Source organism: Scyliorhinus torazame, chromosome 24 (genome assembly GCF_047496885.1).
Source record: "Scyliorhinus torazame isolate Kashiwa2021f chromosome 24, sScyTor2.1, whole genome shotgun sequence".
Taxonomy (NCBI): Eukaryota; Metazoa; Chordata; class Chondrichthyes; order Carcharhiniformes; family Scyliorhinidae; genus Scyliorhinus; species Scyliorhinus torazame.
The window spans coordinates 12,841,732-13,068,801 of NC_092730.1; the positions used below are offsets into that span (position 1 = coordinate 12,841,732).

A 227,070-nucleotide genomic window follows, 5' to 3' on the forward strand; every position below is an offset into this window, starting at 1 on the left:
GCAAAGAGCTGTCCGCTGACTGGCACATTCCAAGTTCCGGGACTACACGCTGAGGGACGCAAAGTATTTGGGAGAGCCGCCGCAAAGACTCACTGGACCTCCCAAGATGACACACTGAGAATCCCTGAAGTTCTTTGCACCAGATAATGGGCGAGATGAAATATATACTGTGAATATAACCTGTAATTCTAAGTTGGGCATCTTAGGGTGTCATTGTTTGTTTTCTCTCTTCCCGAAACAGGTTGTGCACAAGGCAGGCTTTCATCCGTTTGCATCGCAAGGTTTTTCCTGGAGCAGGTCGCTAACCTGTCGCCAGAGGCTTTGCGCTTGAGGGGCGCCACTCTGCATCAAACATGGCTGACATGGCGTCTCTCCCGCTCTGACATCCTGCCTTCCCGTATGTGGGAAGAAGTTTGAAGCTTGATACTCAACCTGTGGACCGGGTTATGAACGCATCTTCCTTGCACATCAAGTCCTGGGGTGGGGCTCAAACCCAAGGATTCTGACTCCGAGACAGGGACACTACCCACTCTGCAAAACCTCCATTCAAAGTGTCATATATTATTGAACGCCATTAATGTAATATCAATTTGAACTGTAAGTTTATAAAGTATATTTTTGGGGGAAAGTCTGCAAAACCCTAATGCAATGGATAGATGAGGTATTCTGCTTCCTCCCCCCCCCCCCCCCCCCCCAGAGGATCTGAGCATTTAGAGGAGTTCAGTGATAACTGAAGGAATTACCACAGGCTTTTCCGGGAAACCTCAAGGGGAGACCAGTGCCAATGTCCTTTCCACCCACTTCCAGTCCCATGTGCCACCCCACCTATTTTCAGTGAAGGAGATGCCCAATTTTACACACGCACCCCGCTGACTAACAGGCTGCCCATTACCGTTTGCTCGCTGCGGACAATGCGCCCAAAGCATTTGCGGGAGGTCCGGCCATGGAAACAGGTCAGCAGGTGCCATGGCTGGCTCGCTCTGCCACACGAGCAGGCAGACGGGCAATGCAACACCATGGTGCCCTAAACAACAATCCGCCCCCTCGAGAGCACTTATCCAAACCAGCCTCGGAGTCACTCATGGGGGCTGACAATTGTGGATAATTGTAGCGGTTTTTTCCAATTAAGGGGCAATTTAGCGTGGCCAATCCACCTAGCCTGCACATCTTTGGGTTGTGGGGGTGAGGCCTACGTAGATGGGGGGAGAATGTGCAAACTCCACACGGACAGTGACCCAGGGCCGGGATCGAACCCGGGTCCTCGGCGCCATGAAATCTCACTGAAGTGTACAGAATACTGGAAGGCCTAGACAAGAGTGGACATGGAGAGGGTATTTCCACTGGTAGGAGAAACTAGAACCCCAGGGCGCAGCCTCGGACTGAAGGAGCCGGTCCTTTCAAACAGAGAGGAGGAGGAATGTCTCCAGCCAGAGGGTGGTGAATCCGTGAAACCCGTTGCCGCCGCAGAAGGCTGCAGAGGCCGAGTCACCGAGTGTCTTTAAGGCAGAGAGGGATAGCTTCTTGATCAATAAGGGGATCAGGGGGTTACGGGGAGAAGTTGGGGGAATAGGGGGACGGGGAGCCCATCAGCCGTGATCAAACAGCAGCTCAAACCCGATGGTCCAAATGGCCGAATTCCACTTCCAGGTCTCATGGGTCTATTTGAAAAATGAAATGAAATGAAATGAATGAAAAATGAAAATTGCTTATTGTCACAAGTAGGCTTCAAATGAAGTTACTGTGAAAAGCCCCTAGTCGCCACATTCCGGCACCTGTTCGGGGAGGCTGGTACGGGAATTGAACCGTGCTGTTGGCCTGCCTTGGTCTGCTTTCATAGCCAGCGAATTAGCCCTGTGCTAAACAGCCCCTATTTGCACCCAGGAAAAAAGGGGGTGGGGGGGAGGGGCTGTTGTCAGACATAGAACATAGAACGATACAGCGCAGTACAGGCCCTTCGGCCCACGATGTTGCACCGAAACAAAAGCCATCTAACCTACATTATGCCATTATCATCCATATGCTTATCCAATAAACTTTTAAATGCCCTCAATGTTGGTGAGTTCACTACTGTTGCAGGTAGGGCATTCCACGGCCTCACCACTCTTTGCGTAAAGAACCTACCTCTGACCTCTGTCCTATATCTATTACCCCTCAGTTTAAAGCTATGTCCCCTCGTGCCAGCCATTTCCATCCGCGGGAGAAGGCTCTCACTGTCCACCCTATCCAACCCCCTGATCATTTTGTATGCCTCTATTAAGTCTCCTCTTAACCTTCTTCTCTCCAACGAAAACAACCTCAAGTCCATCAGCCTTTCCTCATAAGATTTTCCCTCCATACCAGGCAACATCCTGGTAAATCTCCTCTGCACCCGCTCCAAAGCCTCCACGTCCTTCCTATAATGCGGTGACCAGAACTGTACGCAATACTCCAAATGCGGCCATACCAGAGTTTTGTACAGCTGCAACATGACCTCCCGACTCCGGAACTCAATCCCTCTACCAATAAAGGCCAACACGCCATAGGCCTTCTTCACAACCCTATCAACCTGGGTGGCAACTTTCAGGGCTCTATGTACATGGACACCTAGATCCCTCTGCTCATCCACACTTCCAAGAACTTTACCATTAGCCAAATATTCCGCATTCCTGTTATTCCTTCCAAAGTGAATCACCTCACACTTCTCTACATTAAACTCCATTTGCCACCTCTCAGCCCAGCTCTGCAGCTTATCTATGTCCCTCTGTAACCTGTTACATCCTTCCACACTATCGACAACACCACCGACTTTAGTGTTGTCTGCAAATTTACTCACCCACCCTTCTGCGCCTTCCTCTAGGTCATTGATAAAAATGACAAACAGCAACGGCCCCAGAACAGATCCTTGTGGTACGCCACTTGTAACTGAACTCCATTCTGAACATTTCCCATCAACCACCACCCTGTCTTCTTTCAGCTAGCCAATTTCTGATCCACATCTCTAAATCACCCTCAATCCCCAGCCTCCGTATTTTCTGCAATAGCCTACCGTGGGGAACCTTATCAAACGCTTTACTGAAATCCATATACACATCAACTGCTCTACCCTCGTCTACCTGTTCAGTCACCTTCTCAAAGAACTCGATAAGGTTTGTGAGGCATGATCTACCCTTCACAAAGCCATGCTGACTATCCCTGATCATATTATTCCTATCTAGATGATTATAAATCTTGTCTCTTATAATCCCCTCCAAGACTTTACCCACTACAGACGTGAGGCTCACCAGTCTATAGTTGCCAGGGTTGTCTCTGCTCCCCTTTTTGAACAAAGGGACTACATTTGCTATCCTCCAGTCCTCTGGCACTATTCCTGTAGCCAATGATGACATAAAAATCAAAGCCAAAGGTCCAGCAATCTCTTCCCTGGCCTCCCAGAGAATCCTAGGATAAATCCCATCAGGCCCCGGAGACTTATCTATTTTCAGCCTGTCCAGAATTGCCAACACCTCTTCCCTACGTACCTCAATGCCATCTATTCTAATAGCCTGGGTCTCAGCATTCTCCTCCACAACATTATCTTTTTCCTGAGTGAATACTGACGAAAAATATTCATTTAGTATCTCGCCTATCTCTTCAGACTCCACACACAACTTCCCATCCCTGTCCTTGACTGGCCCTACTCTTACCCTAGACAGTGTGGCGCGACTTAAAACCTGCGGAAGAAAGAGAAAGGTTTAACATGTAATATCTTTGCACTTAACAAAAAAAAATGTAAAAAGGGGTCGGCGGCGCAATTGCCACACGGCGCCGAGGACGGTGACCCGGGTTTGATCCCGGCCTCGGGTCGCCTTCCGAGCGGAGTTTGCGCGTCCTCCCCGGTGTCGGCGTAGGGGGCGGGGGGGGCGCACGTCCCGTTGCAAGGAAGGGGGGGGGGGGAGGAGGAGGAAGAGGCGGATCGGCCGCGCTGAATCACCCGTCCATTGGGCAGGGTGGGGGAATGAATTGGGTCATCTAAATTTAAACGGCAGTGAGCAGAGAGAGCCGAGGACTGAAGGTCGGAGTTGGAAAAGATGGGGCACAAGAAGACACGAGGTGGGCATGATGGAGGGGGGTTCGAGTCCCGCACCATCCCTAACACCTCCCCCCCCACAAAAAATTAGCGTTTGTCCACAGAACCGTTCAATATTTGAGATACAATGTAAATTAAGTGATTAAGTGAATTTGGTGAAGAGGGGAGTGGTTTTGGGGGGAGGGGGGTGTTTTTATTGGGGGGGGGGCGGTCGGGTCGCCGACGCCTCCCCCTCCCGGCGGTTTAAACACTCTTTCCCGGCACATGGCCCCAGATTGCTGAGCACTTTACCTCAGATTTTTGCCGGTCCTCCTCAATTATATCGTCCCCGCCTCAGATCCGGAAGGTTTTCGGTTTCCCGCCGCCGCCGGTTTTCCGATTTTAACCGCCCGTCGGCTCGCCCGCCTGCGCGCAGCCGCAGATGGACTCGGGCGGGAAACGCGCGTCGCCTGGACCATCTCACTCCGAGCAGGGGGCGGGACCATGGGGCTGCACGACTGCTGCCTCCCCCTACCTTCCTGTCACCTGGGAGGGTGCAGGGGTGGGGTGGGGGACGGGTGATGTGAGGCCATTGCTGCACCTTGGTCAACTCATGTGGAGGGAAGGTGACTTTTATGCATCTCGGACTCCACGGACTCCCCTAAAGTTTTGGTCAATTGGAATCTGCCACCCGCCTCCAATGGTCCCAAATTTGCACCCCAGGCGGGGCGGGATGTTGAGTGCAGGCGGTCGCCACCCCCGTTCCCCGACCGACTGGCATGCACGTCGTCTGTCCCGTCGCATTCTGCTGAATTCACAGAGCATTCAGCCCATCGGGTCCGCACCGGCCCTTGGAAAGGGCGCCCCACTTGAGCCCGCTCCTCCCGGAACCCCGCCTAAATGTTTTAAATATATATTTAGAGTGCACAATTAAGGGGCAATTTAGCGTGGCCAATCCACCTACCCTGCACATCTTTGTGTTGTGGGGGCGAGACCCACGCAGACACGGGGAGAACGTGCAAACTCCACACGGACAGTGACCCAGGGCCGGGATTCGAACCCGGGTCCTCAGCGCCGTAGGCAGCAGTGCTAACGCGCCACCGTGCTGCCCGCCTAAACCTTTGGACACTGATTTGGGGCCAGCAAGGGGGGGGGGGGGGCGCAGTGGTTAGCACTGCTGCCTCACGGAGCCGAGAACCCGGGTTCGATCCCGGCCCCGGGTCACTGTCCGTGTGGAGTTTGCACATTCTCCCCGTGTCTGCATGGGTTCCGCCCTCACAACCCAAAGATGTGCCGGGTAGATGGATTTACCACGCTAAATTGCTTCTTAATTGGAAAAAATTAATTGGGTACTCTAAATTTATATTTTTAAAAAAGGGGTAATTTATCACGGCCGATCCAACTAACCTCCAAGCCTTTGGATTGTGTGTGGAAACAGGAGCACCCGGAGGAAACCCACACAGACACGCGGAGAACGTACAAATTGCACACGGACAATGACCCAGGGCTGGGATTGAACCCGGGTCCTCGGCGCCATGAGGCAGCAGTGCTAACCACTGTGCGCCACCGTGCCGCCCTTAAAAGCATTTTATTCACCTTAGAGGTGCCAAGACACAAACAGGTTGACAGTTGTGGCGTTGCACTGGAATTAAAAGAAAAATCTTGTATTTGTGCATTTTTTTTCTTCTTCGTTCTTTCACGGGATGTGGACATCGCTGGCAAGGCCTGCATTTGGAGCCCATCCCTTACTGGTAGCACAGTGGTTAGCACCGTTGCTTCACAGCGCCAGGGACCCAGGTTTGATTCCCGGCTTGGACCACTTGTCCAAGCGGAGTCTGCACCCTCTCCCCGTGTCTGCGTGGGTTTCCTCCGCGTGCTCCGGTTTCCTCCCACAAGTCCCGAAAGACATGCTTGTTAGGTAATTTGGACATTCTGAATTCTCCCTCCGTGTACCCGAGCAGGTGCCGGAATGTGGCGACTAGGGGTTTTTCACAGTAACTTCATTGCAGAGTTAATGTAAGTCTACGTGTGACACCAATAAAGATTAGGAATTCACGGAGTCAGAGAATCCTTACAGTGCAGAAGGAGACCATTCGGCCCATCAAATCTGCTCCGACCCCCTAGAAAGAGCACCCTACCCAGTTCCTATCCCCGTAACCCCACCCAAGCTTAGCACACTTGGGAGCCATTTGTCATTGCCAACCCACACATCTTTGGACTGTGGGAGGAAACCGGAGCACCCGGAGGAAACCCACACAGACACGGGGGGAGAATGTCTAAACTCCACCACAGACAGTCACCCGAGGTCGGAATCCAAACCCGGGTCCCTAGCGCTGCGATGCAGCAGTGCTAACCACTGTGCCGCCCATTGCCCTTGAACTGAGTTGGGCCATTTCAGAGGGTAGTTAAGAGTCAACCACATTGCTGTGGATCTGCTGTCACATGTAGGTCAGACCATGCAAGGACAGCAGATTTCCTTCCCTAAAGGACATTAGTGAACCAGAAGGGTTCTTATGACAATTGGTGATAGTTGTCAGGGTCACCATCACCGTGACCAACTTTACATTCCAGATTATACCACAGTCACCTGTCCAATGAAGGCAAGCATGCCGTTTTACCTTCTTGACTACCTTCGCCACCTGCGATGCCACCTTCAGTGACCTGTGGACCTGTACACCCAGATCCCTCTGCCTGTCAATATTCTTAAGGGTTCTGCCATTTACTGTATATTTCCCACCTGTATTAGACCTTCCAAAATGCATTACCTCACATTTGGCCAGACTAAACTCCATCTGCCATCTCTCTGCCCAAGTCTCTAACCGATTTATATCCTGCTGTATCCTCTGATAGTCCTCTTCGCTATCCGCAATTCCACCAACCTTTGTGTCATCCGCAAACTTACTAATCAGACCAGTTACATTTTCCTCCAAATCGTTTATGTATACTACAAACAGTAAAGGTCCCAGCACTGATCCCTGCGGAACACCACTGTCACAGCCCTCCATTCAGAAACACATCTTTCCACTGCTATCCTCTGTCTTTTATGACCAAGCCACTTCTGTATCCATCTTGCCAGCTCACGTCTGATCCCGTGTGACTTCACCTTCTGTACCAGTCTGCCGTGATGGACTTTGTCAAAGGCTTTACTGAAGTCCATGTAGACAACATCCACTACCATTCCTTCATCAATCATCTTCGTCACTTCCTCAAAAAACTCGATCAAGTTAGTGAGACACGACCTCCCCTTCACAAAACTATGTTGCCACTCGCTAATATGTCTACTTATTTTCAACTAGGGGTAAACCCTGTCTCGAAGAATCCTCTCCAATAATTTCCCTACCACTGACGTAAGGCTCACCATCCTGTATTTTCCTGGATTATCCTTGCTACCCATCTTAAACAAAGATCAATATTATCTATTCTCAGGTCCTCTTGGACCTCACCTGTAGCTAGTGAGGACACAAAGATTCCTGTAAAGGCCCCAGCAATTTTCTCCCTTGCCTCTATCAGTATTCTGGGGTAGATCCCATCTGGCCCTGGGGACTTATCTATCTAATGTTTTTCAAGACGCCCAACACCTCCTCCTTTTTGATCTCAATGTGACCCAGACTATGCACACATCCTTTCCCAGACTCATCATCCATCAAATCCTTCTATTTGATGAATACTGATGCAAAAGTACTCATTTAGTACCTCGCCCATTTCTTCTGGCTCCACGCATAGCTTCCCTCCCCTGCTCTCGAGTGAGCCAAACCTTTCCCTGGCTACCCTCTTGCTCTTTATATACATATAAAAAGCCTTGGGATTTTCCTTAATCCTGTTTGCCAATGACTTCTCGTGATCCCTTTTAACCCTCCTGATACCTTGTTTAAGTTCCTTCCTACTTTCCTTATATTCCTCATGGGCTTCATCTGTTCCCAGTCTTCTAGCCCTTACAAATGCTTTCTTTTTCTTTTTGACTAGTCTCACAATATCCCTCGTTATCCAAGGTTCCTGAAACTTGCCATAGTTATCCTTCTTCCTCACAGGAACATGCCGGTCCTGAATTCCTATCAACTAACATTTGAAATGGCCCCCGGGTGGCCATATTTGGGGTGTCGGACCAGCCAGGGTTGGAAACAGGTGCACAGGCAGAAGTTGTAGCCTTCGCCTCGTTGATCGCCCGAAGGCGGATGCTGTTAGGGTGGAGATCAACCTCTCCACCCTGTGCCCTGGCGTGGCGGGGGGATCTGTTGGAATTCTTGACTCTTGAGAAGGTTACGTTTGAACTGAAGGGAAGGATGGAGGGGTTCTACGATTCATAGGCATTATTCATCATGCACTTTCAAGGACTGGATAACATCGAACATTAGTTGGGGGGGGGGGGAGAGGCAGTGTGTGTTGATGGTGACTATCGGTGATTCCTGATTCCTTTTGTAATTTGTTTATGTGAACATGCGGGCTAATGTTTGGTGGGAGGATGGGATCGTTGTTATTGATATGGGGATTGACATATTTGTTACTGATTATTGTTTGTTGTTGGTGGGTGTAAATTTGGGAGAAAATGTGAAAAAGGAGACTAAAAAATATTTTTAAAAAACTAACATTTGAAAGCCTCCCACATGCCAGATTTTGATTTAACCTCAAACACCTCCCCCCCCCCCCCCCCCCCCCCACCACCAATCTAGAGTCTTGAGTATGTGCCTAATATTATTATAATTAGCCTTGCCCAAATTTAGTACCTTCATCCGAGGACTACACTTATCTTTATCCATCAGTACCTTAAAGCTTACTGAATTGTGGTCACTGTTCCCAAATTGCTCCCCTACTGAATCGTCGACCACCTGGCCTGGCTCATTCCCAAATGCCACGTCCAGGAGGTCTCCTTCCCTAGTTGGACTATCTACATACTGTTTCAAGAAACCCCCCTGGATGTTCCTTACAAATTCTTCCCCATCCAAGCCCCTAGCACTAAGTGAGTCCCTGTCAATATAGGGGAAGTCCCAGTTCATATTGGGGAAGTTAAAATCACCCACCACAACAGCCCTGTTCCTTTTACACCTTTCCAAAATCTGCCTACATATCTGCTCCTCTATCTCCTGCTGGCTGTTGGGAGGCCTGTAGTAAACCCCCAACATTGTGACTGCACCTTTCCTATTCCTGAGCTCTACCCATATTACCTCGCTGTATGAGCCCTCTGAGGTGTCCTCCCGCAGTACAGCTGTGATAGTCTCCTTAACCAGTAGTGCAACTCCCCCGCCCCTTTTACATCCATAGAACATCGAACATAGAACATAGAACAATACAGCGCAGTACAGGCCCTTCGGCCCACGATGTTGCACCGAAACAATAGCTATCTAACCTACACTATACCATTATCATCCATATATTTATCCAATAAACTTTTAAATGCCCTCAATGTTGGCGAGTTCACGACTGTAGCAGGTAGGGCATTCCACGGCCTCACTACTCTTTGCGTAAAGAACCTACCTCTGACCTCTGTCCTATATCTATTACCCCTCAGTTTAAAGCTATGTCCCCTCGTGCCAGCCATTTCCATCCGCGGGAGAAGGCTCTCACTGTCCACCCTATCCAACCCCCTGATCATTTTGTATGCCTCTATTAAGTCTCCTCTTAACCTTCTTCTCTCCAACGAAAACAACCTCAAGTCCATCAGCCTTTCCTCATAAGATTTTCCCTCCATACCAGGCAACATCCTGGTAAATCTCCTCTGCACCCGCTCCAAAGCCTCCACGTCCTTCCTATAATGCGGTGACCAGAACTGTACGCAATACTCCAAATGCGGCCGTACCAGAGTTCTGTACAGCTGCAACATGACCTCCTGACTCCGGAACTCAATCCCTCTACCAATAAAGGCCAACACTCCATAGGCCTTCTTCACAACCCTATCAACCTGGGTGGCAACTTTCAGGGCTCTATGTACATGGACACCTAGATCCCTCTGCTCATCCACACTTTCAAGAACTTTACCATTAGCCAAATATTCCACATTCCTGTTATTCCTTCCAAAGTGAATCACCTCACACTTCTCTACATTAAACTCCATTTGCCACCTCTCAGCCCAGCTCTGCAGCTTATCTATATCCCTCTGTAACCTGCTACATCCTTCCACACTATCGACAACACCACCGACTTTAGTATCGTCTGCAAATTTACTCACCCACCCTTCTGCGCCTTCCTCTAGGTCATTGATAAAAATGACAAACAGCAACGGCCCCAGAACAGATCCTTGTGGTACTCCACTTGTGACTGAACTCCATTCTGAACATTTCCCATCAACCACCACCCTCTGTCTTCTTTCAGCTAGCCAATTTCTGATCCACATCTCTAAATCACCCTCAATCCCCAGCCTCCGTATTTTCTGCAATAGCCTACCGTGGGGAACCTTATCAAACGCTTTGCTGAAATCCATATACACCACATCAACTGCTCTACCCTCGTCTACCTGTTCAGTCACCTTCTCAAAAAACCCGATAAGGTTTGTGAGGCATGACCTACCCTTCACAAAGCCATGCTGACTATCCCTGATCATATTATTCCTATCTAGATGATTATAAATCTTGTCTCTTATAATCCCCTCCAAGACTTTACCCACTACAGACGTGAGGCTCACCGGTCTATAGTTGCCGGGGTTGTCTCTGCTCCCCTTTTTGAACAAAGGGACCACATTTGCTATCCTCCAGTCCTCTGGCACTATTCCTGTAGCCAATGATGACATAAAAATCAAAGCCAATGGTCCAGCAATCTCTTCCCTGGCCTCCCAGAGAATCCTAGGATAAATCCCATCAGGTCCCGGGGACTTATCTATTTTCAGCCTGTCCAGAATTGCCAACACCTCTTCCCTACGTACCTCAATGCCATCTAATCTATTTACCTGGAGCTCAGCATTCTCCTCCACAACATTATCTTTTTCCTGAGTGAATACTGACGAAAAATATTCATTTAGTATCTCGCCTATCTCTTCAGACTCTACACACAACTTCCCATCCCTGTCCTTGACTGGTCCTACTCTTTCCCTAGTCATTCGCTTATTCCTGACATACCTATAGAAAGCTTTTGGGTTTTCCTTGATCCTTCCTGCCAAATACTTCTCATGTCCCCTCCTTGCTCGTCTTAGCTCTCTCTTTAGATCCTTCCTCGCTACCTTGTAACTATCCATCGCCCCAACTGAAACTTCACACCTCATCTTCACATAGGCCTCCTTCTTCCTCTTAACAAGAGATTCCACTTCTTTGGTAAACCACGGTTCCCTCGCTTGGCACCTTCCTCCCTGCCTGGCCGGTACATACTTATCAAGAACACGCAGTAGCTGATCCTTGAACAAGCTCCACTTATCCAGTGTGTCCAACACTTGCAGCCTACTTCTCCACCTTATCCCCCCCAAGTCACGTCTAATGGCATCATAATTTCCCTTCCCCAGCTATAACTCTTGCCCTGCGGTGTATACTTATCCCTTTCCATCCTTAACGTAAACGTCACCGAATTGTGGTCACTGTCCCCAAAGTGCTCACCTACCTCCAAATCCAACACCTGGCCTGGTTCATTACCCAAAACCAAATCCAATGTGGCCTCGCCTCTTGTTGGCCTGTCAACAAACTGTCAGGAAACCCTCCTGCACACACTGTACAAAAAACGACCCATCTAATGTACTCGAACTATATCTTTTCCAGTCAATATTTGGAAAGTTAAAGTTTCCCATAATAACTACCCTGTTACTTTCGCTCTTATCCAGGATCATCCTCGCCATCCTTTACTCTACATCCCTAGAACTATTTGGAGGCCTATAGAAGACTCCCAACAGTGTGACCTCTCCTTTCATGTTTCTAACCTCAGCCCATACTACCTCGGAAGATGAGTCCCCATCTAGCATCCTCTCCGCCACCGTAACACTGCTCTTGACTAGCAGCGCCACACCTCCCCCTCTTTTGCCTCCTTCTCTGAGCTTACTAAAACATCTAAACCCCGGAACCTGCAACATCCATTCCTGTCCCTGCTCTATCCATGTCTCCGAAATGGCCACAACATCGAAGTCCCAGGTACCAACCCATGCTGCCAGTTCCCCTACCTTATTTTGTATACTCCTGGCATTGAAGTAGACACACTTCAAACCACCTACCTGAACACTGGCCCCCTCCTGCGACGTCAAATCTGAGCTCCTGACCTCTATACTCTCATTCTCCCTTACCCTAAAACTACAATCCAGGTTCCCATGCCCCTGCTGCATTAGTTTAAACCCCCCCAAAGAGCACTAACAAATCTCCCCCCCAGGATATTTGTGCCCCTCAGGTTCAGATGTAGACCATCCTGTCTGTAGAGGTCCCACCTTCCCCAGAAAGAGCCCCAGTTATCCAGAAATCTGAATCCCTCCCGCCTGCACCATCCCTGTAGCCACGTGTTTAATTGCTCTCTCTCCCTATTCCTCATCTCACTATCACGTGGCACGGGCAACAACCCAGAGATAACAACTCTGTTTGTTCTAGTTCTGAGCTTCCATCCTAGCTCCCTGAAAGCCTGCCTGACATCCTTATCCCCTTTCCTACCTATGTCGTTAGTGCCAATGTGGACCACGACTTGGGGCTGCTCCCCCTCCCCCTTAAGGACCCGGAAAACACGATCCGAGATATCACGTACCCTTGCACCTGGGAGGCAACATACCAAACGTGAGTCTCTCACGCTCCCACAAAATCTCCTATCTGTGCCCCTGACTATCGAGTCCCCAATTACTAATGCTCTGCTCCTCTCCCCACTTCCCTTCTGAGCAACAGGGACAGACTCCGTGCCAGAGGCCCGTACCCCATGGCTTACCCCTGGTAAGTCCCCCCCCCCACAAGTATCCAAAGCGGTATACTTGTTTCTCAGGGGAACGACCGCAGGGGATCCCTGCACTGACTGTTTTTTCCCAGTCCCTCTTACAGTTACCCATCTATCTCCAATCTTTGGTGTAACTAATTCCCTGAAGCTGCTATCTATGACCCCCTCTGCCTCCCGAATGATCCGCAGTTCTTCCAACTCCAGCTCCTCCAAGACCGAGTTAGGGAACTGGAGCTGGAGATGGCAGCACTTCCTGCAGGTAAAATCACCAGGGACACTAACGGCATCCCTCACCTCAAACATCCTGCAGGAGGAACATTGCACTCCCTTCCCTGCCATCCCTCTAACTTTCTACCAAGATCTGGCTAACAACTAAATTAAATTTTTTATTTAAAAAAAATATATATATTAATAACAATAATAAAATATGGTACTTACCTCACACCAATGGGTTTTATTATTAGGTTAGAGGAGGAGGGCGGGTGGGAGACACTACACGTGTAGTGTCTCGGGTTTCTTCTCCACCAGAATTTATTGGTGAGGGTCTTCCCAGAAGTCCGCGGGTCGACTTCCTGTTCCCACCTTAAACACTAAAATTAAAAAAAAAAATTTAAAGGAGAGACTTACCTCCCAGAAATCACTTCCGCACTGCCCCCGCTGAAATGGACTAGCCTGCTCCGCTCCTGCTGAAATCGACTGGGCCTCACCCAGGCAGCGACCTTTTAAACGGTCCCCTCTGCCTCGCAGCTCCCGCGCTTTTTCAAATTCCCGCGCTGTTTCTAAGGTCCCGGCTCTCTCTCACTCCCGAACTAAACAGCTGACCTGCAAGGTAAGTAAGTTGTTAATCAGTCTTCTATCCCGCCTGAGACACCTGTATCCTGGAACATTTAGCTGCAAATCCTGTCTATCCCTCAACCAAGTCTCTGTTATGGCAACAATATCGTAGTTCCAAGTACTAATCCAAGCTCTAAGTTCATCTGCTTTACCTGTTCTTCTTATCGCATTGAAACAAATGCACTTCGAAGTACCAGTCCCGCTGTGTTCAGCCACATCTCCCTGCCTACCCTTCCTCTGAGTCTTACTGGCCCTATTCTCTAGTTCGCCCTCAGTTATTTCATCTTCTGATCTATTGCTCCGGTCCCCACCCCACCCTGCCTCACTAGTTTAAACCCTCCCGTGTGACACTCGCAAACCTCGCGGCCGGGAAATAACTTGACCTACCAAAGCTCAACATTCAGATTTTCTTCTCCTGCCGCTGGCCGTTTTGACTCAATGCCTTGCTCTCTTGCCCGCTTGCCCGTCCTTGGCCTGCTGCAATGCTCCAGTGAAGCCCAACGCAAGCTGGAGCGGCAGCACCTCGTCCTCCGACCAGGCAGGTTACAGCCCCAGAACTCAACAATGAGTTCAACAGCTTTAGCCTGTGACCTTTCTCCTCTGTCTTAAACATTTTTTTTTAACTATCCCACAAATGTATTGTCTCAATGCCGAAACCTTCCTTTCCCCTCACAAGGCCGGGCCATCTGACCCTTGTTCTTTAAGTTGCCACTCTCTCCCAGCTACAGTATAATATCCGACACGTTTTCCCTCTCTTTTAGCTCTGCTGAACCGTCACACGGACCCAAAATGTTAGCTCTGCTTTCTCTCCCTACAGATTTGCGGAAAAACTACTTCTCCCAAATCTGTGGAATTCGCGACCCCAGAGTGCGGTGCATGCTGGGACAGGGAGGAAATTTAAGGAGGCGTTAGGCAGATTTTTAATTGGTGATGGGTTGAAGGGTTATGGCGAACGGGCAGGACGGTGGAGTTGAGGCCAGGACGGGACCAGCCATGGTCACATTGAGGGTGGTAGGCTCGGGAGGCGAAATGAAATGAAAATCGCCTATTGTCACAAGTAGGCTTCAAATGAAGTTACTGTGAAAAGCCCCTAGTCGCCACATTCCGGCGCCTGTTCGGGGAGGCTGGTACGGGAATTGAACCGTGCTGCTGGCCTGCCTTGGTCTGCTTTCAAAGCCAGCGATTTAGCCCTGCGCTAAACTTGCCGTCTCCCGCTCCTCGGTCATCTTCTCGGGAGGAGATGCTCCGGCTGATTTCGCAATCCAGCTCTTGGCCTGTAACATTGTAGGTGGCAGACGAGGAACATATCAGCCACGGTAGAATGGCGGAGCAGACTCGATGGGCCGAATGGCCTAATTCTGCTCCCAGAACTTCTGCTGCCAGACCTGCTGCGTTTTCCCAGCATTCTCTGTTTGTGTTTCAGTTTCCAGCTTCCGCAGTGTTTTGCTCATTATCAGGATCCCTCCCCAATTCAAAGAACAAAGAACAAAGAAATGTACAGCACAGGAACAGGCCCTTCAGCCCTCCAAGCCCGTGCCGACCATACTGCCCGACTAAACTACAATCTTCTACACTTCCTGGGTCCGTATCCTTCTATTCCCATCCTATTCATATATTTGTCAAGATGCCCCTTAAATGTCCCTATCGTCCCTGCCTCCACTACCTCCTCCGGTAGTGAGTTCCAGGCACCCACTACCCTCTGCGTAAAAAACTTGCCTCGTACATCTACTCTAAACTTTGCCCCTCTCACCTTAAACCTATGCCCCCTAGTAATTGACCCCTCTACCCTGGGGAAAAGCCTCTGACTATCCACTCTGTCTATGCCCCTCATAATTTTGTATACCTCTATCAGGTCGCCCCTCAACCTCCTTCGTTCCAGTGAGAAATTCAAAGATTTCCCATTTGGAGCAAAGAGGCTATTTCTGATATTTTCACGGGGAAACACTTTACTTCAGTGGAAGATCTCCCGCGACATTATGCTGCCTTCAGTAAAACGGTAGCATTGTATGGGCAGCACGGTAGCCTTGTGGATAGCACAATTGCTTCACAGCTCCAGGGTCCCAGGTTTGATTCCGGCTCGGGTCACTGTCCGTGCGGAGTCTGCACATCCTCCCCATGTGTGCGTGGGTTTCCTCCGGGTGCTCCGGTTTCCTCCCGCAGTCCAAAGATGTGCAGGTTAGTTGGATTGGCCATGCTAAATTGCCCTCAGTGTTCAAAATTGCCCTTAGTGTTGGGTGGGGTTACTGGGTTATGGGGATAGGGTGGGGGTGTTGACCTTGGGTAGGGTGCTCTTTCCAAGAGCCGGTGCAGTGTCGATGGGCCGAATGGCCTCCTTCTGCACTGTAAATTCTATGTTAAAACAGCGGGTTTAAAACAGATATTTATTTGTAAGCGTCTGCCCATTATTATCTCACAAAGTAGTTTTAGAGCAATTCGGAACTCGCAACAGGGAGAAGTGGAGCAGTGTGTGTAAACTCTATGACCCAAGCACTAAGCAAGCTTTTGCCTCAGAACTGAATAAAATATCGCTGCCGAGGAATGCGGCTTGGCAGTGTCAAGTGAAGGAAACTTTGCTATCTTGTCTAAGAGAGCCATGTGGACACATTCCCATTGAGTGCTGACTTAATTGATCTTGTCACGTAGCGGACGGGCAGGAGAAGGAGCTCTCCTAAATCAACCATGGGAAACCTCCACTCCTGTTCCCATTTCAGCAAGTCCCAGATTCAAATCGCTGAAGACTCGTTGTGTGTTCGAGTGGGCGCTCGGGAAGATGCTGTGAAGAGGAGCTTGTTTGACATTAGACATGAGAACATTACAGCGCAGTACAGGCCCTTCGGCCCTCGATGTTGCACCGACCTGTGAAACCACTCTAAAGCCCATCTACACGATTCCCTTATCGTCCATATGTCTATCCAATGACCATTTAAACGCCCTTCGTGTTGGCGAGTCCACTAATTTTGCAGGCAGGGCATTCCACGCCTCCACTACTCTCTGAGTAAAGAACCTACCTCTGACATCTGTCCTATATCTTTCTCCCCTCAATTTAAAGCTATGCCCCCTCATGCTAGACATCACCATCCGAGGAAAAAGGCTCTCACTGTCCACTCTATCCAATCCTCTGATCATCTTGTATGCCTCTATTAGGTCACCTCTTAACCTTCTTCTCTCTAACGAAAACAGCCTCAAGTCCCTCAGCCTTTCCTCATAAGATCTTCCCTCCATACCAGGCAACATCCTGGTAAATCTCCTCTGCCCCCTTTCCAATGCTTCCACATCCTTCCTATAATGCGGCGACCAGAATTGCACGCAATACTCCAAATGCGGCCGCACCAGAGTTTTGTACAGCTGCAACATGATCTCATGGCTCTGAAACTCAATCCCCCTACCAATAAAAGCTAACACACCGTATGCCTTCTTAACAACCCTATCAACCTGGGTGGCAACTTTCAGGGGTCTATGTACATGGACACCGAGATCTCTCTACTCATCCACACTGCCAAGAATCTTACCATTAGCCCAGTACTCTGTCTTCCTGTTATTCCTTCCAAAATGAATCACCTCACACTTTTCTGCATTAAACTCCATTTGCCACCTCTCAGCCCAGCCCTGCAGCTTACCTATGTCCCTTTGTAACCTGCAACATCCTTCCGCACTGTCCACAACTCCACCGACTTTAGTGTCATCCGCACATTTACTCACCCATCCTTCTACGCCCTCCTCCAGGTCATTTATAAAAATAACAAACAGCAGTGGCCTCAAAACAGATCCTTTTTTGAGGCAGTGATGTCAACGAAGCTCACATAGGGTGGCACAGGTATAGGCACTGTTGTCTCACAGCGCCAGGGACATGGGGTTGATTCCATCCTCGGGTGACTGCCTGTGTGGAGTTTGCACGTTCTCCCCTTGCCTGTGTGAGTTTTGTCCCGGTGCTCCGTTTCCTCCCGCAGTCCAAAGATGCACAGGTTAGGTGTATCGGCCATGCTAAATTGCCCCGTAGTGTCCAAATGCACACGTTAGATTGGGGGGGGGGCTATTGGGCCTAGGGTCTCCTTCTGCACTGTAGGCGATGATATTCTATGTATATTTTGGACAGGTGATTTAAACAGGAGGGGAGAGTTTGGAAAAAAGAGGTAATGCAAGGTGAAACACCTGGAAAACATGCACAAGTAAGACACAAGGCAGCACAGATGGATAATATCAGAATGTAGACAGGCCTCTCTCTGGGATGAACAGCGACAGCAGCGGAGATCAGAAATCAGTGGAGAAACATTGTTCGCAGTGAGACTAACCCTCGGAATGAGGATGGATGAAAGTCTAGGCTCGCACAACAAGCTGCATTCATAATAATTTTATCATAATCGTTATTGTCACAAGTAGGCTTACATTAACGCCGCAATGAAGATACCGTGAAAATCCCCTCGTCGCCACATTCCGGCGCCTGTTCGGGTACACGGAGGGAGAATTCACCTAATTCTTTCGGGAATTGTGGGAGGAAACCGGAGTGCCCGGAGGAAACCCACGCAGACACGGGGGGGAGAACGTGCAGACTCCGCACAGACAGTGACCCCAAGCCAGGAATCGAACCTGGGACCCTGGCGCTGTGAAGCAACAGTGCTAACCACTGTGCGACCTTGCCACCCATCGCACTTTCACATTGCACTTTCGATGTGATGAATGTCGCAATGAAAGGAATCATAGTATGAGACAGGACAGAAAGAGGCCATTCACCCTATCATGCCTGTGCCAGCGCTGGTAAAACTCGAATAAATCCCATTCCCCTCTCCTCTTTGGCCTTCGTCCCATATCTTTGTCAAGCATTTATCTAATTTCCCTCTGAATGTTACAAACTAGCGGCTGACAGAGATAGGAGGGCCGCACGGTGGTGCAGTGGTCAGCACTGCTGCCTCACGGCGCCGAGGTCCCAGGTTCGATCCCGGCCTCGGTCACTGTCCGTGTGGAGTTTGCACATTCTCCCGATGTTTGAGTGGGTTTCGCCCCCACAACCCCAAAGATGTGCAGGGTCGGTGGATTGGCCACGTTAAATTGCCCCTTAATTGGAAAACATGAATTGGGTACTCTAAATTTTTTCTTTTTTTTTAAATGAAAGAGATAGGAGAGATAATTGAAAATTAGGTTGAAAGGGTAGGTGTTGAGGGGGCTGCCAAAGGCTGGGGCCAAAGGCAGAAGCATTCCTGAGGAGGAGGTCCAGAGAACAATTAAAGGCCCGGGCCACTGGTTGTTAAGCGGAAGGAGTGGGGACGTGCATGGCGCTGAACACAAAGAGGACAAGAGGAGACAAAAGAATGGAGAAGGGGAGTATAAAGTAATGCAATAGATAATCATTTGTAGATGCGCCCAGGATTTCAATCAATGTTTTAGGAATGGGGGTGTTATGGGCCAGGGTTTAGAGAACCCCAAAGTGTATCATGCAGTTCACCTGACCCACAACTTTTCATAGATTGTGGGATGGGGAGCATACGGCCCACTCTGCAGGTGTGGGACAGCAGAAATGGAAAAGTATTTTTTTTAAAAACAAAACAATGTTTATTCTATGAACTCAAGTTAACCTTTTTAAAAACAAACAGTGAACATCTCAGCAACCATCAATTCAAATACAACCCCCAAAGAATACAACACTAAGTAATGCTTAATAACATCCCAAACAACATCCAGAAGACAAAAGAAACACCTTTTAACAGAAGCACATCAGGTTTACATTCACTACTGAGAACATTTATAATTCTGAATTCATCAAATGATCAAAAGATAGTCTTTTATGGCAGAGAGATCAACAGTACACCTCAACAGATCATTAAGTATATGAAAGAAAAGGAAATAAAACAAAATACATAATCAGGCAACACAAGGTATACAATATATAGCGTCATGGGCCAGGGTTTAGAGAACCCCAAAATGTATCATGGAGTTCACCTGACCCACAACTTTTACTAGATTGTGGTATGGGGAGCACACGGCCCACTCTACAGGTGTGGGACAGCAGAAATGGGAAAGTATTTTTTAAAGCAAAACAATGTTTATTCTATGAACTCAAGTTAACCTTTTTAAAACAAACAGTGAACATCTTATCAACCAGTAAATCAAATACAATCCCCAAAGAATACAACACTAAGTAATCTGTATGCTGTCCTTTTAACACCTAGAAGACTTAACAAACCTTTAAAGAGAAGCACATCAGGGTTTACAGTCAACACTGAAAACGTTTAGAATTCTGAATTCACCAAATGATCAAGAGATAGTCCTTCATGGCAGAGAGCTCAGCAGTACAGCTGCTTTGGCTGACTTCAGCTGCAACACACTGAAAAACGAAACCAAAAAGACAGACACACCCAAGCTTTCCTCAAAAGTAAAACTAAAAAGCAGAACCAGAGCTCAGCTCCACCCACACTCTGACATCACTGCAGTGACATGAGCAGCCCAACATTTCTTAAAGCGACATTCTCATGACGGGGGCCAGTGTAGATTAGCAAGGAGGGGGACATGATGATGAGCAAGCCAGTTCTAGTGTAGGCGGGGTGCGGGTGGCAGAGTCATGGATCACTGAATGGAAGGAGGAAGTTTGAAGTCTGCAAGGAGCGTGTTGGAGAAAAACCAAGTCAAGAGGTGAAGGCGGGTTTCAGTGGTGGGGTGGGAAAGGAGGCGGCAGAGACAGACCAAGGTTGTAAAGGTGAAAGTACGGAGTCTGATTGATGGATGCAGCATTAGGTCTGAGCTCAGCTTCGAGTATGTCGGGATGAGAATGAGGACAGCCTAGTGTGACTGAAAGAGGGCAGAATGTTCAGCCGGCAAAAACAAGTTGTCATTTAGCCTTCTGAATGATCAGGTGGGAACAATTAGTTAAAAAAAAAGAGTACCCAATTCATTTTTTTCCAATGAAGGGGCAATTTAGCGCGCCCAATCCACCTACCCTGCATATCTTTGGGTTGTGGGGGCGAAACCCACGCAGACACAGGGAGAATGTGAATGTATAGGAGCATGAGGGATGATTTAAACAAGGGCCGGGCTTCTCCCTTCTGGGGACGAAGTCCCCATGCCAGCGGGAGAACCGGTGCCAACCACTCCGGCGTCAACAGCCCCCAAAAGTGCGGAATTCTCCAAACGTCGGGGGCTTGGTGAACTCCGGAGGGGTTGGCGCTGCTCCAGCCGGCACCGAAGGGACGGAACGAGTTTGCACATGCGCCGAAGGGCCGGTGTGATCTCGCGCATGCGCGGAACCGCCGCCGTGGTTCCACGCATACGCAGCGTATTTTGCCGCCTGCGCGGTGGGGGGCGGGTTCTCTCCTCCACGCCAGCCATGGCGGAGCCCTACAGGGGCCATCGTGGAAGGAAGAGGTGCCCCCACGGAACAGGCCCGCCCGCAGATCAGTGGGCCCCGATCACGGGCCAGGCCACCGTGGGAGACCCCCCCCCCCCGACGTCGGATCCCCCCACGCCTCCCCGAGATCCACCCCCGCCGAGTTACCTGCCACGTCCCGTCGGTACGTGAGCTGAGTTATTTACGCCGGTGGGACTGGCCAAAAATAGACGGGCCGCTCGGCCCATCGGGACCCGGAGAATTGCCGGGGGGGGGGGGGCCCGCTGCCAACAGCCCCCGACCGACGTGGCGTGAATCCCGCCCCCATCTTAATAACGCGCCAGAGAATACGGCAGCAGGCGTCGGGGTGTTATTCGTGCCGCCCCCCCGGGAATTCTCCGACCCGGCGGGGGGGTCGGAGAATCCCGCCCATAGTGTTTAAAATGTTAAAATAATTAAATGGAGAGGTTAGGTTGATATGCCATGCTAATTGCTCCTTAGTGTCCAAAGATGTGCAAGTTAGGTGGATTGGCCAGGCTAAATTGCCCCTTATTGTCCAACGGTGCGATGGTTAGGTGGGGTTACGGGGATAGGGCAGGGGTGTAGGCCTGGGTAGGTTGCTCTTTCAGAGGGTCGGTGCAGACTCGATGGGCCGAATGGCCTCCTTCTGCAGCGTAGGGATTCTAAGATTCTATTCCATTGAAGCATTTGCTCCGGCGGGAAAATCAAGAACAAGGGGGGACATAAAATTAGAGCGAGGCCACTTTGGAGCAAAATTGATAAGTACTTTCGCACACGAAAAGGGCGGTGCCAATTTGAAACTCCCTTCCTCCAAAAAGAGCTTTGGATGCAAATGCATAAAACGAGAATGTGACGCCCCTCAACCGGAGGAGTACAAAATTCACAACTGCAAATAAAACCCCTCAAATTTATACAAAGTTGAAAAAGTGAGAAAGAATCATGGGGAATGCTGCAAATCCAGAGGGAGTGACAGAGGCAATGGCCGATCCTGGCATGCTTTCTCCCCCCCCCCCCCCCACCACCTCCATTCCTGTTCCCAATTTGCATTCCCTTCCCAGGAGGGAACATTCAGATAAGAATTCCACCCAAATGACCCATTTCCTGTTTACCAAAAAGAAATGTTTAGAACTGATGGCTTCCAAAGCAAAACAGACCGATGGTGAAATTCTAAAAGATGCTTTCAAGGTAACAGATGTTCTTAGCGTCGCTGTCTGAACATTAGTACTTAAAAGCTACTGCTGTCATTTGTTTCTTATCATTTATTTCAAAAAAGAATTTGGAGCACCCGATTATTTTTGTCCGATTAAGGGGCAATTTAGCGCGGCCAATCCACCTACCCTGCACATCTTTGAGTTGTGGGGGTGAGACCCACGCAGACACGGGGAGAAAGTGCAAACTCCACACGGACAGTGACCCAGAGCCGGGATCGAACCTGGGACCTCGGCGCCGTGAGGCAGCAGGGCTAACCCACTGGGCCACCCGTGCTGCCCTGTTTATTATCATTTATAATGTCAAGGAGAATTCAGCCAATCTGTTCACTGAAACCAATTGCGTTGCGTTGGAGCTAACTTGCGTCAGCGAAGGAGCTAACTTGTTTCGTTGCACTGGTATGAAATGAAAATCGCTTATTGTCACAAGTAGGCTTCAAATTAAGTTCCTGTGAAAAGCCCCTAGTCGCAACATCAGGGAGGTTGGTACGGGAATTGAACCGTGCTGCTGGCCTGCCTTGGTCTGCTTTCAAAGCCCGTGATTTAGCCCTGTGCTAAACCAGCCCCTGGTATTTGCCATTAAGAATGGCAACTTAACATAAGAACATAAGAACTAGGAGCAGGAGTAGGCCACCTGGCCCCTCGAGCCTGCTCCACCATTCAATGAGATCATGGCTGATATTTTGTGGACTCAGCTCCACTTTCTGGCCCGAACACCATAACCCTTAATCCCTTTATTCTTCAAAAAACGATGTATCTTTATCTTAAAAACATCTAATGAAGGAGCCTCTGCTGCTTCACTGGGCAAGGAATTCCCTAGATTCACAACCCTTTGGGTGAAGAAGTTCCTCCTAAACCCAGTCCTAAATCTACTTTCCCTTATTTTGAGGCTATGCCCCCTAGTTCTGCTTTCACCCGCTAGTGGAAACAACCTCCCCGTCTATGCTATCTATTCCCTTCATAATTTTATATGTTTCTATAAGATCCCCCCTCATCCTTCTAAATTCCAACGAGTACAGTCAACCTCTCCTCATAATCCAACCCCTTCAGCTCTGGGATTAACCTAGTGAATCTCCTCTGCACACCCTCCGGCGCCAGTACGTCCTTTCTCAGGTAAGGAGACCAAAACTGAACACAATACTCCAGGTGTGGCCTCTCTAACACCTTATACAATTGCAGCATAACCTCCCTAGTCTTAAACTCCATCCCTCTAGCAATGAAGGACACAATTCCATTCGCCTTCTTAATCACCTGCTGCACCTGTAAACCAACTTTTCCACGTTTGCAAAATTCAGCCATTCGTTTCACAGAATTATTTTTGATTCGTTTACAGGATGTGGGCGTCGCTGGTTCGGCCTTCCTTCATTGTCTTTGAGACGTTGATGGTGAACTGCCTTCCTGAACTGCTGGATCCCGTGATGTATTTGGGGTGGGGGAGGTGGGGGGGGGGGGGGGGGGGGGACTTCCAGGCTTTTGACCCAGTGACATTGAAAGAACGGTGATATTTCTCCGTCAGGATGGTGTGTGGCTTGGAGGGGAACTTCAAGGCGGTGGTGTCCACTGACTTGTCCTTCTAGATGGTAGCAGTCCTGGGCTTTGGAGGCACAGCCCAAGGAGCCTTGGTGAGTTCCATTTTGTAGATGGTACAATGTTATGGGCCAGGGTTTAGAGAACCCCAAAGTGTATTATGGAGTTCCCCTGACCCACAACTTTTAATAGATTGTGGTATGGGGAGCACACGACCCACTCTACAGGTGTGGGACAGCAGAAATGGGAAAGTATTTTTTAAAGCAAAACAATGTTTATTCTATGAACTCAAGTTAACCTTTTTAAAACATCCAGTGAACATCTTAGCAACCATTAATTCAAATACAACCCCCAAAGACTACAACACTAAGTAATCCTTAATAACTTCCCAAACAACATCCAGAAGACAAAAGAAACACCTTTTAACAGAAGCACATCAAGTTTACATTCACTACTGAGAACATTTATAATTCTGACCAAATGATCAAGAGATAGTCTTTTCATGGCAGAGAGATCAACAGTACACCTGCTCTGTCTGGCTTCAGCTCCAACACTGAAAACGAAACTAAAACACACCCTGCAGCAAACAGCCTAAAACGAAAGTAAAAAGCTGACAGACAGGCCAGCTCCACCCATACTCTGACATCACTGCAATAATATGAGCAGCCCATACATTTCTTAAAGCGACATTCACATGACAATAACCTCTTCCACTATTTGTTGGTAGAAATTAATTATTCCGGAAGAAATGAATGTTTATGGAAGGGGTGCAAATCACTCACCCTGGATTGGCAGCATTCCCCATGGTTGATTTTTACTTGTTCAACTTTGTATAAATTTGAGGATTTTTTTGCTCTTGTGAATGTTGTACTCCTCTGTCTAAGGGATGGCACATTCTCATTTTATGCATTTGCATCCAAAGCTTTTTTGGGGAGGGGAGTTTCAAATTGCCAACACCCTTTTCCTGTGTGTAAGTACTTCCCAATTTGCTGCTTTGGCTAGATGGTCAAACCCTTTTGCGTGTTGTTGGGAGCCGCGCTCATCCAGGCGAGTGGAGAGTATTCCCTCACACTCCTGACTTGTGCCTTGTAGATGGTGGACAGGCTTTGGGGGGAGTCAGGGGGTGAGTTACTCTCTGCAGGATTCCCAGCCTCTGACCTGCCCTGGTAGCCACAGTATTAATGTGGCTGGGTCCAGTTCAGTTTCTGATCAATGGTAACCCCCAGGATGTTGATAGTGGGGGATTCAGCAATGATAATGCCATTGAACGTCAAAAGGCTATTCCAATGGATTCCAGTGCAACAAATTCCGATGGAATAAACTCGTTCACATCTATTCTCACTGATTAGAAGCTCAGTCAACAAAACTATTTCTTATTTACTCCCATTTTTCTATTCTCAATTGATATTTCCATTTATAATAATAATAATAATCTTTATTATTGTCACAGGTAGGCCTACATTAACACTGCAATGAAGTTACTGTGAAAATTCCCTCATCGCCACACTCCGGCGCCTGTTCAGGTACACGGAGGGAGAATTCAGAATGTCCGATTCACCTAACAGCGCGTCTTTCGGGACTTGTGGGAGGAAACCGGAGCACCCGGAGGAACAAAGAACAAAGAAAAGTACAGTGCAGGAACAGGCCCTTCGGCCCTCCAAGCCCGTGCCGACCATGCTGCCCGACTAAACTACAATCTTCTACACTTCCTGGGTCCGTATCCCTCTATTCCCATCCTATTCATGTATTTGTCAAGATGCCCCTTAAATGTCACTATCGTCCCTGCTTCCACCACCTCCTCCGGCAGCGAGTTCCAGGCACCCACTACCCTCTGCGTAAAACACTTGCCTCGTACATCTCCTCTAAACCTTGCCCCTCGCACCTTAAACCTATGCCCCCTAGTAATTGACCCCTCTACCCTGGGGAAAAGCCTCTGACTATCCACTCTGTCTATACCCCTCATAATTTTGTAAACCGTTGTTCCAGTGAGAACAAACTGAGTTTATCCAATCATAAACCGAGTTTATGGGAAACCCACGCAGACACGGGGAGAGCGTACAGACTCCGCACAGACAGCGACCCAAGCCGGGAATCGAACCCGGGTCCCTGGCGCGCTGAAGCAGCAGTGCTAACCACTGTGCCACCGTGCCGCCCCTTTACTCCATTATCTAGAGAAATAATGGACAAAATCATTAATTTCTTTGGTACAGAATCATAATGGATGAGAGGAAAAGTGAATCAAATGATATAATAGGTTGGAAAAGAAAAACATAAATAATTTTTTTAATATCCTAATTATATTCTGAGCCAGAGTGAATAGATATTGACTGAGGAAGGTCGAATTTAGTGGCTTAATTTTTGTTTCAAGAATGGTGCTGAAGTTAACAGCATTAAGGGATTAAATCAGCAGCCACTTCTACAGCATTCAGATACGCAGTCTGTCATGTGAGAGTACCTTTAAGAAATGGGTGTTTAAGAAAGGTACCTTTAAGAAATGTTTGGCTGCTCATGTTACTGCAGTGATGTCAGAGTGTGGGTGGAGCTGAGCTCTGGTTCTGCTTTTTAGTTTCACTTTGAGAAAAGCTTGGGTGGGTCTGTGAGCTGAACTGCAGTTGATCTCTGCCATCCAAAGACTATCTATGGATCATTTGGGTGAACTCAGAATTGTAAAAAAAGGTCTCAGTATTGAATATAAATCTAATGTGCTCCTGTTTGAAGGTTTGTTAAGTCTTTTGGATGGTAAAAGGACAGCATACAGATTATTTAGTGTTGTATTCTTTGGGGGTTGTATTTGATTTACTGGTTGCTAAGATGTTCACTGTTTGTTTTAGAAAGGTTAACTTGAGTTCATAGAATAAACATTGTTTTGTTTTAAAAACCACTGGTCCATTTTCTGCTGTCCCACACCTGTAGAGCGGGCCGTGTGCTCCCCATACCACAATCTATTAAAGGTTGTGGGTCAGGGGAACTCCATGATACACTTTGGGGTTCTCTGAACCCTGGCCCATAACAAGTCAAACGTGGAAATCCAAACATTGAAGTCCAAGTTACCCTGCTCTCCCGCAAGCTGCAGCATGCCAGTGCTTAGGCATTGGATTGGCATTGAAATAATTGTAAGGGTGTGAAACTGGGGTACTTAAGCACCAGTTATCCGTTAAACATGCCAGAAACATTCAGCAGTAAGTAATTTTTCAATGACGTAATAAGTCATAATTGCTGCCAAGCAATCTCTCTGGCACGGAAAATGTAATTTTACAAGTGTGAAGTCTCATTCCTTCAGAACAGAATTAGTGTTGGAGATGTAAAAAAAAAAAATTTAAGAGTACCCAATTTTTTTTTTCCCAATTGAGGGGCAGAATGTGCAAACTCCACGCGGACAGTGACCGGGGGTCGGGATTCGAACCCGGGTCCTCAGTGCTGTAGTCCCGGTGCTAATCACTGCGCCACGTGCTGCCCTTAGTGTTGGACAGTTGCCGGCTTATGAACACTATGTGCGTCCCTTCACTGGTGACTGCATTATCTGTGCCACTCGCTCTTCAGCACTCAGCCAATTGGAACAAAGAACAATATGAAGAATGATCCCTGGAATGAAGAGCTTGTCGTATGAGGAACGGTTGAGGACTCTGGGTCTGTACTCGTTTGAGTTTAGAAGGATGAGGGAGGATCTTATTGAAACTTACAGGATACTGCGAGGCCTGGATAGAGTGGACGTGGAGAGGATGTTTCCACTTGTAGGAAAAACTAGAACCAGAGGACACCATCTCAGACTAAAGGGACGGCCCTTTAAAACAGAGATGAGGAGGAATTTCTTCAGCCAGAGGGTGGTGAATCTGTGGAACTCTTTGCCGCAGAAGGCTGTGGAGGCCAAATCACTGAGTGTCTTTGAGACAGAGACAGATATGATCTTGATTAATGAGGGGATCAGGGGTTAAGGGGAGAAGGCAGGAGAATGGGGATGAGAAAATATCAGCCATGATTGAATGGCGGAGCAGACTCGATGGGCCGAGTGGCCTAATTCAGCTCCTATGTCGTATGGTCTAATACAGCACAGGATGGTCTAATACAGCCCTTCGGCCCTCCAAGCCTGTACTGGTCAAGATACCACCCTTGGCCAAAACCCTCAGCAATTCCTTGTGCTGTACCCCTCTATACCCATCCTAACCATGTATTTGTCAAGATAAATCTTGTTTTAATTTTTTCTGGCCAATTGGTATTAAAAAAATCATTTAAAACATTTTTTGGGGGGCAGTGAATTGCTAATTTTGCATTATAATTTTAATATATTTTCAAGAATTGATATTCAGAAACAATGCCTTAGAGTAGAATAGATTCACTACAGTGCAGAAGGAGGCCATCCGGACCATCGAGTCTGCAGCGACCCACTGAAAGAGCAGGCCTCCACCCTATCCCCGTAACCCCACTTAACTTTGGCCAATCCACCTAACCTACACGTCTTTTGGACTGTGGGGGGAAACCGGAGAACCCGGAGGAAACCCACGCAGACACGGGAGAGAACGTGCAGACTCCGCACGGACACGGGGCCGGGATTCGAACCCGTGTCCTCAGCGCCGTAGGCAGCAGTGCTAACCACTGCGCTACCATGCCGCCCCCTGGGGAGGGGAACGGGCAAGCGGGTGGTGTTCCCGTGCGTCTGCTGCCCCTTGTCCTTCTTGATGGCGAAAGGCACGGGTTCCGTAAGGTGCCGTCGAAGGGGCCTTGGCGAGTTGCCGCAGCGCATCTTGTAGACGGTGCACGCGGGTCGGTGTCGGAGGGTATGGGTGTTTACGGTGGTGGATGGGATGCCAGTCAGGGACGTGACTTGCTGGGCCACCTTGGACGGGCAGAATGCTTTCAAAATTGATTCACATTCTCAAACTAGCACCGCAGCATTTTGAGCGTGCACTGCCTGGATTATTAGACCAGGTTTCTGGATTACTAATCTGCTAGCACGCCTACTGCCTGACCCTGCCTCCTTCCCAGTAGGTATGAGGAACAGCAGCATTAATGTTTCAGTCCCTGTGACAAGGGGTGCTGATTGGCACTGACACGGGAATGATTACATCGCAGGTGTCCAAACTAACTCATAAGGAACTTAGCGAAAGTTAAAAGTAATAACTCTTTTGCGATGTGTGTATACATTGCACGCTGTCCCCGTTTCTAGCCAGTCCCCTAAACGCCAGGAGCGAGACTGCGAGCCTCAATGCAAAAGTTTCCCTGGCGTCTCAGTTGTTTAGTTATAGGATCTGTCCCATGACTGATACCGTCTGTGGGAGAGATAAGAGTCTCGCAGAAACCACACGCTGTGCGTTGAACTGTAGCATTCTTGACCACGTTAGTGCAGCAAGCAGGCGTCAGCGCCCCCCAAGTAAGAGACGGGGAAGAGGCTAGATCTATTTCCACCACCCCCCCACAGACATCGTCTCCTGCTGCCTTTCAGTGTTTGTCCTCGTCCCCGACACTCTAATCTGCTGCCTCAGTGGAGGGAGAAGAATCAAATCTGAAACCTTGCGAGGACGTAGTTGCTCAGCACCTTCTCAAGGAGCTCCGAAATTCGTTGCTCCTGATGTTCTTCCCGCCACCCCCAACAAGTAGGTATGGAAGCAGACGTGGGCGGCACGGTAGCACAGTGGTTAGCACAGTTGCTTCACAGCTCCAGGGTCCCAGGTTCGATCCCCGGCTTGGGTCGCTGTCGGTGTGGAGTCTGCACGTTCTCCCCGTGGGTTTCCTCCGGGTGCTCCGGTTTCCTCCCACAAGTCCAAAGATGTGCCGGTTAGGTGGATTGGCCACGATAAATTGCCCCTTAGTGTCCAAAAATATTAGGTGGGGTTACTGGGTTACGGGGATAGGGTGGAGGTGTGAGCTTAGGTAGGGTGCTCTTTCCAAGGGCCGGTGCAGACCCGATGGGCCGAATGGCCTCCTTCTGCACTGTATATTCTATGATTAATTCACAGGTCTCAATTCACCTTAGACTCCAGTGGTATGGGTCTTGCCATTTTAGCGCCATGATTCAGGATGACTCATTGAGATAGACGGCAGCGCTCTGCGACACAGGTGACAACAGTGCAGCTGGGGGGAGCAGAAAAAAGAAGTGCGCCCGAGTGGTTTCCGACTTTGCCGCAATGGGCCGAGGGCCACGTTTGTCAAAAACGGAATCTTCGCAAGCACCCCCCAAAAAATACGGAGCGCTGAACAGTTTCGCTCACCGTCAAACCCCGCTCAGACGGCGGAATGGGCCCACACCAACACACACACATCTTCACAGAGCTGCAATTAATTCTCCACACGCTAAGTTAACAAATCTACCGTGGGTAAGGGAGGATGCGACAGTGACCTGCTTTAAATACCACCCTTAACACAGCGCACCCCGAGTCATTTTACAGGAGGGAGTGTGACTCCGAAACATAGATTCTGGGGGCAGGTGACTGTAGCACCACCGATCACACACGAGGCGAGACGTAGAGAACGTCAATCGAGGCTTTATTGAGCAGACTTGTTCAGACTTGTTCCCCAGCAGCTCAGTCACAGAATGCAGCTGCGGGGAGTAAACCGGGTTCTTATACCCCGCCTATCTGGGTGGAGCCCAGTAGGCGGCAGATCCAATCGGGACCCAGCATCTGTCCTCCAATAGCTCCTCGGCATTCATGATGTACCGTATTACCCCGAATACATACCACCACATTCTCCCCTTGTTAAAAAGGAACCCTGCTGGGTGGTGGGTGGTATGGTGGTAGGGGTTTACAGGGTCGGTGCCTTAACCATTGAACGATATACAACCATGCCGCTTTTACTGGGCCACCGAATTATCCACATTTTACCCGATTAGCAGCGTTAACTATTTACAACAATGCCGCTTTACTGGGCCACTGAATTATATACACCTTAAGTCGACTCGATGAGTCGAGATGGTGCTCTGGTCGCCCTCTCCGATCGTCTCAGCCCGGGTGGTGGTGGTGGTGGTGGTGCTGGCTCGGGTCCGGTCGACTCTGGGAGCATTGCGCTGTCCCTCTCTGTTTCCTTACTCCTGGGCGGGCCTGGGAGGAGAACCGATCCCCCCGGGAAGGGGGTGGCTGTGGGGTGCACCGGCGGGAGTGAGGGGATGGTGATTGGTGTTGGGGGGGGGGGGTGGGGAGCTCCGGCGGGCACCAGGTCCCGCAGAGAGACCGTGTCCTGTCGGCCGTCTGGGTACGCCACGTAGGTGGACTGCGGGTTTGCGTGGAGGAGATGTACCTTTTCCACCAGCAGGTCTGATTTGTGCGCCCGCACATGTTTCCGGAGCAGGATGGGTCCCGGGGCTGCCAGCCAGGTCGGAAGTGACGTTCCAGAAGCGGACTTCCTAGGGAAGACAAGGAGGCGCTCGTGCGGCGTTTGGTTCGTGGTGGTGCACAGCAGGGACCGGATAGAATGAAGGGCATCCGGGAGGACTTCCTGCCAGCGGGAAGTTGGGAGACTCCTAGTCCGTAGGGCCAGTAGGACGGTCTTCCAGACCGTTCCGTTCTCCCTCTCTACCTGCCCGTTCCCCCAGGGGTTGTAGCTGGTCGTCCTGCTCGAGGCTATGCCCTTGCTGAGCAGGAATTGACGCAGCTCGTCACTCACGAAGGAGGACCCCCTATTGCTATGGATGTAGGCGGGGAAACCGAACAGGGTAAAGATGGTGCAGAGGGCTTTAATGACCGTGGCCGCGGTCATGTCGGGGCAGGGGATGGCGAAGGGGAAACGGGAGTATTCGTCAACGACGTTAAGAAAGTACGTGTTGCGATCGGTGGAGGGGAGGGGGCCTTTGAAATCCAGACTGAGGCGTTCAAAGAGACGGGAAGCCTTTATCAGGTGCGCTCTATCTGGCCTGAAAAAATGCGGTTTGCATTCTGCGCAGATTTGGCGGTTCTTGGTGACTGTTCGGACCTCCTCGACGGAGTACGGGAGGTTGCGGGCCTTTATAAAGTGGTAGAAGCGAGTGACCCACGGGTGGCAGAGGTCCTCGTGGAGGGCTTGGAGGCGGTCCACTTGTGCGTTGGCACATGTGCCGCGAGATAGGGCATCGGACGGCTCGTTCAGTTTTCCAGGATGGTACAAGATCTCATAGTTGTAGGTGGAGAGTTTGATCCTCCACCGCAGGATCTTGTCGTTCTTTATCCTGCCCCGCTGTGCATTATCGAACATGAAGGCTACCGACCGTTGGTCAGTGAGGAGAGTGAATCTCCTACCGGCCAGGTAATGCCTCCAATGTCGCACAGCTTCCACTATGGTTTGGGCCTCCTTTTCTACTGAAGAGTGGCGAATTTCTGAAGCGTGGAGGGTCCGGGAGAAAAAGGCCACGGGTCTGCCCGCTTGGTTGAGAGTGGCCGCCAGAGCTACGTCGGATGCGTCGCTCTCGACTTTGAAGGGGAGGGACTCGTCGATGGCGCGCATCGTGGCCTTTGCGATATCCGCTTTGATGCGGCTGAAGGCCTGGCAGGCCTCTGTCGACAGGGGAAAAGTAGTGGACTGGATTAGTGGGCGGGCCTTGTCTGCGTACTGGGGGACCCACTGAGCGTAATAAGAAAAGAAGCCCAGGCAGCGTTTCAGGGCTTTGGCACAGTGGGGAAGAGGGAACTCCATGAGGGGGCGCATGCGTTCAGGGTCGGGGCCTATCACTCCATTACGCACTACGTAGCCCAAGATGGCTAGACGGTCGGTGCTAAACACGCATTTTTCCTCGTTGTAGGTGAGGTTGAGGGCGTTAGCGGTCTGGAGGAATTTGCGGAGGTTGGCGTCGTGGTCCTGCTGGTCGTGGCCGCAGATGGTGACGTTGTCGAGGTACGGGAACGTGGCCCGTAAACCGTGCTGGTCAACCATTCGGTCCATCTCCCGTTGGAAGACCGAGACTCCGTTCGTGACGCCGAATGGAACCCTTAAGAAGTGGTATAGCCGCCCGTCTGCTTCGAAGGCAGTGTACTTGCGGTCACCGGGGCGAATGGGGAGCTGGTGGTAGGCGGACTTAAGGTCCACGGTGAAGAAAACCTTGTACTGTGCAATCCGATTGACCATGTCGGATATGCGGGGAAGAGGGTACGCATTTAGCTGCGTGTACCTGTTGATGGTCTGACTGTAGTCTACGACCATCCTCTGCTTCTCCCCTGTCTTCACTACTACCACCTGAGCTCTCCAGGGATTATTGCTGGCCTGGATTATGCCTTCCTTCAGTAGCCGCTGGACTTCGGACCTGATAAATGTCCGGTCCTGGGTGCTGTACAGTGTGCTCCTAGTGGCGACGGGTTTGCAATCCGGGGTGAGGTTCGCAAACAAGGAGGGCAGTTCGACCTTGAGTGTCGCGAGGCCGCAGATAGTCAGTGGGGGTAAAGGGCCGCCAAATTTAAATGTTAAGTTCTGGAGGTTGCATTGGAAGTCCAACCCCAGGAGAGTGGGAGCGCAGAGATGGGGGAGGACATACAGCCGGTAATTTTTGAACTCTCTCCCCTGCACCGTTAGGTTTGCGATGCAGAACCCTTTGATTGCAATTGAGTGGGACCCCGCCGCCAAGAACATTTTTTGGGTGCTTGGCCGAATTACCAGGGAACAGCGTCTTACCGTGTCCGGATGAATAAAACTCTCTGTGCTCCCCGAGTCGATCAAACACGGCGTCTCGTGCCCGTTCACCAGCACCTTTGTCGTTGTCGTCTGGAGCGTCCGGGGCCGCGACTGGTCGAGGGTCACCGATGCCAAACGTGGTTGGTGCATCAGATCGTTGTCTTCAGGCAGTGTGGAGCCGTCCATGCTGGGGTCCTTGCCTGTCAGCCAAGATGGCGGCGTCCATGGATCTCACGCTGCCGGGGGTGGACAAAATGGCCGCTCCCATGGGCCGCACGCGGCCGGGGGTGGACAAAATGGCCGCTCCCATGGATCGCACGCGGCCCATGGGTAGGAAGATGGCGGCGCCCGTCCCCCCCTCGTGGTGTCCAGGGTCCAAAATGGCGGCGCCCGTTGGCCGCCCGTGGGTCGCTGGGGGGGGGGTTGAGCCTGTGGTCCCGTTTGTTCCCCGGAGATAGCGGCGACCCCACGGGGCTGGCACACCGCTGTGTAGTGCCCCTTTTTGCTGCAGCTTTTACAGGTGGCCGAGCGGGCCGGGCAGCGCTGGCCGGGATGTTTCAGCTGCCCGCAAAAGTAGCAGCGGGGCCCCCCCGGGTGGTCTGGGATTCTGGCCGCACACATTTGCGGAGGGGTGGGGGGTGCCGGGGGGTCGGTCGCGACGGGGGTCCACGGAGCCCAAGGAGCTGTAGTGCGGTCGGGGGCATAGGCGCGGGCGTTTTGGGAGGCCACGTCGAGGGAGGCTGGAAGGGCCCGTGCCTCTGTGAGTCCGAGAGAGTCTTTCTCTAAAAGTCTCTGGCGAATTTGCGACGATGCCAAACCTGCTACGTAAGCATCTCTGATCAGGAGGTCCGTATGTTCATTCGCAGTTACCGCTGGGCAGTTGCAGTTTCGTCCCAGGATCGTCAGCGCATTGAAGAATTCGGCCAGCGATTCCCCGGGGATTTGTCGTCTCGTCGCGAGCTGGTAGCGTGTGTAGACCTGGTTGACGGGCCTAATGTAGGTCTGTTTCAGCAAGTTGATCGCCGCTGGGAATTCTTCCGCGTCCTCGATGAGTGCGTAGATTTCGGGACTCACTCTGTAATGCATGACCTGCATCTTCTGGTCTTCTGTTGGTCTGCCGGGGGCCGTTCGGAGGTATCCCTCAAAGCACGCCAGCCAGTGTTTAAACGCCGATGTTACGTTAGCTGCTTGGGGGCCGATTCGCAGGCACTCCGGGGCAATCCGGAGCTCCATATTCCTTTTTAAGTCTGCTCAATAAATTGTAGCACCATCGATCACACACGAGGCGAGACGTAGAAACTTCAATCGAGGCTTTATTGAGCAGACTTGTTCAGACTTGTTCCCCAGCAGCTCAGTCACAGAATGCAGCTGCGGGGAGTAAAACCGAGTTCTTATACCCCGCCTATCTGGGCGGAGTCCAGTAGGCGGCAGATCCAATCGGGACCCAGCATCTGTCCTCCAATAGCTCCTCGGCATTCATGGTGTACCGTATTACCCCTAATACATACCACCACAGTGACCAAAGCTTTGGTCACAGAAAGGGAGGTCTTTAGAGGGATCTGGTCTGAAAAAAGAGCGACGTAGAGAGGTGAAGAGTCCCAGGCGGCCGAAGGGACGGCCAACAATGGTGGAGCTACGAAAAATTGGGGATGCCGAAGAGGCCAGGATTGAAGGATTGTAGAGCTGAGGGGATTACAGAGGTGGGGTGAGGAAGGGATCGGCGCAGCCTTGGGCGGGATTTATTTTAAAATAAATTTAGAGCACCCAATTCTTTATTTCCAATTAAGGGGCAATTTAGCGTGGCCAATCCACCTAACCCTGCACATCTTTTTGGGTTGGTGGGGGGGGGGGGGGAACGAGACCCACGCAGACATGGGGAGAATGTGCAAACTCCACACGGACAGTGACCCGGGGCCGGGATCGAACCCCAGTCCTCAGCGCCGTGAGGAGGCGGTGCTAACCACTGCACCACCGCGCCACCCTCGGACGGATTTATAACAATGTTCCGTACAGGAAGGAAATAGCAGCAACTTTGGGTCAATACCTCGCCTAGAATCATGTAGGGGCATTTGGGAAGAGGCTGTGCGCCATTTCTCCTGTTTTGGGGCCGACTGTGCAGACAGAAACTAGGCACAAAAACACGTACGTTCCTGATAAAGATTTTCAGGGCAGCGCAAATAGGTTCAAAAGAGAGTAGCTGCACGTTTGAATGGGAGAAAGATTAAAAGGGTTGTGAGCTGAGGAATATATTAGTGGACGTCACTTAGCACATTCATATGGCAGCCCTTTCATAAACAAGTCATCGTCTCTATTAAAATGACAGACAGGGTTTCACATCAAAACATTAAGCATTTACTCAACAACGTTGCAATATTAATAAGTAGGGAGATGCCGAATACCTTTTGCTGGTTCCCAAGGATCCTTATGCTCTTTAGTTGCTTGTCCTGGGACCCCGGGAATTCTTCAGACCAGCCGCAACGTGGCCTCGTCCCGGTCTAGGCTTTATGTTGCTACGAGATCAGCTCTTGGTGATTTTCCATCAATCTTTCAGGCAATCGAAGAAAAAGTCAAGTGTGAAAAGTCGTTTAACTGAGCAAAGCTAATCCCCCTGGCGTTCCGACCAGGGCACAAGCGCACTTTATACTCCCCTCAGCTCTGGCATTCCATTATACTTTTTGGGTAGGTCTTTCCGGATCTCTGCAGCCCTTTGAACAAAGGCACTTCAATCCATCAGATGTGGTTCGCATTTACTTTTCGCTTATTTCATCTTGTCCCCCTGTCCTGATTCAGCTATTCCGGGTTCACCTCATCTATTTAATTTAGAGGGCAGCACGGTGGCACAGTGGTTAGCACTGCTGCCTCACGGCGCCGAGGTCCCAGGTTCGATCCCAGCTCTGGGTCACTGTCCGTATGGAATTTGCACATTCTCCCCGTGTTCATAGAATCATAGAATTTACAGTGCAGAAGGAGGCCATTCAGCCCATCGAGTCTGCACCGGCTCTTTGAAAGAGCACCCTACCCAAGCCCACACCTCCACCCTATCCCCATCACCCACCCAACACTAAGGGCAATTTTAGATACTCGGGGCAATTTATCGCGGCCAATCCACCTAACCTGCACATCTTTGGACTGTGGGAGGAAACCGGAGCACCCGGAGGAAACCCACCCACACACGGGGAGAACGTGCAGACTCCGCACAGGCAGTGACCCAAGCCGGGAATCGAACCTGGGACCCTGGAGCTGTGAAGCAACTGTGCTATCCACTATGCTACCGTGTTTGCGTGGGTTTCGCCCCCACAACCCAAAGATGTGCGAGGTAGGTGGATTGAACACGCTAAATTGCCCCTTAATTGGAAAAAATGAATTGGGTGCTCTAAATGTAAAAAAATTTTTAATCGATATAATTTTGTATCTTAAAACCTTGGTATATTTTACACTCTCCGCCTTCTACACGCTGCCCTGGTATTCCCAGCTACGATCATGAATATTACTTGGAGTTATCCCAACATTTTGTTTATGTCAAGTGAAGACTATTTTCACTGCATTCTCTCTTTCAATTAAATCTGGATTATAATGTCCTCAATCACAGTGCCGTGAACTAATCAAATACTGAGTAACCTCGTACAAATTATTAAGTGTTCAGCTGTACTTTAATAACATCTATTCTATGTAGAGCTTGGAGCGCTTGTCTGGCCACGATATCCAAGAGAAAACAGGAATTTCTGCCTTTTATTTTATAAATTTAGAGTAGCCAATTCTTTATTTCCAATTAAGGGGCAATTTAGCGCGGCCAATCCACCTACCCTGCACATATTTGGGTTGTGGGAGCGAGACCCACGCAGACACGGGGGAGAATGTGCAAACTCCACACGGACAGTGACCCAGGGCCGGGATCGAACCCGGGACCTCGGCGCCGTGAGGCAGCAGTGCTAACCCACTGCGCCACCTGGGAATTTCTGGCTTTATGCGGTTTTGAGAACTGAGCTACAATGTTCTCCTCGGTAGATACAAAGTGGAAGGCAGCAAAAAAATAAAGAGAAAATGTCTCTTGTTCAGAGACTGTGTTGTGGAGATGCCGGCGTTGGACTGGGGTGAGCACAGTAAGAAGTCTTACAACATCAGGTTAAAGTCCAACAGGTTTGTTTGGAATCACTAGCTTTTGGAGGGTAGCTCCTTCATCGGTTGAGTGAAGAGGTGGGTTCCACAAACACAGCATATATAGAAAAAGTCAATGGTGCAAGATGATACTTTGAATGCAAGTCTTTGCAGGTAATTAAGTCTTTACAGGTCTTTACAACTAAGTCTTTACAAAGTACCATCTTGCATCATTGGCTTTGCCTATATATGCTGTACTTCTTCACTCACCTGATGAAGGAGCTGTGCTCCGAAAGCTAGTAACTCCAAACACACTTGTTGGACTTTAACTTGGTGTTGTAAGACTTCTTACGGTTCAGAAACTAGTTAGGAAAAAGCTCTTCTGACGGCCAAGAGAGCATGTTTGAAATGATGGAGGCGCAACTTAAATCGCGAAGAACGATCTAGGGGAAATATGCAGAGTAAACCAAAGTACCAAGCTATTATTCCGTTGTCTTCCATATTGCAAAGACTAAGATCCCAGTTGCAAATATCTCACAAGGAGATCACAAAGGGGGAGGAAATTATGCTGCAAATTGAACAGAGCCGCGGTAAGACCCTGTCTAGTGTACTGCGTTCATGTACCTCAGGAAGGGTACATGGGTTCAGGATACATAGTCTGTATTCCACTGAGTGTAGATGATTGTTGGGAGATCTGCTTGAAGTGTTTAAAATGTTAGGAAGGGTAATTATTTAAAAATTCATTTAGGAGATGTGGGCTGGGCCAACATTTATTGTCCACCCGTAATTGCCCATGAGAAGGTGGTGGTGAGCTGCCTTCTTGAACTGCTGCAGTCCACGTGGGGTCCACAATGCTGCTCGAGAGGGTGTTCCAGCGACGGTGAAGGAGCAGCCGATATATTTCGAAGGCAAGGTGGTGAGTGACTTGGAGGGAAATCTTCAGGTGGTGGTGACCCCAGTTTCCCTTTTCCTCCCAGATTGGAATGGTCGTGGGTTTGGAAGGTCCTGCTTAAGGAGCCTTGGCGAGTTGCTGCGGTGCATCTTGTAGATGGTGCACACGGCTGCCACTGTGTGTCGGTGGGGGAGGGAGGGAGTGTTTGAGGATGGGGTGCCGATCAAGCAGGGCAGGGCTGCTTTGTCCTGGATGTTGACGAGCTTCTTGAGTGTTGCTTTAACGCAGAAAGACTATCTATTATGTTGGAATATCAAGAACAAGGGGGTATAATCTTACAATTAGGTCTCGGCAATTCAGTAGGGAAGTCAAGAAGTACTTTGAAACACAGAGGCTGGTGGGAATCTGGAAGTCGCTTAAAAGGCAGTGAGCGCCTTTTCCAGACTGGGATGGGTATATATTTATTGGGCATTATGGAATATGGAGCTAAGGCAGGCAAATCAAGTGTAGGTACAGTACAGCCATGATAAAATTCAATGGCGGGATAATTGTTATTTGTGCACAAATTGCACAGCAGTTTGACAAAGCGGTTACTAAGGTATTTGGGACCCGGGATTTTATAAATAGGGGCCAAAAATGTGCAAAAGCAAGTAAATGATGGTGAATCTTCATTGGCACTGGTTCAGTCTCAACCGAGCACATCGCTTTAGGAAGGGTGGTACGTAAAGACATTGGAGGGGGTGCGGAAAAGGTGATGGAGAACAGTGCCAGGGGTGAGGGACTCCACTTAGGGGGCTACAGTGGAGAAGCTGGGTTCTGTTCTCCACAGAGACGAGGGGTCGCAAAGCTATTTGATAGTGTTCAAAATCTGGAGGGGTATGGGAGAGGGAGAAACTGTTTCCAATGTTGGAAGGGTCAAGCTTCAGAGGACGCCAAAGTAAAAGTGCTTGGCAAAAGAACCAGAGGTGACATGATTCATAGATTCATAGTCATAGAATTTACAGTGCAGAAGGAGGCCATTCGGCCCATCGAGTCTGCACCGGCTCTTTGAAAGAGCACCCTACCCAATCCCACACCTCCACCCTATCCCCATAACCCAACCCAACACTAAGGGCAATTTTAGACACTAAGGGCAATTTTAGCATGACCAATCCACCTAACCTGCACATCTTTGGACTGTGGGAGGAAACCGGAGCACCCGGAGGAAACCCACGCACACACGGGGAGAACGTGCAGGCTCCGCACAGACAGTGAACTAAGCCGGGAATCAAACCTGGGACCCTGGAGCTGTGAAGCAATTGTGCTAACCACCGTGCTACCGTGCTGCCCCTCCATGCTACTGTGCTGCCCCTTGAGAGAAAACGTGGTTACGTTCTCCCCCGTGTCTGCGAGGGTTTCCTCCGGTTTCCTCCCACAAGGCCCCAAAAGACGTGCTGTTAGGTGAATCGGACATTCTGAATTCTCCCTCCGTGTACCCGAACAGGCGCCGGAATGTGGCGACGAGGGGATTTTCACAGTAACTTCATTGCAGTGTTAATGTAAGCCTACTTGCGACAATAATAAAGATTATTATTGATTATTATTGAGGCAAATTCAATCGTGGTTTCCAAAAGGCAATTGGATATAAAAGAACAAAGAACAATACAGCACAGGAACAGGCCCTTCGGCCCTCCAAGCCTGCGCCGATTGCATGTCCTATCTAGACCGACTGCCTGTATCCTTCTATCCCCCGTCTGTTCATGTGCCTATCCAGGTAAGCCTTAAAGGTCGCTGACGTATCTGCCTCAACCACCTCACTGGGCCGTGCATTCCAGGCCACCACCACCCTCTGTGTAAAAAACCTCCCCCGCACACCTCCGCTGAACCCCCTCCCCCGTCACCTTGAACCTGTGCCCCCTTGTAATTGTCATTTCCGCCCTGGGGAAAAAGCCTCCAACTGTTCACCCTATCTATACCCCTCATAATTTTATAAACTTCTATCAGGTCGCCCCCTCAGCCTCCGTCTCTCCAGGGAGAACAATCCCAGTTTATTCAATCAACTGGGATTGACGAGGAAATGGTTTTCAGGGCCGTCAGGGAAAAAGGCAGGCGATTTGTACTTGGGGAGAGCCAGTGTGGACACGGCAAGCCGAATGTCCTCTTGCTGTGCTCTAACCAGGCTGTGATTCCGCTTCTAGGAAACAGTAGCTCCTGCGTTCCCAAATTAACTCATTCCCAGGATTTCAGAACCCAAGGAACTCCTAACCTAACCGTCTTCCTTTCCTCTTACAGTGAAAGAGCTATACAATTAGTCTCAATCCCCCCCTGCTCCTTGCCTGCAATTTTCCTCATTTTTCAATACAGGTCCAATTTCCTTTTGAACGTTATTATTCAATCTGCCGTTCCACCGTCCTATTCCACCCTTGTCAGTCCGTGCATTCCACAACTCGCTGAGTGAAAAGGCTTGTCCCTATCGCCCCTGGATTTTTCTTTCCCCTGCCCATTAGATCGAATCTGTGTCCGGCGGATTTACGGGACCCCCCCCCCGGCAGCGCTGCGCGCTCGCTGACGAAGCAGGGCCCTGTGCAGAAGTCAATACCTCCACAGTCAGCGTGTCTGGGGCTTTTCATTCAGGGGCAGAGCCTGCTGCGCCCTGTGTGAATGGGACGTGTCAGATACGGTTTGTCAAAAGCACGGGCCTGTGATCGCACACAGTGACTGTCCATCCATCCGCTCCATTTGCCCTTCCTGCCAGCCGACAGCCTTTATTATTGTTAGGATTAGGCTGACAACAGCCTCGGGGCAGCCGTCAGGCCTCTGGTCGGCCCAGACGGCCCGGAAAAAAAACAAAAAAACCACCAGCTTTTAACTTGTTTCAATGCTTTTAACTAGTCTCCGCGTAACTAGTCTGCTGCCGTGAGGCGCAAGGGTTGATTCATGGTGGCACGGGGTGCCACGGCATTTCGCCAACATTGCCAATCATTGAAATTACTGAAGGGGGCAGCACGGTGGCACAGTGGTTAGCACTGCCGCCTCACGGCGCCGAGGTCGCCTCACGGCGCATGTTTGTCTGCCCGAGGGCAGCACGGTGGCGCAGTAGGTTAGCAAGGCGCCGAGGTCCCAGGTTCGATCCCGGCTCTGGGTCACTGTCCGTGTGGAGTTTGCACATTCTCCCCGTGTCCGCGTGGGTCTCGCCCCCATCCACAACCCAAAGATGTGCCGGGTAGGTGGATTGGCCGCGCTAAATTGCCCCTTAATTGGAAAAAAAAATAATTGGGTACTCTAAATTTATTTTTTAAAAAGGACTGCTGCCTCACAGAGTCAGGGACCCGGGTTCGATTCCAGCCTCGGGTGACTGTCTGTGTGGAGTGTGCACGTTCTCCCCCCCCCGTGGGTTTCCTCCGGGGCCTCCAGTTTCCTCCCGCAGTCCAAAGATGTGCGGGTTAGGTGGATAGTGATGCACGATCAATTGGACAAAGACGAGAGTTGAATACAACTGAGGCTTTATTGCCTATTCTACTCGTGTCTGCGTGGGTCTCACCCCCTACAACCCAAAAAGATGGGCAGGGGGCCAGGCTAAATTGACCTTTAATTGGGAAAAAGAACAATTGGGAGCTTTAAATTGAAAAAAAAAAAGAAATGACTTAAGTGTCGCCAGGCTGATGGACTTGGAAGGCATCACGCACAGATGAATCACGTCCTGGTGTTGACCAGAGCAATTCCTAGGAGGTCCTAGGCAGCACGGTAGCACAGTGGTTAGCACTGTTGCTTCACAGCTCCAGGGATCCGGGTTCGATTCCGACCTTGGGTCACTGTCTGTGCGGAGTCTGCACATTCTCCCCGTGTCCGCGTGGGTTTCCTCCGGGTGCTCCAGTTTCCTCCCGCAGTCCAAAGATGTGCAGTTTAGGTGGATTGGCCGTGCCAAATTGCCCCTTAGGGTCCAAAAAAGGTTGGGTGGGGTTGCTGGGTTACGGGGATGAGGTGGAAGTTTGGGGTGCTCTTTCCAAGGGTCGGCGCAGACTCGATGGGCCGAATGGCCTCCTTCTGCACTGTAAATTCTATGTCTACGTCGGGACTGTCCGATAAGGGGAGATCGAAGAGGCAGAGCCCGAATTCTGTAGAGGTAGAAAAACGAGAGGTGATATAATCAACAGGTACTTATAATTTTTTTAAGGCTCGACAGGATAGAAGCAGAAAGAATGTTTACATTGTGGGGGGGGGGGGGAGGAGGCGCGTGTGTCGAGAACCAGGGGAAAGGGGGTGGGATTTTCCAGCCCCGCCCTTTGCCGGAATTCGCCACGGGCGGTACAGAAGATCCGATGGACCGGCTGAGGGTCAGTTGGTCTTGGGCAGGGAATTTCCCGGCCAGCGGTCAGTCGCGCCGGTATACCCCACCCACAATCACAGAACAAGAGGCGGGTTAGTTAGGGCTGAGATGTGGAGATGGTCCTTCACTCGGGAGGGCGGAGAACCTTTGTAATTCCCGTCCGCCCACCCCCCCCGGAGGGCTGCGGAGGCTCAATCATTGTGTGTGCTGAAGATAAAGAGATGGATAGTGATGTGTTAGGCAGGTAGGTTCGATGTGGACTGCACTCGATGCAGGGAAGCTAGAAACAGACGTCTAACACTGGAGACGATCCCACACTGTTTTATTCAACGATAGAACTGATATACATATTCAGCTGTGGGTCGACACTATACTGAACTGACTGGAGACCTTGTAGTAGCCTGACCAGACTTACCAGCTACTGCATGGTGTTTGCACTTGCTAGCTCGTGGACTCTGACTGTCTCAGTGCCTGGGTCCCGAGAGAGCGGGAAACCTAGTGCCCTCTGGCTTTATAGTGGTGGTGTCCTGACTGGTGATTGGCTGCACTGTGCTGTGTGCTTACTGGTCATCCTGTGTGTCAATCACTGCCTGTCTGCATCTCATTATATACATGCGTGGATATTATGACAGATAGATCTCTGGATACCAATGACATCAAGGGATGTGGGGAAACGTGTGGGTAAGTGGCGTGGAGATGGATGATCAACCATGATCCGGTTGAAGAGCATGGCAGGTTCGAGGGGCTGAATGGCCTACTCCTGCTCTTATGCACCTGCGTGACCAAGGTGACCAAGCAGGTGGATGAGGTTAAAGCAGTTGATGTGGTGTAAATGGATTTCAGTAAACGTTTGATAAGGTTCCCCATGGTAGGCTACTGCAGAAAATACGGAGGCATGGGATTCAGGGTGATGTAGCAGTTTGGATCAGAAATTATCTAGCTGGAAGAAGACAAAGGGTGGTGGTTGGTGGGAAGTGTTCAGACTGGAGTCCAGTTACTAGTGGTGTACCACAAGGATCTGTTTTGGGGCCACTGCTGTTTGTCATTTTTATAAATGACCTGGAGGAGGGCATAGAAGGATGGGTGAGTAAATTTGCAGATGACACTAAAGTCGGTGGAGTTGTGGACAGTGCGGAAGGATGTTACAAGTTACAGAGGGACATAGATAAGCTGCAGCGCTGGGCTGAGAGGTGGCAAATGGAGTTTAATGCAGAAAAGTGTGAGGTGATTCATTTTGGAAGGAATAACAGGAAGACAGAGTACTGGGCTAATGGTAAGATTCTTGGCAGTGTGGATGAGCAGAGAGATCTCGGTGTCCATGTACATAGATCCCTGAAAGTTACCACTCAGGTTGAGAGGGTTGTTAAGAAGGCGTACGGTGTGTTAGCTTTTATTGGTAGAGGGATTGAGTTTCGGAGCCATGAGGTCATGTTGCAGCTGTACAAAACTCTGGTGCGGCCGCATTTGGAGTATTGCGTGCAATTCTGGTCGCCGCATTATAGGAAGGATGTGGAAGCATTGGAAAGGGTGCAGAGGAGATTTACCAGAATGTTGCCTGGTATGGAGGGAAGATCTTATGAGGAAAGGCTGAGGGACTTGAGGCTGTTTTTGTTAGAGAGAAGAAGGTTAAGAGGTGACTTAATTGGGGCATACAAGATGATCAGAGGATTGGATAGGGTGGACAGTGAGAGCCTTCTTCCTCGGATGGTGATGTCTAGCATGAGGGGACATAGCTTTAAATTGAGGGGAGATGGACATAAGACAGATGTCAGAGGTAGGTTCTTTACTCAGAGATTAGTAAGGGCGTGAAATGCCCTGCCTGCCACAGTAGTGGACTCGCCAACACTAAGGGCATTCAAATGGTCATTGGATAGATATATGGACGATAAGAGAATAGTGTAGATGGGCTTTAGAGTGGTTTCACAGGTCGGCGCAACATCTGCGCTGTAATGTTCTATGTTCTATGCTCTCCTGATATCTGCGCCTCCCAAGCAGGTGTACTGAAGAGTGACTAGAAAGCAACAACCCTCCTGATCCCGAGGGCGCTGAGGCCAAAGGAAACTTGCATTTATCCAGCGTCTTCCATGCCCTCAAGAGCATCCCAAAGTGTATTCAACCGACCGAACACTTTTGAAGGGCAGTCGCTTGTAAAGCAGGGAGGCGCGGAGGTCAATCTCTGTGCTGCAGGCGCCCACAAACAGCGATGCAGTAAAAGACCAGCTCAGAAGGGGTGCTGCTTGAGGAAGGCCACCGTTCGTTCTACTCCATTCGGCCTGCACTGCAGCCTGGCCGGAAGGAAACGGAGGCTGTCCTGCGAGCACAGCTGGCCGATATCTCCGTCACTCGTGTGTGAAAACCTCAGCACCAGCAGAAACGAAAATGAAGAAGCGGGGTGGGGGGGGGGGGGGGGGGGGGAGGGGGGGGGGGGGGTGAGTGAGATTCAGCGAGCTTCCTTACTCATCCCTGCCACAGTGAGGGGCAGCACGGTAGCACAAGTGGATAGCACTGTGGCTTCACAGCACCAGGTTCCCAGGTTCGATTCCCTGCTGGGTCACTGTCTGGGCGGAGTCTGCACGTTCTCCCCGTGTCTGCGTGGGTTTCCTCCGGGTGCTCCGGTTTCCTCCCACAGTCCAAAGACGTGCAGGTTAGGTGGATTGGCCATGCTCAATTGCCCTTAGAGTCCAAAAAGGTTAGGAGGGGTTATTGGGTTACGGGGATAGGGTGGAAGTGAGGGCTTAAGTGGGGTCGGTGCTGAGTCGATGGGCCGAATGGCCTCCTTCTGCACTGTATGTTCTATGTTCTACGTCATCCCAGTTGTTCTACGCGTGTTACTCAGCGCCTGGCAACGCTGGACCACCGTTTGTCTGGGCAATGAATAGAAGTGAGGGCCGCACGGTGGCGCAGTGGATTAGCACTGCTGCCTCACGGCGCCGAGGTCCCAGGTTCGATCCCGGCCCTGGGTCACTATCCGTGTGGAGTTTGCACATTCTCCCCGTGTCTGCGTGGGTTTCGCCCCCACAACCCAAAAGATGGCTAGGTGGATGGGCCGTGCTAAGTTGCCCCACAATTGGAAAAAATGAATTGGGTACTCTAAATTTATAATTAAAAAAAAGAAGTGGCATGTGGCCAGCGTTTTCCTATCACCTGAGACACTTGCCCACATTTCCTCCCACCCACACACCGACCCACTGAGAATGTGCATGATGCATAAGGGAGGCAGGGGTTACCTCCTCCCTTCTCTGTTGTGACACCACGTGAATTGTTAAGCAATGAAAGCAGACTGTTGGATGAGGAATATTTACAAGGACACCGGGAGAAACTGCCTCCTCTTCAAAGGGGCGCCACGGGAATGACGACACTGTGGCGCAGTGGTTAGCACTGCTGCCTCATGGCGCCGAGGACCCGGGTTCGATCCCGGCTCTGGGTCACTGTCCGTGTGGAGTTTGCACATTCTCCCCGTGTCCGCGTGGGTCTCGCCCCATCCACAACCCAAAGATGTGCAGGGTAGGTGGATTGGCCGCGCTAAATTGCCCCTTAATTGGAAAAAAAAATAATTGGGTACTCTAAATTTATTTTTAAAAAAGGACTGCTGCCTCACAGAGTCAGGGACCCGGGTTCGATTCTGGCTTCGGGTGACTGTCTGTGTGGAGTTTGCACGTTCTCCCCCCCCCGTGGGTTTCCTCCGGGGCCTCCAGTTTCCTCCCGCAGTCCAAAGATATGTGGGTTAGGTGGATAGTGATGCACGATCAATTGGACAAAGACGAGAGTTGAATACAACTGAGGCTTTATTGCTCCAAGATGTGTGGCCTCCCACAGCAGCTGGCGAAATGGCTGCTACACGGAGGACACACATATTTATACTCCGCCTACTGGGCGGAGCCAGCAGGCAGGGACTACCGCCGTACCTGTAGTACAGGTCCTACCGTACATATCCTAATATAGGTGCAACAGTGGTTTACCACAAATAGGCCACGATAAAATTGCCCTTAGTGTCCAAAACATTAGGTAGGATTACTGGGTGATTGGAATAGAGTGGGAGGGGGGAATGTACCACGTTCGGTGCAGACTCAAAGAACAAAGAACAACACAGCAAAGGAACCGGCCCTTCGGCCCGCCAAGCCTGTACTCGACGGGCCGAATGTACTCCTTCTGCACTGTAGTGATTCTATGATTCTATTCATGTCCGCCTCAGCTTAACGGCGCATCCAAGAGACGGTACGTCTCCCTGCTCTGGTACTGAAGAGTCAGACCCGATTGTGTGTCGAATTTCTCCAGAGTGGGACTTGAATCCACGACCATCTGGCCCGAGAGAGAGCGCTACCCACAATGGCTGACACCGCAGCAGTGAGCAACGGCGACAGCAGCAAATCAGACCATAACCTTGTGAAAGAATATTCACCTTGTACAAAAGCTGCCGCGCTTTGGTCTGGCCTCTTCAGTCTTGGGCTTTTCAAATTGCCCGGCCTTGTTCTGGTCACTTATGTTGAACAGAGTAAGTTTTGCGAGAGAGTCTGGGCAGCAGCTGCGCGATCGCAGTGACAAAGGCCAGATGGCCTCCTCTGTCAAAGCAAACAATCCCCACTATCTTCACAGCCACAAATCAGCAGCAACTCCCATGGATTCCAGCCTGTGACCGTTCCCAGTGTTTACTTTGCAAAACTGCCTGAATCTGCAGGCGGCAATCGCAGATTATTGCAACTTCCACAATGCGAGGTCGAGAAGGTTTTTAAAAAACAATTCCTCTTTCTCATTTCTTCTTCCCCGTCCTTTCCCCAACTCTTCCGCAGCCACTGACCCCCGGCGGACCACGGGCTCCACATTTTTCTTGCCCGAAGAGCTTAGCCATTTGTCCGTCTAGAAAGTTTAAACAGCAATGGCAAACCACTCGGCCAGGGCGGCACGGTAGCACAGCGGGTAGCACTGTTGCTTCACAGCTCCAGGGTCCCGGGTTCGATTCCGGCTTGGGTCACTGTCTGTGTGGAGTCTGCACATCCTCCCCGTGTCTGCGTGGGTTTCCTCCGGGCACTCTGGTTTCCTCCCACAGCCCAAAGATGTGCGGGTTAGGTGGATTGGCCGTGATAAATTGCCCTTAGTGACCAATAAGTTCTCTTCTCTCAGAACCTTGTGGGGCTTTGAAATTCTCTTCCTCCAAAGGCGGGGTTGAATCGGTGATGGGGAGGGGGGTGATTTTCCACACCCATTTCTGGCAGGCCCAGAGGGGGTGGAGAATCCCAAAACGGCTCTTTGTGCCGGCAGGGTTTCCCGTTGCTACCTCTGCCAATAATGCATCGGGATCCCCTTCTTTCAAATAAATTTAGAGTGCCCAATTATTTTTTTCCAATGCATGGGGGAATTTATCGAGGCCAATCCGCCTACCCCCTGCACATCTTTGGGTTGTGTGTGTGGGGGGGGGGGGGGGGGGTGATATTGACTGGGGCTGGTTTAGCACAGTGGGCTGAACAGCCGGCTTGTAAAGCAGAACAGGGCCAGCAGCGCGGGTTCAATTCCCGTACCGGCCTCCCCGAGCAGACGCCGGAATGTGGCGACGAGGGGCTTTTCACAGTAACTTCATTTGAAGCCTACTTGTGACAATAAGCGATTTTCATTCCATTCATGTCATTGGCGGGCCTCTCCACCTTATCACCCCCCCACCCCACCCGACATAGGGACTAGCCTCCCCCCCCCCATCACATCCCCCTCCTCTCCCAGCAAGACATCATCTTGGCATTTTTTACAATAGGTCTTGACAAACGAGGGACCTGGTGAATAGAATCCACTGGACCGAGAGGGAGGGGGGCACATTTAGGGACAGCCCCTGGGGGGAGGGGGTCATGGGAATGGAAATGTCCGGGCTCTGCCCCCTGGCATTGCCCCCACACTGCCCATGCACTGCCAGTCGGGGGCTTCTGTTGGGGAAGTTCCCCAGGCAGGGGAGGTCTCATGTTCGTGGAGGGGTTTCTGTGTGCATGGGGAGGGTTCCTTTTCCTATTCTTTTCAGATTAAAGGGGTGCCCTTCCGATCTGCCGGGAGACGAGGTTGCTGGTGGGGCGGGCTCCATAACGGCCAGCGGGCTCCATGATGGGTGGGACCCGGACCCGCCCCCCTTCCATTTCTTTTTCTCAGAGTGTTCGGAAATGCGGTGGGAAAACCCGGCAAGGCAGCCACAATGGCCGCCCTCTGCCTTGCCTGCTGGAGACGGCGCAAAGAAAAGTCGATGATTTCCGACCAGTGCCTTTGAATACCTTTGAGACAGATAAGACTCTCCATAAGCAAGGGGGGTACAAAAGGTTATCCGGGAGATAGGCGGGAATGTGGAACAAAGAACAAAGCAGAACAAAGAAAAATTACAGCACAGGAACAGGCCCTTCGGCCCTCCCAGCCTGCGCCGATCCAGATCCTCTACCTAAAACTGCCGCCTATTTTCTAAGGATCTGTACCCCTCTGCTCCCTGCCCATTCATGTATCGCTCTAGATACATCTTAAATGACGCTATCGTGCCCGCCTCTACCACCTCCGCCGGCAATGCGTTCCAGGCACCCACCACCCTCTGCGTAAAGAACTTCCCACGCACATCTCCCTTAAACTTTTCCCCTCTCACCTTGAACTCGTGACCCCTAGTAATTGAGTCCCCCACTCTGGGAAAAAGCTTGTTGCTATCCACCCTGTCTATACCTCACATGATTTTGTAGACCTCAATGAGGTCCCCCCTCAACCTCCGTCTTTCTAATGAAAATAATCCTAATCTACTCATTGAGTTGAGGTTGCAATCAGATCAGCCATGACCTTACGGAATGGCGGAGCAGGTTCAAGGGCCGAGTGGTCTGACTCCCGCTCCTAATTCGTATGTCCATAAGCAGACAAGAGGCCAGTCAACCCATCAGGCCTGGGACAGTGTTCTCCAATTAATCTTGTCATGTGAGTGCCCCTTTAAGAAAGGTTTTGTTTCCCCACATGGTTTGTAGCACGGCTTCAGTGATGTCACTTGTGGGTGGAGCTGGGCTGTGGCTGTCAGGCAAGAGGGGGGTTTCGTTTTTTTGGTTTCATTTTCGCTTGGTTCGTTTGGACTGCAGAAGAAGCACTGTGTTAAGCTGCAGGAAGTTTCCCTGTTTTCTCTGCTTTTATTTTAAACCTGTGCCAGTGAACTGACAGCACATTGGGTGTGGCAAACTGCCTCGGTAACCTTAAAGCTAGAGACGATTTCCTGAAGGCGTTTTGAATCTGCTGGTTGGAGGCTGGGTCTCAGGGAAAGGACCAATCTCATTCAAGTGAGAATACAGTGTGCTGGGCCACGCCCTTGAAAAGGGTTTCGGTTTATTGGATTTTGTTATTGAATTGGAACAGCTAAGGGGGAATTCATTAAGAGTTATGTACATAGATTACTGTAGCTGTTGTGTTTGTTTCATGCTTGTAATTGATAGCAAATTCTGGATAAGTGTATTATATATGTTAATGGCATTGTTATAACAAGCTTTGTTTTGATAAAAGTGCCTAGGAAGTCTGATGAATCGCACCTGCAGTAAAGGCTCTTGTGTCCATCCTAGACAATGTCAACATAAAGGTTATGGGTCAGGGGAGCTTCATAATACACTCTGGAGTTTCTAAGTCTTGACTCATTGTGTTAAAAAAAAAACTCTCCCCATTTCTGTATGCCTCTTTTGCCAATTGAGTCTCTCTAACCTCTGATGTGGAGATGCCGGTGTTGGACTGGGGTGGGCACAGTAAGACGTCTTACAACACCAGCTTAAAGTCCAACAGGTTTGTTTCGGATCACTAGCTTTCGGAGCGCAGCTCCTTCCTCAGGTGAATGGTTTGGAATGTTTCAGGAGCCAAAATGGAAAATGCGGGCAGACAAACATTTTTAAAAAATAAATTTAGAGTACCCAATTCATTTTTTTTCCAATTAAGGGGCAATTTAGCCTGTCCAATCCACCTACCCTGCACATCTTTTTTTGGGTTGTGGGGGCGAAACCCACGCAAACACGGGGAGAATGTGCAAACTCCACACGGACAGTGACCCAGAGCCGGGATCGAACCTGGGACCTCGGCGCCTTGCTAACCCACTGCGCCACCGTGCTGCCCTCGGGCAGACAAACATGCCCGGCCTAGAACATTCCAGGCTGGAGATGAGGTATTGCTTGTTGCCTTTGCAGGGGGACCCTCTGAAAAGTGAAATTCAAGCGGCCCCCATAAGGTAGTGAGGAGGGTGAGTGAGGTGACTTACCTGATAGATACTCTGGACCATAGGAAGGAGGACCGATTATGGCACGTACATATCCCAAAGAAATTGTGGGGAAGAGAATAAGGAGAAACAGTTGTATTTGCTGCCTATTTAATTAGAGTTATTAATAAAAATTAATTGTGTTTAAATTAACAAAACTGGTGACGTTAATTATTGGGCAGCCATGAGGCAAAAACTTTGGGCATTTTCTAAAAAAAAATAATAGTTTATTTCAATTGTGTTGCCAATCCAGGTCAAGTGGGGCTGGAATTCGCCGCCCACCAGCTCAGGGTAACAGAATTCTAAGCATGTTAGGTATTTGATACTGCTTTAATTGGGGCGGCATGATAGCACAGCGGTTAGCCCTGTTGCTTCACAGCGCCAGGGTCCCAGGTTCGATTCCCGCCTAGGGTCACTGTCTGTGCGGAGTCTGCACGTTCTCCCCCCGTGTCTGCGTGGGATTCCTCCGGGTGCTCCGGTTTCCTCCCACAAGTCCCGAAAGATGTGCTTGCATTAACGCTGCAATGACGTTACTGTGAAAAGCCCCTCGTCGCCACACTCCGGTGCCTGTTCGGGTACACCGAGGGAGAATTCAGAATGTCCAATTCACCCAACAAGCATGTCTTTCGGGATTTGTGGGAGGAAACCGGAGCACCCGGAGGAAACCCACGCAGACACGGGGGAGAACGTGCAGACTCCGCACAGACAGTGCCCCAAGCCGGGCAATCGAACCCGGGACCCTGGCGCTGTGAAGCAACAGTGCTAACTACTGTACTACCGTGCTGTCCCCAGCCACAGTCCTTTAAAGGCTGATGTTGAAGCTGAGGTTAGGCAATCATTGGCTAAAAGGCAGTGCAGAGGAGCTGGGGGTGAGTGGGAGCTCAGCAGGTGAAATGAGGCCCAGTAAGGAACAGCATGTGTCTGAAAATGCAAAATGTGTCCTTCCCATTCCCCCAGCCCCAGAAAAAGGGAGTGAATTACGAGGAAAGAATGCTTCGCTGTCGGGTCTTGCAACGTGAAAGGAGGCAGCTGAGCGGAGGAGAGCTTATTCAAAGCAGTGGATGAGGTAAAAAGAGTAAATCCTGAACACGCTCCCAAAGTATGTCATGAAAGTAGGGCAAGGGAGTGCAGGTTAAAACTGGCAAAAAGCAAACTGCGGAACCACATTGTGTTGGAACATAAGGACAGAACAAAGCATGGAATAAGACCATGAGACATAGGAGCAGAATTAGGCCACTCGGCCCATCGAGTCCGCTCCGCTATTCAATCATGGCTGATATTTTCTCATCCCCATTCTCCTGCCTTTTACCCTTAACCCCTGATCCCCTTATTAATCAAGAACCTATCTCTCTCTGGCTTAAAGACACTCAGTGATTTGGCCTCCACAGCCTTCTGCGGCAAAGAGTTCACAGATTCACCACCCTCTGGCTGAAGAAATTCCTCCTCATCTCTGTTTTAAAGGATCGTCCCTTTACTCTGAGATTGTGCCCTCTGGTTCTAGTTTTTCCTACAAGTGGAAACATCCTCTCCACGTCCACTCTATCCATGCCTCGCAGTACCCTGTAATTGGAATGGACTGCTGGATAGGATAGGAAGGATAAAAGGCTTGGGAATCATGTAAAGATGCCACTGGTTCCTCGGCAGCTCCCGCTCCTTCAGTTCCATTCCCCACCTCATTTTCCAATTGATAATGGGTAGTGATGGAGGCGACATGTTCTTTGGCAGCTCGGACATCCCTTGCGAGTGGCTCCTGCCGCCTCTAGAATAAGGTCAGGTTGGGCGCACATGTTAGGAGAGACGGTGGCACCGTGTTAATACTACTAGACTGGCAGTCCGCCGGCCCAGGTTTCAAATCCCACCGCTGCAGATGGTAGAATTTAAGTTGAATTGAACAGCTCAGTGACGGTGTCGATTATTGTACTAATGCCCTTTTGGGCAGCACGGTAGCACAGTGGTTAGCACTGTGGCTTCACAGCGCCAGGGTCTCAGGTTCGATTCCCGGCTTGGGTCACTGTCTGTGTGGAATCTGCACGTTCTCCCCGTGTGTGCGTGGGTTTCCTCCGGGTGCTCCGGTTTCCTCCCACGGTCCAAAGATGTGCTTGTGTGATTTGTACATTCTGAATTCTTCCTCTGTGTACCCGAACAGGCGCTGGAATGTGGCGCTAAGGGGCTTTTCACAGTAACATCATTGCAGTGTTAATGTAAGCCGCTTGTGACAATAAAGATTATTATTAATTGTTTATTTATATTTTATAAATTTAGAGTACCCAATTCTTTATTTCCAATTAAGGGGTAATTTAGCATGGCCAATCCACCTATCCTGCACATTTTTGGGTTGTGGGGGGAGACCCACACAGACACAGGGAGAATGTGCAAACTCCACACGGACAGCGACCCGGGCCACAGATTATTATTAAGTACTTTTAGGGGAGAAAATCTGCCGTTCTTACCAGGTCTGGCATACAGACTCCAGATCCACCACAATGTAGTTGGACTCTTAAATGTTCCCTGGAATGGTCTTGCGATCTACTCAGTTCAAGGGCAATTAGGGATAGGGGAACAAATACTGGCCTGGCGCGTGACACATCCCATGACAGAATGTTTTTCTTAATTTTCCAGTTGCAGTTGCCACCATATTCAATGTCGCAATATTTAGGAAATGTTATTCTCAGAGAATGGTGGATGCGCGTCAGTTGAGACCATCCAAAACCGAGAACGATAAAAAGCCGGCCCAAAGCGGGATGGCAGACGGACTAGTCCTCCCCGGCGAGGATTGTAGCCGGAGCGAGATGCTGCTTTACACTTGTACCTGGTTGAAATAAATTCATGTTCAATTTTCGCCTGCTTCCTTAAGTTACTAAAGAGCAGCAATGAGAAGTTGAGGTAGATTGTCCATGACCTTACTGAATGGTGGAGCAAATTCAAGGGACAACATGGTCTACTGCTGTTATTTTTATGTCCTTCTAATTTAGGCTAGCTGATGGGAGGTAGAAAGGGGAGAGAAGGTTGAGTTGCAGTATTTTTTATCTCGATAAACTAATATACATTGAGCAACACCTTGGCCGCATTTAACGTGCAAGCGCACTTATAAATGATTATTTTAACTTCTTTCATGGAGCATGAGCATCGCTGGGCAAGGCTCAGCATGGTAGCACAGTGGTTAGCACAGTTGCTCCACAGCTCCTGGGTCCCAGGTTCGATTCCCAGGCTCGGGTCACTGTCTGTGCGGAGTCTGCACGTTCTCCCCCCCCCCTCCCCGTGTCTGCGTGGGTTTCTTCCGGGTGCTCCGGTTTCCTCCCACAGTCCAAAGATGAGCAGGTCGGGTGGACTGGCCGCGCTAAATTGCCCTTGGTGTCCAAAAAGGTTAGGTGGGGTTACCAAAAAAAATTCTATCCCTAATTACCCTTGAATTGAGCTGCTTGCTCAGCGATTTCAGAGGGGCGGTTAAGAGTCAACCACATTGCTGTGTGTATGTGGGTCTGGAGTCACGTGTAGGTCAGGGTAAGGGCGGCAGATTTCCTTCCCGAAAGAGGACATTAGTGAACCTGATGACAATCGATGGTCACAATTGAGATCAACTAAACATTCCAAACTTCAGACATTAGTGAACCAGGCGGATTTTTAACAGTAATAAAAGATTGTTTCACAAGCTCTACATTCCAGATTTTTGCTATAAATTTAGCGCACCCAATTCTTTTTTCCCCCAATTAAGGGGCAATTCAGCATGGCCAATCCACCTACCCTATACATCGGTGGCACGTTGGAAAGTGCTTAGCACTGTTGCTTTACAGCTCCCAGGTCCCAGATTCCATTCCCGGCTTGGGTCACTGTCTGTGCGGAGTCTGCACGTTCTCCCCCCGTGTCTGCGTGGGTTTCCTCCGGGTGCTCCGGTTTCCTCCCAGTCCAAAGATGTGCAGGTTAGGCGGATTGGCCACGCTAAATTGCCCTTAGTGGCCAAAAAGGTTAGAAGGGGTTATTGGATTAGAGTGGAGGTATGGACCTTGGGTCGGGTGCTCTTTCCAAGGGCTGGTGCAGACTCGATGGGCTGAATGGCCTCCTTCTGCACTGTAAGTTCTATGATCCTTGGGTTGTGGGGGTGCGACCCATGCAGACATGGGGACAATGGGCACATTCCAGATTTATTAATTGAATTGAAACTTCATGGTGGGATTTGAACCCTTGTCCCCAGAGGATTTGCCTGGGCCTTTAGATTACAAGTCAAGCGACATTACCACCATATTTCCTTAAGCTGTATTTAGATTGGTTAATCAAAGTATATTATTTATCTATTATATATTTTACGATTCACAGGAGTGAACGATATTGTGAAGGACCTTTCTTGGTGTCTGACAGAATGGTGTCAGATGCACCAGCCGCATGCAGCCTCGATCTTTTTTTTTAGTAATTAGATCACAGTTCCTCACCCGCGCGTCAATAGTGAGGCAAGCTGTCGGGAGAGCAAGCAATGCCAAGAGGACATGATCTGTTCTGATCTGACACGAAGCTCGCCACCGTCCCTGTCGACAATTGGGGCACCCTGGAGGGTTGGGGCAAGCTGTCAGTCAAGACAGGTCAGGCGAGGAGCACGTAAAATAGATCATTCCCCTCTTCCTTAGTTCCTTGCGACCCAGTCGATCGTGAAATTTAAAGTTCCCCCGATGGCACAGCCAGCAAAAATCAATCTGCTGTAGAGTTGATTCTGACACGCTCGAAGGTGCCAGGTTTAATTTGCTGTTTGGCGCTAATGCATGGACCAATCTGTTAAACACTCTTGGATGTTTCCTGCGGGCTTAAGCCACTATTCAAAAAACATCGGAAAGGAAGGACAGGCAGACGGACAGGACAGAGTTATAGAACGGTTACGGCACTGAAGGCCATACGCCCCGTTGGGACCATGCTGGCTCTTTGCAAGAGCAACTCATTCAGTCCCGTTCCTCCATCATTTCCCTGCAACTCATGCAAATCTTATCCAGTTAGATAATTAGGGGGTGTTACCTGGACTGGAGAATTTCAGGGGTGTGTGTGTGTGGGGGGGGGTGGGGGGGGGGGGGGTGCTGAGGGGAGATCTAACTGACAGGCCCAGATAGTGTGGTTAGTATTCCCCTTGATCGAAAGGTCCATAACCAGGAGACATAGATTTGGGGTCTGAGGTAAGAAGTTTGGTAAGGATGTTTGTTATATTACACTTTGTGGTAATATGTTGTTACTCTTTGCCTTGTGATCCAGAATGGTTTGATGATAAAGAAAACACCACTCTTTAACTTGAAGCAAAACTGATTTTTTGAATGATTAAATTAATTAGAGTTTGCGCACTCTACAGAGCTATAACTATTACTAAAATAAGATTGAGTCTGTTAAACATTAATCTATAATTAAGTATTGACTAATGGTGTCCACGTGCTACTTCTCTCTCATCTAAACTAGTCCTTGAGCTGTGATCTTCTCTCTCCTCTGCTAACACCACCCAAGATTCCCTGAAGTCTGATATTTATACTGGGAACTGGTGGTGCCCTCTAGTGTTTGAATTACACTGAGATGTAATAATTAACCCTTCACTGGTATACCTATATACCTATTTAGAACCTTAGTTAGGCCACACTTGGAGTATAATGTTCAATTCTGGTCGCCACACTACCAGAAGGATGTGGAGGCTTTAGAGAGGGTGCAGAAGAGATTTACCAGGATGTTGCCTGGTATGGAGGGCATCAGCTATGAGGAGCGGTTGAATAAACTTGGTTTGTTCTCACTGGAATAGGTTTAAGGTGCGAGGGGCAAGGTTTAGAGTAGATGTACAAGGCAAGTTTTTTTACACAGAGGGTAGTGGGTGCCTGGAACTCGCTACCGGAGGAGGTGGTCGAAGCAGGGACGGTAGTGATATTTAAGGGGCATCTTGACAAATACATGAATAGGATGGGAATAGAGGGATACGGACCCAGGAAGTGTAAAAGATTTTAGTTTAGGCGGGCAGCATGGTTGGCACAGGCTTGGAGGGCCGAAGGGCCTGTTCCTGTGCTGTACTTTTCTTTGTTCTATATACATATCATTACAGGTGCGAGGGGAATTGTTGGCATCCAGCGGAAGACATTTCAAAGGTACGTGCTTGTACAATTGAGGTGACGTGACATACAAGGCTACGGACCAAGATTTGATAGTTGGGATTAGGCTGGAGTACTACCTGTCGGCCGAAAGGCCTTCTTCCGTGCTGTGAATCTCTAAGATTCTATAATTATCCAGCATATGAAAGGTGAAGGACAGGTAAATATTTAAGGTGACTTATTTTCCTGATGTTGGTTGAGGAATAAATATTGGCTCCAGGACATAGGGGAAGTAATCCTTAGCCAGGGTAGAATTTAACGCTCCTCCCAAGGTGGGTTCCGAGGCATGGGTGAGGGGTGGCCTAAAATCGAATGGATGGATGTCCCGCTGGGAAACCCAAACCCAAACTGAGGCAGTCAGGGCTTCAGGTGGGAATCCCATCCTTTCACCTATCAAGGCCCTTGGTGACCACGTAAGGCCCTTATTCCACCCAGCCTCAACCTTTAGGTTGGCGAGTGCAGTTAAGGTGGGAAAATGACAACAGAAAACTGTCCCCCATCTCAGGCGGGTGGGGCAAAACGGCTTCCTTCTCCATATGCTCTTCTGCCTCTCATATTACAGCATTGCTCCCCAAGCCTCACCTGACGTTTACTTACATTGGGCAGCCCGGTGGCACAGTGGTCAACACTGCCGCCTCACAGCGCCAGGGACCCGGGTTCAATGACGTCCTCGGGTGACTGTGTGGAGTTTGCACCTTCTCCCCGTGTCTGCGTGGGTTTCCGCCGGTTTTCCTCTCACAGTCCAAAGAAGTGCAGGTTACATGGATTGGCCGTGTTCAAATGCCCCTTAGTGTCCAAAGATGTGCAGGTTAGATGGATTGGCCGTGATAAATTGCCCCTTAATGTCCAAAGATGTGTAGGTTGGGTGGGGTTGCGGGGATAGGGCGGGGGTGTGGGCCTCGGTAGATTGCTCTTTCAGATGGTCGGTGCAGACTCAATGGGCCAAATGGCCACCTTCTGCACTGTAGGAATTCTATAAATTAGTGCAAACTCTAGGCATAATTGCACCTGTGGAGGGCAGCACGGTGGCACAGTGGTTAGCACTGCTGCCTCACGGCGCCGAGGACCCGGGTTCGACCCTGGGTCACTGTCTGTGTCATTCTTCCCCGTGTCTGCGAGGGTCTCACCCCCCACAACCCAAAAAGATGTGCAGGGTAGGTGGATTGGCCATGCTAAATTGGCCCTTAACTGGAAAAAAAAGAATTGAGTGCTCTTAATTAAAAAAAAGAGTTACCAGAGCAAGGAGTGGAGTTGTGCCAATCTCGATTGGTTCTTATCATGCCAGAGTTTTCACAGGTTTGAAATTAATGTGTTCGGACAGAGGCCTCGCATCTAATCTCAAATGCAGCTTTGGACAAGTGCTGACAAGGTGCCCATGGAGGAGTCCAGGGTTCCGTTATTAACTGGCGTGACCTGGGATTCCCTCTGTGAGCCCAATTCTATTTTAGACTCTGTGCCCTTTCCAAAAAGAGATACACACTGTCTCTTTGAGCGCACTTCCAGTCTCCCCCACCGCCTATCTGGCCTGGCTCATGCTCTCCCCTTCCCCTATACCGCACCCCACCCCTCTTAAAACACTCGGGCAATTTACCTGCGAGAAAAGGAATTATATCAATGAAAACTGAAGACACGAGGAAGGCTATGACCGGAAGTTTTAACTGTTTAAGATCCGATTGCCTCTTGAGGGATTTTGCCAAGGTGGATGGGGAGAGAATGCTTGCTTCCTGGTGTGGGAGAACCTGGAACTAGGGGTTCACCTTTTAAAAATAAGGGGGCGCCCCATTTAAGACAAGAGATGGGAAATTTTTCCCTCAGGGGGTCGTGAGTCTCTGGACCTTTCTTGCTCCGATGACTTGAATATTTTTAAGGCAGAGGTAGACACGATACTTGATAAGCAAGGGTGGGGGAGGGTTAACGGTTATTAAGGGTAAGCAGGAGGTGATCAGGAGGTTACAATCAGGGCCGGAATACTCCGATCATTGGGATTCTCCTTTCCCGCTGGCAGCGCACCTCCGCTCGAGGGTTTCCCGACGGTGTGGGGTGGCTCAAATGGGAAATCCCACTGACAAGCGGCGGGAAGAGGGAGTCTCTCCGCCAGTGAACGGTGTGCTGCCAATAAAAACGCGGCTGGGGAACGGCAGAATCCCGCCCCAGATCAGCCATGATCTTTATCGAATGGCGGAGCAGGCGCGATGGGGCCGAGTGGCCTGCTCCTGACGCGTATGTTTCTCTCTTCAACACAGATGCTGCCAGGCCTGCTGAGTATTTCCAGTGCTTTTCGTTTTAATATTATTGAATGATTCGACTCACCGCTCCTCTCTTTTGCTTCCTTACTGCTCCTATTACTCTGGCCTTGCAGCATCATCCCTTTTCCACGATTACTTTTTGCCATACATTCGGCCCCCTTTTCCACCTGATCAGAGATCTTCCCTTTTTGTTCTTTCCTCCTCCCCCACACACTTCCTCCCCCATCTCCACACCGGCTTCAAAATCCGCAGCATCGCCTCCGAAAATTTCCACAAAGGGTCATCGACCCGAAAAGCTTACTCTCTTAGGTTGTACCTGGATTTCTTGTATAGGTCCGGGCTTCCTTCCACAGTCCAAAGATGTGTAAGTTTTGTGGACAGGCTGTGCTAAATTGCCCTTGGTGTCCCAAAAATAAGTTAGGTGGGGTTACGGGGATAGAGTGTAGGTGTGAGGATAGGGTGTAGGTATGGGCTCAGGTAGAGTGCTCTTTCCAAGGGCCGGTGCAGACTTGATGGGCCGAATGGCCTCCTTCTGCACTGTAAATTCTATGATTCTCTCTCCCCAGATGCTGCCTGACCTGTTGAGTACTTCTGGCGTTTTCAGGGCGGGATGCCCCATTTCTCCCGGCCGCGTCTTTCTCGGCAGCGCCGTCACTGGCAGGGGGGGGGGGGGGTCTCTACCTCCGGCGTCCGTCGATGGGATTGACGCAAAACATGCGGAGGGCGGGGAAGAGAATCCTAACAGCTGGAGAATTCCAGCCCCAGTTTCTGTTTCAGATTTCCAGCGTTTGTTTTTCTGTCATTTATTGGACTGGGTACTGTGGGTTGAAAAACAGGTGGTAGAACTTCGAAGGAATTGTTGGCTGCAGGTATGACGTGACACTCAACAGAAGGGCCGATGTGTTGGACGGGGCCAAAATACAGGCAGTCGCCCACAAAACTATTTTAATTGCACGATTGGGTCCCGGAGACGGCACTTGAGTTTATAAAAACGATGGTCATAAATTATTAACTTCGGACAACCTCCACAATTGCATTTACGATCCCAGTTTAATAAAGTCGGTTTACACCAAACGCAAGAACTTTCAACAGAAACAACTGCGAATGAGTATTTTTTTCCTTTAAGAATTGCCAACATCAGTGCTGCCCTAAGCGATCACTAAAACATTCACTATATTATCATGGGGCTGTTACGTCTGGCATGCAAGACTGCACTTCCTCATGTGGATCGGCCAACCCACAGAAGGGACCCACTTTTCATCTGCCACCAGTACAACCATCTGGAGACGAGTGCCCATCAGGAGACTGGTGGCAGACCTCCAGTTTAAAAGTATTAAATCAAAGTGGGGGGGGAGGAATTGTACCAGGGCTTGGGTTGAACTGAGCAATAAATTCAAAAATACATCCTATGAAGGGTGGAGGAACAGGGCGATTTTCTCCCAACTTCAATGCTCTTTGCAACACCATCCCAGAACTCTGGTGCAACAGAACAGCACCACATTATCGTTAGTGCAAACAGTACTTTTTTGTTTTCAAAGATGCATGAAGGTTGACTGCCAGACCCCCCACCCCAAAGACAGGAGGGGTTAGAATTCATGGGGAAAATGGGTCAAGTAAGATCACAGATAGCAAGCAACCTACTCCCCTTCCCCTTCCAAGTCTCCAACCCCTCACATCCTACAAAAGGCTCTTCTTTCTCCCACTCCAAGTTAAATGACATTAGGTGATATTAGCAAAGTCTCAGCAAGCGCCAGTCGTGGCGGTATCTTAGTATCTGGTTGAGAAGGTATCAAAGTCCAGTTTGGAGATCTCTCTCTCGTTTGAGAAATTGGCTCTGTCGATCCGAGACATTGGGCTCCCCACGGATTTCAGCCAGTTCATCCTGCAACAAAAAAGAAACAGTAGAGAAATGACTGGGCTCTGGCATCAGAGACACGGAAAACCAATTGGTAGAGATCGTAGATGACGAGCGTTGGTATTTGATGGCACTCTCCTTGTATCTGTGACATGGCGGATGTGCTCAGTGTCAAACGGTATCCAGGCATGTGAATTAGAAGCAAGAGCAGCCACTCAAAGGCTCTGCCTAGGAATTAAGCGGATATTTTGAATCCTCCCATTACAAAGATTGTAACCGTCAAATTTACCACCAACCAGCGTGCTGTCAGGTCTCGGCTGCTGGGAGCTAGTCCTCAACTTGGGATGTAGTTGCCACTGGTGTTGTGGAATCACGGCGAATGGTGTTTTCCCGTCTTGCCAAGTAGACCATGGACAGACAGGGGGGTGCCAAATATTGGGGCCTTAATTTATTTTCCCCAATTAAGGGGCAATTTAGTGTGGCCAATCCACCTACCCTGCATGTCCTTTTGGGTTGTGGGTGGATGAGACCCATGCAGACACGGGGGAGAATGTGCAGACTCGACACGGACGGTGACCCGGAGCCGGAATCGAACCCGTGTCCTCAGCAGCCGTGAGGCGGCAGTGCCGACCACTGCGCCACATACTGGGGCCTTAATACTGGGATAGTACTGCACACTCACATTAGCACTTTTGTCATGGGAGTATCCTGTTAAGAAATGTTTTTGTCTTATCACATGGCTTCAGTGATGTCATTGTGCGGGTGGAGCTGGGCTGTGGCTCTGTGGGTTTTTACTTTCGTTTTGGGTTGGGAGCTGGGCTGTGGCTCTGAGTTTTACTTTTGCTTTGAGTTGGGACTGGGTTTGTACTGCACAGGTTGAAAGAAATGTTTCTCTATCTTCATTTTAAAAGCTGTTTCCAGATTACTTGATAATGTAAAAGAGATAATTGCTTTCTGGAAGGAATTCAAATCTGCTGTTTAATAATAACAATAATAATAATTGCTTATTGTCGCAAGTAGGCTTCAATGAAGTTACTGTGAAAAGCCACTAGTCGCCACATTTCGGCGCCTGTCCGGGGAGGCCGGTACAGGAATTGAACCCGCGATGCTGGCCTTGTTCCGCATTACAAGCCAGTTGTTTAGCCCACTGTGCTAAACCAGCCCCTTAGAACGGAAACAAGAGTATCAATACCAAGTCTTGAGTGCCGTGTGCTGGGCCACACCTTTGAAAAGGGGTTTCTGGTTTTACTTGGATTTTGTTATTGAATTGGAACAGTTAAGGGGGGATTCATTAAGGGTTATACATAGATTACTGTAGCTGTGTGGGGTATTTATGTTGGTAGTTGATAAAAATGCTTACTGTGCGTGTCTATAAAAATGTTAACTAAATTTGTAGAATAAAGTTTATTTTTTGATGAAAAGCGCCGAAGGCCTCTGTTGAATAACACCTGAAAGCCAGGCCCTTGTGTTCCTCGTAACCAAAATCAATAAACAGGTCAGGTGAACGCCATGATATACTTTGGAGTTTTCTAAACCCTGGCCCATAACACTTTGTAGTGTCTGGTCAGGTTGGGCGAAGGGTTTGCCCTGGATAAATGTCCCTAATCCTGTGCTGTTGATCGCACACATCATTGAACAGAGGTTGGGCACTTTGCGCTGGTTTTAGAAATAGCTGTGGGTTGCAGTAACAGCAGTGTATCACCTTGAAGATTCTATTTGCTCATTTTCAGGAAAGGAAGAGCCCACGGTTTCAGTAACCCAATCCCTTTAAGGACGTCAGCATCCCTCGACTGAAAAGGGCAGGTGGCACGTCATTTCCTGCTATTTTCTTTTCAAACCCTCACGCGAGGCAAATGGGATTGGGAAGGCACAGCTCGCCCGCAACAGAGCTCGACTGCAAATTAAACCATGAGGGGAGGCGGCATGGGTGCATGGTCAAGCTGAAAAACGCAAACTGAACTCTGTCAGGAGATTCCTCACGCGTAACAAAGCAACACACGGGGCAAGCTCCAAGGCAGGGCCTCGAGGGCAAAAAAAAAACCAGGGAAACGTTTAAGAAATAGCGGGCTGTTACGTCGGAAAGGGTTTTCCAATTGAGCGGATGGTGTTCCCGACTGAGGCCGGGATTCTCCGATCCGGGGTCTCCCCGCCGTCAGCGACAACGGAGAATATGCCACTCATCCGAAACTCCATTCGCTGCAGCGAGACCGGAGAAACACGCCGGCGCGGAAGGGACGGATAATTCCGGCCCATATCCATCAATGTCAGCAAATGGAGTTCTTCCCAAAACATCTGCTCACCGGCCCGCTTGAAGCACGGGGGGGAAGAAAGAGGAAGGTAAGAAGGGATAGCAATAAAAACAAAAAATGCCGGGCAGCACAGTGGTTAGCAGTTCCTTCACAGCGCCAGGGTCCCAGGTTTGATTCCCGGCTTGGGTCACTGTCTGTGCGGAGTCTGCGCGTTCTCCCCGTGTCTGCATGGGTTTCCTCTGGGTGCTCCGGTTTCCTCCAGTCCAAAGACGTGCAGGTTAGGTGGATTGGCCATGCTAAATTGCCCTTAGTGTCGAAAAAGGTTGGGTTGGGGTTACGGGATAGGGCAGGAGGGTGTAGGCTTAGTTAGGGCGTTCTTTCCAAGAGCTGGTGCAGACTCGATGGGGCGAATGGCCTCCTTCTGCACTGTAAATTCTATGATCTTATGAACTCGGCAGGTCTGGCAGCATCCGTGGAGGGAGACACTAATGTTTCGAGGCCGTTTCCTCTCTCGCCAGATGCTGCCAGACAAGCCGTGTTTTTCCAGCATTTTCCGTTTTTGCTTTTATTATCGGAATGATAGGTGCCGGTGAGTGGGCAGGTCTGTCCCGATAACATTTACGGGAATATAGCAATTTAGACCAATGCATTCATGTTTAGGTTTTTCGCGGTGTTGACCAAGGTAATGTTGCCACGAAAGAAAGACAGACTTGCAACTTATATATTTTTTTTATTCATTCATGGGATGTGCGCATTCTTGGCTGGACCAGCACGTTTGTCCATCCCCAATTGCCCTTGAACTGAATGGCGTGCTCGGGCCATTTCAGAGTCCAATAAAGAGTCAACCGCATTGCTGCGGATCTGGAGTGGTGTTGGGCAACCTAGGCTAGTGGGTGGGCCGCAAGACTGAAACCGGGCATGTTCGCTAACCATGACCCTTGAATAAGATTGAATATGTTTAATACACGCCGAATATTTCCCAACAGGTTGTAGAAAATGCTGACTTGTTCACATATTGATAGAACTCTCATCGACTCTAAGTGGTAAAAAGAAAATAATGATTGGAGGCGGAGGGAGCGCCCGGCTTTCACGGTCAATGTTGCGGGCAATCAGCACGCACCTCACTTCATTCCGCCCTCGCTTTGCCTGCGAATCACTTCAGTCATACCGGTCGGGAAAAAAAAACCCGACGCAGATGGAAACCAGCGGCGACTCTGCGCGTGGGCAACGGTCAACAAAATATGTCGCGGGCCGCACCCAGAACTCTGATGGGCCGCGTGTAGCCGCTGGTTGCCTACCACTGACCTGGAGTCACAACAGAGCAGGTAAGGATGGCAAATTTCCTTCCGCAAAGGGCATCGGTGAACCAGATCGTTTATTTTATCGTGCTTCTCCTTTTATCATGACATCTCAAAGCGGTTCATAGCCCATTAAGTACTTTTCAAAGTCATGTTGCCAGGTATTTCGTTTTTATAAGCAACGTCTAGACTCCGTTCCGGATTTAAAAGCTGAAAATTGAACCACCAGAGGCAGCGAAACAAGGATCGCTGGCGTGGAAGCTGAGCCGCACGTCCACGTAGAATAGCCCCACAATAGCCTGAAAAACGGACAAGCGGCACTGCTGGTTTAAGGCCAGAGGAAACGGAAAGGATGAAACATTCTCAACAGGGACTAAAACATCGAGCAACCAAGCCCCCCCGGTGCTTCTTGAAGAGTCTTTGAGAGTTTCAGTGACTGTGTGTCCAATTCAATGGCGGTCACCATTCACATAACCGAGGACGCGATCGCCTTGCCAAATCCAAATGGGCGAGGGTTTCTCACCAGCACCCAAAATTAATCAGGGGGTGGTGAGGAGGAGAAGTAACACAAGCCCAACACGCAGCTGCAAAGTACTGCCTGTCTTGCTCCCTGCGAGGGGGGACAGATTCGACAGAGAAAGAGTGAAACTAGGTCAACTACCTTCTTCGCACAGAATGTGGCTCAGGCACAAGGGGAGGCGGCATAAACCAATAAACCTGCATTTGCTTCTGTCGCTTTGGAAGCATTTCATACTTATCCTGAATCTCGTTTGGGTAAAACAGCTTCCTCCGTTGGACAATGTATGAAACGGCAGGGCAGTGCCGGCTTCCCTGCAGATGTTGCTCATGCTGTCCGGGGCTTGCGACTGAGATATGCAGACATTTTGCTCCCCAACTCCCAAAACTGAATATCCGACAGCGAAGCACATCATCTAGCTTCCTGGTTGTGAACGTAACGCATCAAAGCCCAAAGCAGTCAGTGAATTGACTTTGAACGGATGGATTAGGAGCAGGGGTGATCTATTCGGCCCCTCAAACCTGCTCCGTCATTCAATAAGATCATGGCTGATCTGATTGTGGCCTCAACCCCACCTTCCCGCCTACTCCCGGTGTTGTAACCGGACTAATAATCCAGAGACCCAGGGCGATGTTATGGGGATGCAGGTTTAAATCTCACCGTAGCAGGTGGTGAAATCTGCCTTCAATAAAAATCTGGAATTAAAAGTCAAATGGTGACCAAGAAGCCCATTGTCGATTGTCGTAAAAACCCATCTGGTTCACTAATGCCCTTCAGGGAAGGAAATCTGCCATCCTTACCCGGTCTGGCCTACATGTGACTGCAGATCCACACAGCAATGTGGTTGACTCTCACATGACCCCTGAACTGGCCGAGTAAGCCACTCAGTTCAAGGGCAATTAGGGACGGGCAATAAATGCCGGCCCAGACAGCGACAGCCACATCCCCTGGAAGAATAGCACACTGGGCTAAATCGCTGGCTTTTAAAGCAGACCAAGGCAGGCCAGCAGCACGGTTTAATTCCCGTAATAGCCTCCCCGAACAGGAGACGGAATGTGGCGACTAGGGGCTTTTCACAGTAACTTCATTTGAAGCCTACTTGTGACAATAAGCGATTTTCATTTCATTTCATTTTTCATATAAAAGAAGCCTTTGACTTCATTGTTAGTCAATAAACAATCGATGTCTGCCTTAAAAATATTAATGGGCCCTGAGGGAAGAGAGTTCCAAAGATTCACTAACCTCTGAGAGAAAAAAGTCTTCTCATTTCTGTTTTAAACGGGGAGACCCCTCAGTTTAAAAAATGTGTCTCCCGTACTAGTCTCTCCCGCAAAGGGAAACCTTTTAGCATTCACCCTGTTAAACTCCCGCAATCTTAAATACTTCAGTAAGAGCACACCTCGTTCTTCGAAACTCCCATCAATACAGGCCCAGCCTTTCCAATCGTTTCTCATAAGATAACCAATTCACTGGAGGCCAAATCACTGAGTGTCTTTAAGACAGAGATGGATAGGCTCTTGATTAATAAGGGGATCAGGGGTTATGGGGAGAAGGCAGGAGAATGGGGATGAGAAAAATTTCAGCCATGATTGAATGGTGGAGCAGACTCGATGGGCCGAGTGGCCTAATTCTGCTCCGATGTCTTATGGTCTAACCACCTCGCCCCAGGCATCTGTCAAATGAATTTTGGAACTTGTACGCTATCTTGAAAAGGTACGCTACCCCATGCTGGTTGGCTCCCGTTTAATTTGAAAGAATTTGCTTTGCCCTCAGTGTGACACACATCATGTGTAAGAGCTGCGCAACATGATCTGGATCTTATCTGAGGATGTGCGACTTCTGCCTGAGAAATCAGTCCGCGCGGCAGGATTAGCAGAATTCAGCTTTCAATTCCAACCATGTGCAATTATAACCTGACCGCATTCACACACCTTTCCCCAATGACTTTGCAAGTTCATGCTAAATGGACTTGTAAAAATAGCACACCCGGCCTAGTTTACTGTAGCAGAAAGGACAAATCCTTAAAAAGATCTTCAAGTGTCCAAAAGAAGAGTACAGAATATAGCAGCGTCCAAGGCACAGGTTTGCTAAATTTTCCTTTTAATCTAATTGACGGAGTAATTAAACCTCGATTAAGTGCATTAATTTCTTTTAGAAGCTTTAGCTGATTGGATGCTCTTCAGGGGAACACTTTAAATAGCTACTTGTAATATTAGCCAATTAGCTACATCACTGATACTTTAATACAAGCAACTGATACTTTAATACCTGATTACCTAGGCCATTTATTTTAATGCCCGATTGTCTATGGCATGGATACTTTAACAACCAATCAATACCCAATTAACTACGTCACTGATGCTTTAGCAATCGATTGCCTACAGCATTGACTGACACTTTAATACTCGATTACCTTAAAAGTTACTGATGCTTTTGTCATCGGCTCTGTCGGTCAATGGTCTCGTAAATCAGGGGTCACAAATTCAATTCTAGGTTACTCCCCTGGACTAGTGGTATACGACAGGCAACTGATAAACCAGAAACTGGGAGCAATGCTCTGGGGGTCCAGGCTTGAATCCCACCATGGGTAGATGGTAAGAATTGTCCTGCAGCAGGCATGGGTGAACTGAAACATTTGATACGTCTGCCATCTTAGTCGCACTTCGACCCTAAGCACGCATGCTGCACCCAGATCTTTGCTGATGCCACTCTAGAAACTGCGGAGCTAATTTCTTTCCATTACATTTGGGTGTTAATAATCACCCAGGCAGTGGGGTGCTCCAGAGGGTGAATGCATCAACTTCATGCGTGAGGTTGGGGCTGATGCAGGGCGTATCTCACAAGGGCGAGGATGAGCCAACCTTTTGAGGGGGTGGAGGATGTTTGTGAACGGTTTTGGGGGGGGGGGGGCGCAAATCATGTTCGTATGTTTTGGTCCTGTCCAAAACTGGAGGGGTATTGGAGGGAAGTCTTTAGGGTAATCTCAAAGATGGTGCACGTGAGACACGAACCAGGTCCCCTGGAAGCCATATTCGGGGTGTTGGATCAGCTGGGGTTGGAAGCGGGTGCGGAGGCAGATGCCTTAGCCTTCGCCTCGCTAATCGCCCGAAGGCGGGTCCTGTTGGGGTGGAGGTAGGCTTATCTACCATATGCCTCGGCGTGGCGGGGGGGACCTGCTGGAATTCATAACGCTCGAGATAGTGAAGTTTGAGCTGAGGGGGAGGATGGAAGGGTTTTACCACTCATGGGCTTTGTTCATCATGCATTTTCAAGAATCGGATGACATCGAACATTGGAAGGATGGGGCGGGTTTGGATATCTATGGGTTAATGGTGGATTCCTGATTCAGTTTCATTGCTGTTCTGTATTCAAAATGTTGGGAGCTAGGCACCGCGTAGGGTTAACGAGACCTCCTCCTGTGCAAGACTGAGCCTGATATAGTTTAAGGTGGTGCTCAGGGTGCATATGACTCGGGCGCGAATGAGTGGGTGCTTTCAGGGGGCAGCAGATGAGTGTGAGAGGTGTGGGCGGGGGCCAGCGAATCACGCGCACATGTTTTGGGGTAGTGCGGAAAACTGGGAAGATTCTGGGCGGGAGTGTTCGCCGTCTTAGCCAGGATAGTGGAGGAGGAGGACCCGGACCCTTTGGTGGCGATATTTGGGGTTTCGGAGAAGCCGGAGCTCATGGAGAGGAGGAAGGCCAATGTCGTGGCCTTCGCCTCTCTGATTGCACGGCGGCGAATTCTACTGGAGTGGCGGTCGGCATCGCCACCGGAAGTAGCGGCTTGGTTGGGCGATCTGTACGACTTCCTGCGGTTAGAGAAGGTAAAGTCTGAGCTAAGGGGCTCTGCAGGGGGGGTTTGAGGAAAGGTGGGGGATATTTATGACCGTTTTTGAGGGGCTGTTCGTCATGGGGGAGGAGGGGGTGAAAATGTGGAAAAATCTGTACAGTCCGTATAGTTGATTGTTGGGAAGTATGTTTCCCAGGGCGTTTATTTGCTGTAACCTGTTTTGATATATGTTTGTAATAAAATATATATATTTTTTTAAATGTTGGGAGCTGTTTTGAGGGTGGGCTGGGATAAGGGGATTGCTGGCCAGGGGATTGCTATTGTATTTGTTATTGTTGATTCTCTGTTGATGTAAATTTGATGAAAATGTGAAAAAGGAGAATAAAAATATTTAAAAAAAATAATCAAGCAGGCAGAGGTGGGGGGCGCGAAGATCAGGAAGCCCATTTTCTGTTCATCAACATAAACAAATGGATGATCTGGCAGGCTCCACTGGAGGTGTGCGACCCTCCATGTGTCAAACGCCAAGTAATTATACCCAAACGCAAAAAGCAATCTGCCCCAGCCGCTAGCTAATGCTTGAGAGATACTTCAGCTCGCACATATTATGCAGAGCAATGGTGTTGATCTCCAAGAATGTTAATGCCATTGATCTAGCCATCTCTGTGTTATGGATTTCTCTTTTGCCAAGATTAGTTTGATTCTGGCACCAACTCTCAGGGATCTCCAGACATCCAGCAGTAGTGATGTCATCAAATAGGCTAAGCAGCCAATAACACTGAATAGGGGCAGCACAAGTGGATTGGGCAGCACGGTAGCACAAGTGGATAGCACTGTGGCTTCACAGCGCCAGGGTCCCAGGTTCGATTCCCTGCTGGGTCACGGTCTGTGCGGAGTCTGCACGTACTCCCCGTGTCTGCGTGGGTTTCCTCCGGGGGCTCTGGTTTCCTCCCACAGTCCAAAGATGTGCAGGTTAGGTGGATTGGCCATGATAAATTGCCCTTAGTGTCCAAAAAAGGCTGGGAGGGGTTATTGGGTTACGGAAATGGGGTGGAGGTGAGGGCTTGAGTGGGTCGGTGCAGACTCGATGGGCCGAATGGCCTCCTTCTGGACTGTATGTTCTATGTTCTAATTCTCACAGACAGCAAATCAGGAAAAAATGCAATGATCATCAATTTCTTTTTGCAAATTTTACAGGTACCAAAATAATGATCGAGACAAACACAGGATTAAGGTAGAAGCTGAAATATCGACAAAACTTTCAAAAAAAAATATTATCCTATTGGAATTTACGACATACCACCTGTGTAAAATTAGTTTTTCAGGGCAGAGAGGTTGTTCAGTAATATCATTAAAACCTGAGTTACACCTCATACAACAACAGTTTCGAGTTTTTTTGTACAGTGATGTTACAATGTAGAAGGAGACATTTACATCAATTCAAGTGTTTCTACAGATTACTGTCTGTGGGGTCGTCAACATTGCACTCTGTGGAGAAGCAGGGTATCATGGATTGCAACTTTTGCATCTCCATATTTAACTGCATGGGTGGATGCCAGAAGATGCTGTCAGTTTTGCAGGTGTAATGGCGGTGAACCGTAACAATTTCACCATCAAGACAACTTCTGTGCCAATAAGTCAGAAATTTCAAATGTAAACCCACATCCCTCCTCGGGTGTAAAGACTTTTTGTGAACTACATGTGCCCATAGATGCTTGTCACAGTTCAAAGTGTCACACAGAGCCTGCAAGCTTTTCAATCTTTAAAAAAAATGTAATCTTTCATATGAAATGAATGAAAATGAAAATTGCTTATTGTAACAAGTAGGCTTGAAATGAAGTTACTGTGAAAAGCCCCTAGTCGCCACATTCCGGCGTCTGTTCGGGGAGGCTGGTACAGGAATTGAACCGTGCTGGCCTGCCTTGGTCTAATTCAAAGCCAGCGATTTAGCCCTGTGCTAAACCAGCCCCTATAACCAGCCTTGTGACGTGTTCTTTACCATGCCACCAGGACATGGGTGTGATGGGAATTCAAAAGGGAGCCTCGGTAATGGTGGCCATGAAACTATTGTTGATTGCCGTAAAAACCCATCCAGTTCGCTAACGGATTTCAGGGAAGGAAGTCCGCCATCCTTTCCTGGTCTGGCCTGCATGTGATTCCAGAGCCACAGCAATGCGGTTGACTCTTATCAGCCCCTCTGTAATGCTCGAGCAAGTCACAGTCAGTTCAAGGACAATTGGGGATGGACAACAAATGAAATCCGATGAAAGAATAAAGCAACAAAAAAAAAGAGACTCCTTGCAGAGATCCCTTATCCTAAAGTATAAAAATCAAATCTCAGTGAAGTCCTTTCATTGCAGGGATTCGAAGAAGAAGTCCTGTCCAGTCACAGAGGTATTGTTCTTCAGCTTAGCTGAAATGAAAATGAAAATCGCTTATTGTACCAAGTAGGCTTCAAATGAAGTTACTATGAAACGCCCCTAGTCGCCACATTCTGTCGCCTATAAAGGGAGGCTGGTAAGGGAATTGAACCGTGCTGCTGGCCTGCCTTGGTCTGCTTTGAAAGCCAGCGATTTAGCCCTGTGTGGTAATACCAGGTATTGCAGTACCTGAGAGGTGGATGCCCATTGGCTAGACCTAGGAGTCTACCATTGGCTAACGTACATAGCTCCTCCCTGAGAGGCGGGGTATAAGAACCAATGCCGTCCCAGCAGCCTTCACTTTCTGTATCGAAGTTGCTGGGTACAGTTCTAGCTGATTAAAGCCTATTAGTTATGACTCACCTTGTCTCGAGAGTAACTGATTGTGCATCAATCTGTGCTAAACCAGCTCCTCTTGTCATATCACAAACCACAGGGTGCAATGTTGCCACCAATTTAAAATCTTCCAGATTTCATTTTACAAATGCAACGCCTTCGCCTCGTGCTACTCACATCAAGTTAACCTTTTCAACTGCTCCCTGCACCTGACCAATCACTGTGCCTTGTGACGTGTTCTTTACCCAGCCAACCAGGCCTAGCTTCCTGGCTTGTTCCCCAGTGTACTGAAATTAAAAAAATCAAAAGGATAGAATATCACCAATAAAGTATGGGACAACACAGCAGGGGAACACATCGGAAACATTAAAAAATACAACACCCGATGTGTAAAATACAATACTCTATTCACATATACATGGCGTAATTTTCTCACCGTGTCACGCCCGATGGGTGAATCACGGGAGAGCCCCAAATCGGACTCTGCGCTGGGCGTGAAACCTCGTGCAAGTCACCCAACTCGTGGCACCCGTGGCGATCTGGATCCCGCCCTCGCTGGGTGGAATCCAGATAATGATAGATCATTTAAACACCCGGGAGCCATATTCAGCTGCCGTTTGTGAGTCAACGGCCACGCCGGCCAGGCCTTGACTGGCCGCCGTTTAGCATCGGTTTCACAATCGTGGACCAGGCCAGATGGCACCTCGGGGTGGGGGAGGTCTCGCAGGCCATTAGAGCACCTCCCCCCCCCCTCTCCAGGGTGGCTGGGGACAGAGCAGGGTCGTGACCTGGCACTGTCAGCCTGGCACATTGGCAGTGCCAACCTGGCCACCCTGGCAGTGCCAACCTGGGGTGTTGGGGCCTTTGGGGGGGGGGGGGTTGTGGGGCTTTTTTATGAAAGGGGGGGATGTTGGCATGGCGGAACAGTGGTTAGCACTGCTGCCTCTCGGCCGAGGTCCCAGGTTCGATCCCACGTCGCGTTTTGCACATTCTCCCCGTGTTTGCGTGGGTTTCGCCCCCACAATCCAAAGATGTGCAGGGCTAGGTGGATTGGCCGCGCTAAATTGCCCCTTAATTGGAAAAAATTAATTGTGTACTCTTAAATTTATATTAAAAAAACAAAGAAAGGGGGGATGGGGGTGGTTTAAGGGGCTGAAGAAAGGTTGGGGAGGGGGGTGTTGAGGGAGGGTCCTGAAAAGAGGCGGCGGGGGAAATGCAGAGATCGGCGCAGCCTTTCAAAATAGCGCCCTGATCGGTGAGGAGCCGGTCCGGCTGGCGAGCTCGGCTGCCCAGTGCAGGAAAACCTCCGAAGTGTGGCTTCGATGTGGAGAAACTCCTCTAGGCCCAAATAAACAGTTAAGCGCCGTTGAATAACGGTGTCAATCTCGGCGCAGCCGCAGAGAAACACCCCGCCAAACGTGCCCGAAACCGATGAATCGTGCCCACCGTCCCTTCCCATTATTTACACTCTGTCCTTCAGCCCAGGTGTGGGAGGAGCTCGATGCCAAATGTAAAATGAAGGGTACTGTTCTATAGGGGGTGCAGGAGCAGATGGGCCTGGGTATGCATAAATCATCAAGGATGACAAGACAGGTTGAGAGCACCGTTAATAAAGCATGCGGCAGCCTGAGGCACAGAGTACACACAGTACAAGCATGTTAAACCAGTAAAAAAAACACTGGCCCGACCCTCAGCTTGAGTACTGCGTCCAGTTCTGGGCGCCACACTCCAGGAAGGATGTGAAGGCTTTGGAGACAGGGAGGAAAGGATTCATGAGAGATTGGAGAAGTTGGGACTATATCCCGTGGAGAAGAGAAGGCTTGAGAGGAGATTTGATAAGGGCGTCCAAAATCACGAGGCTTCTGGACGGAGGAGAGAGAGAGAGACATCGGTGGAAGGATGGAGAACCAGAAGGCACAGATTTAAGGTAATTGGCAAAAGAAGCTATGGTGACACAAGGGGGAATCTTTACATGCAGCGAGTGGTTAGGATCTGGAATGAGCTGCCCGAGAATGTGGTTGAGGCAGGCTCAATCGAGGCTTTCAAAAGGGATACTGAGTTATTATCTGAAAGGGGAGAATGCGCACGGCCACGGGGAGAAGGTGGGGAAATGGCACATTGAGGGAGCCAGTGTGGCCAGGTCTAAGACGACAGTGTTTCCAGTGACATTGTCTTGATTGAACTGAATGGCAGATGGCTGCCTGCAGGGAATCCCCTTCCTGGCAGAGCTCGCTTGACGAAAGCAAGCCGGGTAGGACATGTACCGACGATAAGCATTTCAAAACCCAAGCGGCCAGCACAGAGATGGCAGGCCGATTGGCCTCCTTATGTGCTGGTTCTCTAATAATAATCTTTATTAGTGTTACAAGTGGGCTTACATTAACACTGCAATGAAGTTACTGTGAAAAGCCCCTAGTCGCCACATTCCGGCGCCTGTTCGGGTACACAGAGGGAGAATTCAGAATGTCCAATTCACCTAACAAGCACGTCTTTCGGGACTTGTGGGAGGAAACCGGAGCACCCGGAGGAAACCCACGCAGACACGGGGGAGAACGTGCAGACTCCGCGCAGACAGTGACCCAAGCCGGGAATCGAACCTGAGACACTGGAGCTGTGAAGCAAAAGTGCTAACCACTGTGCTACCATGAAGAGTGATGCAGATCGACTTCCGGTTGCGGCGATGACCAGCTAAGCCGCACGTTTCGGCGGCTCCAGCTCGAACGGACCTTCGGGCTCTTTTAAGAGCCCCAACGGGGAATTTTTTCAGGACGAAACCCGGTGTGGGATGAGGCAACAGGGAGTCCCCCCCCCAGCGAAAAAGAAAAATATCGGCGGCGGCGGCCAGATCGCGAAGAATCCTCGAGGACAGGGGCAGAAGGAAGAAAGGAGCAAGATGGCGGCGGAGGGAGCCCAGGCGACATGGGGGCCGGACCAGGATGAATTCTTAAGACAGTGTGTGGAGCTGCTAAAAAAGGAGGTGCTGGCCCCGATGCTACAAGCAATTGAGGGGCTTAAGGAGACACAAAAGGCCCAGGAGATAGAGCTCCGTGTGGTGGAGCAGAAGGTGACTGACAACAAGGACGAGATCCTGGGCCTAGCGGTCAAAATGCAGTCGCACGAGGCGCTCCATAAGAAGTGCACCAAAAGGATTGAAGTCTTAGAAAACAGATCACGGAGAAAAAACCTCCGGATCCTGGGTCTCCCCGAGGGAGTGGAAGGAGCTGACGGCGGGGCTTACGTGAGCACGATGCTACGCTCGCTAATGGGAGCTGAGGCCTCCTCGGGCCCCTTGGAAGTGGAAGGGGCCCATCGGGTCCCTGCGAGGAGACCAAAGGCGGGAGAACCACCTAGGGCGATGATCGTGCGATTTCACCGCTTCAATGACAGAGAGGTGGTTCTGAGATGGGCCAAGAAGGTACGAAGTAGTAGATGGGAGAATGCGGTGATACGAGTGTATCAGGATTGGAGTGCGGAGGTGGCGAGAAGGAGGGCGAGCTTCAATCGAGCCAAGGAGGTGCTGCACAAGATGAAAGTGAAGTTCGGGATGTTGCAGCCGGCGCGACTGTGGGTCACGCACCAGGAGAGGTATTACTATTTCGAAACGGCGGAAGAAGCATGGACCTTCATTAAAAACGAGAAACTGGATCAGAACTGAGGGACTGATGTTGGAGGGGAAACAACAATGCTGATATATATAGAGATGTAAATTGGGGAGGGGGGGGACATTGAGAAATGTGGGCGCCGGTGGGGGGGGGAAGAAGACACAGGCGGGGGATGGGGAATGGGAGTGGGGCGGCAGAGGGAGCTGCGCCATGAGGGGCGGGACGGCTCTAGAGAACGCGGGGTTTCTTTTTCTCGTTCCCGCGTCAGAAAGATGATGGCGGGAAGATAGGCGCAAGGTGGATGGGAGTTCCTCACACGGGGGGGTCAAGGAGAGAGCGGGAGAAGCCGGGGTCAGTTGAAGTCAGCTGACCTTCGGAAGCAATATGGGGGGAGTAACCATGCTAGATGGGGGTCTAGCGGGGGGAGGGGGGGGGGGGAGAATAACTGGGTTGCTGCTGTGGAGATCGAAAGGGAACTGGTAAAAGAAAAGGTGGTCGGGGCGGGAATGCGCCGCCTGGGGGACGGGTGGGTGCGCGGAACCGGGACGTGGGACTGGCCCAGAGAGGGTGATGGCTAGTCGACAGTGGAGGGGGGCGGGCAACCCCCCAATCCGGCTGATCACGTGGAACGTGAGAGGCCTAAATGAGCCGATTAAGAGAGCCCGAGAGTTCGCGCACTTAAAAGGACTGAAGGCAGACGTGGCCATGCTCCAAGAGACGCACCTGAAGGTGGCGGACCAGGTTAGGTTAAGGAAAGGATGGGTGGGACAGGTGTTCCACTCAGGGCTGGACGCAAAGAATAGAGGGGTGGCCATATTGGTGGGGAAACGGGTGTCGTTCGAGGCTAGGAACATTGTAGCGGACAGCGGTGGCAGATATGTGATGGTGAGTGGCAGACTGCAGGGAATGGAGGTCGTGCTGGTTAATGTATATGCCCCGAATTGGAATGATGCGGGATTTATGAAGCGGATGCTGGGACGTACCCCGGACCTGGAGGTCGGAAATCTGGTAATGGGGGGGGACTTCAACACCGTGTTGGATCCAGGGTTAGATAGATCTAGATCTAGGACCGGAAGAAGGCCGGCAGCGGCCAAGGTGCTTAGGGGGTTTATGGACCAAATGGGGGGAGTGGATCCGTGGCGATTTGTTAGGCCGCTGGCCAAAGAGTTCTCCTTTTCCGCCCATGTCCATAAAGTATACTCCCGGATAGATTTCTTCGTTTTGGGAAGGTCACTGATTTCGAGGGTGGAAGGAACTGAATACTCAGCCATAGCTGTTTCAGACCATGCCCCACACTGGGTGGATCTGGAACTAGGAGAGGAGAGGGAGCAGCGTTCACTCTGGCGACTGGATGTGGGATTACTGGCGGATGAGGGAGTCTGCGGAAGGGTGCGGGGATGTATCGAAAGGTACCTGGAGGCCAACGATGATGGGGAGGTCCGAGTGAGAGTAGTATGGGAAGCACTGAAGGCGGTGGTCAGGGGAGAGTTGATCTCCATCAGGGCTCACAAGGGGAAAACAGAGGCCAAAGAAAGGGAAAGATTACTGGGGGAGATTCTGAGGGTAGATAAAAAATATGCGGAGGCCCCGGATGAAGGACTATACAGGGAGAGGCGACGACTCCAGACGGAGTTCGACCTGCTGACCACAGGGAGGGCAGAGGCACAGTGGAGGAAGGCACAGGGGATGAGATATGAATATGGGGAAAAGGCGAGTCGCCTGTTGGCCCACCAGCTTTGAAAGAGGACAGCGGCGAGGGAGATAGGGGGAGTTAGGGATGAAACGGGAGCCACAGTGCGGAGAGCAGGGAAGATAAACGAGGTGTTTAAGACCTTTTACGAGAGGTTATATAGGTCCCAACCCCCGGAGGGAAAAGAGGGGACGCAGCAGTTTCTGGAACAACTAAGGTTCCTGAAGGTGGAGGAGCAGGAGGTGGAGGGCCTGGGGGCGCCAATTGGGGTGGACGAGGTGACCAAAGGGCTGGGGAACATGCAGGCAGGGAAGACCCCGGGACCAGATGGGTTCCCGGTGGAATTCTATAGAAAATATGTGGACTTGTTGGCCCCGCTGCTGGTAAGAACCTTTAACGAGGCCAGAAGGGGGGACCCTACCCCCGACAATGTCGGAGCCGACGATATCACTAATCTTGAAGCGAGATAAAGACCCGCTGCAATGCGGGTCCTATAGACCTATCTCACTCCTAAATGTGGACGCCAAGTTGCTGGCAACGAGGATAGAGGATTGTGTTCCGGGGGTGGTGCACGAAGACCAGACGGGGTTCGTAAAGGGGAGACAATTGAATGTCACTGTGCGACGGCTATTGGGGGTGATAATGATGCCCCCAGCAGAGGGGGAGGCAGAGATAGTGGCGGCAATGGATGCAGAGAAGGCATTTGATAGGGTAGAGTGGGAGTACCTATGGGAGGTGCTGAGGAGGTTCGGGTTCAGGGAGGGGTTTGTCAGCTGGGTTAAACTCCTCTATGGGGCCCCAACGGCAAGTGTGGTCACAGGTCGGCAAAGGTCGGAGTATTTTCGACTACACAGGGGAACAAGACAGGGATGCCCGCTGTCCCCATTACTATTCGCGCTGGCAATTGAACCACTGGCCATAGCGCTGAGAGACTCCAAGAAATGGAGAGGGGTGGTTTGAGGGGGAGAGGAACACCGAGTGTCACTCTACGCAGATGACCTACTGCTGTATGTGACGGATCCAGTGGGGGGGATGACAGAGGTCATGCAGATATTGAGGGAGTTTGGAGATTTCTCGGGATATAGGCTTAACATGGGAAAGAGTGAGCTTTTCGTGATACACCCTGGGGACCAGAGTAGAGGGATAGATGGCCTGCAGCTAAAGAGAGTGGAAAGAAACTTTTGATACCTGGGGATTCAGATAGCCAGGAGCTGGGGAACCTTACACAGATTCAATCTGACTCGGCTGGTGGAACAAATGGAAGAGGATTTCAAAAGGTGGGACATGCAGCCGTTGTCACTGGCGGGCAGAGTGCAGGCGATTAAGATGATGGTCCTCCCGAGGTTCCTATTTGTGTTCCAATGTCTCCCGAAACTGATCACTGAGGCCTTTTTAAAAAAAATAGATAGGAGAATCATGAGCTTCGTGTGGGCAGGGAAGGCCCCGAGTGTAAGGAGGGGGTTCCTACAACGTAGCAGAGACAGAGGGGGACTGGCGTTGCCGAATTTGGGCGACTACTATTGGGCCGCCAACGTGGCGATGATCCGTAAATGGATAAGAGGGAGAGGGAGCGGCGTGGAAAAGGTTGGAGATGATGTCCTGCAAAGGAACAAGCTTAAAAGCGCTGGTGACGGCGCCATTACCGCTCTCCCCGAATAAGTTTACCACGAACCCAGTGGTGGCGGCAACATTAAGTATCTGGGGGCAATGGAGGTGACAGAGGGGTGTGCTGGGAGCCTCGGTGTGGTCCCCGATCAGGAACAACCATAGGTTTGCCCCAGGGAGGCTGGACGGAGGATTCCAGAGCTGGCACTGGGCAGGAATCAGGAGAGTGGGAGACTTATTTATAGATGGGACGTTTGTGAGCCTGGGAGCGCTAGAGGAAAAGTATGAGCTGCCCCTGGGAAATATATCTTTAGGTATATGCAGGTGAGAGCGTTCACGAGACAACTGGTGAGGGAATTTCCGCTGCTCCCGACACAAGGGATCCAGGACAGGGTGCTTTCGGGGGTGTGGGTCGGGGAGGGCAAAGTATCCAAGATATACCGGGAGATGAGAGAAGAGGGGGAGGAACTGGTGGACGAACTGAAGGGAAAATGGGAAGAAGAGCTCGGGGAGGAGATTGAGGAGGGTTTGTGGGCTGATGCCCTAAGTAGGGTAAATTCCTCTTCCTCGTGTGCCAGGCTTAGCCTGATCCAATTTAAGGTGCTGCATAGAGCACACATAACGGGAGCGAGGTTGAGCAGGTTCTTCGGAGCGGAGGACAAGTGCGGGAGGTGCGGGGGAAGCCCGGCGAACCACACACATATGTTTTGGTCGTGCCCGGCACTGGAGGGGTATTGGAGGGGAGTGACGGGAGTGATCTCGAAGGTGGTGAAGGTCCGGGTCAAGCCAAGCTGGGGCTTAGCTATATTTGGGGTAGCGGATGAGCCGGGAGTGCAGGAGGCGAAAGAGGCCGATATTGTGGCCTTTGCGTCCCTAGTAGCCCGGCGTAGGATTTTACTCATGTGGAAGGAAGCGAAACCCCCCGGCGTGGAGGCTTGGATAAACGATATGGCGGGGTTCATAAAACTGGAGCGGATGAAGTTTGCGCTGAGAGGATCGGCTCAAGGGTTCACCAGGCGGTGGCAACCGTTCCTCGACTATCTAGCGGAACGTTAGGGGGAAGATAGATAGCCAGCAGCAGCAGCCCGGGGGGGGGGGGAGGTTTGTGTTATTTGGTTAGTTTATTATATTATTTAAACAATGTTATATATCAGTTATCACGTTACCATTTTTGTTGATTTGTAAGGGGAAAACATTGTGTTTGAAAACTTTAATAATATATATATATTTTTTAAAAGAGTGATGCAGATCCATGAGTTGAGACTTCCACAGGCCTGGACAGTGCGCAGGGTTTCTGCTTGGCCATACTTCAAGGGGCTTCAGAAATAGTCACGAACGGAAACAGGTCAATGCGAGCAACGTGGATGCTAGTTTCTGAGCCATTCCCACTGTTGTTTACTGTGAGCTTGCGCTAAAATACAACCCGCACTCCGTCTCAGTTTTGCTGACATAGGGTTGGAACAGATTCAGATACCGACTGTGGTTTGGATGAAATTGAAAGGGGAGCCTTCAGTTCTGACTGTTTGGAAGGTCAACGCTCAGGATGTCAACTCGATTGGCCAGGTCCCAGTTCCTTGTCAGATAACCACGAGGCGACTGGACTGCACAAAACGAGGAAATAGTTCCCCGATCACCATCCCCCGTCTAACCCAAGCTCTTTCTTTTATTCATTCAAGGGGATGTGGGCTTCCCTGGCGAGGCGCAGTGTTTATCGCACATCCCTAATTGCCCGATGAGAAGGCGAGCCGCTTTCTTGAACCGCTGCCGTCCATGCGGACCCACAGTGCTAACGCTCATCGGAGGATCTGAAGACATTCCTCCTCCAAGAAAAAGAGGCAATGCCCTGGGGGAGACATATTATTCTGTGGTAATAGCCCATTTATCAGACACAGATGTCAGATTTTAAACATGCAGATGATAATTTCTGTCCTTCGGACCAGCTGTTAAGAAGATTCCAGTATGATTTACGAACTTTATGCTATCGTGTGTGTGCATAAATGCCACATCACTATCACCCTTGTCTCTGCATCAAACTAGCAATGTGTCAGTCTGCAGCACTTAAGAACATAAGAAATAGTAGGCCATTCAGCCCTTCGAGCCTGCTCTGCCATTCATCAGATCATGGCTCATCTTCTGCTTCAACACCATTTTCCTGCCCTCTCGCCGTATCCCTTGATTATAAGGGCATAAGAAACAGGAGCAGCGGTAGACCGCGGTGTGATGCATTCGACAAAGCTCCAGCTTTTACGTCAAAGTGTGTGATTATTTCGAACTGCTGGGCACCACCAGGAATGCTGCAAACAATTGAGTGCAGAAGATACACCTCCGCAAGCATTAAGGAGGGAAATGGGGCTCTCAACATGGGTATTAGAAACAATGCTTCTTTTATCAAGATACCTCGGGGAAGTCCCACGTGCAGAACGATGGTGATGTGTAAACAGGGAAGATGAGGTAAATCAGGAATTTTTCTTCGGCAGTCCCCTTGGGATTAAGGATGACTGGCTTTCACTCCGGTTCGGTGGCTTCTGAGACGACTGATTAAAGTCCAATGTGCGGTCTGCGGGCTCTACCACGCCTGAGGCCGGTGGTGCTTGAAAAGTTGGGTGGATCGACTGTTTGGACGTTTGAGCGCTCCCTCCGATGCCTCGGCTACGACTCTGCACCTTGCCGGCGAAGTCCCTCGACGTGTCAGGTGCCTCTTAGGAATCAAGAACTTAGTGGTTAGCTGGCACTAAACAATAAGGGAGACTGAGATAGAGGTAAGAAGGTCCACGATGTTGATATTCTGGGAAGGAACAAGTTTGAATAGAAAACGGCATGATCAGCTTGGACTTGAACAGACTGAAGGCTCGCTGGAAAAGAACATCGAGGAACATGAATTGGATGGAATCTCCTCCTTTGCATTTGTGTCACATGGATCAGTGAATACAATGTGATTGCACCCAACAGCAGCTACTGTCACTCTGAATGACAGCACACTCAGGCATTCCTGCCAGCCCCTCCAATCTCTGCACGAGCGTGAAGCAGAGACAGAATATTCTGTAGCTCCCAAAATAGTGCAATCTGCAGGAGGACCACTTCAAGCCTCCACTCAAGAGACAGGCAGCTGCTTCACCCAGGAGTCTGTGACAAACTGCAGCCAGCTACCTGGGAGGAACACCAGAGAGTACATCGGTTGTGCGCTGTCAATCAAGGACAAAGAGTAGCAAAGCAGATTGATCTCACTCAGTGGGATGAAATGTAATAGCACTTCAAGCTGAATGGTGCCCAAACAGTGCCCTATTGGTGTTGGATTGACTACCAGCAGAAGAGAGGAGATTGGATAATTTTGACTTCTCTGGAGGGTATGAAACAGTGTTGAGGGAAAACTGAAGATGGGGGAAGGGAAATTCAGGAGGCCTTCTCAATGAAAACCCAATCCGCAGCCCTCCCAATGGGCGAAGGTGGTTCAGCAGCTATGTCATACTCCTGTATGTTGCACCCTCACTTATATTAATAATAATAATCTTTATTGTCACAAGAAGGCTTACATTAACGCCGCAATGAAGCTATTGTGAAAATCCTCTTGCCGCCACACTCCGGCGCCTGTTCGGGTACACGGAGGGAGAATTCAGAATGTCCAAATTACCTAACAGCACGTCTTTCGGGACTTGTGGGAGGAAACCGGAGCCCCCGGAGGAAACCCACGCAGACACGGAGAGAAGGTACAGACTCCGCACAGACAGTGATCCAAGCCGGGAATCGAACCTGGGACCCTGGAGCTGGGAAGCAACAGTGCTAACCACTGTGCTATCGACCAACTTATAACTACCAACTTAGTCGAGATCACCCGTGTACTGCAGCATAGGACTTAGATTGAATTGTTTTCAGTGCACCGCCTGTATTTTTGCAACGAGTGAGCCTTTTTAGGTTATTGCCTTTGATCAGGCCAAATTCCCTCCCGCCTTGGGGGAACCAAACTTTGGTTCAGAGTTCAGGCTTGGCATCCAGCGGAATGCTGACGTCTAGAGGGTGTAGTTTGGATCTCCTGAATGGTGTCAGGTGTTGGGAACCCATTAAGTGCTGTAAATGACTGACTGCTCCATTGGTTGGTGCAAAGGACTGGGAAGACGAGCTGGGGGTGTGTATGGAGGGGGAGGGGGGAGACGCGGGCTGGCTCAAAAAAGGATATGGTTGATCGGCAGATGAGGGGGAGACCTGGGGCCATTACTGGTGAAGGCAAACAATGAGGCTAGGGAGAGGGGGGAACTCCCCCATACACTATCGCAGGCATCCATCTCCCTGATACTGAAAAAAGATAAGTGGTTAGCACTGTTGCTTCACAGCGCCAGGGTCCTGGGTTTGATTCCCCACTGTCTGTGCGGAGTCTGCACGTTCACCCCATGTCTGCGCGGGTTTCCTCTGGGTGCTCCGGTTTCCTCCCACAAGTCCCGAAAGATGTGCTTATTAGGTGAATTGGACATTCTGAATTCTCCCTCCGTGTACCCGGCGGAGTGTGGCGACGAGGGGATTTTCACAGTAAAGTCATTGTAGTGTTAATGTCAGCCTACTTGTGACAATAAAGATTATCATAAAGTAAAGCTCTGTATCTTGGTTTCAGCTTCACCGACCGCCTAATGATGCCTATTAACATAATTCTGGAAGGAGCCCCTTCAGCTGTTCATTTGACCAGTGGGAATAGGTGCGATTTGTGTCGCTGAGTAATACAGCACAACTGAGCTCTGTCCACCGTTCCTTTCTGTATCATCCCAAATGCACACCTCACTGGAGACTAGAACCTTGGTCACCGGATCTGCAGCACCTTAAGACATTTCTGAAAGATGCAATGTGACTTTAGCGGTCACAGAGGAGTCCGCTAAGAGTTAAGCAGAAAGGTTCGTTGTCTCGAAGTAAACTATGCACCAGCACGATTCAAGTCCCAGCCGGCACCGCACAAGCCGCCAGCTCCTACCTGGGCTGGCTTTCATGTGCCAAGTCCAATATCCCGCTGATGGGTCGCCGGTCCACAGCGGGGCAGCTCGTACTCCATGAGACTCACGGGGGGGGGGAGGATTAACCCGTTCATCCCCGTTGGTCTGCTGGGGGTTATAACAATGACACTCCACAAATCTTTTGAACAAGAGTGTGAGTCATGATAGTGGCAGATTCAGAAGCATTTGTGAAAGGGGAGCTAAATATCCGTTTACTAACAGTGCTGTCAATTAAAAATAAGGTAAATATTTACAAATGATACATTTTCATAAGTCCAGAGCAAATCTGAGTTTTGATGATGCTGTGCATATTAGGATTAAGGTTTGCTGTGTCAGTCGTATACTCCATATTTGGGCATCACCGTTTGATGCCCAAATATGGAGCATATGACACACATAGAAAATCAGAAGCTGAATAAACCCCTCCCTATGGCCACGGCATCATGGATGCACTCCGAGGGAAATCTGATTTTCATTGGGCAAGCCACAGGATCATCGATGTGTTAAAAGAAATCATCGATATTCCTGCTGCTTTTTGCTCATGCTTCAGCATCTCCTTTGTTCCCCATTGCTGCCCCTTTGAGTGCCCTTTCCTGACGAACCTTTGTTGTCGCCCAAGTCCTGCGTAATTAGTCCAGAATGATGGAATCCAAGGACGGCCAAGGAATAAATCCAGTAACAAGCTTCAGGAGGAACCTCTTTGCTCAGAGTGGTGGAGCTCATTACCAAATGGTCGGGCAAATGGCAGGAGGGAAAAGGGGATTAGCACGTGAGAGAGAAAAGAAGGATTTGTTGCCCATCGTTGCCCTTTGTGTGTCCTTTCCCGGCCAACCTTTGTCATAACCCAAGTTCTTTTTTTTTAAATAAACGTTTTATTGAGGTATTTTCTTTGGCATTTTAACAGCAACAAAATCAACAATATAAATAACGAGAAATATATACATAGTGAAAATTCCACCACCCTCTCCCGCAGGTCTTGCCATTACCTATCCCCCTAACCTACGCTAACCTAACAACCCCCCCCCTTTTCTGCTGACAATTAGTTCTCTGCGAGGAAGTCGACGAATGGTTGCCACCTCCGGGCGAACCCCAGCAGAGACCCTCTCAAGGCGAACTTAATTTTCTCCAGGCAGAGGAAGCCTGCCATGTCTGAAAGCCAGGTCTCCGATTTCGGGGGCTTTGAGTCCCTCCATGCCAGCAATATACGCCTCCGGGCTACCAGGGAAGCAAAGGCCAGAACGTCTGCCTCTTTCTCCTCCTGGATTCCCGGGTCCTGCCATAACCGAAGTTCTATCTAACGGAAGTGGTGCAGCTCACTACCAGGTGGAATGTTTGAGTACGGATGCATTGAAGGGAAAAGTGGATTAACACACGAAGGAGGAAGGACATGATGATTGGGTGAGATTGAGTAAATTGAGAGATGGCTCACAGGGAGCATAAACACCTGCTTAGAACAGGTGGTCAGAATTAATTCCATAGAATTCCAACAGTGCAGAAGGAGGCAATTTGGCCCATTGAGTCCGCACTGACCCTCTGATGGAGCACCCAATCTAGACTCACTCCCCTGCCCTATCTCCGTAACCCCATCTAACCTGCACATCTCTGGACACTAAGGGGCAATTTAGCATGGCCAATCCACCTAACCTGTAGGCCTTTGGAATGTGGGAGGAAACCGGAGCACCCGGAGGAAACCCACGCAGGCATGGGGACAACATGCAGACTCCGCACAGGCAGTGACCCAAGTCGGGAATCGAACCTGGGACTCTGGCGCTGTGAAGCAACAGTGCTAGCCACTGTGCTCTCTTATTAACCTAAATAGTGGCTAGGGGTGCAAAAAGATGCCCTTTAATACAGGAAGAGATCATCTGCCTGAAAGGAGCCAATACTGACATGATTGTTCGTGGCTGGATTAGCAACCGTACCACTGGCATGCAGTATAAAATCACAGTAGGTGATAAGTGTTCATTAACCATATTCCTTAGCTCCTAATTTATAGGAAACCGATCTTCCTTCCAAGACTGCCCGGTGACCTCAGCAAACAAAGCAAATCAGACACCAATTCTTTGCTCTCTAGAAGGGTAAGTTTCTCTAACATGGTTCAGACAAAATGGTGAAACAACCAGACTTTGTTTCCAAGCGAGGCGGTGTCAATTTACTGTTCAATTGGCGTTGTGTGAGATTAATCGCACCCCAGGACAAGAGGCCTGTCAATCACAATTATCAAGGGCAGCTGAGACAAGCCTCATAAGGAATACCGAGTTCCTAACAAGGCAAAAACCATTCCCTGCTGAAGAGCGCAACTTCCATTGTGCTGGTAAAACCGTTTGCTTGCTAAGATTGGGAAACACGATAGCCTGAAAGCTATATTGAAAAGAAAGTTTAGTGATTAAAATGGCTGTAAATTCAAGGCCAAATTAAGTCGGCCTGAGAAAAATAATAAATTTAGAGTACCCAATTATTTTTTTTTCCAATTAAGGGGCAATTTAGCGTGGCCAATCCACCTACCCTGCACATCTTTTGGGTTGTGGGGGTGAGACCCACGCAGACACGGGGAGAATGTGCAAACTTCACACGGACAGTGTCCCAGGGCCAGGATTGAACCCGGGTCCTTGGCGCCGTAAGGCAGCAGTGCTAACCACTGTGCCAATGTACAGGGCACAATTTATCGGGAATGATAAATGTTTTATTAAATGTGGTAATACCAGGTATTGTAGTACCTGAGAGGTGGATGACCATTGGCTAGACCTAGGAGTCTACCATTGGCTAACGTACATAGCTCCTCCCTGAGAGGCGGGGTATAAGGACCAATGCCATCCCAGCAGCCTTCACTTTCTGTATCAAAGCTGCTGGGTACAGTTCTAGCTGATTAAAGCCTATTAGTTATGACTAACCTTGTCTTGAAAGTAATTGATTGTGCATCAATTTAATCAGCTATTACTTCTGAAAGGATGGATCTCCGCATCAAGCCGGAGTGCCTTCAGCTCAGCCCCCACGCAGACAACTCTGCTGCTATTTTCAAGCATTGGCTGGCGTGTTTTAAGGGCTACCTCGACACGGCCGCCGACACCCCACGGAAAGGCAGAAAATGCACCTTCTACGCTCGAGGGTCTATGTCATCACCTGCTGGCAACTAGAAGGCAAAGCCCTGAAGAAACACTGGAAGACTTCTATTGGACCCTACTAGTGCTGGGCAGAAACTGTGGCTGCCCACCAGTTACGGGAAACGAGCACACGGAACTTTTAATTCGTGATGCTTTCGTGGCAGGTATGACTTCCCCCGACATCCGCCGAAGGCTCCTTGAAATGGACACACTGGGCCTTTCTGAGGCACGGGCCCTGGCAGGGTCCATGGACATTGCGTATAAAAACGCACTGGCTTTTGCTCCCGGACGCACGGCGCCCCCCTGGGCTGCGTGGCACCCCGTCGTGGCAGCCCCCCAGACTTTCCCGCTAACCCCGCAGGCCTGCGCGGCGAGATGGCCCGCTATCACCGCCGGCCAACGCTGCTTCTTCTGCGGGCAGGCGAATCATCCGCGCGCGCTTCCCGGCCCGCGCGGCCACCTGCAAAGGGTGCGGCAAGAAAGTCCACTATGTTGCGGTCTGCCAGGCCCGCGCCGTGGCCGCGGTCTCCAGCGACTATCAGCAGCCTTTCTTCCAGGCCCCAGCCGTCCAAGGCCCACCGCCGCCTTCCTATCCCCAGGCCGCGTGTGACCCACGGCCACTTTGCCCCCCGGACACCACGCTGGATGGGTGGGCGCCGCCATTTTGTCCCTCGCCGCCGCCATCTTCAACATCCCCGGACTCCATGTGCGACCTGTGGCGGACGCCAATTTGGATGGGGTCTCAGGCCCCCAGCACAGTCGACTACTCGCTGCCCGACCAGAACTCCTCCTTACTCCAGCTGGCCTCCGTTACCCTGGACCAGAGTCAGCCCCGGACGTCGTGCCTGATCGACTCCGGGAGCACGGAAAGCTTTGTCCACCCCGACACGGTAAGGCACTGTTCTCTTGTCACCCATCCCGTAAACCAACAGATCTCCCTGGCCTCCGGGTCACACACAGTGGAGATAAAGGGGTTCTGCCTAGCGAACCTCACTGTCCAAGGCAGGGAATTCCGCAATTTCCGCCTGTACGTTCTGCCGCACCTCTGCGCAGCCACCCTCTCGGGCTGGATTTCCAGTGCCACCTGCAAAGCCTGACCTTTAAATTTGGCGGCCCTATACCCCCCCCTTACTGTCTGCGCCCTCGCGACCCTTAAGGTTGACCCGCCTTCCCTGTTTGCGAACCTCACCCCGGATTGCAAACCTGTCGCCACCAGGAGCAGACGGTACAGCGCCCAGGACCAGACCTTCATCAGGTCCGAGGTCCAAAGGCTGCTGAAGGAAGGGGTCACCGAAGCAAGCAACAGCCCCTGGAGGGCTCAAGTAGTGGTGGTAAAGACCGGGGAGAAACATAGGATGGTCATCGACTATAGCCAGACCATCAACAGATGTACGCAACTGGACGCGTATCCCCTCCCCCGTATAGCTGACCTGGTAAACAGGATTGCGCAATACAAGGTTTTCTCCACGGTGGATCTCAAGTCTGCCTACCACCAGCTACCCCTCCGTAATGGTGACCGCCAGTACACTGCCTTCGAAGCAGATGGGTGGCTCTATCACTTTTTAAGGGTTCCCTTCGGTGTCATGAACGGGGTCTCGGTCTTCCAACGTGAGATGGACCGAATGGTTGACCGGTACGTCTTACGCGCAACGTTCCCGTATCTTGATAACGTCATCATCTGCGGCCATGACCAGCAGGACCACGACACCAACCTCCGAAAATTTGTCCAGACCGCAAATATCCTTAATCTGACCTACAATAAGGATAAATGCGTATTTAGCACTGACCGTCTAGCCATTCTAGGCTACGTAGTGCGAAGTGGAGTCATAGGCCCCGACCCTGAACGCATGCGCCCACTCATGGAGTTCCCCCTCCCTCACTGCCCCAAGGCCCTAAAGCGCTGCCTCGGCTTCTTCAGCTATTATGCACAATGGGTCCCTAATTACGCTGACAAGGCTCGACCCTGTCGACGGAGGCCCGCCAGGCCTTCTGCCGCATCAAAGCAGACATCGCAAAAGCCACGATGCGCACCATCGACGAGTCCCTCCCCTTCCAGGTCGAGAGCGATGCGTCCGACGTAGATCTGGCGGCCACCCTCAACCAGGCGGGCAGGCCCGTGGCTTTCTTCTCCCGCACTCTCCATGCTTCCGAAATTCGAACTCCTCGGTCGAAAAGGAGGCCCAGGCCATAGTAGCTGTGCGACACTGGAGGCATTACCTGGCCAGCAGGAGATTCACTCTCCTCACGGACCAACGGTCGGTGGCCTTCATGTTCGATAATGCTCAGCGGGGCAAGTTTAAGAATGACAAGATCTTGCGGTGGATGATAGAACTCTCCACCTACAATTACGAGATCTTGTACCGTCCCGGGAAGCTGAACGAGCCTCCTGATGCCCTGTCCCGTGGCACTTGTGCCACCGCACAAGTGGACCGCCTCTGAGTCCTCCACGAGGACCTCTGCCACCCGGGGGTCACTTGTTTCTTTCATTTAATCAAGACCCGCAACCTGCCCTACTCCATCGAGGAGGTCAGGACAGTCTCTAGGGACTGCCAAATCTGCGCGGAGTGCAAATTGCACTTCTACCGGCCAGAGAGAGCGCATCTGATAAAGGCTTCCCGTCCCTTTGAACGCCTCAGCATGGATTTCAAAGGCCCCTTCCCCTCCACCGACCGCAACACGTACTTCCTGAACGTGATTGACGAGTACTCCCGATTCCCATTCGCCATCCCCTGCCCGGACATGACCACAACCACCGTCATCAAGGCCCTCCAGGGTATTTTTACACTGTTCGGATTCCCCGCATACATTCACAGTGATAGGGGGTCCTCCTTTATGAGCGACGAACTGTGTCAATTCCTGCTCAGCAAAGGCATCGCCTCCAGCAGAGCGACCAGTTACAACCCCCGGGGAAATGGGCAGGTTGAAAGGGAGAATGGAACGGTCTGGAAGACCGTCCTGCTGGCCCCACGGTCCAGGAATTTCCCAGTCTTCTGATGGCAAGAAGTCCTCCCAGTTGCCCTTCACTCCATCCGGTCGCTGCTCTGTACTACCACAAACCTCACGAACGTCTCCTTGTTTTCCCCAGGAAGTCCTCCTCCGGGACCTCGCTGCCAACCTGGCTAGCGACACCCGGACCTGTCCTGCTGTGGAAGCACCTGCGGGCGCACAAGTCGGACCCGTTGGTCGAGAGGGTCCACCTGCTGCATGCCAACCCCCAGTACGCCTACGTAGCGTTCCCCGACGGCCGCCAAGACACGGTCCCCCTTCGGGACCTGGCGCCCGCCGGAGCCCCACGCGCACCCGCACCATTGCCCCCACCCCCACCCTCCCCGCAGCACCTGACCGGAGGGTCAGTACTGCCGCCACCCCTACCCAGCGCCAAACAGGCACCGACGCCCCCTACAGGCGCCCCTCCCCCCTGCCCATTTTTGACCCCAACAGTGCCGCCTAGGGGTGATGAAGCTGCCTGGGAGGAAGACACCACGTTCCTGGAGCCGCAACCACTGGGGCCCCCACCAGGATCATCGCCGAAGCCCAGACGCTCCAGAAGGACGACCAGGCCACCCGATCCTCTGATTGCTGCATCATAAACACTTTTTCTGTTACCCTCGACATCACGGTACCTCCATACCTGGTCCTACCATGCAAAAGGCGACAGTAACGCTGGCCATCACCCCGCTGGGTTCTTTTTAACAGGGGGTGAATGTGGTAATACCAGATATTGCAGTACCTGAGAGGTGGATGACCATTGGCTAGACCTAGGAGTCTACCATTGGCTAACGTACATAGCTCCGTCCTGAGAGGCGGGGTATAAGAACCAATGCCGTCCCAGGAAACTTCACTTTCTGTATCGAAGCTGTTGGGTACAGTTCTAGCTGATTAAAGTCTATTAGTTATGACTCACCTTGTCTCGAGAGTAATTGATTGTGCATCATTAAAGTTTTTCCAATGAGCGTTTTTACATAACAAAAATAGAAATACAGATAGTAACAAAAAATAACAATAAACATATCCCAAAGCTTACAGTGAAACTACTTACACAACAGAAACATTTTTTTAAAACAGAACAAGGTGGGTTTTGTCTCCATGCCCAACTCACAATGTACTACCCCGCCCAGAGCCCGACCACCCAGGGGCCTCTGATTGTCTGGGAGACCCTCTCACCAAGTGCCAGTACACCTGGTCCATGTTTGTGGAAAGCAGTGCTAATCAGGGCCTATTAGGGGTTTCCGAGGTGAGACTGATAGATCTACCGGAATAGGCATATTCCAGTGATATTGACTGCTCCCGTGAATATGCACATCTGTGTCCTGACCCCAATGGGCGGGATCCAGATCATGATGCCTGGCGAGGTTTCGGACGCAGCGAGGCCGATAGATTGAACCCATAATTTTATATTTTCTGTCCCTTCACCAGATTCTCTTTCCCAGCTGGGGAGGCAGGTGCACTGAGGAGGGAGGAGTCGGCACAGTGGTATTGTCACTGGACTGGTAATCCAGAGACCCAGGGTAATGCTCTGGGGACCCGGGTTCGAGTCCCACCAAGGTGGTGGGTAAAACTTGAATTCGATAAAAATCTGCTGCGGGATCCTCCGCTTCACCGGCAGCTCACTCACGCCCATGGGTTTCCCGGCGGCGTGGGGGCGGCCGCAATGGGGAAACCCCATTGGCCGGCTGCGGCAATGGAGGATCCCGCTGCCGGTTGGGGCGCGCCACGCCGGAAAGCGGGGCTGGCGTTAGAGAATCCCGCCCTTGGAATTAAATGTCCAATGATGACCATTGTCTAATATCGTAAAAAAACATTGGTTTCACTGATGTCCTTCAGTGAAGGAAATCTGCCGTCCTTACCCGGTCTGGCCTACATGTGATTCCAGACCCACAGCAATGTGGTTGACTCTTAAATGCACCTACAAAATGGCCGAGCACTCAGGTCAAGGGGCAATTAGATATGAGCGATAAATGCTGGCCCAGCCAACGATGCCCACATCCCCTGAACCAATTTTTAAAAACAGGTTTTCTTGGCTGCCCTACTGACCCGGTGCTGACCCTGGTGAATTCTCCTGGATACAGCTAATGATGCACATCGACATTTGCGGAAGACAGTTGTAAGTGACGATGACTTACTCAGGCGGACTTAATTTGGCCCTTGTAAACTGCTGTGCCGATTGCAAAGATGCTGACCTAAATACTGACTACGTGCCAGCGGCAAGGAGTCACATGTGTCAGACACTGGAGAAAAGAATCACAGGCAACGTTCTCATGATCTTCTGAGAGGTGGCAGCAGAGATTCCTTGCCTCTGGCATGCACTTGGAAGTCTTACAACTATTCTGTATCATCTTTCATTCGAAAAACAGCAGCCGACTTGTGGCCGACTTGATACAACTGTTTCACCGGGATGGATTTGCGAAGGGGAGGTCATGCCTGACTGCTGCAGGAGGTGTCTAGAACAGGGTAGGGGAGAATAGTTTCCGCAATCAGCAGCAAAGGATCTTTAATGAGTAACTGAGGCGCACAAAATCTGCCTTCGTACTTACATTGGAGTGTCGGCCCCAGTTATGTCTGAACCATGATAGGGGGCTTGAGGTCAACCTCCCAGAGGCAACATTCTCCCAAAGGATGCAAGGTGACACAGTTACTGGATTATTAATATTATTTTGAGGGAGGAGGGAAGAGATATCAGGAAAGGCTACTACATCGAGGAAAAGACCATCAGGTCTGATTGGACAAATCTGCAGCACAAAATATGGTCTGCAATCATATGAATTAGGAGCAGGAGTAGGCCATTCGGCCCTTCGAGCCTGATCCGCCATTCAATAAGATCGTGGTCGTCCTGATTGTAACCTCAATTCCATATTCCTTTTGTAAAATAAATTTAGGGTACCCAATTATTTTTTTTTCCAATTAAGGGGCAATTTAGCGTGGCCAATCCACCTAACCTGCACATCTTTGGGTTGTGGGGGTGAGACCCACGCAGACACGGGGGAGAACGTGCACACTCCACACGGACAGTGACCCAGGGCCGGGATTCGAACCCGGGTCCTCAGTGCCGTAGTCCCAGTGCTAACCACTGCGCCACGTGCCGCCCTCAATTCCATATCCCTGCCTGTCCCCAATAACCTTTCACTCCCTTGCTTACCATTGATCTATTGATTGATTGATTTATTGTGACATGTACCGAAGTTCAGTGAAAAGTATTTTTCTGCGGCCAAGCGAACATACACAATACATACGCAGTCGACAAAAAGAATAATCGACTTCCATCGATTTAATATTTAAAAATATTAAAGACTCATAAACACGCCTGTTACTGTACAATGTGAAAGATAATGATATTTCACGAACACTTTAAACCTCGCTATCCTTGCTGCACGGATTTGTTGCATGTAGATTTATTTTCAAACCTGCTGGATTTTATTCCAGTGCAATCCATTCGACAGTGCCATTCAATACGGCTATCAGCCATGAGAACCTCGTTTGTAATTCTTTATAGATAATGGCCTGTTTTTGGAACACCTTTGTATGTAACTTCTTATATTCTCACGAATAGATGGTGATTTTTCATCCATTTTTTTTCCCTCTTGCCCTCACCTCTCCTCCTAGCAGCCACAACAGTGTGCGCAATTAAATTACATCACCCATGTTAAAAAAAAATTCAAAGACACTGCTCCCAGCGTCTTTTTAGGAAATCGAAAGACTCCCGACTGTCTGAGAGAAAAGAATTCTCCCCATCTCTGTCTAGCACAGCGATTAGCACTGTTGCATCACAGCGCCAATGTCCCAGGTTCAATCCCGGCTGGGTCACTGTCTGCGCGGAGTCTGCACGTTCTCCCCGTGTCTGCGTGGATTTCCTCCGGGTGCTCCGGTTTCCACCCACAGTCCAAAGACGTGCAGGTTACGTGAATTGGATATTCTGAATTCTCCCTCTGTGTACCCGAACAGGCGCCGAAATGTGGCGACGAGGGGATTTTCACAGTAACTTCATTGTACTGTTAATGTAAGCCTACTTGTGACAATAAAGATTATTATTAAATGGATGATCCCTTACTTTCAAATAGTGGCCTCTAGTACTAGATTCTCCCACAAGGTCGGGCGGGATTTTCCGGTCACGCCCAACCCGAGTCCGGAAATTCCCATCCGAGGTCAATGGACCTTTAAACGTTCCATCAAAGTGCCTGTCCCACCTGCCACGATTTACCCCATCCTCGCCACATCTATCCTGTCAAGACCTCCCAGGATCTTATATGTTTCAAAAAAGTCGCCTGCTACTTTTCTAGACTCCAGCGGATACAAGGAAAGAACATCCAACCTTTCCTCATAAGGCAACCTGCCCAATCCAGGTGTTAGTTTAGCAAACCTTCCCTGAAATGCTTCCAACGCATTTGCATCCTTCCTTAAATAAGGTGACCAAAACTATGGGGGCGATTCTCCCAAATGGAGCCCAAGTGTTCGCGCCGTCGTGAATGCCGTCGCGTTTCATGACGGCGCGAACCGGGCCCGGGTATGAACGATTCTAGCCCCCATAGAGGACCAGCACGGCGCTGGAGCGGTTCGCGCCGCTCCAGCCTCCTTTTCCGGCACCTAATGGGCGCCGCGCCAACCTGCGCATGCATGGGGGACTTCTTTAGCGCGCCGGCCCCGACTCAACATGGCGTCGGTGTTCAGGGGCCGGCCGCGCCAATCGGTGGGACCCAATCACGGGCCAGACCCCATCGGAGGCCCCCCCCCCCCACAGGCCACTCCCCCGACAGAGTTCCCGCCGGCAGCGACCAGGGGTGAACGGCGCCGATGTGACTCTGTCGTATCCGCGCGGCCGCTCGGCCCATCCGGGCCAGAGAACCGGCACCAGGCCAGCGCACCTCGGAGAATCGTGCGCCGGCGTCGTGGCGCAGTTGCGGCAATTCCCCTTGCTTAATACCTTCAGCTCTAACTATTATGTCCCAAGAAAGTTGCCTCATGAAATGAATTCAGAAAATCAAGGGATTTAAAAAAAATTCTTTCACAGGATGTGGCATCTCTGGCGAGGTCAGCATTGATTGCCCATCCAAAAATGCATTTGAGAAGTGTGGTATTATAGGTATTACGGTACCTGATAGGCTAAAGCACCATTGGTTGAAACTGTATGCTTGCTATTGGTTAGAGTGTATGATAGCTCCACCCTGATAGGCGGGGTATAAGAACCCGTGCCACCCCAGCAGCCCTCATTCTGTACCGGAGCTGCTGGGGGAAATATCTAGCTTATTAAAGCCTTCAGTTGGACTACAACCTCGCTTTAGTGGTCATTGATCGTGCATCAATTTAATAAGCTAGTTTTTTAAGAAGAAAGGATGGTGCTCCGAATCAAGCCGGAGTGTCTGCAACTTAGCCCCCACGCGGCGAACTCAGCGGCAATCTTTAAGCACTGGCTGGCGTGCTTTAAAGGGTATCTCGAGACGGCCGAAAATACACCCATGGGAGAGCAGAAACTGCACGTCCTGCACTCAAGGTTGAGCCCGGAGATTTACACCCTCATCGAGGAAGCGGAAGACTTTGATGCAGCAATAGAGCTGCTAAAAAGACACTATATACGTCCGGTAAACCAGGTCTACGCCTGGCACCTGCTTGCAACAAGGCGACAAACCCCTGGGGAATCGCTGGAGGAATTCTACCGTGCACTCCTGGTGTTGGACAGAAGCTGCGGCTGCCCGCAAGTTTCGGCGAGCGAACACACGGAACTCTTAGTCCGGGACGCTTTCGTGGCAGGTATGCTATCGTCACAAATCCGCCAGCGTCTATTAGAAAAGGACACCCTGAGCTTGCAGGCTCCCTGGGCGTGGCCTCCAGGAACGCCCGCACTTACGTTTCCGACCGCGCGGCAGCCCCCTGAGCAGCGTGGAACCCCTCCGTGGCCGACCCTGAGACTTCCCCCATAGGCCTGCGCTGCAAAGCGGCCTGGCAACCCCGAGGGGCCCCGCTGATACTTTTGCGGGCAGGCCAAGCACCCCCGCCAGCGCTGCCCGGTCCGCACATCCACCTGCAAGGGATGCGGCAAAAAGGGCCATTTCGTTGGGGTATACCAGGCCCGAGTGGTGGCCGCGGTCTCCAGCGGCCCGTGCGGACCGCAACCACAGACTTCACGGGCCCCGTGCGGCCAGCGGTCGCTGCCACCTCCATATCCCAGGGCCACGAACGGACCTCGGGTGCCACCATCTTATTCAGCGGACGCCACGTTGGAGGGATGGGCGGCGCCATTTTGTGCACCCCCAGCCATGTGCGACCAATGGGAGACGCCATCTTTGATGAACCCCCAGGACCCCAGCTCGGCTGACCACACACTGCCCGAACAGAACCCTCAACTGCTGCGATTGGCCTCGGTGACTCTGGATCAGTCTCGGCCTTGAACACTCTCAACCGCTACGACAACCGTATTCATCAACGGGCACGAGACGTCCTGCCGAATCGACTCTGGGAGCACGGAGAGCTTTATACACCACGATACGGTAAGGCGCTGTTCTCTCCTCATCCACCCCGTTAATCAAAAAATCTCCCTGGTCTCCGGTTCACACTCAGTGGCGATAAAGTGCAGCAAACCTCACAGTCCAGGGAAGGGAGTTCAAAAATGTCCGTCTCTACGTCCTTCCCCACCTCTGCGCGGCTACACTCCTGGGTTTAGACTTCCAGTGTAACCTTCAAAGTCTGACTTTCCAATTTGGCGGCCCTATACCCCCGCTTACTGTCTGCGGCCTTACGACCCTTAAGGTCAACCCGCCTTCCCTGTTTGCGAATCTCACCCCAGATTGCAAACCCGTCGCCACCAGGAGCAGACGCTACAGTGCCCAGGACCGGATCTTTATTAGGTCAGAGGTCCAAAGGCTACTGAGGGAAGGGATCATTGAAGCCAGTAACAGTCCCTGGAGAGCTCAAGTAGTGGTGGTAAAGACCAGGGAGAAGCATAGGATGGTCATTGACTACAGTCAGACCATCAACAGGTTTACGCAGCTGGACGCGTACCCTCTCCCCCGCATATCCGACCTGGTAAACAGGATCGGGCATTATAAGGTCTTCTCCACTGTGGATCTCAAGTCCGCCTACCACCAGCTCCCCATCCGCACTAGTGACCGCAAATACACTGCCTTCGAGGCAGATGGGCGGCTCTATCACTTCTTAAGGGTTCCCTTCGGTGTCACCAACGGGGTCTCGGTCTTCCAGCTCGAGATGGACCGAATGGTTGACCGGTACGGTTTACGGGCAACATTCCCGTATCTCGATCATGTCACCATCTGCGGCCATGACCAGCAGGACCATGACACCAACCTCCGAAAATTTCTCCAGACCGCTAAAATCCTTAACCTTACATACAACAAGGATAAATGCGCGTTTAGCACCGACCGTCTAGCCATCCTCGGCTACGTAGTGCGAAATGGAGTTATAGGCCCCGACCCTGAACGCATGCGCCCCCTTATGGAGTTCCTCCTCCCTCACTGCTCCAAGGCCCTGAAACGCTGCCTAAGGTTTTTCAGTTACTACGCTCAGTGGGTCCCCAACTACGCAGACAAGGCCCGTCCCCTGATCCAATCCACAGTTTTTCCCGTCGATAGAGGCCCGCCAGGCCTTCAGCCGCATCAAAGCTGACATTGCAAAGGCCACGATGCGCGCAATCGATGAATCCCTTCCCTTCCAGGTCGAGAGCGATGCGTCCGACATAGCTCTGGCGGCTACCCTCAACCAAGCGGGCAGACCCGTGGCCTTCTTCTCCCGCACCCTCCATGCTTCTGAAATCCGCCACTCCTCAGTCGAAAACGAGGCCCAGGCCATAGTAGAAGCTGTGCGACATTGGAGGCACTACCTGGCCGGCAGGAGATTCACTCTCCTCACCGACCAACAGTCAGTGGCCTTCATGTTTGATAATGCACAGCGGGGCAAGATAAAAAACGAAAAGATCTTGCGGTGGAGGATCAAACTCTCCACCTACAACTACGAGATCTTGTATTGTCCCGGGAAGCTAAACGAGCCTCCTGACGCCCTGTCCCGCGGCACATGTGCCACTGCACAAGTGGACCGTCTCCGAGCCCTCCACGAGGACCTCCCTTTTTCCATTTTGTCAAGACCCGCAACCTGCCCTACTCCATTGAGGAGTTCAGGACAGCCACCATGGTCTGCCAAATTTGCGCGGAGTGCAAACTGCATTCTACCGCCCAGAGAAAGCGCACCTGATAAAAGCTTCCCGTCCTTTTGAACGCCTCAGCATGGACTTCAAAGGCCCCCTCCCCTCCACCGACCGCAACACGTACTTCCTGAACGTGATTGACGAGTACTCCCGGTTCCCATTCGCCATCCCCACCCCTGACATGACCGCAACCACCGTCATCAAGGCCCTCCATAGCATCTTTGCACTGTTCGGGTTCCCCGCTTACATCCACAGTGATAGGTGGTCCTCCTTTATGAGTGACGAACTGCGTCAGTTCCTGCTCAGCAAGGGCATTGCCTCGAGAAGGGCGACCAGTTACAACCCCCGGGGTAACGGACAGGTAGAGAGGGAGAAGGGAACGGTCTGGAAGACCGTCCTACTAGCCCTATGGTCCAGGAACCTCCCAGTCTCCCGCTGGCAAGAAGTCCTCCCGGATGCCCTCCACTCCATCCGGTCACTGCTTTGTACGACCACCAATCAGACACCTCACAAACGTCTCCTTGTCTTCCCTAGGAAGTCCTCCTCTGGGACCTCGCTCTCGACCTGGCTGGCAGCACCCGGACCCATCCTGCTCCGAAAACACATGCGGGCGCACAAGTCGGACCCGTTGGTCGAGAGGGTACATCTGCTCCATGCTAACCCCCAGTACGCCTACGTGGCGAACCCCAACAAGATACGGTCTCCCTACGGGACCTGGTGCCCACCGGAACCCCATGCACATTCCAGCCACCAGTCCCACCCTCTCCTCCACCGCAGCACCTTACAGGAGGATCGGTCCTTCCGCCGCCCCCGTTTAGGCCCCCCCACCCACCGACGCCCCCCGCAGGCGCTCCCTCCCCAGGTCAGCCATTTTCCCCACCAGCTCCGTCTAGGGGTGACGAAGCTGCCATGGAGATCGAAGCCACGCTCCCGGAGTCACAGACGCCCGAGCCTCCACCGGAGTCACCACCGAAGCTCCGACGATCACAGAGGACGACCAGGGCCCCCAATCGACTGATTGCTTCATTTTAACTGTAATCTGTAAACATAAACCATCAAATGTACATAGCTACCAAACTTGTACTAAACACTGTACGGAGGTATTACGGTACCTCCATAACTAATTATACCATGTTGTTATGTTTTGTAGTTTCTGGTCACCACCCCCGCCGGACTCTTTTTTTGACAGGGGGTGAATGTGGTATTATAGGTATTACGGTACCTGATAGGCTAAAGCACCATTGGTGGAAACTGTATGCTTGCTATTGGTTAGAGTGTATGATAGCTCCGCCCTGATAGGCGGGGCATAAGAACCCGTGCCGCCCCAGCAGCCCTCATTCTGTACCTGAGCTGCTGGGGGAAACATCTAGCTTATTAAAGCCTTCAGTTGGACTACAACCTCGCTTTAGTGGTCATTGATCGTGCATCAAGAAGGTGGTGGTGATCCACCTTCTTGAGCCGCTGCAGTCCATGTGGCGTAAGTACACCCACTGTGCTGTTAGAGAGGAATTTGACCCAGCGACAGTGAAGGAACAGCTGATATGTTTCCAAGTCAGGGCGGTGAGTGGCTTGGGAGGGCAGCTTGCAGGTGGTGGGGGTCCCGTGTATCTGCTGCCCTTGCCCTTCTTGGTGGCCGAGGTGGTGGGTTTGGAAGGTGCTGTGCAAGGAGCCTTGGTGAATAGCTGCAGTGCATCTTGTAGATGGTACGCACTGCTGCCACTGTACGTCGCTGATGGATTGAGTGGATATTGAAGAATGGGGCGCCAATCAAGTGAGTTGCTTTGTGCCTGGATGGCGTCGAGCTTCTTCTGTGTTGTTGCAGCTGCGCTCATCCAGGCAAGTGGAGAGTATTCCCTCACACTCCTGACTTGTGCCTTGCAGTTGGTGGACAGGTTATGGAGGTGAGTTACTCGCTGCAGGATTCCCAGCCTCTGACCAGCTCTTGTAGTGGGGGTTGAATCTCGTCATGTGAGAGTACCTTTAAGAAATGGGTGTTTATAAATGGGTGTGTATATAAATATCTGTAGTGAGAGTACCTTTAAGAAATGGGTGTTTATAAATGGGTGTGTATATAAATATCTGTAGTGAGAGTACCTTTAAGAAATGGGTGTTTATTACTGCAGTGATGTCAGAGAGTGGGTGGAGCTGGGCTGTCTGTCGGCTTTTTACTTTCGTTTTAGGCTGTTTGCTGCAGGGTGTGTTTTAGTTTCGTTCTCAGAGCTGCAGTCACAGCCAGAAGGTGTATGAATCTCTCTCTGTAATCTAAAGACTGTAAATCGATCCTGGTGATTTAAAACTAATAACAGTCGTGAATGTAAACCTAATGTGCTTATGGTAAAAGGTGTTTTAAGTCTTATGGATGTTAAAAGGAAAGCTTAAAGGATTACTTAGTGTTGTATTCTTTGGGGGTTGTATTTGAATTAATGGTTGCTAAGATGTTCACTGGATGTTTTGAAAAGGTTAACTTGAGTTCATAGAATAAACATTGTTTTGCTTTAAAAAATACTTTTCCATTTCTGCTGTCCCACACCTGTAGAGTGGGCCGTGTGCTCCCCATACCACAATCTATTAAAAGTTGTGGGTCAGGTGAACTCCATGATATACTTTGGGGTTCTGAAAACCCTGGCCCATAATAAACCTAAATCACATTGATGCCCATTCATTCACTCATTCTTCTGAAAATGTAAGTATGAATTTTCCCCTTCAAGAAACCCGTACTCACATCTGACACACCGGGCAGACGCAGCTAGCTGTGGCATGAAATTGATTCCTTTGCTTTCTGCGCTCTTACCTTTCGGAAGAAGACACCTGGAAATGGAAGAGAACGAAAATAATCAATCATTCATAATACTCAACAGGGGCAACGGTGCAATGCTTATACTGGGAAACTATTACCCAGACCAGATAGCCCAGAGCAGTTAAGGATGTGGAAGCAAATAAAGATTCTGCTCAAGTCGGTAGGTGAGCTGGTTCCTTGGTAAGGTCAGCGTAAAGCTTTAGATACCCATATTTTCTAGAGATTGCTGCCTCTTCTGTATCACCTGAGTTTATTTTTATTCTCCTCCTTTTACACATTTTCTCCCAAATTTACACCCACCATCAATAAACAATAATCAGTAACGGATGTCATGTCAGTCCCCATATCAATAACAACGATCCCATCCTCCCACCAAACCCCAAACATTAGCCCGCATGTTAATATAAACAAATGACAAAAAGGAATCAGGAATCGCCCATACTCACCATTTTATAAAATTGAGTACCCAATTCATTTTTTTCCAATTAAGGGGTAATTTAGCTTGGCCAATCCACCTACCTTTGGGTTGTGGGGGGTGAAACCCACGCAAACACGGGGAGAATGTGCAAACTGCGCACAGTGACCCAGAGCCGGGAACAAACCTGGGACCTCGGCGCCACCGTGCTGCCCTGCCCATACTCACCATTAACACACAGAGTCCTCCTCTCCCCAATCCTCCCAGACCCCCAAATGTTCGATGTTACCCAGTTTTTGAAAGTGCATAATGAATAATGCCCATGAATTGTAGAACCCCTCCATCCTTCCCCTCAGTTCAAAATTAACCTTCTCAAGAGTCAAGAATTCCAGCATGTCCCCCCCCCCCCCCCCCGCCACACCAGGGCACAGGGTGGAGAGGTTGCTCTCCATCCCATCAGGATCCGCCTTCGGGCGATCAACGAGGTGAAGGCTACTACATCTGCCTCCGCACCTGTTTCCAACCCCGGCTGGTCCGACACCCCGAATATGGCCTCCCGGGGACCCGGGTCCAGTTTCACGTGCACCACTTTAGCGATTACCCTAAACACCTCCTTCCAGTAATCCTCCAACTTTCAGGACCAAACATATGAATGTGATTTGCGGGGCCTCCCCCACCGCATCTTCTACCCCTTAAAAGAATCGGTTCATCCTCGCCCTTGTGAGGTGTGCTCTGTATAACCACCTTCAGCTGTATCAGCCCCAACCTCGCGCACGAGGTGGAGGCGTTCACTCTCCGGAGCACCTCACACCAGAACCCCTCCTCCATATCTTCTCCCAACTCTTCCTCCCACTTTGCTTTGATCCCTTCCAGTGGTGCCTATGCATCACCTGAGTTGAGCGCCTTTCTTGCGGGCCACTTTCTTCCCAATAAGTTCAATATTTTCTCAGTATTCAACATCACAAATAAAAATAGTTGCATCCACAAAACACTTCCTGGAGGTGTTTCTACAAACAAGTTGCAGTGATTCTTGTTGCGTCTGGTACACTGATTTGTCACTTCTGTCATATCAGTGATATTTTCACAAGTTAATAAAAAAATTCTGCCCTCGGTCTCCAATTTTAGTAGTTTCCCCTTGCCATACACTGGGCAGAAATCAAAGACCTTTGAAATATGCTCTGCACATTTGCCTACACATGTGGAACTGTCTCATGAAATGTCGGGCGGGATTCTCCCAATGGGCGGCTAAGTGGAGTTCAAAAAGCTGGAGTAAAAACAGGAGTGTTTTATTCCAGCGTCGGCGCCCGTTCCGGGACCCCAGTCTGCGGCCCACAGGGGGCTAGGACGGCCTGGAGTGGCCTCTGCCGCCCCAGCTGCCGATCCCGTCCTGAACCCGGCGCCGCGGGGTCCGTGCATGCGCAGTTGAGCCGGCGCTAACCAGCGCATGCGCAGTGGCCTTCTTCCTCATGGTGGCCCTGACGCCAAATGGCGCAGGGTTGCAGGAGCCGGCGCGGAGGAAAGGAGGCCGGGGCGGCAGAGAGGCCGGGCCAGGCCACTACGGAGGCCCCCACCCCCCCCGGGTCAGACCCCCCCCCCCCCCCCCACAGGCCGCACCCGGACCCTTCAAAGCTGAGGTCCCGCCGGCTCAGAGGATGTTGGAACGGCGGCGGGACTCGGCTTTTTGTTGACGGCCGCTCGGCCCATCCGGCCCGGAGAATCGGCGCGCCGGCCCTGGCCGGAGAGTCGGCACATACCCCGACCGGCGCCGACCATGCCGGTGCCGATTCTCCACATTGCGGAGAATTGCGTCCCGGCGTCGGGGCAGTGGGGGGTCGGAGAATTCCGCCCCTCTTTTCTCCGCCACTTTAACAGATGCATGGATGGACCAGTTTAGTCTATGTGCATTAATGCCTCTGCTGCGTTAATAGGCAATAGGTTAGTGGGTTCAAATCCCCCTATGGCAGCTGGTTAAATTTAAATTCAATGAATAAAATCTGGAACATAAAGCTAGACTCAGTAATGGTGACCATGACAACATTCGTCGAATGGCGTATTCCCCACCTTTAAAAAGAAATGCCCTTTGGGTGAGGAAATCTGCTGTCCTTACCCGGTCTGGCTCACATGTGGTTCCCGACCCACCACAATGTGGCTGATTCTTAACTGCGCTCTGAAGTGGCCTGGCATAGCCCAATCATTCAGTTCAAGAGCAATTAGGGATGGGCAACCAAAGCAGGCCTCGCCAGCGACGCACACATTCCTTTGAAGGATAAAGGAAACTAAAAGGTAAAAAAAGCTTCGAGTTAAACTCATGGTAGGGCGGCACGGTGATGCAGTGGTTAGCACTGCTGCCTCATGCCGCTGAGGACCCAGGTTCGATCCCAGCAGCGCGTGGAGTTTGCACATTCTCCCCTTAACTGTGTGGGTCTCGCCCCCACAACCCAGGGTAGGTGGATTGGCCACGCTAAATTGCCCCTTAATTGGAAATAAATAATTGGGTGCTCTAAATTTAGAAAAAAGTAAAACTCATGGAGTTGGAGCGAAAAACAAGATGTTGCTATCTAACTGATAGCTCCACACGATGACTGCTCGTTCCAGTAGAATTACAGCAGAGAAACAGGCCATGCAGTCCATCTGCTTTATACTGGCGTGTATGCTCCAATGAGCAGCTCTCAATTTAATCTCACCCAATCATCATATCCGTCTATTCTTTTCTCCCTCACATGCTAATCCACTTTTCCCTTCAATGCATCCTCACTATGGTATTTTTCCACTCTAGTTAGAAGAGACTCAGGTTGTGACAGAGGTTCGTCAGGAAAGGACAGACAAAGGGTCAGCAATGGGTAACAAAAGATTTCTTTAACACACCGGTGATCCTGTGGCTTTGTCCAATGAAAATCAGGGGCGGGATTCTCCCCTACCCGGCGGGGTGGGCGGTCCCGGCGCCAAGGAGTGGCGTGAACCACTCTGGCGTCGGGCTGCCCGGAAGGTGTGGAATCCACTCCGGCGCCGGCGGGGTTGGCACTGTGCAGCTGGCGTCAAAGGGCTTGGCGCCAAACCAACCGGCGCCGAAGGGCCTCAGCCGACCGGTGCGAGTTAGCGCATGCGCAGGGGGGTTCGTCTCCGCACCAGCCATGGCGGAGGTCCACAGCAGCCGCTGCGGAGGGAAAGAGTGCCCCCACGGCACAGGCCCACCCGCGGATTGTTGGATCCCAACCCCGGACCAGGCCACCGTGGGGGCACCCCCCGGGGCCAGATCCCCCGCAGAGCCAGCTCCTGCCGCTAAGTACCTGGTCTAATTTATGCTGGCAGGACCGGCCTAAAACGGGTGGCCACTCGGCCCATTGCGGGCCGGAGAATCGCCGGGGGGGGGGGGTCGCTGCCAATGGCCGCCGACCGGTGCGGCGCGATCCCCGCCCCTGCCAAAACGCCCGCACCGGAGAATTCGGCAGCTGGCAGGGGCGGGATTCACGCCGCACCCCAGCGATTCTCCAGCCTTGTGGGGGGTCGGAGAATCCCGCCCCAGATTTCCCTCAGAGTGCATCAATGATGCTGTGGGCATTGGGACAGGAATATGCTGCTTTTGACTTTCTATGTATGTCATATGCTCCATATTTGGACATGGTTGCCCAAATATAGAGTGTACGACTGACGTAGAAAACCTTAATGTTAATTTGAGTAGAGGAACATAGGAATTAGGAGCAGAAGTAGGCAATTCCGCACTTGAAGCCTGCTCTGCCATCCAATCAGGTCATGGCAGATCTCTTCCTGGTCTCAAATCCATCTCCCTGCTTGTTCCCCAAATCCCTTTAACTGTTTTCTTTACAATCAGAAGTATATCTATCTCCTTCTTGAAAGCATTTAATGATTCAGGTTCCACCGTAATATGGGGCAGCGAGTTTCACAAATTCACCACTCTCTGCAAGTAGTTCCTCCTCAACTCAGCTCTAAATCTACCGCCTCTTAACCTACATGCACAGCATCAGCAAATCGCAGATTTGCTCGACATATAAAAATATATTGTTACCTTATTATATACTTACCTTATTTTTTTCTTAATTTTTCCAATTAAGGAGCAATTTAGCGTGGCCAATTCACCTACCTTGCACATCTGTGGGTTGTGGGGGTGAGACCCAGGCAGACACGGGATTGAACCCGGACCCCCGGCACCGTGGGCAGCAGTGCTAACCACTGCGCCACCATGCAGCCTGACCTTATTTTTTAAAAATAAATTTAGTGTACCCAATTAATTTTTTCCAATTAAGGGGCAATTTAGCATGGCCAATCCACCTAACGTGCACATCTTTGGGTTGTGGGGGTGAAACCCACGCAAACATGGGGAGAATGTGCAAACTCCACATGGACAGTGACCCAGAGCCGGGATCGAACCTGGGAGCTCGGGGCCGTGAGGCTGCAGGGTTAACCCACTGCGCCACCATGCTGCCACCCGACCTTATTTTTTAATTGATGGCAGTAATAGTAAATGGATATTTATCTCCTACACTTGTTCCCCTTTAACAAAACTGTAGGCACTGCTGCTGAATCTATCGCTGTAATAAATCACGCTCTTGTTCAAAGAATTTATGGAGTGTCATATTGCACCTTTCAGAAATGTCTCACAGTGCTGCGGATCCGAGGTGTGCAATCGGGATGCTATAGAAAGGAACGGCGGACGGAGCTCAGTTGGGGTAGATCTCTCAGCAGTGCAAATAGCACCAATTGCCACTGGTCAGAGGAAGGGCTGAAGGAGCTCCTTCCAGAAGTATGTCAATAGGGTCCACTGAGGTTGATGAAACAGAAACCATGACCCAGAGCTTTTCTTTACTGGGAGGGTTTATTGTTCAGCCTCGCAGCTCTCCTCCCATCCAACAAAGTATCCCAACCATCCCCGATTCATATTCTCTTTTGAAAAGAGAAAAAAAAAATCAATAAACAAAAATCAAGAAGTGTGGCAGCCCCGGTGTGATTAATATAAAACATCAGAAGGAAACTTAATTGAATTAAAATGTCCTTCCCAGGGGTGATGTTGCACCCCAGACCCTGTGCAGCCGAGCGGGTGTGAAAGGCCAGAAGCGTGCCGATGGATACCACGTGCTTCCTCTCCAGGACCGTCTGGCGACGAACATAGCCACGGTAGATTGCCGCGGTAGAGGGACAGACAGCTGGGTCGGACGATCCCTTATTTATACGTCCTCCAAGACAATTAATAGCCATCACCTATTTCTCTAAACCATCACAAAGTAATGAACAAGGCATTAACATGATAAAGGAACACTGCAGCTCCAAAGGCGTTCATTAAGCAGGTAGCATCTCTCTCTAGCCTTCAGTTAAATCTATGTTAATCTCTCCCCAGCCTTGGCAGCGTGGTGGTGCAGTGGGTTAGCATTGCTGCCTCACGGCGCTGCGGTCCCAGGTTCGATCCCGGCTCTGGGTCACTGTCCGTGTGGAGTTTGCACATTCTCCCCGTGTCTGCGTGGGTTTCGCCCCCACAACCCAAAGATGTGCAGGTTAGGTGGATTAGCCACATGAAATTGCCCCATAATTGGAAAAAATTAATTAAGTACTCGAAATTTATTTTAAAAAACATCTCTCCCCAGCCTCAACTTGTCGCTGGCCATCTATCCAGCCTCGCTTCTCTATCCCCCTAACAAAGTACAAATCTCATCCTATTCCCAGTTCCCTGCAGCTCTGACGAAGAGTCATCCAGACGCGAGACGTTAGCGCCGTTTCTCTCGCCTCAGATGCTGTCAGGACCCGCTGAGATTTCCCGGCATTGCCTGTTTTTGTTTCAGACAGCAGTGTACACCACTGTGTTGCCACGCCACCCATAGTTAGATGCTATGGATCTGACTGCACCTTGACGACAAGGGGAAATGATCTGCTCGGGTAGCACAAATGGATAGCACTGTGGCTTCATAACGCCAGGGTCCCAGGTTCGATTCCCCGCTGAGTCACTGTCTGTGCTGTCCATTGCCAAGGTTTAAGTTCAGCGATTACTAAGTGGCCTGCTTTACCTGGGTTACTTGAACATAGGAATTAGGAGCAGAGATAGGCAATTCCGCCCTTGGAGAGATTGACTAGGTTGGGATTGTTCTCGCTGGAGTTCAGAAGAATGAGGGGGGAATCTCATAGAGACTTATATAATTCTACCAGGACTAGACAGGGTAGATGCAGGGAAGATGTTACCAATGGTGGGTGTGTCCAGAACCAGGGGTCACAGGCTGAGGATTCAGGGGAAACCATTTCGGACAGAGATAAGGAGACATTTCTTCATACAGAAAGTGGTGAGCCTGTGGAATTCATTACCACAGAAGTAGTTGATGCTAAAACTTTGAATATATTCAAAAGGCGGCTGGATGCAGCACTTGGGGAGAATGGGATCAAAGGCTATGGGGAGAAAGCAGGATTAGGCTATTGAGTTGGATGATCAGCCATGATCGTGATGAATGGCGGAGCAGGCTCGAAGGGTCAAAAGGCCTCCTCCTGCTCCTATCTTCTATGTATCTATACAGTATTGCCAGTCTCCATTTCAGACGTACAGCACCACCTACAGGTTCAAATGTGAATATCCAATGCATTGGATCCCAATCACAAGGGGCCAACGTTAAAAAATTGGACAGTGCGCAGAATCAGCGACATTACTGGAGCCCTTTCACGCTGAGACACACCGCGTACCTCTTTCCCCCAATTTACTCGTTCATGGGATGTGGGCGTCGTCGGGCACGGCCAACATTTGTTGCCCATCCTTAATTGCCCCTGACAGGAGTGGTTTGCTCGGCCATTTCAGAGGGTGGTCAAGACTCCACCGCATTGCTGGGGCAAGAACGGAAGAGGGCGGAAACCCTCAGCAGGACTGCCAGCGCCAATTAGGAGAGATTCAGAGATAACGTTTCGAGTCCTTCGGCTCCTCATCAGAACTAAGGGAGGGAGATCCACGGTGGAAACACGCAACACCAAGTGGCAACGTTAAGAATGAAAAGCATCGCGGTGGGCCTGGAGTCACACGTAGGCCGGACCAGTTAAGGATGGCAGATTTCCTTCCCGAGAGGACATTATTGTTCTGGCGACCTGGCTTCATTCAGATCCCATCGCGGCAGCAGGTGGGGTTTAAATTCAGTTAATAAATCTGGAATGTGAAAGCTGGTGCCGGCCTTTCCGCTGCTGCCGCCACGGGGGCGTGGGGGAGGGGAAAATGTTGGATATCTACCAGGAGCTGTTGGAGGCGGAGGAAACCCCGGTGGAGGAGCTTAAGGGCAAGTGGGAGGACAAGCTATGTGGGGAGTTAGAGGCAGTTCTGTTGGCAGATGCCCTAAGCAGGGTTAATTCCCCCTCTTCATGTGCCAGGCTTAGCCTAATACAATTTAAGGTGGTCCACCGGGCACATATGACGGCGGCGAGGAAGAGCAAGTTTTTTTGGGTAGAAGATAGATGTGTGAGGTGCGTGGGAAGCTCAGCAAACCATGTCCACATGTTCTGGGCATGACCAAAGCTCAGAGGGTTTTGGCAGGGATTTGCAAAGGCAATGTCCGGGGTGCTAGGTACGCGGGTGGTGCCGAGTCCAGAGATAAGGATCTTTGGAGTGTCAGAAGATCCGGGAGTTCATGGAGTGAAAGAGGTCGATGTCCTGGCCTTTGCCTACCTGGTAGCCCAGAGACGGATCCTTTTAATGTCGAGGGACTCGAAGCCCCCGAGTGTCGAGACCTGGGTTAGTGACATGACTGGGTTTCTCAGTCTTGAGAAGATAAAGTTTGCCTTAAGAGGGACTATGTTGGGGTTCTCCTGGATGCTAGATGGTTGTGGTGTGTGAAGATTGGGTCGGGTGGCAAAATGTTTATTTTACCATGTTAATGTTTTTTGTTTTTGTTATGGTTATAAAAATTTGCAAATACTTTAATAAAAATATATATTTTTAAAAATCTGGGATGTACAGCCAGTCTCCGTGATGGTGACCACGAAAATATCATCGACTGTCGTAGAAACCCATCCGGTTCACTAATGTCCTTTTGGGGAAGGGAATCTGCCCTCCTCACCTGGTCTGGCCTACATGTGACCAACAGCCTAGCAAGCCACTCAGTTCCACGGCAATTAGGGATGGGCAACAAATGCTGGTCAAGCAGCGATGCCGGCATCCCAGAACAAAATAATTAACCTGGTCCACTGGATTACTAGTCCAGTGACATTCCCACTCTTCCATCAACTCCCCCCTTGATTATCCAGACCCCTGACCAATTGAAAACAATTGAAATGAATGAACACATTATCAAATATGAGAGGCCACTCAAAGAACAAAGACAAAGAACAAAGAAAAGTACAGCACAGGAACAGGCCCTTCGGCCCTCCAGGCCTGTGCCGACCATGCTGCCCGACTAAACTAAAATCTTCTACACTTCCTGGGTCCGTATCCCTCTATTCCCATCCTATTCATATATTTGTCAAGATGCCCCTTAAATGTCACTATCATCCCTGCTTCCACCACCTCCTCCGGCAGTGAGTTCCAGGCACCCACTACCCTCTGTGTAAAAAAACTTGCCTCATACATCTACTCTAAACCTTGCCCCTTGCATCTTAAACCTATGCCCCCTAGTAACTGACCCCTCTACCCTGGGGAAAAGCCTCTGACTATCCACTCTGTCTATGCCCCTCATAATTTTGTCGACCTCTATCAGGTCACTCCTCAACCTCCGTCATTCCAGTGAGAACAAACCGAGTTTATTCAACCGCTCCTCATAGCTAATGCCCTCCATACCAGGCAACATCCTGGTAAATCTCTTCTGCACCCTCTCAAAAGCCTCCACATCCTTCTGGGAGTGTGGCGACCAGAATTGAACACTATACTCCAAGTGTGGCCTAACTATGGTTCTATACAGCTGCAAAATGACTTGCCAATTCTTATACTCAATGCCCCGGCCAATGAAGGCAAGCATGCCGTATGCCTTCTTGACTACCTTCTCCACCTGTGTTGCCCCTTTCAGTGACCTGTGGACCTGCACACCTAGATCTCTCTGACTGTCAATACTCTTGCGGGTTCTACCATTAACTATTCCACAGAAAACGTCCCTACAGCTCCCTCATCCACAACACCCAAACTGTTTCTTAAATGGTTAAATGGTTTCTGCCTGTGACGTCCTTGCACCCTCTCAGTCCCAATCTGCGAAGAATTTTCTGACATCCAAACAGCCTCTTCTGAATAAATTACTTTTCAAAGGCATTACTACAAACAAATTGATCTTCTTCAAATAAGAGAGGCGGATTGATCCAAATGGGCAAACTGACCACTGGGACATGATGTCAAGGCCCTCAGCCATGGTCGTCACAGACTGAGTCATGACTTGGACACCACCACTCAAGACGTGTACATTGTGCTCCAGGTTTCCACTGCGGTCTCTACCCAGCAGCTTTGGCCTCGGCGCCACCCATTGTGGGCACCATTGGCTGTGCCCCCAGCCTTTGGGACTCTCCAATCAGCTTTGCAGTCGCTGGAATGTCACTGACACCCCCTCCTGAATCTCACGGCCTATCACCGGCCTCGGCTCTGGGAGAACCTTGTCCAGAGGCTTGGCATCTGCCTGGGATCCAGCAGACCTCCAACTCCCTTGGCTGTTCCTGCCTTCACCTGATGTGTATCAGCAACTGTGTGGTGCTCACCAGATTGTGCCCCAGAAGCCTCTCCACTAATGTCATCCACCAAGGTGCAGGTGATAGCTGTGACGTCTCAGAGGTGGTCTCCTTCCTCGCAGTTCTCATCCGAGGTGGCCTCCTGGGTGGCGGGGGGAATGATTCCGGATGGCCCAGCCTCATCAGATGGGGATCCTGCAAGACAATGGACATGTGGTCAGTGAGAGGGAAGGATCATTTTGTCTGACATTAACTCCTCACCTGAGACAGGTCACCTGGGTGAAAGGGCATTGGGTCCACATCTCTACGGCGCAGGCCAACCTCACTGTTGGTGACTGCTCTCTCCACGGGCAACCCCACGATATCCAGGGCCCGTTCCTCATATGGGACTGAGACTCGAATCTCTGGCACTCCGCCCCATGACTTGGCCCTTTCCCATTTATTATGGGCTATCTTCTCCTGCATGGACAAAGAGAGGACATTGCGAGCCGCACGCTTGATGGATCGGGAGGGTCTATAGCAGATGGCATTTGTGGGCATCGCACCTGGACATGAAGCGGTTGTGCTGGGGGGTGCCTGAGGAACAAGCACGGAGATTGGATGTGGGGAGGGTGCAAGGTGTCAGCCAGTGAATCGGTGGAGGGGGTGGGTTTGGGAATTTGAGGGGCGGCAGGTGTAACTGATGCCAAAAAAGAGGTGGTAACTTACCCTTGCTCCTCATTGGAGATAGAACATACAGTGCAGAAGGAGGTCATTTGGCCCATCGAGTCTGCACTGACCCACTTATGCCCTCACTTCCACACTATCCCCATAACCCAATAACACCTCCTAACCTTTTTGGCTGCTAAGAGCAATTTTATCATGGCCAATCTACCTAACCTGCACGTCTTTGGGCTGTGGGACACTTCCACACTATCCCCATAACCCAATAACACCTCCTAACCTTTTTGGCTGCTAAGAGCAATTTTATCATGGCCAATCTACCTAACCTGCACGTCTTTGGGTTGTGGGAGGAAACCGGAGCACCCGGTGGAAACCCACACAGACACGGGGAGAACGTGCAGACTCCGCATAGACAGTGACCCAGTGGGGAATCAAACCTGACACCCTGGAGATGTTAAGTAATGGGTTAAGAGACATTGCAATTAGTTGTCTCATTTATGTTAAGTATCCATTAATTGACACTGATATGTAAAGGGCTTCAGGTGGCCTCCGTCAGGTGATGTATGGTTAGAGTTTTGTGCTAAGGCTGTTGGAATGAAATAAATGTGTGTTTGTAAAAAAGGAACAGAACTTTAGACTCTTCATATCACAGCAACTAAAACGTCTAACAGGAGATGTGAAGCAACTGTGCTAACCGCTATGCTACCATGCTGCCTTCCTTAGTTTGTCTTCTTCCTTTGTTAAAATAAATTTAGAGTGCCCAATTTTTTTTCCAATTAAGGGGCAAGTTAGTGTGGCCAATCCACCTACCCTGCACATCTTTGGGTTGTGGCGCTGAACCCCACAAACACGGGGAGAAATCTCCACACGGACAGTGACCCGGGGCCAGGATCAAACCTGGGTCCTTAGTGCCGTGAGGCAGCAGTGCCAACCACTGCGCCACCATGCCACCCGTTTTTGTCTTCTTCCTACGTTGGACGGCGGTCCTCCTGGTCACGCTGCCCCCACCGACAGCCGCTGCCAAGCATTGCTGACCCTGCTGCTGGTCCTCCGTACCCCTTCAGGAGATCAGGGTGGCCCGCTTCTCACCCACAGCATAGGGAAGCCTGGCCAGGTCGCCATCCCCAGGTCTATGCGTCGCCACGCTTGTGCGTTGACTGAGAGTGAGTGGTGAGGGAGCGCTTGGAGGCAGCTCCTCCTTGTTAGCGGCGAGCTGCTGAGGCGCGAGTCGGGTGAATCAGACGGCGAGGCAGCCAGTGATGTTGAGAATCTCGTGGGGGGCTCACTTTTGGCAACGAGTGCCATTGAATGCAGGCCACGATATCACCAATGCTGCTGTTGCTAAACACCCGTCAAATGCGCCCAAAACAGGACTTTTCAATTTTTCCGTTGAATCGCGCCCATTTGCTCCCCCTTATTTCCTCATAGTTCCTCCAGTAATTTTTCACTGGACTCTATGTAAGGGAGCAACTTTTATACAGACCAGCTATCATCATCAAATTCATTTTACCTGCTATCTCAACCCTTGGTCGGTATTCTCCGGCCGTTGTGATTCCCTTTGGCAGTGCACCCCCGCCACGGTCTTCAATGGGAACTCCCACTGGCAAGCCGCGGCAGTGGAGAATCCCGCCGCCAGCGAATGGCACGCGGCCAAGAACCACTCAGCTGAGGGGCCGGAGAACCCAGCCCCCTGTCCGTATGCGTAACTTCGATTCTCTTAATTGGAAGTGCCTTGGTAACACTGGCCGGAATTCTCCAGCCGTCGGGACTCTTCATCCCGCCGGCGGCGAGCACCCCCGCCCGCGTGTCTTCAATGGGAAATTCCATTGGAGCAGCGGCGAGATTCGGTTCGCCGCCGAGAAACACCCGGCCCCTTGTTTCTTTTATATTTCTGTCAACAGCACTGAAGATTAGTGTGACGGACAATCCTAACACTTCCGCCATGTTAATATTTTTGTTTCTGTCCGCTGTGAGAAAAAAAATAAAAACAATAAGTTAAGAAAAAGCAGAAAGCAATGCAACAGAACCGCTGCGCTAGTTGATTTTATTGGGCATACCAGCCACAAAAGCCAACCCCGATGTTACTACACACAGCAACGACACTAATTTCCCCGCTCACTCAGATTCTCTTCCCCGTAATCTAGAGCATCCAATTATTTTTTTCCAATTAAGGGGCAATTTAGCGTGGCCAATCCGCCTACCCTGCACATCTTTGGGGTGTGGGGGCGAGGCCCACGCAGACACGGGGAGAACGTGCAAACTCCACACAGACAGTGACCCTGGGCTGGGATCTAACGTGGGTCCTCGGCGCCTTGAGGCAGCAGTGCTAATCACTGCGCCACCATGCCCGCTCAACAGTGGATGATTCTACCGCCCTTGAATCCATGGAGGTCATGGCCAATTGTCGCCCCTCGATTGCTTCCCCACCTTACATCCCGAATCCATAGGCTGGAAGTAAACGCAGACGGGGTGACTATTCGCTCTGCGGAACACCTTTGCTCGACCCACAAGCATGACCACAACCTACCCGTTGCTTGCCATTTTGACCCAGCACCTTGCTCCCGAGCACGTCCTTGGCCTGCTGCAGTGAAGCCCAACGCAAGCTGCAGGAGCAGAACCTGGTCCTCCGATCAGGCATGTTACAGCCCTCAGGGCTCAACATAGAGTTCAACAACTTTAACCTGTGACCCTTCTCCTCCACCTTAACCCCATTTCATTATATCCCCATGCATGTATTGTCTCAATGCAAAAACTCTCAGATTGTTTCAGATTCCAGCATCCGCAGAATTTCGCTTATTATCGAATCTTCTTCCGTGGTTTGGTGCTATGAAAGGGCCTCTATCCACAAGGCCATCAGGTTATCTTAGGGATCATTTATAATCATTCAGGGCAATTTGTTTTCCTGTACAATAAACGATTAATGATGGAACATGCCATGCAGTGAACGCAAATATCACAAAGCAGTTTAATTTTCTGAATTGTTACTTAGCTTAAATTAAGGGGCAATTTAGCGTGGCCAATCCACCTAACCTACACATCTTTGGGGTGTGGGGGTGAGACCCATGCAGACACGGGGAGAATGTGCAAACTCCACACGGACAGTGACCAAGAGTCGGGATCGAACACGGGTCGTCGGCCCGTGAGGCAGCAGTGCTAACCACTGTGCCACCGCACACAAGGGGATTTTGCACAAGTGCATTAATCGGCAGGCTAGCAGAGGACATTGAACCTTTTGTGGTTCCTCATCTCCAGGTCTTAGTACATTTTGATACTGTAGTGCCTTTAATCTTATTGAATGCTGATGATGTTCACCCATATGAGCTGCATTCCCTCAAAATCTGGCACTCGGGCCAGCTGTCAGCTTCACTATTCCCTGCTAAGGGATAGGTCACCCTTGATCTCTTTCTCTTCTTGGTACCTTACCTCCAACTTCTGACAACTTCTTTACATTTCATTTGGCAAATAAGGGTGTTTTCGGGGTTTAATTATTTATTTTTAAAAATAAATTTAGTGTACCTAATTCATTTTTTCCAATTGGGGGCAATTTAGCGTGGCCAATCCACCTACCCTGCAGATCTTTTTGGGTTGTGGGGGCGCAACCCACGCAAGCACGGGGAGAATTGCATGTATTGTCTCAATGCAAAAACCCTCAAGATTGTTTCAGATTCCAATTTCGCTTATTATCGAACCTTCTTCCATGGTTTGGTGCTATGAAAGGGCCTCTATCCGCAAGGCCATCAGGTTACCTCAGGGATCATTTATAATCATTCAGGGCAATTTCTTTTCCTGTACAATAAACGATCAATGATGAAACACGCCATGCAGTGAACGCAAATATCACAGTGAGGCATAATCACAAAAGTAACCTTTGAAATGCAAGGGACTATGGCACTTTTATTCCCACACATAAATCGTCAAATTTTATCAATAGAAGTCATCATCGGACACTCTCAGTGAGAAGTAAGAGATTCACAAAGCAGTTTAATTTTCTGAATTGTTACTTAGCTTTTGCTGCCTTTGATGGCAGCCGGCTTTTTGCAGCTCAAGTCAGTTTTGACGTGCTATTTTCAGCACCCCCCCACCGGCCAAGCCGCCAGAGAATTAAAATGAGACGGAATTAAAATCAAACAGAATTTGCAGGAGAGGAGAAAACCCTGTCCTGCAATGTACCAACCCTGCACTTCCCCGAAGATCTCATAATCCACGGATTTCAACCCCGCTGCGGAGGAACTCATCTCCGAAGCTGGCGAGCTGGAGGAGAGTGCTGCAACCCGATAGCCGAGCCACTGCTTCTGACTGAGGTCTCTACAGGATCCCGGCGGTGACAAAATCCTTCTGTCAGCAAGAGAGGGGGGAGAGAGAGAGAGAGAGAGAGAGAGAGGTAAGTAAGCGAGCAAACAAGGGAATAAGAAGATAGACTGAATTCCTATTGTCTTGTATTGCGTGGGGACGGGCTGCTTTATGCTGCGCTTGACGTATTTCATTAGGGGATTTTAAGATTGTTTATAATTCATTAGGGCTTTAATTTGCTCTGGTTTATCAGTTGGTGTGACTGAATGCTCAAACATTTAAAGGCACTAACAATTGGGGTGAAATAACACAAGGGGATTAAAAAAATTTTTTTTTTTAGAGCATCCAAGTATTTTTTCCAATTAAGGGGCAATTTAGCGCGGCCAATCCACTTACCCTGCACATCTTTGGGTTGTGGGGGTGAGGCCCACGCAGACACGGGGGGGAATGTGCAAACTCCACACGGACAGTTACCCAGAGCCGGGATCAAATCCAGGTCCTCGGCCCTTGATGCAGCAGTGCGAACCACTGCGCCACCCCACTCAAGGGGATTTTGCACAAGTGTATTAATCGGCAGGCTATCAGAGGACATTGAAACTTTTGTGGTTCCTCATCTTCAGGTTTTAGTACATTTTGATAGTGTAGTGCTTATAATCTTATTGAATGCTGATGATGTTCACCCATATAGGTTGCATTCCCTCAAAATCTGGCACTCGGGCCAGCTGTCAGCTTCACTATTCCCTGTTAAGAGATAGGCCACCCTTGATCTCTTTCTCTTCTTGGTACCTTACCTCCAACCTCTGACAACCATTTTACATTTCATTTGGTAAATAAGGATATTCTCAGGGTTTAATTATTTATTTTTAAAAATAAATTTAGAGCACCAATTCATTTTTTCCAATTAACGGGCAATTCAGGGTGGCCAATCCACCTACCCTGCAGATCTTTTTGGGTTGTGGGGGCGCAACCCACGCAAACACAGGGAGAATGTGCAGACTCTACACGGACAGTGACCTGGGGCCGGGATCGAACCCGGGACCTCAGCGCCGTGATGCAGCAGTGCTAACCACTGCGCCACCGTGCTGCCCTGGGGTTCAAGTATTTCTGAACCGTTTTGAATAATCAAAGGTTGCAGGCACCAACTTTCTTTTCCGAAGGTCCCACGTGCAGAACAAAAATATAGCATGTGATCAAAACAGGCTCCAGGTTTGTTATCAAACCCTGTCGTTTAGGTAATTGTTGTAAATGACCATAAGCCCCCTCCATCAGAGCGCTGCCTGGAAACATTTTTCACGTTGACGGCATTCTGCAGTAGATTCCTAGTACAGAAAACTGTTCATCAGCAGCAAAATCCGTCCATAAACATTCCTTTTAAAGTTGTCTCACTTTTGCTTGGGAGACTTTTGCTGTACATTCGCATTTGTCCAGATCAATCCTTTGCGCCACAAACAATTTCAAAATGTTTTTACAGGTGGATGCTTTCAATGCCCGTTTAGTAAGCAGTAAGAAACAGTCAACTAGACTGCTTCCAGTCTCCCATCAAACCCCGACCTAGACTACCACTGGGAGCTCAAGACTTCGGCAATTGCAAGCACATCTCCAATTTGTTACCCAAAATATACTTAAAGGGCCAGAGCTTCTGGCTGTTCACGCCGGCTGGATCTTCCGGTGCTGCCGGTGGCACACCCCCACAATAGGGATTCCCGGCAGCGTGGGGTGGATTCAATGGGAAATCCCATTGACAGAGGTGGAGCAGAAGATCCGGCCAATGGCGGGGCTGCCTCCCGCCCGTCGAGAAACACGTGGCGGGGAGGCCAGAGAATCTCGCCCAAAGTTTCTCAGCATTTATTCCCTCCATTGATTAGCCACATTACAAAACCCAAATTGACATTAGTCTGTTGCTGCGAATCGTGCTGTAATTTTGCCCAAAGACGAGGAGAAAACTGAGGCGGGGGTGGGGAGGCGGGGCGTTGGCTGCCATGTGGTTCACTAGAATGCCTGGAGAGTGTGGGTTGGGTTTCCCATTCTGGCTGAGGTAGCCTTGTGACCTTCCTCCTTGCCCTGCTCCCCTGAGGGTAGGGAACAACGGCAAACCCACCACTGCCAAGAAAAACAGCTCAGGGCGAAGCATCGGCAAGCGATGAGCCAAGAACGTATCTCATGGAGTGGAGGAAAACATACCGGACCAGTGAAAATCCCCGGATAACCTCTGAAGTGTACAGATCAGTGGAACTGTTGGAGTCTTGCCTCCTCTGTGTCATAATTGTGCCTTGGTAATAGTGAGCAGTTTGGCCGAGCTTTCTTGACCAAGTTCTGAGTGCTGTCTCAGAGGCACATGGAAGCTTCCAGCAACACAGTATTTGCGGATTGTCCTGTTCCCAAATCTCATACGGAATGGTAGATGGTCTTTGAATAAACAGTACACAGATACCAAACCTTAAGCTCACCTTGTTCAGATTTACGTGTCTTTGTCCGCGACAAGCGCACTTCAGTGGTTCAAGATGGCGGCTCAACACCACCTTCTCAGGGGCAATTAGGGATGGGCAACAAACACATAGGAACATACGTGGAAATATAGCAGGAGGAGGCCATTCGGCCCTGCTCTGCCATTCATCATGATCATGGCTGATCATCAAGTTCAAAATATGGGCGGCACGGTAGCAGTGATTAGCACTGTTGCTTCGCAGCGTCAGGGATCCGGGTTCGATTTCCGGCTTGGGTCACTGTCTGTGCGGAATCTGCACGTTCTCCTCCCCTGTCTGCGTGGGTTTCCTCCAGGTGCTCCGGTTTCCTCCCACAGGTCCCGAAAAACGTGCTTGTTAGGTGAATTGGACATTCTGAATTCTCCCTCTGTGTACCCGAACAGGCGCCGGAGTGTGGCGACGAGGAGCTTTTCACAGTAACCTCATTGCAGTGTTAATGTAAGCTTAATTGTGACAATAATAAAGATTATTATGAATACCCTTAGCTCGCCTCTCCTCCCACCCTGGCCATGCCAGTGACGCTCACATCCCATGAAGGAATGACAAAACATGGGTACACGGGTTAAGACAGAAAGCTGAGACACGTATAGACCCAGAACATTAATGAACAAATAGCTTGTGCAGAGTCACAGGTCGGGCTAAACATTATTTCTTTTGACAGAGGGCCCCAAATGATAATGACACGGACATCCAATTGGATTAGTCACACGGGCAGCACGGTAGCATAGTGGCTAGCCCAGTTCTTTCGTAGCTCCAGGGTCCCAGGTTCGATTCCCGGCTTGGGTCACTGTCTGTGTGGAGACTGCACGTTCTCCCCCGTGTCTGCGTGGGTTTCCTCCGGGTGCTCCGGTTTCCTCCTGCAGTCCAAAGATGTGCCGGTTAGGTGGATTGGCCATGCTAAATTGCCCTTCGTGTCCAATGAGTTAGGTGGGGTTACTGGGATACGGTGGAGATGTGGGCTTGGGTAGGGTGCTCTTTCCAAGGGCCGGTACAGACTCGATGGGCTGAAGGGCCTCCTTCTGCGCTGTAAATTCTATGATTCAATGAGTAAACATCTGTCCATGGGCATATCATCAATCTGGACGAGCCTATCTAGAAAAACATCAGGACGATGGCGCGGAAGCAAACACATCTCTGATTCGCACGTACTTGTAGTCTCCATGGAAACGCTGCTTAGAAACAGAGGATTGTTCGAGAGTGCGGCAGCAGATGAGGAAAAAAAGCTTGTTTAACATTGTGACTGCAATGTATGTCAGTGTATTGCGTGGATTGATTGTTCCCCCCCCCCCCGCTTTCTGGTCTGTGTTTGGATTGGCAATTTCCTTTTGGCAGGGTCCATGGGTTGATTTGGGTGCAACCCGGTGTGTGTGTGTGGTTTTTTTCCCTCGAGCCTGAGAATTTCTGATCTCCTCGGCCATCAATGTCAAAATCTGCGGTACCCAGTCTGAATGCCAAATTGCCTCTCTCATCTGACGGAGGTTTAGCACACCATCCATCACAGCCAAGATGTGACCCTATGATCAAAAAACAAACTGGTATGTATATTAAGCTCTTGACTCTTTCCTGAATAAACGGTCGTGTTACGAAGGAGCTGTCATTTTAATGCAAAATCTAGTGAACTGAAGTGCCAATAAGTGTATGTTTTTTCCTTAATTTGCAGGCTCCATGCTAAAAAGGCAGTGCTCCATTTCCTTTTTAAAAATAAATTTAGACTGTCCAATTCTATTTTTTCCCAAGCGGCAATTTAGCGTGGCCAATCCACCTAACATCTTTTTGGGTCGTAGGGGTGAGACCCACGCAGACACGGGGAGAATGTGCAAACGCCACACGGACAGTGACCCGGGGCCGGGATCGAACCCGGGTCCTCGGCATTGTGAGGGTAGTGCTTCAATCCTTAAAAAAAAAACCTTTTGTTGCAAATGCCCGACTGAATGATTTTCCTTTACTCCTGGTATATTCAAAGATATTTCAGGCTTACAATGCGGCACAACGTTGAATTGATTATGGGCACGACTGTCCATGATTTCTTTGAAACCGAATACGTGATGCTGAAGTGTTTAAATTCAGACTGTAAACCTCCCCTCTCGTATTCGTAACCGCATATGTATGTCAACCTGTGTCAAGACAATGTAAACGTCTTTCGGAAGCTTTTCTCTCCATTATTGCTAGCAGCATTAATAACTGTGCCCTTTTAGAGCACAACAGTCTGTAAATGTTTACGGCACCTCCCAACGGAAAGGTTTGAAGCGCTGGTCCGTCAGGGGGAGCTGTCTTTGTGCAGAATAGCATCACAGAATGAGTGAAGGCTGCATGACAAGACTGGTCATCTAACTCATCTTCTTCAAGTCTTATCTCATATTCAAGAGGAAAGTATTTATGCATGTCCTATGCTTTTTCATGTATGGAACGATCTGTCTGCACTGTACGTGTGTACAATACTTTTCACTGTATCTCGGTACACGTGACAATAAATCAAATTCAATTCAACAAGCTAGTCGGGACAGATATGTCGCAATAGAATTTGATAGGTCTCAGCACTAATACTTAGCATGGGCTTAGCACTGCTGCCTCACGGCACCAACGACCCGGGTTCGTATCCCGGCCCCGGGTCACTGTCCGTGTAGAGTTTGCACATTCTCACCGTGTCTGCGTGGGTCTCACCCCCCAACCAGAAGATGTGCAGGGTAGGTGGATTGGCCACGCTAAATTGTCCCTTAATTGGAAGTTTTTAAACTTCCAAAAAATATATATATAGATATTTAGCATGGGTTTGCGTGGAGCTTGAAGCAGCAGTCCTGTCGATGTCTAATGTGATTTTCTGGTTTAAGATTGGGCCACAAAGTGGATTCAGGTTGAAATAAATTATGGTTGTTTTTTTTAGGGAGAGGGAAGAGGAAACCATGAGATGGCATCCCCTTTCAGGGAGCTCCAACCCACTCCCCGCCTCAAAGATTTTACTTTTTAGGATAAGATAGCCCACAACAGACGGGAGTAATAAATTATGATTGATCATGCCCCAAAAAGGGCTAGATCATCCATTTGAAGGTTAGTGCACCTCACACTACGTTTAGAGTAAGTGAAGGTTTCACGAGGTGGTTGGCAATATGGTTAAATGACAGGAGAAAGAGGAACAGGATAGAACCCAAAGCATCCCACTTGCCAATTTTCCACCCACGGGACCCTCAACCTCCTCCATTCTCAGGATTTGGGGTGCTCCTTTCACACAGGGAGCAGGAGGCTGATGGTTTGGGAATCCATTATCTGTTATGTACCGCTCGTGCCAGTAATGGGCATCCCTTATCCCTGAATAGGGGACAAGAAAAAGTCGAATGCCATGTTCCATCAATACACAGTTCTATTTCTCAATGTGCAGGTAATTATGGAAGTGCTGACATATGTAGGCGTTAGGCAGCTACTCACCATGCAGGGCTTTTGGTAAATGAGTTGACAGCAAGCGAGGATGCACACAGTGTGAACGTAAAAGACGTCACGTTCTGCCTTGGATGAGGATGGGTATTTAATAGATTGCACTCTGGAAAGGTGTGGTCGTCTGCTCTTATCTTCACTGACCTGCTCAGATGGAGGAATGTTTTCCGGAATTGCCGGTCACTACCTTGGTCATCCGTTTCCAGTGTTGCCCCAAGCAACTCTCCTCGGTAAAACTGTGCCTGTTTATCTCCTGCATCAGGCCACTCCCATGGATCTATCTGACAGAGTGTGGGAAACACCACGAGTAACAATTGCATGTATTACGCTACTGCCCCTGTATTACAGGTACAACAGTAAATCCCGCCTGCTGGCTTATAAAAGTGTGTGCTCTCCTGCGCTGCTCCCATTCTGGTTCCAGCTGCAGGAGGCACACCTTGTGCAATAAAGCCTCGATTGTTTCACTATTCTCGTCTCTTGGTAATTGACGGTACATCACAGAGAAACATAGGGCTGAGAAGCAGGAGTGGGACATTTGGCCCTTTGAGCTTGCTCTGCCATTCGATAAGGTCAGGGCTGATCTGGCTGCGACCTCAGCCCACTTTCCTGTCAGCTCCCCTATAACCTTTGACTCCCTTGTCTGTCAAAAATCTGCCTAACTCACTTCTGGGTGCGGCTATGCAGAGCTAGGTCGCATATTCGGTAGCTCCTGCTAGGAACTGACTTTTGGGCTCTTTTACAGGGCCCCCACGGCATTTGTTTGACATTTCCCGGTGTGGCAAGAAGACGGCAAAATTCCCCTGACAGTATCCCCCAGGAATGTTATGTCTTTTGGCTACCAGACCCGGCAGAAACAGTAAAAGATTTGGCTGCAACAGGATAAACAGGGCCTCTTCCAGCATGCAGGCGGGGGAAGGGCAAGCTTAAAGCTGCAAACTGACCTGAGGGCCTGTATCAAAGGTGAATTCTAACAGCAGAGGGAACAACTGTGAAAAGATCTCACCAAGGCCACTGAAGAAGCGGGGACGAGGCTTCCGGTGGCGGCCATGGAGGAGTAGGTCGCGCATTCGGCAGCTCCCGTCTGGAATGGACTCTTCGACCTTTTTCAGGAGTTTCCACAGAAATTTTGGGGCAGATTGGTGAAGCGAACACTGCCAAAAGGATTCCCTCTCGAGACTTCCGGTTGCGGCTATGCGGAGCTAAGTCGCACATTCGGCGGCTCTCGCAAAAACGGACTTTTGGGCTCTTTTCAGGGCCCCCAAGGGCACTTTTTCGACGTTTCCCGGTGTGGGAAGGAGTTAATAATAGCTCCCCGTCAGTATATGGCTTTAACTAGGAGCGGGGTGACAGAAAAGGTGGTGGTGGACCAGAAGAAGGGAGGGAAGGACAAAATGGCGGCGGGTGGAGACCAGGCAACGTGGAGGCAGTGGGCGGAGGAGCAACAGGAGGGTATCCAGCGATGCCTCAGAGAGATTAAAACGGACCTGCTAGAGCCGATGAAGGCTTCTATTGATAAGCTGCTGGAGACACAAACGGCCCAGGGGGTGGCGATCCGAGAGGCTCAACAAAAGATCTCTGACAATGAGGACGAGATCTTAGTCCTGGCGGTAAAGGTGGAGGCGCACGAGGCGCTCCACAAGAAATGGCAGGAGCGGTTCGAGGAGATGGAGAATCGGTCGAGGCGGAAGAATCTGCGGATTCTGGGCCTCCCGGAGGGGCTGGAGGGGCCGGACGTGGGGGCCTACGTGGTCACCATGTTAAACTTGCTGATGGGAGCGGGGTCCTTCCAGGGGCCCCTGGAGCTGGAAGGGGCCCATAGAGTGTTGGCGAGGAGGCCCAAGGCTAACGAGCCTCCGCGGGTGGTGCTGGTGCGGTTCCATCGGTTCGTCGATCGGGAGTGTGTGCTCAGGTGGGCCAAGAAGGAGAGGAGCAGCAGGTGGTAGAATGTGGAGGTTCGGATATATCAGGACTGGAGTGCGGAGGTGGCAAAGAGGAGGGCCGGGTACAATAGAGCGAAGGCGGTGCTGCACAGGAAGGGGGTGAAGTTTGGCATGTTGCAGCCGGCGCGACTGTGGGTTACCTACAAGGACCGGCACCATTATTTTGAGTCTCCGGAGGAGGCGTGGGCCTTTGCTCAGGCCGAGAAGCTGGACACAGACTGAGGGTCGGGATGGGCGATTGGGGACTGCGGTGGATATGTTATGCCTATTTTTGGTTTGCGGGGGGGGGGCTTTGCATTGTTTTGGGTTTCTTTTTTTCTGTGTTTTTCTCTTTCGGGTTGGGCACTGTTTTGGTTGGTGGTGGGGCCTGGTAGGTGGAGAGCGCGGGATTTTTTCCCGCGCCGAAGACTTGGGGGGGGGGGGGACCGGGTCGGGGAAGCGAGAATTGTTTCCCGCGCTTAGAACGGAGGGGGAGAGCCTGTGAATGGGGAGCGGGAGAGGAGGGTGTGCCACACAATGGGAGGAGTCGAAGGGGAGGCGGGAGTGGCCAGGGTCAGCAAGAGTCAGCTGACTTGCGGAAGTGCAATGGGGGGAGTAAACCAGCTAGGATGGGTCCTAGCCGGGGGGGAGGGAGAGAGATCGAGTTGCTGCTGCTAAGATCGAGGAGCTGGAGCGAGTGGGGTGAGTCGAGACGGGGGTATGCCGCTGTGGGGAACGGGGCCGGGTGTGGGGTGTGGGGTGCGGGCGCATGGCTGGCCGAGGAGGGGTCATGGCTAGTCGGCGGGGGAGGGGGGTGGGCAGCCCCCTGATCCGGCAGATAACCTGGCATGTAAGGGGACTGAATGGGCCGGTTAAGCGGGCCCGCGTGTTCGCGCACCTGAAGGGGTTCAAGGCGGATGTGGTTATGCTCCAGGAGACACACCTGAAGGTGGCAGATCAGGTAAGACTGAGGAAAGGGTGGGTCGGTCAGGTGTTTCACTCGGGGCTAGATGCCAAAAATCGAGGGGTGGCGATCTTGGTGGGAAAGAAGGTGTTATTCGAGGCGTCAAGCATTGTGGCAGATAATGGCGGTAGGTACATAATGGTAAGTGGTAAGTTGCAGGGAGAGAGGGTGGTACTGGTCAATGTGTATGCTCCGAACTGGGACGATGCGGGTTTTATGCGGCGTATGTTGGGTCGGATCCCAGACTTGGAAGTGGGGGGCCTGATAATGGGGGGAGACTTTAACACGGTATTGGATCCTGCACTGGATTGCTCCAGGTCTAGGACGGGTAGGAAGCCGGCGGCGGCTAGAGTGTTGAGGGGATTTATGTACCAAATGGGAGGGGTGGACCCTTGGAGATTTGCAAGGCCTGGGGCTAGGGAATTTTCATTCTTCTCACATGTCCATAAGGCTTATTCTCGAATCGACTTTTTAAGTTTGAGTAGGGCGCTGATAGCGAGAGTAGAGGATACCGAGTATTCGGCAATAGCCATTTCGGACCACGCCCCGCATTGGGTGGACTTGGAGATGGGGGAGGAGAGGGACCAGCGCCCGCTGTGGCGCTTGGAGGTGGGGCTGTTGGCGGACGAGGAGGTGAGCGAGTGGGTCCGAGGAAGTATAGAGAGGTACTTGGGGACCAACGACAACGGGGAGGTCCGAGTGGGGATGGTATGGGAGGCACTGAAGGCGGTGGTGAGGGGAGAGGGAGAGGCTGGTGGGGGAGATGGTGAGGGTAGACAGGAGGTATGCGGAAGAACCTGAGGAAGGATTGTTGAGGAAGAGGCGCAGCCTCCAGGCCGAATTCGACCTGGTGACCACCAGGAAGGCGGAGGTGCAGTGGAGGAAGGCCTAGGGGGCGGTCTACGAGTATGGGGAAAAAGGCAAGCCGGATGCTGGCGCATCAGCTTCGGAAGCGGGACGCAGCTAGGGAGATCGGGGGAGTTAAGGACAGGGGAGGGAGCGTGGTGCAGAGTGGGGTTGGCATCAATGGGGTCTTCAGGGACTTCTACGAGGAATTGTACCGATCCGAGCCCCAACGGGAGGAGGGAGGGATGGGCCGTTTCCTGGACCAATTGAGGTTTCCAAAGGTGGAAGAGGGACTGGTGGCGGGACTGGGGGCCCCGATTGGGCTGGAGAAGCTGATCAAAGGGATAGGAAGCATGCAGGCGGGGAAGGCACCGGGGCCGGACGGTTTCCCGGTCGAGTTCTATAAAAAATATATGGACCTGTTGGGCCCGCTGTTAGTTAGGACCTTCAATGAGGCAAGGGAGGGGGGGGCTTTACCCCCGACGATGTCCCGGGCACTGATCTCCTTGATCCTGAAGCGGGACAAGGATCCCCTGCAATGTGGGTCTTACAGACCGATTTCCTTGCTAAATGTAGATGCCAAGGTGCTGGCGAAGGTCTTAGCCACGAGGATTGAGGATTGTGTTCCGCAGATCATCCATGAAGACCAGACGGGGTTTGTGAAGGGGAGACAGTTGAACGCGAATGTGCGGAGGCTTTTGAACGTTATCATGATGCCGGCAAGGGAGGGGGAGGCGGAGATAGTGGTGGCGATGGACGCTGAGAAAGCCTTCGATAGGGTAGAGTGGGGGTACCTGGTTTGTCAGGTGGGTTAGGCTGTTGTATGAGGTCCCGATGGCGAGTGTGGCCACAAATACGAGGAGGTCCGAGTACTTTCGGTTGCACCGAGGGACGAGACAGGGGTGTCCCCTGTCCCCCCTGCTCTTCGCACTGGCGATTGAACCCCTGGCTATGGCACTGAGAGTCGAGGAACTGGAGGGGGTTGGTGCGGGGTGGGGAGGAGCATAGGGTGTCGCTTTATGCGGACGACCTGCTGCTGCATGTGGCGGACCCGGTGGGAGGAATGCCAGAGGTAATGAGGATCCTTAGGGAATTCGGGGACTTTTCGGGGTACAAGCTCAATATGGGGAAGAGCGAGCTGTTCGTAGTTCAGCTAGGGGACCAGGAGAGGGGGATTGGCGAGCTCCCACTAAAAAGGGCGGAGAGGAGCTTCAGATATTTGGGAGTCCAGGTGGCCAGGAGCTGGGGGGCCCTGCATAGGCTTAACTTTACAAGGCTGGTGGAGCAAATGGAGGAGGAGTTCAAGAGGTGGGACGCGTTGCCGCTGTCCCTGGCGGGTAGGGTGCAGTCAATCAAAATGACGGTGCTCCCAAGGTTTTTGTTCCTGTTCCAGTGCCTCCCCGTGTTTATCCCGAAGGCTTTTTTCAGGCGGGTTAACAGGAGTATAATGGGGTTTGTGTGGGCGCGAGGGACTCCGAGGGTGAGAAGGGTGTTCCTGGAGCGGAGTAGAGATAGGGGGGGGGCTGGCGCTGCCCAACCTCTGTGGGTACTACTGGGCCGCCAATGCGACAATGGTGCGCAAGTGGGTGATGGAGGGGGCTGCATGGAAGAGGCTGGAGACGACGTCCTGTGTGGGTACGAGTCTGGGGGCGCTGGCAACGGCGCCGCTCCCTCCAAGGAGGTATACCACGAGCCCGGTGGTGGTGGCGGCCCTCAAAATCTGGGGGCAGTGGAGGCGGCATAGGGGGTAAGTTAGGGCCTCGGCGTGGACCCCATTACGGGGGAACCACCGGTTCGCCCCAGGAAGAACAGGTGGAGGGTTTTCGGGGTGGCACAGGGCAGGGATATGTAAGTTGGGGGACCCGTTTGTGGACGGGAAGTTCGCGAGCTTGGGTGAGCTGGAGGAGAAGTACGGGCTCCCCCCGGGGAACACCTTCAGGTACTTACAGGTAAGGGCGTTTGCCAGACGGCAGGTGGTGGAATTCCCACGGCTACTGCCACACACGGTACAGGACAGGGTGCTCTCGGGGGTGGGGGGGGGGGGGGAGTGGGGAAGATCTCGGAAACTTACCAGGTGATGCAGGAGGAGGAGGAGGCCTCGGTGGTGGAGTTGAAAGGTAAGTGGGAGGAGGAGTTGGGAGAGGAGATCGAAGAGGGGACGTGGGCAGATGCCCGAGGGAGGGTGAACTCTTCCTCTTCATGCGCGAGGCTCAGCCTCATACAGTTTAAGGTGCTGCACAGGGCACACATGACTGGGACAAGGATGAGCAGGTTCTTTGGGGGTGAGGACAAGTGTGTTAGGTGCTCAGGGAGCCCAGCAAATCACACCCATATGTTCTGGGCATGCCCAGTGCTGGAGGAATTTTGGAAGGGCGTAGCGAGGACGGTGTCGAGGGTGGTAGGATCCAGGGTCAGACCGGGCCAGAATTCTGGCCTTTGCGTCCCTGGTAGCCCGGCGAAGGATTCTCCTTCAGTGGAAAGATAAGAGGCCCCCAAGCGTGGAATCCTGGATCAGCGATATGCCAGGGTTCATTAAATTGGAGAGGATGAAATTCGCCTTGAGAGGGTCGGTACAACCGTTCTTAGACTTTCTGGCAGAACGATAGACATTGGTCAATGGCAGCAGCAGCTCGGGGGGTGGGGGTTTTACTTTATTTTTGTTTATGTTATTTACACTGGAAGGGTCTTAGGGGGTGTATACACCTGTTGACTTAAGTCAGGGTGTTAATGTTAATTTATTATTTAGGTACGGGGGGGGGGGGGGGGGAGGATTTGGGGGGTTGCTTTTTTAGATTGTGTTTTGTACTTAACCCTGTTGGGTTCTTTTTTCTTTCTCATTTTGTTATTGATATTTTATGAAAACCTTTCATAAAATTTTTTTTTTTTTAAATCTGCCTAACTCAGTCAGCCTTGACTAATTTCCGTGGCCCAACCTCCATTGCTTTCTGCAAAAGAGAATTCCACACACTAATGTCCCTCTGCAATAGTTTCTTCCCCCTCATTTACGACTTGAACGGGAGACCTCTTATTCTTAAACTGTGTCCCCTGGCTGTCATCTTCCCCCAGGAGAAGAAACATCCTCCTGGTATCTATACCCTACCAAATCCTCCCAAGATCTTATCCATTTCAGTACCATCATTCCTCTAAACTCCAGGGGTATAGGCCCAACCCTGTTCACCTTTCTTTTTTAACATAAGCCCTTCTTCCCCGGATCGGGTTGTGTGAACTTTCCCTGAACTGCTTCTAATGCAATTATATCCTTTTCTGAATGAGAACAAAACTGTACCACTCTACTTCAGATGTCATCTGGCGGCACGGCAGCAGTGGTTAGCACTGTTGCTTCACAGCGCCAGGGTTCTGTGTGGAGTCTGCACGTTCTCCCCCGTGTCTGCGTGGGTTTCCTCCGGGTGCTCTGGTTTCCTCCCACAAGTCCAGAAAGACGTGCTTGTTAGGTGAATTGGGACATTCTGAATTCTCCGTGTACGCGAACAGGCGCCGGAATGTGGCGACGAGGGGATTTTCACAGTAACTTAATTGCAATGTTAATGTAAGCCTACTTGTGACAATAATAAAGATTATTATTATCTCACCAAGGCCCTGTACAGTTTCAGCAGAGCTTCCCTACTTTTATGTTCCATTCACCTTGCAATGAACACCAATATATAATTTGCTGTAACTGCATACTAACATTTTTGTGATTCACGTACCAGGACACCCAGATACCTTTGTACCATCGAATTCAGCAATCTCTCACTTGTAAAGAGCGTACTGCTTTTCTGTCAATTTAAACAGTGTACTATGTTTCTATCCATTTAAACAGTATACTGGACTGCTTTCATATGCAGGGAATGCTCTACCCCCTGCTGATGTCATAAGTATCCCTTGGCTAAGAACGTCCTGCAGTGCTCGCAAACCAATGCTGACGACAATGCATTTTAACCTGTTGACGATCATTAAATCCGACAGTGCAATGTTCTTTCCTGCCTCCCACAGCTAAGCTCTCAAACCGCTGCGTCGCTCACACCTGGAACTCATCTTAAATATTAAAGAGGTGTCGATCCCTGACGCCAAAGTGCGGGACCGCACTCATTCCACCCCATTTCCAGTCGGTAATTTGACTGACCGGCAGACAGGCAGTAGGGGGCAGCGGAGAATAGAAATCAGTGGAGAAAGATTGTCCGTAGTGTGGCCAACCTTCAGAACGAGCACGGACGAAAAAACAAGACAAGACAATCTGACCTATCACAAAATGTGGCCTGGAAAGACGATACCAGCAAACTGGGGGAAACTCTGGTTGAACGTTCAGGGATTTTCCTGCATTCCCTTTTGCCGTATCCTCGCAAACTCTGCCACAAAATCCGATTGTTACATCGAAGACGAAATGGTCAACAAGGTTCTCAACCTCCCGCCCCCCTCCCGATTCACGGAACTGCTGTAGTTCCTTTTCCTGCCTGTTGCAGTAGCCCCTCTTTCGTCCCCCTTCCTCATTTCACATGTGTCCTTGAGCCCCAACTCCCCAAAGCCCTCTGAATGTTCCTGTTCAGAGGGCATTTACTCTTCAGCACTGTTCCTGGCTCCCACTTAATGCCACTGCTGACCCGAGGGATGGTACTGCGCTCTTCCGATCAGGCATATCTATTGCAGCAGAAGAGGCATTTCATTATATTTTTTTCAATTTAAAAATAATAATTGTAGCACCCAAGAGCAGCAACAAGGTTGAGTTGGGAAACAGGAGAATTATCTTTCATTGAGCGGTGGGTGGATGTAATTTCTTACCAAGGTAGCATGGTACTGATAAGATAATGTGATGAAAACAATCAATTGTTTAATAATAAAAACAGAAAATGCTGGATAGATTCAGCAGGCAGAAACACCGTGAACGTTTTGAGTCTTTATGACCTTTTCCTCCCACAGTACAAAGATGTGCAGGTTAGGTGGATTGGCCATGGTAAAGTAGCGGCTGATTTAGCACAGTGGGCTAAATAGCTGGCTTTTAAAGCAGACCCAGGCAGGCCAGCAGCACGTTTCGATTCCCGTACCAGCCTTCCCGAACAGCACGGGCAGCACGGTAGCATTGTGGATAGCACAATTGCTTCACAGCTCCAGGGTCCCAGGTTCGATTCTGGCTTGGGTCACTGTCTGTGCGGAGGCTGCACATCCTCCTCGTGTGTGCGTGGGTTTCCTCCGGGTGCTCCGGTTTCCTCCCACAGTCCAAAGATGTGCAGGTTAGGTGGATTGGCCATGATAAAATTGCCCTTAGTGTCCAAAATTGCCCTTAGTGTTGGGTGGAGTTACTGGGTTATGGGGATAGGGTGGAGGTGTTGACCTTGGGTAGGGTGCTCTTTCCAAGAGCCGGTGCAGACTCGGTGGGCCGAATGGCCTCCTTCTGCACTGTAAATTCTATGATTTCTACAGAATTATTTAATGGCCCTGGTCAAATCCAGCTACACTTAACGGAATCCACAATCAATTCTGTTTGTGATCATAGAATTTAACAGTGCAGAAGAAGGCCATTTGGCCCATCGAGTCTGCACCGGCTCTTGGAAAGAGCACCCTACTTAAGCTCACATCTCCACCCTATTCCCGTAACCCCACCTAACCTAAGGGCAATTTATGAAATGAAATGAAAATCGCTTATTGTCACAAGTAGGCTTCAAATGAAGTTACTGTGAAAAGCCCCTATTCGCCACTTTCCGGCGCCTGTTCGGGGAGGCTGGTACGGGAATTGAACCCGCGCTGCTGGCCTGCCTGGGTCTGCTTTAAAAGCCAGCTATTTAGCCCATGTGCTAAATCAGCCCCTACTTTATCATGGCCAATCCACCTAACCTGCACATCTTTGGACTGTGAGAGGAAAACGGAGTACCCGGAGGAAACCCACGCAGACACGGGGAGAACGTGCAGACTCCGCACAGATAGTGACCCAAGCCGGGAATCGAACCTGGGACCCTCAACTCCACAATCATGTCTATCCCTGATAACCTTTGCCCCCCAAGAATCTATCTACCTCTGCCTTAAAAATCTGTACTGCCCCTGCCTCCACTGCTTTCTGGGAAAGAGGGTTTCAAAGATTCTCGACCCACATCTCCGTCTTATATGGGCAACCTCTTATTTTTAATCTGTTGGTTCCCTAGTTCTAGTCTCTCCCAGAAGGGAAGTCAACCCCTTCATCCCAGCCATCGGTCGAGTGAACCTTCTCTGAACTGCCCCTAACACATTTACATCCTTTCTTAAATGAGGTGACTATAACTGTGCACAGTACTCCAGATGTGATCTCCGCAATATCCTACACAACTGGAGCAAAACATCCCTACTTTTATATTCCATTCCGCTTTCAGTAAACGACAGCAGTGCACTAGCCCAGTTACAACAATAATCTTTTATTAGTATCACAAGTAGACTTACATTAACACTGCAATGAAGTTACTGTGAAAAGCCCCTAGTCGCCACATTCCGGCGCCTGTTCGGGTACACGGAGGGAGAATTCAGAATGTCCAATTCACCTAACAGCACATCTTTCGGGTCTTGTGGGAGGAAACCAGAGCGCCCGGAGGAAACGCACGCAGACACGGGGAGAACGGGCAGACTCCGCACAGACAGTGACCCAAGCCGGGAATCGAACCCGGGACCTTGGCGCTGTGAAGCAACAGTGCTAACCACGGTGCTACCATGTTGCCCACAGGAGAGTGGTACTTGATTCAAGTACACTTGCAGCATAGATGATCGCAACTGAGTCCACACTCAGCCAAGGGCACTGAGGCAAGGTGAAATGACCCAACTGCTGCCCTTCAAAAATACCAAATTTTGAGCTTAGGTGTATGCGTGCTTCACTGGATAAACTTACTAGGGTCTTACAAGAAGGGTAGGTCTTTGTGGAGGCCTTGTGGTGTGTGAACAAGCTGTGAGATGACTAAATGCGTGAATATATTTTTAGTGCATTTTTGAAAAGACAACACAAGGGAAACCAAAGAGAAACTATGTAGCTCAGTGACTGTGGCAGCACTGGCCAATGTGGTGAACTTTGTACGGTTAATTCAGAATGAGACACCGTCCACAATGGAGAGTTGTTCATAGTACAGACATTATTTGTTCAGCTACAAATCCGAATTTACCTTAATAACTGTTCTGAAAGTGTTGCGCAAGCGTAAAAGGACCACTGGGGATATTTTACAGCTTGTTGCTTTGCCTCATTAACCTAATGAGTATGGATGGGGATGTAGAAGCACCAAATTAAAATACCATTACTTATGATGCCTTCCTATGCAATGAAGAATTTCTCAGTAAAACTGTGGGTGGATTTTCCACCACCCCCTCCCACCGTGTGTTTTCTTTCTATTTAATACTTTTATTAAAGTTTTACATCTTTACAATGTACATTCGCTAAACGTAGATGAGACAGGGGAATGTGTCCTTTGTGAAAGTCGTCCGTATATGTCCCCGAAATTCCCCTTCCCCAGACTGTCCGCGTCCAGCATTGTGTTTCTCGGGGTCCTTGGGTAAGTTTCCGTCTCCTTGCGGAGAAAGTTTTTGATTTGCAGATGTCGGAGTTCCTGGCTGTTACCCGGTAGTTCCAATCTCTCCGTCAGTTCCTCTAAGGTCGCTAGCCTGTCCCCCGTGTAAACGTCCCTAACCGTCAGTGCCCACCTCCCAACCCCCCCCGGCCCCATCCTGTCTCCACCTCTTAAAGGTGGTGTTGAGCATGAGAGGTGAGACTTCCCCCTTCCGGTTGTTCGTAACATACTCCCCTCCGGCCTGCGATGTTTTCTGGCAGAAGGCCTTATCGGCCAGGGGGGTTGTGTCCGACCTCCATGTGGGGCGTTGGGCACAGCCCGTCTCCAACCTCAGATCCATGTAATGTGGAGCGGGGTCGGAGATTACAATCGTGGCGTATTCCGCTCTAACTATTTCTGGAAGCACTGATTTTCCCGCTACAAAGAAGTCGATGCAGGTGTACTGGCGAGAAGAACGAGAATTCCTTCTCACCATGAACTGAATTGGGTCCACTGCCCCCTTCTGCTCCATAAATGTTCCCAGTTCCCGAGCCATGCGTGTCGTTTCCCCTTTCTGGGGGTTTCTTTCGCCCAGGGCAAATCAACACGCCCGCCAACTGTGTGTACGCCATGTGGATGAGCCCCTGCACTCCGGGTTTTCCCTTTGTTTAGGGACGCCCCAAAGTGGCTGCTCACGGTGCCATCTTGTTCCACTCACCTGCTGAAGCCAGTCTAGAGCCCTTCCCCTCGCTGTGTTCCCCCCCGGTCTCGATTCCCCCTTCTATCCCCCTCTCCGCCCTCCCCTGCCCCCCTTTCTATCTCTCCCCTACCTTCCCCACACATCCCTGTGTACCCCCTCCAGGTGCTGTCTTCCTACTGGGAGATGAGTCAAGGCCCCCCCTTCCTTCCGATGAGCTCGGTCCCTCACTCATAGTGAGGCAGTGCAGTCCCGCGCAAAATTGTCCATTTCCATCGCTTTCTCTCTGCGTCTTCCTCACCTTTGCCTCATTTATCCCTTGTCTAGTCCGTTCATACGACGAACTCATCCGCCTCTGCCGGGGTAGTAAAACAGTGCTCCTTCTTCTGGTACATCACCCAGAGCCTGGCTGGGAATAACATCCCGAATTTAACATTGTTTTTGTACAGGGCCGACTTTGTGTGGTTGAATTTGGCCCTGGGCTTCGCCAGGTCTGCCCCAATGTCTTGATATACCCTTCTCTTGTGTCCCTCCGAACTGCTTGCCTTAGTCTGGTAACTGGAGGTGTTTCTTAATAATGGAGGAATGCAGCAAGATTCACATCTGAGGAAAATAATTTTCATTTCAGGCCTTAAAACAGGCTGTGTGAACATTAAACACTTAACATACTCAGAAATTTCTTCTTGCTATTTTGATGAAGGTTTTATTTAAAATATAAATATTTGTAGAGGTGTAGAGGCAAATTTGGCCACTGGCAATCAGAACTGAGCACTTTGGCGGGATTCTCCAGCCGCGTTGTCCCAGCGATCGTAAACTGCATCCCGAGGTCAATGGACCTTTACCTGGTCCGTGACCCACTCCTGATGATCTTGTGGCAGGCGAGGTGGAAGAATCCAGCCCTTTGTATATTTGGTTCTGGTGATCTTGTTTTTCATCCCTTCTTGTTCTGACGGTTGGCTGCACTAGGAACAATCTTTCTTTGCAGATTTCTATTCTCTGTTACCCCTCACTGGCTGTCCCTTAGAGAGACAATATCATGTTCTGATATTATGCACCCACGCCAACTTGTGCACATTTTCCAGGTAATGCCTTGGGCCCCGTATCTAAGGAAGGATGTGCTGGGCTTGGAAAGGGTCCAGAGGAGGTTCACAAGAATGATCCCTGGAATGAGGAACTTGTCGTATGAGGAACGTTAGAGGACCCTGGGTCTGTACTCGTTGGAGTTTAGAAGGGTGAGAGGGGATCTTATTGAAACTTACAGGATACTGCGAGGCCTGGATAGGGTGGACGTGGAGAGGATGTTTCCACTTGTAGGAAAAACGAGAACCAGAGGACACCATCTCAGATTAAAGGGACGATCCTTTAAAACAGAGATGAGGAGGAATTTCTTCAGCCAGAGGGTGGTGAATCTGTGGAACTCTTTGCCGCAGAAGGCTGTGGAGGCCAAATCACTGAGTGTCTTTAAGACAGAGATAGATAGGTTCTTGATTAATAAGGGGATCAGGAGTTACGGGGAGAAGGCAGGAGAATGGGGATGAGAAAATATCAGCCATGATTGAATGGAGGAGCAGACTCGATGGTCTGAGTGGCCCAATTCTTCTTCTATGTCTTATGGTCTTTCCAAACACACTTCGCCGTTCCCATCCCGTGTCCAAAATCTGAGAGCTCCCTTGATACCGCTGTCTCAAACAAGTTCCACTGAACACCTACATTCTCCAGCACCCACTCGTTTGTCCGCTTGGCCATACACGACAGACACACAAGACACACACACGATATACACCCGAGTCCTTTCATTCCAAATGCTCTTTTCGAGCCTTGTCGCTCTGCTTGATGGTCTAGCTTTCCCAGGCCGCACATTGTTACCGGCCACACAAGGGCTTTCAGGAGATGGATTTTCGTTAAAATCAAGAGGCTGTGGCGACTCCATACTCTTTCGATGAGTTCGCAATGCCGTTCCCTCCGCCTGGAAATATATTTGACCAGCGGAAATCAATAAATACAAGTTTGAAAACAGAACGCAGCAGAAATATTTTCTTTTATTTTAGAAAACATTTTATTGAAGCATTTATAATTTTAACATTTCAACATTCTCAACAAGAGCGGTCCGACACATGCAACATCACAATAACATACTCAACTCTCCCCCCCCCGCCCTACCTCCTGACTGTCCGTATATTAGATTCCCTATCTTTATTCTACAATGCCATGCGTCCCTTCCCCCCCTCACCGCCCCCACCCCCCCCTTCTGCTGACGTTCAGTTGTCCCTAAAGAAGTCGTGAACGGCTGCCACCTCCGAGCGAACCCCTGAATTGAACCTCTTACGGCAAACTTAATCTTCTTCAGCCTGAGAAACCCCGCCATGTCGCTCACCCACACCCCTGATTTTGGAGGCTCCGAGTCCCTCCATCCCAGCAAAATCCATCTCCGGGCCACCAGGGAGGCAAAGGCCAAAGTCGGCCTCTCTCCCCTCCCGGGCCCTGGGATCTTCCAACACCCCAAATATTGCCATCTCTGGACTCGGGTTAACCCTCCCTTCCAGGACCTCTGACATGATGTCCACAAATCCCTGCCAGAATCCCCTTGGCTTTGGACGCGTCCAAAACATGTGTATATGATTCGCCGGACTTCCTCCGCACCTCCCACATCTGTACTCCACCTCCACAAAAAACCTACTCATCCGGGCCACAGTGTCATGTGAGAGTACCTTTAAGAAATGGGTGTTTATAAATGGGTGTGTATATAAATAACTGTAGTGAGAATACCATTAAGAAATGGGTGTTTATTACTGCAGTGATGTCAGAGAGGGGGTGAAGCTGGGCTGTCAGCTTTTTACTTTTGTTTTAGGCTGTTTGCTGCAGTGTGTGTTTTAGTTTCGTTTTCAGAGCAGGATAGCTGCAGTCACAGCCAGAAGGTGTATTAGAGTCTCTCTCTGTAATCTAAAGAATGTAAATCGACCCTGGTGATTTAAAACTAATAACAGTAGTGACTTTAACCTGATGTGCTTCTTGTAAAAGGTGTTTTAAGTCTTATGGATGTTAAAAGGAAAGCTTAAAGGATTACTTAGTGTTGTATTCTTTGTATTTGAATGAATGGTTGCTAAGATGTTCACTGTATGTTTTAAAAAGATTAACTTGAGTTCATAGAATAAACATTGTTTTGCTTCAAAAAATACTTTTCCATTTCTGCTCTACCACACCTGTAGGGTGGGCCGTGTGCTCCCCATACCACAATCTAGTAAAAGTTGTGGGTCAGGTGAACTCCTAGATACACTTTGGGGTTCTCCAAACCCTGGCCCATTACAAATGTCATATGAGAGCAGAAATATTTTCAATAATCCTTTTTTTAAAACACAGTATTGTAAAGCTTCAAAATACACTACCAGAGTTAGTGATGAGTAGGTTAGATAGGTGCCTGGAAGAAAGGCAGGCAAAGGAATATGCGATCTGGGTAAGTACAAAAGCTTTTTGACAAAGGCTTGTATGGGAAATAAAGCTAATGCAGTTGTTTGCCTGATGATCTGCTCCCATTTTATATTTTCAACATGACAGAGAACAGGCTATCAAGGTTACAAAGAGAAATTACCCACTTACGATCGGATTTTAAAGAGATAAAGGTTGCAGAAGATTGCCGATTTCAATTCATGACATGAAAAATCTTCGCTCTCACTCATGCCACTGTGAGAGACTCAGGGGAGCAGAGAGAGCACGATGAAGAGCCGATTATTACTGCAAAACGCCCTGCTGCGACAGGGAAATCTTACACGGGCTTTTCCTGCTCTCTCATCCGATACTGGGAAGCCACAGCTTGCCTCAAAAGCCTTGCAGACAGAAACATCTTTCCCTGAGGGGTTCCACAGATCTGTCTCCAGCACACACTGTACTGTCAGGATCGCATCACCACTACCCTAACTTTGTCTTTAAATATGTTTTTTTCCATTTGATCTTCCATTCTATGGTCTCCACAGTCCTATAGAAGTTCCTCTTCCCAGAACTTACCAATCTCGCACGCATAATGGCTACTATTTGTTATTGAGGTAAACTTGCTAATTTGCCTCGCCCATTTACAATCTCGCAATTGTATATGTTCCTTTTAAACACAAGTCAACATTAAATCACTTCCCTTATCTGCCCAATGCCAATTTTTAATTCCTGCTGCCCCCCACTCCAACTTAATGCTGTTGATTTCCACTTCAACAGCTTGCCTTCACATTTACCCCTGATTGATATTTTGACCCCTCCAGTCTATCTTCAGTTTCATCAAACCAGTCACACCCCTACCCACACAAGTCTGTTTCGCAGCATATGACAGTGATATTGAACCGGTGTTGAGAAATCTTAGTTTGATCACAGAATTCAGAGCAAAAATTAAAACTGAAAACTCTTGAGAACGCACAGCAGGTTGGGCAGCGTCTTAAAATAAAGTTAACATTTTGCACGTACACCCGCTGACAGGATTTTGTACACTCAAAACATTAACCCCATCTTTCCTATCTAAAGTGTTGATAGCCCTGCAACTTATATTTTGATCTCCTATCCGCAACATTTTCAGACATAAAATAAAGTCTGAAACCCCGAAAGCAGCGTTCCATTAATTTTTTTCAGTAGCGATGTCATGGGGTGCAGGGAACCCCGCTGGGTGGGGCCACAAACAAAACCAACTGAAACGGTTTTTGTTCAGAGGTGTAAAACAGAAGACAGCGTGACTGTCAGTACAGGTGATATGGTGTGCAGCAATATCGAGATCCAGCATTTTTATTTATAGGTTGGTTGTCATGGCTTTTACTGCAGGGATTGATTTTGTTGGTGAGCTGAGGTTTTCAGCCCTCAGCATGTTGCTTGGCGATAGCGCAGTTTCTAAGGACTTGCTCATGATTAGTTGCACAACATTTGGTCGTGGGTAGATAAAAAACAAAGCCGTTTTTGGCTTCAGGTTCTCGCGCCTTCTGTTACAACCAACAATGACAAACTTGCATTTATAGAGCGCCATCTAATGTAGTCAAGCGTCGCAACGCACTTCATGGAAGGGTTCTCAGGCAGAATTCAACACCAAGCCACATAAGGAGATACTAGGACAGGTGACCAAATCTTTGGTTTAAAAAAAGGTGGACTTTAAGGCGTGTCTTAAAAGATAGAGAGTTAGAGAGATTTGATAGGGTAGATACAGGGGAGACGTTTCTTCCAATGGCGGGAGACACTAAAACCTGAGGACACAGTTTAAGAGAATGAGATCTGCCATTTAAGATTGAGATTATATCTGGGGGAAAGGCAATTATGATGCGATGAGGCAAGACTTAGGATGCATCGGATGGAGAGGAAAACTGCAGGGGATGGGCACAATGGAAATGTGGAGCTTGTTCAAGGAACAGCTACTGTGTGTCCTTGATAAGTATGTACCTGTCAGGCAGGGAGGAAGTGGTCGAGCAAGGGAACCGTGGTTTACTAAAGCAGGCGAAACACTTGTCAAGAGGAAGAAGGAGGCTTATGTAAAGATGAGACATGAAGGTTCAGTTAGGGCGCTCGAGAGTTACAAGTTAGCTAGGAAGGATCTAAAGAGAGAGCTAAGAAGAGCCAGGAGGGGACATGAGAAATCTTTGGCAGGTAGGATCAAGGATAACCATAAAGCTTTCTATAGATATGTCAGGAATAAAGAATTGACTAGGGTAAGAGTAGGGCCAGTCAAGGACAGTAGTGGGAAGTTGTGCTTGGAGTCCGAGGAGATAGGAGGTGCTAAATGAATATTTTTCGTCAGTATTCACACAGGAAAAAGACAATGTTGTCGAGGAGAATACTGAGATTCAGGCTACTAGACTAGAAGGGCTTGAGGTTCATAAGGAGGAGGTGTTAGCAATTCTAGAAAGTGTGAAAATAGATAAGTCCCCTGGGCCAGATGGGATTTTTCCTAGGATTCTCTGGGAAGCTAGGGAGGAGATTGCTGAGCCTTTGGCTTTGATCTTTAAGTCACCTTTGTCTACAGGAATAGTGCCAGAAGACTGGAGGATAGCAAGTGTTGTCCCCTTGTTCAAGAAGGGGAGTAGAGACAACCCCGGTAACTATAGACCAGTGAGCCTTACTTCTGTTGTGGGCAAAATCTTGGAAAGGTTTATGATAGGATGTATAATCATCTGGAAAGGAATAATTCGATTAGAGATAGTCAACACGGTTTTGTGAAGGGTAGGTCGTGCCTCACAAACACCAAGCCACATGGCACATCTGCTCTTGCTGGCCGCCAAGGTGATGGTCACCCAGTCATGTAAAACCAGCCCTTATCTGCCCAAGATACACAACGTTCTGTTACGCAACAACACTGCGGGCCCTCACCGTAACAGATTTGGGCTATTGCTGATGATTTACCGCACAGTGAGTGCTGTTTGCTGCCTGTTCAGCAGGCCTCACAAAGAGGTGCTGTGTCTTGTATGGCTGAACATTAAGTGTCCACTGATGACACTTAACTATGTACATATATAACAGGGTATGGTCCAAGCTATGTGCTAACTCACTCCTACATAGGTCTCCGTCCAGTGCACAACTGATGGCAGTCCCAGGTCACGTGTCTCTTTGCAACACAATGGGGGTGGTAGTTTTCAGTCCCACATCAGCCCTTGTTATAGAATCATTGAATTTACAGTGCAGAAGGAGGCCATTCGGTCCAGCAAGTCTGCACCTACCCTTGGAAAGAGCACACCACACCTCCACCCTATCCCCACACCTCCAACCTGTCCCCGTAACCCCACCTAACCTTTTTTTGGACACTGAGGGCAATTTAGCATCGCCAATCCACCGAACCTGCACATCTTTGGACTGTGGGAGGAAACCGGAGCACCCGGAAGAAACCCACGCATACACGGGGAGAACGTGCAGACTCGGCACAGACAGTAACCCAAGCCGGGAATCGAACCTGGGACCCTGGAGCTAACCACTGTGCTACCGTGCTGCCAGATACCCTTATATTACGTGTGCACCCACTTAAGAGTGCTGAGGTGCCATAGATGTCGGGCAGAAGCATGTTGCTTCTTTAAGTGAAAGGATACAGGCTGTGTCACCTTGCCATGCCTTGATTTGACTCCCAGTACTTCTTCAATTATCAGCAGCGAGGGGAGCTCTCAGATCATGTTGTACTGTCACCTCAATGTGAGAACGCCACATACCATTTGGGACAGGGGAAGGAAATTTATGCCAAAAAGGTTCAAAAACGTATTTACACAAAATATCTATCTCAAGGCACTATTATTTGGTTCAAAATTTGTAGTTTTATGGTATCCTTTACCCACATGTCCGCCTTTCTAATTTCAGGTACCATAATAAATCTGTCAAAAAGCTTTCAGAAACTGTTTTCATTGCAAGCAAACTATCTACGTCAATGGATATCCAGTCATCGTTTGTAAAAGATAAACTCCTCCTCAGTATGAACGCCACTCCAGGATGCATTTTCCCTGTGCTGGTGGACTGCTCTCCAGCCAAGAATCAGACCGAAGTCCAAACGGCAATCCACAAGGTGACGCTGGCCACCTGCAGCTTGTTGCTCGCTTTCGTCTTTTGCCTGGGATCCTACGGAAACTTAATTGTCTTTTCCTCCTTCTTCAATCCGGCCTTCAGGAAATTCAGGACACATTTCGATTTCATGATCTTGAATCTGTCTTTCTGCGACCTCTTCGTCTGCCTCGTTGCCGTCCCCATGTTCGGCTTTGTGATGTTTTTCGATGACAGGAGCAGCATGTCGGACAGCTTCTGCTTCGCGTTCCACCTCACCAGCACGGGCTTCGTCATCATGTCTTTGAAGACGGTGGCTGTGATTGCGGTGCACCGTCTCCGGATGGTGCTGGGGCAGCAGTCCAACCAGCCCTACTCCTTTGCCTGCACGCTCCTCCTTACGATCGTCCTGTGGGTCATCAGTTTTATCCTGGCCACACTGTCGGCCATGAACAAGTACCACAGCTCCAGGATCTGTGTCCCACTGCTCGGGCTCATGAATGAAGAGGGCAAGGCCATTTTATACACCTACGTGGTGGACTTTACCCTCTGTGTGGGCATCGTTGCAATTTCCTATGCTCTGATTGCTCAAACCCTGCACAAAAACGCGCAGGTGCGACGCTGCCCTATGATAACAGTGGTCGACCCCAAAAAGCCCGACTGCTTCGTCCCGCCAGATGGATCGGAGCCCTCTTTATACAGGAAGCAGAAGCGCGACAAACCACCCCACGTGCAGACACACCTATACACTCACAACAAAATCAAAAATGCGACCTCTTCCAACAAGAAGCTAGAACAGACGGTGAACCTCTCAGCTGTTAAGGACTCCAAAGCGGTAGTGACCTGCATTATGATACTTCTCTCGGTGGTCTGCTGCCTGCCGCTTGGCGTGGCTCTGGTGCACGATGTCTTGAGCTCCGAGAGCAGTTTCATCGTCTACCAGTTCGAGCTGTGCGGGCTAACCTTGGTGTTTTTCAGGTCGGGCCTCAACCCGTTCATCTATTCCCGCAACAACTCCGGTCTCCGCAAGAAGGTGGCTTGGTGCGTGCAGCTGGCGGCCCTCCTGTTGTGCTGCAAGCAGAAAACCAGGTTGAAAGCAGTGGGGGATGGCAGCCTGGTTGTCAACAGGAACAAGTCTTCTCACCACGACACTAACTCGGCCTACATCCTCTCCCCCAAATCGCAGAAGATGCTCGTGGACCAGGCCTGCGGGCCGAGCAACTCAAGGGATGTCTTCACGTCGGTGGGACAGCAGCAGAATGCGCCAAGCGCCTCCACCCTGATCAACACTCGGATAGAGCCCTACTACAGCATCTACAACAGCAGCATATCCCAGGAAGGCAGCACCCCCACAGGTCTGCAGCCCAGGAAATACACATGCGGCTCTGCTCAGTCCTACACTGGGATGTACTACCACATCTCAAAGACTTCGGACATCATGCAGGACTGCGACAGCACTTCAGCAAAACATATTCCTGTTCCATCTGTCTAGACCCAGCGTACGGACATTGAAATGGTACAAGGCAAAACGTACAACGTGGTTCACTATGTGGTGGAAAGAGTTTCCTGCTTGGAAACAGGCAAATATGAGTAATGCGAGGACGTTCTTTACTGGACGGCAATTTGCTGCATGCACTGTTAAAATATCAAATCTGACGCTGAACACTGGTTGATAGATAACGACCGGTATAAATCTGGTGCAGCATGGCTTATTTATGTGTCCCTTTGGAATTGTGTATCCTGCAAATTGTGTAACTATTCACCCAGAAGGTCAAATAGCTTGATGCCTGAGAGCAGGATGAGCTACGCTGGTGGCGTAGAAACTAGCATTCATTAAACTGGCTTGCTGAACAGATGGAAACCAGGTACAACTCCATATAAATGGTTACGCCACCCATGCAATAACTGTTCCAAAACTTGTCAGCCTAGCTGTCACCCGGGCAAGCACAAAACTGACGTGGGTGGATTTTTCCCTCCGCCTTCTCGATCGTATCTTCCAACAAGGTCGAGCGTTGAGCAGTGCCAGAAATAATCACGGTTCGGACCCGTCCTCGTCTCCTACCAGTAGAACCGTGTGTGCACCCAATGAGCAGCATTGGTGCACTGTACATAGTTACGCCACCAAATAGGAGTTATCCACAAAGCTACACCTTCCAGACAGTAACTGTATATGAGGTATTAAATAATTCACCTTATGCGACACAAGTCTTCCGCAAAAACATTCATGGAAACAATTTTGCCGACTCTGGGCTCAAAATGGACCCCAAGAACCACAGGGCCAGGATCACTGCGCCACAGGTGGTGCACACAGAAGAGGCCCACGCAATTACGCCAAGCAATTCCTTTCTTCAGCACTCCCTCCGTCACTTAACAAATGGCAGCATTTAGGGCGAAGCAGAGACGGGGAGGGGAGGCTGGAGGTGGTGAAGAGTAGATTACTCATTTCGGCTGCCCTTGAGTTTGCTACACATGAGCTGCACTGTTGAAGGTTCGCCAGGAACGCCGGAAGGCTGAATGGCCTCATCCGATGACAATGCCCTGAAGGAATGCCGCGGGAGTTGCTGCAATGAAAGGGGGGCTCTGTTCAAAGGGAAGAGGAGGAGCCCTGCGATGAAGGACGGTGCGCTGCAGAGCTGCAAGGCCATGACAAGAAATTGAAATAGTTTCAGCTGCGGCCTGAACACAGGGGCAGGTGAGGAGAAATTTGCTGCTTTTAACAGGGTGGGTGTTTAGTCATGCATCATACTCTGAAAATATTTGACATACCTCACATCAGAGTAAAATCTGGCATCCCATCAGTGAGAGAAAATGCAGTACACATTGTATCGCATATATTCCAAAGAACCCTCAGCAGAACTCGTGTTGTGAACTTACCTCTGATGTGTTAACACTGGACATTCTGATGTACGGTGACCACAAGCTCCCTCAACGCTGTTACGTTTACTTGGCATGGTGACTTCCTTTATTATTTCATGGGATGTGGGTGTCACTGGCAAGGCCACCATTCGTTGCCCATCCCTAATTGCCCTTGAACCGAGAGTCTCGCTGGGCCATTTCAGAGGGGGCATTCCGTGGGTCTGGAGTCACGTGTCGGCCAAACCGGGTAAGGATGGCAAATTTACTCCCGTGAAGGGACATTCCTGTCTTAACAAAACTCAATGAGTTTCATGGTGAGATTAGCTTTGTAGATTTTACAGTATTAATTGAATACATTTCACCAGTTGCCATGGTGGGATTTGAACCTGTGTCCCCAGAGCTTTGTTCAAGCTTTTTTGCCTGCGATCTATTTTTACCAACCAACCTACCTTCGGGACCCACACTGGCTGACCTTCGTGACCGACGCTGGCCGACCTTCACGACCCACCATTTCCGTTTCCCTTTAATGTGACAGGTAAGCCTGCTTGGTCCTCACGATCTCACTTGCTTTGTTATTCAAGTGTTACATTTCTGATAATGACTTCAGCTGATGATTTAAGATCTCACTGCGTCCGTTGAAAGAAAAATCAAGAGGTTTGTCTGATGCTTAGCCTTGAAATGCCTTTGAAGTTTTGAGGGTTTCAATCTTTCATTTGCCAGTACTTCCCTGCATATAGCACACATGGGCTTTGCATCCTGATTTCCAGTGGCACAATTAATAAACCCACACCTCAAGTAATCATCTTTACGCTGCTTTGTCCCTGTTTTCAGCTTCTTCTTCATTGGTTTGATCACCGGAGGCCCTGGAGCTCACACCAGCATTGCCGGCAGCTACAAAATGGAGGAATCTCTCTCGCGCCGATAGCACGTACATTCAGTGTACGGCCCTCATGGCCTGCTCTCTGTCGCCTCTCCAGACCCCATAGGTTTAAAAAAAATCTGTGTTTGTGTTTAAAAAAAAACTTTTATTATTTTTTCCTAATTAAGGGGCAATTTTAGCATGGCCAATCCACCTACCCTGTACATCTTTGGATTGTGGGGGCGAGACCCTCGCAGACACGGGGAAAATGTGCAAACTCCACACGCGGGGCTGGGATCGGAACCGGTTCCTCGGCGCCGTGAGGCAGCAGCGCCAACCACTGCGCCACCGTGCCGCCTTTTTAAAAAAAAACTCTGCTCCTGGGCCAGCGCGCTTACATCAGGAGGAGGCATTCGGTCCCAGCTGGGCTCCGGGCCTGTGTTGAGGGGGCCACGCATTCCCCGGATGGCCGGCGTTCTGAAAGCATGTCACAGCCAGCATTTTTAGAAGCCGGCAGCAGCCGTTGGGCACTACTTCCCGCAATCGGGAACGTCGCAGCGCATGGCCCCGCGATCCCCACGACACACGCCCGCGGGTCGCGACCCTTGACTTTGCGAATGACTGCAGTAACATTACCACTATGCCACCCTGGTAACTTGCTGACACACATTATATTGCATATATAATGCAACTTTCCAACATATGGGCTGGTTTAGCACACTGGGCTAAATAGCTGGCTTTTAAAGCAGACCAAGGCAGGCAAGCAGCACGGTTCAATTACCGTACCAGCCTCCCCGAACAGGCGCTGGAATGTGGCGACTAGGGGCTTTTCACAGTAACTTCATTTGAAGCCTATTTGTGACAATAAGCGATTTTCATTTTTCATTTCATCTTTTAACACTTGCTAAAAGATTGCTGCAGAGACTCGTTGCTGAGGCTTTTCACCTTGGAATTCATCAGGACAAATGCAAGAATGCCAAATTTCAAACTCCTAAAACAATTTATACTACAGGGGAAAGGGGTGTGGATTGCATGGCAAGTTGAATCTGATTGGCTGAGGTGTTACCATGGAGAAAGCAACGGGCGTTTGGGAAGCTGATAGTTCCTCCTCGATGAAAAACGTTCAGCAATGTGTCTGCCTTTTCAGCAATATTACCAAGTGATTACATTTACCTTTCCAATGTGCTCGTAGGAGGAGACTGCAAATAACTGGAGGATAACAGGAGGATAGCAAACGGGTCTCAAAAACTTGCAACCATGACTTCTCATAGGATTAGAGCTTTGGCGATCCTGGTCATAAAGAATGTGAGAACAGCAGTTAGGGGAGATGGTAGCATAGTGGTGATGCCTCTGGACTAGTAATCCAGAGGCCCTGGGCTAATGTTCTGGGGCATATGTTCAAATCCCACCACGGCAGCACGGTGGCGCAGTGGTTAGCATTGCTGCCTCACGGCGGCGAGGTCCCAAGTTCGATCACGGCTCTGGGTCACTGTCCATGTGGAGTTTGCACATTCTCCCAGTGTTTTTTGCGTGTGTCTCGCCCCCACAACCCAAAAAAAAAAAAAAAAAAAATGTGCAGGGTAGGTGGATCGACCACTCTAAATTGCCCCTTAATTGTAAAAAATTAATTGGGTAGTCTAAAAAAAATTTTTTTAAATGGAGGGCATTAGCTATAAGAGGTTAGGTAAACTCTGTCTGTTCTCACTGGAATGACGGAGGTTGAGAGGCGACCTGATAGAGGTCTACAAGATTATGGGCAGCACGGTAGCACAAGTGGATAGCACTGTGGCTTCATAGCGCCAGGGTCCCAGGTTCGATTCCCCGCTGGGTCACTGTGCGGAGTCTGCACGTTCTCCCTGTGTCTGCGTTGGTTTCCTCCGGGTGCTCCGGTTTCCTCCCACAGTCCAAAGACGTGCAGGTTAGGTGGATTGGCCATGATAAATTGCCCTTAGTGATCAAAAAGGTTAGGAGGGGTTATTGGGTTGCGAGGATAGGGTGGAAGCGAGGGCTTAAATGGGTCGGTGCAGACTCCATGGCTGAATGGCCTCCTTCTGCACTGTATATTCTATGTTCACAACAGCTGGTAAATGAAATAAATCGGGTAATGGAAGCTAGTCTTCGTAATGGTGACCCTGAAATTATCATCGATTGCCGTAAAAACCCATGTGGTTCACTAATGCTCTTTAGGGAGGGAAATTTGCCACCCTTACCCAGCCTGGACTGCAGGCCCACAGCAACGTGTCTGACTCTTAACTGCCTTTGAAAATATCCAAGTTGAAGGGCAATTAAGGATAGACAATAAAAGGTGACCTTGTCAGCAAAGGCCACATACCATGAAGGAATAAAGAAACAACAGTTTGGGACACTTCTTCCTCTCTCAAAGTTCATAACTGCACTGTTCCGTTTCTCACATCCAGCCTCAAGTTTTTATTCATTCAATGGATGTGACTGCCAGCGTTTATTGCCCATCCCTAATTCCCCTTGAGGTGGTGGTGGTGAGTTACCGCCCTGAACTGTGGTGTAGGTACACCCACAGTGCTGTCAGGGAGGGGAAGTACCAGGAGTCTGACCCTGACAGTGAAGGAACGGCCAATGTATTTCCCAGTCAGAATGGTGAGTGACTTGGAGGGGAACCTCCAGTTGGTGCTGCTCCCATGGTGTTAGGGACAAGGTACTGGCATGGATAGAGGATTGGCTGACTGGCAAGAGGCAGAGAGTGGGGGTAAAGGTTTTTTTTTTACAGGATGGCAGCCGGTGACTAGTGGTGTTCTGCATGGGTCAGTGTTGGGACCACACTTATTCACGATATACATTAATGATCTAGATAAAGGGGCGGCACGGTGGGGCAGGGGTTATCCTCATGGCGCCAAAGACCAGTGTTCGATCCCCTTATTAATCAACAACCTATCTGTTCGATCCCAGCCACGGGGCACTGTTCATGTGTAATTTGTACATTTTCCCCGTGTCTGCGTGGGTCTCACCCCCACAGACCCAAAGATGTGTAGTGTAGATGGATTGATCACGCTAAATTGCCCCTTAATTGGAAAAAAATAATTGGCTACTCTGAATGTTAAAAAAAATCTGGAAGAACGGACGGAGAGCATTATTGCTAAGTTTGCAGATGATACAAAGGCATGTACAGGAACAGGTTGTGTTGAGGAAGCAGGAAGGCTGCAGACGGACCTGGATAGACTAGGAGAGTGGCAGATGGAATACAATGCGGAAAAGTGTGAGGTTATGCACTTTGGCAGAAGGAATAGAGGCATTGACTATTTTCGAAATGGGAAAGGGTTTCGGAAACCAGAAGCACAAAGTGGCTTAGAGAGTCCCAATCAGGATTCTCTTACGATTAACATGCAGGCTCAGTTAGCAGTTAGGAACGCAAATGCAATGTGTGCTGTTGCGGATGTTTAAGTCTTCGGTCAGACTCCATTTGGAGTACTGTGAGCAGTTTTGGGCCCCGTATCTAAGGAAGGATGTGCTGGCCTTGGAAAAGGTAGAGAGGAGGTTCACAAGAATGATCCCCGGAATGAAGAGCTTGTCGGATAAGGAACGGTTGAGGACTCTGGGTCTGTCCTCGTTGGGAGTTTAGAAGGATGGGGGGGGGGGATCTTATTGAAACTTTACAGGATACTGCGAGGCCTGGATAGAGTGGACATGGAGAAGACGTTTCCACTTGTAGGAAAAGCTAGAAGCAGAGGACACAATCTCAGACTGAAGGGACGATTGTTTAAAACTGAGACGACGAGGAATTTCTTCGGTCAGAGGGCGGTGAATCTGTGAAACTCTTTGCTTCCGAAGGCTGTGGAGTCCGAGCCACTGAGTGTCTTTAAGACAGAGACAGATAGGCTCTTAATTAATAAGGGGATCAGGGGTTACGGGGAGAAGGCGGGTTACGGGGAGAAGGCAGGAGAATGGGGTTGGGAAAATATCAGCCACGATTGAATGGCGGAGCAGCCTCGATGGGCCGAACGGTCTAATTCTGCCCCGATGTCTTACGGTCCTGCTGCCCGTGTCCTTCCAGGTGATGGCAGGCATCGTGTTTGGAAGGAGCTGCCTTGGGAGCCTCGGTGAGGTGAACCTGTGGAGGTGAGTAGAACTGGAAGCCATCAGTCGTCACCAATTCGGAAGGAACCTCTCTTCCCAGGGAGCTGAGATGGGAATTCTGGACCCCTTGGAGGTGTGAATAGTGTAGAAGGAGGAACAATCTCCCCCTCCCACCCCATCAGGAGACCATCAACCCGCCAGCCCTGGAGGAGGCTCCCGGCCAATCCGGGAGGGTTGGCAACCAGGTGAGCAAACTTGTGCACACGACGGGGCGTCAGAGGCCGGCTTCCCACCGCCCACCCTCCTCAATAACCGCGGTTTATTTATTCATTCCTTTACTTTATTTTAAACCGACTTGCCTCCTCTCGCCCGCCCTTCGCCGCCGCCGCCGCCGTCTTCATCCAGCGCACGAGGGTCGTCGGCCAGGGGTGGCGCCCGGAGGGTAGGTCCGCGCATGTGCGCCGGAGATGTCGGCGAAGCGCGCGCACTGCAATTATCGGCCAGGAAGGAGGGGCGAGAGGCCGCCGCCGCCGCCGCGCAGGCGCGGCACTCCAGCCGCATCCATTTTTGGCGGCAAACGGGCGCCCGAGCTTTTCAAATCGAAGTTTCCGTTGGGCGCGCGTGCGCGTGTTGGGAGGAGGAGGCCGCCCTCCCCACACCAACCACCCCGCCCCTCCCCCCCCTCTTACCACCGCCCCTCCCCCCCTCTTACCACCGCCCCTCCACCCTCTTACCACCGCCCCTCCACCCTTTTAGCACAGGCCCTCCCCCACCTCTTACCACTGCCCCTCCCCCTCTTACCACCGGCCGTCCCCCTCCTCTTACCACCACCCTCCCCCACCTCTTACCACCGCCCCTCCTCCCCCATACCACCGCCAACACCCATTAAACAAGATGGAGTCGGCAGTCCGCCAGGTAATGGAAGCAGAGGGCATGATGGCTCTACTCCACTGCCGGCCTTGTGAGATACAGAGAGAACAGAAACTGCGCCAGGAGACAACAGATGGAGTTATCAGGGGGCAGATTATTTGGGATGTTGACGTCTTTTTAAATCTGAACCGCCAGACAAAAAAGGGGGGGATGTCACGTCAAAAACTTACTCGGTCACGTGCACTGGGTGGGGGGGGGGGGGTGTGATTCACCCCGAAGCGGGGTTGGCGGAGACGGTCCCGCTCTCCGGCCGGCACGAACGGGATCCCCGCTCGACGAGGGCGAGAACCACGCCTCGTCCGCGTGCACTTCGATCTCGGCGCAATCAAGGTCGAACGCAGCGGCAGCCGCTCCCCGGGGGAGTCGCTGCCGACCCGTCCCCACCCCCGGGGAGTCACCCCCGACCCCGTTGCCCCCACCCCCCTGTCAAGTGGGAAGTCGCAGGGGCGGCGTCCACGAAAGCGGGGAGCGTGCCCCGTGGGCGCCGCAGGGGATCGAGGAGGCGAGTGGCCCTCCCCGGTAACCTCCGTGCAGCTCAAGGGCAACCGGAGCTGCTGGCCCGGAGGTTATGGGGGGGGCCTCTATAGGGGAAGGGGGACTGCAGGGGATCAGCGCTGGGGATAAGGGTGGATTTTGAGGGCAGCAATGTGGCGCAGTGGTCAGCACTGCTGCCTCACGGCACCGAGGACCCGGGTTTAACCCCTGCCCCGGGTCACTGTGTGTGGAGTTTGCACATTCTCCCCGTGTCTGCGTGGGTTTCACCCCCACAACCCAAAAAGATGTGCAGGGTAGGTGGATTGGCCACGCTAAATTGCCCCTTAATTGGGGGGGAAAAAATAATTGCATACTCTAAATTTATTCTTTTTAAAATTCCCAGTCTCTGTTTTTCTGAGTTGGGGAAATGGTGGCCGCCTTGCACATTTCCCCATTATTACCAACGAGGAGCTGTATGGTAAAACTCAACAGGATATATTGGGCACAATTTTATTCAAGGGTTTAAACTCTTGAAACCAGCTCTTGCAGAGACTCAGCGAGTTCATTCATTCAATGCTGTTACCGACTCCAAAGCCAAAGAGTTTGTGTGGGGTTGTGAGGTCCTTGTGGCTGAATAACCGGGCAGTGCTTCTCATGTAGGTTTGCACACAGAAGAATCATATGGCCCATCGAGTCTGCACCGGCTCTTGGAAAGAGCAGTCGACCCAAACCCACACCTCCTCCCTATCCCAGTAACCCCATCTAACCTTTTTTGGACACGAAGGGCAATTTATCATGGCCCATCCACCTAACCTGCAGGCCTTTGGACTGTGGGAGGAAACCGGAGCACCCGGAGGAAACCCACGCAGACACGGGGAGGACGTGCAGACTCCGCACAGACACTGACCCAAACCGGGAATCGAACCCGGGACCCTGGAGCTGTGAAGCAACTGTGCTACCGTGCTGCCCAAAGTAACATTGTGGAAGCACCTGAGGGAAATCACTGCCCATGGAGCTGTGCTAAAACGAGAAACAAGACTGGCACCAAGCTGAGCCACTCTGAACCGAGTTTGCCCACAGGGTGCAATCGTCGGCAATCGCAAGCTCCACCATGAGCTCTTCTGTGGTTCTGGTATGCGCCAGTAGTCGTCGCAGGTTGAAGAGTCTGCTGTACGTTTGGGAGCGGATGTGTAAGCCCTCTGTCAAGCCAGTCTTCCCCCCCTCAGAGCATGATACAGGAGAAAATAGAGAAAAGGGGCTGTGCCAGAACACACCCTTCCTTAACCATTGGAGAAAGGGAAGCTGCCTGAGAGTGCTCCCTTCAGCTTGACCTGACTTTTCTGACCTGCGTGGGGTTGACACAGAGTGGTAAGAAATCTTGGCGGAAGCCCCAAGCCAAGGTATATGATGGTATCAAGACCAGGCTAAAGAGAAGAAGAAATTATGTTTATAATATAATTATATTTATAATAGGGTGGCTCAGTGTTTAACTCTGCTGTCTCACAGTGCCAGAGACCCCATTTCAATTCCACCCTTGCGTGACTGTCTCTGCAGAGTTTGCACGTTCTCCCTGTGTCTGCGTGGGTATCCTCCGGGTGCTCCAGTTTCCTCCCACAGTCCAAGGAAGTGCAGGTTAGGCGGATTGGCCACGCTAAAATTGCCCCTTAGTGTCCAAAGATGTGTAGGTTAGGTGGATAATAATAATCTTTATTGTCACAAGTGGGCTTACGTTAACACTGCAATGAAATAACTGTGAAAAATGCCCTCGTCACCACATTCCGGCGCCTGTTCGGGTACACGGAGGGAGAATTCAGAATGTCCAGTTCATCTAACCCACACGTCTTTCGGGACTGTGGGAGGAAACCGGAGCACCCGGGGGAAACCCACGCAGACACGGGGAGGATGTGCAGACTCTGCACAGACAGTGACCCAAGCCGGGAATCGAACCCGGGACCCTGGAGCTGTGAAGCACCAGTGCTACCATGCTGCCGTGCTAAATTGCCCCTTAGTGTCCAAAGATCTGCAGGTTAGGTGGGCTTAAGGGGATGGGGCAGGAGAGTGGGCCCAAGTAGGGTGCTCTTTCAGAGGGTTGGAGCAGAGCAGATGGGTCGAATGGCCTCCTGCACTGTGGGAGCAGGAGCACTCCTACGGCGCTTTCATCTGCCAATCTTCCCCGATCAAGAATGGCTAGGTGCAGATAAGAATTAAAGTTACATGTATTAAACATAAAAGACGGGATTCTCTGTCAGCGAGATTCTCCGTTCTGCCAGCAGCGCACCCACACCCGCGGATTTCCCGACGGCGTGAGGTGGCCACAGCGGGAAATCCCATTGTCAGGTAGCCGGGATGGAGAATTGCGTGGACGGTGAGGAACGCACGGCTGGCGGGATGGAGAATCCGGCAGAAAGTATTCAGAACAAGCCAGGGCGGGATTCTCCGCCCCCCCAGCCGGGTCGGAGAATCGCCCCCCCCCCCCCCCCCCCCCAGCGATTCTCCGCTCCGCAATGGACCGAGCGGGAGCTGGTTTTCGGCGAGTCCCGCTGGCGTAAATTATGCAAGGTCCTTACCGGCGGGACCTGGCTCTGCGGGCGGCCTGCGGAGTCTTTGAGGGGGGGGGGGGGGGATCTGGCCCCGGGGGGGCCCCCGCGGTGGCCTGGCCTGCGATCGTGGCCCACCGATCTGCGGGCGGGCCTGTGCGATGGGGGCACTCTTTCCCTCCCCACAGGCCGCTGTGAAGCTCTGCCGTGGCCGGGCGCGGAGAAGAAACCGCCTGCGCATGCGCCAGAACACTCTGGCGTTCCCGCGCATGCACTACCCGCGCTGGCCGTCAGAAGCCCTTCGGAGCTGGTTGGCGCAACGCCAACCCCTCCAGCGCCGGCCTAGCCCCCGAAGGTGTGGAGGATTCCGCACTTTCTGGGTGGCCCGACGCCAGAGTGGTTCACGCCACTCCTTCGGGCCGGTACGGCCCGCCCCGCCGGTTAGTGGAGAATCCTGCTCCCGTCTTTATTATTAGCCATAGTATTAGAAATGATTCGCAATAACCAGTTGGACACAGCGGTGTGTTTTCTTTCCAGATTATAGAGCACCTTATTATTCATATTAAAAATGACAGCAGAAGATTGAGAAGATCGGCTGAGCTGGAAGGAGACCTGCTTGTATTGGTCAATGCGGTGAACCCAACCTTACGCTTCCACGGGGAATGTCTCTTCTGTGTAGTAACAGGTAGCTGCACAATGACACACAAACAGGCGCTCAAGGTTGATAGCGACCAAACTGAAACTTAAGATTTGGGATTTTCCAGTCCCACGCTGGCGCAGGGGTGCAGTCAACGGCAAATCCCGTTGACAATGGCAGGACCGGTAGATCCGCGTCCGCCGCCAAAAAACACGCGGCGGGTTGGTGGGTAAATCCCGCCCATAATCGCTTATGTGTTTTATTTGTCACGGTGTTAATTTTTTAATGACTCCAATTTGTCCAGTTGCAGCTGCTGGACAATGGATCTCCAAAAATCAAACCGATCATTTTTACAAAGGTAAGAACCAATCTCTGAGTCTTATTCTTTCGGCTCCTCCCGGTTTCCTTGGGATCGTCACAATGCCGGCTGATCACCCTTCGTGCCACCTCCGCCTGTCAGTCACCCGTTCCTCTTCCACTCTTCTCTTTCCTCCATCACCCACACCCCCCTCGCATTTCCTCGCTCTGCAACAGGTGACCGTACCAGTGGTTAGCACTGCTGCCTCATGGCGCCGGGGTCCCAGGTTCGAGCCCGGCCCCGGGTCACTGTCGGTGTGGAGTTTGCACTTTCTCCCCCGTGCCTGCGTGGGTTTCATTCCCACAACCCAAAGATGTGCAGGGTAGGTGGATTGGCCACGCTAAATTGCCCCTTAATTGGAAAAAGTGAATTGGGTACTCTGAATTAATTTTTAAAGAGATGACCGTACCATGTCAATCTCTTCCCAGCTAATTTCTTCAATGCTCCCACTATCTTCACCGATCTCCTGATGTGCTGGATTTGTGCCTTCTCGTTTCTCCACGCGTCCATCTCAGCAGTTGCATCTCTTCAATGCTCAGTCATCGTTCCTCTGTACTCCACGTTGCTCAGGTATCTGCAGCATAAAACAACGCCGGTCTCTTGTAGGTTCTTCCTTTCCGTCTCAACGATACTTTTCCCTCACATAACGCTCGGCTGTGCTTCTTCCAATGACTCCAACAAGAGCTAACCTGTTGCTTAATTTCCATTTCTATACTTCCGTCATCTGCCGCCACTGACCTCAGATACTTAAAACTATTTAGTTTCTCCAAGTCTTCAACCATAAATCAATAAATCTCATCCCTCCAAAGCTTCCTTAGTTCCACGCCTGTCTACTTTACTTTTAAAGCCCCCCAGGTTTCTGTCGGTACGGATGTATAACTTGCCCAAGGTGATTCTCCAACTTTCTTTCCACTTCACAGAGAAATATTTTTCTCTTTGCAACAGTTGTAGTAGAATTGTAAATAGGTTTGCAAATTTTCTGCACCTTTTACAAAGAGAAAATCTTTCCCCCCTCCCCTCCAAATAAAAGCAATTGCCCATTGCTGTGTTTTAGGTGCTGGTTTAGCACAGTGGGCTAAACAGCTGGCTGGTAATGCAGAACAATACCAGCAGCGCAGGTTCAATTCCCGTACCGGCCTCCCCGAACAGGCGCCGGAATGTGGCGACTGGAGGCTTTTCACAGTAACTTCATTGAAGCCTACTTGCGACGATAAGCGATTATTATTATTATTCCCCAAAACGGGACAGAATAGATCAGTGAATCTTTATGTGGGGGCCGAGAGGCCTTACTCCTAGTCACTGTGTTGCTGAAGCAGACTGACGATATTTACTCTCATTACTATTTTTAGTCAAGTGACACTTTTACAGGCGGCATGGTGGCGCAGTGATCAGCACTGCTGTCTCACGGCGCCGAGTTCCCAGGTTCGATCCCGGTTCTGGGTCACTGTCGGTGTGGAGTTTGCACTTTCTCCCCGTGTTTGCGTGGGATTCATCCCCACAACCCAAAGATGTGCAGGGTAGGTGGATTGGCCACGCCAAATTGCCCTTTAATTGGAAAAAATGAATTAGGTTCTCTCAATTTATTCTTTTTAAAATTGATACTTTTACAATTTTTCCGAAGCACATAATGTGGAAATACCAAAGTGGCATTCTACTGCTTTATCTTCAATGCATTGGTCCTCAGAATTACACCAACATGTTTTGGGCGCTATTCCCCCCCCCCCCCCCCAACGCTGGGTGGGAGAATCGGCGGGGAGCCATGCGAATCGCGCCACGCCGCCCCGACCCCCGCACACGATTCCCCCCCCCCCAGAAACCAGCAGTGCGCGATTCTCACCGGGCCGCACGGAGAACCGGCAAGCGCCGATTCTCCGGCCCGGATGGGCCGAGCGGCCGCCACGACACGACAGGTTCCCGCCGTCGCTGCCGGCGGGAACTCAGCGGGAACGCTGGGGGGGCAGCCTGTGGGGGAGGGAGGGAGGCTCCTTGACCGAGGTGGCCTCCGATGGAGTCTGGCCCGCGAGCGGGGCCCACCAATCGGCGGGCCGGCATCTCCTCCCCCGGGCCTACCTCCTTCCGCGCGCGGCCCCAGAACCCCGGCGCCATGTTGGTGAGGGGCCGGCGTGCGTAAGATGTTCCCCGCGCATGCGCAGGATGGCGCGGCCCAACTGCACATGCGCAGGATTGGGCTGCCCCAACTGCACATGCGCGGGTTGGCGCGGCGCCCATTTGGGGGCCAGAATAGGTCGTGCCCGGGTCCTGTTCGCGCCGTCGTGAAACGTGACGGCGCAAACACTTGGCCACCATATCGGAGAATCGCCCCCTTTATTTCTGACAACATTGCCCCTGCACTTCATTCAGAGTGAAAACCCCTCCAGTTCCTAAAACTGTTGGGCCTGATAGAATCAAATTATTTCAATGGACTTATGCTTGTTCCAGTGACACTGATCTCTTCCATCAGTAATAGAAAAGCTCTTGCTTCAGCTATCCTTACGCGTGGTGCAAACGGATATGGAGAGCGCTGATTTAAACGAGAAGATCAATTCTCCAGGGCTCAAGATGACGTTTGAGGTACGAACAGTGTAATCGGCCGCCACTAAATGCCAACAACTATTTTTTAAATTCCTTGAATTTGTCATGATTTGAGGAGGAGGAAGAGCGTAAGAGGGAAAGTAGCAAGATTTATTGGTATTCTGGTGTATGGGCTGAATATAAATGGATATATACGTAAAATAAAGGCCCCAGATGAATGGCTGAGCTGGTTAATGCAATGAATAGCTGGAAGCAGGTGTATAGAACCTTAGTTAGAACACACTTGGAGTATAGGGTTAAGGAAAATCCCAAGGCTTTTTACACGTACATAAAAAGCAAGAGGGTAGCCAGGGAAAGGGTGGGCGCACTGAAGGACTGGCGAGGGAATCTATTTGTGGAGCCAGAAGAAATGGGCGAGGTACTAAATGAATACTTTGCATCAGTATTCACCAATGAGGAGGAATTGGTGGATGTTGAGTCTGGAGAAGGGTGTGTAGATAGCCTGGGTCACATTGAGATCCAAAAAGACGGGGTGTTGGGCGTCTTGAAAAAATAGTAAGGTAGATAAGTCCCCAGGGCCTGATGGGAGCTACCCCAGAATACTGAAGGAAGCTAGAGAGGAAATTGCTGAGGGTTTGACAGAAATCTTTGGATCCTCACTGTCTCCAGGTGATGTCCCGGAGGATTGGAGAGTAGCCAATGTTGTTCCTCTGTTTAAGAAGGGTAGCAAGGATAATCCAGGGAACTACAGGCCGGTGAGCCTTACGTCAGTGGTAGGGAAATTACTGGAGAGAGTTCTTCGAGACAGGATCTACTCCCATTTGGAAGCAAATGAACGTATTAGCGAGAGGCAGCACGGTTTTGTGAACGGGAGGTCATGTGTCACTAACTTGATAGAGTTTTTCGAGGAGGTCACAAAGATGATTGATGCAGGTAGGGCAGTGGATGTTGTCTATATGGACTTCAGTAAGGCCTTTGACAAGGTCCCTCATGGCAGACTGGTACAAAAGGTGAAGTCACATGGGATCAGGGCTGAGCTGGCAAGATGGAAACAGAACTGGCTAGGTCATGGAGGGCAGAGAGTAGCAATGGAAGGGTGCTTTTCTGATTGGAGGGCTGTGACTAGTGGTGTTCCGCAGGGATCAGTGCTGGGACCTTTGCTGTTCGTAGTATATATAAATGATTTGGAGGAAAATGTAACTGGTCTGATTAGTAAGTTTGCAGATGACACAAAGGTTGCTGGAATTGTGGATAGCGATGAGGACTGTCAGAGGTTACAGCAGGATATAGATTGTTTGGAGACTTGGGCAGAGAGATGGCAGATGGAGTTTAATCCGGACAAATGTGAGGTAATGCATTTTGGAAGGTCTAATGCAGGTAGGGAATATACAGTGAATGGTAGAACCCTCAAGAGTATTGACAGTCAGAGAGATTTAGGTGTACAGGTCCACAGGTCACTGAAAGGGGTAACACAGGTGGAGAAGGTAATCAAGAAGGCATACGGCATGCTTGCCTTCATTGGCCGGGGCATTGAGTATAAAAATTGGCAAGTCATGTTGCAGCTGTATAGAACCTTAGTTAGGCCACACTTGGAGTATAGTGTTCAATTCTGGTCATCACACTACCAGAAGTATTTGGAGGCTTTAGAGAGGGTGCAGAAGAGATTTACCAGGATGTTGCCTGGTATGGAGGGCATTAGCTACGAGGAGAGGTTTAATAAAGTTGGTTGTTCTCACTGGAACGACGGAGGTTGAGGGGCGACCTGATAGAGGTCTACAAAATTACGAGGGGCATAGACAGAGTGGATAGTCAGAGGCTTTTTCCCAGGGTAGAGGGGTCAATTACTAGGGGGCATAGGTTTAAGGTGTGAGGGGCAAGATTTAGAGGAGATGTACGAGGCACGTTTTTTACACAGAGAGTAGTGGGTACCTGGAACTCGCTGCCGGAGGAGGTGGTGGAAGCAAGGACGATCGTGAAGTTTAAGGGGCATCTTGACAAATACATGAATAGGATGGGAATAGAAGACCCCGTAAGTGCAGAAGATTGTAGTTTAGTCGGGCAGCATGGTCGGCACAGGCTGGGAGGGCCGAAGGGCCTATTCCTGTGCTGTACTTTTCTTTGTTCTTTGTTCTTTTTATGTCAGTGCTTGGTATAAGTCAAATAAACATAGAGAATAACTTTACAAAGGCTATATATATATAAACATTTCAGTTCTGCTGTTAATTTGCTCCAGAATCTGAAATAGTCACAGATTATGTCTACCAATCGCAGTGAGCTCTTCGGGACAAACTTTGGGGGGGAAGAAAGATCTCGATTTCAAAACATTGATGGAACTGAGGATATCTCTCCAACTCATGTGGGTTGAGGCCTAGAATTAGGCTTTGGCACTTCGCCTTAATCAGCTGTGCTGCTGAATTTCAATATGATCCGGGATATTTTTTAAAAGCCGTGCAAAATTAAAATGTAAATACAAATCTCAAATTAGAAATAAAAGTTGCCAAGAGGCACGGCCAACATCTGAATAGCCAGATTAATGATTCATGGTTAAAGTCTTTGCTCCCCAATGTAAATAGATCTGTTCCCCTTTGGCATGTTGGTAGATATGGTGCCGACCCTCTCCCCAGGATGTCAGGTCGCTGGTACCTGGGTTCAATTCCAACCTCAAGCGACTATCTGTGTGGCGTTTGCACGTTCTCCCCGTGTCCTAATGGGTTTCCTCCGGGTGCTCCGGTTTCCTCCCACAGTCCAAAGATGTGCAGGTTAGGTAGATTGGCCATGCTAAATTGCCCCTTAGTGTCCCAGCTTTAATAGTAATAATCTTTATTGTCACAAGTAGGCTTCCATTAACACGGCAATGAAGTTACTGTGAAAAGCCCCTAGTCGCCACATTCCGGCGCCTGTTCGGGTACACGGAGGGAGAATTCGGAATGTCCAAATTACCTAACAAGCACGTCTTTCGGAACTTGTGGGAGGAAACCGGAGCGCCCGGAGGAAACCCACGCAGACACGGGGGAGAACGTGCAGACTCCGCACAGACAGTGACCCAAGCCGGGAATCGAACCTGGGACCCTATGCGCTGTGAAGCCACAGTGCTAGCCATTGTGCTACCGTGCCGCCCACACAGGTGGGGTGACGGTGATTGGGCCTAGGTCGGTGCAGACTCGATGGGCCAAATGGCCTCCTTCTGCACCGTAGGGATTCAATAATTCTACGATACCATGAGGGAACCTTGAATGGGAACATATTTTTACTCTGCAATTGTTTTGATCAGGATTAGTCCAACCGGTGTGCAAAGCCATTCCATGTGGCCCCCGGGGCCAGTTTCAATGTCAAACAGGTCATTTGGAGTGGAAGATTCTGCAAAGACCTGCTCCTCCAATCATAGACCATTCCTCTCCTGTGTTTCCTCGCTAGAATTATGAATTATTAGTTAATCCCTTTCTTGCTGCATTTAAAATAAATCTCCCTTGAAGTCAATCTTTCTTTTCTGTGTTAAATAGATTTCTGAGACTAGCCGCATTGTGATGACAGATTGCTTAACAATCGAGCGTTTCTTGCACAGGATCGGAATTGTGTATCCGCAGGTATTGAACATGGAGCAACTGGGTGAGCTCAGGAAAAAACTAAACCTCAAATCACATTTGAATTTTGTTCCTTCACACTAAGACCCACGCATTGAGCCTTCGAATGTGGAGTGCCAGCTGGGGGATCATGAAAATAGGAATAGGCCTCAGGCCTGTTGCCCCTCCATTGAATGAGATTGTCTGCATTTTGGCTCCATTTGCAGGCATTGACTCCATTTACTTGATATCCTTCAGCAGAAAAAAAATCCACCATTTTCAGATTTAGAAATAGAATTATTAATTGGGAATGAATTACTATCCTTCATAGAACATGGAACAGTACAGGCCCTTCGGCCCACAATGTTGTGCCGACCATTTATCCTAATCTAAGATCGACCTAACCTACACCCCTTCAATTTACTGCTGTCCATGTGCCTGTCCAAGAGTCGCTTAAATGTCCCCAATGACTCTGACTCCACCGCCTCCGCTGGCAGTGCATTCCACACCCCCACCACTCTCTGTGTAAAGAACCTACTTCTGACATCTCGACTATACCTTGCTCCAATTATGTCCCCTTGTGACAGCCATTTCCACCCTAGGGAAAAGTCTCTGGCTGTCCACTCTATCCATGCCTCTCATCACCTTGTACACCTCTATCAAGTCACCTCTCTTCCTTCTTCGCTCCAGTGAGAAAAGCCCTGGCTCCCTCAACCTTTCTTCATAAGACATGCCCTCCAGTCCAGGTAGCATCCTGGTAAATCTCCTCTGCACACTCTCCAAAGCATCCACATCCTTCCTATAATGAGGCGACCAGAACTGGACACAATATCCCAAGTGTGGTCTAACCAGGGTTTTATAAAGCTGCAGCAAAACCTCGCGGCTCTGAAACTCAATCCCCCTGTTCATGTAAAGAAATATTTTCTAACTTCTCTCCTGAACGGCCTAGTCTATGAATTTCATGTTTTGTCCCTTTTGTCCGAGATTCCGCCACCAGCAGCTTCACTCCATCCACCCTATTAATTCCTTGCAAAATCCTAAGCGCTTCAATTAAATCATCCCTGAATCCTCTGCGTTCCAGGAAATACAAGCCTAGTTTATGTAATCTCCTCGAAATGTAACTCTGGTAATGTTCTGGTGAATCTGTGTTGCCTTCCTTCCAAGGCCATTAAATTCTCTCTGACATGTTGGTGCACAGTTACTCAAGGTGTGGACTAACCAGGTCTCCCTTTAACTGGACAAAATTTCCTCCCTTTTATATTCTAGCTCTCTAGTTGTAAAGGCTGACATTCTGATAGTCATTTGCGATTATTTCTCATACCTTTAAAAAAAATTTTTAGAGTACCCAATTAATTTTTTCCAATTAAGGGGCAATTTAGCGAGGCCAATCCACCTACCCTGCACATCTTTGGGTTGTGGGGACGAAACCCATGCAAGTACGGGGAGAATGTGCAAACTCCACACGGACAGTGACCCAGAGCCGGGATCGAACCTGGAACTCGGCGCCATGAGGCAGCAATGCTAACCATTGCGCCACCGTGCTGCCCTTTTTCTCATACCTGGGGCGGGATTCTCTGACCCCCCGCCGGGTCGGAGAATCGTTGGGGGCTGGCGTGAATCTCACCCTGCCGGTTGCCGAATTCTCCGGCACCGGATATTCGGCGGGGGCGGGATTCACGCCGCACCGGTCCGCGGCATCCCCCCCCCCCGGCGATTCTCCGGCCCGCGATGGGCCAAAGTACCGCTGCTGGAATGCCTGTCCCGCTGGCAAGAATCAAACTCTTCCCGGCGGGACCAGGCGGGCTCCGGGGTCCTGGGGGGGGCGCGGGGCGATCTGGCCCCGGGGGGTGCCGCCATGGTGGCCTGGCCCGTGATCAGGGCCCACCGATCCGCGAGCGGGCCTGTGTCGTGGGGGCACTCTTTTCCCTCCGCCTCGACCACAGTTTTCACCATGGACGACGCGGAAGAGACACCCCCCCGCGCATGCGCTGGGATGATGTCAGCAGCCGCTGACGCTCCCGCGCATGCGCGGCCCTCCGCCGACCTGCGGAGTCCTTTCGGCCCCAGCTGGCGTGGCGCCAAAGGCCTTTCCCGTCGGTCGGTGGCGCTCCAACCACTCCGGCGCGGGCCTAGCCCCTCAAGGTGAGTGCTTGGCCCCTAAAGCTGCGGAGAAATCCGCAACTTTGGGGCGGCCCGCCGCCGGAGTGGTTCATTCCACTCCATCCCGCCGGGATCCCCCGCCCCGCCGGGTAGGGGAGAATCCCAGCCCTGGTCACTATAATTTAGTGCCTTGTGTAAGCAGAATCCCAAATCTCTTTGGATCTTCACCACCTAGCTTTTTAATCATTTCAGTAATAAAGGTGTGGAATTATCTGGAGTACTGGTTTGGAGGACTGGGGATGTGCCATAGCTTGTGGAGGGGCTGGGAGGAAAAGAGGGCAAATTGAAGGGTAATCTATTTTTTGTAAGCTCTATATGTTTGCGACGTGATTAACAAGTGCAGTTACGTAGAGGGGGAAGGATGGGAAAACCATCGTTGGTGTATCTCAATTTGTTTTTTTACTAGAATTACATTTTTGATGAGAAGGTTTTGAGGGCAAATTGGAAATGGCGTGAAGAATTTTACATAGTATGATTGGTGAACAAGACTAATGGAAAACAACCAAGTAGAAAAAAGGGCTGAGACGTTCCAGCCCCATTGTGGCGGGACCCGGCTTGGCCCAGCCAAGAATCCATTGGCTTAGGGCAGAGCTGGACGATCCCAGAGGGAGGCTCCCACTCAAGAAAAGTGCAAGAGACCAATGAAAAGGAAGAAAACATATTAGTCAGAGGGGATGTTTGGGTGGCACAGTGGTTAGCACAGTTGCTTCACAGCTCCAGGGTCCCAGGTCCGATTCCCGGCTTGGGCCACTGTCTGTGCGGAGTCTGCACGTTCTCTCCCCGTGTCTGCCTGGGTTTCCTCCGGGTGCTCCGGTTTCCTCCCACAGTCCAAAGATGTGCAGGTTAGGTGGATTGGCCATGCTAAATTGCCCTTAGTGTCCAAAAAGGTTTAGTGGGGGTCACAGGGATAGGGTAGAGACGTGGGCTTGAGCAGGGTCCTCTTTGTAAGGGCCGGTGCAGACTCGATGGGCCGAATGGCCTCCTTCTGCACTGTAAATTCTATGAAGATGAAAACTGGCAGTCACAATAGACAAAAAAACAATTTCATTAAAACGGCTTTACTTTCATATATAGATGCAGTGCTATTTTTTTTTCTATTGGTTACAAACATTCTTCATAAGACTAAAGTAAGAAAAAATATTTATCTTATAGGTAAAAATCCAGTTTTATGTCAAAGTAAATGGTAACCTATCGACTCACATCTTTGGGTAAGAATATACACTTCCTAGCACTAGCTCTTGTGTGTGGAATTTCACTATATTTTTTATTATTGGTATCAAATATTTCTTGAGGAGATCGCAATCTCATTCTTCTCAAACCTCTGCTAATTCAGAACTGTATGATTCCTAATACCCTCATAATGCACTTAAACCAATACACCATCACCCCAATGCTTGTCAGCTCCACCGGTTCCTTATGCAATGGCTGCAGGATTGACCTTACTCAGTGGAGTAAGGACAGGTTATAGGGACAGGGGTAATCTGGAGTCAGAAGGACAGGAATATATGGGCTACTGGGGCAACGAGTGATTTGAGCGTGAGGTGAGGATTTTGATGCTGATTAACTGGGGCACAGGGCGCTGCAATAGCATGGGGTGATGCGTGTCCAGGCCGTTATATGGAAGAAGATATGGAAGACGCAGTCCTATAGGGCTCGCGTTCAAAATCTGTTTGATTGGGTGGCATGGTCACAGTGGTTAGCAGCGCCAGTGACCCGGGTTCGATTCCCGCTTGGGTCACTGTCTGTGCGGAGTCTGCACGTTCTCCCCATGTCTGCGTGGGTTTCCTCGGGGTGCTCCGGTTTCCTCCCACGGTCCAAAGATGTGCGCGTTAGGTGGATTGGTCAAAAGTTAAGTGGGGTTGCTGGATTACAGGGATAGGCTGGAGGTGTGGGCTTAGGTAGGGTGCTCTTTCAGGGGGCGGTATAGACTCAATGGGCTGAATGGCCTCCGGCACTGAAAATTCTATGATTTTTATTGCATCAAGTCTAGATTTTTAATCAGTCTTCACCATTCATAAGTATCTGTTATATTACTTTTTGGTAATATATCGTTACTCTTTGCTTCGTAATCTAGAAAGGTCTGATTATAAAGAAACCACCGATCTCTAAATTAAAGCAAAACTGATTTATTGAATACGATTAAATTATATTGAGTTTGCACACTCCACAGAACTGTAACTATTAATAAAGTAATCTATGTTTAAGTAACTATAAACTACACGTGCTAATTCTATCTAGTCTTAACGATGCTGTGATCTACCTCTCTCTGCTGCTAACACTTAACTTACTACCCAAGATTCCCTGAGTTCTTATATTTATACTGGGAACTAGTGGTGCCCTCTAGTGGTTGCATTACACTGAGATGTAATAATTAACCCTTTACTTGTATACATATACATATCAAAGAACAAAGAAAAGTACAGCACAGGACAGGCCCTTCGGCCCTCCAAGCCTGAGCCGACCATGCTGCCCGTCTAAACTAAAATCTTCCACACTTCCTGGGTCCGTATCCCTCAATTCCCATCCTAGTCATGTATTTGTCAAGATGCCCCTTAAATGTCATTATGGTATCTACTAATCTAGAACTGCATGTTCCATGAATATGCCTAACCTTGATGCTTTCATTTTAGGAATGAGAACCTGGACAAATTCTGCCGCGATGGACACACTGTACTTTGTGACAGCACTCACTATGTAACGTAAGTATCAGGTCTTGTGCTGTGCACAACCTGTCTCTACCGAGAGGTTGGCGGTGGACCAAACAATCGTTTTATAAGTTAGTGGGTAAAAGGGTCAGACATGCAGCGTCGACCTGGAATCACATCGTTCAGGTTGGGGTGGCAAGATCCTTTCCCTAAGGCAGTGTTTGTCAAACTTTATTTCCGGGGACCCATTTTTACCAACCGGACGACTTTCGGGACCCGACCCGGCCGACCTGCGCGACCCACGCCAGCCGACCTGCGCGACCCACGCCAGCCGACCTGCGCGACCCACGCCAGCCGACCTGCGCGACCCACGCCAGCCGACCTTCACGACCCGCGCCGGCCGACCATCGCAACCCACCATTTTCTCTTATCTTGTTTGCTGCTGACAAAAGTGGAGGAAATGGTTTTGGATCCCTTTGGCCCTCGTACACACTCCTCCAATGGAACCTATTGGATGAAGGTGAAGCCTTCCGGTGTCGGAAAGTATGGAGGCTCCATCTGTCCAGAGTTCTGCATTTTTTCCTGTAATAGAATTCCCCCCCCCCCCGAACTTGTAAAAAAAATGAATAAAATAAATGAAAAAAATAAAAAGAAAATGAATTAAATAAAATCTCCCCGAACTTGTTAAAAAAAACCTGCGACTGTTTAAAAAAAAAAGTGGCCGCACTGCGCATGCGCGCCGATGATCTGGCACGCATGCTCGGTGCGGCCGTGTGCTTTTTACATGCTCACGCCCATTTTGAAGGCCGCTTGCAGCCGGCATAGTTAAAAGCTGGCAGCTGTTGCGCGCGGATTTGCACAATCGGGCGTGTCCCCGACGGACGGCTCCGTGACCCTCCCGATACCCGCCCGCGACCCACCCGCGGGTCCCACCCCCGAGTTTGACAATGCCTGCACTAAGGGACACCTGGTGACCCAGTTGTGTTTTTTATGATGAACTGGTAGTTTTGAGAATAAGTTTTCTCCAGTGCCAATGCAGAATTCAACCAGATTTATTGAATTCAAATTCACAACTTGTCATAATGGGGACATTTTAAGTTGCTGTGCATATATTAGTAATTAGTGTGGGAGCATGTATCTGACTTGTGAGTGCCAAGATCGCGACACTCAATCTGGAGGTCACACAATGATACAATGGATGAAAAATTGTGTGGGCAAATATCTGATACAATTAACCTGACAGCCAAAATTCCTGAGAATCACTTGGTTAAAGCGGTGTTTAATGTCAGGAATGTTCAATCACAGAATAGACCTTTGTTATTATCTTAAGCTATGATGTGGAGATGCCAGTGTTGGACTGGGGGGGCACAGTAAGAAGTCTTGCGGGCAGCACGGTGGCACAGTGGTTAGCACTGCTGCCTACAGCACTGAGGACCCGGGTTCGAATCCCGGCCCTTGGTCACTGTCCGTGTGGAGTTTGCACATTCTCCCCGTGACTGCGTGGGTTTCACCCCCACAGCCCAAAGATGTGCAGGGTAGGTGGATTGGCCAACGCTAAATTGCCCCTTAATTGGAAAAAATAATTGGGTACTCTAAATGTTCAGAAAAAGAAGTCTTACAACACCAGATTAAGGTCCAACAGGTTTGTTTGGAATCACTAGGTTTCTGTGCACTGCTCCTCCCTCAGGTGACTCACCTGAGGAAGGAGCTGTGCTCCAAAAGCTAGTGATTCCAAATAAACCTGTTGGACTTTAACCCGGTGTTGTAAGACTTCTTACTGTGCCCACCCCAGTCCTATGCCGGCATCTCCACATCTCACTTTAAATGCATTCCTACCTTTCCACCACCATAGTGTTATTTTGATTAATGCAAGTTACCTTTGTCAATATATATATTAATAACAGTTAAATCTCTATCTCATAAATTTACTCTTTTTTTCTGAGCAGAGACTTTGCATATGCAGATGATTCACGTTGTTGCAGACTCCATCCTATTGCTGGGAAGCCTTTTCCTCTTTCTATTCCTAACAAACTAGCAGAAGATGGGGTATGCGGAGTGCTTGAGATATTATCAATCGCAGCCATTTGTCCTTGCCTGAAGAATTACCCCAACAAACCCACTAGAGTTTCAAACGTATCTGTATCCTTCGTTGAAAGGTCAGACAATACATGTAGATGTAAATAGGAAACAACAAGGAAATAATCTTTTTATTGTCACAAGTGGGCTTACATTAACACTCCAATGAAGTTACTGTGAAAAGCCCCTCGTCGCCACATTCCGGCGCCTGTTCGGGTACACAGAGGGCGAATTCAGAATTCTCAGCTGGTACGGGAATTGAACCCGCGCTGCTGACCTTATTCTGCATCACAAACTAGCTGTCTAGCCCACTGAGCTAAACCAGCCCCTGTGATGTGATTCTCTGCTGAAGTGCGTCTGTCTTGTGACATGTTTCCATTTCGTGTAACGTCCACTATATTGTTAGGATGGCTATGATCAAACTGACTTTACCCCCGAGCACTGGGGAAGTGCGAATCAATGTCACTTTTCCTCAATCACTGACCAGACAGTTGCTTTCGTCTGAATACTTTTGACATTCTAGCACTTGAACTGTGTTTTTCTTGCGCATTTCCATGAATATTTTTGTTTCGTTAGCTCGCACTGAATTGCAAAGCATGTAAATGGGGTACCAAATTGGGATTAAAAATTAGGATTAAATGCTATTTATTCACGGAATGTTGGCATTGCTGCCAAAGCCAGCATTTATTGCTGAACCCTGGGCAGGATTCTCTCAGCTCGGGGCCGGAGAATCCCCGTGACCGGTGCGAATCGCGCCATGCCGCCCCGACGCCGGCACGTGATTCTCTGCAGAGCGGAGAATCGGCACCATTGGCACCGACGTGTTTGGCGCGCCGCCAGTCGTGGGCCGCTCGATGCGGCCGGCCCGCCAATTCTCGGCAGGTATGGGCCGAGCGGCCGTTGTGGAAACGGCGAGTCCCGCCGGCGCTGTCCACACCTGCTCTCAGCCGGCGGGAATACAGCGTTGAAGGGTTGGGTGGCGGCCTGTGGGGCGGGGGGGGGCCCTGGCCCGCGATCGGGACCTACCGATCGGCAGGCTAGCCTCTCTGTCTCCCAGCCTCCTTTATTCCGCGCAGGTGCCTGTACTCCTGCGCCATGTTGGGTCGGGGCCGGCGCGGACCAGGGAGACGCCGCGCATGCGCGGAAATCGCGCTGGTGACTGCGCATGCGCGGGTTCGCGCCGGACCCACTGCGCATGCGCGCATCCCCGCTGCCCATTCCACAGCCGGATCAGCACTTGGAGCGGCGTGAACCGCTCCAGGCCCTGCTGGCCCCCTGTAGGGGCCAGAATTGCTGATCCTAAGGGCATGTTGACACTGTCGAGAAACGCGACGGCGTTTCCGACTGCGTTAACACTTAGCCTCAGGATCAGAGAATCCCGCCCCCATTTGCCTTTGAAAATCATAGAATCAACCGTGCAGAAGGAGGCCGTTCGGCCCATCGAGTCTGCATCGGCCCTTGAAAAGAGCACCCCACTTAAGCCCACACCTCCAGCCCATCCCCGTAACCCAGTAATCACACCTAACGTTTTTGGACACTAAGGGCAATTTATCACGGCCAGTCCACCTAACCTGCACATCTTTGGACCGTGGGAGGAAACCGGAGCACCCGGAGGAAACCCACGCAGACACGGGGAGAACGTTCAGACTCTGCACAGACAGCGACCCAAGCTGGAATCAAACCTGGGACCCTGGCGCTGTGAAGCAACTGTGCTAACCACTGTGCTACCGTGCTGAAGGTAGTGGTCAGCCGTCTTCATGTAGCACAGTGGTCCGTGTGGCATTAGTACACCCACCATGCTTTTAGATAGGAAGCTCCAGAATATTTACCCAGCGATGTTGAAAGAACGGGAATACACTTCTGTTATGTATCGAAGAATACATCCCTGCTGGTGGATCATCACGTGATCTGTAGTGACGTCAGTAGAATGTTTTGTGCGGGCTTCAGTTTTCCATCTTAGATCGTATGAGCAACATCTCCGAGTAAACCTCTGATCGCGTTTGTAAGAAATGCAAATGTGCAGCCTCCTCCCGTTGCATCCATAACTTTCCCCTTTGCGGCACTTGGAGAACATAACTTCCAAGTCGGGATTGTGTATGACTTGGAGTGGAACCCGCAGCGGATGCGGCTCACATGACTTGCTGCCCTTGTCCTTCTCGGTGATAGAGGTCATGGGTTTAGGAGCGTCCATTGAAGAGGCCTTGGCAAGTTGCAGCGGTGATTGCCATTTTTAGTTGGCACACGCTGCGTCCATAATATGCCCAGTGGAGGAGGGGATGCGTCATGGTGTGCCGATAAACTGGGCTGCTTTCTGGATTATGCCTCCAATGTTCCTGTGACAAGCTTCTTGAGTGTGATTGGAGCTGCACTCATTCAGACATAAGAGTTGAACATTTTGCACAACTTTGTATATCAATTCCCGTACCAGCCTCCCCGAATAGGCGCCGGAATGTGGCGACTAGGGGCTTTTCACAGTAACTTCATTTGAAGCCTACTTGTGACAATAAGCGATTTTCATTTCATTTCATTTCATTTCAATGTCAGTTAAAGGGCAGAAATTTAAACAGCTGGATTTTCCTGGGCACCCTGACCTCCGGCTAATAGGTTGCAAGGGGAGTCCACCCACAATCCTGACGGCTCCCTGCAGCAGTTTAACGCCGGGAGCAGCGTCAATTGCTTTAAGGCGATTTCATCCCCGTCTCGGCAGGAGGTACCGCCTTAGAGTGCTTTCAGCCAATCGGATTGGCTGGCAGCTCTGAGGTCCAAACAGCGTTGCTATGAGCGTTGCCAACTTCTGGGACTACAGGCAATCCCGCCATGCTGGGGAGCCCAGATAGATCCAGAGTCGGGGGGTCTCTGTGGGGGGGGGGGGGGGGGGTGAGTTGTGCGCCTAGTTCGGGAGGCCGGCTGAGAAGGCTAAAGGGAGGGTAAGGGTAGATAACCTTTGATGGGGAGGTGCCTCTAATGAGCCCAGTGTGTCCACAAAAGAAGTTCTCCCATTCCTGACATCAGCCCGTGTGGCTAACGTTGCCAGCTTTCCTGCATGTACCAGCGCTGGTGGGGGCGAGGCCTTAAGTGGCCATTCATTGGCCTCTTAAGGGCCTCAATAGGCCCAAGGATGGGCAGACTGCACAACAGTGGGCCGCACGGTAGCACAAATGATTAGCACTGTGGCTTCACAGCGCCAGAGTCCCAGGTTCGATTCCCTGTTGGGTCACTGCCTGTGCAGAGTCTGCACGTTCTCCCCGTGTCTGCGTGGGTTTCCTCTGGGTGCTCTGGTTTCCTCCCACAGTCCAAAGGCATGCAGGTTAGGTGGATTGGTCATGTTAAATTGCCCTTAGTGACCAAAAAAAAGGTTAGGCGGGGTTATTGGGTTACGGGGATAGGGTGACAGTGAGGGCTTAAGTGGGTTGGTGCCGACTCGATGGGCCGAATGGCCTCCTTCTGCACTGTATGTTCTATGTTCTCACACCTTCCCCATAAAGTTTTAGCTAGGTCATGGGCAGGCAAGTAGGTGGCTTGAGGGTCACCTGCTTGGATGCCCTCACGCATTCAAACCCACCGGCAGAGGAGCGTGAGATCCAGCCTTATGAGTGAGGTTTAGCCATTAGACCATGGAGCAGAGGTGGTGAAGGACTGTGGCATTCGGTATATCATTTTGGATCTCGCAAATAGTTTCTACAGGTCAATGATACCCACACACGATAAAACAGCAATCCTTGACTTGACACATATCTTTATATATGGACCATCTGACTTGCCTATATTGTTCAAGCACAGCAAAAATGCTTTGTCATTCTTCATGGATCCATCTCATTTAGCAGACTGGAAGCAATATGAACAACATCTGACTCAAAATCCAGACTTCAAGACAGTAGAAGGAAAGTTTATATTTGTTTATCAAAACCTGATATCCTATGGTGGTTAAAGTATCGTTTATGTAAAATGTTTTTTGAGTTGTGGTTTTTTTGACATTAAAACCGGCAATGTGGATAACATCGGTACAAAATACTTCCCTTCTCCCTGGGTCAACCAAAGCATTGGGACATGGACATAAATATAGAACTGAGGGCAGCACGGTGGCGCAGTGGGTTAGCCCTGCTGCCTCACGGCACCGAGGTCCCAGGTTCGATCCCGGCTCTGGGTCACTGTCCGTGTGGAGTTTGCACATCCTCCCCGTGTCTGCGTGGGTTTCGCCCCCACAACCCAAAGATGTGCAGAGTAAGTGGATTGGCCGCGCTAAATTTGCCCCTTAATTGGAAAAAATGAATTGGGTACTCTAAATTTAAAAATAAATAAATAAATAAAATAAATATAGAACTGAAGCTATATTTATTCCTGGCGAGGAAATGGCTTCAGGGGCAGCCCCAATCTTTCCAAAGCAAAGTACTGTACACACCCCTGTCGGCATCAACGGAGTGGAGGTGGAGATGGTTAGCACTTTCAAATTCCTAGGAGTGCACATCTCCAAAAATCTGTCCTGGTCCACCCACGTCGACGCTACCACCAAGAAAGCACAACAGCGCCTATACTTCCTCAGGAAACGAAGGAAATTCGGCATGTCCACATTAACCCTGACCAACTTTTACAGATGCACCATAGAAAGCAGCCTATCTGACTGCATCACAGCCTGGTATGGCAACTGCTCGGCCCAGGACCGCAAGAAACTTCAGAGAGTCGTGAACACCGCCCAGTCCATCACACAAACCTGCCTCCCATCCATTGACTCCATCTACACCTCCTGCTGCCTGGGGAAAGCGGGCAGCATAATCAAAGATCCCTCCCACCCGGCTGACTCACTCTTCCAACTTCCATCAGGCAGGAGATAGAGAAGTCTGAGAACACGCACGAACAGACTCAAAAACAGCTTCTTCCCTACTGTCACCAGACTCCTAAATGACCCTCTTATGGACTGACCTCATTAACACTACACCCTGTATGCTTCATCCGATGCCAGTGCTTATGTACTTACATTGTATATGTTGTGTTGCCCTATTATTTATTTTCTTTTATTCCCTTTTCTTCCCATGTACTTAATGATCTGTTGAGCTGCTCGCAGAAAAATACTTTTCACTGTACCTCGGTACACGTGACAATAAACAAATCCAATCCAATCCAATCCTAAATGGCCACTCATCAAGTCCTAGAATGGTCAAATTTTCAACTCGTCGACGTGTCTTTTTCTGCGGGTAGAAATATGGGAGATCCCTAATCCTAATCCTTCCTTGCCCCGGAGGAGAGAGGCTAATTGAGGCACCTCAATTGTCACCAAATCAACTGACCACACGAACCAGGAATCAAGCTTGGGATCTGCCTGGTTTGCTATTGAACCAGCTAATAATGAAGGGAAGTTACAAACGGAAGGCATGCATCATGTCATCGCACCGAGGGTTTTACAGCTCCTCCGGGATGTAATGGTGAGTGAGATGTTTTTTTCGGTCTTCGCTGACTGTTTTGCAAATGCAACTTAAAGCCCACTAGGAGGCGTTATGAGTATGCAACACGAATAGTGGCCGTTCAATGAGTTCCAATGGTCGAAACGTCCAGTCAATCTGTTTCAGCTATAATTTGCGTGTGATTATTTTTACTTTATGTATGCAGTCCTTGAAATACCAGCCTCACTTTGTCGAGACTGAAGTAATTTGCAGTGAAAATTACTCTCGGCTTAATTGTAATTACTGTAATTAGTATTAAAGCCACCACAGCTACGTACATGGCCTCATAATAGGTTACTTGTTCAGGTCTGTAATTAAGAGTTTAAATTGCTCATTTTAAACAAAAATCACTGGTAATCCAACACAGACAAAACTTCCTGAACTGACGAGGAGTAAAAATACTGGGCAGGATTCTCCGCCTCACGACACCGGAAATGTGTATTGCGATTGGGCGGAGTGCGAACCATTCCACCACCGTGTCAGCCGGACAGTCTGTCTTTTATTGTTTTAATATAAATGTTGGTGTACCCAGTTCATTTTTTCCAATTAAGGGGCAATTTAGTGTGGCCAATCCCCCTACCCTGCACACCTTTTGGGTTGTGGAGGTGAGACCCACGCAAACACGGGGAGAATGTGCAAACTCCATGTGGTAGTACCAGATATTGCGGTACCTAAGAGGATGACCATTGGTTAGACCCAGGAGCCTACCATTGGCTGTTGTACATAGCTCCATCCTGAGAGGCGGAGTATAAGAGGCGGAGTCCCAGCAGCCTTCGCTTTCTGTATCGAAGCTGCTGGGGAAGAGTTCTAGCAGATTAAAGCCTTCAGTTATGAATCACTTCGTCTTGAGAGTAATTGATCGCGCATCACTCCACACGGACAGTGACCCAGAGCCAGGATCGAACCTGGGATCTCGGCACCATGAGGCAACAGGGCTAACCCAGTGCGCCACCGTGCTACCCTGTGCGTCTTTCAAACGCACCCCTTTCATACTACTCCCAGGCTCCTGGCTACTCACACTGCTGAGCGCTGCCTGTGTCCTTTGAATGTTCAGAAGGCCTCTGGTCATCTGGGTGCCCACCCAGGCCGCCCTTCTGGACACCCTCATACCCCAGCTGTATCATCAAACTCAATCAGGGGCTCACCAGGTGTTGACCCTCCTCAGAGGCGCTGCCCCATTGCAGGGGAAGCAGGGTATCAGCAGAGCTCACTCTAACCAGAGGACACCTGTATCGCAGCCTTGAGAACCACCTCCCTGGTTCCCTGCCCCTCTCAGGTCAGAGGCCTCACCAGTGACCCCCAACCCCTCCGGATCCACAGTTGTCTCCTCCTAGTGAGACTGGCAGTGCTGACTGCCTCTGCCACCACCTCTCAGGCAGTGTTCAGGAGGGCAGGCTTGAGTCTGCATTAGCCCTGGTGAAGACGGTGTCCCTCCACTCCTCACTGGCTTGGAGCTGTGGGTCCACCTCGAACCCCCCGACCTCGAGGGGGGACAGGTTTTCTGTGAGATATCTTGGTAGCTGCAGTGAGTGTGTGGCAAGTGGAACGCTTAAAAACCCTCCAGCTACCAGGCTCTTTAGCGCTAACTCTGGCCCCAGCGGTTAGAACGTCTGCTGGGCTGGGAACTGCTTTAAATTTGCGCCGGCAGAGTGCTCGCTCGTTAGCATGACCCGAATCACTCCCCAAATAGCACTCCTAATGGGAATGTGAACTGCACACAATTCAGCCTCGGCATCAACACTTAGTCTCCCAAACGGAGAATCCTGCCCACTGTCTACTGACTCCAAAGAAAATAACATTTTCAAATTTCAGGGAGGCAGTGGCGCGTGGTAATGTCACAAACTAGTAATCAAAGGGTCAGGCTAAATGCTCTGGGGAAACGGGTTCAAATAAAACCAGGCATTAAAAGCTGATCTCCGGAATGGTGACCATGAAACTATCGATTGTTGCAAAACCCCGTCTGGCTCAGTAATGTCCTTTAGGGAAGGAAATCTTCCCTAAATCTAGGGAAGGGGCTGGTTTAGCACACTAGGCTAAATCGCTGGCTTTTAAAGCAGACCAAGGCAGGCCAGCAGCACGGTTCAATTCCCGTTCCAACCTCCCCGAACAGGTGCCGGAATGTGGCGACTAGGGGCTTTTCACAGTAACTTCATTGAAGCCTACTCGTGACAATAAGCGATTTTCATTTCATTTTTTCAAATCCGCCGTCCTTACCTGGCTTGGCCTACCTGTGACTCCAGACTCACCTGAGGAAGGAGCAGTGCTCTGAAAGCTAGTGTTTGAAACAAACCTGTTGGACTTTAACCTGGTGTTGTAAGACTTCTTACTGTGCTCACCCCAGTCCAACGCTGGCATCTCCACATCCAGACTCATAGTCATGTGAAATAGCCTAGCAAGCCACTCACTTCAAGGACAATTAGTAATAATCTTTATTATTGTCACAAGTAGGCTTACATTAACACTGCAATGAAGTTACTGTGAAAATCACCTCGTCGCCACATTCCGGCGCCTGTTCGGGTACACGGAGGGAGAATTCAGAACGTCCAATTCACCTAACAAGCATGTCTTTCGGGACTTGTGGGAGGAAATCGGAGCACCCGGAGGAAACCCACGCAGACACAGGGGGGAGAACCTGCAGACTCCGCACAGACAGTGGCCCAAGCCGGGAATCGAACCTGGGAAGCCGACGCTGTGAAGCAACAGTGCAACAAATGCCAGTGATGCCCATGATGAAATTACTAAAATGCCTTATGCTCCTTTGAGAGATTTTCACCTTGAATGCTCAGTGCATTAATAACTCTTAAATTAACAGGCAAGGGAGTATCAGTATGATTTTTAACCTAAAAGTCATGATTATCTCAAACTTTTAGACTCCATGGCCTGAATTTTACGTTCGGGCGCGGGCGGGAGCGGATGTTAAACCTGATCCTGCCCGAGATCACTTTGTTGAGGCGATATTACCCTGGCTGGCCAATTAATGGCCATCCAGCATGAAATGCGCTCTATGAAAAGGCTGAACACTGCCGGGGAAAGTGGGAGGAGGGTGGGCGCTAGGAGAAGGGAGCTGGCACTTCCAACGTGCTCTCTTGGGACGACAGCCGTTGCAGAGTTGTTTGAGGGTGCTGCTGACTTGTTAAAAAAAGAAATATCAGTGGAAAAACTATGCGACGAGTGTACGTGTAGTACAGTATACAGACTGACTTGGGAGTGTACCTTTAAGAAAGGTTTTTGTCTTATCACATGGCTTCAGTGATGTAATTGTGTGGGTGGAGCTGGGCTGTGGCTCAGTGAGCTGTTTTACTTTCGCCTTTGATTTGGCTGCTGTGGACTCGGACAGGAGAAAGAAGTGTTTTGGCCTGTCTCTCTCTATTTTCATTTTAAATATCTGGTCCAGTTAAAAATCACCTCGGTGGTGGCTTTCTATATAGTTTGCTTTCCGGAAGGGTTTAATCCTGCTGGTGAGACGGGGTCAGAATCTCAGGGAAAGCCAGTCTTATTCAAGTGAGAATGCAGAGTGCTTGGCCACGCCCTTGAAAAGGTGATTTATGGGATTTTGTTTTTGAATTGGAACAGTTAAGGGGGGATTCATTAAGTGTTATACATAGATTACTGTAGCTGGGTGGTGTCTTTATGTTTGTAATTGATAAACATTCTTGCTGTTTGGTTATATATAAATGTTAATTAGGTTCTTAAGCTTATTTTGATTAAAGTGTCGAGGAAGATTGTTGAATCGCACCTGAAGGGAAGGCTCTTGTGCTCATCGTAGCCAAATTCAACAAAAAGCTATAGGACCACTGTTAGTATATTATATGTATTGTGGTAAACTATTACTGTACTACATGTATTGTGGTAAACCACTGCCTGATGGCTCTGCCTCCCCTCGGGCTCGGTATAAAGGTGGCTGACCTCCGGCCCTGCCTCAGTTCGGGATCGGAGGCCAGGAGGCTTTCTGTTTAGCTTATTAAAGCCTCAGTTTCATTCACTACTCGTCTTGTGTTCATTGATGGCACATCAGACAGGTGGCCCATAACAAGACCTTTATCCCCAGACCCACTTGTTAATTTTATTTGGGCCTTGACTTGGGCAGCACGGCGGCGCAGTGGGTTAGCCCTGCTGCCTCACGGCGCCGAGGTCCCAGGTTCGATCCCGGCTCTGGGTCACTGTCCGTGTGGAGTTTGCGCATTCTCCCCCTGTTTGTGTGGGTTTCACCGCCACAACCCAAAGATGTGCAGGGCAGGTGGATTGAACACGCTAAATTGCCCCTTAATTGGAAAAATAAATGAATTGGGTACTCTAAATTTATTTTTAAAAATAAAAAAATTTGGGCCTTGACTTGCATCCCGCCCCGGACTGAGGCTGCAACTGAAACATAAAGATTTCCTTGCCAATCGGCCCACCCGCCAGCCCTACAGGCAACGTAACTCCCAGTCAATTGCCATTTAATTCGTCCCAAGGTCGTGAAAGTCACTAAATAAATGCAAGTCTTTAAAAATGTATTGTGATGAAATGTTATGCTGTCTGCACTTGTTGTATGCACTTGCTTACCGTGACTCTATGAGCTGCATTTATATTTAAACTGTTGCAGGAATAGCCGGCCCCAAAAGTGATTTCCTGATGGCCCACTGGGTAACTTTGTCAGATGTGTGGTGCTAAGTTACAGGATGGAAGGCCCCGGATTCAACACCAGACCTAAAATTGGTCCCGGCACCCTTGCTCAATGGACGGGAACATTTAGCCAGGGTCCCCACTCCTAATCCCTACGCAGCCAGTGAACGCTGGAATGTGTCTGTTTAGTGGGATCAGGTGTGATGCATGGTATGAACATAGAACATACGGTGCAGAAGGAGGCCATTCGGCCCATCGAGTCTGCACCGACCCACTTTAAGCCCTCACTTCCACCCTATCCCCATAACCCCTCCTAACCTTTTTGAACACTAAGGGACAATTTAGCGCGGCCAATCCACCTGACCTGCACGTCTTTGGACTGTGGGAGGAAACCGGAGCACCCGGAGGAAACCCACGCAGACACGGGGGGGAGAGCGTGCAGACTCTGCACAGACAGTGACCCAGTGGGGAATCGAATCTGGGACCCTGGCGCTGTGAAGCCATAGTGCTAGCCATTTGTGCTACCGTGCTGCCCAATTGATAAATTTAGGGGAAAAAGATATGGTTAAGATTGTGCTGACGTGGTCGCCCCAGAGACACACTGGAGGGTTAGTGTCCCCACAGGAATTGCACCTCTGCCGGATAATAAGGAATGAAATCGGAAAACAAGTTTTAAAAGCCAGTTCCACCGTCTACATATGTGTTTGTTACAGGGTTGGCCTGCCCAGATATCAGTTACACTCTCCGATCAATCCTGGAGGATGACTGCTCCGAACGCGGTGATACCCAAGGCCAGAAGCTGCTTCTTTTTCTCTTTATTAAATACTGGGATGACTTTCACTTGGAGCTGGTGGACGTTACAGGTACTTTCCCACAGCCGGGTCTATGAGCTTTTAGTTTCGGTTGTATTTGTATCACTCCTCATTGTTTTTTTAAAATCAGGATTGTTATGGGCCAGGGTTTAGCGAACCCCAAAATATATCATGGAGTTCACCTGACCCACAACTTTTAATAGATTTTGGTTACGGGGAGCACAAGGGCCCACTCTACAGGTGTGATGCAACAGAGAGCTAAAGTACTTTTAAAACAAAACAATGTTTATTCTATAAATCAAGTTAACATTTTATAAACACACAGTAAACATCTTACCAACTACCAACTCAAATACTCCCCCCCAACGAATACAGTACTCTATAAGTAACCCTTAATCTTTCCTAGCAACATCCATAAGACACGGCAGGTTTACATTCTCTACTGAGAGCAGTTATCACTTTTAAATTAGCAAGGGATCTGAAGACATTCTTTTCATGCAGAGAGAGATCAAAATGACACCTTGCCTGGCTGGATGCAGCTCCAACTCTGAAAACGAAACCAAATCACACTGGCTTTTTGCCCAAAGCGAAAGTAAAAAAGGTCCAGACCGAAACCCAGCTCCACCCACACTCTGACATCACTGCAGCTATTTGATAAACACACCCATCTCTTAAAGGTACACCCACTACAGCTATTTGATAGACACCCATTTCTTTAAGGTACTCTCACATGACAGGATGCACAAGTGGATTCTTTCTGCATTGCAAATGAGAATGCGGTTTTTCATTGCCTGCATGGGTGCAAACAAACATTACTCTGACTCAAATCTCTTATTGGACACATGTTCAAAAGTGCGGGTCCTACTTTTGGAGGCAAAGGGAGGTTTGGGGATTTCATTTCTAAGTGAACCTCTGTCTGGGGGCTCAATTACCCATTTTTGTTTTCCTTTTCTTATACATTTAGAGTACCCAATTCATTTTTTCCAATGAAGGGGCAATTTAGCGTAGCCAATCCACCTAGCCTGCACATTTTTGGATTGTGGGCAGCACAGTAGCACAAGTGGTTAGCACTGTGGCCTCACAGCTCCAGGGTCCCAGGTTCTTTTCCTCACTGGGCCACTGTCTGTGCGGAGTCTGCACGTTCTCCCTGTGTCTGCGTGGGTTTCCTCCGGGTGCTCTGGTTTCCTCCCACAGTCCAAAGAGGTGCAGGTTAGGTGGATTGACCATGCTAAATTGCCCTTAGTGTCCAAAAAGGTTAGGAGGGGTTACTGGGTTACGGAGATAGGGTGGAAGTGAGGGCTTAAGTGGGTCGGTGCAGACTCGATGGGCCGAATGGCCTCCTTCTGCACTGTATGTTCTATGAAACCCATGCAAACACGGGGAGAATGTGCAAACCCCACACGGACAGTGACCGGGGCCGAGATCGAACCTGGGACCTCGGCGCAGTGAGGCAGCAGAGCTAACCACTGTGCCACCGTGCTGCCCCCAATTGCCCATTTTTGATATACCCAAAGGCCTTTTGAAAACATTAGCGGGCTTACAATCTGACAATCCTTCTTATGATTGCAAATTTGTTGATTATTTTCTTTGTATTTGAATGTAAATAAAAGGTTATTGACAGTGGAACTCTGGCCTTGGTTTTGCAATCATGGTGCCAATGGCATTCTACTTGGTGTATTGATCATGGAATCTAGAACTCCTTAAAATAGGTTTTTGTGGTGAGAATCTTCCTTTGTTGATAGGACAACAGGCCATTGTTGATCATCTGGACCAGATTCTTCATTATAACAAAGATGTTGTGAGGAAATCAATTCAACCTGTGCTTCACCAAGTCCTGGATGAATACTTACGTTTCAAGAAGGTACCAGTGGCTAACTGTAAAGTGGTGAGGAGTTGAAATGAAATGAAAAATGAAAACCGCTTATTGTCACAAGTCGTCTTCAAATGAAGTTACTGTGAAAAGCCCCTAGTCGCCACATTCCGGCACCTGTTCAGGGAGGCTGGTACGGGAATTGAACTGTGCAGCTGGCCTGCGTCTGCTTTCAAAGCCAGTGATTTAGCCCTGTGCTCAACAGAGTTGTGGATTATGATCGTACCCCACGAGTGGGTTAACCTGATACTTTACAAGAAATATGGGCTATAGACCTCATCTTGTAGCTCCCAGTCATGCTTTCAGTCAGTAGCATATTACAAGTGGACGGCACAGTGGTTAGCACTGTTGCTTCACAGCTCCAGGCTACCAGGTTCGATTCCCGGCTTGGGTCACTGTTGTGCGGAGCCTGCCCGTTCTCCCCGTGTCTGCGTGGGTTTCCTCCGGGTGCTCCGGTTTCCTCCCACAAGTCCCGAAAGAGGTGCTTGTTAGGTGAATTGGACATTCTGAATTCTCCCTCCGTGTACCCGAACAGGCGCCGGAATGTGGCGACTCGGGGCTTTTCACAGTAACTTCATTGCAGCGTTAATGTGAGCCTACTTGTGACAAGAAAGATTATTATTATTACAATAGAAATATCGGGGGCCGGTTTAGCTCAGTTGGCCAGACAGCTGGTTTGTGATGCAGAGTAAGGCTAACAGCGCATGTTCAATTCCTGTCATGGCTGAGGTTATTCATGAAGGCCCCGCCTTCTCAACCTTGTCCCTCGCCTGATATGTGGTGGTCCTCGGGTTAAATCACCACCAGTCAGCTCCCCCCCCTCAAAAGGGAAAGCAGCCCCTGGTTATCTGAGACTATGGTGACTTTACTTTTACTTACTTACAATAGAAATAATAATGGTTGAATAGCTAAACCAGAAAGACCAGGAAGATTCATTGTCAACCTGTGCTGTGCTGATCTCCAAAAGTTAATCAATCCTCGTGGCCTAGGGCGGGAAAAGTCACACAGAGGGTCCCACAGGTAATTGCTCTGCAGTGGCCTCTTCTGTAAAGAACATTTGTGTAGCTATCTGGTAAGCACAGGATGAATAATAATAATCTTCATTGTCGCAAGTAGGCTTACATTAACGCTGCAATGAAGTTACTGTGAAAATCCCCTCGTCGCCACACGGTGCCTGTTCGGGTACACAGAGGGAGAATTCAGAATGTCCAATTCACCTAACAGCACGTTGTTCGGGACTTGTGGGAGGAAACCGGAGCACCCGGAGGAAACCCACGCAGACACGGGGAGAACGTGCAGACTCCGCACAGACAGTGACCCAAGCCGGGAATCGAACCCGGGACCCTGGCGCTTTGAAGCAACAGTGCTAACCAGTGCCACCTGGGATTAAGCTCAGTTGTGATGTCCCAAAGATTAACTAGCCTTTCAACACTTCCTGTCTCGGATTGTCGTGTCAATGAATAATGGTCACTTGACTTACTAGAGGGCATCTTAGAATTACAACCCAATTAAACTCAGCATTTTGTGGAGCAAATAGAAAGGATTTGTTCAAACTACCGGATCTTTCTTTGGTGCATCCTGGAGACGTACCTGTCCCCTATGGGCGTTAATTCAATACACATGTCTGTTCATGGAATCGCAGACGAGAAATTACCTTGAAAGTTGCAGGATTGTTGAAAAAGCCCAACTGATCCACTAATATCCTCAAGCGAACCTAAGGCCCTCAATCTGTTCTGGCTTACATCTGATTCCAGCCCTACACCATGTGGATTAATGTCTTCGGGTAAACTAGGAATCAGTATTAAATGTAGCTGAGCCTGTGTTATCCCTCCCCCTCTGGGCGGCACGGCAGCACAGTGGTTAGCACTGTTGCTTCACAGCGCCACGCACCCCGGGTCCGATTCCCGGCTTGGGTCACTGTCCGTGCGGAGTCTGCACGTTCTCCCCCGTGCCTGCGTGGGTTTCCTCCGGGCGCTCCGGTTTCCTCCCACAAGCCACGAAAGACGTGCTGTTAGGTGAATTGGACATTCTGAATTTTCCTTCGGTGTACCCGAACAGGCGCCGGAACGTGGCGACGAGGGAATTTTCACAGTAACTTCATGGCAGTGTTAATGTAAGCATACTTGTGACAATTGTAAAGATTAAAAGAATTATGAGACAGCTCACTGCATGTGAAAAATTACCTTTGATTTTGCCGATGTTAAGGCGTTTTGCAGTTGCTCTAAACCGGTGGTTATTTAACTTTTTTCTCTGTAGAATCAGGGAAGAATTCAGACTGCAACCACTGTCATCTGTGATGCCCTCCAGAGTATATTGTCGATGAGTACAAATCGTGACTTTCGAGCCAAGTCTCTACAGCTCCTGAAGGTACACGGGGGGGGGGCATGTTTTGTGAAGGCAAACAAATGCATCATTTTAAGCAGCCATAGGGGGTAATGGGACAAACACAAACTGCACCATACCAAATATGAAGGTATCAATGCTTACCACCATCTTCTGCATAAACATGATACCTACGTAGTTTGGTGTGCAAAGGCCCTGCTCGGTACAGGACCGAACACACAGACAGGTTCAGTTCCAGACACAGACCCGATAGACTGCATGAGCTGTCTCTGTTCTGTAACCAAATCTGTCATCCGTGTTGTGTGAGCTGATCTCAATGGGGAGCCAGTGAGGTGCTGTCTATTGCGGTTCCTCCATGCTACTCCCCTGCACTTTATTCCCACTGCCAACATTGCTCAGAAAATTTAAAACCAAAATGATTCCAGGATGTTGCCTGGTATGGAGCGCATTAGCCATGAGGAGAGGCTGAACAAACTCGGTTTGTTCTCACTGGAACGACGGAGGTTGAGAGGCGACCTGATAGAGGTCTACAAAATTATGAGTGGCGTAGACAGAGTGGATAGTCAGAGGCGTTTTCCCAGGGTGGAGGGGTCAATTACTAGGGGGCATAGGTTTAAGGTGCGAGGGGCAAGGTTTAGAGGAGATGTACGAGGCAAGTTTTTTTACACAGAGGGTAGTGGGTGCCTGGAACTCGCTGCCAGAGGAGGTGGTGGAAGCAGGGACGATAGTGACGTTTAAGGGACATCTTGACAAATACATGAATAGGATGGGAATAGAGGGATACGGACCCCGGAAGTGCAGAAGATTTTAGTTCAGATGGGCAGCACGGTCGGCACAGGCTTGGAGGGCCGAAGGGCCTGTTCCTGTGCTGTACTTTTCTTTGCTCTTTGTGTCATTTATTTTGCTTATTGATTTTCTAGGTCTCAAGCACCCAAGAAATGAAGACATCTCTTCAGAATACTCTACAAAATATTGTCCAGAATAGATTTCTCCCGAGCAGAGTCTGTTACACAAAGCGGGTATGTTATTAAGTATCTGGAGGGTTGATTATGACTGAGTGATGCAGAGGATTTGTTCCCTGGATGTGGTTGATTTCATGATGTAGTAAATTGTGTGCGCTTCACGACCCTTAATGAGCTGGTTGTGATGATATTCTGTGATGATTTATGTACCGTATTAACTGAATGGGTAATGCACGACTCTGAGAAAGCTTCCAACATTATCTGTACATTTTATTCAATGTTCACAATTTATATCCTTCGGGAGAGAGTGGTTGGGTCACCCATTATTCCCCATGAGGTAAATCCTTGATCTTGCTTGGGTCGATACTGTGATTGATGTCAAAGGCGTTCAACTGCACAGGATTAATATTGATTGTCTTTTGACTGAAGGTTCATTCAGGAGATGGTGACCGTGTGCAGTCTAACACTGATTCAGCTAGTCCAGGGGCCAGCCAAGAGAATCGGCGTGATACGGCCCAGGTCCAGAGGATCCATGCTGAGCTGAGCCACTCTGAGTCAGGTACAAGGCTATCGTCGAGAGAACCTTCTAATCCACACTATGTTCCCACCCCTCCCCTACGCCATCTTTGTGTCTCTAAATATGTCTGGACTCACTGGGCGAGATTTCCCAGTCCCCCCACCCCACATGGCATCTTTATTGCCGGCGAGATCTTCCAGTACCGCGAAAGTCGATGGTGTTTTGCCACAACCGGGGACCCGCCATGTTTGGATTTGGATTTTGTTTATTGTCACGTGTGCCGAGGCACAGTGAAAAGTATTTTTCTGCGAGTGGCTCAACAGATCATTAAGTACATGAAAGAAAAGGAAAGAAAAGAAAATACATAATAAGGCAACACAAGGTACACAATGTAAATATATAGTGTCATGGGCCAGAGTTTAGACAACCCCAAAGTGTATCATGGAGTTCACCTGACCCACAACTTTTACTAGTTTGTGGTATGGGGAGCACACGGCCCACTCTGCAGGTGTGGGACAGCAGAAATGGAAAAGTATTTTTTTAAAGCAAAACAATGTTTATTCTATGAACTCAAGTTAACCTTTTTAAAACATACAGTGAACATCTTAGCAACCATCAATTCAAATACAACCCCCAAAGAATACAACACTAAGTAATCCTTAATAACTTCCCAAACAACATCCAGAAGACAGAAGAAACACCTTTTAACAGAAGCACATCAGGTTTACATTCACTACTGAGAACATTTATAATTCTGAATTCACCAAATGATCAAGAGATATTCTTTTCATGGCAGAGAGATCAACAGTATACCTGCTCTGTCTGGCTTCAGCTCCAACACTGAAAACGAAACTAAAACACACCCTGCAGCAAACAGCCTAAAACAAAAGTAAAAATCTGACAGACAGCCCAGCTCCACCCACACTCTGACATCACTGGTAAACACACATTTCTTAAAGGTACATTTCCTAAACACCCATTTCTTAAAGGCACTCTCACATGACAATAGACACCGGCCATCAGGTGAAGCATACAGGGGTGTAGTGTAAATTAGGTCATAAGAGGGTCGTTTAGGAGTCTGGTAACAGCGGGGAAGAGGCTGTTTTTGAGTCTGTTTGTGCGTGTTCTCAGACTTCTGTAATCTCCTGCCTGAAGGAAGAAGTAGGAAGAGTGAGTAAGCCGGGTGGGAGGGATCTTTGATTATGCTGCCCGCTTTCCCCAGGCAGCGGGAGGTGTAGAAGGAGTCAGTGGATGGGAGGCGGGTTTGTGTGACGGACTGGGCGGTGTTCACGACTCTCTGAAGTTTCTTACGGTCCTGGGCCAAGCAGTTGCCATACCAGGCTGTGATGCAGCCGGATAGGATGCTTTCTATGGTGCATCTGTAAAAGTTGGTAAGAGTTAATGTGGACGTGTCAGCTTCAGTGGGACCGGACGCTTGCACCAGTGCAAAGGACTTGAAAATCCCGCCCTCTGTTTTAGATCTCCAGTCTGCCTTATGTTTCTCCATCCCTGACCCTGTGCATGAGCCCAGGCAGCTCTGCCATCATATAGACTCTGAGCTTAAATTATACAGCCTATCAAGGCATTATCGAGATACATAATATACATTCATGAAAGCTTTCCAGTTTTTCTTTCTATGTCCTCTTCCCCACCTCTTCGCCAATGCTTTTTCTTTCTATCCCCGCATCATGCGCTCTAGAATCCTGTGAGGATCTGTCCGTGGCCTCCTCCTATTTCTTATCCAAGTGCTACTTCTGAGTGAAATCTCCCAAAAATACGTCTGGTTCTAAACATATGCTAGCGACATCGAACCCTCTGACCTCTCCATTGCCTCTGTGTTGTCAGATGTCAGGCACTGTTTGAACCGATATCTTTCAATTAATCATTGCCTTTAGTCTCCATCCTCCAGCCAAAGATTCCCCCTCTTTCCCTGGCTACTGTTTCAGGCCAAATAAAAAATGTTTTAAACTGTCTTATTTGACCCTGAGCGGCGTTTCTGAAGCCATATCCTGTCCATCACCAAGACCACCTATTTTCCCCCCTCTGTAATATAACCCGTCTCCATCTGTGCCTCGGCCCATCTACTGCTGGAACCCTCAACCATGATTCTGCTGCTTCCAATATCGACGATTGGGGCGGCACAGTGGCACTCTGGTTAGAACAGCTGCCTCACAGCGCCAGGGACCCGGGTTTGACTCCGGCCTCGGGTAACTGTCTGTGTGGAGTTGGCACGTTCTCCCCGTGTCTGCGTGGGTTTCCTCCAGGTACTCCGGTTTCCTCCCACAGTCGAAAGATGTACAGGTTAGGTGGAAATGAAATGAAAATCGCTTATTGTCACAAGTAGGCTTCAAATGGAGTCACTGTGAAAAGGCCCTAGTCGCCATATTCCGGCGCCTGTTCGGGGATTGGCTGCAATAAATTGCTTCTTAGTGTCCAATGGTTGGGTGGGGATACAGGGCTAGAACGAGAATTGGGCCCAGTTAGGGAGCTCTTTCAAATGGCCTAATTTTTAAACTATAATCTTTATTGTCACAAGTAGGCTTACATTAACACTGCAATGAAGTTACTGTGAAAAGCCCCGAGTCGCCACATTCCGACGCCTGTTCGGGTACACAGAGGGAGAATTCAGAATGTCCAAATTACCATCAGCACGTCTTTCGGGACTTGTGGGAGGAAACCGGAGCACCCGGAGACACGGGGGAGAACGTGCAAACCCAAGCCGGGAATCGAACCCGGGACCCTGGCGCTGTGAAGCAACAATGCTACCCAATGGGCAGCATGGTGGCGTAGTGGGTTAGCCCCGCTGCCTCACGGCGTCGAGGTCCCAGGTTCGATCCCGGCTCTGGGTCACTGTCCGTGTGGAGTTTGCACATTCTCCCAGTGTTTGCATGGGCTTCACCCCCACAACCCAAAGATGTACAGGCTAGGTGGATTGGCCACGCTAAATTGCCCCTTAATTGGAAAAAATTAATTGGGTACTCTAAATTTATAAAAGAAAACAATGCTACCCAACTGTGCTACCGTGCCGCCCGACTGCACTGTCGCGATTCTATGATCCTATTCTAATTTCCCCTTGGCCAGCCTTCCACCTTTGGCTCAACTAAAACTTAATTGCCAATATGCCACATGTTATACCGTCAATTCACTGTTAGACTGTGAGAACGAGTGAACATTAGGCTTTAATATCCATAAACTCGCCTGCCAGAGTCGGCTGTACAAATAAGTGCCACCCACAGGTGGCCGGATTATATATGGCCCCGGTGAGGGCGGAGCCAGAGGCGGAGCCCACCGGGGTTCCTGTACAGTACCTGGAAGTAGCCCGTATCATCACTTCCAGGTCATGGGTCACATCATTATACAGACAGTACAGGCAGCTCATGCATTAGGTGAAATACATTCACCACACCACTTAAATAGGGTACTGGTGCAAACAGGGGGGGGGGGGGGCAAGTTACCCTTTTCAAGCCGCAACCACCTAACTACACTAAACAGACACCTATACAATGAACCTGTGTGGGATATCAGAGCCAGATCCATTCCGACAAGCAGAGGAGCAGGGATGGACAGTGGAGAGGTGGAAATGAATTAATATTCTGGGGATTTGCTTTCTAACCGTTCGGTAATTTTGTCTCGGGAAATGACATAGTTGAGATGGGTTAGTATAAAATGGAAATGTTAACTGATGTGCTTTGCACTGTTGACGGGAGGCTTGACAAGGAGCTATTAGAATGCAAGTTTTGAACATATATTTTACATATTGTATTTTTCAGACCCTTCGTTCACACTGGTGGATTCAGACGGGCTGGATTGGAGTGCTGATCCTCCACAAGTGTCAGCAGAAACCGATTCTCATTTCGGCAGCTTTGAACGCAGAATAGGCACGAGAAAAAGACAGCTGGAAGCAGATAGAATGAAGCCCGGTACAAATCCCGCCAGCAGCCCTTTCAAAAAACCAGTGGATGGATCATACAGCCAGCCAAGGCTGGAAAACGTCAGCACGGGCCATATCTCCTCGCGGAAACCAGGCGTGCAGGTCTCAATCCCTCCAAGACTAACATCGGAGACGACCGACTCTTTCGGGGTGCAGTGCAGCCCGAAGCAAACAATCAACAGAAAGCCAACTGAAGATCAGGTTTGTGACTGTATCCTAGTTTATTTTCATAGAAATTCTTTCTTTTTTTAACCAACTAAGCGTCTGGTAAACATGAAAACCCATCGCTATATTTATGCGACTGGACTAGTCAGTCACTCACATCGCCTGTCCAAATCCCCTTAAAGCTTCCTTGCATCCCCCTCACACTTTACATTCCCACCTGGGTTTTGTGCCATTGGCAACTTTGAAGATATAACATTTGGTCCCGACATCCAAATCCTGTATGTACATTGTAAACAGCTGTGGTCGCAGCACTGATACTTGCCGGCTTAGCTCAGTGGGCTGGACAGCTGGTTTGTGATGCAGAGCGAGGCTAGCTTCGCGGGTTCAATTCCCATACCGGCTGAGGTTATTCATGAACCCCCCCCCCCCGCCTCCTCAACCTTGCCCCTCGCCTGAGGTGCGGTGACCCTCAGGTTAAATCACCACCAGTCAGCTCTCCCCCTCAAAGGGGAAAGCAGCCTATGACCATTTGGCACGGGTAGCACAGTGGTTAGCACTGTTGCTTCACAGCTCCAGGGTCGATTCCCGCGCTTGGGTCACTGTCTGCGGAGGTCTGCATGTTCTCCCCGTGGGTTTCCTCCGGGTGCTCCGGTTTCCTCCCCAAGTCCAAAGATGTGCAGGATAGGTGGATTGGCCACGCTAAATTGCCCTTAGTGTCCAAAAAGGTTAGGTGGAGTCACTGGGTTACGGGAATAGGATGGAGGTGTGGGCTTAAGTAGGATGCTCTTTCCAAGGGCTGGTGCAGACTCGATGGGCCGAATGGCCTCCTTCTGCACTGTAAATTCTATGATTCTATGGTGACCTTACTTGTAGTATGCCCGATAGTCACAGTCTGACATCCTGAGAATGATCCGTTTAGTTCTTCTGTCTGTCAATCCATGCCAGTATTGTGCCCCTAATCCCATGTGCTCTAATTTTGCTCACAAACCTCCTGTGTGGGACCTTATCAAAAGCTTTCTGACAATCCAAATCCAAAATACCAGATCCAATGGTTCTCCTTTACCGATGCTACAAGTAACATCTCCAACACATCTGCAGGGCTCCTGCTGAAATTCAATTGTCTAAACCTGCACACGCTCAACTCATTGAATAGTTGCTGCTGATTGTCCAGCCAAGGTCACCCTACCCATTTGGGCATTACCTTATAATAATAATAACCTTTATTGTCACAAGTAGTTAACACTGCAATGAAGTGACTGTGAAAATCCCCTCGTCGCCACATTCCGGCGCCTGTTCGGGTACACGGAGGGAGAATTCAGAATGTCCGATTCACCTGACAAGCACGTCTTTCGGGACTTGTGGGAGGAAACCGTAGCGTCCGGAGGAAACCCACGCAGGCACGGGGGAGAACGTGCAGACTCCGCACAGACAGTGACCCAAGCCTGGAATCGAACCCCGGTCCCTGGAGCTGTGAAGCAACTGTGCTAACCACTGTGCTACCGTGCCGCCCATTAAACCCACCCAGAGGCAAACACTCTGCACCATCCAGGAACAGGTTTCTGAAAATAATTGCAAAATAGTAGCAAGACCATAAGACCGTAAGACATAGGAGCAAAATTAGGCCACTCAGCCCATCGAGTCTGCTCCGCCATTCAATCATGGCTGATATTTTCTCATCCCCATTCTCCTGCCTTCTCCCCATAACCCCTGATCCCCTTATTAATCAAGAACCTATCTATCTCGGTCTTAAAGACACTCAGTGATTTGGCCTCCACAGCCTTCTGCGGCAAAGAGTTCCACAGATTCACCACCCTCTGGCTGAAGAAATTCCTCCTCATCTCTGTTTTAAAGGATCGTCCCTTTAGTCTGAGATTGTGTCCTCTGGTTCTAGTTTTTCCTACAAGTGGAAACATCCTCTCCACGTCCACTCTATCCGGGCCTCGCAGTATCCTGTAAGTTTCAATCAGATCCCCCCTCATCCTTCTAAACTCCAACGAGTACAGACCCAGAGTCCTCAACCGTTCCTCATATGACAAGTTCTTCCAAGGATCATTCTTGTGAACCTCCTCTGGACCCTTTCCAAGGCCAGCACATCCTTCCTTAGATATGGGTCCCAAAACTGGTCACAATACTCCAAATGGGGTCTGACCAGAGCCTTATACAGCCTCAGAAGTACATCCCTGGTCTTGTATTCTAGCCCTCCTGACATGCATGCTAACATTGCATTTGCCTTCTTAACTGCCGACTGAACCTGCACATTAACCTTAAGAGAATCGTGAACAAGGACTCCCAAGTCCCTTTGTGCTTCTGCTTTCCAAAGCATTTCCCCATTTAGAAAATAGTTTCTGTCTAGATTCCTCCTTCCAAAGTACATAACCTCACACTTTTCCACATTGTATTTCATTTGCCACTTCATTGCCCACTCTCCCAGCCTGTCCAAGTCCTTCTGCAGCCCCTTTGCTTCCTCAATGCTACCTGTCCCTCTACAGATCTTTGCATCATCTGCAAACTTAGCAACAGAGCCTTCAGTACCTTCTTCCAGATCGTTAATGTATATTGTGAAAAGTTGTGGTCCCAGCACCGACCCCTGAGGCACACCACTAGTCACCGGCTGCCATCCTGAAAAAGACCCCTTTATCCCCACTTTGCAAGAACAGTTCCACGTGGGTTGAACAGCTAACAGAATAAACACGGTCTAACTCTATTCAATGCCATCACAAAGGGAGCAAAATATAATGTTTTCTGTTAATCATTTGTGCCCAGCATACGGGCCTCTTTGATAATGATAATAATAATATTTTTGCGTTCTGTTGCATGCAGGAGGAATACTTATGGCTTCGGGAAGTTTCCAATTTGTCTGATTGGACTCACTGATCGTCACCAGATCGAGGTGGGCTGGAGGCATCCCTCAGGCCATCAACTCAAATAAGATACAAACAAATATTAACAACAGCAGGAGGCGAGCAATTGAAAATAGCAAATAAACCTAAGCGGCTTTTACCAAATGTATAATAACGCAAATGGGAAAATGTATAAAATAAAGTTGTTTCTGTGTAAGAGGAGGTTTTATTTTGCTTTTAGGATCTTGGCTGTACTCCCAGGGAGCTCAAGGTGACCTGGAGATGATTAATAACCCGTGTATCATGCATTCAGAGCACAGCGAACGAATATTGAATCTGAATGCATTTTAAATCACGTGCCTCAGTGGCAGCCAGTCTGGATCGTACGGTACAATAATCGGACATTTTTAAAAATTACTTATTCTGAGCTACAAAGCCAGGGCTCAGAGTGTGGACAGGGGTTAATCCTTAATCCAGCTCCTTGCCTGCTCCAAAAACCAATTCAAATTCAATTGAATCCAATTCATGGTCCCCATAAGGGAGACATATCAGATCTGAGCCAAAAGGCAGAGCAGATACTACACTTGATCTTAGCCAAAAGGCCGAGAAGCGATCCAATGATCGTACATTTAACGCTACATCATTCGGTTACAGAGGCTGCCATCCTTGCGCACATTGCACCAGAGAAATAAAACTCCCATCTGAATAGCGAACACAAGATTCTGCATGAAATCCATCTGTTGTGAAGAATAACAAAAGCTTCTGCTTGTTTCAAATATATACCATGGGCTAGATTCTCCGATTCCATTCAATGGGAATCTATGTGGCACCATTAGAAGCTGCTTGTCAGGAGGGACGTTCCTCACCTCTGAGGCACACATATGCCTGGCAAACCCAACATGAATCCTGGGGGAAAATCATGGCCGTGAATCGGCCATATAACAGGACGCTTTAGCTAAAGAATTCTCTGGGCATTAGAACATAGAACTTACAGAGCAGAGGGAGGCCATTCAGCCCATCGAGTCTGCACCGCACCAGTTAAGCCCTCACTTCCACCCTATCCCCATAACCCAATAACCCCATCTAGCCTTTATTGTCACTAAGGGCAATTTATCATGGCCAATCCATCTAACCTGCACGTCATTGGACTGTGGGAGGAAACCAGAGCACCCGGAGGAAACCAACGCAGACACGGGGAGAACATGCAGACTCCACACAGACAGTGACCCAGTGGGGAATCGAACCTGGGACCCTGGCGCTGTGAAGCCACAGTGCTAATCACTTGTGCTACCGTGCTGCCCTTCAAGTGGAGCGGAGTCATTTATAAACGTGTTTAATCTTGCTACACAAGCGGCAGGAAAGTTTTTTTTTTCTCAAGTGGGTTAACATCCGGGCAGCATGTTATTATAGAATTTACAGTGCAGAAGGAGGCCATTCGGCCCATCGCTCTGCACCGGCTCTTGGAAAGAGCACCCCATTTAAGCCCACACTTCTCACCTATCCCCGTAACCCAGTAAGCCCAACTAACCTTTTTTGGACACTAAGGGCAATTTAGCACGCCCAAACCACCTAACCTGCACATCTTTGGACTGTGGGAGGAAACCGGAGCACCCGGAGGGAACCCACGCACACACGGGGAGAACGTGCAGACTCCGCACAGTGACCCAAGCCGGGAGTCGAAGCTGGGACCCTGGAGCTGTGAACATAGAACATACAGTGCAGAAGGAGGCCATTCGGCCATTAAGTCTGCACCGACCCACTTAAGCCCTCACTTCCACCCTAACCCAATAACCCCTCCTAAATTTTTTGATCACTAAGGGCAATTTATCATGGCCAATCCACCTAACCTGCACATCTTTGGACTGTGGGAGGAAACCGGAGCACCCAGAGGAAACCCACGCAGACACTGGGAGAAAGTGACCCAGTGGGGAAACGAACAAGGGACCCTGGCGCTGTGGTGCAACTGTGCTAACCACTGTGCTACCGTGACCCTGCACTGAGGGTTTTAATGTCTGCATGGGTTTCCTCCTGGGGTGCTCCGGTTTCCTCCTACTGATCCCGAAAGATATGCTGTTAGGTGAATTGGACATCCTGAATTCTCCGTGTACCCGAACAGGCGCCGGAATGTGGCGACGAGGGGATTTTCACAGTAACGTCATTGCAATGTTAATTTAAGCCGTCTAATAAAGATTATTTTTTTAAAATCTTGTTTGGAATAATTCATCCACTTTCCCCTGCAGTGCAAGCTGATTTCTCATGCTCTCTTTCATCTCTTCTTACAAGTGTTTTTTCCTATCAGCTTAGGAATTCACACAGCTGGGATTTATTTCCAAGCTATGTTGTGCTCGATTACGGAGACTTGTGTTTTATTCATACTTTGACTAATATTTTGGCTATGCCGTAGAGATGATTGCAAGCATGTGAAAAGCAGAGTTCAGACCGCTGGTTTGTGGAGAGTGCGCCGTCTGGCCATCAATACATCTTTGCACGCTGTTCACTTGGGACCCAGCTTCGGTATCCCCCACCCCTCAGGAGAGGCAAAACAAAGACATGCCACCAACTCAGGGGGGGGGGGAAACTGCAAGCAAACCAGACCAACCCTCGGGGCTCAGTTACTCACCGCAACGCACGATCACAGTTAATTGGCTACTGATCCACCATAGCTTGAAATTGCAACGTTCCGTTTGAAAAGACCTGCGACGCTGTATTTCCCACAAGCAATGCAAACGTCGTTTAAGGGCGGCACGTGGCGCACTGGATAGCACTGTGACTGCAGCGCTGAGGACCCGGGTTCGAATCCCGGCCCTGGGTCACTGTCCGTGTGGAGTTTGCACATTCTCCCCCGTGCCTGCGTGGGTTTCACACCCACAACCCAAAGATGTGCAGGTTAGGTGGATTGTCCCTGCTAAATTGCCCCTAAATTGGAAAATAAAAATAATAATTGGGTAGTCTAAATTTATTATGGGCAGCACGACAGCACAAGTGATTAGCACGGTGGCTTTACAGCGCCAGGGTCCCAGGTTCGATTCCCTGCTGGGTCACTGTGCGGAGTCTGCACCTTTTCCCCATGTCTGCGTGGGTTTCCTCCGGGTGCTCCGGTTTCCTCCCACAGTCCAAAGACGTGCAGGTTAGGTGGATTGACCATGATAAATTGCCCTTAGTGACCAATAAAGATTAGGAGGGGTTATTGGGTTACGGGGATAGGGTGGAGGTGAGGGCTTAAGTGGGTCAGTGCAGACTCAATGGGCCTCCTTCTGCATTGTATGTTCTATGTTCCATCGTACAGGCGTGAGGCTTCGCATTTTTTGACATGTCTAGTTTTTTTTACATACTTCAAGCTTCATAGAATTTACAGTGCAGAAGGAGGCTATTCGAATTTTATAGAGCACCCTACTTATGCCCACGCCTCCATCCTATGAGAAATGAGCATTTTATGTTGTTTTTACATGAATATCTCTGGTTCACAAATAAGATGTCAACAATAGTGCTTGAGGGGAAATAAGATGTCAAGTGGAGTTTTGAGTAAGCTGCAGTGCCAAAGTTGTTGTAACTGTGTACGTGACTGACCTTCGGGAATGAACAGAACTTACAATAACAAGATGCAGGTGGAGATGGGGGCCTCATTCTACATCATTTCAGCTGACGGTTCAAGGATGTACCAGGAGCTCTCAGAAATCACTGCTAGGCGAAGCAAGGCGGAAGCCAAAATGAACATAACAAGTCCAAATAAGGAATGACTGATAAGGAAACGGCAAGCAAGGCAGAGGGCGGGTTGTGTTTCTCAGAGATTGTACATAAGAAATATTGCTGTATTGATTCGGTGTGTCTGCTAATGTTGACAGGCGGCACCCGTTCTTGCAAGATCGATTGAATAAAATACTTCTTCAGAATTTGGCTAAGTGTAAATTATTATCAAGTGAGCGGTGTTTCTCACAATTGGGGGCTCATCCGGGATAGTCTTCATTGATCGAGGGGGGCGGCTCAAGAGGAACCGAGAAGACGCGTCCCGTTATTTAAACGGTCTCGTACTTCGTCTTGAGTAGTCACCCACGGTCACCTGAACACGTTCCTCGGGTAGTCATTCTGAAGAAGCAAATAATGGATGATAGTGGCAGGCACGCCGTGAAAGTGAAAGTCAGGTAACTCTGTGCACGGAGCAAGGTAAGAAAAACGACTTTTAAGTATTACCTTGTTGACTTGAGTTAATATCTAGACATCCGTATAAGTGTATGGGCGGATTGATGATATAAGTGCTTTCAAAATTGTGATTGTTTGACGGACCGGTCATAACTAGACACTTTACTTAGAAATAAGTGAAAGTTGAGTACATTACAATGGGAAGTAAAAACTCAAAACAAGGAGACGGCGTCGATAAAAAAAATCCCTAAGAATATCCCACCAGAAAGTCCATTGGGTCGGATGTTAGTGAATTGGGATTTTGAGAGTTGTACAAAAAATAAGGACAGGAAAACAATGATAAAATGTTGTTGCTTCATATGGATAAAAGAAGCAATCCGCAAACCCTCAGTCTTTTGGCCGAAATACGGTTCGGACGAAGATTGGGTGTGCCAAATTTTGAATATATATGTCAATGATAAAAGACCCTGTTCCGATAAAGAAGTAAGCTACGCGAGCTGTTGGCTTCCCAGCAGGAACGCCACCCGAATATATCCATTAATCCCACAGGGCGAAGATGTTCCCACCGCCCCTCTTAAACAATGGGACGTCCTAGATAATTTGCCACCCCCTTATAAGAATAAGTCAAACGACGAGGACTCGCCAAATGACCAACAAATGAATAAAGGCAAATCAGAGAAAGTCCCTGAAAAAGGAGAGAATAAAATGCAATTAAGATCCGCGAAAGGGCAGGGGGAGGAACCAGAAATAACAAAGATGAACCCCCTTCGGGAAGTCCCTAGTGGAGAGGGAGATGTAGGATTTGTAAATTCTCCTTTAAATTCAGGAGAAGTCAGAGCATTCAAAAAAGAGATGAAGGCGTTAATGGAAGACCCCTGAGGACTGGTGGAACAATTCGATCAGTTCTTAGGTCCTAATATATACACATGGACCGAATTAATGTCCATTATGAGTATCTTATTCACGGGGGAAGAAAGGGGTATGATTAGAAGAGCAGGCATGCGAAAGTGGGAGAATAGTGAGACTTCCGGGTGCGGCGATGACCAGCTGAGTCGCACGTTTCGGCAGCTCCCTGTGAAACGGACTTTTGGGCTCTTGATAGGAGCCCCAACGGCAATTTTGACGGCTAAAAACACTGTGCGGTAAACCAGAAGGGAATCCCCCCTGGATACGGATGGAAAAAGGAGGAGAAAGTGGCCGGATTGCAGTGGATCCTTTAGAACAGCGGCAAGGAAGGCAAGCAAAAACCAAGATGGCGTCGGAAGGTGGCAGTTTAACATGGGGCCCTGAACAACAAGAGTTCTTGAAATGCTGTGTGGAAGAGATCAAAAAGGAAATGAAGAAAGAGCTGTTGGCCCCGATACTACAGGCGATCGAAGGGCTAAAGGAGGAACAAAAGACCCAGGAGCGGGAGCTTCGGGTCGTGAAGGCAAAGGCAGCCGAGAATGAGGACGACATACAGGGCCTGGTGGTGAAGACGGAGACGCAGGAGGCACATCAGAAACGATGTGTGGAAAGGTTGGAGGCACTGGAAAACAACGCAAGGAGGAACAACCTGAGGATTCTTGGTCTTCCTGAAGGTGTGGAGGGAGCGGACGTCGGGGCATCTGTGAGCACGATGCTGCACTGGTTAATGGGAGCGGAGGCCCTGGCGGGTCCGTTGGAGGTGGAGGGAGCATACCGAGTGATGGCGCGAGGACCGAGAGCAGGAGAAATTCCCAGAGCCATAGTGGTGCGATTCCTCCGTTTTAAGGATAGAGAAATGGTCCTTAGATGGGCGAAGAAAACTCGGAGCAGTAAATGGGAGAACGCGGTGATCCGCGTTTATCAAGACTGGAGTGCGGAGGTGGCGAGAAGGAGGGCTAGCTTTAATCGGGCCAAGGCGGTGCTTCATAAAAAGAAGATAAAATTTGGAATGCTGCAACCGGCAAGACTGTGGGTCACATATCGAGGGAGGCACCACTACTTTGAGACGGCGGATGAAGCGTGGACTTTTATTGTGGAAGAAAAACTGGAATGAGCGGGTTATTAAAAAGAACGTTCGAACAAAGTGGTGGGGCGAATGTGGGGGGCAAAGAGGGGTTTTATGTACTAATCCTGCGATGTGGTAACTTTTCTCTCTCCCACAGGTGGTGATGGGGGAGGAGGGGAGGTGGAGGAGATGGGGCGTTGGCCATTGGGGGCGGGGCCAAGGGAGAAGCGCCGGCTTGGTTCCCGCGCTATGATAATCATGGCGGGAATAGAGAAGCAGGAAGGAGGGGGCGTCGCACGGTGCGAGCTGAGGTCACGGGGGAAGCCGAGGTCAGCCAGAGTTTGCTGACTTCTGGGAGCAACATGGGGGGAGTAATTACGCTAGCAGGGGATCTAGCGGGGGGGGGGGAGGGGGGAATTACTGGGTTGCTGCTGCTTGGGAGAGGGGGGAGCTGGTATGGGAGAGGATGGGCGGGGGGGCACCGCCTGGGGGAGATACAGCTGCGTGGGAACCGGGTAAGGAGCTGGAAAAAGGTGATGGCTAATCGACAAGGGGGGGGGTAGGAAGCCCCCCAACTCGGCTGATCACGTGGAACGTGAGAGGGCTGAACGGGCCGATAAAGAGGGCACGGGTACTCGCACACCTTAAGGAACTTAAGGCAGATGTGGTTATGTTACAGGAAACGCACCTGAAACTGATAGACCAGGTTAGGCTACGCAAAGGATGGGTGGGGCAGGTGTTCCATTCGGGGCTAGATGCGAAAAACAGGGGGGTGGCTATATTAGTGGGGAAGCGGGTAATGTTCGAGGCAAAGACTATAGTGGCGGATAACGGGGGCAGATACGTGATGGTGAGTGGCAAACTACAGGGGGAGACGGTGGTTTTGGTAAACGTATATGCCCCGACCTGGGATGATGCCAATTTTATGAGGCGGATGCTCGGACGCATTCCGGACCTAGAGATGGGAAAGCTGATAATGGGGGGAGATTTTAATACGGTGTTGGAACCAGGGCTGGATAGGTCAAAGTCCATGACTGGAAGGAGGCCGGCAGCAGCCAAGGTACTTAAAGATTTTATGGAGCAGATGGGAGGTGTAGACCCGTGGAGATTTAGCAGACCTAGGAGTAAGGAGTTCTCGTTTTTCTCCTATGTCCATAAAGTCTACTCGCGAATAGACTTTTTTGTGCTGGGTAGGGCATTGATCCCGAAGGTGAGGGGAACGGAGTATACGGCTATAGCCATTTCGGATCATGCTCCACACTGGGTGGACTTGGAGATAGGGGAGGAAACAGGAGGGCGCCCACCCTGGAGAATGGACATGGGACTAATGGCAGATGAGGGGCTGTGTCTAAGGGTGAGGGGGTGCATTGAAAAGTACTTGGAACTCAATGATAATGGGGAGGTCCAGGTGGGAGTGGTCTGGGAGGCGTTGAAGGCGGTGGTTAGAGGGGAGCTGATATCAATAAGGGCACATAAAGGGAAGCAGGAGAGTAAGGAACGGGAGCGGTTGCTGCAAGAACTTTTGAGGGTGGACAGACAATATGCGGAAGCACCGGAGGAGGGACTGTACAGGGAAAGGCAAAGGCTACATGTGGAATTTGACTTGCTGACTACAGGCACTGTAGAGGCACAATGGAGGAAGGCACAGGGTGTACAGTACGAATATGGGGAGAAGGCGAGCAGGTTGCTGGCACACCAATTGAGGAAAAGGGGAGCAGCGAGGGAAATAGGGGGAGTGAGGGATGAGGAAGGAGAGATGGAGCGGGGAGCGGAGAGAGTGAATGGAGTGTTCAAGACATTTTATAAAAAATTATATGAAGCTCAACCCCCGGATGGGAGGGAGAGAATGATGGGCTTCTTGGATCGGCTGGAATTTCCCAAGGTGGAAGAGCAGGAAAGGGTGGGACTGGGAGCACAGATCGAGGTAGAAGAAGCGGTGAAAGGAATTAGGAGCATGCAGGCGGGAAAGGCCCCGGGACCGGATGGATTCCCAGTCGAATTCTATAGAAAATATGTGGACTTGCTCGCCCCGGTACTGACGAGGACCTTTAATGAGGCAAAGGAAAGGGGACAACTGCCCCCGACTATGTCTGAAGCAACGATATCGCTTCTCTTAAAGAAGGAAAAGGACCCGCTACAATGCGGGTCCTATAGACCTATTTCCCTTCTAAATGTAGATGCCAAGATCCTGGCCAAGGTAATGGCAATGAGAATAGAGGAATGTGTCCCGGGGGTGGTCCACGAGGACCAAACTGGGTTTGTGAAGGGGAGACAGCTGAACACGAATATACGGAGGTTGTTAGGGGTAATGATGATGGCCCCACCAGAGGGAGAAACGGAGATAGTAGTGGCGATGGATGCCGAGAAAGCATTTGATAGAATGGAGTGGGATTATTTGTGGGAGGTGTTGAGGAGATTTGGTTTTGGAGAGGGGTATGTTAGATGGGTGCAGCTGTTGTATAGGGCCCCAGTGGTGAGCGTGGTCACGAATGGACGGGGATCTGCATATTTTCGGCTCCATAGAGGGACAAGGCAGGGATGACCTCTGTCCCCATTATTGTTTGCACTGGCGATTGAGCCCCTGGCGATAGCGTTGAGGGGTTCCAAGAAGTGGAGGGGAGTACTTAGAGGAGGAGAAGAGCACCGGGTATCTTTGTATGCGGACGATTTGCTACTATACGTGGCGGACCCGGCGGAGGGGATGCCAGAAATAATGCGGATACTTGGGGAGTTTGGGGATTTTTCAGGGTATAAATTGAACATGGGGAAAAGTGAGTTGTTTGTGGTGCATCCAGGGGAGCAGAGTAGAGAAATAGAGGACCTACCGTTGAGGAAGGTAACAAGGGACTTTCGTTACCTGGGGATCCAGATAGCTAAGAATTGGGGCACATTGCATAGGTTAAATTTAACGCGGTTGGTGGAACAGATGGAGGAGGATTTCAAGAGATGGGATATGGTATCCCTGTCAATGGCAGGGAGGGTGCAGGCGGTTAAGATGGTGGTCCTCCCGAGATTCCTCTTTGTGTTTCAGTGCCTCCCGATGGTGATCACGAAGGCTTTTTTAAAAAGGATTGAAAAGAGCATCATGGGTTTTGTGTGGGCCGGGAAGACGCCGAGAGTGAGGAAGGGATTCTTACAGCGTAGCAGGGATAGGGGGGGGCTGGCACTACCGAGCCTAAGTGAGTATTATTGGGCCGCTAATATTTCAATGGTGAGTAAGTGGATGGGAGAGGAGGAGGGAGCGGCGTGGAAGAGATTAGAGAGGGCGTCCTGTAGGGGGACTAGCCTACAGGCTATAGTGACAGCCCCATTGCCGTTCTCACCGAGGAACTACACCACAAGCCCGGTGGTGGTGGCTAAGCTGAAGATTTGGGGACAGTGGAGACGGCATAGGGGAAAGACGGGAGCCTTGGGGGGGTCCCCGATAAGAAACAACCATAGGTTTGCCCCGGGGGGAATGGATGGGGGATATGGAATGTGGCAAAGAGCAGGAATAACGCAACTGAAAGATCTGTTTGTGGATGGGAAGTTCGCGAGTCTGGGAGCGCTGACCGAGAAATATGGGTTGCCCCAAGGGAATGCATTCACGTATATGCAACTGAGGGCTTTTGCGAGGCAACAGGTGAGGGAATTCCCGCAGCTCCCGACACAAGAGGTGCAGGACAGAGTGATCTCAAAGACATGGGTGGGGGATGGTAAGGTGTCAGATATATATAGGGAAATGAGGGACGAAGGGGAGACTATGGTAGATGAACTAAAAGGGAAATGGGAAGAAGAGCTGGGGGAGGAGATCGAAGAGGGGCTGTGGGCAGATGCCCTAAGCAGGGTAAACTCGTCGTCCTCGTGTGCCAGGCTAAGCCTGATTCAGTTTAAGGTATTACACAGGGCACATATGACTGGAGCACGGCTCAGTAAATTTTTTGGGGTGGAGTATAGGTGTGCGAGGTGCTCGAGAAGCCCAGCGAATCATACCCATATGTTTTGGTCATGCCCGGCACTACAGGGGTTTTGGATGGGGGTGACAAAGGTGCTTTCAAAAGTAGTGGGGGTCCGGGTCGAACCAAGCTGGGGGTTGGCTATATTTGGGGTTGCACAAGAGCCGGGAGTGCAGGAGGCGAGAGAGGCCGATGTTTTGGCCTTTGCGTCCCTAGTAGCCCGGCGCAGGATATTGCTAATGTGGAAAGAAGCCAAGCCCCCGGGGGTGGAGACCTGGATAAATGACATGGCGGGGTTTATAAAGCTAGAGCGGATTAAGTTCGTCCTAAGGGGGTCGGCTCAAGGGTTCACCAGGCGGTGGCAACCGTTCGTCGAATACCTCGCAGAAAGATAGACGGAATGGGAAAAAGAAGGCAGCAGCAGCAGCCCAGGATCGGGGGGGGGGGGGAGGAGGAACCAGAAGGACTCTCAGGGTTGTTAATATATACTGTATAGTATGTATAGGTCGTTGCTACAGATAATTATATATTGGACTGTTAAATTATATTTTTGGAGAGTGTTACTTGTGACAAGGCAGTTGCCAATTAGGGCTAGTTTTCATTTTTGTTATTTATTATTTATTCATTTTTTGTTTATAAAATAGGTCATTGTTATTTGTGTTGTTATAATATTGTGTAAAGGATGCACAATGTACTGTGTTGGTTGACCAAAAATTTTCAATAAAATATTTAATAAAAAAAAAGAAAGTGGGAGAATAGTCACCCGCCAGGGGTAAACGGACCACCAGCAGAAGAAAAGTACCCCAATCAAGACCCACAATGGAACCATCAGGTAGAGGGCCATAGAGATCAAATGAAAGATCTGAGAAATATTATCGTTGAAGGCATAAGGGAAGGGGTGCCCAAGGTACATAATCTAAATAAAGCATTCGAGATTAGACAGGAAGGGACGGAAACCCCCTTAGCGTTCTTAGAGCGACTTCGGGAATCAGTAAGGAAGTATTCTGGACTAGACCCTAACGACCCAGTGGGACAGGGACTACTGAAGGTCCACTTTGTGACCAAATCCTGGCCTGACATACATAAAAAGTTACAGAAAATAGAGGATTGGAATGAGAAATCTCCAGTTGAATTACTGAGAGAAGCACAGAAGGTATTTGTGAGATGGGAGGATGTGAAGGAAAAACAGAAAATGAAAATGATGGTTGCAACTGTAAATGAGGTAGTGAGTAAACAGGGACAAGCGGGGATAGGAGAACCTAGAAGAGGGTATCAGGATGTAGGATTCAGAGGAAGAGGACGTGGCAGAGGGAGTCGGGGGAGACGGGGAGGATACAACAATAGTCAACAGGCGGGGTGTTTTAACTGCGGGAGAATGGGTCACTTCATACGGGACTGCCCGGATAGGGAACGTGAAGACAGAGCTGCTAATGACATGAATTACACAGATACCGAATAGGGAAGTCAGGGGTTTCCCCCTCTCGGAGATTCACCGAGAACCCTTGCTAAACATAGAGGTGGGTCCCCATAGAGAAGATACCGTGTTCCTAGTGGACACCGGAGCGGCAAGATCATCTTTGAATTTCAAACCAAAGGGGGCAGAGGTATTGGACAAAAAGTTAAATGTTTCGGGAATAAAAGGAGAGAGTTTCGAGGTCCCCATATTTGAACCCAGAATCCTCCGATTACAAAATGAGGAAATCAGGGAACGACTCTTGTATGTACCCAGTCTGAGCTACAACCTATTGGGAAGGGACTTGATTATCAAATTAGGACTGGAGATTAGGGGAGAACAAGAACAATTAGTTCTCACTATGGCCACTTTAACAGAAGACCAAGAGAAAGAGATAAATCCAGAAGTCTGGGCAACGTTTGAAAACAGAGGTGGACTCAAAATAACTCCTGTTGAAATAACTTTGAGACAGAAAGGGGAGACGGTGTGTGTGAGACAATATCCAATTTCAGCGGAAGGTAGGAAAGGATTAGAACCCGTGATAGACAGATTGATATCAACCGGACTAATCGAAGCCTGTATGTCTCCATATATAACATCCCGATCTTGCCCGTAAAGAAGTCAGGTGGGACTTACCGATTAGCGCAGGATTTGAGAGCCATAAATAGAATAGTTCAGGTGCGACATCCAGTCATCCCTAACCCATACACTATTTTAAGTAAAGTACCCAATGAACACAAGTTCTTCAGCGTAATTGAACTTAAAGATGCATTTTGGGCATGTCCCTTAGCTCCAAATAGTAGGGGTCTATTCGCCTTCGAATGGGAAGACCAGAAAACAGGGCGTAAACAACAATACAGGTGGACGGTCCTCCCGCAAGGGTCTACTGAATCTCCCAACTTATTCGGACAAGCACTGGAAAAGGTTCTGGAACAATTCCGGGTGACAAAAGGAAGTTCCCTACTCCAATATGTAGACGACTTGTTGGTCTCTGGAGAAAACCAGGGAGAGGTAGAACGAACCACAAACAAATTGTTAAATTTTCTGGGAGAACAGGGATTGCGGGTATCAAGGAATAAGCTCCAATACGTAGAAAAGGAAGCAAAATATCTAGGGCACCTGATAAGTGCGGGAAAAAGGATTAGTCCCGAGCGAATAGCAGGCATTCTGGCAATCAAAACCCCCAAAACGAAAAGAGAACTCCGAAAATCACTGGGACTGATCGGCTATTGCAGACTCTGGATAGACATGTACGCTCAGAAAACAAAGGGACTGTATCTAAAGTTACTAGAGGAAGAGCCAGATATCCTCAAATGGACAGACGAGGAGGTTAAACAGGTGGAAGATCTGAAAAAGGCACTCATGACAGCTCCCGTCTTGGCCTTACCCTCCTTAGAGAAACCCTTCCACCTATTTGCCACTGCAGATAAAGGAACGGCGTTAGGAGTCCTGACACAAAAGTTAGGGGATAAAAGGCAGCCAATTGCCTTCTTGTCCAAAATATTAGACCCAGGGTCCCGGGGGGTGGCCAGAATGTATCCAAGCAATAGCGGCTACGGCCATAATGGTTGAAGAAAGTAGGACTCTGACGTTTGGGTGGGTCCTTGGTGGTCAGCACCCCGCACCAGATCCGCACCATACTTAATCAAAGGGCGGGGAGATGGTTAACGGACTCTAGAACCCTCAAATATGAGGCTGTATTAATGGAAAGAGACGATTTGTGCCTCACAGTGGATTCTTCCCTTAACCCCGCCACTTTCCTGCGGCAAGGGACCGAGAACAATGAACAAACAGAGGTGCAACATGAATGCGCAGACGTCATAGAATACCAAACTAGGGTTAGACCTGGTCTCAGAGACATTCCGCTGCACACCAGTAAACGTATATTTATAGACGGGTCGTCCCGGGTCATTCAGGGGAAAAAGCATAATGGGTACGCGGTAGTAGATGGCAGCGAACATAGAGTAATAGAAGCCGACAGGCTACCTAACTCTTGGTCGGCTCAGACCTGTGAATTATATGCATTAAGCCGGGATTTGAAAGAACTAGAGGGCAATGATGGGAGCGTCTATACAGATTCAAAATATGCATTTGGAGTAGTACATATATTTGGGAAGATATGGCAGGAACGAGGATTGATAAACAGTCGAGGAAAAGAACTGGTCCATGAGGAATTGGTAAAGCAAGCCCTAACAAACTTGATGCTCCCCAGGGAAATAGCAGTAGTACATGTGAAGGGACACCAACGAGGAGGCTCGTTGGAAATAAGAGGTAATAAGTTAGCAGATGAGATGGCAAAAGGAGCGGCCCCGAACCCATCACCATGTGACCCCAGTCATAAATACTCCCCAGGAGATACCATATTTCACGGAAAAAGAGAAAGTAGAATTAAAACAGTGGGGTGTGGAGGAGGATTCAAAGGGAAGATGGCGGATGCCGGATGGCCGGGAAATGCTGAACAAACCAATAATGAGAGAAATAATGACTAATTTACACTGAGGGAGTCATTGGGGAATTCAGGCTATGTGTGACATAATCCTACGGAAATATGGGTGCAAGGGCATGTACACTGTAGCCAAACAGGTATGCATGTCCTGTCTCAGAATCAATAAGGGAGCCCTTAGAAAACACTCTATGGGTGGGAGGGAACCAAGCCTGAGACCCTTCCAAAGTATACAGGTAGATTTCACTGAATTACCACCCGTGGGAAGGCTGAAATACGTGCTAGTAATCCTATCCCCGTAACCCCACCAAACCTTTTTGGACACTAAGGGCAATTTAGCATGGCCAATCCACCTAACCGGCACATCTTTGGACTGTGGGAGGAAACCGGAGCACCCGGAGGAAACCCACGCAGACACGGGGAGGACGTGCAGACTCCGCACAGACAGTGACCCAAGCCGGAATCGAACCGGGGACCCTGGAGCTGTGAAGCAACTGTGCTAACCTGCTGCCCACTTCTACACCTACCACACCGCGCCCCCCCCTGATCCCATTGACTTGCAGACCAGTGGCTGTATCTGTTGCCTTTCCCGCGCTCTGAGGGGGGGTTGTGAATTTATGAATGGGATGACGTGTCTAGGATGAGTGCGGCTCGGATGACGTGCCTCGGATGACGCACTAACCCCGTGCCGCGGCCAGCCGGCGCTCCCCGCCTGCGCCGGAAGTGTCGGTATGTCGACGATGGCGGACCACGGCGGCGGTGCCGGGGGCCCTGAGCTCTGTTCCGTCTCGGTCGTCTCCTGCCTGCTGCTGGCCTGCGGCTACGTTGGCAGCCTGTACGTGTGGAGGAGCCAGTTGCCCAGGTAACGCCGACGCTGCCGCAGCGCTGAGGGCGAGCCAGTTGCCAGGGGCAACGCTGCTGCCCCGGGAGGGGGTCCCCCAATTGGCACCGCAGGGGTCCCCAAATTGCCAATAGAGGGGGGTCCCCCAATTGTCAATGGAGGGGGTCCCCCAATTGCCAATAGAGGGGGTCCCCCAATTGCCAATAGAGGGGGTTCCCCAATTGTCAATGGAGGGGGTCCCCCCCATTGTCAATAGAGGGGGTCCCCCCCATTGTCAATAGAGGGGGTCCCCCCCCCATTGTCAGTAGAGGGGGTCCCCCCATTGTCAATAGAGGGGGGCCCCCCATTGTCAATAGAGGGGGCCCCCCCCATTGTCAATAGAGGGGGGCCCCCCATTGTCAATAGAGGGGTCCCCCCATTGTCAATAGAGGGGGGGCTCCCCATTGTCAATAGAGGGGGGCCCCCCATTGTCAATAGAGGGGTCCCCCCAATTGCTAACGGAGGGGTTCCCCCAATTGCTAACGGAGGGGGTCCCCCCAATTGCCAATGGAGGGGGTCCCCCAATTGCCAACGGAGGGGGTCCCCCAATTGCCAACGGAGGGGGTCCCCCCAATTGCCAACGGTGGGGGTCCCCCCAATTGCCAACGGAGGGGGTCCCCCCAATTGCCAACGGAGGGGGTCCCCCCAATTGCCAACGGAGGGGGTCCCCCCAATTGCCAACGGAGGGGGTCCCCCCAATTGCCAACGGAGGGGGTCCCCCCAATTGCCAACGGAGGGGGTCCCCCAATTGCTAACGGAGGGGGTCCCCCAATTGGCAACAGAGGTGGGTGTCCCGCAATTGGCAACGGAGAGGGGGGGGTGTTCGTCCTCCCTATTGCCGCGGGGGGGGGGGGGGGTTCGACCACTCCATTGCCAATGGAGGGGGAGGGGTTCGACCACTCCATTGCCAATGGGGGGGGGGGGTTCGACCACTCCATTGCCAATGAGGGGGTCGCCCCACCGATTGCAATGCTGCTGAGCAAGCAGCATCTGTGCCACCAACTTTCCAATGTTCCTGTGGGTTTCGACCCCCCACACCAATGTCTATGAATCAATCAGATTGTTAACAATCACCAGTGCACAAATTGCCACTTCTCTCCTGATTTACAATTTACCTTTGCCAAAAGTGAAGTGATGGAAAGTTGGAGCAGCGCCTCAAAAATTATTCTTCGAATCCCTACAGTGCAGAAGGAGGCCATTCGGCCCATCGGTTCATCACCGATACACGAAAGAGCCCTCTACCTCGGCCCACTTCCCTATCCCCATCCCCATAAACCTGCGCAGTTATCATGACCGATCCACCTAACCTGCACACCTTTGGGCTGTGGGAGGAAACCGGAGCGCCCGGAGGAAACTCACACAGACACGGGGGGAGAACGTGCAAGCTTCATACAGTCAATTCGCCCAAGGCTGGGATCAAACCTGGGTCCCTGGCGCTGTGAGGCAGCAGTGCCGACCACTGTGCCTCCGTGTTGCCCAAATGCTGGACCGGCTGCATCTGAAGTGACGAAGTCCCCGATAAATTGTCTCAAACCACAATGGTTCATCTCGGCTCCAACGAAGAACCTTGTTCGATTTTGAGTTGCTAATCCTCGGGAGTCTCCAGGGAATAAAAGATGGGTTGCCAGGTCCAGGAATAAACCTCTCCAGCTGCAGTGGGTGTCCAGTTTCTCATTGCACGGTCTTTTTTTAAAAATCTTCTCTCATTGTAGTCATCAAAAATGCTTGTTTCGATAAAGGTGTCGATTTCGCAGTGGGGTTCAGGTGCTTGCTGCTTGTAATTCCCCGATGCTCTGTGTGTGCGTGGATCTTCACTCACAATCTTTTCAGCTGGGCCAGAATTGGGACACTGATTTTCTCTCCCTGTCTTTCCACCAGGGAAACAAATACGGACGGCGTTCCCTCTTTGAGATTTGGCATTTGTTATCATTCTGTTTGGTTGAGCGCGAGACCCACAGCTTGTCCTTTTTCAGCAATGGACAAATATTAATCGGGGAGGGCAAGACTATCCCGGTGCCCCTCAAGCAGCCGGAAGTGCTCCGTAAGGACTGTAGGGTCTGGTGAATATTAATGGTGCGTTGTGTGTACTTCCAAACTCTTCCCCTGGGATGGTGACGCTTTAAAGCAACTGCTTTAAACTGCAGTGTGGGTGTGGGAATGGAGGTGAAATTAAAGTCCCCGATACGCTGCTCTCCCCTTTTGAGAGAGAGCTGACTGGTGGGCAGCACAAGTGGATAGCACTGTGGCTTCACGGCGCCAGGGTCCCAGGTTCGATTCCCCGCTGGGTCACTGTCTGTGCAGAGTCTGCACGTTCTCCCCCGTGTCTGCGTGGGTTTCCTCCGGGTGCTCCGGTTTCCTCCCACAGTCCAAAGACGAGCAGGTTAGGTGGATTGGCCATGATAAATTGCCCTTAGTGTCCAAAACGGTTAGGAGGGGTTATTGGGTTAGGGGATAGGGTGGAAGTGAGGGCTTAAATGGGTTGGTGCAGACTCGTTGGGCCGAATGGCCTCCTTCTGCACTGTATGTTCGATGTTCTAACCTGAGGGTCACCACATCTCGGGCGTGGGGCAAGGTGGAGAAGGCAGAGTGAATAACCTGAGCCGGTACGGGAATTGAACCCACGCTGTTGACGTAGCTCTGCTTCACAAACCAGCCATTCAGCCAACTGCCCCCCTACTGGGAGACGAGAGCGGTTGACTAGCAGGTTTGGAATCCATTTCAAATCCATATTCCAGTCAAAAGAAGTTGGGAAGGACAACCTGAAGACATGGGTTGAATTTTCCACCCTGTGCGCCGACGGTCCTCAACGCCCAATTCTCCTCCACCTCTTGTCGCCCCTTCCACTGCCTCGTGTGTTGTCGGCCTGCGTGTCTGACCCACAGTCCTGGACAGGGCTTCGTTTTCTTCAGTTCTGAGGACGCAACCACCTCCTTCCTCCAATGGGGCAGAGCATGGTGGTCATCATTCCCCAGAGGCACAGAGAGAGAGACTGCCTGATTGGAGGTTCGCAGGTACCCCCTATAGCGCAGTACTGAGGGAATGCTGCACTGTTGGAGGCCCCTGTGGTGATGTGCATCAATGTAAATACATGTAGGCTAGCTAGACACTAGAGGGAGCACCAGAGACATCTCACACACACACACACTCAACCAATAGATCAGTTAGATAGGACACGACCAATGGACATTCACGATACACACAGAGGTGACATGACCACAGGAGGGCATTACACCAACCCATATATAAAGGACACCACACACATGATCTGCCTCTTTCCAGTGGAGACAGTCAGTGAGGACAGACACAGGGTTGATTCAATATTACACCCACCACGTGGATTGCAGCAACTGGTTAGTCAGTCTGGGTAGCTATAGTAGGATTAGCAGTAGTGTCGAACCCGAGTAATAGAAGTGTAAATATTTTAATAAACGTGTTGAAGTTATCTCCACGTCTGAACCTTCCGTTGTCAAGTGCACCACCAGGAAGCCGCTTAGGCCACACCTAGAGCATAACAAAGATGTTGTGCTACTTCCCTGCCTCCCCACCCCACCTTTGAGATGGGACTTGAGAGATCATGTTGTTGACTAATTACAATGCGTCTCCAATATCAAGTGCTCCACACAAATATCTTCTGACTGAAAGAATTGCTCGTTTTGTTGTGTGTGTAACAGGGATCATCCCACTGTGATTAAACGGCGATTCACCAGCGTCCTGATCGTCTCGATGCTATCCCCATTATGGCTTTGGACGTGGCGACAATACACGGGTTTCAAGGTACGTCAGTACGTTTGTCAACCACTGTGGGGCCACCCTGCAGCACCAGGTTACTGTGATGGGGATGGGGGGGGGGGGGTATTTTTCCTGGTGGAGTCGATTCCTATTAATACGCCACCAATTCTGGTCTCTTGAGCGTACCTGATTTCCGTCCCTGCGTTATTGACAGCCACGGTGGCACAAGTGGTTAGCACTGTGGCTTCACAGCGCCAGGGTCCCGGGTTCGATTCCCCGCTGGGTCACTGCCTGTGCGGAGTCTGCACGTTCTCCCCCGTGTCTGCGTGGGTTTCCTCCGGGTGCTCCGGTTTCCTCCCACAGTCCAAAGACGTGCAGGTTAGATGGATTGGCCGTGATAAATTGCCCTTAGTGACCAAAAAGGTGAGGAGGGGTTATTGGGTTACGGGGATAGAGTGGAAGTGAGGGCTTAAGTGGGTCGGTGCAGACTCGATGCGATAGGCCGAATGGCCTCCTTCTGCTTTCTATGCTCACGCCGTCAGCCGCCAGGGCCTTAAACTCTGACAAAGAGTCATCCAGACTCAAAGAACAAAGAACAAAAAAAGTACAGCACAGTTACAGGCCCTTCGGCCCTCCAAGCCAGCGCCGACCATGCTGCCCGTCTAAACTAAAATCTTCTACACTTCCTGGGTCCGTATCCCTCTATTCCCATCCTATTCATGTATTTGTCAAGATGCCCCTTAAACGTCACTATCGTCCCTGCTTCCACCACCTCCTCCGGTAGCGAGTTCCAGGCACCCACTACCCTCTGTGTAAAAAAACTTGCCTCGTACATCTCCTCTAAACCTTGCCCCTCGCACCTTAAACCTATGCCCCCTAATAATTGACCCCTCGACCCTGGGGAAAAGCCTCTGACTATCCACTCTGTGCCCCTCATAATTTTTTCGACCCCTATCAGGTCGCCCCTCAACCTCCGTCATTCCAGTGAGAACAAACCGAGTTTATTCAACCGCTCCTCATTGCTAATGCTCTCCATACCAGGCAACATCCTGATGAATCTCTTCTGCACCCTCTCTAAAGCCTCCACGTCCTTCTGGCAGTGTGGCGACCAGAATTGAACACTGTACTCCAAGTGTGGCCTAACTAAGGTTCTCTACAGCTGTAACAAGACTTGCCAATTTTTATACTCAATGCCAATGAAGGCAAGCATGCCGTATGCCTTCTTGACTACCTTCTCCACCTGTGTTGCCCCTTTCAGTGACCTGTGGACCTGTACACCTAGATCTCTCTGACTTTCAATACTCTTGAGGGTTCTACCATTCACTGTATATTCCCTACCTTCCAAAATGCATTACCTCGCTCGAAGCGTTAGCTCTCATCTCTCTCCACAGAGGCTGTCAGACCTGAGATTGCACAGTATTTTCTGTTTTGTTTCAGATTCCAACATCCGCAGTCATTTACTTTTCCCTTAAACTTTGGTATTCCTTCATTCAAACTATCTGCCTCGCTCCCCTCCATTAAGATTCTGCCTTCAACACTTTTTGACCAAACTTTCGATTATTTCTAAAGTCTCAAGCGGTAAACCCTGTTTGATGAGACTCCTGGGAAGCAGCTGGAAACTAACGCCGTCCGCAGTAATAAGGCGATTTAAGTTCAGCTTTAGTCGTACCTCCCTCCAGTCACTCATTGGCAGCGGCAAATTGAAAGTGACCCATTTGAGCAAGTCACATGACCTCGGAAGACAAGAGGTGACCATAGAATTTTCAAAGCAGAAGGAGGCCATTCGGCCCATCGAGTCTGCACCGGCCCTTGGAAAGAGCATTCTTACTTAAGCCCGCGCCTCCACCCTATCCCCGTAACCCCATCTGACCTTTTGGACATTAAGGGGCCAATCCACCCTAACCTGCACATCTTTGGACTGCGGGGGCACCCGGAGGAAACCCACGCAGACACGGGGGAGAACGTGCAGACTCCGCACAGACAGTCGCCCAAGACCGGGAATCGAACCCTGGAGCTGTGAGGCAGCGGCGCTGGTGAAATGTAACACACTTTTTGAAATAGGCAGGCGTTTTCCCTGACGAGGTTGAGTAAACTCACAGAAGCGGGCGGCGTTGGCGCCTTGTGTGTGATGAAGCCGGTTGATCAGTTGGGTACAGGTCACGGTGATGGGTGTGAAAAAGGACATCAGTCAGGGAGTGATAGAGAGGTTTTGGAGGCCATTTTGTAACTGAGGGCACGCTGAGAAGCACTATACAAATGCGCGTCCTGTAGAATTACCCACATGAGTCGAGCGCCTGAAGACACCTGACCCGGCGGCCCTGGAATTGACATTTCAGCTGTTGAATTTGAATCGCTGATTTTCAATGAGCGGTTTTGCGGGTCCTCTGCATCGACGTTGGACCGTTTCCGTTCTCCCGCTCTCGCGAGCTACAAGTTGCCAATGTGGACACTGCTACTTCCCATTTAGGGCAGCATGGCAGCATTGTGGTTAGCACAATTGCTTCACAGCTCCAGGGTCCCAGGTTCGATTCCGGCTCGGGTCACTGTCTGTGCGGAGTCTGCACATCCTCCCCGTGTGTGCGTGGGTTTCCTCCGGGTGCTCCGGTTTCCTCCCACAGTCCAAAGATGTGCAGGTTAGGTGGACTGGCCATGATAAATTGCCCTTAGTGGCCAAAATTGCCCTTGGTGTTGGGTGGGGTTACTGGGTTATAGGGATGGGGTGGAGGTGTTGACCTTGGGTAGGGTGCTCTTTCCAAGAGCCGGTGCAGACTCGATGGGCCGAATGGCCTCCTTCTGCACTGTCAATTCTATGATTCTATAAATTCTATGGGAGTGTAAGTGGAACAGGTTAACCTTAAGTACACCAGTTCGCTGTTGAGACCATAATCCATTGGAGCAGAAGTTGGCCATTCGGCCCATCGAGTCAGCTCCGTCATTCAATGGGATCACGACTGATCAGTATGATAATCCTCACCTCCTCCTTCCAGCCTTTCGCGCCCCCCCCCCCCCATAAAGCTCGATTCCCTTACTGCTTAAATCCAAATTATTATCAAGGTGCGCCAACAATCCAGATTTTAACAATCCAATATTTGGATTCCAAGGTGACCAAGCTAACAGGGTATTAATGTCGCTGTCATAAACAGTTAACCTCCATTTGTGCTATTCCAGTCGCTTTATCCTGCCTAGTTGGAATCAATTCTGTGACTTGGCACCAGTAATGGTCCAGGAGAAAACCTCCTTGAATTAAGCCCCTCTTTTTTTGCTAAATGTTGTGCTTTTTATCTCAGAATTGTACTTTACCCAGTTCCCAGTCCTGTCTTACAGTTCTACAGTGCAGAAGGAGGCCATTCGAACCACTTGAGTCTGTACCGACCCTCCAAAAGAGCCCCCTACCTCGGCCCAAGCCTCGTAACCCAGTAACCCCACCTAACCTTTTGGCCCACAAAGGGGCAATGTAGCGCGGCCAATCTGCCTAACCTGCACATCTTTGGACTTGTGGGAGGAAACCGGAGCACCCGGAGGAAACCCACGCAGACACGGGGGGCGGGGGGGAGAACGTGCAGACTCCGCACCGACGATCACCCGAGGTCAGAATTGAACTGGCGCTGTAAGGCAGCAGTGCTGACCACTGTACCTCTCCAGACATGCTCTCCAGTTTAATGGATGGCTAGGTTTCACTGATCAAATGTGCATGCCCAGCTGTTTTATTGCAATGCTAATGTCGGCACTGTGGCGTTCGTGCTGAAGTGCAGAGCTGAGGGATCCGGCCCGAGAACTGTGTTTCGGTACGTCCCTGAGCTGGACAAGGCGAGGCTGGTTTTGAACACTGGGTTAGAGTTTAATTTGCATAAATGTGAGGTGATGCATTTTGGCAGATCAAATCAGGGCAGGACCTACTCAGTTAATGGTAGGGCGTTGGGGAGAGTTACAGAACAAAGAGATCTAGGGGTACAGGTTCACAGCTCCTTGAAGGTGGAGTCGCAGGTGGACAGGGCGGTGAAGAAGGCATTCAGAATGCTCGGTTTTATTGGTCAGAATATTGAATAGAGGAGTTGGGACGTCTTGTTGAAGTTGTACAAGACATTGGTAAGACCACACATGGAATACTGTGTTCAGTTCTGGTCACCCTATTCTAGGAAGGATATTGTTAAACTAGAAAGAGTGCAGAAGAGATTCACGAGGATGCTACCAGGACTTGATGGTCTGAGTTGTAAGGCGAGGCTGAATAGGCTGGGACTTTTTTCCCTGGAGCATAGGAGGCTTAGGGGTGATCTTATAGAGGTCTATAAAATAATGAGGGGCATCGATAAGGTAGATCTTTTCCCAAAGGTAGAGGAGTCTAGAACTAGAGGGCAGAGGTTTAAGGTGAGAGGGGAGAGATACAAAAGAGACCAGAGGGGAAATTTCTCCACACAGAGGGCGGTGAGCGTCTGGAACGGGCTACCAGAGGCAGTGGTAGAGGTGGGTACAATTTTGTCTTTTGAAAAGCAGTTGGACAGCTACGTGGGCAGGGTGGGTATAGAGGGATATGGGCCAAATGCGGGCAAGTGGGGCTAGCTTAGTGATAGAAACTGGGCGGCATGGACAAGCTGGGCCGAAGGGCCTGTTTCCGTGCTGCCAACATCTATGGCTCCAGGGAATGACGTGGCATCAGTTGGAGCCGCGGGGCTTTGTGTACACCGGACAAGACCAGTGGGCCTGACTTCTTGCATGTTTTGATTAGACAGGTCCATCGCTGCTGATGCTAATGGGCGTTCACTTGGAGGGGATCATTGCCGCTGCCTGCCTTCCGCTCCTGTTGACCATGGTGAGTGCACAGGAGGAGGAAGTACCTTTCAGAATGGCGCTCTGGGGATGCAGGTTGGCAAGCTTTTCTGCAAAGCCAGGAACTAAAACAGTTCCACGCACTTATGTAGCAATGTTAAACTTGCGTAGAACGTTTGTCGGGATAATGTGTACGTTTCTAAACTCCATATTAAAGCAAGGCCATCGAGGAACTGAAAGGTGCAAATTGAGAGGTGTCATGGGCCAGGGCTGAGAAACTCCAAAGTGTATTACGAAGTTCACCTGACCTTTAAAACATAGAACATACAGTGCAGAAGGAGGCCATTCGGCCCGTCGAGTCTGCACCGACCCGCTTAAGCCCTCACTTCCACCCTATCCCCGTAACCCAATAACCCCTCCTCACCTTTTTTTGGGGCACGAAGGGCAATTTAGCGCGGCCAATCCACCTAACCCGCACGTCTTTCGGGACTTGTGGGAGGAAACCGGAGCGCCCGGAGGAAACCCACGCAGACATGGGGAGAACGTGCAGACTCCGCGCAGACAGTGACCCAAGCCGGGAATCGAACCTGGGACCCTGGCGCTGTGAAGCCACAGTGCTAACCACTGTGCTGCCCTACAACCTTTATGTTGAATTTGGCTGGGTTGAGCACATAAGCCTTCACTGCAAGTGTGATTCATCAGACTTCCCAGTCACTTTAATCAAAGCAAAGTTTATTCTAAGAATGTAGTTAACATATCTATCTATAAATATATATGTACACAGCAACAATTTTTTAAATCAATTACCAACATAAGGACACCACCCAGGTATAACACTTAATGAATTGCCCCTTAACTGTTCCAATTCAATAACAAAATCCAATTAAACCAAAACCCCTTCTCAAGACCGTGGTCCAACACTCTGTATTCTCCCTTGAATGAGACTGGTCCTTTCCCTGAGATTCTGATCCAGTTCCGACCAGCAGATTCAAAACGCCTTCCGGAAAACAACTATATCTTTAAAGTTACCAAGGCAGTTAGCCACAACCAATGGGCTGTTTACTGGAACAGCTTTGAAAATGAAAACGAGAGAAAAACACTTCTACAGACCAAACTGAAACCGAAATCTTTTTTTAAAATTGCCTACACGTCGCATGGTGAGAGACTAAACCTTCCTTCAAGGGACACTCACATGACAAGAGGTTCTACCTGTCGAGGGAGACCGAATATCCTTTCTCAAGAAAAGAGAAGGCTTGAGGGGGCGGGGGGGGTGACCTTGAAGGAGTCTTTTGAGAAGGTTTTTTGAGCGGGTTGACGCAGAGAAGATGTTTCCACTCGTGAGGGCGTCCAAAATGAGGAGCCACCCAGGTAGGAGATTCGCTCATCGATCTGATAAGGATTTCGGGAGGTGGCGGGAGGGTGAGGCGTGCTGAGACTGTGGGACGTGCAGAGGGAGTGGCTGAGGTGCGTGTGGAATTCATGTCGAATTAAAAGCGTTTCTCTCTGCCCGGCAGGTGCTGTTTCTCGGGCCGCTGATTCAGCTGGTCATGGACTATCCATGGGATTTGTTCAAAGGGATGAAGACGTTTCTAGGTGAGCCCGGGCCTTTGAGTGGCTGGCTGAGAAGGGATTGTAGGAGCTTGTGCCACTGTAAGGACAGCGGATTTGGTTTGGAGCACAGTTAGCCAGCATTCTGCGGTTGCTGAGCTTTGAGTGGTGGCGTGGGGTTTGCCGAATGCCTGCCTGAACCGCAGGTAAAAGCAGATATGGGGGTGTCTGGGGAGTATCTGTATATAATCTCGTCCAAATGCCGTACATCTGACAGTAGAGCCTTTTTGAATCTTTCCCCTCCTAACGTACCAGGACCTGTGGTGTGGCTAAAACCTACACTGACGATTCAAAGGTGCCTTAACAGAGACCCAAGACATTGCATTCCTTTGTTGAGGACTAGTGGGTCGGACATAGAAGATGGCGTAAGAGAAATAGAATGGCTACAGCGCAGAAGGAAGGCCTTCGACCACTTTGCGCCCACGCTGGCCCTCTGGAAGAGCAACTCACTTGCGTGCCACTTCCTCCCCCGTAGCTCTGTAAATTTTAATTTGCAACTTTAGTCGTTCTTTTCCAATCCCCGCACAACCGTCTGCCCCTCTTCCGTGGCTGCGTTCGTGGCCGGGTGTTTCCTGGAAAGGGGGAACAAGCGGTGTCTGCCGGCACGATTGAGATCACCCCTGCCCTGTGGGTACCGCGGGGGACTGGGGTGTATTGTAGACGCCGCCAAGGGTCCCGGGTTCGATTTTGGGTCACTGTCTGTGCGGAGTCTGCACGTTTCTCTCCCCCCCCCCCCCCCCCCCCGGTGTCTGCGTGGGTTTCTTCCGGGTGATCCGGTTTCCTCCCACAAGTCCCGAAAGACGTGCTTGTTAGGTAATTTGGACATTCTGAATTCCCCCCCCCCCCCGCCCCCCCCGTGTACCCGAACAGGCGCCAGAATGTGGCGACGAGGGGATTTTCACAGTAACTTCATTGCAGTGTTAATGTAAGCCTACTTGTGACAATAAAGATTATTATTATAGTGAAAGAAGCTCTTTAAACACTCAGGATAAAGTATTATGTAAATGATTCACCAACCTGGCTGCTTCACCTCGAACCTACCTTCGCCTCAAAGCTTATCGACCTTAAAAATGCCTTGGGTTGTGGGCCTCCACTCATTACTGGAGGGGGGTGCGGGGGACTGTTAAATCTGCGTCCCCTTTCACCCCAGAGCGCAGAGGTGCTGGGGGGAGGGTGTACTTGTAGAATTCGAGCATCCCCTAAATTAGAGCACGCACGGAGCAAAGGGCCGGGGAGCGGCAGGCAGCTGCCGCTCTGAGCTGGATGGTGGTCTCCTGTGTTGTCCGACTTTGGAGATTCCTGGGATTGCCCCTCCACTCCAGGGACACCAATCCCCATCCACGTTGCTAATGGCTCTGAGTGAAGAACATTTCCCCCCCAGTCCCGGATTTGCCTTCAGTTAGTCCCATCCTGTATCTGCTTTTGCCGTTAAAAGTGCAACCTTCCACAAAACGCCTAAAATCTCCACCAACACCTAATCACATTGCTGCTTGCGCGTTCTCGCTCTGTGTAAATTAACGGCTGCGTTTCCTACATCACAGCGGTGACCACGCTTCAGAAGTGCCTCATTGACTGTTAAAGCGCTTTGGGACATGCTGAGGGTGTGGTACAAATGCAAGTTGATTTTTTTTTTTGGGGGTGGTGTCCTGTCTGGTGCCTTCTTTCAAGGGTGGACAATCGACTTTCCTTCGTTCTTTGCCCTGAGCCAGCTGTCTTCTAGAGCCAGTGCTCCGCTCTGTAACTTCCTCCGTAGTACAGATGTGTCCCTGTTTCTCAGTAGCTAGGATATGTAACCGTACACTTTGCAGCAGGTCATCCATCCGTCCAGGTCCAGGTCTGTTTAGGCACCCCATTCACTTAAACCCTCGCTCCCTTCCCTCCTGGCAGGTTTGGTGTGGCTACGAGGATAGGGTGGGAGAGGAGTGGGCTTAAGTACGGTGCTCTTTCAGAGGGTCGGTGCAGACTCGATGGGTTGAATACCCTCCTACACTGTAGGGATTCTGTGGCAGCAGTGTGCACCATTTGCAGGATGCGCTAGAGCAACTCGCCAAGGCTCCCTCCCGGTCCTCAACCCACATCTCATACCACCTTGAAGGACAAGGTTAAAGCCCAGCAGGTTTGTTTCGAATCATTAGCTTTCGGAGCGCAGCTCCTTCATCACCTGAGGAAGGAGCTGTGCTCCGAAAGCTAGTGATTCGAAACAAACCGGTTGGACTTTAACCTGATGCTGTAAGACTTCTTACTGTGCCCACCCCAGTCCCAACGCCGGCACCTCCACATCTTGAAGGACAAGGGCAGCAGATGCCACCAGCTCCAACCCCACTTTCGAGTTCCCCTCGAAAATTACACCATCTCGATTCGGAAATATGATCTGACTCTCCCGCATCGTCGCCAGGTCAAAATATGAGGGCCCCCCGACCTAATAGTACTGGGGATGTCTTCACCACCCGATCTGCACCCATTCAAGAAGGCATAAGAAGAACATAAGAACTAGGAACAGGAGTAGGCCATCTGGCCCCTCGAGCCTGCTCCGTCATTTAATGCGATCATGGCTGATCTTTGTGGACTCAGCTCCACTCTCCGGCCCGTACACCATATCCCCGAATCCCTTTATTCTTTAGAAAGGCATCTATCTTTTTCTTAAAAACGTTTAATGAAGGAGCCTCAACTGCTTCACTGGGCAAGGAATTCCAGAGATTCACAACCCTTTGGGTGAAGAAGTTCCTCCTACACTCCGTCCTAAATCTACCTCCCCTTATTTTGAGGCTATGGCCCCTAGTTCTGCTTTCCCCGACCAGTGGAAACAACCTGCCCGCATCTATCCTATCTATTCCCTTCATAATTTTATATGTCTCAATAAGATCCCCCCGCATCCTTCTAAACTCCAATGAGTACAGTCCCAATCTACTCAACCTCTCGTCATAATCTAATCCCCTCAACTCTGGGATCAACCTAGTGAATCTCCTCTGCACACCCTCCAGTGCCAGTACGTCCTTTCTCAAGTAAGGAGACCAAAACTGAACACAATACTCCAGATGCGGCCTCACCAACACCTTATACAATTGCAGCATAACCTCACTAGTCTTGAACTCCATCTCTCTAGCAATGAAAGACAAAGGCAGTTCATCACCACCTTCTGGAGGGCCACTGGCCATGGACATTAAATGTCACCTTTTCTCAGTGCTACCCACATCCCGGGAATGAATATTTTAGGGAAAGCTCCTGCCTATTGCTTCTAGGATCGTCACTCGCTCGGGGAACAGTAATGTGGAAGATTCCGATAAGGGATACGAGTTCGTCCGGCTGCCGTCTGAGAGATCGAGCGTTGGTAATCCTGTTGTCTCTTTCCCAGCGCCACAGTTCTGGGTGCAGTGTCTGGCGGACATGCGGTGGATGAGGAATCAGGTGGTGGCTCCCCTGACTGAAGAGCTGGTGTTCCGGGCGTGTATGCTGCCAATGCTGGTGCCCTGCACTGGCCTCGGCCGTGCCATTGTCACCTGCCCGCTTTTCTTTGGAGTCGGTGAGTGGGTCTGACTGGGTGAGTGCGACGTTAACGTTCGGGGTTGGGGAGCTGTAGGGCGCGCACGTCCGCGCTCGAGGGGCCGGATTCTTGACTGTCGGCTCAGTTCTAAAGGTAGTAACGTTTGCTCACCGCCCCAGTCTGCTGCTGTGTGTGGCTGGAGGGAACAGAACATTGATACTGTATTGGATTTGGATTTGTTTATTGTCGCATGTACCGCAGTACAGTGAAAAGTATCCTTCTGCGAGCAGCTCAAACAGATCATCTAGTACATGGAAAGAAAAGAAAATACACAATAGTGCAACACAAGGTCCACAATGTAACTACATAGACACCGGCATCGGGTGAAGCATACAGGGGTGTAGTGTTAATGGGGTCAGTTCATAAGAGGGTCGTTTAGGAGTCTGGTGACAGCGGGGAAGAAGCTGTTTTTGAGTTTGTTTGTGCGCGTTCTCAGACTTTTGTATCTCCTGCCCGATGGAAGAAGTTGGAAGAGTGAGTAAGCCGGGTGGGAGGGGTCCTTGATTACGCTGCCCGCTTTCCCAAGGCAGCGGGAGGTATGGACAGAGTCAGTGGATGGGAGGCGGGTTCGTGTGATGGACTGGGCTGTGTTCACGACTCTCTGAAGTTTCTTGCGGTCTTGGGCCGAGCAGTTGCCATACCCAGGCTGTGATGCAGCCCGATAGGATGCTTTCTATGGTGCATCTGTAAAGGTTGGTAAGAGTCAATGTGGACATGCCGAATTTCCTTAGTTTCCCGAGGAGGTATAGGCGGTGTTGTGCTTTCTTGGCGGTAGCACCGACATGGGTGAACCAGGACAGATTGTTGGTGATGTGCACGTCTAGGAATGTGAAGCTCTTGGAGCAGCCCTTGGTCACTTGCTGGTATCTCCCAGCCCGTTGAAACAAATGATTAGATTATTGTCATGTGAGAGTACCTTTAAGAAATGGGTGTTTATCAGTGATGTCAGAGTGTGGGTGGAGCTGGGCTGTCTGTCTGCTTTTACTTTCGCTTTGGGTTCACAGCTACAGGTGTGTTCAGTTTTGTTTTAGATTTGGAGACGCTGCAGTCACAGCCAGATGTGTATGAATCTCTGCAAGGTATAGAATGTTCATTTGGTGATTTCAAAGTGGCAACTGGGTTCTTTTTGTCTTGTGGATGTTGCAAGGAAAGATTAAGAGTTACTTGTAGAGTACTGTATTCTTTGGGGGATTTATTTGTGTTGATAGTCGTTCAGATGTTTACTGTGTTTATTTTTTTTAAAAAATAATTTTTATTAAAGGGTTTCATAAAATATCAATAACAAAAGGAGAAAGAAAAAAGAACCCAACAGGGTTAAGTACAAAACACAATCTAAAAAAAGCAACCCCCCAACCACCCCCCTCCCCCGACTTAACACAAGTATATACACCCCCTCAGACCTTCCAGTGTAAATAACATAAACAAAAATAAAGTAACCCCCCGAGCTGCTGCTGCCATTGACCAATGTCTATCGTTCTGCCAGAAAGTCTAAGAACGGTTGCCACTGCCTAAAGAACCCTTGTACTGACCCTCTCAAGGCGAATTTCACCCTCTCCAATTTAATGAACCCTGCCATATCGCTGATCCAGGATTCCACGCTTGGGGGCCTCGTATCTTTCCACTGAAGGAGAATCCTTCGCAGGGCTACCAGGGACGCAAAGGCCAGAATTCCAGCCTCTTTCGCCTTCCTGCACTCCCGGCTCCTCTGCCACCCCAAATATTGCGAGCCCCCAGCCCGGTCTGACCCTGGATCCTACCACCCTCGACACCGTCCTCGCTACGCCCTTCCAAAATTCCTCCAGCGCTGGGCATGCCCAGAACATATGGGTGTGATTTGCTGGGCTCCCTGAGCACCTAACACACCTGTCCTCACCCCCAAAAAACCAGCTCATCCTTGTCCCGGTCATGTGTGCCCTGTGCAGCACCTTAAACTGTATGAGGCTGAGCCTCGCGCACAAAGAGGAAGAATTCACCCTCCCTAGGGCATCTGCCCACGTCCCCTCTTCGATCTCCTCTCCCAACTCCTCCTCCCACTTACCTTTCAACTCCACCACCGAGGCCTCCTCCTCCTCCTGCATCACCTGGTAAGTTTCCGGGATCTTCCCCAATCCCACCCACCCCCCCGAGAGCACCCTGTCCTGTACTGTGTGTGGCAGTAGCCGCAGGAATTCCACCACCTGCCGTCTGGCAAACGCCCTTACCTGTAAGTACCTGAAGGTGTTCCCCGGGGGGGAGCCCGTATTTCTCCTCCAGCTCACCCGAGCTCGCGAACTTCCCGTCCACAAACGGGTCCCCCAACTTTCGTATCCCTGCCCTGTGCCACCCCGAAAACCCTCCACCTGCTCTTCCTGGGGCGAACCGGTGGTTCCCCCCTAATGGGGTCCACGCCGAGGCCCCAACATCCCCCCCTATGCCGCCTCCACAGCCCCCAAATTTTGAGGGCCGCCACCACCACCGGGCTTGTGGTATACCTCCTTGGAGGGAGCGGCAGCGGCGCCGTTGCCAGCGCCCCCAGACTCGTACCCACACAGGACGCCGTCTCCAGCCTCTTGCATGCAGCCCCCTCCCCCTCCATCACCCACTTGCGCACCATTGTCGCAATGGCGGCCCAGTAGTACCCACAGAGGTTGGGCAGCGCCAGCCACCCCCTATCTCTACTCCGCTCCAGGAACATCCTTCTCACCCTCGGAGTCCCTCGCGCCCACACAAACCCCATTATACTCCTGTTAACCCGCCTGAAAAAAGCCTTCGGGATAAACACGGGGAGGCACTGGAACAGGAACAAAAACCTTGGGAGCACCGTCATTTTGATTGACTGCACCCTACCCGCCAAGAACAGCGGCAACGTGTCCCACCTCTTGAACTCCTCCTCCATTTGCTCCACCAGCCTTGTAAAGTTAAGCCTATGCAGGGCCCCCCAGCTCCTGGCCACCTGGACCCCCAAATATCTGAAGCTCCTTTAGTGGATTTACTGTGTTTATTAAGTGTTAACTGGTTTCATTAATAAACATTGTTTTAATTTTAAAGTACTTTAACTCTCTGTTGCATCACACCTGTAAGGTAGGCCCGTGTGCTCCCCATAACCACAATCTAGTAAAAGTTGTGGGTCAGGTGAATTCCATGATACACTTTGGGGTTCTCTAAACCCCGGCCCGTAACATTATACAGTGCAATGCTGATACTGGGGAAGTAGTTGAGATAGACAGCTGTGTCATCCTTAGAGGAGAAAACTGAACAAATATGTGAAAGAGGAAGTGGGATGTGAATTAACATGCCAAAAATGAAGACCCACACCTGTGTGTTGCAAAGTTTGAATACAGACGAGAGTTCTGAATTCGATTGGGGTTCTGATTGTGAAGAAACGATAAACTACTGATTCCAAATAGACCTCTCACTTACTGATCTTGAACAGATGGGAAGTAATTCTTCCAGAGCTGGGGAAGAACAAAGAACAAGAACAAAGAAAATCACAGCACAGGAACAGGCCCTTCGGCCCTCCCAGCCTGCGCCGATCCAGATCCTTTATCTAAATCTGTCGCCTATTTTCCAAGGATCTACTTCCCCCTATTCCCCGCCCGTTCATATATTTGTCTAGATGCATCTTGAATGATGCTATCGTGCCCGCCTCTACCACCTCCGCTGGCAAAGCGTTCCAGGCACCCACCACCCTCTGCGTAAAAAAACTTTCCACGCACATCTCCCTTAAACTTCCCCCCCCCCCTCACCTTGAAATCGTGACCCCTTGTAATTGACACCCCCACTCTTGGAAAAAGCTTGTTGCTATCCACCCTGTATATACCCCTCATAATTTTGTAGACCTCAATCAGGTACCCCCTCAACCTCCGTCTTTCCAACGAAAACAACCCTAATCTACTCAACCTTTCTTCGTAGCTAGCACCCTCCATACCAGGCAACATCCTGGTGAACCTCCTCTGCACCCTCTCTAAAGCATCCACATCCTTCTGGTAATGTGGCGACCAGAACTGCACGCAGTATTCCAAATGTGGCCTAACCAAAGTCCTATACAACTGTAACATGACCTGCCGACTCTTGTACTCAATACCCCGTCCGATGAAGGCAAGCATGCTGTATGCCTTCTTGACCACTCTATCGACCTGCGCAGCCACCTTCAGGGTACAATGGACCTGAACTCCCAGATCTATCAGAAGAAGAAAGCGAATTTGACTTTTCTAAAAGTAACGTGTTGCAGCCGCCATCAGTAAACCCATTGCCGTTCACTTCAGGTGCAGATACTTCCCAGAGCACGCCTGTTTTTTGAAGGAAAAATGTTGAAAAGGGTGGAGCGGGCACCGGGGTGGCAGTGGGAAGAGTTGAAGGGGGGGGGGGGGGGGGGCAGGATAGCGGGTGTGTGTAAGGTCGTCTTGATTGTTTGCCGTTGCCGCGTTTATTTTTGTGGTTTTTCTTCTTTGTTGTGTGTTTATTTGAAGATGCCTCAAATAAAATGTTTCCCCCCCCCCCTCCCCCTCCCAACAAATGGCCACAGCCGCCAGTGACCGGGGTAGGGGCAGTGCTACTGGCCCTTCAGCACTTTGAACTACATATGCGACATGACAAACAGAGCTCAGTTGATACGGACCATAATCCGCTTGGGATTATACGAAAGCTTAAAACCTGGAACGCAAGATTATTGTGTAAGAATCATTACAGCAGTTCAGTGTCCACGGAAAGGGTGATGTGATTGTGGATACTTTGTCACGGGCTTAAGGACTGACTATACCAAGGTAGAGATTGGGAAGGGAGCTGGTCTAATGGGGATGGATGGAGAGGTCACTGTGATTTACGTCTTGCTTACCTCCTAATGAAATGTCGTACCCCGGCGAATCATTCCGTTTAGGGAGGGGAGGTATGTACGGGTCCTTCCTCCTGTTTCCTTTATTCACCCTTCATTTATTTTTTGCCATCATCATTTTCATAGAATTTACAGTGCAGAAGGAGGCCATTCGGCCCATCGAGTCTGCACCGGCTCTTGGAAAGAGCACCCTACCCAAGGTCAACACCGCCACCCTATCCCCATCACCCAGTAACCCCACCCAACACTAAGGGCAATTTTGGACACTAAGGGCAATTTAGCATGGCCAATCCACCTAACCTGCACATCTTTGGACTGTGGGAGGAAACCGGAGCTCCGGAGGAAACCCACGCACACACGGGGATGCAGACTCCGCACAGACAGTGACCCAAGCCGGAATCGAACCTGGGACCCTGGAGCTGTGAAGCAATTGTGCTATCCACAAGGCTACCATGGATACTTAATGGACATGTGTCTTTAAGTTGAGCAGAACGCGGACATTGTGGTATCTGAGAGATGGGGGTGGGACTCGGTTCGGTTGGCCAGCGGCCAATAGATTGGCCAGTAGGCCAAATTCTGCCCGGTAACAGATGGTGATTGGATACTGCCTGAGTGGGATGATTTCCAAAGACCGAAGGAAAGCAGAGTTGGAGGCCTGGTCTCTGAGAGACAACGACACGCTCTCTCTCTCTCTCTTTTTTCTCCTTTCTCCTTTTCTTTCTTTCTCTCTTTTCTCTCTCTCCCCCCTCTCTCTCCCCCCGCCCCCTCCCCGCCCCCTCCCCGCCCCCTCCCCGCCCCCTCCCCGCCCCCTCCCCGCCCCCTCCCCGCCCCCTCCCCGCCCCCTCCCCGCCCCCTCCCCGCCCCCTCCCCGCCCCCTCCCCGCCCCCTCCCCGCCCCCTCCCCGCCCCCTCCCCGCCCCCTCCCCCGCCCCCTCCCCCGCCCCCTCCCCGCCCCCTCCCCGCCCCCTCCCCCGCCCCCTCCCCCGCCCCCGCCCCCTCCCCCGCCCCCGCCCCCGCCCCCGCCCCCTCCCCCGCCCCCTCCCCCGCCCCCTCCCCCGCCCCCGCCCCCTCCCCCGCCCCCTCCCCCGCCCCTCCCCCGCCCCTCCCCCCGCCCCTCCCCCCGCCCCTCCCCCCGCCCCTCCCCCCGCCCCTCCCCCCGCCCCTCCCCCCGCCCCTCCCCCCGCCCCTCCCCCCGCCCCTCCCCCCGCCCCTCCCCCCGCCCCTCCCCCCGCCCCTCCCCCCGCCCCTCCCCCCGCCCCTCCCCCCGCCCCTCCCCCCGCCCCTCCCCCCGCCCCTCCCCCCGCCCCTCCCCCCGCCCCTCCCCCCGCCCCTCCCCCCGCCCCTCCCCCCGCCCCTCCCCCCGCCCCTCCCCCCGCCCCTCCCCCCGCCCCTCCCCCCGCCCCTCCCCCCGCCCCTCCCCCCGCCCCTCCCCCCGCCCCTCCCCCCGCCCCTCCCCCCGCCCCTCCCCCCGCCCCTCCCCCCGCCCCTCCCCCCGCCCCTCCCCCCGCCCCTCCCCCCGCCCCTCCCCCGCCCCTCCCCCCGCCCCTCCCCCCGCCCCTCCCCCCGCCCCTCCCCCCGCCCCTCCCCCCGCCCCTCCCCCCGCCCCTCCCCCCGCCCCTCCCCCCGCCCCTCCCCCCGCCCCTCCCCCCGCCCCTCCCCCCGCCCCTCCCCCCGCCCCTCCCCCCGCCCCTCCCCCCGCCCCTCCCCCCGCCCCTCCCCCCGCCCCTCCCCCCGCCCCTCCCCCCGCCCCTCCCCCCGCCCCTCCCCGCCCCTCCCCCGCCCCTCCCCCGCCCCTCCCCCCTCTCTCCCTCCCCCTCTCTCCCTCCCCCTCTCTCCCTCCCCCTCTCTCCCTCCCCCTCTCTCCCTCCCCCTCTCTCCCTCCCCCTCTCTCCCTCCCCCCTCTCTCCCTCCCCCCTCTCTCCCTCCCCCCTCTCTCCCTCCCCCCTCTCTCCCTCCCCCCTCTCTCCCTCCCCCCTCTCTCCCTGCCCCCTCTCTCCCTCCCCCTCTCTCCCTCCCCCCTCTCTCCCTCCCCCCTCTCTCCCTCCCCCCTCTCTCTCTCCCCCCTCTCTCTCTCCCCCCTCTCTTTCTCTCCCCCCTCTCTTCTCTCCCCCTCTCTTTCTCTCCCCCCTCTCTTTCTCTCCCCCCTCTCTTTCTCTCCCCCCTCTCTTTCTCTCCCCCCTCTCTTTCTCTCCCCCCTCTCTTTCTTTCCCCCCTCTCTTTCTTTCCCCCCTCTCTTTCTTTCCCCCCTCTCTTTCTTTCCCCCCTCTCTTTCTTTCCCCCCTCTCTTTCTTTCCCCCCTCTCTTTCTTTCCCCCCTCTCTTTCTTTCCCCCCTCTCTTTCTTTCCCCCTCTCTTCCCCTCTCTTTCTTTCCCCCCTCTCTTTCTTTCCCCCCTCTCTTTCTTTCCCCCCTCTCTTTCTTTCCCCCCTCTCTTTCTTTCCCCCCTCTCTTTCTTTCCCCCCTCTCTTTCTTTCCCCCCTCTCTTTCTTTCCCCCCTCTCTTTCTTTCCCCCCTCTCTTTCTTTCCCCCCTCTCTTTCTTCCCCCCTCTCTTTCTTTCCCCCCTCTCTTTCTTTCCCCCCTCTCTTTCTTTCCCCCCTCTCTTTCTTTCCCCCCTCTCTTTCTTTCCCCCCTCTCTTTCTTTCCCCCCTCTCTTTCTTTCCCCCCTCTCTTTCTTTCCCCCCTCTCTTTCTTTCCCCCCTCTCTTTCTTTCCCCCCTCTCTTTCTTTCCCCCCTCTCTTTCTTTCCCCCCTCTCTTTCTTTCCCCCCTCTCTTTCTTTCCCCCCTCTCTTTCTTTCCCCCCTCTCTTTCTTTCCCCCTCTCTTTCTTTCCCCCCTCCCTCCCCCTCTCTCTCCCTCCCCCTCTCTCTCCCTCCCCCTCTCTCTCCCTCCCCCTCTCTCTCCCTCCCCCTCTCTCTCCCTCCCCCTCTCTCTCCCTCCCCCCTCTCTCTCCCTCCCCCCTCTCTCTCCCTCCCCCCTCTCTCTCCCTCCCCCCTCTCTCTCCCTCCCCCCTCTCTCTCCCTCCCCCCTCTCTCTCCCTCCCCCCTCTCTCTCCCTCCCCCCTCTCTCTCCCTCCCCCCTCTCTCTCCCTCCCCCCTCTCTCTCCCTCCCCCCTCTCTCTCCCTCCCCCCTCTCTCTCCCTCCCCCCTCTCTCTCCCTCCCCCCTCTCTCTCCCTCCCCCCTCTCTCTCCCTCCCCCCTCTCTCTCCCTCCCCCTCTCTCTCCCTCCCCCTCTCTCTCCCTCCCCCCTCTCTCTCCCTCCCCCTCTCTCTCCCTCCCCCTCTCTCTCCCTCCCCCTCTCTCTCCCTCCCCCCTCTCTCTCCCTCCCCCCTCTCTCTCCCTCCCCCCTCTCTCTCCCTCCCCCCTCTCTCTCCCTCCCCCCTCTCTCTCCCTCCCCCTCTCTCTCCCTCCCCCCTCTCTCTCCCTCCCCCCTCTCTCTCCCTCCCCCCTCTCTCTCCCTCCCCCTTGTATATTTCTGAGACCTGAATGAATCTCCAGTGAAAACCATTACAGACTTGGAAATCCGAAACCTTGACCTGAAAGAATAGTTTGAAGGAATGTGTGGTTAAAGATGCCCATCCCAAACAGCGTCTCTTTATCCTTTTACTTATTAATATTTTTTTTAAATAAAAAATTTAGTGTATGTAATTCATTTTTTTTACAATTAAGGGGCAATTTAGCGTGGCCAATCCACCTACCCTGTACATCTTTTTGGGTTGTGGGTGGGGGGGTGAGACCCACGCAGTCACGGGGAGAATGTGCAAACTGCACACGGACAGTGACCCGGGGCCGGGATCGAACCCGGGTCCTCAGCGCCGTGAGGCAGCAGTGCTAACCCACTGCACCACCATGATGC

General features: G+C 50.4%; 5 protein-coding genes and 1 pseudogene across 13 annotated transcripts in view; 3 read left to right on the forward strand and 3 right to left on the reverse strand.

Annotated features, from left to right (window-relative positions):
- The window catches only part of sptbn2 (spectrin, beta, non-erythrocytic 2), a 347,367-nt gene extending 342,932 nt beyond the window's left edge, over positions 1–4,435 (reverse strand). The window contains exon 1 of the mRNA XM_072489368.1: positions 4,337–4,435. The gene's annotated coding sequence lies outside the window, so the exon portion shown is untranslated. The remainder of the gene's footprint in view (positions 1–4,336) is intronic.
- Positions 4,436–60,184: 55,749 nt separating this feature from the next.
- On the reverse strand, positions 60,185–115,563 carry LOC140400093 (acylphosphatase-2-like). The gene is made up of 4 exons (XM_072489567.1): positions 115,391–115,563; positions 100,521–100,537; positions 71,796–71,905; positions 60,185–61,035 (listed from the first exon to the last, which is right to left on the reverse strand). The coding sequence occupies exons 1-4, from the start codon at positions 115,449–115,451 to the stop codon at positions 60,921–60,923; spliced, it is 303 nt and encodes a 100-aa protein (XP_072345668.1). The 5' UTR covers positions 115,452–115,563; the 3' UTR covers positions 60,185–60,920.
- Positions 115,564–119,199: 3,636 nt separating this feature from the next.
- On the forward strand, positions 119,200–177,261 carry LOC140399894 (type 2 DNA topoisomerase 6 subunit B-like). Of its 6 annotated transcripts, XM_072489371.1 has the most exons (9): positions 149,318–149,475; positions 153,039–153,186; positions 153,443–153,496; positions 155,958–156,067; positions 159,529–159,612; positions 162,901–162,956; positions 164,379–164,447; positions 166,340–166,530; positions 170,201–170,415. In XM_072489371.1, the coding sequence occupies exons 1-9, from the start codon at positions 149,455–149,457 to the stop codon at positions 170,395–170,397; spliced, it is 930 nt and encodes a 309-aa protein (XP_072345472.1). In that variant the 5' UTR covers positions 149,318–149,454; the 3' UTR covers positions 170,398–170,415. The 6 variants fall into 6 exon arrangements, 1 of the variants encoding a protein (XP_072345472.1); XR_011937912.1 differs by lacking the exons at positions 149,318–149,475; positions 153,039–153,186; positions 159,529–159,612; ... (1 more) ...; positions 166,340–166,530; positions 170,201–170,415 and adding exons at positions 119,200–119,524; positions 140,622–143,901; positions 144,020–144,189; positions 177,223–177,261; XR_011937911.1 differs by lacking the exons at positions 149,318–149,475; positions 153,039–153,186; positions 159,529–159,612; positions 162,901–162,956; positions 170,201–170,415 and adding exons at positions 119,200–119,524; positions 140,622–143,901; positions 144,020–144,189 and having other exon boundaries at positions 166,340–166,423.
- On the forward strand, positions 176,713–190,166 carry LOC140400194 (type 2 DNA topoisomerase 6 subunit B-like). Its single transcript, XM_072489662.1, has 8 exons — positions 176,713–176,719; positions 177,223–177,372; positions 179,064–179,182; positions 181,448–181,558; positions 182,455–182,553; positions 182,926–183,055; positions 186,784–187,145; positions 189,930–190,166. The coding sequence occupies exons 1-8, from the start codon at positions 176,713–176,715 to the stop codon at positions 189,981–189,983; spliced, it is 1,032 nt and encodes a 343-aa protein (XP_072345763.1). The 3' UTR covers positions 189,984–190,166.
- A 192-nt stretch (positions 190,167–190,358) lies between these two features.
- LOC140400225 (U2 spliceosomal RNA) lies at positions 190,359–190,563 on the reverse strand (annotated as a pseudogene).
- Positions 190,564–204,607: 14,044 nt separating this feature from the next.
- rce1a (Ras converting CAAX endopeptidase 1a) overlaps positions 204,608–227,070 on the forward strand; it is a 30,594-nt gene continuing 8,131 nt past the window's right edge. For 2 of the 4 annotated variants that reach the window (XM_072489372.1, XM_072489373.1), the window contains exons 1-5: positions 204,608–204,751; positions 208,441–208,543; positions 213,222–213,305; positions 214,777–214,855; positions 218,223–218,390. In XM_072489372.1, the coding sequence (XP_072345473.1) occupies positions 204,621–204,751; positions 208,441–208,543; positions 213,222–213,305; positions 214,777–214,855; positions 218,223–218,390 (565 nt within the window). In that variant the 5' untranslated portion in view covers positions 204,608–204,620. The remainder of the gene's footprint in view (positions 204,752–208,440; positions 208,544–213,221; positions 213,306–214,776; positions 214,856–218,222; positions 218,391–227,070) is intronic. The other 2 variants (XM_072489375.1, XM_072489374.1) reach the window with 2 other exon arrangements.

What these genes read in the sequence shown, in the direction of transcription:
- LOC140400093 (XM_072489567.1), bottom strand. Translation starts at nt 115,451, where the DNA reads ATGAGTTCCTCCGCAGCGGGGTTGAAATCCGTGGATTATGAGATCTTC. An exon ending in GTTGAAAAGGTTAACTTGAT is followed by an intron (nt 61,036 to 71,795) that starts GTGAGTAGCACG and finishes TTTTTGTTGCAG; the next exon opens with GATGAACTGGCTGAAATCCG.
- LOC140399894 (XM_072489371.1), top strand. Translation starts at nt 149,455, where the DNA reads ATGGAGTCGGCAGTCCGCCAG. An exon ending in TCGGAATTGTGTATCCGCAG is followed by an intron (nt 159,613 to 162,900) that starts GTATTGAACATG and finishes TTTATCTTATAG; the next exon opens with GTAAAAATCCAGTTTTATGT. An exon ending in CTATCGACTCACATCTTTGG is followed by an intron (nt 162,957 to 164,378) that starts GTAAGAATATAC and finishes CTTTCATTTTAG; the next exon opens with GAATGAGAACCTGGACAAAT.
- LOC140400194 (XM_072489662.1), top strand. An exon ending in AGTCTCTACAGCTCCTGAAG is followed by an intron (nt 181,559 to 182,454) that starts GTACACGGGGGG and finishes TTGATTTTCTAG; the next exon opens with GTCTCAAGCACCCAAGAAAT. An exon ending in GAGTCTGTTACACAAAGCGG is followed by an intron (nt 182,554 to 182,925) that starts GTATGTTATTAA and finishes TTTTGACTGAAG; the next exon opens with GTTCATTCAGGAGATGGTGA.